General features: G+C 50.5%; 11 protein-coding genes, 2 long non-coding RNA genes and 1 pseudogene across 26 annotated transcripts; 8 read left to right on the top strand and 6 right to left on the bottom strand.

Annotated features, from left to right (window-relative positions):
* The first annotated feature begins 5,105 nt into the window (after positions 1-5,105).
* HSD11B2 (hydroxysteroid 11-beta dehydrogenase 2) lies at positions 5,106-10,629 on the top strand. The gene is made up of 5 exons (XM_044255945.1): positions 5,106-5,370; positions 8,711-8,923; positions 9,052-9,237; positions 9,345-9,482; positions 9,666-10,629. The coding sequence occupies exons 1-5, from the start codon at positions 5,106-5,108 to the stop codon at positions 10,085-10,087; spliced, it is 1,224 nt and encodes a 407-aa protein (XP_044111880.1). The 3' UTR covers positions 10,088-10,629.
* Positions 10,630-11,092: 463 nt separating this feature from the next.
* ATP6V0D1 (ATPase H+ transporting V0 subunit d1) lies at positions 11,093-49,841 on the bottom strand. The gene is made up of 8 exons (XM_044255946.1): positions 49,602-49,841; positions 25,597-25,768; positions 17,054-17,232; positions 15,640-15,719; positions 12,246-12,323; positions 11,930-12,106; positions 11,754-11,831; positions 11,093-11,652 (listed from the first exon to the last, which is right to left on the bottom strand). Exons 1-8 carry the CDS (start codon positions 49,729-49,731, stop codon positions 11,491-11,493), a joined length of 1,056 nt encoding a protein of 351 aa, XP_044111881.1. The 5' UTR covers positions 49,732-49,841; the 3' UTR covers positions 11,093-11,490.
* Positions 49,842-50,550: 709 nt separating this feature from the next.
* On the bottom strand, positions 50,551-51,915 carry LOC122913761 (agouti related neuropeptide). Its single transcript, XM_044260393.1, has 5 exons — positions 51,891-51,915; positions 51,498-51,594; positions 51,248-51,380; positions 50,996-51,081; positions 50,551-50,781 (listed from the first exon to the last, which is right to left on the bottom strand). The coding sequence occupies exons 3-5, from the start codon at positions 51,375-51,377 to the stop codon at positions 50,599-50,601; spliced, it is 399 nt and encodes a 132-aa protein (XP_044116328.1). The 5' UTR covers positions 51,378-51,380; positions 51,498-51,594; positions 51,891-51,915; the 3' UTR covers positions 50,551-50,598.
* A 4,665-nt stretch (positions 51,916-56,580) lies between these two features.
* LOC122911342 lies at positions 56,581-65,545 on the top strand. Its single transcript, XR_006385453.1, has 4 exons — positions 56,581-56,652; positions 61,656-61,731; positions 64,553-64,671; positions 64,870-65,545. It is a non-coding gene; the product is annotated as an uncharacterized LOC122911342 (long non-coding RNA).
* A 12,046-nt stretch (positions 65,546-77,591) lies between these two features.
* RIPOR1 (RHO family interacting cell polarization regulator 1) lies at positions 77,592-93,746 on the top strand. Of its 4 annotated transcripts, none has more exons than XM_044255943.1 (22): positions 77,621-77,689; positions 85,421-85,547; positions 85,665-85,817; positions 85,989-86,067; positions 86,753-86,776; positions 86,864-86,917; positions 87,055-87,207; positions 87,302-87,365; positions 87,459-87,502; positions 87,576-87,701; positions 88,085-88,233; positions 88,309-88,438; positions 88,522-90,198; positions 90,273-90,394; positions 91,284-91,416; positions 91,676-91,811; positions 91,916-92,077; positions 92,342-92,500; positions 92,634-92,830; positions 92,920-93,003; positions 93,120-93,210; positions 93,355-93,746. In XM_044255943.1, the coding sequence occupies exons 2-22, from the start codon at positions 85,444-85,446 to the stop codon at positions 93,450-93,452; spliced, it is 3,939 nt and encodes a 1,312-aa protein (XP_044111878.1). In that variant the 5' UTR covers positions 77,621-77,689; positions 85,421-85,443; the 3' UTR covers positions 93,453-93,746. The 4 variants fall into 4 exon arrangements, with proteins under 4 accessions (XP_044111879.1, XP_044111878.1, XP_044111877.1 ...); XM_044255942.1 differs by lacking the exon at positions 77,621-77,689 and adding an exon at positions 84,553-84,586 and having other exon boundaries at positions 90,276-90,394; XM_044255941.1 differs by lacking the exon at positions 77,621-77,689 and adding an exon at positions 84,553-84,586.
* Positions 93,747-104,109: 10,363 nt separating this feature from the next.
* On the bottom strand, positions 104,110-107,600 carry LOC122911340. Its single transcript, XR_006385452.1, has 2 exons — positions 107,439-107,600; positions 104,110-105,778 (listed from the first exon to the last, which is right to left on the bottom strand). It is a non-coding gene; the product is annotated as an uncharacterized LOC122911340 (long non-coding RNA).
* CTCF (CCCTC-binding factor) lies at positions 106,738-161,703 on the top strand. 2 transcript variants are annotated; one of them, XM_044255940.1, is made up of 13 exons: positions 106,738-106,876; positions 111,286-111,397; positions 112,656-112,768; positions 138,816-139,605; positions 139,962-140,132; positions 145,713-145,846; positions 147,187-147,307; positions 148,243-148,392; positions 152,458-152,618; positions 153,144-153,326; positions 153,956-154,091; positions 158,871-159,032; positions 160,221-161,703. In XM_044255940.1, the coding sequence occupies exons 4-13, from the start codon at positions 138,825-138,827 to the stop codon at positions 160,397-160,399; spliced, it is 2,178 nt and encodes a 725-aa protein (XP_044111875.1). In that variant the 5' UTR covers positions 106,738-106,876; positions 111,286-111,397; positions 112,656-112,768; positions 138,816-138,824; the 3' UTR covers positions 160,400-161,703. The 2 variants fall into 2 exon arrangements, with proteins under 2 accessions (XP_044111875.1, XP_044111873.1); XM_044255938.1 differs by having other exon boundaries at positions 160,215-161,703.
* Positions 161,704-165,498: 3,795 nt separating this feature from the next.
* Positions 165,499-177,612, top strand: CARMIL2 (capping protein regulator and myosin 1 linker 2). Its single transcript, XM_044255937.1, has 38 exons — positions 165,499-165,598; positions 165,829-165,923; positions 166,018-166,068; positions 166,294-166,356; positions 166,457-166,581; positions 166,718-166,809; positions 166,997-167,067; positions 167,178-167,251; positions 167,379-167,454; positions 167,534-167,622; positions 167,744-167,838; positions 167,916-168,002; positions 168,078-168,190; positions 168,297-168,374; positions 168,512-168,588; positions 168,684-168,788; positions 168,985-169,054; positions 169,196-169,277; positions 169,381-169,477; positions 169,573-169,630; positions 169,770-169,942; positions 170,122-170,284; positions 170,365-170,466; positions 171,512-171,640; positions 171,731-171,844; positions 171,990-172,150; positions 172,237-172,324; positions 172,541-172,696; positions 172,816-172,882; positions 173,351-173,580; positions 174,417-174,517; positions 174,600-174,966; positions 175,047-175,169; positions 176,111-176,147; positions 176,311-176,382; positions 176,471-176,692; positions 177,276-177,353; positions 177,444-177,612. The coding sequence occupies exons 1-38, from the start codon at positions 165,559-165,561 to the stop codon at positions 177,554-177,556; spliced, it is 4,134 nt and encodes a 1,377-aa protein (XP_044111872.1). The 5' UTR covers positions 165,499-165,558; the 3' UTR covers positions 177,557-177,612.
* On the bottom strand, positions 177,565-181,558 carry ACD (ACD shelterin complex subunit and telomerase recruitment factor). 6 transcript variants are annotated; one of them, XM_044255926.1, is made up of 15 exons: positions 181,481-181,558; positions 181,208-181,319; positions 180,476-180,697; positions 180,183-180,295; positions 179,946-180,082; positions 179,711-179,804; positions 179,553-179,629; positions 179,379-179,423; positions 179,233-179,267; positions 178,937-179,088; positions 178,762-178,858; positions 178,521-178,679; positions 178,054-178,427; positions 177,837-177,928; positions 177,565-177,756 (listed from the first exon to the last, which is right to left on the bottom strand). In XM_044255926.1, exons 4-15 carry the CDS (start codon positions 180,279-180,281, stop codon positions 177,678-177,680), a joined length of 1,440 nt encoding a protein of 479 aa, XP_044111861.1. In that variant the 5' UTR covers positions 180,282-180,295; positions 180,476-180,697; positions 181,208-181,319; positions 181,481-181,558; the 3' UTR covers positions 177,565-177,677. The 6 variants fall into 6 exon arrangements, with proteins under 6 accessions (XP_044111861.1, XP_044111863.1, XP_044111864.1 ...); XM_044255928.1 differs by lacking the exons at positions 181,208-181,319; positions 181,481-181,558 and having other exon boundaries at positions 178,599-178,679; positions 180,476-180,776; XM_044255929.1 differs by lacking the exons at positions 181,208-181,319; positions 181,481-181,558 and having other exon boundaries at positions 178,521-178,598; positions 180,476-180,776.
* PARD6A (par-6 family cell polarity regulator alpha) lies at positions 181,037-182,955 on the top strand. 2 transcript variants are annotated; one of them, XM_044255936.1, is made up of 3 exons: positions 181,037-181,117; positions 181,494-181,716; positions 181,962-182,955. In XM_044255936.1, the coding sequence occupies exons 1-3, from the start codon at positions 181,055-181,057 to the stop codon at positions 182,711-182,713; spliced, it is 1,038 nt and encodes a 345-aa protein (XP_044111871.1). In that variant the 5' UTR covers positions 181,037-181,054; the 3' UTR covers positions 182,714-182,955. The 2 variants fall into 2 exon arrangements, with proteins under 2 accessions (XP_044111871.1, XP_044111870.1); XM_044255935.1 differs by having other exon boundaries at positions 181,959-182,955.
* A 66-nt stretch (positions 182,956-183,021) lies between these two features.
* On the bottom strand, positions 183,022-186,457 carry ENKD1 (enkurin domain containing 1). Of its 2 annotated transcripts, XM_044255934.1 has the most exons (8): positions 186,427-186,457; positions 186,095-186,194; positions 185,800-185,994; positions 185,096-185,268; positions 183,999-184,124; positions 183,732-183,895; positions 183,494-183,630; positions 183,022-183,395 (listed from the first exon to the last, which is right to left on the bottom strand). In XM_044255934.1, the coding sequence occupies exons 2-8, from the start codon at positions 186,177-186,179 to the stop codon at positions 183,235-183,237; spliced, it is 1,041 nt and encodes a 346-aa protein (XP_044111869.1). In that variant the 5' UTR covers positions 186,180-186,194; positions 186,427-186,457; the 3' UTR covers positions 183,022-183,234. The 2 variants fall into 2 exon arrangements, with proteins under 2 accessions (XP_044111869.1, XP_044111868.1); XM_044255933.1 differs by lacking the exon at positions 186,427-186,457 and having other exon boundaries at positions 186,095-186,337.
* A 265-nt stretch (positions 186,458-186,722) lies between these two features.
* Positions 186,723-189,079, top strand: C7H16orf86 (chromosome 7 C16orf86 homolog). The gene is made up of 5 exons (XM_044260392.1): positions 186,723-186,830; positions 187,051-187,280; positions 187,618-187,835; positions 187,912-188,115; positions 188,835-189,079. Exons 1-5 carry the CDS (start codon positions 186,723-186,725, stop codon positions 189,062-189,064), a joined length of 990 nt encoding a protein of 329 aa, XP_044116327.1. The 3' UTR covers positions 189,065-189,079.
* Positions 189,080-193,594: 4,515 nt separating this feature from the next.
* Positions 193,595-228,537, bottom strand: GFOD2 (glucose-fructose oxidoreductase domain containing 2). 3 transcript variants are annotated; one of them, XM_044255924.1, is made up of 4 exons: positions 228,356-228,537; positions 210,753-210,862; positions 203,946-204,291; positions 193,595-195,165 (listed from the first exon to the last, which is right to left on the bottom strand). In XM_044255924.1, the coding sequence occupies exons 3-4, from the start codon at positions 204,202-204,204 to the stop codon at positions 194,267-194,269; spliced, it is 1,158 nt and encodes a 385-aa protein (XP_044111859.1). In that variant the 5' UTR covers positions 204,205-204,291; positions 210,753-210,862; positions 228,356-228,537; the 3' UTR covers positions 193,595-194,266. The 3 variants fall into 3 exon arrangements, with proteins under 3 accessions (XP_044111859.1, XP_044111860.1, XP_044111858.1); XM_044255925.1 differs by lacking the exon at positions 228,356-228,537 and adding an exon at positions 213,072-213,090; XM_044255923.1 differs by lacking the exon at positions 210,753-210,862.
* On the top strand, positions 195,439-200,596 carry LOC122914614 (annotated as a pseudogene).
* Positions 228,538-230,621: the final 2,084 nt, after the last annotated feature.

Raw genomic sequence — 230,621 nt, 5'->3', positions numbered from 1 at the left:
TGGGAGCCTAGCATCTGGATAGCTGTGTGACCTACGGCACCCCATAACCTCTCTGGGTTTCCTTTCTTTCTTTTTTTTTAAGATTTTATTTATTTATTATTTGAGAGAGAGAGCAGGATGGGAGGGGGGAGCAGAGGGAGAGGGACAAGTAGACTCTGCTCGGAGGACATCCCCCTTGGGGCTGGATCCCAGGACCCTGGGATCATGACCTGAGCAGAAACCAAGAGTCGGCTGATTAACCTACTTAGCCACCAGGTGCCCCTGGGTTTGTTGTCTCATGTATAGTACCTGCTTCACAGGGACTATATGAGCATAGTAAATAAAATAAGGGACAAGGAAACCACACACAGGAATGGCACATGACAAACACACAGGAAATGTGGCAGAAGGTTACGAATGACTCAAAAACCACACTGTGGGGGGCGCCTGGGTGGCTCAGTGGGTTAAGCCGCTGCCTTCGGCTCAGGTCATGATCTCAGGGTCCTGGGATCGAGTCCCGCATCGGGCTCTCTGCTCGGCAGGGAGCCTGCTTCCTCCTCTCTCTCTCTCTCTCTGCCTGCCTCTCTGCCTACTTGTGATCTCTGTCTGTCAAATAAATAAATAAACTCTTAAAAAAAAAAAAAAAAAAAACCACACTGTGGGATCCGAGATAGCCGGTTTCACCTGGAGTCAGCCAAGCACTCCTGGCAGGTAGGTGTTCTCAATTGGGCTTGCCTTTCCCCCCCCAGGGCTGGTCTAGAAAACACTTCTGAGCACATTCTCTTAGTGTTTCCCAAACTTGAGGACCCTAATCCCCAAATATCTGCCTTCAATCCTGGAGGCAAAAGAAAAGTGCAAGACGGTTTGAAAATGCAAGTGATATCCCAGGCTTCCCCTGCCTTACCCTTCCCCACTAACCAAAGGGCCGGATTTCCAGATGCACAGCCTAGATAGCGTACCTCTGAAAACAGAGGGATTTCACCTCATGCCTAGGGCACATGAAGGTGGGTCGGTGATCTCCTGGGCTCCTGTGCCACGGAGCCGTGTTATGTGCTGGAGACGGCTGGTATCCAGGTGCCTCTGGGCTCAGCTCTTGCATATCCACGAGCATCTTGGACTCGCTTAGCCCAAAGCAGACCTCTGCTTCTGTCCCTTGTCTGGATACCTCAACAAGACTCCCAGCCTCCACTCTCCCCCCATCCCTAAATCCATTTCCTGGCAACTGGGACAGGTATCTCATTTGCTCAAGACCATTCCCAGCTCTCCTTTGGCCCACAGAAACGAAATTTTATGAGGCCGCATGTGGCAAACATGGTCCCGCATTAACACAGTTCTCAAGATCCCAGACTTTGGGCTCAAGTACCCCTGAGTCTGAAGCGAGAGCTCACGTACACCTGAGCAGAGATGTGTCTGTGGTATTTGGGAAATGGGATGTAGTCCTCTGGTGGCCTTTGGTGAGGTCAGGAGGGGGAGCCAGGCAGAGCTAGAGTGGGGGCGGGGAGAGAGTGGAGATGGCGATCGTAGATAAATTTAAAGAAATGTGGTTGAGGAGAGGGGAGCACAAGAACAGTGCTGGAGGGGAGTTGTATGGGATTGAGGTGAAAGACGTTCTCTGTTGCGGCCACCAGTGGAAGAGGCCGGTTGTTGTTATGAACCCAGGACACCCACCACAGGGGCTGGCATCCAGTAGAAACTGAACAAAAGTTTGCTATCTCTGAGGATAGGGGTGATGGGGTCTGGAACCTCAGTGGGGGTACTGGCCCTTGCCAGAAAGATGGGCCCCTCTGCCATGTGCTGGAGGGAAGGGTGGTGGAGTGCTGGGAGGGACCAGAGGGCAAGGCAGGGCCTCCTTGGGACTTTGCTGCCCCTGAGCTGCACCACCCAGGGAGGAAGACATGATGAAGGAGTCTTGGCTCCAGGAGCCCCAGTGTGGCCAGGGGACAGAGGGTGAACTCTTGGAGACTGGGACGGCACCCCACGCGTGCTTCTGTTCCCCCATCCTCAAATCCTGCCTTCAGCTTCACTCTATCCCCTCAGAGCCGCGCCCTTCCAGCGAGGCCAGCAGATGGTGCCAGTGAGCTGCGAGACTCACCTGGAGCAGACTGGAGCCAGCCTGCCAGCCCCCCCACCAACCAGTGACCCTCTAGAGCCTGGGTAAGCTAAGGGTTTGCCTCACCAGGTTTCTGACCAAGGGGGAGGAGAGATCATGGGTGGCGGCGGGCAGTGAGGGGGATGTCAGACTGAGGACTCAGGGAGACAATGGGCTGAGGGCTTAGGGGTGGGGTGACTAGGGGGCTCTGATCCTTCTGGTTGCTCTTCATTCCATTGACCCTGTCAGGCCCTGCCTTATCAGTTGGGGCTACTGCCCTCTGCCTCCCTTCCCTTCTCTTCCTTGGAGGCCCCTGCCAGCCCAGACTCCTCGTTCTGGCAGAGGCTGGTTCTCTGCCCCTGGGCAGGCACAAGCTGGCAGCAGGCCTCAGACAGGGTTGGGCCAGCCCCTCCCATCTATGACTGCCTGAACCACCTTCTTTCTACTTCCAGAACTTCTCCACCTGATGAGGGCTAAGGGTTCAGCTGCCGAGGAGGCCACAGAAGACTGCCGCATAGATCCTAGGAAGGAGGCCTGGCCTCTTGGCCTTGGAAGTAGGGTGAATTTGGGTAAGCTGGGTGGGCACATATAAAAATGTGGCAGATCATCCTGTCCCACAAGACCCAAATCACACAAGACTAATGGTTCTGTCCAAGGTGGCAGAGAATCCCAAAAGATGAGCTGGAAATATCCCCTTCCCATCCTAGCCATCCTATACTCTGCAACCAAAGGCAATTCTCTATACCCCCTCTCAGCAAGTCTTTCTCCCCACCATGGGCTTCCCAATAAGTCAGGATTCTTCATGGTTCCTTCTCAGGACAGTGTAGGATTCTGCTTCTCATTCTGTGTTCTCACTTTGCTGTCCCACTTCCACTTCCCAGAGTTTGGGCTCTAGTTCAGCAAGTGTTAAGGACTACCTGTGTGGCCTTGACCTTGAAGACTGCCTGGGACCCCCACCCCACTTCCTCCTTTAAATGCCTGTCCCTCTCCCAAGGAAGCCCTTAATACGCCAAGGCAGGAGAAACCATAGCCAGACTTTCAATAGGGTGACAAAGTGGGGTGGGGGTTCCCACAAATCCAGGGTCTACAGCTCAGGTCAGGAAGCTAGGCCAAGGCTTCTGTGTCTACCTGTGAGCTTGGGCCATAGATTCAGAGCAACAGGAGTCAGCAGGTTTTAGAAAAGGAATGTTTCCCTGAGTTTCCAAAGGATGGCCCAGACAAAGAAAGAGTCACCAGAAGCACACACAACATACACAAGTGCACTCTCAGGCACTTGCAGGTCATGGCACAGGACATGGACACAAGTGTTTGCAAATACTGGCACAAACAGGTACACAAGGTCATGTGCTCAAGGTAGTCACACATTTCCTCCCCAGGCCAGGGCTAGCCTGCCGTCTGTGCTGAGAGGAGGAGGAATGCTTAAAGGCACAGAAGTGGCTCTGAACAGGAGATGGGCCCTCAACCCAGAGGTCCCTTCCTAAATGGCTCCCAGCCCCCTCTCTGCGACTCCCCTGGCCCAAGAGGGAGCTATGCCTGGGTGGCAGACAAGGCTTTGAAGGAGACACTGCCTCTAAGCCATGGCACAGAGCCTGAGCACCTAAGATAGAGATTGGGCACAAGGCTAGGAGGGGTCCATGACCTCCCAGGACCTAGTTTGGGCATAGATGAGCCAGTGGGCAAGATCCAGAGGCCCACAGGAAGCAGGGACTCCTTCTGCCATGGGGTGCACCTACTGCCCTCAAAATCAGGCCTGGCAGCCAAATGCTGGCACCAATTCCTAGTGCCTGGCAGAGCCCTAGCATGGATGCCAAATACAGGGTGCCAGACACGGGGGTGGCAGGATGGGGGGCCGCTGGGCCACACACAAACACAGATCTTCATATATACAGGCAGGGAAATGCACCCACACTCACATCACTTATTTTATACCCTGTGGGATCATGGGAGTAGGACAGGGATCACTTTGTCCTAGAGGCTGCCCTCACTGACTCTCCAGGTGTCCCCATTGGCCTGGAGTATGGGTTGGAGGGAGGGTGGGCTGGAAGTAACGGGAGGCCTAGACACTTTCTGTGAGCCCCCGCCTCTGCCACACACACACACACACACACACACACACACATCTGCACTCCCACACACGCACACTTGTTTAGCAGAAGGAGGTGGGGTTGGTGCATCCCTAGGACTGGGCCCTGGAGGGAAGGTGGAAGGCGGGGCAAGAGACTCCCAAGAACCTGGGCAGTCATCTTGCTCCCCCCAGCACCCGCCACAAGCCGGTTTTGTGGCCGCGGGCAGCTTAGGTGTGAGCGCGCGTCAGGGCGTGCATGTGTGTGTGTGTGTGTGTGTGTGTGTGTGTGTGTGTTTGCGCGCGCGCGCGGGACCTGCGGCCGTGCACAGCGTGGGAGTGCTGCGCGTGTGCCCGCTGCGGCTGCGGCGGCCGGCCGGGTGAGGGCGGGCTGCTTCTCCAAGCTGTTCGGCAGGCCAGGAGGCCAGCACAGGTGCTGTCGATGTGGGAAGCTGATTGTGGTTCTAAGTGTCCTTAGGTGTCCCAAACAAGTGTGAGGTGGGTGTGCTCACCGGGGAGCGACTGGTCAGCGACCTTGGGAGCGTGGGGGGTGTGGGCGAAAGGGTGAGCAGATGCAAGGGACGAGGGCTACACCGACCGGCCCTGTTCCCGGCACGGTCCGCGGCTAGGCGGCTCCTCCTCTAGCAGCAACTTTGGGACTTTGTTCCGGCTTCTTAGAAAGCAGATCGGCCGCAGGGGCGGGGCGGGGGGGGGGGCACCTGCCCGGAGGAGGGTGCGGGTGAGAAGTGGAGGAAAGCTCCGCCCCCTTCCCCGCCTCAGCTCCGCCCTCTCCCCCGCCCCCCCGGGGCTCTTTATAAGCTCGGCCCGAGGGCGAACAGAGAAAGCGAGTGTCCCTCCCGTCCTTGGCCGGTGTTCTGCTGCACCCCGCACCCCGCGCCCCTCGCCCCGGCCCCCAAGTCCCTCTCCCTGCTCCCCAGCCCGGCCCCCGCCCCGGCCCAGCCCGGCCCAGCCGCCATGGAGCGCTGGCCTTGGCCGTCGGGCGGTGCCTGGCTGCTTGTGGCGGCCCGCGCTCTGCTGCAGCTGCTGCGCGCAGACCTGCGTCTGGGCCGCCCGCTGCTGGCGGCGCTGGCGCTGCTGGCTGCGCTCGACTGGCTGTGCCAGCGCCTGCTGCCCCCGCCGGCCGCACTCGCCGTGCTGGCCGCCGCCGGCTGGATCGCGTTGTCCCGCCTGGCGCGCTCGCCGCGCCTGCCCGTGGCCACTCGCGCGGTGCTCATCACCGGTGAGTGCGCGAAGCGCGGGGACTCCAGGCTCGAGGGCGGGACCAGACCCCCAGAGGGCTCCCCTTGAGCACGCCAAGGCAAGGCGGGACCCTAGCGCAGGAGTGGGAGTGTCGCCTTTCCTTGGGTGCCGGGAGTGAGCCAAGTAGGAAGCGCAAGGCACCTCCCTAAGTCCGGGTTAACTACCTGCCGCTGTGGAGAGCGTTGGAGGGAGAATGAGGCCGGGAGTGGGCAGGTGCGCAGGGACAACTGCTGGATGAGAAAGACGGAACCTCCTGGAGTTTGGGGTTTATGCTATGCCCCTCTTCAAGACGGCAGTCTCTGGACAGGGGCGCGCTCCGAGGGACTTCAGAGGATGGTCACCCCTTGACCTCTGCCTGACATCCCCACATGGGATGCCCTATCTCCTCTTCCCTGGGGTCAGAGAAAGGCGCTTAGATGGGGAGTTGAGGCACCTCCCCCCAGTTGACTGGGATCCTTAGACTCCAGAAAAGGTTGAGGTCACCATGAGAGGCATCCAGTCATTCAGCTGCCTCTCAGAACCTGCCACCCATCCCCAAACTGCTGAGGTAGCCGTCCAGAGTCTGCAACCAGCACCCCACCCCACAATTCCTCCTCCAGTGCCCGGGAAGGAGGTCTTGGAGGGCTGTACTCAGGTGCCTCTTGCCGCCTGGCAGAGTTCCCTTTGTCTAGAGCAGGGAATAAATCTGTCACCAGAAGGATGGTAGTGAGGGGGCAGGGGGCGACTAAGACTTAGCCCGAAGTGGGGAGGGGGAGAAAGGCCAGGGGGAACTGGCTCTGTTGTATGGGGGGAGGGGCAGCCTAGTTCTCCCTCAACCCCCATGGCTTTGGACAGGTTCTCAGAGCTCTGCCCTTACATTGGGCCCTGCCTCTGAGGGCTGCCTCTAGATCAGCTTCTTAGAGGCTCTGTCCAGTAGGGGCCCTTGCATGATCAGATGGACCAGGGAGAACTTTCCAGAGGCCATCCTTGTGCTGGGCCTGGGAGGATGAGTGAAGATGTATGGAAGGTGTTTGGATCAGACAAAGCGTGGATGTGGGACAAAGGTTTGAGACAGGAATGAGCATGGCCTGGGTAGGGGACAGTCCATAACTAGCCCGGCTGCTGGGATGTGTGGAGGTTGTTTCCTCAGAAGAGGCCCTGAATGCCAGGTAAGAAGCCAGATTGCTGAGGTGGGGTGGGAGTAGGGATGGCATGAGGCTTTTGGGCTTCAGCAAGAGGGCGGAGTTAAAGCAGGGTTCAGGCTGGATGCGTGGGACCTGAGTTCAGGGTACAGTATGAAATTTCAAGGGATTGGGGAAGGAAAGATACAGACCCTCCTGGTATGAAGCAGGAACTAGGTTGTGGGCTCTGCCTTCTAATACGTGAGCTGCCTCAACAGGACCCGGGCTATCTGCTGGTACTGGTGACCCAGTGGGCAGTCTTTCCTGAGATCTCCCCTCAGGCCTTCATGCTGCTGCTGTTACTTCTCCTTGCTTTGAGCCTGAGAGTAAGGGGAGAGGTGGGACGCCAGCTGAGGCTTGGGCTCCCGCAACTCTGGTGGTAAAGCCCTGGGCTGGGAGCGCTGCCCAACCCAGTCCAGCTTCTCTGCGGGTTCCTTTCTCACCACCTGACCGCAAGACAAAGAGGTGACCAGGCCCTGCCTCACCTGCCAGGAACAGTGTCTTGAGCCTGCCAGAGCTGCCTGAGAATTCCCCTGAAAACTGCTGCCCAAGGCCACTCCAAGAGCTCAGCCATGGGGTCAGAGTTTGGGCTGAGTGGCTGAGTGCCTTGTGTGTATGTCTGTGTACTGATGGTGGCAGGGGGTTTCCTGGGCATGAACCCCCGTGTGAATAGGCAGGCAGGTTGGAGGTATGTACAGGTATCTTTGTGTGTACAGGTGAACAACAGGGTGTGCAAGGCATGGGTGACTGTTGGGGCCACAGAGCTGAGGCTCTGGAAGGCTTCCCTCTCCCTGTGAATGGCTTATCTGCTCCGGGAGGGAGCTTATTCGAGCAGGCACACAGGTGCTCCTTTGCCTCCTGGAGCCACACTGGCTCTGGAAAGACCCATCAGCCGAGGGCTGTCTGCAGTCCCCCAGCCACCCACGCAAAGCCCAGCTCACAGCCCCCTGCTCAGCTTTGTTCTCTGCTGCAGCGGAGGGGACGGGGCTGAGGTGAAGAGGGCTTCCCATCCCAGAGTGTCCAGAATTGACCAGAACTGGGGAAGCAGGGCTCCTGTGAAGCTTATGTTCAGCAGGACTTCCAGGGAGACAGGCTTCAGAGAGCCTCAACCCTCAAGGGCCTCTCCCTCCCCTTGCTGGCTGCCCAGGAATTGGGATCAGAATGGGAACAGTCAAGGAAGGGGGCATTGCTTATGAGACCCTCACTCTGGCTCTGCCTGGTGGTTCCTCTCTCCACATACCAAAGACAGGAAATTAAGTCTCTAAAGTAGTAACTGACCTCAGGTCACACTTGTTGGGTGTGGGAAGGGATTCAAATGCAGGTCTGTTCTCTTCTCCATCCATCATCTTGCCTGTCCTGGGGGCAAGTGGTCTGAGGCTCAGAGAATGCCCCACTGTTGCCACTGATTGGAATTCCAAGACTAGGGGTCAAGGGTGAGGTGGGGATTGGCCTCCTGCTTGCCTGCAGCCTGGAACAATAGTAGGGGTGTTGGCCGGGAAGGGAGGTGGGGCTCAGGTTGTGATGACGTGCACGGAGAGCTTGGGCTTCATCCCGAGGGCTGGGTGGTGGGGGGCGGGGGGCTTGGAAAGGTTTTGAGCCGCAGAGTGATACTGTCATTTTTGGAAAGATCCCTCTGGCTGGTTAGGTAGAGAATGGATTCAAGGGGGCAAGATGGGACAGGACCAAAGAGGGGCTGCTTCCTAGGCCAGGTAAGAGGAAGAAGCCCAGGCAAGGGCAGCGAGAAAGGGAGAGGCTGTGTTACTGTACCCACAAGCTGAGGCCTGAGAGCAAAGCAGGCAGGGTCTCCCGCTGACCTCCAGGAGAGTCCTGACTGTCCTCTTTACTGGCTAAGTGACTTCGGGAAGCAACTTTGAATTCCTCGGTCTTTGTGTCCTCATCTGTAAAGTGGGACTTGTAAGCCATGTTTGGGGCAGCTATGGGGAGTCAGGGAGTTGGCAGCTATGAGAGAGCTGGGGCCCAGGTGCTCAGCCAGAGGGGCAAAGCCTGTAGAGGCAAATCTGGGAAGGAGGGAGGGCTGCTGACTGCTGAAGACTGGATATCCAGGGGCCTGGATCCTGTCTGGACCCCGGTGAATCCTAGAGTTGTCTTGGGCCGGACTGGGCCACAGTAGGAGTTGACTGGCTGCTCTGCCCTGGCCAGGCTGTGACTCTGGTTTTGGCAAGGAGACGGCCAAGAAGCTAGACGCCATGGGCTTTACGGTGCTGGCCACCGTGTTGGACTTGGACAGCCCCGGTGCCCTAGAGCTGCGCGCCTGCTGTTCCCCTCGCTTAAGGCTGCTGCAGATGGACCTAACCAAGCCAGCAGACATCAGCCGAGCACTGGAGTTCACAAAGGCCCACACCACCAGCACAGGTCAGTGGCCGTGGCTCCCCCAGGAGAGAGGGTGTGCTTGGGTGGGAGCGAATGGGCAGGAGTTACAGGTTTGCCGCTGCCCTGACCCGGATCTCTGGGCTCTTCTTTCATCCCTTCTCTGACCTCAGGCTTGTGGGGCCTGGTCAACAACGCAGGCTACAACGATGTGGTGGCTGATGTGGAGCTGTCTCCAGTGGCCACTTTCCGCAGCTGCATGGAGGTGAACTTCTTCGGTGCGCTTGAGCTGACCAAGGGTCTCTTGCCACTGTTGCGACGTTCTAGGGGCCGCATTGTGACTGTGGGCAGCCCAGCAGGTGAGTGCCCTTCCCCACTAGAGTAGAAAAGGTGCTGCTGCAGAGTGGGGAGGGACGCCAGAGCCTCTGGCCCTGGCTGAGCTGCTTCACTCCCAACCCCTCCCCAGGAGACATGCCATACCCGTGCTTGGCGGCCTATGGGGCTTCCAAAGCGGCCATGGTGCTGCTCATGGACACATTCAGCTGTGAACTCCTGCCCTGGGGGGTCAAGGTCAGCGTCATCCAGCCTGGCTGCTTTAAAACAGGTGGGGGTTGGGTTTGGGATGGGGCATGTGGATGTGGTCCTGTCTGGGGTGGGATCAGGGCTGAGGAATGGGCAAGGCTCTGGCTGGAGGCAGGGATCAGTTTGGGGGTAGATGGACCTGAGTCTGGCTTTGGCTTCCCTAACTGACCGCACCCCGACCTTGCCGCTCGCTCCCTCCCCCCAGAGTCGGTGCGCAACGTGGGCCAGTGGGAGCAGCGCAAGGAGCTGCTGCTGGCCAGCCTGCCCCAAGAGTTGCTCCAGGCCTACGGCGAGGACTACATCGAGCACTTACACGGGCAGTTCCTGCACTCACTGCGCCTGGCACTGCCAGACCTCAGCCCTGTGGTAGATGCCATCACCGATGCACTGCTGGCGGTTCAGCCACGCCGCCGCTACTACCCGGGCCATGGCCTGGGGCTCATGTACTTCATCCACTACTACCTGCCTGAGGGCCTGCGGCGCCGCTTCCTGCAGACCTTCTTCATCAATCACTGTCTGCCAAAAGCACTGCGGCCCGGCCAGCCCGGCTCCACCCCAGCTCAGGATGCAGCCCAGGACCCGGGCCCGAACCCGGACCCAGGCCCTTCCCCCGTGGCCGCCCAGTGAGCAATGCCCACAGATGGCCTAGCTGCTTCGGCAGAGGAGGTCCCAGGAGCCCTTGGCCCTCCCCGGGCATTGTGACCCCCCCGAGCCTGCCCTAGAGCCTGGCCTTAAGGACCCTAGCCCTCCCCACTTGATCAGTGCCCCAGGCCAGGCCTGGTGAAGCTGAGGCTTCCCAATAAGCCTCCAGGCCTCTCTACTGCTTCATGAGCCCACACAGACCCTCCTGGGCGCAAGGTTCCACCATGGAGCTGGGAGAACCCAGCTGGATGGGGAGCTCTGTGCTAGACTTAGCTGTAGACTTCGACAGGATCCCGCAGACCGTGTCTCTGCAAACTAAGGAGTGACTGGGTGGGGTGGGGACCCCCCTCAGGATTTTTTCGAGGCACCATTGCCTCAGTGCTGCAATTCAAAGGGTGAATCCTGGTTCTTGACTGGCTCAAGAATTAGGGCCCTGACCACCCACCCCAACCCCCCCAGCCACAGGCAGGCTGCTGCCCCCACTTGCCTGACTGCCACCTTTTAAATACAAATTTTTATTTCTCCTAGAATGGAAAAATGCTGTGTGGGGATGGGGTGACTACCTGGATGACAGGTTGTGGTTTGGTGACAGATGGGGACAGCCTGGGCAACCCCTGCTGGTTAGCATGGGCTGAAGCTCTGGGCACAGGGTCTGTGGTTCACACCAAGTTACCCCTTCACTGACTGGGGGAAGATCATTTATCCACAGATTTGGGCTTCCTCATAGTGAAATGAGGGTCATGCCGCTGGCCTAAGGCATAGTGGGGCTCAGTAAGCAAATACGCCTGGGACCGTCCAGGGCCAGGACCCAACTGCACAGGCCTATTGGGACCTCCAGTGACTTCCCTGACCTTGCAGAACCTGGCTGCACAGGGAGAGGACCAACAAAGGATGTTGGAAGCTTTGGTAGAGGCAGGCTCGACAAGGTGGCACCTGAGGGAAGTTGGGGTCTGGGAGAGGTACTGGGGCCCGAAGGAGACAGCAGACAGCTAGGCTCAGGGTGGTTTATTGTCTCAGAGGGCAGGGCTGAGGGACAGGCTTGCAGAGTTATGCCTCAAGGACAAACTATCCTTTCCTGGGGCCAACCACAGGGGTAAGAGGAGGCTCCCACTGCCCCAGGGGTTCTCAGGAATGACCACGTGCTTCTCAGACATGTCAGTGGCTGTAAACAGAGGGCTGAGGGGGCCTCCTTCCGGGGGGGGGGTTCCATCCTTGACAGGGGGAGCTGGTGCCCAGCCCCTTCTTAGGCCCAAGAGCCATCTCAGAGAGGTTCGGGGAAACCAAAAGTCACTAGAACAATGTGCTACCCCCAAGGGAAGGCATGTGAACTACGGGCTTTATGCCAGCGCACGCAGACACACACTTGTCGGGAGCCTCGGGCCAGGGCACTAGAAGATGGGGATATAGTTGTCAATCTTGGCGCGGTGGCGCTGGGCAATGCACTCGGCGATCCATACAATGTTGCGACACTCTTGCTCCTTGAGCTTCACAAAGGCATAGAAGATACCAAAGTGGAACTGGTTCAGGAAGGCCAGCTTGTTCAGTTTCACCTACAGACAGAGGCAGGTGTGGTATGCAGGTGGCCGTGACAGCAGCGTCAGGCCCGAGCCACCAACCTCTCCCTACGAGGGGCAGGGAAGCAACCCCTCACCTCATGCTCAAAGAATCGGTCCTCCAGGGTCTTGTCTCCAGGGTTGCTGCCTGCGCCCTCGAAGAGCAGCTTGTACTCCTGGCCCAGGGGAGGGAAGGACAGCGTGAGTGGGAGCGTGCCGTCAGCCGTGGGTTGGGCATGCAGACCTGCCCGTCCGCTGTAGCCAGGGCACTCACCGGGTAGTAGTCAGCTACGCTCTTCACCTGCTCATAGTCATCAGCCCGAGCCAGCTGGGCCAGGCCCTCCGGGTAGAGCCTCCCGCAGTGCGGAAAGAGCTTGGCACGGTCCTCCTTGGACAGCTCTGTGTCGAACGAGTTGATGGTGATGATGAAGGCTCGGCGGTCGGCTTCAAACTGTGGGGCCAGTGTACAAGCAAGGCGAGAGGGAAGGGGAGGGAGGGAGGGAGGCAGTTGCCAGTCAGCCAGCAGAGCTTCCCCCAAGCCCAGGCTCCCAGGGACTGGCAGCTTGCGGGGAGGAGAGGGAGGCACTCACCTCCAGGATGGGGCACATGGCATCGGCCGTGGTCCCGCCCAGCAGGGTGCAGAACTTGTAGAAGGACTCCAGGTAGGCCTGTGTGAAGCAGGGGGCTTGCTCAACCTAGGCAGGGAACTGGGGCACGTGCCAGGCCTCCTCCTTCCCGTTCCCTCCTTCCCTCCCCAGACCCTTGCACCGTGAGTCCAAACATCACATGGGGACTGGGGCAGAGCCTCAGAATATCCACAAATCCCAACTGTTCATCAGCTGGCCTGCTGCCTCTCTGCACCCAGGAGTGACAGAGCAATTTCTGGCCGAAGAGCGTCAGCCTCGTGGTGTGCTGCCCCTTCCAGGCCCTTCCATGCCCCTCCACTATCATCCCACAGGAGGCCAGGCTCAGAGAGGGGCTCGGTCTGCCCCCAGCTGTTCTGCCTGCCATTCCCCCAAAACCCCCTCCTCAGCCTCACCAAACCACATGCTGCTGGGCTTAGTGAGGGAAGGTTACTCCTGAGAGTTCACCGAGGTCACCTGGACTGGGCACCCTGGCCCCTCTTGGCCCCCCACCTCACAGAACTCCTTCTATCCCTCAGGTGGCTCCCAGGCACCATTAAGCAGGAAGCAAACTGCCAGCCCTACGCCTGCTGAGGGATGGTTACTGCCCTCAAAGACGTCATCCCTGCAGTGCAATGGCTGGACACATGGGCTGTGGTGGGGATGAGCACTTCTTGCCCAGGAAGACTGGACCTTCTGGGCACAAGGAAAGGACAGGTCATTTCAGGACCTAGTTCCGGGCCAGCACTCACTCATAAAACCAACCAGACACATGTCAAGGTTGGGGGCAGGGGATGGTCTTCGGGACCCTGGGGAGCTCCCTTCACTCAGATCCTCCTGGGTCCTTTCTGGTGGCATGGTCACAGCGACTGTGGCTCCACAGGCTAGAGATGATTCTTCAGGGTTGAGAGTGAGAGCTGGGAAGCCTAGAAAGCTTTCAGCACTGCGGTCTTCCCTCCAAGGTTTGGAGACTTTTCCACCCACTACCAGCTGACTTAAGCCACAGGGTCTGCTGCCCCAAGGGGGTAAAATGAGACTTGGGAGTTCACAAGCAAAGACAAAACCTGGCCAGCTGCACTGGGCAAGCTGGGCTCAGGAGGAGGCCTGTGGTGACCACTGGGGTCAGAGGAAACAGAAGTCTAGGATAGGTCAGAGAGCCAGAATCCTGAAGGAGAGAATGGACCCCAGCACAGCAGATCCCCAGGAATCAGAGGGCTTGCAGGGCAGAAACCTCTGCCCATCCTACCATGGCTTGGTGATAACTGAGTCCCTCTAGGACTGTCCGCAGCCACTCTTCTCCTCACAGCCAGCCAGGGTGGCTGTACTCAAATCTCCAGCTTGTCCCAGTGGGGGGCCTGCAGCTCCAGTCTATGGGGAGGCCACCAGCCTTCCCCGAGCCATACCAGTCCCTTCAGAGGCTGAGCCCAGTGTCAGGGGAGATGGTGGGACAGGCCCATACTCTCTTCTGGAAGCGAGGGCAGCTGAAGAAACTGGCAAGACCCCAAAGGCCCAGGTACTGAGGTTATCTTCCCACCCCCACCCTGTCCCCTGGAGCCTGCCAGCCCATGGCTGCTGCACCAGCTGCCTACAGTTCCCACCCGCCAGGTGGCTGAGGGTCCGTCTAATCTCCCATCTGTGGCCACTGGGCTGGGACATTGCCTGACGAGCTGGCGGTCCTGGCAGGGTGCCCTCAGTCTTGGATCGGTGTTTATGAGCTAGTGCCCGAGCAGCCCTCGCCAGTGACTCCAGCTAGAACCAGTCAGGCCCGGTGAGGGTGTGGGTGAGGCTGGGGGGACAGCCGCACCCCTCACCCAGTCTCAGGGCAGGGATCCCGGCAGTGGGCCAGCTGGGGGCGGGCAGGAGCCCTCAGATGGTGCGCGCACAGCCTCGGCTGACTGCCTGGCCTGCCTCCCTGTTAGCGGGGCAGAGCAGAGCACGTGCTGTGTGAACAGGCTGAGCCAGGTTGTGATCCGGGGCTGCCGGGGTCTAGGAAGTGGCTTCCGGCTACTGACGCTGCTTCTCGGAGCCCTCCGTTTCCTCCTCTTACCTGTGTGGACACTGATGCCCTCCTAGTGCCTAGGGCAGTCCTGACGACTAAAGAAGTCTGCAATCTCCCTATCTGAACCTCACCTCTCCGCTCTGTCCTCTCCACACTGCAGCCAGAGGGGACTTTCTGATGATACTCTGTCCTGTTGCGAACCTTCACGGGCCAACCCCATCCCCAGAAAATAGTTCAAACTCCAGCCTGGCACTGCAGGCCCTGGGTGACTTGATCCTGTGCCTCTCTTTTTCCAGACCTATGTCCTGCTGTCCGTCTGAAACCTGCGCTTCCACAGCAAACCGCGTGCCACTTGGCCCATTCTCCCTGCTTGCTTCTGCATGTGCTGCTCCCCTGCCTACACCCCTGCAACTCACAAGCTGGCTCCTCGTTGACCCCCACAGCCTCCCCTGCACTCTAGCCCAGACTCCTGGAGGCAGACTGGAGGGCCTCGGCTCAGGCGGCAGCCGAGTGTTGGGCCCCTAGCTCTAACCCAGGTAGGAGAAGCCCTTCCCTGAAAAGATCCGACCAAAAGATGTTCTCAGGGTTAGGTCAGCAGGACCCTTGGCCTGGGATCTCTTTGGCCCCCACTTCGGAGCCTGACCCATGTTCCTAGCTGCAGCCCATCAGGGGTCCTGGCACCACAGCTCAGTGCCTCACTATAGCCAGAGCCCAGTCTGTTCCAAATGTCCTTCACTGGTCCCTAGCCAGCCCCCCGCCTTGGCTCACAGCCCTGCTCCTAGCCTCTCTGGGCCAGGGCAGTGCAGACCCACGAATCCTGTGCTCACTCTGTCTCCAGGGGTCACCAACCCATGGCACAGCCTTGGGGAGGAAGCAGACAGTGGGAGCGGATGTTGGGATGTGACTCTGATTCTAGACCTAGGAACCCGAGAAGGACGTGGTGACCCGGCTACACCTGGCTGGGTCTCTCCCTCCACCCTGAGTGTCCTGTTGCCTCTGCTCAAAGCCTGTCCTTGCTGGCAACAGTCCAGGCAGGGTAAACCTGAAAGCTATGCCCTGGATGGCAGCCCATGACCCTCCTGGCTGCAGGAGGAGCGACCATCCAGAGGCCAGCTCCAACAGGCCAAGCTATGGGGCACGAGCCACTCCTGCTGATCTTATCAGGGCCCGCTGCAGGCGCCGAGACGGAGAACCTGTTCCATGCAGCCTGCGCCCATCGCGGGAGCCAGCAAGGAAGCAGATAAGCCTCCGGGATAGGAGCCTGGTACAGCTGCGTCCTGTCCCAGCAACCCCCCAAACCACCAGCCCACCACGGCAGGGGCCCCCGCCTAGAGGCCAGTCTGCCACCGGCCAGGGCCCTACCTTGTAGAGCGTGTTGCGGATGATCTCAATGTTCATCTCATCCAGGTCCTGCTCTGAAATGCAGTCCTGGAAAAAGGCCGCTGGGGAAGAAAGATGTGGGGGTGAGGGTGGGCGACTGGATTCAGCCAAGGCAAGAATCCAGCTGTTGTTTCAGCCACCCCTGCAGGGCACAGGGGGCTCCTGTCACAGGCCTGACTGCCCAGGGGTTGGGGGCCTCCCAACCCAGCCTGGGCGATTGCCTGGGAAGTGGCAGAAGCAATCCTCGGGGCCATGTGCACTGACCTGAGCTTCTCCTGCATCCTTGCTCCTAAAACTGATTTATAAAGAGGCGGCCAGCCATAACATGATCTAATCGCCTCTGGGGCAGACCCAAGCTCAGACCATGCCAGAGACAGACTTGCATAAGAGGCCATGACATCCTCCTTCCTTAAGGGGCAGCTGTGGATTTGGGGCCTGATGCCCACAGATCTGCAAGCCCTGGGAGGGCCTGGGGCCCACATTTGGAAAACCAGCCTCTTTCTCTTCCAGACAAAGAATGAGCTGGGTGGGCAAGGACCAGTGACCCAGAGGGCCACTGCTGGGCTGCAAGTGGGAGGCCAGAGCAGGACAGAGCCCCCTTCCCTGATGGGCCCTCAGACTCACCGGTATGATCCTTCTTTAAAGATGAACTAGCTCAGAGTTACTGAGAGAGCCTACAGCAGATATGCCCAGCAGGTAGGGCTCAGGCCTCTTAGTACAGAAACAAGTGCAGCTTAGAACCAGTGTTTTAACCTGGAGACTTCTTGGAGGTGGTGCCCTCGGGACGAGGATTGTGGCTATGAGGGCACTTGCTGCTGACAGCCTTAGTGCCTTCTCCCCAGCCTCCAAGACAGGCAGGAGCCAGCACTGCCTAGGTGGGGCCCTGCAGGAAGCTCCCAGTTCCCCTTCCTTTCTTGGCCTCTGACACGAACCCTGCATCCTGCCGGACACTGCCTGACCTGGCCCCTGGGACCTGCTCTGTGGAGGCCAGTGAAGCTATTTGCTTCCCTCCTCTGCCTCACAGGCAGCCAGCCCCTCTGGCCCCACTTGGGGCCACAGACGAGCACAGTTTGAGCTCCCAAGACTCTGAGGGACCTGGGCCTCTCCCCTCTCCATGAGGTCAGCCCTCTTCTGCATCCTGAGAAATTGGCCAGTTTCACAAAGTTACACGCTCCGAGGCAGGCCCTGGGGGGTAGCCTGCCTGGCCCAGAAAAGCAACAGGGAAGGAGCAGAAGGCAGAGTGAGAGAATGAGAGGGAGGCAGAGAGGAAGATAAAGATAAGCAGCAGGGGGCAGGCCTCCCTTTTGGGCTCAGCATCAACCCCCCCCAAGGGGTCCACATGAACCCCACGTGGAGGCACTGCCCCCCTGCTCCCCGCTCAGCCCCAGTGGCTCACCCAGGGGTGTGTCCACCAGAATGGCATTGTAGAGCTCAGCAGGTGTCTGCGCGATGTTCACAGCTTCCATCTGCTCAAAGCTGCCTAGCGGGTGGCACTTGGGCACAAGTTCGGCAATAGAGCGCTGGTGCAGCGTGCCGGTGATGAGCAGGATGACGTTGTCAATCATATAGCTGTAACTGCAGGGGCACACAACAGCAGGGAGGCCCGTCAGGGAGGAGGGTCTGCCGGTCCTAGTCCAGCACTGTGCCCTGCCCCCATCCCACACAGGTCTCCGGCTCCTCCGCGGTGATGCCACCTTGAGGATGCTGTAGGCCACCACCACTGGCTCACCTTGCTGCCCAGGTGCACCCCTATACTCCAGCGCCAGGAGTATGGGACACATGCAGCCCCCTCCCTTGGGGGATGTGGCACAGATTCACGCCCCTTCAGTGGTTGGGAACAGGTAACTACCCCACGGTGTGAATAGTTCCAGCAGGGCACAAGGGGGGTGGGGTACAAGGCCAGCCTGGGGGATGAAAGAAGTAGGAGATGAAAGCATGTTCTGGGAAGAGGGAACAGTGTGTGCAAAGGCCTGGAGGCATTCACCAAGTGCCCGCTGCATTCGAGGAACTGAGCACAGATCAGGGTTGGCAGAAGGAGGGAAGCAGGGCAGTGCTGCTAGCGGGCTGGGGCCTGGACACTGGTAGTCCAGGCCAGCCTGAGGGTCCTGACTGAATTTCAAGTGCTAGGGACCCATGAGCAGGATGTAGGCAGGGAGTACCCAGTCCCATTAGGGTCAATCTGGCTTCTAGGTGGGGAAGGCTAGGGATGGTTAGCAAGGAGAGGAAAGGCTGAAGGGTAGGGTGGGAAGAGGCCAGAGAAGGAGGAAAGGCCAGAAGGAGCCAGTGGGGGGGTGCCTCTGGAGGAGGGCCCCAGGTTGGGCAGAGATGGAACAGGTAGAGAGCTGCCCCTGCAGCCCCACTCCAAAGGCGGAGCATGGCCTCCTCCTGAGGGCCGAGGCCTGGAGGTGGGGCTCAGGTCATCCCAGGCCAAGGCTCCCCTGGCTCTCTTGGCTCTCTGCTCTGAGCAGCACAGGCAGCAGAGGGGGCTGCGGAGCTGGAGAGGGCAGGCAGCCCGCTTCAGAATGGGTGGGGGGGTGGGGCAGTGGGGGGGGTGGAGCTCTGCCACTGACCTGTAAGACAGTGCCACAAGGGAGCGGCAGTAGAGCTCCACGCAGTCACCCATGCGGGGACAGGGTGAAGATGGGGGAAGGCCCAGGCAGAGTCAGGTGGCAATAACCACAACATTCCTCCAGCCTGTCCCCAGTGAAAAACTCGGGGTATGGGGGAGTGGATGAGGCCTGGGGGGAGGGGCACCACCGAAGGGTCAGAGACGAGGTGGAGGCTGCTGCTCTCAATGGGCACTAAGCCCAGGCCTGGCCCCAGCGTTTGGGTGGCCCATGGTAGGTCCCTGTCCTGGGACAGTATTTTGAGCACTTAAGGCTGAAGCTGTCCGCAGAGGTGGGCAGTGACCCTAAATACTGAGAGAATAAAGGGAAAGGGGTAGCCCAGGCCTCAGCTCAGAGGGCCAGCCATGCAGGGAGCTCTCACAAGGCCCTCCAGGAAGGCGGCAGGAGGAAAAAGTCACTATTCCTGTCCTGGCCTGACCCCCACGCCCCCTGCTTGCTGCACCCTCCCCCAACAACCACCCAGCCCAGCGCCCTGCTGTGACCTCTGCTCTCCTGGGCTTGGCGCCAGGCAGCTGCCCTCTCTCCGCCCCCAAACTGGCTGGGTCAGCGACAGGATGTGCACTGAGAAGAGACAGCAACCCCCTCCCCCTTCTCCAACTGAGGGCTTCAGGCCGGGCCCATGTGTAGCTACAAGCCAAGAAGCCCAAATGGCCAGCCTTCTGCCCCTGACCTGACAGAGCTGGCAGAGCAGAGAGACCGCAGAGAAAGCTCGCTAGAGCTCTGTGCCTTGGCCTCCAGCCTGAGCCTGCATCCCCTCCACCCTGGACAGCATCCCTTGTGCCCAGTGCCTCCAGCATTGCATGTAGCATGGTACCACAGGGCTACCTGTCACTGCCCACGGCCCTCGGCCTGCGCTCCATCCAGCCCCACTCCAGCCATCCTGTTCCCCAAGACAGCCACAAAGACCCCTGCCCCCACCCAGAAGATGCTTTTCTACATTCTCACAACCCTTTGGACAGGACAAGGAGAAGAACATACCTCTTAGGCCTACATTGTCCTATCGATCCCACAACCACCAGCATCAGCAACGCCAATGGCCAAAGAAGTAAGAGAAAGTACAGGCACTCGGCCCTGTCCCACCACTGGGCAGATGAGCTCTATGTCCCCATTTCCAGGGTGTCTGTGCCCTGGCACAACACTCACCATCTAGTCTTGTCTTTTCAAAGGGATCCCCACAAGCCAGTTTTCTTTTTCTAAACTCCCCACTCCTTGTGTCCACAACTCAGGGTATCTGTTTTTGTCGGGGATGGGCCAGGGTCAGGGCCCAAGGGAGGAGCGGGTACTCTCCTCAGAGTCCTGGCCAGGACTCAAAGGAGAGCCCTGTGGGAGGACTCTACCGTCCAGCTTTGCCGTTACCCCTCCAACGATGTGGAACAGGCCAGCTATGATTCACGTTTCAGCCCTAACAGCAGATGTGGGGGCCAGTGGTAGCAGCCCCTAGCTACCCCCAGCTTCTCCCGCTAGAAGTCCTGGCGGGGCACCAAGGAAAATGCTGAGCCAATTAAGGGTCACTTATGATCACATATCCCCAGCCCCCTCCAGGGGCCCATTCTAACCCAGGCGAGGCCAGCCTTGGATAATCCCATGCCAGGCCCTCTCCCTCTCCCTGAGTCAATGACAAGGTTCCTGCAGAAGCAGCCCCTGCTTTTCTCCCTAGCCCAGTGAGAGCCAGAATCGTCTTTCCTGGGAGAAAAGAGGCAGAGGAGGCCTGGTAGAGATGGTGCTGGCTAGGCTGTTTGCTTCTCCCCCAAGGCCAAGGCCTTCAGCAGGCAGGGAAATCCTCCTCCTCCTCGCCTGGCTTCAGCAGCTGCCTCCCTGCCCCCAGAAAGCCACTCCACCAGTCCTCCCCTCATTTGGCCTCAAAAAGAGAGAACGAGGTTCCAGCTGGTCAGCGTCTCCCTCCAGAGGAAGACAGCTGGGGAGTGGACAGGAGGCTGCCCGCCAGGCCAAAGAGGCCCTTGCAGAGTGGGAGTGGGGAGTCTGTATTCCTCTTCCCTGAGGCCCTCCCTCACCCTGAGCCTTTAGGACCCAGCTTGGGCCCACAGAAGTCTCGAGTTGGGGTTTAGGAAGCCCCTTCTTCCAAGAAGTCTTCAGAGCCCCTAGCCAAGAGCAGTCCCTCTGCTGTGCCCTTTGGCGCCACCTGCTGGAGAAGCGTGGCTCGCTTCCTTGTTGTCCTCTTGGCCCTGGGGGGCAGGCCCCAATGACTAGGTAACTCAGCCAGTCTGTCCATCCTAGGGCTCCCAGCAGAGGTTGCTCATAAACAGTATCTGTGCTCAAACACATCAGAGTCCTGCAGAGCCCTGCCCAGGGCAGAAAGTGAACAGAGATATCAAGTTCTGGCCTCAGCAAACTACCAGTCAAGCCTCAGTTTCCCCTCTGCCATCAGGATAAGTGAAGTGCAGCCCACAGCAGAACTGGTGAGGCCCCCACCTTATCATTAAAATCCTGCCCCTCCCCAGAGGTGCAGTTGGGTCTTCCTGCTTCACCTAAGCCTTCTGGGCTTGGAAGTGCTCCTGCGGGCTCTCCCTCAGTCTCCAGAAAAGCGTGTCACTGTTGGTTCTCCCTAAAGGCAGGAGCCAGATCTAATGCAGGACCCAGAAACCATGGTAGGTCTAGAGCCCCAGCAGTACAGACCCTGCTGGGACCCAAAAACAGTGGTTGTGGAAAGAGAGGGCTAGAGGGCCAGGATAGGGAGGCCTAAGGTAACCTGATACCTGGGTGGCCCATGGTGCAAAATGTTCTGGGGAGAATGGCAGGTATGCTGAAAGGCCCACTGGGAACTTGAGGCCACTGTCCTGGGACAAAGCCTCCATCCAGCTACCCACACCAGCTGGTGGCACTGAAGTCCCTAGTATAGAAGAAAGACTGGACCTCACCTCTCCCCCGATGGTGCAGCTTCCCATGCCCAGGCTCTTCTGCCAATGGGTACCTGGCTGCTGCTCACGGGGAACAGCGCCCTCCAGGGAGGCTCACTCATCTAAAGACAAAAGCCTCTGAGGCCCACCTGAGACTCCCCAGAGACCAGACTCACCTCCCAAAAGCAAACCCCCCAGCTACCCTTTCAGGGCCCACTCTCCTATGGGAAGCCATCACGGAATGGCCCAGATCCAGATTTCCCCCGCCCCCGATGCCAAAAAAACCCTGAAAGAGGCTCCATCCCAAGTCACAAAGCAAGTTAATTGCCGGGCCTGGAAAGGACCCTTGGTACAGTGACATATTACCTTTATTGCCATGAAGCTGAGCTAAATTGTTTCAAGACCAGGTGACTGACCCCAGCCTACTTCACGGATTCTCACGAGCGCGAGGCCTGTCTGTCCCACGTGGGCTGCTGCTGCTCTCACCAGCCATTCTTCTGAACAGCCTCTCTAACCCCACCTGATCCTGGAGTCCTCTTCGTGCTGGGGAAACCTCCTGTGACCCCGGATCCATGTGTAGCAGCTGCCCACAAGCCTCTCCAGGAGCTGTCTGCACCACCACTGGCACCCATCCCACTGCATTCATCCGTCCCCCTCCCTCCTGGCGCCAGGCCTAGCCCAGAGCTGATAGCGGTCATGTGTGTTGGCTAAAGGCTGACCGGGCTCTACAAAACCACTGGATGCTGTCTTTCACCATGGGAGGGCAGAAAAGGCCTTGACCACCTTCTTTTTGCACACTTTCAGTGACAAGGAACCCATCACCTCCTGGGGAAATCCTGGTCCAGCCATCCAGGGAGAACTGAGGGGATCTCTTGTGTGGTCCCAACCTCCACCCCCGCTGGGCCAGCTCTGTCTGTGGGAAGTGATGGCACTGTTCCGTCAAGCACTCACGCTCAGGACGGAGCCACTAACAGATGCCTCCCCTCCCTGGGAGAGCCACACTGTCCTCTCTGGTTACATTCCTCTGGATGGCCCTAGGATTTGAGATTCCATGCTCCAGCTACTCAGGACATACATGGCTCCCTCAGGCCAGAAGCCCCCTTCAATTATTCCTTTAAATACCTTCCCCTCAGCCACATAGCCACCTCCTCAGAAAAGCCAGGTGCGAGTTCCCAGTATGGAGGAGCTGTGCTGGACGGGCCCTGGCTCCAATGGAAGGGACCCCTCTCTTGCCACAACACGGTGGAATGACCCAGAAAGGAAGAAGCGGAGGAGGTGGAATGGAGGACAAGAGCAGATGGGGAGACAGGAGTGAAATGGCAGAGATGCCGTGAGAGGGAAGAGACTGCTGGAGCGTGAGAGGGCCGCGGCTCCTGATGAGGCCCGGAAACCCTGCCACATAAAGGTCAGCGGTGACCTTGGTCAGAACCCTGTGGTGAGTGAAGGGAGGGCTGGAAGCAGACTGGAGACATGGGGTGGGCAGGGGTGGGGGCAGGGCTGAGAGGACAGATAGTGAGTGTAAAGGCCGAGGCCCCAGCAGATGGGTTTTTAACACTGTGAGAGATCTGTGCTTTTTCAGGTGCTGATGGGAAGACTCTGGAAGGGGAAGGCAGCTGTACAGACAAGTGAGTACAGGTAAGTGGCCACTCAGGGTCCAAGGGGTGGGGGAGGGCACTCAGGACTCTGGCAGAAGGATCCAAGAGAAGAGGGAGCCTCTGCCTTTGAATCAGGGTTGGAGACACAGATGCGGTGCCGGGAGGTGACTGGTTTCTACCATCACCATGGAGGAGGAAGGTGGGCCATCTGCCCAGAGAGAAGGCTGGGGGCAGGACAGGGGTGTGTGCAAGATGGTGAGGTACTCTCCCAACCTTAGTGGGGGGCTGCAGGGTGCTGGGTAGGGAAGGCACACGGCCGGCTGGGCAAAGACAAGCCAAGGCCAGCTGTGCTGGTGAGCAGCATGTCCGCTGGGCAGCAGGGATCACCGCCCAAGGCCGGCTTCCCCAGCTTTGCTCCAGGCTATGGAGGTGGGGGAGGGCGCCTCCAGGCTGGAGGCTGCTGGGATTCCTCCAGGGCTGGGGGGCTGCCAGCCAGGGCGGGACCAGAAGACGGGCGGCCAAGAGAGCTGCGGATGCTGGCAGAGAGTGCTCAAATGATGGACCAGGGAACCTCAGCTGGGGAGGGAGGGAAATGAAGACAGAAGGGGCAGCAGGGGAAGCAGCAAGGCCCAGTGTCCTGCTGAGTCCGGAACCCGCGTCCCACAAGGGACTGAGAGTGGGCTGGAGGGTCTGAAGACTGTGGGTAGAGGGGGGGGCCTGACTCAGCGACTCTGGGGTGGAATGGTTCCAGCAGTGACACGGCCTTGGGTAGCCATCGGTGGGGGCGGCTAAAGTGGAGAGTAGAGGAGCGGGTCACTGGAGACGACGAGGTCATAGAACGAGCAGCCACAGGCTCAGACAGACTGACACGTGGCTGCTGAGCTCTTCCTGAGTAAGGGCAGGAGTGAGGAGACGGGAAGACTTAAGCCACGATCACCCATGAATGGAAGGGGCGGGGAAGTGACGCCTGCCACACAATAGTGCTTGGCTGCTTTAAGCACACTTGGTGCTCGCAGCCAACCTCCAGCAAAGAGCTGGCGGCTGTGCGGGCTCAGTCACGCTCAGAGCCCTCTCCAGTTTCATGGCCTGGCAGGCTGCAACCAAGCCTCTAAGGGTACCCAGAAAGGCCAGGAGCTAGCTGCACAGGCAGGTGGCCAAGCGGGCAGTGGGATGGATGACAACTGCCCTCTGACCACTGGCATGGGTCAGGCCTCCTCCGGCCAGCCTCGCTGGCAAGGCCAGAACATCGTCAGGAAGCTGAAAGAGCCTTGTGCAAACAAGGTGAAGGCTGGGCTTTGGCAATAAATCCATTGCTTCCTGGTATGTCCCCAGCTCTGGCCTTGGAGCAAGGGATATGAAGGCCCAGGCGAGGGGTTGACTGGGCATGACCCCCAACTCAGCAACACAAGACCTGCCCCATCTCTGGCCTCCTGCCCCAGAAGGACCAAGTAGCCTGTACCTTGACCAGAGCCAGGGAGGTGTAATTACAGGCCCAGCCAGGATAGCAAGGAGGCCCCCAGAAAGGAGGCCTGTGGCCAGGAAAGGGGCTATTTCCCAGCCTCGGCAGGTTCCCTAAGCCCTTCAGTGGTCCCAGCCTGTGGCATCCACCCAAGGAAGGAGCCCTTCTGGCTGCCACCCCTCCTTGAGCAAGTGGATCTTGAATAAGTGGCTGCTCTTTGCCGGGTGTGGGAAGCAGGACAGGCAGGAAGCACCAAGGTGTGCAGGTGTGCCAGGTCCCGAGGAGAGTAGGAGCACCAAAATCAGAGAATGGTCAAAGCTCGACAGTACCCAGAACAGTATACGGAAATGCTTCCCCACAACACATACTCACACTCCACTAACACAGAGCACACTCATTTAAACTAGCCACAAATCTCACCTCTGGGGCTAACCTCTTTGTTCACCAGGCCCTGGCTCATGGCTCATGGGATATCCTGGCAGAAGGAGCGTCTCTATCTCCCTGTTTCTTTCTTTCTTTCGTTTTAAAAAGATTTTACTTATTTATTTGACAGACAAAGAACACAAGTAGGCAGAGAGGCAGGCAGAGAAAGAGATGGGGAGCCTACGGGGCTCGATCCCAGGACCCTGAGATCATGACCTGAGCCGAAGGCAGAGGCTTTAACCCACTGAGCCACCCAGGTACCCCTCTATCTCTCTGTTTCCACTGGCAAGCAGGAATACCTGGCTCAACCAAGTGCCCCCGCCCCCACCTGCAGGTCTCAGTGGCCTTTCCTCTGCTCAGCTTTCTCCAGGGTCTTAATGGAAACAAGGCTACACCCAAGGGATAGACAGTGGAGAAGCCAGACAGTCAAGGGTCATAAGCATGGGGATCTGGGGATCTGGGGAACTGGGAAAGGCTGCCAGGTGTTCAGCCTTCCCCTTCTCCCTAAGACCCAAGGCCATGGACAGAGAAGATGGAGAATGGGCCTCAGCCCAGACGGGCCCAGAGGGCCTGAATCTTCCATTTCAAGGACCTGGCTCTCGAGAGCTCTGCCCATACCCTTACTCCTGATCCCAGGACGGGAAGTGGGGACCTAGTGAGTATTCAGTGCGGATGCTGCAGGGTGAGGCAGGGAAAGTGCTCCCATCATCCCTGGCCACCTCAATCTCTGTAATGTCAGGGTTACAGGGAAAAGGGCTTCCTAACACTACACTATGGGACACCGTTGCCTGCCCTCCAGATTCCCAGGCAGCAGTGAAGTGGCTGGCGGCAGCCTAGAGGCCCAGGGTTACCCAATGACCAGCCTGGTCACACAGCCCAGGAAGACGACAGGCAGCTGGCCTGAGCCCATGCTAGGCCAGCTGCGGCAGGTGCAGCAATCCTGCCCAGTGGGAGGGGAAGGCCCTGTAGGGCACACTTACGTAATGAAGTCCAGGAAGCTGGCGAGTGGCTCATAGGCGTGGTTCCTCATGTGGCGGAACTCCACCACCATCTTCTCCTTAAGCCGGTCATCAATAACGGACACTGTCAGCGGTGAGGCCTCGTTGGCCAGGAAGTTGCCGTAGTCAGTGCTCTGCAGGTGCAGCTTGAGGTCTGAAAGACAAGGCAGGGGGTGCAGGGGTGAATGCTGGCCAGGCTGAGCCTCCCCAGGATGCCAAGACCCCATCCCCACCCGGACTCTAGGCCCCAGTCCCTCCCCTGGAGTTGTGACCTGCTGCTACCCTGACCTCCCGTCCCTACCTTCAACTCCCTGTTGGCCCAGGGCCTACTCTGGGGCAGTCAGGCCAAGGCTCCAGAGATATCCCAGACCCTTGGGCCCCAAAGTCCAAGCACAAGTAGCACAACTGTGCCTCCAAATGACAAGAAGCCCTGGGAAAACCCAACAACCCAAGTTGCTATTCAAAACCCATTGCCTTCGAGGCCCTTCTGTATGGTGGGCTCTGGGATGGCCATAATCTAGAGTAGGCAAAGATGCGGGCCCTGCCCTCCAGAGCCTCAGGGCTAGAAGCGCAAGCCAACATGCCCCGGGCAGAAACAATCCTATAAAATAAAGTAGGCAGGAGTAGAGTGGACAGCGAGATAGGACTGAGAGCATGAGAGAACATGACAGGCGAGGCCACAGAAAAGGGCAGGGACAGGAACATACAAAGGCCAACAGCCAACAGGATGGACTGAGTGACAAGTGACCTGGAGGGCAAATGAGTACCATGGCGGGTAGGGGGGATGATGCTGGGAGGGAAGACTGGCCTTGCTATAGGAGTGGCTAGAGGCAGACAGGCCAATACTCCAAGCTCTTCTGAACAATTAGGGACGGGGCCAGGGAAAAAGGGACAAGAGGACAAGCAGTAGGGCCCCAGCTGGGAAGGTCAGGTAAGACCCAGTAGGATCATAGCAACAATCTAACAGTTGTCTGGCTTTTGCCTTTGTCCCCAACCCCCTCCCACACAGTCTATTCTCCACCAGCAGCCAGACTGATCGTGACACAAGGCAGAGCCCGTCACTCGTCTGCATGTCCTCACGTAAGGGCCTTCCCTGTCCCTCTGCCTAGAAAGCGATGCTCTCTACTCAGACATCCCCTCTTCAAAGACCTCTCACCCTGTCCCTTCACTTGTGCTGCCCCTCTTTGTAACACTTGTTCCACCTGTCACAGGACCCGTGATAGCAGGGATCTGAGGTCATGGTAGTGTCCTAGGGCCTAGAATTGTTCTGGTGTATTTTCATGCTCAATAAATAACTGGGGAATGGACAAAAGTCTGGGGGAAGTGTTGGTGAGGACGGCAGGTGGGTTTAATCCTGGATTTTGAGATGGGGGACACTGCAGCAGTGACAGCAGTACCAAGGACAGTGGCTGGGAAGGTACCCGTGCATGCGTACCTATATGAAGGCCCAACAGCCAAGGCTGGCTTCTGCTGTAAGGGACGCTGTGTTTTCTGTCCCCTGGAGAGGTTGCCCAGGGGAGGACAGAAAGGGTCATAGTCATGATCATTTCCACAAGCCCCCGATCAAGCTTCCCTGAGTTTGTGGGCCTGGAGGGCCATGCTACCCAGGGCTGCTTCGAAGGAAGGCTTACTGTGGCACCTAATCCCCCTTGAAGCCCCTAACCCTGCACCCCATCTAGAGGAGAACATTCCCAGCCTGGAGTCAGGTGTGCTAAAGGAGAGACGAAAGAATTTGTGCGAGGGAGGTGAGAGGGAGGGAGGGAGGGGCACGCACGCCCCTGGGAGAAATGCCTTCTCCCTGCAACTCTGCGAGGCACCGGGATGGACACCAGCACTCATGTCCCCTATGGCTCCCAGGCCCTCACCGAGTGCACTTTGACCTCATGAGGCCTGCAGGAGACCTTCACCATCTGCTCCTCTTGCCATCGCCCTGCCTCTCACACCTCCTTCTCTCCACAGCCACACAGAAGTGGGACAGAACCAACGGCAACGTAAGGCGGGAAGAATAACCAGCCCCCTGCTCTACCCCACGGACCTTACTGCCTTTGGCTCAGCAGGTACACACACTCCTGTGTCCTCACCCCAGGCCATCTGCCATGAGTCCCTGCCCTGGGTTCCATTCTTCCTCATCCCTACCATGGTCTGGACAAGGCCCACCTATGCTTAGAATAAGGTATGGGTGACAAAAGGTGTTTTGCCTAGAGGCACTCAAGTTGTTGCAATGCTTTATTACCCATTTGGCTGTCAAAGGAAAATTCTTAACCGGAACTCATGGTTAGAACTGATGGCTGCTGGAAGAGTGTATCACCATGTTTTCCTGCCACTAGTAATGGGCTTTATGTGCCAGATTTTAACCAACTCGACCCTGGAAAAAGCACACCATTCTTTTTAAAAGAAACATAGTTTACTTGTACACAACTGATCAGTTTTGAGAGATCATTAATGTCCTCAAAGTGGTTTCTGTGGGTATGAAACAGGAAGAATATGAACTGATCCCTCTTATTATAGTACTGAAGTTAATTCCACTTAATTTATCAAGTCGTATTTGTGCCTTGATTCTATATACTTGTATCTCTCAAACACTGTGAGGCTTGAAAGACAGAGTGGGCAGGGGGTTCCGGCCAGGGCACAGCAGGTGCTCAAATCCCCACCAGGGGAAACTGCAGAGCGGACAGCAGCTGGAAGCCGGGGCTGGAATGTAGTGTTCTAGGTCAGACTGTCTAGTGCGGTAGCTGCCAGACCAAACCTGTTCGTTGATGCACCGAGCCACTGCAGACAGCAGAGAACCCATTGCAGGCGATAAGATTCCTTCTCCTCCAGCTCCCAGCTGGGCGTGGAGGCCAGGCCAGCTGTACAGGGCAAGACCCATCCCCTTAGCAGGGCCCCTCATACCAGTGACCCCACTATTCTCGGCGACAGCAAGTCCAGGCCCAGGCCCCAGGCCAGCCTCCTGCCTCCTACCCTCCAAAGCACCAAGGATGGGCTGCTGGAGGCTAAATGCTGTCCCCCTGGCCTCGGCTCTCCCGCAGTGTGCCCTGCCTCTGCCTTTCTGAACAGGGCTTCTCTTCGGCGGGAAGACACGCTCAACAGCTTCCGCACTGCAAAGTACCGTCTCTGCCCTCCAGCTCCCACGGACTCTCCGTCCAACACACTGGCCAAGTGGGGGCCAGCATCCCGACACCAGGGGAAACCCAGGCCCACCCTAACTGGAAACAGAGGGGTCCCTCCAGCGTACTCAGCCCCGTGCCAGGGCAACCTGTGTGCTGGACCTCCCAGCCATGCCTGTTTCGCAGACTTAGAAAACATCAATCAGAAGGAACATGAAACTTATCCAGAGTCCTAGTCAGGTGTAGAGGGGCCGGGATATGGACCAAACCTGGTAGATTCTGCCATCTCCAATTCTGGCCTCCCCTTCCTCCCCGACCCGGTACATCTGTGAGCACATTCTCCCATGGCCATTAGCCCAGGGTGGGCCTTTCAGATATGGACCCAACCGCTTAGACAGACTCTAGTCCCCGAAGAGCTGGCAGGGGGCAGAGGAGTGAGAGTAACCAGGGCATGCCTTGTCCATGACCTTGGAGGCAGCCTGAACACTTGCTGCCTACCTGACATCATCACCTGCGACTACGTGTATTCCTAGAGAAGCCAGGAACACGTGTGTGTGTGAAGGGGGCAAAGCTGAGGGGTGGGCTCTTCTTTGCATGCTCCCACCCGTGGGGCTCAGCACAGGCCTGACAGCAAACCCCCCTGTGCCTTGGCCGCTGCGTTCTGCTGACACTGCATCTGGGGAAGCCACGGCTCCCAGCACTGCTGGAGCACAGACGGCTGGGTGGTTTCTGCTGGCTTTTGTCAGATCCGAGCAAGCCTGGGAGACTCTACTGAGAATCCTGCCCAAGGCCCAAGGAGTCTTCCTTACCAGGAAACTCATTTTTAAAGTCCCCCAGGGATGATGTCAAAGGGCCGTTCCAGACCACTTTCCCTGGCCAAGCCCTGTGTCTCCCTTCGACCCAGGGAGAGGGGACAGCCTGCCAGCCATGAGGGCGACTTGGAGGCAGGCAGGCTAGTTGATCCCTTTGCCTGGACCACACAGGACTTCTGAACCAGTTCTGACCCTGTCTGAACAAACTGGTGCCTAGGACCAGTTATGGGCAGCCCCAAGCCCTTTAGACAGTCCTCAGGGCTGGGAGGAAGCCTGCTAGAACAGCCCCCGTACCCCCCCCACCCCACCCCCATCTCCCCCGCCCCCCTAGCAGCTTCCTGCTCTCTCTGAGGGATGCAGAGGAGGGGGTGTGACTGGGGGTGGGATCTAAACGCAGGAGGAGAGGCCTGGAACTTGTTGAGAACATCGTGGGAGACCCGGCCACCCAGCCCTGGCCCAGCCCCCAAGGGCAGCCAAGGACGCCAGGGGCTCTGGGAAGGCAGGGGCTAGTTCTGCTCTGCGCTTTGAGCTCAGCAGCCTGACAGCCTCGGTGACAGCCCCTGAGAGCCCCAGACGTGCCTGGGCTGAGGCATGAGCAGTGTTCTGGTTAGCACACACTCAGGGGACCGCTCTGGTCTACCCACAAGCCCAGCTGTCTACCCCAAATCCTCCCATCCGTGGCCTAGCACCAGGAATGTCTGGCCAGCTTGGGAGCTCTCACAGCAAAAGACTTCCTCAGAGGCGGATTTCTCATGTCCAAGAGGATGCTGCTGCTATCAGGAAGTTCTCCCTGCAGTCTGACCTAAACCTCTCCTCAGAGGAAGCCCACCAACTCAGTTTCCCAGTGCCTCCAGCCTCCCCTGAGGGCTCTGGGCTTGCTTCCCAGCACCCCTCCCCCAACCCAGGACCTTCCCTACCTCCTCTGCTTCCGAGGGTCACTAGTCCCAATATTACAGTGACTCTCCCCACAACTCCCATCTTCCGGTGCCACTCAGGCCTCCTTGCTACCACAGTGCCCTTTCGCTGGCCTCCTGCCCCACGTTTCGGCTCCGTGCTCTCAAGTCTAGTCTCACACCATCACTAGAGTAAAGTCGTCCACCTCCAGGGTGTTGTTGTTACCTTTACCCAGCGGCCTCCGTGACCCCGGAGCTCGAGGCCTGCCTCCTCCCCACAGTCTGTGAGGCCCCGCGCCCTCAACCCTAGCACCACCTCAGCCTTAGTCGGCACCTCCGCTCTGCTGGTCCCATGCTCTCCCTAGGGCGACCTGCCTATGAAATCTGGCCCAAGCAAGTGCTTCAGGGAAATCTACCCGATGCCCCAGGGGAAAAGCCCCAGAAGTGCAGGAAATGGGGCTGCTTCCTCAGCCAGAGAGGCCTCTGCCCTCCCTGTTCCATGGGCCGCCACTGTCCGCCTTGAGTTTGCCCGCGGCAAAGATCACTGCCCGCTCCCGCAGGCTTCTGTAAAGCTCTCTGAAGGCCCGGCAGGCTGCAGCCCCACAGCGCTCCGGCCAGGCTCACCGGGTACACCAGAATGGAGCCCGCTCCACGGCTTCCCCTGCCTCTTCACCACCCCCGCACTCACCTCCCCCTCAGCCCACGCCTTCAAGGCCAGGACCCCTCAGCAGCAGAGCCCTGGCCCCAGCCGGCACCTCGGATTACCAATCAGCCCCTGATTAGCAAGAGGGCTTGGGGACGCCTGGCCCAACCAGCACTCTCCTCTCTGGGTGGGACAAAGTGTGGGCTTGGCAGCCAGTCCCAGCCAGGCCTTGAGAGGTGGCAGCTGGGCAGCCCTATTCCCCATCCACTTCCTGAAACCCTTCCCAGATCCTGCCAGCGCCGAAAGTGATCTTTCAGCCCCTCCAGGACTCCCAGGGGCAGGCAGCACGTGGCCCTTCCAGCCCCTGAGCCCCAGGAGCTCCTCCCCAAGGGCCCCAGGGAGACAGGAAGGGAGGGTCTTGGCCTGTGCCAGGAGGTTAGGCCCACACTGCCCCAGGGGCCCAGCAGGCACAGAGGCAGCTCCTGGCACAGTACACTAGGCGGGGCGGCCCCCTGCTCTAGACTCACCCATGGCCTCATGGCCCACGGAGGGGTCCTGCTGGCCAGCTGGCCACGGCACAGTGTGAGAGGACAGTGTGTTCCCAGACTTCACTTCTGCTTTTCCAGAGGTCACTCAACGATGCTCTCCTGGGGAGCTCAGGGGTTTTCAGGAATTGAGGCCCACTGAGTAAAACCAGATGTGCAAATGTGCTCCCTGGAGCCCAGCATGCCCACCCTTCCACTCCCTTCAAGGCTGGTGGGGCCCCTGGAGCTCGTCACACCATGCCCCTGCGCCCAGGTGAGAGGTCTCCTCTGAAGACACTGAACTGGCTTCTGCCTCCAGGGCTTGCTCTGCCCCAGAGGCTCTCTAAAGCTGCAACTTCCAGAGGCTCCAAGCAGGCAAACTCAGACAGATGGACAGATATGGACAGATGGCCAGGCTGGTGGCCCAACGGAGCCACAGCCCCGCCTCAGCAAATGTGCTGTGCCTGAACCTCCTCCCCAGGCTCTGGGGGTGGCTGGGACCTCTCTTCCTATCAGCTCCAAAGCAGATGTGTGCACTGGCTGGCTCTGCAGGGTCAGAGCACCACATCTGGAACTCCCAGTGTGGGAGCCACAGCACGGAAACCATTAACCCTGGTGTACCTGCGGCATAGACTAAGCATCATTTTCACCCCCAGACCTCTGTCAGGGCCCAACACAGGCCCCCTGTGAACCTCACATAACACCAACCAACTAACCCTGAGTTCCAGCTCATCCTGTCAAAAGTTCCCTCAGGTGCCGTCTGCCGACCCCCTTCTAGAACCTCCTCACTGCCCACCCCTCCAACTGAGATGCCCCTGGTCTCCTGCCCTGGCCAGCACAGATCAACCTATCATCCGTCAGCTGGAGCGTGCCTCAGCCCCTCCCCCTGCCCCACTCTACAGCCCAATTTTGCCAGATCACTGGTTTTGGACATTGTTCCTTAGGTGTCTGAGTGGGGCAGGGGAGTGAGAACCTGAGCTTTGGAGTCACAGTGAGCAGGCTCCAAATCCTACCTCACAGCTTGGCTCTGAGCAGCTCGTGCCCATGGATCCCTCTAGACCCAGGCTCCTGGCTGGTCACTGGGAGAAAGGCTGTGCGGTGCCAGCCTTCCAGGGCACCAGTGACAGACATTGAGCAGAGGCAGTGCTAGAACTGAGCATAGTACACCACACTCCATCTCTCTGGGCAGAGAGGATCCCACCCGGAGCTTCTTAACCAAGCCCCTCAGCGCCAGTCAGGTGGGATGCGTTCTTGACCCTAGCCTAGTCCTCAGGCAGCCCTACTTGGTACTCTGAAGGGTGCCCCTACCCTTCTTCCTCATGGTCTGTCCCAACCCTTTCCATCTGGCATGTCCTCCTTCTCACTGTAAAAGGCGTGGGGGGCCTTGTGCAGCAGTCTGCACACATGCAAACACAGTCTGCTATCTCCTAGGCTCAACATCTGGGCCTCCTGTTGCCAAGCCTATGTCCCGCTTCACCTACCGGCAAGATGCTACAGAGCTTTGGGCAGCCCCGCGGACACGGACAGAGCCTAGGACCCAAGCCTGCACCACCCACCACACCCTGAGCAGCTGTCCTGGGGGCCCAGGGAGCAGGCAGGAGGTGGCGCGGCCAAGGGCAGCTCCTGCTCCGTGGGAAGCCCCCAGGCTGGCGGGCCAGCAGTCTTGGGAAGAACCTGGAGTCCGCTGCTGGCATGGCCACATGCAAGTTACTGGGTTTCAGCCGGCGTGCGGCAGAGCGCCTGCAGGGAAAGGACAGAGAGTTCTCCTTCCTTGGTCCCTGGACCAGCATTTTGTTTCATGCTGGAGGCCTTTCAGTGAGGTGAGGCATTTGCAGAGGGGGATGGTACTGATCCACAGAGGAGGTCTGGCTGCCACGGGGGCCCACAGCACTACTTGCCGGCATACCAGATACAGGGATCAAATGGGAGTGTCACTCTCCACGTCCTGGAGGCAACAGGGTGTCCAGCCCAGGTTTACTCCCCTTCTCTCTGCTCTGAGACAAGTGGCAGGTGGTGGCAGAGACACATTTAATTGCCCTCATGCTCTCAGGAACACCTCGTCCCTGCAGCTGGGAGAATGAAAGCATCCCTCATATCCCATGAGGAAGTCAACCTATCCGCGAGTCAGAAAGGTGCCAGGCAGGCGACAGTCCCCTGTGCCAAAGGGAGGGGCAGAACTGGTTACTGCTGCACCCAGGGCAAGTTCCAAGAAACTCTCCTCTGACTGAGCGGAGATCCGCCTGGATATCCCCTCACCAGAACATCCCCACCCAGGCCCTAAGGCTCCATGAGATGGCCCGGCCCAGGAGACACAGGGCTTAGAAGGCAGCTTCCCTGTGTTTCCCTGCCACAGCCCAGCCTGAGAACCGAGCCGCCCGGCCTCGCCCTGGGAGGCGGGGGCCACACCTCAGCTGCTGCCCTGCGCTTTGACCTTGAGCCAGGTCTTTCTTGCCGCCACAGTTACGGAACCCGCAGGTGGGAGTGGATGTGGGGCTGCAAGAAAGAGCATTTCATTTCACCGAAGCTGTGAAGTTTGCCTGGGTGCGAGTGAGAGAGGTAAAGGGGGCCGACACAGCCGGGTGCCAGGCAGCCCAGACAGGGCCAGCCGTGGCGGTGGGCCTGCTCAGATGCCGGCCCACGCCCATGTTTGCTTCGTGGGCCCACCTGCCTGCAAGGCCGAGCCATCCCGCCAGCCCTTGATGCTGGGCTTCTATTCTACACGCAGAGACCTCTGGAGGAAGGACAAGAGGGAAAGCTGGAGCTCACCTGGATGAGGAAAAGGTAGTTTTAGGACCCCCTGCAGCTACTGTTCCCGGTGAGGTTAAGCCAGGTCAGGCCTGATCCTGGCTGGAGCACGCTGCCAGCTCCACAAGACCTCGAGCCAAAGCTATGCAAATACTCATTTTGCTTAGAATTGAGCCCTATGGCTGGGCTCACTGGATCAAGTCTCATTTGGGGTTATGTCCATGCTGCTTTTAACACAAAGCCTCATTTACTGCAGCTTATGGAAACTGGACTGAACAGCCCAGGCCAGAAGCAGAGTTGACGCATCCCATACCCTTGACCAGCAGAGCCCAGAGGCTCGGGCCAGGCAGGAAGTAGCAGGGGCAGTAAGCATCCAGGCTGATCCTATATAGTACCCATGGACCCCTTTACGCAGCCTGCTCAAGGGCCGGGCAGGATGCTTATAGGGGAAGCAGTAACATGCCCGACGGAGCATGATCAGTTCTGTGGACTTGGGCCAGCCCCTGGGATAGGTGGTCACCCACTCAGGGAGCCTCACAGCAGAGGCTAGATCCCAGTGATGGAAGCCAATGGAGAAAACGGGTGACAATGAGACACGGAGAATGAGCCAGGCCTGAAGGGTATTATCAGGACCCTCACTTCCCCCATGTCTTGCCACATGGTATCTGCCTTGGAGCCTACGAGGTAAGTTGGTGGGGAGGATGGGTGGTGAGCTACTAGCCACACCCCGGCTGCTTAGGGCTCTGTGTGTTAGGTCATGTGCATGTGGTACAGCTCTTCTGTATTCCTCCACTCCCAACCCTTTAATCTCTAAGCCGGATACCATGTGGCAAGGCCTGGGGGAACAGTGAGGGGCCCCCAAAGCAAGGTCTCTTTCACCTGACCCCCACTCCCTGAATCGGGGGCCAGGCACACAGAAGCATAGTTCAGGCATCCTTCAGTGAACATATGCAGGGATAAGAAGGAAACAAGCAAAGACTGTAAGCTTACTGGACAGGAGGAGCCAACACAGGTGTCAGGAGATTGTAAGCAAGCCCTTGACCCTCACCTGGACCCAATCTCCCAGGTAAAATAAGAGGGTTGGATAAAGCTACTTCCAGGAGTCCGGCTGGCTCTGACGTTCTCTACCCTAGTCAGGCCTCAGTCACACTACCTCTCCACAACTCAGCCCCTAAGGGCCATTCCAGGGATCAGGGTGAGTCTAGAGGCCTGGGTACCCATGGAGCAGCCTCGGCAGAACTGACAGCAGGTCGCAGGGGAGGTCCCGGCTTGTGGAGCCTCTGAGCAGCCAGCAGATCAAGGGAAGGCAAGAAAGGCTGAGTTGCAACAGTGAGGACACCAAGATCAGAGGGGAAAGTCCCATCCACCAGCCACTTGCAAAGCCTCAGCTGAGGTTAAAGCCTGAAAAAACTGCTGCCTGAGTAGCCAAGGAGAGACAAGGTCTGGGCAAGTGCCCAGGGCCAGGCCAGAGTTGGCCAGGAAAGCAGTGTCCAGCACCCAGTCAGGGCTGTTCCTCCACCCACCCTTCTTCCCTGCCACAATCTGCCCGCCGCTCTTCAGGACCACTCAAGTTCCTAGGGAGGCAGCCCCAGTCCAGGCCCTCAAGCTACAGGGCGCTGGATGCAGACAGGCAGAGCGCATGTCAGGCTACAGAAGAGCAGCCACACCTACTATGTGGCCCTTCAGAGTCTTGATCTTCCAGCCTCTAAAACAGGAGGAAGGCCAGTGCAGAACAGATTAGAAAAGAAAAAAAAAAATCTTCTAAGTTTAAGTATTAGATGAGGGAAGGTCAACGGAAAGGTCCCCCAAATTGGGGTGCAGAGTGGAAGAGAAGATTGTCAGTCACCTGCTAGCAACCCCTTTCCAGCATGAAAAGGACACTGAACACAGCATGACTGTGTGGACCTACAGTGCCTGCAGAGTTTGGGGTGCCTACTTTGGACCTTTGCCAGAGTCACCCTACCCACGTGCACCTACCTGTATGTGTCCCCTAGAGCACTGAAGGAGACTGGGAGAAAAGAAGTCTGTCCGAGGATGAATTTTCCCTCTCCTGGAGGGACCAGGGTTGCAGAACAAGAGTGGGCGCCACGTGGGGAACAGTGGTACCTCTGGGAACCTGGGAAGTAGGGCCCTGACCCCTCGGCAGCCTCAACATCCTGCTTGGAGCCCCTCAGACCCCAGGTTCATGGCTCGTACACTGTGCTGCAGCCATTGCTCCAACACAGAGCCACCAGCACGGCCCAGATAGGGGGAAATGAGGACCCAGATGGGGGAAAAGAGGACAGCCTGAGGGGTAAGGCAGGAGCAGGGAGCACTCAGCACGAAGGTGGAGAGCCTCACAGAATGGCCCCGGCCTTCTCCTTCCCAACCCAGGAAGCTGGGGCACAGGGAGGTGAGGACAGGAAGAGATGGACAGACAGGATACACTGAGCCTAGAGTCCTACTTAATCTGAGAAGGCCAACTGGAGCTTGGGTGAGGGAGGTAGGGCCCAGGATAGAGTCCCAAGAGACAGTGGCCACAAGCAGATGCTGTGCAGAGAAGGAGAAGAGAGGCAGCCTGGCTGACTCACTAGCTCAGCCACACACCCCTCCCCTGCTCTCTGGCAGCTGAGCGGTCATGGCACACCCCCTTGTGGCCACAGGGAGGATGGCTTTGTAAGGGGGGAGGGGATCCCCTCTTCCTCTCAACACATCCCTCCAATCTAATCCCAGCCTCAGACTTCTGGTTCCTATCTCCCCCCCAGGCAGCGATCCCTGGGGAAGGAGGCTGCAGGCACTGGCAAAGCCGCACAGGAATGTGTCATAAAAAACAAGGAATAGGCCCAAGATAGACATGAGTCTGGGAAAGCCAGAATGGAGACAAGGTGGGCCTGACTCCGGTCACAAGGGACTGGTCTGTCTTGCATCACTGAAGACAGAACCTTCTAAGTAGCAAGACTGGAGAGCCTGCAGAGGAAGCCTGGGGATCCTCAGTCCCCTACACTCTCGCTTCCCAGCTCAGCCAGCCAAACTCTCCCAAGTCTCCAAATCCCTTGATCCAGCTTTCCAGCCCACCCCCACCTGCCTCTACTGCCTAATGCCAGATCTAAAAAAAGCAGGCGCTGCCTTACCGGCTGGCTCAGTCAGTAGCACACTCGATTCCTGATCTGCAGGTTGTGAGTTTGAGTCCCATGCCGGGTGCAGTGATTACTTAAAAATCAAACCTTTAGGGACAGATGCCTGGGTGGCTGAGGTTATGGCTCATGTCATGATTCCAGGGTCCTGGGAGCGAGCCCCAAGATGGGCTCCCAGCTCAGCGGTGAGCCTGCGTCTCCCTCTCCCTCTGCCCCTCCTCCCACCCCCACCCCGCATGCTTGTGCGCACACACACATTCTCTCTTACAAATAAAATCTTTAAGCTTTTTAAAAAGATTTTACTTATTTTTTTTCACAGAGAGGGAGAGAGAGAGAGCATGTGCAAGGGCCCTGGGATCAAGACCTGAACCAAAAGCAGCTGCTTAACCAACTGAGGCCACCCAGTCACCCCTAAATAAAATCTTTTTAAAAAAAATCTTTAGGGGCAGCTGGGTGGCTCAGCCTGTTAAGCATCAGACTCTTTTTTTTTTTTTTTTTTAGATTTTTGTTTGTTTGTTTAATTTATTTGACAGACAGAGATCACAAGTAGGCAGAGCGGCAGGCAGAGAGAGAGGAAGGGAAGCAGGCTCCCTGCTAAGCAGAGAGCCCAATGCGGGGCGGGGGGGGGGTTCGATCCAAGGACCCTGAGATCATGACCTGAGCCAAAGGCAGAGACTTTAACCCACAGAGCCATCCAGGTGCCCCAAGCATCTGACTCTTGATCTCAGCCCAGGTCTTGATCTCTGGGTCGTGAGTTCAAGCCCCATGTTGGGTTCCATGCTGGGCATGGAGACTACTTTAAAAAAAAAAATTAAAAAAAAATTAAATCTTTAAAAAGTTTTCAGGGTGCCTGGGTGGCTCAGTTGGTTGAGCGACTGCCTTCGGCTCAGGTCATGATCCCGGACTTGCAGGATCGAGTCCCAGCATCGGGTTCCCGGTTCCTTGGGGAGTCTGCTTCTCCCTCTGACCTTCTCTTCTCTCATGCTCTCTCTCACTCATTCTCTCTCAAATAAATAAATAAAATCTTTAAAAAAAAAAGTTTTCAAAAAGCAGGTGCTTAATAACCCAGAAACAGAATAATCTATGACATGGCACAGCCCTCCAGGATCAGGGCCTTAGCTTTTCCTCCCCTGTACACCAAAGCCTAGTAGTCTGCCAGGATCTATACTGAGTCATGATCATCTAGTCATATGAATATCTACTGAGCCTTCACTCTTGCTAGGCACTGTGTTGCTGAATCCTCACAGCCTGCAAATTATTTCATTTCTCAGGAGGGCAAACAAGCTCCGAAGTATGAAATCACATGCTTAGCCTCACACAGCTAGCCAGAAAGGAAGCCATCTGCCTGAGACATCTGCCTGATGTCCCCCACCCCCAACCGGAACTCAACGAAGGTCCTGGTGACCTAGGAGGACCCCGAGGCTCCTGACTCTGAGCAGGCACAGGTAATTTACAGGAGAGGACACTGCTTCATGTCCTCACACCTATTTGTTCTGGAAGCAGACCCTCTAACAAGTTGCAGTGTGTCGGACGGCTGAGCCCAAAGCCCAAGAACAACTACGAGTTAGAACAAGGGTGTGGGGTGCTGTAGCAGGCACCCTGGCTGTGGAGGGTGGGCGAGTGGGCAGTCTGACAGGGTGCCAGGAGCCCAAACCATCCCAAGCGGACTTGGGCCCTCAGGAACTTCATAGTTCCTTCCATTCGAAGTCAGTCAGCCCTGATATGGGACAAGCTCTCCCGTGCTCAGTGTGTGCCACTAAGAAAGCAGAAAAGGGAGACCAACACATTCCAGAGGGCTTCCCTGCAAGATATTTAAGTTAAGATGTTGGGGCCTTTCCTTCTCTACCATCCAGAAACCCTGGCCATCCAGAAAGTCTCTCTTCAAGGGTCCTCGGTGGCTCCCATTTGCCTATGCCAAGGCCACAGCAAAAGGCCCTACCTAGGCTTGGGTACAGACATGGGTTCCACCACAGAAACCAAGCCCAAGAAATCACTGAGTAAAATCCAAGAAAAAATGTGTTATCACCCTGCAGAGCAAGTTCTGACATGACCTCTGGGGCAAGGCTTGTGAAACAGGGGCTATCACGTCCTATGCTAAAGTATATACCAGCACAAGATGTAATCAGGAAAGGAAAAGCAAGAAGGGCTGGAGGGGAGGTGAAGAAGAAAAGAGAAAGAAGGTCAGGTGAGAGGTGAGCAGGTGAGCTATACCTGGACAGGAGCCCTGAGGTTCTGGCCTGGTCACCAGCCAGAGGTGTCAAGCCCCAGCCTGGGCCCTCAAGTATCCCCTGGGCTCTGAGTCTTCAGGTGTAAAGAGAAGGGACTTGAAGAATCAGACTGGCCCCCGCATCTGGAAGGCACGTGTCCAGGGTCACCAGCAGAGGTCTCATCCGGGATGGCCCGTTGGGTGTAAATAGCTTCTCTGCATATCTCTATGTTCTAATTTCCCTTATTTTACATATCTTTATCAGGTGTCTTAAATTATAAACTATTTGTTCACTGCAATAAATCCAAAGAGTACATAAAATTAAAAAGGCACATATTCCCCTCCCAGCCTCTTAATTCCTTCCTCCAGAGGCTGCTATTCTAGACCACATGGTGTCTGTGCTTCCAAACACCTTTTCAGGTACAAAGAATATTCTTCTAAAATGGGAACATATCAACAATATACTTTTAAATCAGTCCTTATAGAACTTCATGCTTTTGAACACTTGCATAGTACTCCACGGTAAAGACAGACCATGGTTTACTTAACCTGCCCCTGTTGATGAATATTCTATTGGTTCTAACCGACTGCGGTTATGAACAAGGCTGATGGGAACATCTCCATATAAGCCATCTTGTGCTAATCTAGAAGGACACAGTCCTCTAAGTGGGGCTACGAGGACACGGCGTATATACACATGCAAGGTTTTAACAAGGTGTCCCCCAAAAGGTCCATACTGAGTCACCCTTCCACCAACTTTCCTTTTTGGAATTAAAAATTATATATATGTCTAGTCAAAATGAAACCAAACCCCCATTCCCAGTCATGCAGGAGAACGCAAGGAAGGGATCAGTGGGGAGTCCCTGGCTATTGCTCTCCCTGCACCACTCGCCAAAGCAGGCTCCGTGCCCGGTGTCCTCGTCAGACCACGCTTGTGTCTTGGTCTGTCTTGGCCTGTCCTCCTGGCAGGACTGGGCTTCTAAGGAAGACTTGGCCTGGCTGCGAGCTTACAGACGGCCGAGTGTGGGCTGACACGCTGCCAACCAGTCAGCGTGCTGAGACTTCCAGACTGGTATCTTCAGTGCTACTTCCCCTGAGCTCTGGGCCCACAAAGCGGCCTCCCTCAGACATCCCGACTCAGCACATCTGAGCCAGAACACCTCTTCTGTCAACCCAGTCATACCCCAAACTGTCTCCTCTTCCGCTGCTCCTCATCTCAGAAGCCCTCCCAGCACCCATCCATTCATTCATGAAGTCAGAAGCCAGATTGCTAACCCCTCTCATCCCCACGCCGAATAAAAACTGGCCCAACCTTGTGGGTCTCACCCCCTCAGCTGGTGCCTGATCCCAGTCCTTCATCTCCCCTCATGCTACTTCTGCCCCGATTCGGCCATGTTTTCTCACGTGGAGAGCCGGAAGAGCCGCCCGCCTCCACCCTGGCTCTGCCTAAATCCAGCCTCCAGAGCCTCAGACCAAGTTTCTGACTGCGTCCTCCTTCTACCCCTAGTCCCTTCGCAACCTCCCCCACCCCATCTACTAAAGGACCAAGTCCAAACTGGCTCGTGACAGCAAGACCTCTCTCCTGCCCCTCTCAAGCCTCCACCTCCACTCTGGAGCCTCCGCCTCTGGGGGAGCAGCAGCAAGGTATCGGGTGGCCACGGTCACCACCAATGACCCCTGCCCCCTCATCCATCACTGGGTACCAGGGTTTTCGTCACTCGGTGACACCATTGCCCAGGGCAGCCAGGACAACATGGATCCTGAAAGACCAAGGAGGAAACTGCAGGTGTGTCTGGGGCCAGGCTCTCAGACCTCAGAATCAAGGTCTTTGTTCTCTTCGATCCACGATGCAAACTTCTCCAGGTTGTTACCTCTGCACACTCTTCTCCCAATGCCCCCAAGCTCTTCTCTCTCTTGCTTGTGGCCAGTGGACTCTCAGGGCGGTGTTATCTCTTCTTTCAGAATACAGCCGACTCTGAGGAATTCTGCACTGAGCTAAGCTCCTCTTTCTGTCCAAGCCACGGTCCTCTAACTTCACCAAATCAACAGAGCCTCCTGTGACCAACAAAATGCTATACAGGAAATATTTCCAGGCAAGACTATATACAGAAGCTCTTAGACATTTCCCACACACTGGCCACAACCTAACCCTAAGAATCTCTCCCTTCCCGTCTTTTTTTTTTTTTTTAATCCTAACATTCATCCCTCCTGAGCTGTGTTCAAGGCACTCAAAGTCTTTCATGAACGAGCGTGATGTACCTGCCCACCCTCAGCCCCTGCACACATTGACACGTGTTTTTTTCACTCTTCCCAGTTCCTGAAGCTCCTCAGACACTCTACGAAGTTCCATGTTTCCAAGACGCTAACACCATGCCTTCTTCCCACCTCCTCAGCCTGGCTGACTTACGGTAAGAGCTTTACTGAGATGGAATTCATATGCCATACAACTTTCCCATTTAAAGTGTACAATTCAGTGGGTCTCAGTATAGCCACCAAGTTGTGTGATCAGCACCACCATTGACTTCAGAACCCCTAAGAGAAACCCTGTACACTTTTGCCCCACCTGCTCCCATCCCCCTGAAATTTACCTTGTGCCTTCTATACTTTCGATGTTGTCTGCCCATTAGACAGGCACACTTGCCCCTAGGCAAGACCTATGTGCCATGTTTTCATTACCCATTCAAGGCCCAATGTGGCGCCTGTCTTTCAGGAGTGATAGGAGGGACTGACCATGGTGACAGCATCTGGCTGCCCTGACTGTGCACTTGGCACGGGGCCCTGTCCTTATATTCCATATACATCTCGAAGAGATGCTATTAACGTTTCTGACTGTACAGCTGAGGACAAACAATTTGCTCAAGGTCACAAAGCCAGTAGGTGGCTGAGCTGGGATTAGTTCCCCAGTGAGCTCTGTTCCATCTGTAGGTCATCTCTGCCCATACACTGCATGCACTGCTCTCACCTTTTAGTCCCAACTCTCTTCTCTTCTTATTAGGGTCACTGTGACCTCTGAATGGGAAATCCAAGTGAAAAGCTGTCTGACTTTATTTCAGTCTCTAGGCCACATTTGGCATTCATCACCCCTTCTTTTTTCAGGTTCTCTGCTGGGGCTGCCCACCTTTCAGGGGGTGTCTTTCACCTTTCCGGCAGGAGCCCTTGCTTAACTGGAGCCTCTCCTGGGGGAGGATCTCATCTCGGGCTTCTGCTCTTCCTGACTCAATGCTCTCTTAGAGGCAGCAGCCGCACTTCTACCCTGATTCCCAAAGTTGTCTCCCAAGCTCAGACTCACCTGAGCACCAAAAATCGCCTCTACATTGCTATTCAAATGGATCACAGTTCCCTCGATCCCATTTTTCTCCTTCTTTCTCCAACCTTCTCTTCTGCATTCCACTATCATTTCACTCTGCCACTGAAACAGTTGCCTATACCAGCGGTGAGGACATGGGCTTCCTCAGTGCCTTATGCAATCTCTCAAGTCCTATCGCGTCCTCTTCCTAAGATTCCCCCACAATGACCCTTGCCCATGCCAAAGGCAAGCAGACATCACCTCTGACCTGGATTCCTTATAAAACCCTGCAAGTCGTTCTTCCCCCTTCTGGTGCGGCCCCCACTTCCGATCTCCTTTTGCCACTGCATGTGCACTCTAAAGCACAAGTTCAATTGTTTCCCTCACCCATCCCCTCACTCAGGACAAAGCACTTCCTCTATGGCTTTTGCAATCCCTCCAGACCTGATCTGTAATGCTCCAGCCACACTCCTTGCCACACCACAGTTAGTGATGAATGACTTGCGGCTCCTGGAGGACACCATCCACCTCTGCACCCGCAGTTTCATGTGACTGATGACTGGCCGAGCCCAGCCTGGAGTCTTCCTTTCTCCTTCCCTTAAGAGACAGTCTCTTATGGAAAAAAATGTTGAAATGCAGAAGGAAATGTTGTAATGAAAAGAACACAAGCAACTCAGAACAGAGAGGGATAAAGAATTCTGGAAGACAGCCAGCATACCGTACATGTGAGCCCTCCAATCATGGTCCCCAAGCATTTAATTTGCTGGCTCTCCCGGTCCTGAATGTTAATTATATTTCTTTACAACAGGAAAGGGATGTCCTGACTGGCCCAATTGTCAGATAGAGGCTCCATTCCAAATTAGGAAATGAGCATCAGCTGAATTGTGGCTGAATAATCCAGCTAGCCATATGCTTTTCTCCATTTTCTGTGTTTCTGAGTAAGAAGAGAGCTAATCTATAGAAAAATCCTGGAAACAATGACCAACCCAGTAGCAATGAGAACCCCTTAGACTTATTATGATCTCTAAATATAATTTTTCTAATAAAAAGAATGAGGTCTCCTAAGAGAAATGAGGACTCTAGGTCTGGGTCAGGAAATGTGTAAGATAAGATTAGAAGATATCGTTATCTCTGAAGTAAGGAAAGCTCTCAAAGGCTACAGGATTGTGTCAAAAAGACTCAACAGCCTATTGAATAAGCTCCCACTGGCCAAGGGATAGTTTGAACTTTAATAAAAAGATTAAAAGACAAAAATATATCAAAATCCACATGTGCCTCATGATACTATACCAAGAAAAAGAAAAAGAACAAACCTCCTTTGTCCTCTGAAGGATGCTGGAGAACCAACTCATTATTTTGAAAACTAAGAAATACAGGAAAGAATCAAGCATTTATCCTACCTCACTAATATAGACTGTATTTCAGGGTAACAAAGCAATTGATTAGTGGAAGTCTCCTTAGATAGAAATATTCAAGCTAGCAATCAAAGAAGGAAACAAGGAATTAGCATATCACCATTTTGCAACACCTACTGAAATCATGATTCTAGGCGATAAATGTTGATGATTTTTATGTCATAAAAAGAGAAACAACTAGATGTTACGTGCTTCCCAATAGAAGTACAAAATCACCTATTAAATATTCTTTTTTCCAAAAAAGCTGAACTAGACTCTAATCAAGCCCCTACATCTAACTACCAATTTACAGGAAAAAACACAGGACAGAGGTATATATCTAACTATACAGCAAGGGTATCAGCAAAATTGAGATGGTGGGAAAAACCCATAAATCAAATGACCCAGTTTCTTCAATAAGTGAAAGGAAAAATAAGAGAGACAAAGAACCTATGTATTAAAAGACCCGAGGGGTGCCTGGGGGGCTCAGTCAGTTAAGTGGCTGCCTTCGCCTCGAGTCATGATCCCAGGATCCTGGGATCGAGTCCCACATCGGGCTACCTGCTCGGTGGAGAGCCTGCTTCTTTCTCTCCCTCTGCCTGCTGCTCTGCTGCTCTGCCTACTTGTGCTCTCTATCTCTCTGTCGAATAAAATAAATAAAATCTTAAAAATGATTTTATTTATTTAATTTGACAGATAGAGATCACAAGTAGGCAGAGAGGCAGGCAGAGAGAGAGAGAGAGAGGAGGAAGCAGGCTCCCTGCCAAGCAGAGAGCCTGATGCAGAGCTCGATCCCAGGATCCCTGAGATCATGACCTGAGCTGAAGGCAGAGGCTTTAACCCACTAAGCCACCCAGGCACCCCAATAAATAAAATCTTTTTAAAAATCCATAAAAGACTTGAGACAGCATTAGCCAGCTAAAATGTATAGATCATATCTGAATCCTGATTGAAACAAGTTTAATATTTTTAAAATTTTAAAAATTTGAGGTGATGTGAGAAATCTGAACACTAAATGGATAGTTGATGACTTTAACAAATTATTGTTTCTTTTAAAGGAGGAATAACAGCATTGCGGTTATTTTTTTTTAATGTAAAAAAATTGTTTAAAAATTAGTCATGACCTTTTTTTTTTAAGATTTTTTATTTATTTCTCAGAGAGAGAGAGAGCACAAGCAGACAGAGTGGCAGGCAGAGGCAGAGAGAGAAGCAGGCTCCCTGTGAGCAAGGAGCCTGATTTTGGACTTGAACCCAGGGCCCTGGGATCGTGACCTGAGCCGAAAGCAGCTGTTTAACCAACTGAGCCACCCAGGTGACTGAAATGATGCGTTGTCTGGGATTTACTTCAAAATAATTTAGGAGTTGGGAGGGTAAGTGGAGCTATTTAGTGAAACTAAAAGCTATTTAGAGACAATTGTCCTAATGACAAGAATTGATCATTGTTATAGTTAAATGATTATTAGAGACTCGTGATACTATTCCTTCTAATTTGTATATACTCGACAACATCAGTTTAAAATAATTTGGGGGATGCCTGGGTGGCTCAATGTGTTGGGCCTCTGCCTTTGGCTTGGGTCATGGTCTCGGGGTCCTGGGATCAAGTCCCACATCGGGCTCTCTGCTCAGCGGGGGGCCTGCTTCTCTCACTCTCTCTCTCTCTGCCTGCCTCTCTGCCTATCTGTGATCTCTGTCAAAGAAACAAATAAAATCTTTAAAAAAATAGTTTTAAAGAGGAAAGAGGAAGGGGAAAATTCTGGAGGGCAGAGCTGGAGCCTCACTCACACCTGAATGTTCCACATCCAGCCAGACAAATTACTAGCAATGTTCTTGGGCCGAACCCTGGGTCAAAGCTGAGAGTTGAGGCTCAGAACTATGGTAATGCCTGAAATAGCTGCTTGGCTCACCTATAAAGCCCAGGAGCTGGCACACAATAGGCCTTTAGGCAATGTTTCTTTAATAAGCAAACAAACATCTGAACATCAAAGTAGCATACATATGCTCCTAATGCCTGAAATACATCCGAGAACCCCACGTATGGCAAGCCTCTGTGGAAGGCGGTGCTCCAGCCCATCAAGTTTTCCACTATCACCCCTCAGTCTGTAATTATATATTTAGTCCACTTTAAAATAACAGTAATGGGGCACCTGGGTGGCTCAGTGGGTTAAGCCTCTGCCTTCGGCTCAGGTCATGATCTCAGGGTCCTGGGATCGAGCCCCGCATCAGGCTCTCTGCTCAGCGGGGAGCCTGCTTCCCCACCCTCTTTCTCTGCCTGCCTCTCTGCCTACTTTTGATCTCTGTCTGTCAAATAAATAAATAAAAATCTTAAAAAACTAACAGTAACCTTGGCTGGCTCAGTTGTAAGAGCTAAGTGCTTTATATGAATTATCTTGTTTAACCTTCATAACCAGCCCATGAAGTACGTGCCATTATGATTACCACTTTACAGACAATAAAACTCTGGACAGAGGTTACATGGCAGTGCCAAGAAGTAGTAAGCCCACATTTGTAACTTCTATGCTACACTGATCTCTTAATGTCTTCCCCCTGCCCACACCGACCTCCACCACAGGATTATGAGGGTCAAGAGAACATCATTCAACAAAATACCTCAGCCCCTATCACAGTGCGTGGCAGAAAACAGGTGCTTCCTTAAAATATACTGGATGAATCAAAACATTCAAAGTAATACTGTAGGATTTCTCTTTGTGTATCTCTCACCCACTGCATCTTCCCCACAATTTCCAGCACAAGACTCAGCCCCCAGAAGGTACTCTACATATCCAGAAACGCTCAGAGTTAAAAAGTGCTCTCGTGACCACCCAACTCTGTCCCTTCAATTAACCTCTCCAGGTTTTTTCTCGTACCTCTGAGCATAGAAAATGAAGCAATGAAGCAAGATGGACAACAGAGAATATATGAACTCTGAAGGTCCTCAAAGACTGAGTTCTAGAAGAAGAGGTGAGTAGCAGATGCCTTTCTCGAGTGGGATTCCAAGAAGAAAGCCCAGGGGTGTGGTGAAAGGTCTGCATCTGCCCTTCCTTGAAGAACAGGACCCTCTGCCCAGTATCCTGTGCCTTCTGGGAACTGTCCAACACCTGAAACATCTTCTTTGGAAATCTTGTCACTTCAGGACACACAGAGGCAAAACAACAGCAACAACAACAACAAAACAGCACCAAAGGCCTCTGGTATCACCCTTAGAAACAGAGAAGGACTTTCTGTAGAGGATAATGGGGTTTCTGGTCACTCCTCCTGCTTCTGGTTATCCCCGGCCCCCGAATAGTCTTGGCTATCTCCAGCATACAGGGTCCCCCAAATCCCAAACTCTATGCCAAGAAACTTCTAGGAAAATAGCACAGACAGTCACAGGAGCTGTAATTGGTGGAGGGGACAACATTCTAGCCTACCATGATCACCATGGGGGCTCTAAGATGGGATGCTACTGGGCCTGGGCCTTGAAGGGTGGGAATCACTGGGCTTTGTGGGGAAGAGATGGATACAGAAGGAATGGCAAGTGCAATGTAGTGTAAGCAAGAGCTAACATTTATCTAGCACATATTCTGTGTTTATTGCTGGGCTAAGTGTTTAAATGTAAAAGCCTGCTGACATCTCACAACCTTATGAAATAGGTGATGATACTATACCATATGAAGAACCCAAGGCCCAGAAGCGTAGAATAACTCGTCTAAGTTAACCTGGTAACTGGCAGGGCTAGGATTCAAACTCAGATTTTTCCAACCCCAGGGTCCACCACACTGTGGGTACCAAGAGTTGAGGGGGATGGCTTGTGTGAGGGAAAGGAGTATGTGTGAAAGAGCAAGGGAATCCTTGAATGTGACCCTAAAGGTCTAGATGGGGTGCCACAAGGCAGGCCATGTGCTGAGCAGGGCTGCAGGAGGAATGGCCTAACACATCTATGGAGGATAATGGTGGGGGGTTTCTGGGAAGATGGGAACCCCAAAAGCTCTACTGGAAGAGGAAGGACAGGCTGCAGCATGAGTGAGGAAAACCTAGAAAAGAAACAAGTTTACCAAATGCCAGTTGGTCATCAACTGTGTTCACCTTCATATTTAAGCAAAGAAAGATCTCCAGTCCCAGTCAGTCCACAAAACTCATATTAAATGCCAACTGTGTGCCAGGCCCTGCCCTGGGCAGCCTTCCTCTGTTTCTCCTCCTTTTCCCAGTGACGATAGTCAGATTGCCGGCAGGCTCCTACAACACAGTACCCTAAGGTGCTCTCCTCTCCTTCCCATTTCCACTCTTATAAGGCAGACAAATAGCTTTCCTCAGACGTTTATGTTAAAGCCCAGAATTATTGCATTTTAACTTCAATAAATTTAAAAATTTTAAAGTATCTATTTTCCCTTTACTGGTTCAATTTACAAGATAAACAGCTGATTTTTAAAAAGATTTTTTAAAAATTTATTTATTTGACAGAGAGAGATCTCTGCGCAGGCAGAGAGAGAGAGAGGAGGAAGCAGGCTCCCTGCTGAGCAGAGACCCCCCCCGATGCGGAACTCGATCCCAGGACCCTGAGATCATGACCTGAGCCGAAGGCAGCAGCTTAACCCACTGAGCCACCCAGGCACCCTAAACAGCTGATTTTTAAAAATTGAATCCTTCTCGCTGAGGAGGTGGGATTTATTAGCCAAATGCAAGTGTAGGAACTTCCAAACTTGGAGGGCCACCTCTTGCTCTCCAAATTACTGCCTTCAGGAGACTCTGCGCAGCCAGGGGTTTGGCGATGGGAGCAAACTCTCACTAGGTTGGCTGAGCAATCCCCCAGGAAGGCTCACCACGCCGGCCAAGGCTAAGACACAGTGATCCCAAAGCCTTGGTTATGTTAGGTGGGAAGCGGGGGCTTTTCCGCTTAGCTTCTCTAAGCGTTGCCACGGGGCCTTTCTTGGACTACGTCAGGGTAAAGAGTTTTGTATGGGCACTTCTCGCACCACCGATCAACCACTCTCGAGAAACCCTCTTTTTCAAACTACACGGCAGGCTTAAGGGGGAAGCGGAGGCCCCAGCAGACGCCAACCACCGCGGTTCTCAAAGCCTTGGTTATGTCTGGGCCCGTGCGGAGCCGCATCTGGAGGGATATTCCCTTCCTGGGCGCCCGCCATCGGCCGCTGGATTCCCAGCAAGGCCTCTCAGGCCCTTCGAGAACCCCCGCCTCCGGCTTCCCCGCCCAGATCTCGGAACCCTCAGGCCCGGGCCAGTCTCCTTGCCAGCCTTTCAAGGCCCAAGCTCCCGGCCCCGCGGCTCACCCTCCAGCGTCTCGCACTGCACCAGATTGAGGTAGTCCGCCTGGCTGAGCACTCCGGCCTTCAGGCCGCGCACCAGTCCCTCCAAGTAGCCATTGTCCACGTTGAAGTAAAGCTCCGGGAAGAACGACATGGCTGCGGCGGGGGAGGCGAGATCGGAGAACCCCGATCGCCGGGTGGACAGCTTGATTCCAAGATCAGCTGACTCTGCGCCAGCAGCGGGCTGTCAAGCGGGTCAGGTGACGCGCGACCGCCTCACGTGACCACAAAGGGGCGGGGCTCTGAGTGGCGCCCGGCTTCCGGGTGGTTTCGTCCGAAAGCATTGCGCAGGTGTGGGCCCTCTGGCGCCTGCGCGGCTGGGTAGGCGTGCGTCTCGCTACTGGCCTTAACCAGCTTGGAGTGTCTGAGGCCGGCCGCGTGGTGGCGCACGTGGCCGCGTGGATTCGATTGGGCCCTCTAGCTTTACACCATCGTCTGGGGTAGCTGACCCTGAGGCGCAGGCCGAGTAAAGATGGGAATAAACGGTGCTTCTTATGCTTGGAAATGTTCCAGACTGCTGAGGCAGTCTTCCCTGGGAGGGAACTACGGTTCGGGGGGCAGGCTTCGCTGAGATCACAGGTCAAGTTAGCCTCAAGCAGGCCCTGGAGCCTAACGCTTGCTGGCCTGCCGGGAGTTCCAGGCCGTGTATGCACTGCGCACTGCACCCGCATTTCTTGTACGAGATTCTGGAGGGCTGGAGTCCGGCCTTTTTGCCTCCCCACCGGAGCCTGGCACCGTAAGACCACGCATGTAAGTGATTCAGATGATGGGTAGCCTAGACCTTGGGGTAGGGGTGTGTGTGTGTGTGTGATTTCTTGGCTTGGTGGCAACCCCATCCCTACTGAGACCTCCATGACCTCCCACCTCCGACGGCCACGTTTGAAATAACGCCACAGCCTTGGGGTTGGTCCCAGCCTTTATTCACTACCCCATGTAGAGCCCCGGACCCGACGTTCGCCCACTAGGTACGGCTGCAGGGGTTCATGGCAGTACCCAGCTTCCGGCAGTAGCAGAAGGCGTTGAAGAAACGGCAGTAGCACGTGGCACATGGGTCGCAACATGGTACCTGGTGTCCCAGACAGGATTCATGCAGCCTTACGCAGCGACGTGGGGAGCGTGACTCTCGGCCCTCCGGATCTAGTACCTACAGGAGTGAGGGAGCAGGATTGCAGGCATGGGCCTTTGAAGGCAGGTCCAGGGATGTCACCTGCCCCAATCCAAGCAGGATGGCCGTGGAGCATGGAGACAATAGTCTACAGTTTCACCGCGGGGGAGGGGTCATGTGGTGAAGAGAGGGGATGACACCTGATGTCCCCTCCCAAGGCCTGTGGCCATCCCCCCTTCTCCTGGGCGGTTACCTCTGCCAAGGCCTCAGCCTCCTGCAGCAGAGCCTCTCCTGACTGTTCTGCAGCTGTCCTTTTCAGCGCGGACTGCAGGCCCAGGCCTGGAACAGGTGATGTGAGGGCAGAACCCCCTCCCTCCCCATGCATTAAACACCCACCTCCAAGGTCTGGGATTCGGAAGGGGCAAGGAGGGCTCATACCAAGCAGGATACTTTGTGGCCAGAGGGTATCCAGGCTCCACCCAGCTCCACCCCTGCCCATACTGACCTGGGAGCTCTGGGAACAGGGCCTGGTCAGGACTTCTGATGCCTTCCAGTGGGGCCAGGCCCATGCCGGCCCCCTGCATGGGGGGCAGTGCCAGCAGCAGAGCACAGCTCAGCAGCACTGCGGGCAGCATGACCTGGCCAGCAGTAAGACCCACCACTTAGTCCTTCCTCATCCTTGCACCCTCCAGGTGCCCAGCCCCAGATAGAGACTTCCCAGAGAACAGGGGTCTCTGCCCAACCTGAGGACTTACCTCTGCTTGCTGGATCCTTGCCTGGAGAGTTTCTGGCCACTCCGTGCCCTCAGCTTATATGGCAGGGTCTAATGAACGCCCCACACGTGACTGCTGCCTGCAGCCAAGACATAAGGGGCCCTCGCCAGAGGGTGGGGGCACAGCTCAGGCCTCTCTCCCTGCAACCTGGGCTTTTGGATGCTCTATAAGAGGTGTGCCCAACTCCGATTTGGGGTGAGGTCCCCAGGTGCCAGTCAAAGTTTGGGAGCAAGGTAGGGTGCCCAGAACCCCCAAATTTCTGCAGGACAGGGACCTGGGTAGGGGCGGGGAGGTGGTACAGGCCAGAGCCATTAGCAATAACAAGGCAGGCAGCCCTGAGATATTAATTTAATTTGTGGCCCCGGAGATGCTCACTCAGACCCTGTGTGGCATGTTGTTTCCTTTGCTTCCAGGAACTTTAGTCAAGGGCACTGAAGAGGGTGATGGGCCAGTGGCCAGAGTGGGGTGCAGACCTGGACCCTGGGGGGGGGTTTGGAGGGAAAGGGGAGGGGAGAAGTCCACTTAGCCAAAACCAAGCCCTCCTGCCTCCATCCCTGGTCCTTCTTCCCCTCCCCTTTGTCCCTCCAGACTTCTCTAAGACCCCCCCACCCCTGCTCCTTCTCCCAAACCCTTTTCCGCCTGGGCTTCCTGGAAGCCAAGGAAGCAGAACGGATTGTTCCCTGGGTGGGCGAGCAGCTTCAAAGTAAAAAGCTTTCAGGATGCCTGTCTCATTAGTGCTAATGGCTGTTCCCATCCGCCCTGTGTTGTCAGGCCTGTGCCCACGCCTGGTCTCATCAGCAGGAGGCCAGGGTGAAGACTGCCCTTCTGTGACGGTGGGAGGACACACAGGACTCCGCCTGCCCCTGCCTGCCCTCTCCCTTCTGGGGGGCTCTCTAACACACACTTGCCCATCAGAAAAAGGGGTATAGGCTGAATTACCTTCAAGGCCTCAGTGTACAAACTGAGCTGGCCTGAGTCAGTATAAGTTTGAAGAGGCTGTTGGGGTTTTTGGTCTAGGTTCACACAGGCTATTCTGGCCAGGATGAGGAAGTCGTCCCAGCAACGGGTGGAAACTGTATGTTGTCGTCTGACAGCCTTCAGCCTTCAGTACCAACAGTCAGTGTTGGGGTTCAGTTGCGTGGGGAGGGGCTGCTCTACAGAGGGCGGGGCTGTGGCAGCTGCTTTAACAGATGGGCACTGATGTCTGTTCTGGTAGCAGGCTAGCACTGGGCTCACTTGTGGCTGGCACAGGGTCACAGTCCTATGAGCTCCCGGGATCACATACTACTTCCCTGAGGAGATGGCCCCAGGATAATCCAGCAAAGGGCTATCCCCCTTTCTCCCCCGACAATGCTACTGGCTATTTTGGTGACAAATAGCCACAAAGTAGACCTGGTGCCAAGGTCTCCCTGGAAACTGACATTGACCCTTCTTTTCCAGAGGCTAGAGCTGGGCCCTGTTGTCGACCCCAGGGCTTTCTCTTCTCAGAGTGGTGCAGGGTGAAAGTATCAGGCACTAGATATCCTTCCATCTTGGTGGGGCCAGTTGGGGTTCAAGAAGAGCCATGCATCAAGTGTACCCAAGACACTTTCCCCCAAGCCCTGGCCCCTGGCCCCATCCTTGGAGATTCTGGCTGAGGAGTTGGAGGTGGGGAACAGGGAGTGCATGTGGGTTTTGGAAAAGCACCTCAGGTAATTTGAGGTGGAGGCTGTGAGCACTTGGCTGGGCCTGGTCCGCACCATGCTAGGAACAGTTGTCCATTTTGGGGGGCCATGCTGGTGGTCCCACCAGGCACTCAGTGTCCGCTCCTCTGCAGAGCAGTGCCTGTCTTCCCCTGTGTGTGTGTTCAGGTGAAGACCGGGCAGTGATGGGCAAGGGCTGAAGCTCTCCCAGGGGCAGCCCCAGTCCCTCGTCAGGTCCGATGGGTGAGACATTCAGGAAAACCAACTATTAACACAGGAGGATAATGAGAGAAATATAAACATTGGATAGTTGATGTCATCAAGGAATAATTGTTCATTTTTAAAGTTGTGATCATGGTATTGTGGTTTCAAGTGGCTTATTTTTAGAGAAATATAATGAAGTATTTGTTGATAAAATGATGTGAAATAATCCAAGGGAGAGGGAGTAGCAGGACATGATATGGATGAAATAAAACTGTTCATGAGTTGGTAATTTGTTGAAACTGGGTGATGAGTACATGGGCTCCGTTACCCCATGACTGCTCTCCTTGTTTTTGTTGGAAAATCTTCGTAATAAAAGTTAAAAACAAAGAGAATTCTTTAAAATGCAATGGGATAAATGCTTTGATAGAAGAGTGCCCCAGGAGTGCTCAGTTGGTTGGACGACTGCCTTCAGCTCGGGTCATGATCCCGGAGTCCTGGGATCGAGTCCCGCATCAGGCTCCCAGCTCCATGGGGAGTCTGCTTCTCCCTCTGACCTTCTCCTAGCTCATGCTCTCTCTCGCTGTCTCTCTCTCAAATAAATAAATAAAATCTTTAAAAAAAAAAAAAAAAAAAGACTAGGAGAGGCACCTACCCCAGCTGAGGGAGGAGCCGGAAGTTGGCTGAGAAGGTTTTCTGGGAAAGGAAGCTTTTACTCATTCATGAAGCTTGAGTAAGAGTCAAGGGTGGTGCCAGACAAGGGACCATGTAAGCTTCCTGGACCCATGGTTGGCACATGGCTTACCAAGCTGCCTAATTCTACAGCTTAACACTAGTACAGGCTCTCCTCCAAGCCTGGTTCCTACCCAACGAGCCCAGGCTGGTGAGCAGTCAATAGACGCTTTTCTCCCCGCTCCCCTCCCCGCCCGGGGTCAGAGGGTTGGCTACCTCCAGAGTTGATTCAGTCAGTGAGTCAATCAGCAAACATCTGTAGCCACCTCCACACTGTATCTCTGCGGTGAGTGTGCACCGGCCCAGACCATAGGCACAGGAGCCCAGTAGCTCTCATGTCTCCCAGCAGTCCGGAGGAGGAAATCAACATTTGTTTATGTCCTTTCCCACCCACCTTCCTTCTGCCCTTCAGCACGATGTTGACTAGGACCCCTCCTACCACCCCCGAATTAGCCCAAAACATTGCCCATGGATTTCTGGTCATAGCTTTCCTTCTATATCTATATCTATATCTATATTTGTACCTCTATCTAAAGTGAAATTTCCGTTGGCTTATCAAATTTTATTTGTTTTTGCAAATAACCAATCTTTGGCTTGATTTATCAGATTTTGTTACAATTAAGTTTCTGCTTTCCTTCTCTTTTCTATTTCCCTTGGGTTTGTTGATCCGTACATTGATCTTTCCTCCTGATGAACACAGTTGCCTACATCTAGTAGTCTATAAAAGGCCCGCTGGGAGCCCGTTTCGTCTGTTAATGAGTTTAAATATTGTGGGGGTGATTTTATTGGTCAGAAACTGATGTTCCCAGGATCACGCTTGTTGACAAAAAGACCTTCGGAAATGTTCTGGGTGGCGGATTTGGGAGAACTGGGGGGAGCCAGAGCCTACTTGGTGAGCCTGGGGAGGGATCCTGATTTTGGAGATAGGAAGAGGAGAATGTAGTTGTCTTGTGCCGGAGATCCAAGTATGAGGAGGAGAAGGGGGATTTGACCCCTACCTCTCCTCTTTTCTCTCCTCAAGGTAACCCTCACCTACCTAGGTACTGTTCCTACTTTGTCCAGCAGGGGGCAGCAGAGCACCCACTGGCTCTCCCAAACCAACTTTGTTCTGAAAACCAGACCCCCTCCCCGCACATTGCCCCTGCCCCTGTGGCTCATCTGTAGGACTTCCAAAAGGCAGAGGTTGCCTGGAGAAGTGTGGTCCCCTCAATTATGCAGGGAGAGGAATCAGGATGGATGGGGGTTTATTTCAGGCTGGCATCTTGAGCCCTCAGCTGGAAGGGATCCCACCATGATCAGGTGCTTCTAGAAGAGTCGTGTTTGTCGCATGAATGCCGAGTGCCAGTGCATGCCGTTCTCCCATTCGTGCAAGAGTGGTTTATTGACTGCATGCTACCTGAAAAGCATTATGCCAAGGCTTCCAGACCTGGAGGGTAGGTCAGAGCCCATGGTGACCTGAAACTCCTGATTCTGAGGTCAGACAAGGTTTGTGGGCTTTCCTGTTGCAGTGAAAGTGTAGGCTGGAGCCAAGCCAAGGGAGAGTGGAGCAGGGTACAGAGACTGCTGATGGACAGACTACAAGGGGGCTCAGGCCCAGAGACACCCTTTATCCTCAGGCCTACACTTCCCAGTTCCCCTCCCCCTACAGTCCTCCCTTTCAGTGCTGGAAGTTGGCTCTTTATTGGGGTCCCCAGAACAGCTGAACTGTGGTTGGAGTGTTTAGAGGAAAATTCACATAGGCCCAGGGGTGCCAGAGACAAGTAGGCCAGCTGGTCTGGTTCAGAGGATGTGGCTTGCCGTCTGGATGCTTGGCCCCGCTGGTATGGCAGAGGCCATCCTAACCGCCAACCCCAGCCCCCTCCGAAGACATCTACAACCCCGTGTCCACTCCCAGATGCCCGCAGAAGTAGCCTGTCCTTCCTCCCACGTGCCAGGCCCTACCTTTCAGTGCGAAATAGTCTGTTTCTAGGGGGGCTGCTGTACCCCACCTGTGTCTCAGGGGAATTTCTCACTGTCAGCATGTCCAAACAGGCAGACATCAGCCTCCACACTCACATGAAGCCCACACAAAGTGGTGAGGGGCTTGTTCCATTCCAGGTGATGAGAGGACCCTGGACTTTAACATTTATTTATTTATTTATTTGACAGAGAGAGTGCACACGTGCACAAGCAGGGGGATGCGGGGCTAGATCCCAGATCTAGCCAAAAGCAGATGCTTACCCTACTGAGCCACACCAAGGCACGCCAAGAGGACCCCTGAATTTATTTTTTAAAAAGATTTTATTTATTTGTTTATTTGACACAGAGAGAGAGAGAGAGCGCGCACAAGCAGGGGAAGTGGCAGAGGGAGAAGAAGAAACATGCTCCCCACTGAGCAGGAAGCCCAATGCGGGGAGCCCAATGTGGGGCAGGGCTAGATCCCAGGACCCAGGGACCACGACCCGACCTGAGCCGAAAGCAGCTGCCCAACTGACTGAGCCACCCAGGTACCCAAGGACCCCTGAATTTAACAGGATCTCCAGGTAAGTGCACTGTGAGTCTCCAGCAACCCCTCAGAGACATGGCACTGTTGGGTTGGGAAGGGGGTTCCCAGGATGTCCCCTTCATTGTTTCTAACCATCCCGATAGAAGGGAGCAACCCAACCCCCTGGGGATGTTCAGTGGCTCAGCTGAAGCCTGGGAACAAAGGTGTTTTCAAAATAGGAACCATCAGTCTACCTAGGAATGATTCTTGTGCTACGAAGTAGCCTTTTCTTCTTCCTTCCTTTCTTCTTTCTTTTCTTTTCTCTCTCTCTTTCTTTCTTCCTTTTCTTTCTTTTCTTCCATCTCTTTCTTTCTCTTTTCTCCCTCTCTCTCTTTCTTTCTTCCTTTTCTTCCATCTCTTTCTTTCTCTTTTCTCCCTCTTTCTCTTTCTTTCTCCTTCTTTCACTTTCTTTCTCTTCCTCTTTCTGTAGGCTCCAACCAAGCATGGAGCCCAACATTGGGGCTCAAACTCACAACCCTGAGATCAAGACCTATGCTGAGATCAAGAGTCAGATACTTAACTGACTGAGCCACCCAGGCACGCCATGAATTACTGTTTCTGCTAAAGCCCCAGGAGCTCTCCAGCTTGCTCATCCCTGCCACTGGGGTTCTGCGCGGGTAAGAACAGAGGCGGCAGAACTCTGGATATAGGTATGGAGACGCTGCCTAATGCACTGGGCACAGGGGTGTGCTGGTACCTGACTCGACAGACTCAGGATGAGTCTGGGTCAGCTAGAGAAAGCAGTGAGAGCTACGGCAGCTCCCGGGGTTCTCTGGACCTCCTCCTTTCTGCTGTTACCCCTTCCCATCCCTTTTGCCTCCAGCTGCGAAGAAAGCCAGGGAGGTAGACGTGTAAGAGCTGGGAGGGGACTGAGTCCCACGGGAAGTGCTCATCTGGGGACCTTGGTTGGAAAGGATGACGTTCCCGCTTCAACCTCTGGAACGCCGCTCTCACCCGGGCACCAAGGCCCAGCCCGGCGCGGGAAGAAGAGCTTCCAGGTGCCCCTCCGCCAGCAACCCTGCTGGCCACTTCCCAGTTTTGCCCCTGTAGGCCCTGTGTAAACTGTCTCCATTAAGCCCTAGATAAGGGTCCTCCTCCCCATCTCTGGCCAAAGCCAGACTTTGTGTTAGGATCTGGCATAGAAGCAAGTTTTCCTCCCTATCTCAGCCCTTACCCATAGCAATAAATTCTGTAGTTATTACAGAAAAAGAACTACAACAGTTCCTTCATAAAAGAACTACAACAGTTCCTTCATAAAAGAGGATTTCCAAATGGCCAACAAGCATGTGGAAAGGTGCTCAATATCACTAAAGAAGTTTAATTCATACATAAATGTGAATTAAAACAACAAGGGGTGCCTGCTTGGTTCAGTTGGTAGAACATCCAACTCTTGATCTTGAGGTTGTGAGTTTGAGCCCCCACTTTGGGTGTACAGATTACTTTAAAAATAAATACATAAAAGTAAATAAAGAGGTGCCTTAATTGGGTGGCTCGGTTGGTTAAACATCTCCATTTATTTATTTGACAGAGAGACACAGAGAGAGAGAACGTAAGCAGGGGGAGGGGAAGAGGGAGAAGCAGGCTTCCCGCTGAGCAGGGAGCCTGACTGAGCAGGGAGCCTGACGTGGGGCTCAATCCCAGGACCCTGGAATCATGACCTGAGCCAGAGGCAGATGCTTGACAACTGAGCCACCCAGGGGCCCCTAAGCATTTGACTCTTGATTTCGGCTCAGGTCTTGATCTCAGGGTGGTGAGATCGAGCCACAGTCGGGCTCCACGCTCAGCACGGAGTCTGCTTGAGATTCTCCTTCTCCCTCTGCCCCTCCGTCCACTCATTTGTGCGCTCGCGTGCGTGCGCACTCTCTCTCTCGCAATACATAAATAAAATTCAAAAATAAATAAATTTTAAAAATAAAATCACCACAAGATACCCTTACACATAATTACATTGGCTACAATTAACGAGATTGACAAAACCCAATGTTGGCGAGGATATGACGTAACTAGAACTGGTAAGAGGTAAACTGGAAAACCGCAGTATTCACTGTAACTGCTTCACCTGACCTATGACCCAGCCAGTCCCCTCTTTGGTACAAACCCAGGAGAACTGAGTGTAATTTCTACCAAAGTGCAAGTATAGAATGTTCTTGGCAACTTTTTTTTTTTTTAAAGATTTTATTTATTTATTTGACAGAGAGAAATCACAAGTAGATGGAGAGGCAGGCAGAGAGAGAGGGAAGCAGGCTCCCTGCTGAGCAGAGAGCCGGATGCGGGACTCGATCCCAGGACCCTGAGATCATGACCTGAGCCGAAGGCAGCGGTTTAACCCACTGAGCCACCCAGGCGCCCCTGTTCTTGGCAACTTTATTCATAATAGCTAAAAACTGGAAACCATCCAAATCTCCCAGCACCAGGAAGCTGGATAAACCGTGGTATATGCATACATTGGGAAACCGGGTAGCAAAAACAGAATGAACTTCTGTACACCACAGAGATGACTCTCCCAGACATAATGTTGGATGAACAATGCCGGCCACAGGAGCGCCTGGGTGGCTCAGTTGGTTGGGCGTCTGCCTTCGGCTCAGGTCATGATCCCAGGACCCTGGGATCGAGGCCCGCATCAAGCTTCTTGCTCAGTGGGGGGTCTGCTTCTTCCTGCCCATCTGTTGCTCCCCCTGCTTGTGCCCCCCACCCCACTCACTCTCTCTGTCAAACAAATAAATAAAATCTCTTTAAAAATACACACAGGGAGGGGCGCCTGGGTGGCTCAGTGGGTTAAAGCCTCTGCCTTCGGCTCAGGTCATGATCCCAGGGTCCTGGGATCGAGCCCCGCATCGGACTCTCTGCTCAGCGGGGAGCCTGCTTCCTCCTCTCTCTCTGCCTGCCTCTCTGCCTCCTTGTGATTTCTGTCTGTCAAATAAATAAATAAATCTTTAAAAAAAAAAATACACACAGGGATGCCTGGGTGGCTCAGCGGGTTAAGCATCTGTCTTCAGCTTGGGTCATAATACCAAGGTCCTGGGATGGAGTCCCACATCTGCTCCTTGCTCAATGGGAAGCCTGCTTCTTCCTCTACCTGCCATCCCCCCCTGCATTGTGCTCTCTATCTCTGGCAAATAAATAAATAAAATCTTTCAAAGAACTAAACACATAAACACACAAATTGTCTTAAACTGTAAAAATAATTTATTTTCTGATATAGTTGAAAAATCCAGAAGGCTTGATTCCTGTGGAGTTGGGTCCTAGGCCTTTTGGTTGTGTAAGGAATTGGTGTGATAGATACAGCTGGTTGCCTTCCTAATACCTATTCCCCTTTCCTCCCAAAAGAAGCCCAGTTTTGTTTGGGGCAGTGCCTAGTTAAACAGACTGACTTCCTCAGTTCCCTTGAGAGTACCTGGTGTCCCAGGGACACATTGTTACCCATGAGACTTACGGTAAGGACTTCTGGGAAAGTTTTGCTTTCCTGGCACAAGTGTCTCCCTTTGCAGCTTCTTTTCCTTTCCACTTGACCAACTCATGACTATGGAGGCAACGATTTTGAGAATGGATTAAGCTGCCAAGGATGGCAGGCAAGAAAAGACTTCCTGGCTGTGTAAACCAGCTGCACCAACTGTGGTCGGCCTGCCCATCTCCTGATATTTTATCATGTGAGACAAGCAGGAAATAAATATTTGTTCAAGCTACTCTTAAGTTTTCTCTTACTTGCAGCCAAACACATTCTCAACTGAGAAAATCTTGAATTTCTTTATAACTCTTTTTTTTTTTTTAAAGATTTTATTTATTCAGGAGCACCTGGGTGGCTCAGTGGGTTAAGCCACTGCCTTCGGCTCAGGTCATGATCTCAGGGTCCTGGGTTCGAGTCCCGCATAGGGCTCTCCACTCAGCGGGGAGCCTGCTTCCCTCTCTCTCTGTCTACCTACTTGTGATCTTTCTCTATCAAATAAATAAATAAAATCTTTTTTTAAATAAATAAAATCTTTTTAAAAAAAGATTTTATTTATTCATTTGAGAGAGAGAGAGCATGAGCAGAGCAGGGGGTGGGCAGAGGGAGAGGACCTGAGCTGGATCATGACCTGAGCCGAAGGCAGATGCTTGACTGACTAAACCACCAGGCGCCCCATAACTCTTGTCCGTGTCTTTTGTAGTAAATGCTTCCTTCTAAGGTTTGTTTCCCTTGTGGACCCAGACTGACTTCCAGGAGTCCCTGAGGCCTCTTACGTCCTCACTCATATCCTACAGGAGAGAGAGTCAGCTTTGTCCCACAATTTCCTGGTCCTGGTCCTGGTCCTGGAAATCCTGCTCGCATCTACAGCTGAGGGTTATGGCTGAAGCACTCACGGTGGGTTCCTCTGATCTGTGTGAGCCCTGATGATCCTCTTTGGACTTTAGCTGAATCCTTACAAGCCCTGAGCTATCCTCAAGGTCAGCTTGCAACTCCCACAGAAGTTCTGACCTCCAGTGGCCTTGCCTGAGGAGTGGAGTGGGTCACATGGGCCAGTACCTTCTGTCAAAGTCAGGGTCAAAAATCTCCCCTCAGGAGCCAAGTCTGGCTTTTGGTTAGGTCAGGTGTTGACTTAGGGCAAATTCCCAGCTTAGAAAAAATGACTTTTGATGTGGAATCTTGGTCTTCCTCAACACACCCTTGAAAGTCATGTGCTCGGGTGTTTTGTTTGTAGGATCGCAGCTGGGCAGTATTCAAGGGGTTGAGAGAGGTTTAAACTGCAGAGGTGTCTGAGTTTTGTCGTAATCTTGTCTGAGGTCACATAGCTTGTAAGTGGTGGAGCCGAGAGGAATCTGACATTCCAGTGACCCCAGCCACGATGCTAAGACACTATGGCACTTGGGGGTCAATATTGTTTTTAACACAGATTCACTTTAATCACATTACAAGGGCACAGGAATGTTCTTCAGTTCCACAGAGAAATATGCCTTCTCCCATATTCCCTGAAGCACAGGGCCCTTAGACCTCTCTTTTATTGTCATCTTTTTTTTTTTTCTAAGACACAGGTAGAGAAAAAACAGCATTGGCTGAAGATGAAGGAGCAGCACTGAAAGTCACACTCGGACTCAGGTTTAGGTAAGTGTGGAGTGCGTGCTTAGTCAGGAAGGGGAAGTCATTGGCCCTAGGCACAGGTGTAAGCCCGATGTTGCCAGAGCATCAGATTTTCCAAGAAAAGCCAGAAAAGTGAATTCTTTTTTTAAGATTTTACTTTTAAATATCCTTGACACCCAACATGGGCCTCAAACTTAAGAACCCTGAGATCAAGAGTTGCATGCTTCACTCACTGCGCCAGAGGGAGAAGTAGGCTCCCCAAAGAGCCCAAATGCGGGATGTGATCCCTGGACCCTGAGATCATGACCTGAACCGAAGGCAGACACTTAACTGACTGAGCCACCCAGGTGTGCCCTGAATTTTTTTAATATGCTTTCATTTCAATAATATGTTTCATTGCTGGGCTCAAAAAGCTTTATACAGGTTGTCATGTTCCCAGTGCCATTGTAATGGGATAGAACTTTTGCCCTTGTGATTCTAGCCTGAAGTGCTTTGAGAACAGGGACCATTTTCTTCTTCCCACAGTCCTGGTAGGTTTCCTGAAAAAGGTTGTGTTTAGTGGAGCTCCTAAGGGTGGAAGGAGCTTCCCAAAAGGAGGAGGATTGGGAATGATTTCCATGCAGCTTTGCATAGTTGCTTACTGCAGGAATGCTAACAGGCCTGCAGTTTCCAGCCTTACGAGCCCTTGACCTCCACCTGACCCACACCCTCAGCTTCCTGGTTCCAGGCTCGGGGTACTCAACCCACTTCCACTATCCAGTTTCTTCCTGAGAACTAAGGAACAGCTGAAGGAGTCCCTGGAGTCTTTCTGAGCCCTCCCAGCCAACCTAGGCTAGGGCTAGCTCCCTGGGGTTGGCAGAGGGAACCCCCAGCTCTTGGGGCCTTCCCCTTGACCCTTGAAGGTGGGACAGGAAAGAGAAGAGAGAAGGGCCTGAGTACTCCCTAGGGGTGAGAGAATCCTCCCCAGGCTCTCTCTACTTTTCAGAAAGGGTCAGCCAAGCAGAGTGGCTATCTGGGTGCCACACTTGAGTGGATGGGGCATGGGAGACAGCACCTTCTGTCTTCTCAATTGTGTTATCGTCCAATTTCAACATCACTAATAGGGTAGCAGCCCCATATTTTGCACCTCCTAATGTGACGCAATGATCATCAATGTCATATTCTTGCCAAAAATGTTTATGGTGAATCTAATCTTGAGGAAACAATCCGATAAATCCAGAATGTGATGCTATAAAACCAGCCTGAACTCTTACAAAAAAATAAGAAGGCTGAGTGTGGGGTAGATAATATTCTTCTATATTAATAGAGACCAAAAAGACCTAACAACCAAAGGCAGTATGTGAACCTTGCCTTCTGAACTAAAATAAACATGCTAAAAAGACGTCCTTGAGGAGTGGCTGGGTGGCTCATTTGGTTAAGTGTCTGACTCCTGGTTTCAGCTCAGGTCATGATCTCAGGGTCATGGGATTGAGCCCCACTTCAGGCTCCTTGCTGGGCACCGACACTGTCTCTCTCCCTCTGCTCCTCCCCTCACTTTCTCTGTCTCCCTCTCTATCTACATCTAAGGTAAATTAAAAAAAAAAAAAGGCATCCTTGGGGCACCTGGTGGCTCATTCGGTTAAGCATCTGCCTTCAGCTTGGGTCATGATCCCAGAGTCTTGGGATCAAGCCCCATGTTGGGCTCCCAGCTCAGCTGGGGAATCTGCTTCTCCCTTACCCTCTGCCTCTCCCCCTGCTCGTGCTCTGTCTTTCTCTCAAATAAATAAATAAAATCTTTAAAAAAAAAAGGCATCCTTCAGACCAGTGGGAATGACAGCACTCAATTACTGTTGATATGTCCAGATGTGATAATGGCACTGTAATTGTGTGGAACCCTGACATTAAGGGCCAGTTAATACGCTCGAGAGATCAGTAGCACTTCTGGTCCCTGCCCACTAGGTGGCGGGAGCACAGCACCCAGTCTGTTGCAACAAGCCGAAATGTCTGAGAAACTGTTTTGGATTTCAGTAGTATTGACAGTTGGATCACATCATGAATATGTGAAAACACACTGGACTGTACGTTTGAAAATGGCTAAAATGGTGAATTTTATGTGATGTGAATTTTTTTTCAGTAAAGACTGTAATTTAAAATGTCTCCATTTGGCATTGTCACATTATCCCCTGAGGGACAAAAATCCCCCCCCCCCCCGTTGAGAACCATTGGTGTGGAGAGCACATCGCTTGGGGTGTGTGGGGGGGTGTGGAATGCAGGCTGAAGGTTTTTTTTTTTTAATTTTTTTATTATTATTATTTTTTTTTTTGACAGAGAGAGATCACAAGTAGGCAGAGAGGCAGGCAGAGAGAGAGAGAGAGGGGAGCAGGCTCCCTGCTGAGCAGAGAGCCCGATGTGGGACTCAATCCCAGGACCCTGAGATCATGACCCAAGCCAAAGGCAGCGGCCTAACCCACTGAGCCACCCAGGTACCCCAGGCTGAAGGTTTTAAGAGGGAAATGTCTTTTTTGTAACTTTCGAAGAGCAAATGTGACAAAATGTTAACCATTGGTGAAACTTGGTGACAGGTGTCTGGGTTGTTCATTTATTCTGTCGACTTTCTATAAATTTAAAATTGTTCAAAACCAAAAGAAAATACAGTTTCAAAATTTCTGTTTAAAACGTCCCCAGGGGCCCAGCTAGGTGCCAACTGTGCGGCCTCCTTTCAGACGGACTGTGAACTGTCTACATGGGTTGAGTGGCTTAGTCCTCATTCATTCAAGGGAAGACTCCTTCCTTATCTCTCCTCCCCCCTTCCTCTCTGTCTCTATATCTTGTCTCTCTCTTCTCTCCTGCCCTATCCCGTTCCAAGGCTGCCTTGAATATGCTGGCCCTGTGGCACCCACCGACCTGTGGAGAGAAAAGCATCCCGTCCTACGGACCACCACCCACCCAGAGAGAGTGCAGATGGGCTCTGTTGAGCCCTTTGTGGTGAGTATTCTCCCCTGTGGTGACTTGAAAACATGATCACAAAACTCTAGCACTGGTTCCATGCAGAGGCAGGGTCTCTGTCCCGTCTCCTTAAATAGGAATTGCAGCTGTTTAAGCAATAGAGTAGAATGGAAATGATACGGTATCCAGGCCCAGACCTTAAAAGCCTAGCATCTGCTGTTTCCTGTCTCTTCTGAGATACCTGCTCTTGGAACCAAGCCACCACGCTGTGAGGAAGTCCAAGCTACCCTGTGGAGAGGTGGGTGTGGAGAGAAGCAGCATACAGTGACTCGACCAGGTAAGTGAGTCATCTGGGAAGTGGCTCTTCCAGCCCCAACTGACGCCACTTGGGGCAGAGGTGAGCTGTCCCTGCTGAGCTACATGATTGCTGCCGGCTTAAGTCACTAATTTTTGGAGTGGTTTGTTTGAAGAGATAGATAATGGAGGCATCCCCTGTCCCCCCACCAAACTGGGAGCCACAGGCTTAGGAGGCGGGAAACGGGCCCCTCTTTGTCCCTGGAGCTGGGACCTAGGTCAGCATTGTTCCTTCAACAAGTATTTGTTGCTTGACCACCAAGTGCTATGCACTGTTCCAAGGGCCGAGGAGTTACTGAATGAGACCCCAAGAAAGGGTGGTGGGGAGAACCGTCTTCCTGTGGGAGGTTATTTCTAAGCTGAGACCCACCTAAGGAAGAGTTAGCCATGCACAGAAGCAGAGAAAGGCCAGATGCAACACCGTGTGCTAGTTCTGGATGAGGTTAACAGATTTGGCAAATAAAAAATAAAAATTTGACACCCAATTAAACTTGAATTTTAGATGAGTAATGAATACTTTTTTTGTGTGTATACATATGCCCCATACAGCTTGAGACATGCTCATATTAAAAAGTCATTCATGGGACACCTGGGTGGCTCAGTCAGTTAAGCGTCTGCCTTCGGCTGCAGTCATGATCCTAGGGTCCTGGGATCGAGTCCCACATCAGGCTCCCTGCTCGGCGGGCAGCCTGCTTTGCCCTCTTCCTGCTGCTCCCCTTGCTTGCGCTTGCTCCCTCTCTCTCTGGCAAATAAAATCTTTTCTAAAAAAGTTATTCATTACTTCTCTGAAATTCAAGTTAACTGGGAGTCCTGCATTTTATCTGACCCCTAGTTCTAAGGCAGAAAAGAGACAGAAAAGAGAGAAAAACTCATGTTTCAAGAGACAATTCGGAAAGCTGGTGGTAGGACAGTGGCAGACAGGGTGTGACATCAGAAGTAAAGGTCACAAAAGGCCAGCTGGCCAGGTCCATTTTGAATTTTGTCCTGAAGCAGTGAGGGGCCACAAGAGGGTTCAGACCCAGGGAGACACAATCGGATGTGTGTGTTGCAACAGTATTCTGGGCTACTGTCTGGAAGGGATGGGAGAGCCTGTAGGCAGGGAGATCAGGAGGAGGAGGCCTTTACCCTGCAAGGTTCAGACTCTGGTAACCACAAAGGCTTGAGAATGTCGAACTAACCCCCCACTTCCCATTTTTCTTTTCTATAACGTAAGTGTTTTAAACTCTAAGTTTCCCTTTAACTACTGCTTCAGTGTATCCCACAAGCTTTTGATATATTTAGTTTAATCATTCCATTCAGAATGTTTTCTCTCAATTCTTTAGATGTGTGTTGTATAATTTCCAAATATCTGAGATTTTTCTGTGTATCTCTTTGTTATTTCTTTTATTTTTTTTTAAGATTTTATTTATTTGATAGACAGAGATCACAAGTAGGCAGAGAGGCAGGCAGAGAGAGGAGGAAGCAGGCTCCTTGCTGAGCAGAGAGCTCGATGCGGGGCTAGATCCCAGGGTCCTGGGATCATGACCTGAGCTGAAGGCAGAGGCTTTAACCCACTGAGCCACCCAGGTGCCCCTTTGCTATTTCTTTTAATTGCCTTCTGTGATAGTCAAAGAACATACTCTATACGTTCTTTAAATTTTATTACTATTGTTTGGTGGGCAGGCACATGGTCTCTCATGGTGAAGGTGCCACACCTGCTAGAAAAGAATGGGGGGTGCCCCTGTTGGATTACGTGTTCTGTCAATGTCAGCCACAGGCAAGGTCATCGACAGCGTTTTTCTTGCATTTTTTCTATGCATTTTCTCATTATGCAGTCTGGCTATTTTCTCCACCGATGGAAGTGGGGTGGGAAAATATTGGGCAATTATTATAGATGACTCAAGTTTTCCCCTTTCCTGTCATTTTTTTCCTTAACTCTTTTGAAGGTCTCTTGCTAGATCTGTACACAGCTATGATTATGATTATGACTTCCCAGGGCACGGTCCTTTTATCCAGATGGATTTCCCTCCTTAGCTTGGGTCACAGCCATTCCCTGGAAGTTCAGTTTTCTGTGATTGCTCTGGCATGTGCAGCTTTCCAGCCCTCACTGGTAGCTTGCTATATCTTTGTCCAGCCATTTGCTCTCTTATTTATCCCAGACCAAGCCTTGCCAGGCCCAAATAGTATAAGTTGTCTGCATAAACGGGCTCAAGCCTCAGCATCCGCTAATGCTGTCGCTCTGATGGCTGTCACTCAGCTCCCACCCATGCGTTACGTGCAGTCCCCAGCAAGTGGCTAACAGAGAGGGACAAAGCTCAGGCTCCGCTGAAGGATGCTTTGTGTTGGTGTGTAAGAGATACACTGAAATTGAACTGCTCTCACATTACAGTCCCAGCCTTGGGGGGATGTCTTCCCACTGGACAGAAGTTTGAGCAGTGCGCGTGGTCATTCGGAGGTGAGAGCAGGGGGCTCTGCTTCACGGGCCTGAGAGCTGTGTCCTCACGTGGAGCCCTGTGCTCAACGGGGCCCAACATGTGTGTCTTTTTTTTTTTTTTTTTTTTTTAAGATTTTTCTTTCTTTATTTGACAGACAGAGACCACAAGTAGGCAGAGAGGCAGGCAGAGAGAGAGGAGGAACCAGGCTCCCTGCCGAGCAGAGAGCCCGATCCAGGGCTCGATCCCAGGACCTTGGGATCATGACCCGAGCCTAAGGCAGAGGCTTTAACCCACTGAGCTACCCAGGCGCCCTGCTGTCATAGTTTTGAACAAGATGCTATGCATTTTTATTTTACCCTGAAACCCACAGAATAGGTCCTGAGCAAAAGGTTCCAAGGCCATTACAGAACAGAGAACCCACAGAAGATCAGACTGTCTTGACTTGGGTATGCCATGCTACCTGTGTGTGTGTGCATGTGTGACACGTGTGCATGTCTGTGGTACATGCTAAGTATTCAAAACTGATGGCTGTTGTTCCCGTGTGTTATTGATGCTGGTGGTGGTATTACTGGGCTCCTCCAGAATTGTTCTTCAAACTTCAGGGAAATCTGGTTAATTCACTACCTACAAGCCATCCTTCTGCTTTGTTTCACGGACTCATCTACAAAGTGTTTTTTAATTTAAGCAAGTAGCTTTGACAACCCTCAGGTTGTCACACACAAATACACACCTTGCCTTCAAACACCTGCAGCTGTTGCACGCCTCTAGCCAGATGCTACCCCCATTCATCCAGTTGCATCACAGTCCCTAAAATCCCACCTCCCCAAGCCCAGCTGCTCCAGAGTCTCTCAGAGTTGACACGGACATGCACGCTCACACCCTCAGCTCATCTGACCGCGTGGGTGCCAACGGTTCCCCTCCTGTTCCGTGTGAAAAACCTCCTGCCAGGGACAGCCGATGTGAAGGCTGCTTTTGTGTGGGCAGCAGACTCTATAATTTGCATTGGAAATTTTTAAAAAGTATTGCAAATTAGAAAGTATGTGCATGTGTGATTTCTGGGGGCTAGGAAGGGTGAGAAGGCTTGGCATCTCGAAAGCACGTTAGCTGTATTCCTATGGTTTTCTAGATTTCCAGGGAGAGGCAGAGGTTGTCATAATGCGGAAGCTTAGCAAGGAAACAAGAGGTAATTTGGGGGGTGTTAGAAGCCTGCAAACACTCTGGGGTGAGCCCCTGAAGTTCAGGGCCCTGATTTAATAAGGGCTGCCAGTGTCAGGGGGAAAAAATAGCAATTCTGCCGCCTCACGTGGTACAACAAATCTGGCCTTCTAGATAGGAAAAGCCAAGACTGAGAGGGGGTGGGGTGAAAGACGATGTCACCAGCTCCTCTCACGTTTCCTGCAAGAAATCCCTGCGGAGAAGACACTCCTGGCCCAGTGAGTCACTGGCTGTATAAGCCAAGAGAGGTGGAAAGCAGATTCCAGGAAATAAGCAAGAGGGATCTTAGGCGAAGTTTTCAGCTTTAGTGTGAAACTGTCAAGCCTCTCTGCTCCTGGGGGAACTGGAGGGAAAAACAAGAGCGAGAGTGATGACAGAAACAGCAAGGAACCAGACAGAGCTCAGGTGTGGGAGCCTGTGCCTCTGGGCACTTGGAATAACCACGGATGAGCAAATGATGCAGGCAGCTTCAGAGAGGGAGAAAACACCCCAGTGTTCCGGGGCCTGCAGTCTTTCCTAACGCAACAGATACTTACAGAGCATCCATCCAGTTCCTGTGCTGGGCGCTGGACATGGAGAAGTGAGCGCTTTAGGCCCCTTAGCAAGTAATCCCACGCACTTATGCCAAGTGACAACTAAGAAGCCTCAGGGGCCCGAGGCCACTGTGGGGATCCTAAAAGGCTGCTGCTGCTGCTTTTTTTTTTTTTTTAAGATTTTATTTATTTATTTGACAGCAAGCACAAGTAGGCAGAGCGGCAGGCAGAAGGAGAGGGAAAAGCAAGCTCTCCCCCAAGCAGGGAGCCGGATGGGAGGCTCGATCCCAGGACCCTTGGGATCATGACCTGAGCCGAAGGCAGACGCTTAACCAACTGAGCCACCCAGGCACCCCTCCTAGAAGGGTTCTTGACACCTCGGGTAGATTGTCCAGATACCAAAAAGGACAGGCTGAATTGCCATGGGGGGCCTGGGATGGAGAGAGCAGGGCTGTTAGGAAGAAGTGAAAGATTGGTTTGGGAGCAGAGCCACAAGAAAAGACTGGACGGATCCCTTCTCTTTGTCCATTTTGGGTAATCTGTTTGCTTACAAAGTTTGGGGGGGGGGTTGCATCTCCTAAGTGCCAGGCAACCTATTTGGCACTTTCTGTTTATTTACAGGGTAATTCAATTCACCAGTGTTTACTGAGCTCCCTGACCAAATAGCTGGGCCCAGGCATGGAGCAGGCAGAGGGCACATCAAAGGCAGAGGCCCAGAGCTGGGAAACCGCCCCCACCCCAACATCTCAGGGAAAAGTCAGTCCCTTGGGTCTGGGGTACGGTAAGGTAGCTGAGGTCCACAGGCAGACAGAGCTGGTCTTCAGACTTCGTCAAATGGGGAGCATCATGAGTTCTGGAGAGACCCATGCCCTGAGAAGCCAAGACTGGGCGGAGGAGGTCCCACCTCAGCACATTCTCTTCTGTGTGACGTTGGAGATAATTAACCCCAGGAACCTAACAGCTGCCACCACCACCCTTCAGGAATTCGGGCCCTCCCTGCTTGACGTCCAAGCCACACTCCCGCTGCACAGCTCCGGGGGAGAAAGGAAACTCATTCGTGCCTTTCAGCAGATGTGCTGGCCTGGAGTCACCTGCGCGCCAGTCCCCTTGCTGTGACAGTGCCTACTAGCACCCTGGGCTCTCAAGGGCCCAGGCTGATGGCTGCTTCCCCCCACGCCATGAACCTGCCAGTTTTCTGCCTATCCAGCTCCATGGGCTCTCAAGGATCCTGACTCGGCTCACAATGGCATCTGAGGGAACACGGGAGCTCCAGAGGGGAAGGTAAGAGCCTCGGGTCCCATCCGAGCCTGGCAGCTGGTTCACTGTGGTGTACTTGATAACTTTTGAGATCTAGGACCTTTGAGTCTGAGAGTCAGGCAGAGTGACTGGACCTGGGTCTGGCCTTGGTGTGTGCAGCGCGTGCAGGAGCGGTTGTGCCTTGCAGAAGCGGAGGCAGACAAGGCTGTGGAGGGAGCAGCATGGGCATTGTAAGCATGACCAAGAGGCTCCTGAACTCACCTGGAGTCCAGGGAAGGCGTTCCAGAGGAAGCTGATGTCTGAGCTGAGGCTTAAGGGTAGGCAGGAGTCGGCCCAATGAAGGAAAGAGGAAAAAGATGCCCAGGACAGCTGTAGAGGCATGGGAAGCAGGCTGTATTCAGGGAGCAAAGTTCAGGATAACTGGAGCCAGGACCTCCTGGGGAGGAACTGACCAGAGAAGAAGGACCAGTGGGGAAGTGGGAAGGAACAGGGTCCAGTATGCAGAGGCCATCAGCTGCGCTGTGGAGAATGGATCAGGCTGGGTGAAACCAAGGACACTAAAGAGGCCAGGAAGGAGGCATGGGTGGGTGCTCTGGTTGAGGGGGTCGGGGGGACAGGACAGACCTCGTGGCTGATGGGGGTGGTCAGGGAAAAGGCTACCCAGACTAACCTGAGAACCCTAGAGGGGGAACAGTTCTGAGGAGAGGACATGGAATGGACTTGACACAGCGAGTTTGGGTTGCCCAAGGGTCAGCTTCGGGGGTAAATGGAATGAGAGGTTGGGGGGGTGGTGCTGAGGCCCAAGGCATCACTGTGGGGATGGGAAGAAGGCCCTGGAAGTTGTCAGGATGGCTTGGAGAAAAATATTAAGGGTGAGAGAAGGGAGCCCAACACCTTACCAAGCGACATGAAGAGAAACAGCCAGAGATGCAGCTAGAAATCCAAGAAGAGCAGTCCTACAAGCCAGAGGGAGTTTCAGAAGAGAGGGAGGGTTGTGTATATTCAGCACACTTGGAACACGTCCAAGGAGGAGAGTAACTGGAAAGTGGAGGGTCAGGGAGCATTTGCAAAGAGGCTTCAGAGAGTGGAGGATGTTTTAATGGTGGTGCTGGGGTTCCCAGTGACTGTGATATGCCACTGGGTCTGAGTGTGAGGAGAGCTGCCACTGCATAAGGCTGAACAGATCGTGCACTGCACACTCCAGGAGCTACCCATCCGCAGAAACTTGGGGCAAGGCGGGTTGCCTCCCGGAGCTGGGCAGTATTTTGTGGAATGCGTGGCTGCAGTGTGGATGGTTCCCACACGGTGGCGCCAAAGACCAATACTGCACTTCGTAGGCTCAAATGGGGCAAGGTGGGGGTCAGTTCCCCCATCCTCCACCGGAGGATCCTCTTCTGATGGGTGGAGGGATATGACCACATACAGGGTGACTAGAACTTTCCCCACTACAGTGCCCTCCGGATCTGTCAGAACAGTTCTGCTAGTGGTAGGTACTCAAAATAAACTACACATCACTCAATGTAGCCTTTGGCAAGGGGCCTGGCCTGAAAGGGTCCCAGGGGAACAGCTCATCCCATGACCTGGGAGAGGCGTGGACGTCCCTCCCTACTTGTCCTTTGGGAGAACAGAGTCAGGAAGGAAGGAAGGAGGCCTGGCCCAGCCTGTGGGACACAGTCACCCCACACCCCAGCACAGCTCGGCTCACAGGCCCCCCAGAGGCCGAAGCTGGATCACTGGGGGCAATAGCAGAAATCCCAGCCTCCCTGGGGCAGAGGCCCCAGGGAAGTCACCTGTGGAGCCTGGCAACCCTGGGCTAGAAAGATGCCTACTAGGTGCAGCGGCTGGCCTGGAATTGCCTCAAGAAGTGGGAGCCATGCTGTCTTTGAAAACAGCGACACATTCACTGCCAACCGAAAGGAGAAAAAAAAAAAAAAAATAAGACCAAGTGAATTTACAATGCCCAGAGGTGATGGCCACTGACAGCTCTCCGGGCCAGTGGAGGCAGATTTGTCCTGAGGAGACTTTTGTGACTGGAGAGCAGGCAGCTGTTCTGGTGCTCTCCTCACTCCTCCGTGTTTATTGTGTGGAGCACCTTTCCCTGTGGAGAGACAGAGAGCCCTCACTCCCTACCCTACCCTGACTGGCGCCTGCCGCCTCTCAGACCTCCTCTCCCTCTGCTGCAGCCCATGTGACTTACACACAGCAAGCTCACTGCCACCTCCGACCCGTTGCCCTGCTGTTCCCTTGGCCTGGAATATCCTTTCTCTGGATCATTCCATGACTGTTTTCCTTCTTGTCATTCAGTTCTCGGCTCAAAGAGGCCTTCCCTGAGCACCTTGACTAAAGGTGTCCCTCAGCCCCATCCCTCAACGTCACATCAACCCTGGTTGTTTTTTCCAGTTCCTTCCCCTCTCTCTGAAGTCATTGTACTTAGGTGCTAACTTGATGATCGGTCTTCTTTGGCTGGAATGTAAACTTGAGAGCAGAGACCTTGCCTGTCTGGTCTGCCACTGTGTCCTCAGCACCCAGAACGTTGCCAGGTACCTAAGAGGTGTTTGATCTGTGCCTGACTTCCATCTTCAGTGGCCACAGAGCTTGTCCGGGCTTACATGCGCCTCCAGCATTCTGTCGCCCACTGATGGTCACGAGGACTGCGCTGTCCCTTTACCCCTGGCAAGCAAGCCAGTCATCAGCGTCCTCAGGCACAGATCTTTTCTTGCCTGTACAACTCTTTCTTAGGGATGAATTTCTTGAAGTGGATCTGACATCCTGAAACATACTGAAAAAACTACTCTTAAACCCTCAAACCAATTCCCACTCTCTCGAGAGTGTCCACTCACACATCGTCCCTCACTGCCTATCTCAGAGGCAAAAAATGGGGGGGCTTTTGTTGCCCTTTATATGTGCATTGTATTGATGATGAATGAGACGGAGCCCATCTTCAACTTGCAGTTTTGCTGGCTGAATGGATGGGTTCAGTTAAAACAAGCATCGGAAGTGGCTTGTTGTTGAGAAGTGGCTCCGGGAACCAGGAGTTGAGGGTGGTAAAGCCGGGACTTGAACGTGGAGCAGCAACCCTGGCCTGCCATTGACCGACGCAATGGGAAGTAGAGCCCGGTCTGGGGCTGCAGGGGAGTGGAGGTTAGTAGCAGGTACACACAGACCCACAAGCCCCTCCGTCCTCCCTCTTGAGCCATCACCTGCCCCCACCACTCACAGACTCTCTCCCCCTTTTTGGGGAGTGAAGTTGCGTACCAGAGAGCTGTAGCCATGGAGGCTGTGGGGCAGGCTGAGGGAAGCCTCCATTTTTCTGGGTTTGGGGATTTGAACTGCTTTACTTCCCAAAGTGGAACGAGCTATACCCTACACGAGGACCTGGGGTTCGCTGTGGTTGTCACCACCCTCTGCCTTTTAGTAGAGGGACTTTTCTCAGGCCAGAGCCTGTCCCTTCAGGAATGTGGACTCATGGTGCTCATGGTTAGAAATGGCAATGGTTCCGTGCCCCGCCCCAGCTCCCAGCCTGGCGCTAGGCTGGGCATGTGCTCAGGGAAGCGTGGCAGACTCAGAGCACAACTGATGAGGACTCTGAGCTGAGCCGGAGCTCAGACTCTGCCCCTTCCTAAGCACAGGACCATGGAAAAGCTCTGCCTTCCCTGAGCCTCAAGTGGCTCCTCTGTGAAATGGGTTTCAGCTCTGTCCTTCCTCACCTGGTTCACGGTTGTTAGGGAGAAGCTGGAGAGGCCTCCCAATACCCCGCAGACCTCAGCTACCATCCCTCCTTCAAGGTGCCTGGGCAAGGGGAGGGGGCCAGCCGAAGCCTCGGGTGTCCCATCTGGTCACTGCCGCCCCATCCATGCTTGGCCCCGGGAGTCACAGGGCGGGGAGCCAAGCCTGGTCACAGACAAGGACTGTTGGAAGTAATGGGTGCTCAGAAGGGTTGAATGGGAAGCCAGAGGATGCAGATTTCATGGAGGAGGTGACTACTGAATCCTTTTCCGAGTAGATAAGAGGGAGGAGCAACCCAAGTAGAAGGGAAGCTGGAAGAAGAGACAGGCCAGAGTGTGGGAACCACGCTCAGGGAGCCACAGGTAGAATGGCCCAGTGGAACCAGAGCAGCGAGGAGCAGGGTGCACGGGAGATGAGAGGTGAGGCCATCAGAGCCCAGACCTCCCAAGTCTTAGAGGCTCCGCTGTGGGGTCTGGACTTACCCTGAGGGCAATGGTGAAGCAGCGCAACCTGATTTATGATTTAGAAGATCATCTGAGCTATTAGGCAGAGAACAACTGTAGGGAATAAAGGTGGAGGCAGGGAGGCCAGAAAAGATGGTGGACCAGGCCTAGGTGCCAGTTGTGACCATGCAGAGACACGGCCACACGCAGAACAGAGTGGCTAGGAAGGATGAGGGATTCATCCATTAAAGTGGAGATTTTCGGGGTACCTGGGTGGTTCAGTGGGTTAAAGCCTCTGCCTTCAGCTCAGGTTGTGATCCCAGGGTCCTGGAATCGAGCCCCGCATCCGGCTCAGCAGGGAGCCTGCTTCCCCTTCCCTCTCTGCCTGCCTCTCTGCCTCCTTGTGACCTCTGTCTGTCAAATAAATACATTTTTTAAAAAATCTTTTTAAAAAAGTGGAGATTTTCAGGGCACCTGGCGGGCTCAATCAGTAGAGCATATAACTCTTGATCTTGGGGTTATAAATTCAAGTGTCACCTTGGGGGTAGTTTACTTAAAAAAAAAAAAAAGTAGAGATTTTCTAGAGGTGGAATTTCAGGATTCCAGAATAAGAAAGAATTCCTCCAACAGTGCTCTGGTGAGCTCCTACAGTCAGTGCTGCCTCATCAAAGCTCTGAGCAATGGCCCTGTGCCCCTGCCGCCCCAGGAGCCAGCAAGCTGCCCAGCTCCGAGTTCTCAGTGGGCAATTGTAGAATTAATTAATCGTCAGAGTACTTGATGTGGGAGGTGAGGTACCGGGAGGAAATGAATTTGAAACACATCTTGGAGGTGGATCAACAGGACTGGAAGGCTAGATGAAGGTGGGGGTGGGAGAGGTGATGTCATGGTTCATACGTTTTCTTTTCTTTTTCTTTCTTTCTTTTTTTTTTTATTTAAGATTTTGGTTTTTTATTTATTTGACAGAGAGAGACACAGCGAGAGAGGGAACACAAGCAGGGAGAGTGGGAGAGGGAGAAGCAGGCTCCCCGCAGAGCAGGAGCCCAACGCGGGGCTCGGTCCCAGGACCCCTGGATCATGACCTGAGCAGAAGGCAGACACTCAACCGACTGAGCCACCCAAACGCCCTGTTCATGCATTTTCTCATTCATTCACTTCATTCATTCACTGGCTCATCTGAAAAAAAAATTTCTTTATATATATATAGATTATGGTATAGATATATAGATTATGGTATGGTATATAGATTATAGTTATATAGCTACAAGGCCCATAATCTTTATATATTTTTATATATATACATATATGTGTGTATGTATGTATATGTGTGTGTGTGTATGTATATATATATATATATATGTCTTTTGTTTTTTAAGTAGGCTCCACATCCAGTGTGGAGCCCAATGCAGGGCTTGAACTCATGACCCTGAGATCAAGACCTGAGCTGGGATCTAGAGTTGGACACATAACTGCCTGAGCCACCCAGGTGCACAGCCATCTAACATATATTTCTCCAACTCCTACTATGAGCCAGGGATGTTGGTGACAAGGACCTCCATGCTCCCTGCCCCCAGAGAACTTAGAGACCCAGAGTGAGGCTTTAGGCACCTGAGTGCACAGGGGCATACGTGCTCCCTGGTGCTGATAAGTGACATGATGGTAGTCCGCAGGACATGGGGAGAGAGAGTAACAAGGAGAGGCTGAGGCTGTCTTCAGAGGTGGTGGTCACGGGATGCCTGGCAGAGGAAGTGACTTTAGAGGTGGACAGGGACCAACTCATGCCAGTTTTGAGAGCTCCAGAGAGGCCAGGCCTCTGGCTCAGCTGGGAACCCGAGTGGAGGTGGGTGCTTTGCGGAGATGAGGCAAAAAGGAAGAAGAGTCCTTCAGGGGCCTGTCATGAGATCTGGTGGGTCATCGAAAGGCTCAAACAGGAGAGGGCTCCGAGCATGGAGGACTGCTTGGGATGCTGAGCAGTGGATGGATGGAAGCCTTGGGACTGCGTGATGTCGTAGGGTGGGGAAATAAAGAGAACCCTGTCCCTGAAAGCAATCCCCAGGTTCAAGGTCTAAAGAGAGAGGTGGCAAAGGAAGGCAAAGAGGAGGGGCTGGGAGCCCTGAGAACTGGAGAGGGTGAGGTGTGTCTCTTGGAAGAGTTGGCAATGGAGAGGATGTCAGTGCCCCTGAGGGCCTCTGCCACCGGTCACAACTTCCGGATTGTGAAGACCAACCTGGGGGTACAGATATCCAAGAACCTCTGAAGGTCCTTCAGCCTGCTCCTAGTATGTCTGTGCTGCCTCTAAAGGTGAAGGACTACAGAGTGAAACCTGAAGGGTGAGGCCCAGAGCTCTTAGCTCCACCTTGACCCACTCAAGGGGAGAGGCAGTATTCTGGTCCCCTTACTGGGAAGGACTGGGCTCTGGTCCCCTTGGCCAACATACCCAAGCGCAGGGACTCAGACGCTGCCATGCTCTGTGAGCAAGGCCTGAGGCTCCCCAGAGGCCAGTAACCAATGAGTGGTGAATGCAGGGCCAGGTGTCGAATGGCTGGGCTTCAGGCCCCCTTGTTCCCCTCCCGGAAACTGCCCCATCCCTTCCTCCAACCAACCCAACCCAGCAGTGGCCGCTCCAGACCTGTTTCGGGTGGTCACAGATAGGAGGGCCTGAAAGAGCTCTAGAGACCACAGATTCTAAGAAGGGGTCAGGCAAGCGGGGTTCCCCGGCGCACACTGTTTTGGGCTCTGTGTGGGAAGAAATGGGACTGGCTTTGCTAGTAGCGGCCCAGTTCCCGCGGATCCCGACCACCGACCGCCGGGAACTCCCACCGCCCTCGCGTCCTCCAGGGCCCCGCCTCCCCGCAGGCTGGCGGACCCCGAGGGCCACTGGCCTGCCCCGTTACCCGAGAGGGCGGAGCGAGCCGTGGCCGCCTCCTCGGGTGCGGGAGCCGCGGGAGCGCAGTGGGTGGGGCCCGGCGGGCCGGGGAGGAGCGGGGTGGCTGGGCGGCGGGCGGCAGGAGGGGCGGACGCCACCGGCAGCGGCGACAGCGGCAGCTGCGGCGCGACCAGGCCAGGCAGGGACGCCCGCACGGAGAGCGCGAGGTCCGCGCAACCCAGCGCCAGCCATGTGAGTGTCACCGCCGTTTCCCGGCCCCGCGGGCCGTGCCGAGGATGGGCGCGGCGCTCCCGGTGCTTCCCCGTCGGTCCCGGGTCTGCTGCCCCCGCTGCGGCCCTGTCCCACATCGACCCATCCCCGGGACCCGAGCCGCGCGGTGTGTTTCCACCCCTCCCCCCGGGCGCGGAGGACGCCCACAAAAGCCGCCGCCTCTGGGCCTTCTTCCCTCCCAAGGCAAGGCCCAGGCGGCCCTTGCCCCGGAATCTGGGGTGGGCCGGGCCTGACGGCGGGCCCAAGGCGCCAGCCTGGGCCCTGGCAGGGGCGCCCTCCGGGAGCCCCCGCTGCCCTCGTCGCGGGGGGAGGCTGAGCTGGGAGTGGGGAGGGGGCGATAAGGGAGATGAGCTAATCTTCCTGGTCCTACCGGCCGGCCTAAGCGGCTTTGGGGCTCGGCCCGAGGTGGCCGATCCTGGCCTGTGGCCGGGCTTTTCACCCAAATGGCTGAATCTGGAGATGATCTGCTCGGCCTGGCGGGGTAACAGACCCTATCCCGGGGAATGGGAATGGGAGGCAGATGAGGGGTCTCTGCAAGCAGCCAGGCTTGGGCACCCTGCAGAACTGTTTTGGAGAAGGAGCTGCTCACCAAGGCTAGGGATCTGGCTCAGTCTGCCCTGGGCACCCTCTGTCCGCCTCTCCTTGTTGAGGTCTGAGTCCAGTCTCCAGAACTGACCCTTCCCAGCCAGTTCTATTGGACTGATCCTAATTCGGATCCAGACTAGCTAGCGGAGTACCTACTGTGTGCAGTCTCATGTAACAGATATAACAGTGAACGTGCCCTGGCCACCATCTGTGGGACCTCACCCTGGGCCTGCAGCGTTCACCAGAGAACAGGCTAACAAGGAGGGTTATAGCAATCTGACAGATGCAGAAGCCGGCCCAGAGAGGTTAAGTAATATTCTCAAGGTCACACATCCGGCTTAGGGAGAAGTGGGAACTAGAGCCAGATCGGAATTTTTGCCATTGCACTACCACCTTTGTGGCATGGAGGGGGTGTGGGGAATGAGAACTGAAGAGTGAGGTGCAAAATACTCCAGCAAGACAATCAGGCCTGGCTTAGCTTCCACTTCCACCCACCCTCCCCCTCCTGAGTTCTGTGGGGCAAGCAGCTAGAGATAGAGGCCTGATGTGGGTGGGGGTGAGGGGAGCATGGAGGGAGCCAGGCTGGGTCCACCCTGGGTGGAAAGGCAGGTGAGGAGGGCAAGGCTCAGTCAGCCCTGGCCCTCCACTGTGGCTGGGGACTCCCGACCCTGCCAGGCCCGGCCCAGGGGAGGCCACCAGGCTTCCAGGGCGCCGCCAGCCCGGGAATGTGACCAGCTGACCAGGGAGGGGGCCGGCAGGAAGTGAAGCCACAGGGCCGCCTCCGCCTGGTTCCGGGGTGGGGGGTCCCACGCGTTGCGTGCCCCCCTCCCTCCCGCTGAGGCAGCTGTGGCATGACGTCAGCAGCCGAGGTTGGGGGTCAGTCGCCATGGAGACAGGAACAGGTTCGGTTAGGGACCCCATTCTCCTTGCAGCCGCCCCTTGCCCTGGTTATTTTTAGCGTCTGTTTACCTCAGTCCGGGGCAGCCCCGTGCCTGGGCGGGGCTGAACAGGGGAGTCCTGGCGAGGCTGCTGGCCTGGCCGGGCACACCGCTGAGCCGCGCAGTGCAGGTGATGAGACCTCCCGTCCCACGTCCCACACAAATGCACCACTTTGGCATAGAGGGTATTGGGAGTGGAGGAATCTGGGGCCCGGGGTTCCATTCCCTTCTGCCTGGAACTGGCTGTGCTACAAGGCCCATAATCTTTAAGACCTGGGTTCTTTCCCCTGTCCAGAACAGACTTCGGGAGTAGCATGAATCCAGAGAGTCCCCTGGCTCCCATCATTCAGCCCCCGTCAGTTAAGGTGGGCCCTCTGCCTCAGCACAAAGGGGTTCGGCTCTTTCTCTCCCCTGCCTTTCCACCCACTGAAATGGTCACTCAGGTGGCTATTCGGATGATCCTTTGGTGAGAGTGCAGACCAACAGTTACACGTCTTGGTCCCTGTCAGGGACTAGGTAGGGAGTTGGTGGCAGCAGAGCCCCGGTCAGAGAAAGAAAAGTGTTGGGACAGTTAGCCTACCCTGATTCTAGCCTGCCTACCCAGTTCCCAAATCCCAGGTGTCCCCACCCTGCCCTATGCCCCAGGGAGCAGGACGCTACTTGCTGATAGAATCAGAAAGCGGGGAAGGGATGAGGAAAACTGTATGCAGGATAGGGGAGTTGGGGTGGGCACGAACTTGAAATCTGCCCCCTTAAGCAGCCCAGGATCTTCTCCTCCTGTGTCCGGGCAGCGCAGCTCACTGAGCCCCCTCCCTCATCTCCCTGGTGTGCGGCCCAGAGGGCATAGCGGTGAACCCCACAAGCAGGCACCTGCCCCCAGAGTTCACAGTCTGGTTGGAAGATAGATGCTAAAGGAGAACTGACAACTAAACTATGTGGTCTCAGGGATCAGAGGAAGGAAGCTATGAGGCGCCTGAAAGGGGGAACCAACCCAGGGCAGGCTTCCTGGAGGAAGAAGTCATAGGGCAAGACTTGAAAAAAGAGAGGGAGTTGTTCAGGGGGAGAGTATGGGAGGAGGGTACAGGAGCAAAGGCAGGCACTGCTCCAAGGCTAAAGAGCCTTGCGGGTATCGGGAAGGTCACGGTAGCTGGAACAGAGACGGTGAGAGGAGCAGGGGCACTGAGTGGAGGACAGGTTGAAGGCATGCGAGGGGGCCACAGAGCCTGAAGGGTGGTGGGGGTCATGTCAGAGAATCTAGACTTTATCCCTGGGGTAGGGGGTCACCCATGGATGTTTCACAAGAGTCAGAGAGAGGGATGTTAAAGACTTAGAGGCCTGGGGTCCGACTGGCTGGATTTGAATCCTGGCCCTACCACTTACCAGCCGTGTAATCCTGGGCAGATTAACAATTATTAATAACAGTAGTTAATATTTGTCATGTGCTTAAAATGTGGCAGTATGTCCACCCCAAATTCCCGACCCCACGTTCAATTTTCCCTTCCCCAAACACTCCCGGGAGAGAGAAGTAGCTCATTTCAGACTCCCGGCAGCCCTGGGAGGCAGTCATTGTCATTATGCTCATTTAACAGAGGGGTAGCTGAAGCCCCAAAAGGTTAAGAAATGTCATGCCCAAGGTCACACAGCCAGTTAGGTTTCTCGTCTGCAAGATGGGGCTAAAAGGATTTACCCCTGTTAGGACTGTTACTGGAATTAAATAAGATGATGTTGGTTAATTAAGTGCAAGGGCTGGCCTATAGGAAGCACTTGACAAAGCACGGTTTTTGTGCTTTTGTCAGATGACTGGAATTGTAAGAAGAGCAATGTTGTTATTGAATAAATAATGCAGGAGGCGCCTTTGGCTCAGTAGAGCATGCAACTCTTGATCTCGGGGTCTTGAGTTCAAGCCCCACATTGGGCACAGAGCGTATTAAAAATAAATGTAGGCAACCATGTAAAATAAAGCTGGATACCCTTAAGGAAAAAAAAAAAGTCATTGTGGATTACTGTGGGGACAGGGAACCCGTTAGGAAGTTGCAGAAGGGTTCTAGGTGAGAGATGGTGACAGCTTGGACCCGAATTCTAACCATGGGGGTAGAGATGAGGGGGCAGATTCCAGAGATGGCAGAAGTGGGCTGCTGAGTGGATGTGGGGACAGCGGAGACAGAGGCGTCCCAGATGACTCCTAGTTTCTGTGTTGAACAACTGGGTTAAGAGGTGGTGGGGCTGTCACAGGGAGGTTGACTGAGAGTCAGGTTTGAGAAGGGGACTTAAACTCAGCGCATGCCCACAGCCCACTCTGCATTGTCGCTCAGCTTCCGGGGAGGCAACAAGCAGGCAGTTGGATATAGAGGCCTAGTGCTCGAAGAGCCGTTGGGGCAAGGAAGAGATAAGGAAGCTGGCAACATTTAGACGGCGTTGAGGTGTGGGAGATGTTCCCAGCCCAAGAGTGAGGAGGATGAGGCCCTTCCGGGATGATGAGAAAGACGGATCTCCTGTGGGAAAATAAGATGCAGAGCCGGCGGGGGTGGGGGGGGGGTGCGGGTGGAAAACCTGAAGCATGTTGTTGCCTCTTGAAATTCAAGGGAAGGAAGGGCTCAAAGGAGAGGAAGAGAGTCCCAGAGTGGAAAGCTTTACTGAGATCAAGCATGATAAGGTCTAAGCCTTGGACACTGGATTCAGCAACAGGGAGGTCACTGACCAGTCAGGGGAGTGGTGGGTGTGGAAGGTGGACGGGGATGGGAAGAGAACTGGCTGGTGGAGAAAGGAAATTGAGGTAAACATCTCTTCAAGAAATTGGACTCTGAAAAGGTGAAATGGAGCGATGGGTGGGGTCGCTGGAAAGGGGTCATTTCATTGTGGAGTTATTACAGTCAACTTTATATTAAAATACAGCTCAGAGGGGGGGCATGTCCTAAGTGTACAGCTCAGCCCATGTTTTACAAGGGAACACATCCACATAGGATCAGGAAATAGAAGCCAGATTAGAAAATAGAGAACACTGCCAGCACCCTGGAAGCCCCCTTGTGTCCCCTTCTGGCTGTGACTCCCAAAGGGTAACTAGTATTCGGACTTCTGTCACCATAGATGAGTTCTGTCTGTTTTTTTGTTTTTTTTGTTTTTTTAAAGTTTGGCTTTTTTTTTTTTTTTTTTTTTGGTCAGAGAGAGAGGGAGAGAGAGCAAGCACAGGCAGACAGAGAGGCAGGCAGAGGCAGAGGGAGAAGCAGGCTCCCTGCCGAGCAAGGAGCCCGATGTGGGACTCGATCCCAGGACGCTGAGATCATGACCTGAGCCGAAGGCAGCGGCTTAACCAACTGAGCCACCCAGGCGTCCCGAGTTCTGTCTGTTTTTGAACTTCATATCAAGGGAACCCTACATACGTCCTCTGTTGCGGTCTTGCTTCTTTATGTAGGATTTTTCCACAGTGTCATGTGTGGTTATACATTGTCTATTCTTTTTGCCGTATGGAGTTCTATTATCTATGGATGGGCATCTGGGTAATTGGCCAGGGTTGTTTTCATTTTTCATGTGGGAGTGACTCGAGCTTATTGGAGGCTTGTGGAGAAAGTCCGAAATGCTCATCATCTATGAGAAGGAAGAAAGATGAGTAGGGCCACATGTGAGAATTTCCCAGGTGGGAAACGAGAGCCTGGCCGAGGTTGAGAGAATGGCTCTGTGGTTCCAGCCCAGCTGCTGTGTGAGGCCCCCTAACAGCTAGCTCCTGCCCATGTGGCGGCACGGAGAAGGCAGGGAGGTGGGTCGCCCAGTGTTGCCTTCTGTCAGGTAGGAGAGAAGCAGAGAGTGCTGGGATATTAGCAGGCGAGCGATGGAGTGGGGGCTGTGGCTCTAGGCTGGGGAGAAGGGTGTGCAGGGAAGAGAAGGTAGGAGGGAGCTGGCAGAGAGAAGGGAAGCAGAGGCCAATGGTGAGGTCTGTGCAGGATGGTGTCTCTGCAAATCTGGGCTGTATCTCCGGTGACACACGCTTGGCACAGAGCTGTCACTCAGTGAATAGTTGAAGAAATGAGCAGAGGGCTCAAGAGGTCTCAGGCAGAAGACGGGGTAGGTAGAAGTGATAGAGAGAAACTCAAGATTCAAGTCACTGTGGCTGCGATTTAGGAAAGGGGCATTCCAGAGCCAGGCGTGTTCCCATGGAAGGTGGCTGATGGGAACAGAAGGGCCAGTGTTGGGCAAGACAATCCACAGGAATACGCAGTTGCTAGTATAGGGCGCACAGCACCTGGTTTTCAAGAAGAGAGAGGAGGACAGCACTTCTCAAACTGGAGTCCTTGGGCACCTTGCATCTGAGTCTATAGGGGAGTGGTGGGCTTGTTGGAAATGCTGAGCCCTGGGCCTACCCCAGCCTCTAATGCCCACTAGTCCCTGGGCATGGTAGCCTCCATTTAGGCTGGAGGTGGATGAAGAAAATTCAAGGAAAAGATACTGGGGGCGGGAAAGGGCCAACACCAGGGAAATTCAGCTATGTGAGCTGGTGGCCAGAAGGAGGAGGCCTCATTCTAGAATGCATCTTCTATTTGAGAGGAGCCCCTGGCTAGGAAGTGGGACTTGATCCTCTTCCCTAGATTGAACACCCCCTCCATTGATGGGGGCTATGTCACTCTGTACTACTTCCATCTCTGCTTCCTTCTTCAGGCAGCAACACATAATATAAGCTTGGCCCAGGCCCATACTTTTAGCCCCTCTCTCTTCTCCGCCACCCAGACCCCTCATGCTCAGTTCCTGACTCTGCCCTCCATTGGCATAGACCCTCCACCCCACACCCACAGTTCTTCCTTTCACTACCTCAGCACGGCTTTCCAGTCTTTACACACTCAGAATCCCAACTCACAGCCCTCTCTGTGCTTAGTCCTCTCTCAGGACGCCTCTGCAGCCGCTGTGGGAGCCCCTTAGTCTCACTACATCCAGTCCAGCTCAGGGTCTTCATCCCGTTTATCCCCCTTGTTCGCCGCCTCGCTCAACTCCCTGCTCAACTCCCTTTACCCGAACTCCTACCCCCCCCCCGCCGAGAGGACCCACTTCAGTCTCCTCCCCCAAGGGAACCCCCAGCACCCCTCCCAGAGGCCCGCCAGTCCCAGGGCCCGGTGCCCCCCCTGGTCCAGCCGGTCCCGCCCCATCCCGGCGGGCTGAGTCAGGCGGCAGGAACTGGGCGGGGGGCGGCGCCGGGAGGAGCTGAAGCCCGAGCCGGAGTCGCTGGGAGCGAGCGCGGAGCCCCGCTCGGCCAGCACCTAGTGGCCCTGGGCCTGTGGGGACACAGGGGTGGGAGGGCAAGCGCAGGGGGTGGGGAGCTGTCCTGGACCTACCATGAGTGCCAAGAAGAGAGGTAGGACCCGGCCTGGGGCTGCGAAGGCTCTGGGGCTGGCCACAGGGGGTGTGGGCCGGACTCTGGGGTCCAGGGGCACGTGTTTCGTTCGAGCAGGGCGGGGGTCTGCGGCGGATCCCTTCCCGCTAAGGGTGCGGGCGAAGGCGTCCATCTGTGACTCAGTTTCTAGGTCGGAGTCACAGGAAGGTAGCAGAGGCAGGGCATTTCTTGGCACTGCCCCCCACTCCGGGAATCCCCCGGCCGCTGGGCGCTGGGAGGGCTCTGGCGTCTCGGCGCCGGCGAGCGGGTGGGGGCTGGAGGGGAGCAGTTTTCGCGGGGCGGGCGGGTTGCGAGAGCCAACCCCGTGCCTGCCGGGTTTGTCGGGCAGCTCCGCTGGGCTAAGAGTGTGCACCCCACCCGGTGACCTCCCGCGGGCGCTCGGGGTGGGGGCGCGGGAGCTCCTGGTCACTGTTGTGGGCAGTGGGGGGTGAGTTCAGGGGCAGGGCTGGGGAGCCCGCCCCGCCCCCCGGGTAAACAGGCGCTTCCGCACATTCTTCACGCGCCCCGCCCCTTTCCTGCCCCTTCCCAGCCGGGGGAGGGTCCCCGCGCGACCCCCCTTCCTGCCCCGCGACAGGCGGAGCCTGCACCTCTGCAGGAAGTGGGGGCCGAGCCGAGGCCACGCTGAGTCCGAGGCCGAGTCGCCCGGCCGCCCTGTCATTAGCGCCGGGGCCGGCGGGGTTGTCGGACTCCGGGCGTCAGGCGGTGTCCGGCAGGACTAAGATACAGAGGCCGGGCCTCCGGAGGGGGCTTCAAAAGTCAGACTGGCGCTGGACACCCGCCCTCGCCACCCCCCAGGGAGCCCCGCGCGGACTCATTCCATGATGTCCCTGTCGGTGCGGCCGCAGCGCCGCCTGCTCAGCGCCCGGGTCAATAGGAGCCAGTCCTTCGCAGGCGTCCTCGGCAGCCACGAGCGGGGGCCCAGGTAGGCAGCCGAGGGGAGCTGATGGGGTCAAGAGAGTGTGATGGGGTTGGAACTGGGTATGCAGTGAGGGTTTGGGGACTCGTTCTTGGACCTTTCTGAGTGTAGCCTCTTCTTCAGGAGCTTCCCGGCCTTCAGTCCCCCGGGGCCTCCACGGAAGCCCCCAGCGCTTTCCCGAGTATCCAGGATGTTTGCCGTGGCGCACCCTGCCCCTAAGGTCCCGCAGCCTGAGCGGCTGGACCTGGTGTACACTGCGCTCAAGCGGGGCCTGACGTAAGGAACTCCTCCCATTGCCTTATCCCAGGACCCCTCCCGAAGCCCTCATCCCCTTACTGCTAGTAGGAACCCTCCCGAGCCTTATATATATCTTCTTCCCACTGCCCGTACCCTGGGCTGCTGGGGCTGCAAAGGTAAGCTAATTCTTGTAGTCGCCCCTTTCCCCAGGGCCTATTTGGAAGTGCACCAGCAGGAGCAGGAGAAACTCCAGGGACAGATTAGGGAGTCCAAGAGGAATTCCCGCCTGGTGAGTAAAGGGTTCACAAGGATGCCTGGACTACTGTTCTTTGCCTTTGTGGTATGGGGGACTGGATAGCACCAGCCGCGGGTGACATCAGGGCTGTTTGCTAGGGTGACCTAGCCCAACTGTGACTAGAAAACAGGATACCAGGAAAGGCTGGGGCTGGGCAGGTTTCTAGCCCCGCCTTACCCAGGCTGTGTACAGTTTCTGCCCAGGACCCAGTATCTGCTATGGGAGCTTTCGGTGGGGTGGGTGGGACTGCCACAGACACGGATAGCAGGAGGCTACCCTGCAGTACTGATAGTCCTGGTTCTTCCCCAGACACAAGTCAGAGCTTCCTAGAGGAGAACGCTCTGCTGGGTCTTGAAGAATGAGAGTTCCCTGGTAGAGGGAACCTCTTCCTAGTGGGTGCAGGAAAGGGAGTGGGCCAGGGGAGGGACCCCAGGGGAAGAGGTCAGGGGAGGGGTACAGGAGGGGTCTTGAGGACCAGACCCTATGTCACTAACATCCACCAAAGGCCAGGCATGTGGGAAGGTGAGTCAGTCCATGCTTTGAGTGGAGCAGCTGTGGACTGTGGTGAGAGGGGGGAAAGGCTGTGCAGGAGGGGAGTTAGCTGGCTCTGGGTGGGCAGTTGCCCCTGCTAGAATGCTTCCCGTGCCGCCTAAGTGCTTCCTCTCATCCTTCCCTGCAGGGCTTCCTGTATGACTTGGACAAGGTGAGTGTGCAGAGAATGGTGTTGGAAGAGGTTAGCTCATGGGGAGGGTAAAGGATTCTGGTCCCTCCTGATATATCTCTCCCTCAGCAAGTCAAGTCCATTGAACGCTTCCTGCGACGGTTGGAGTTCCACGCCAGCAAGGTATATGGGCAGCACACCCGTGTGCGCACAAGTGGGGCTGGAGACTGATATCAAGGGGATGGGCAGGGGGAGGGCTAGCTGAGCAAGCCTCGTAATGAGTCTCAAGTTCTCCAGTACCACCCCACTCATCTGCCCAGATTGATGAACTCTATGAGGCATACTGTGTCCAGCGGCGTCTCCGGGATGGTGCCTACAACATGGTCCGTGCCTACAGCACTGGGTCCCCAGGGAGCCGCGAGGCCCGAGACAGCCTGGCCGAAGCCACTCGAGGGCATCGCGAGTACACAGAGGTGAGAGATGGGTGTCCAGAGGCACAGGGTATAGTAGAGCTGGTGACAGGAAACTGGTTCTTGACCCTGTCTTGTCCCTGCCCACCCCTCTCAGAGCATGTGTCTGCTGGAGAGTGAGCTAGAGGCACAGCTGGGCGAGTTCCATCTCCGGATGAAAGGTACTAAGTGAATGGGGGCAGACTGTTGGTGGGGAGAGGGAATTGTTTGCCCGAGACCCCTCAACATGGCTCACCTTCTTCCCCAATTCCCAGGGCTGGCTGGCTTCGCCAGGCTGTGTGTAGGCGATCAGTATGAGGTATGAGAATATGCAGGGCTGGGGTGGGAGGGTCCCAACACCAAGGAGTGCCTCATCCTGCCTTTTCACCTAGATCTGCATGAAATATGGGCGGCAGCGCTGGAAACTACGGGGCCGAATTGAGGGTAGCGGAAAGCAGGTGTGGGACAGTGAAGAAACCGTCTTTCTTCCTCTTCTTACGGAATTCCTGTCCATCAAGGTGATGTATCTTCTCAGGACGCAAAGGGCAACGTGATCCTGTGATTCCTGTGAATATGTGACCCCCCATGACCTTCGTGACGCTGTGATTTTCTCATAATCTTCTCATCTTGTGAATATTTGACCTCCTGGACCTCCATGAGGCTGTGACCTCCATGACCTCAGTGACCCCACAAACTCAGACTTCTGTGATCCCCATGCTCCCAGGCTGCTTTAATCCTCTGTGGCCCCCCATCACTCAGAAAATTCTAATTCCTGCAACCTTCCCATGGTCCCATGACCCTGTGACTGTCATGTAACCCCTATGCACATTCAGACTTCTGATCTCCCATAACCTCATGACCCCTATACCCTTGTGATCTCATGATGCATTCCTGGCTACAGGTGACAGAACTGAAGGGTCTGGCCAACCATGTGGTTGTAGGCAGTGTCTCCTGTGAGACCAAGGACCTGTTTGCTGCCCTACCCCAAGTGGTAGCTGTGGACATCAATGACCTCGGCACCATCAAGCTCAGCTTGGAAGTCACATGGAGGTTGGTGTTGCTGAGCAGCTTGGGGACAGATCCAGGGGACCTGTGGCACCTGCTAACAGCCTCTTTCTTCCCCAGCCCCTTCGACAAGGATGACCAGCCCTCAACTGCTTCCACTGTCAACAAAGCCTCCACAGTCACCAAGCGCTTCTCCACCTATAGCCAGAGCCCACCAGACACACCCTCACTTCGGGAACAGGCTTTTTATGTGAGTCACAGCTCAGGCTTAGGCCCCACCATCCCCCAGGGGCTCCCTGGGGTGGTCCTGAAACACCCTTTCCTCTCTCCCAGAATATGCTGAGGCGGCAGGAGGAGCTGGAGAATGGGACAGCATGGTCCCTGTCATCTGAATCTTCAGACGACTCATCCAGCCCCCAGCTCTCAGGCACTGCCCGCCACTCTTCAGCCCCCAGGCCTCTGGTGCAGCAGCCTGAGCCTCTGCCCATTCAGGTCACCTTCCGTAGGCCTGAGACCCCCACCTCTAGGCCCGTGGATGAAGAGGGGGCCATAGCCCCAGCCCTGGCCAATGGGCATGCCCCCTACAGCCGGACTCTAAGCCATATCAGTGAGGCCAGTGTGGACGCTGCCTTGGCTGAGGCTTCAGTGGAGGCTCTGGGTCTAGAAAATCTAGCTCAGGGACCTAGCCTGCATGCACACCCAGATCCCACCCATGGGGAGCAACCTGGTCCTGTCCCTCCTGCTGTGGACCCTCTCCATTCTGCCACAAGCCCTACCCTCAGTACAACAGGCCCTGCCCACACATCTACAGACCCAGACCTGTCTGCACATCTAGACTTGGTTCACAAGGTCACAGATGCTAGCTCTTCTGAACTGCCAGGCCCCACCCATACCACTACAAGCTCGACCTCTAATGCCATTAGCCCCAGCCACAGTGCTCCAGGCGCCACTTACACTACCACAGGTTCCACCCACAAGCCCATGGTCTCTACCCCTTCCACTACAGTTTCTGCCCCCAGTGCCACAACCCCAGGCCAGACCACTGCAAGACCCACCAAGGAAGCAATGCTTTCTGCCCTCGCTACTGTAGCTCCTACCCCCAATACTATAGGCCCTGTACAGACAACCACAAGCCCTGTCCACACTACCACAAGCCCGACCCATACTACTGCAGGCCCCTCCTGTGTCACTACAAGCCCCATCCACACTACTGCAAGCCCCACCCTTGCCACTGCAAGCCCCATCCACACTACTGCAGGCTCCACCCATGCCACTACAAGCCCCACCCACACTACTGCAAGCCCTACCCATGCCACTACAAGCCCCACCCACACCACTATAAGCCCCACCCATGCCACTGCAAGTCCCGCCCACACTACTGCAAGTCCCACCCATACTACCACAAGCCCCTCAAAAACCATCGCAAGCCCTCCCCATACCGCTACAACCCCTACTCACAAAGCCAGAATGTCAACTCACACCACTGCAAGTTCTGTCCCCAAAGCTAAGGACCCAGTCCAGACCACCAGGAGCCCCACGCATCCTGTCACAACCCACAGCTCTTCCAGTTCTCCAGACGATGCCATGCTTCCCAGCCCCTCTGAAAACACAGACCCTACCCTCCCAGGCATCCACACCCTGTCCTGCAGCTACCCAGCCTCCGCTCCTTGCACTCAGGCAGACCCCATAAACCCCAGCCTCTCCTACCCAAGTCCTGCCTGTTCCAGTTGGGAACCCCTCACAAGTCACTCCCCAGATGCCCCAGGGGAGCCCATCCTTCAGAGCCCAAGCCCACCTCCTTCACCTCTAGCCCCTGTGCCCCAGCATTTAGACCCTAGCCTAGCCATGGCCACCCGGGCCCAGGTTCCAGGGGCAGCTGGAGGGGCTGGGGATAGGAAGCTGGAAGAGGCCCTGGGGGCACTGATGGCTGCCCTGGATGACTACCGTGGCCAGTTCCCTGAGCTGCAGGGCCTGGAGCAGGAGGTGACCCGGCTGGAGAGTCTGCTCATGGTGAGGCGGGCCAGGCGGGCCGGGGAGGGCAGCCCGGCGGTGGGCCGTGGCACTAACTCTCTCCACAACCCCAGCAGAGACAAGGCCTGACTCGCAGCCGGGCCTCCAGCCTGAGTATCACTGTGGAACATGCTCTGGAGAGCTTCAGCTTCCTCAATGAGGATGAAGATGAAGACATGGATGGTCCTGGAGACAGGTAAGAGGGGCCAGGTGAGGGGGAAGAGGTAAGGTGAGCGCCAGGTGAGGGAGAAAGACCAGAAAGGGGAACAGGTGAGGTGGGGCCAGGTGGAGCACACAAGGAGAGCAGCAAGACTGGGGGTAGATGGGGGGGTGGGCAGGAGAGGGTGCACCTGCCAACGGGGACATCTGTATTCATCCCACCCCCACCCTGTGTAGTCCTCATGTGTCCTTGATGTCTGTTTCTAACCCCATCTGTGTCCCCAGAGCTTCTGACCTCCCTCCTCCCGGTCCCTGCAATGCGTGCCTCTCCCGTGGGGCCCCGTCAGCTCCCGATCCTCCAGCTCCACCTCTTTCCCCTGGCATCACCTTGGATCTACCCTCTGAACAAGCCCTTTCATCCCATGCCCATGCGTCCTGGGTCCCCCAGCATCAACCCCCTCTGTCTCAACCCAGGCTTCCCCAGAGAACCCAGCCCCGTGGCTCCCTGTCCCAGAGGGGCCTTTGCCAAATCCCGGCTGAGGGTTGTGCCCAGCCCCGCCTCCCTCTGCTGCTGCCCGGGTTAGGACCCCGTGCCCTGCACGCTTTGGGCCATAACTCCTTGCAGTCCACATTGTGTAGACCATCCCGCCTGCACCCCTACTCCTACCTGTCCCAGCCCCAGAGGTCCCGGCGGTTGTAGCTGGAGGTGGCAAAAGGCAGACAGATCCTGGAGATCCCCGCTACCACCTGCTGGTCCTAGTCCCTTTCTCCTTCCAGAAGTCCTCCACGAACTTACCCATTGTCTCTGTTGTCTGTGCACATCGTCTGTTTTTCCATTGTGGGGATAGGATAACCTTAATAAAAATACACTGGTGACCACATGGTGACGTGTGCTCCTGGGGTGGTTGACCCCATTTTTCTCTCAGGCCCCCAAACAGCCTGGAGCCTGGGGCTGAGGACAGCCTCGACTTACCCAGTGCCCGCCCCCTCAGCACGGAGTGTCCAGCTCTGGACGCTGCCTTGGTCCAGCACCTGTACCACTGCAGCCGCCTCCTGCTGGTGAGGCTAGTGGTATTCCCCATACCCTCCTTTTGTAGCCCCTTATCCCAGGGAGCCCCGCACTTCAATCCTGGCCTGCCATGCTTCCTCTGACTTACACTCCCCCCTGCCCCAGGGCCCTAGCATTGAGCTCTGGTTGAGCCTCCCTGTACTTTGGCTACCCCCACCTCTCCATGCATGCTGGGACTTGTAGTCCCTGGGCTCCACCCTCCCCAGTCCTGTCCTGAGGTCTTAGTTGCCTGGCACCCCTGTTCTCCAGAAACTGGGCACCTTTGGGCCCCTGCGCTGCCAGGAGGCATGGGCCCTGGAGCGGCTGCTGAGGGAGGCCAGAGTGCTGGAGGCTGTGTGCGAGCTTAGCAGGCGATGGGAAATCCCTGCCACCTCTGCCCAGGAAGGTAAAAAAGGCCCTGTTGGCCCAGAAGCTCCTCCCTTACCCAGCCCCCTCTACATGCCGCCCGCCTGCTTAGTTGCTGATGCTCGTCTCTGCACCTCCTCACAGTGGTGCAGTTCTCAGCCTCCCGGCCCGGCTTCCTGGCCTTCTGGGACCGGTGCACAGAGGGACTCAGCCCCTTCATCTGCCCTGTGGAGCGAGTCCTTCTCACCTTCTGTGATCAGTACAGTGCCCGTCTCTCCCTGCGCCAGCCGGGCCTAGCTGAGGCTGGTGAGTGGCCTGCCTCCCTGCCCCCTCTGCCCTCCCTTCTCAGATCCCCAGTGGTGGGACCTCAGGAAAAGCCAGGTCAGCCCACACAGATCTGAGCTGAGCACTGGGAAGAACTAGCGAAGGCTGTTTCCTTTGCACAGAAGGACCCAGAGGGATAGAGTTTGGACAGGGGATCCCTGGACGTGAACCTGGGACGGGAGCATTCTTCCCTATAAGGGCCTGGGTCTATCCCAACCCTGAGGCCTGTGGCACTGCCTCCCACAGTGTGTGTCAAGTTCCTGGAGGATGCCCTGGGGCAGAAGCTGCCCAGGAGGCCCCAGCCAGGCCCCGGAGAGCAGTTCACCGTCTTCCAGTTCTGGAGTTATGTCGAAGCCTTGGAGAGCCCCTCCATGGAGGCCTATGTGACTGAAACGGCTGAGGAGGGTGAGGCAGACGCTCTCCTCACAAAAGTGGCCTGACCCTGTGGGTGGGTCTGAAGGTGTGGGTGGGAGCAGGAGTGCACAAAAGACGCCACCCCAGGAGGCTCCACCTTGTCCCGCCCCTCCCTTTCTTGCAGTGTTACTGGTGCAGAATTTGAACTCGGATGACCAGGCTGTTGTTTTGAAGGCCCTGAGGCTGGCGCCCGAGGGGCGGCTGCGAAGGGATGGGCTTCGGGCCCTCAGCTCGCTGCTGGTCCATGGCAACAACAAGGTCATGGCTGCTGTCAGCACCCAGCTCCGGAGCCTTTCCCTGGGTCCTGTCTTTCGGGAACGGGTGAGAGTCAGGCAGGCCTTCCCTGAAGCAAAGGTTGGGGTCTCGGGCTCCCATTGTCGGGCTAAGTCTGCCCTCCTACCCTTACCCAGGCTCTGCTTTGCTTCCTGGACCAGCTCGAGGATGAGGATGTACAGACGAGGGTGGCTGGCTGCCTGGCCCTGGGCTGCATCAAGGTAACCCCTGCCAGCCAATCCCCCGCTTCACACCCCTCGCAGCTCCCTCAGCCCTGGGCCCTGGGCCTTCCCCGCCTGCTCCTCTGGGCCCACCTCGATGTTCTCTCCGCCGGTAGGCTCCTGAGGGCATTGAGCCCCTAGTGTACCTGTGCCAAACGGACACAGAAGCCGTGAGGGAGGCTGCTCGGCAGAGCCTGCAACAGTGTGGTGAGGCTAGGAGATGGGAGATACGGGGGTCAAGTCAAGTACGGGAACATGTTGGCTGCTGGGAGTTGGCGTGAGATGGAGTCAGGGATGGGAGGGCAGAGGTGGGGCTAGGATCACTCCTGAGCCCATCCTTACCTATTTCAGGGGAAGAGGGGCAGTCTGCCCATCGACGGCTGGAGGAGTCCCTGGACGCTCTGCCCCGCATCTTTGGGCCTGGCAGCATGGCCAGCACGGCATTCTGAATTCCTTACCCACTGGCTTCCTGTGCCCCTTCCCCTCACTTTCAGGGCTTAGCAGGCACTGGCAGGGAGGGTGAGGGCTGGCTCCAGACACCTCTCCCCCACAGATTCCCATCCATGAAAATCTAATATATTCTTCCGTCGCTCTTGGGTTGGTAGAGTCCGTGCCTGCAGTCCAGTGCCTCCCAGCCTCGGCTCAGCACACTCGCCACAAAATCAGTGTCCCACCACACCCCCTGGTTTTATATTTTATTTACAGAGTTTTACAGAAAATAAAAAAGCAAAATGCCTTTCCTACATGGCCTGGCCTGGTGTGCTTCTGACCCTCTGCTGCAGCACCCTCTGGCCATGGCCCTTCCTGACACTAGCGAGTCTGCGCTCGCAACTGTGGCAATGACTTCTGCTTTGGCCCTGGAAATTCAGGTAGAAGAGAGCCTAGAGGCTGGAACTGAGGTGGGAAAAGAGAGCAGAGGAAGAGGGCGGTAGGGTGTTGTGTGGAGGTCCCAGTCTGGAGACCGGGGGTGCCTGGAAGCTATGGGCCCGGGCTGGAGCCAAACTGTGGGGTTGGCCTAGGGAGAGCCCAGAGGTGCCAGTCCTGGGAATGACTCCCTAGGGGCCCTAGCTGCGAGCTCCAGGCGGCCTGGAGGCAGAGGAGGGCCCCAGCAAAAAGCGTGGTGAGACCTGGAGCTTCTGGCCAGAAGGGGGCAGCAGAACCCCGTCAGGGAATGCCAGGCTTCTGGGTCTAGCCTCCGTCAGCCTCAGCAGCTTCCTACCAAGGTGGCTGAGCTGAGAGCGAAGAGCTCCTTGAGGGCTGGATAGAAAGAAAAAGGAGATCCTCGCAGAGGGGAAGAGCTAGAGCCTGGGAGCCAGGAAATGCAGATAGCTGCCCCCGTGACCCTGAACAGAGAGTGTTTTCTCTCCCCAAGCTGCATCCCCTCTCTGTAATAACAAACCTGACTGAACCCTGAGCTCCCACCCCCGACATGGCCAGACTGCTGCTTCAGGAAGCAGGGCTCCAGGGGGAGGGCTCACCTCTTCCCAGAGCTGCTGGCACGTGAGTGTGTTAACCCCAGAAGGTTAAGAATTCTATGGGGGTGGGAGGGCGGGGATGGGATTTCTGGGCAGCAGGCCTGTTCCAAAGAGGGCCTGAGGGAGGCCCACACCCAGGGCTGGACAAACAGGCTCTCTATCCTTCCCCTCTCCCTCCGGAGCTTTCACTGTTGTCCAGGGGCAAGGAAAACGGGCCCTCCTTACTCCCTGAACCCTCTCTGGTGTCTCAGTGCCGGGGGGCGTCAGCACAGTAGTGGGACACGCTGGGGAAAATGTGTGTGCCCGCACTCACAGCCAATGAGGTGCAAACAACCCCCTGGGGGCATGTGGGGGGGTGACCCCAATGCCCAGGCAGCCCTGCGCCCCCGTGTTTTAGAGCTGTGTGTGAGGAGGTTTGGCTGGGCCTTTAACCACCTGCTGGGGAAGCCAAGCTGAGCAGAAAAACGGCCAACAGGAAGGCGCACAGGAAACACCTGTGTGGGGATGCAGGTGGTTCATTCCAGAAGAGTGGGGGGAGGGCTGGGGGGGCAGGCAGACAGACCTCGACACATTGGCACAGCCCTGTGCTCTCGGTAACTGTGAAGGGTGGCATAGAGGGGATGGGGGATGGTGAGTAGCTCGGTTTTTTGGGTGGTTGGCTAGGGTGGAGGGGATGGAGAAAACAAGTGATGGGAACCAAACCAGCACCCAAAGTTGGCTACAGCTTGGGGCTGCCCCCAGGGGCCCCTGCAGGAAGGTTGCAGTCCCAGAACCACCCCAAAAAGCCCCTTGGGCATCAGACCCCACAAGAGGCCCACTGGTAGGGAAGGACTGTCCACTTGGATTCAGAGCATGCATAGCCTATGCAGTGGGGAAAGAGGAAGTGAACGCTGGCTGACCAGGTCCTGGGAAAGTGCAGACAGGGGTGACTGGGCCATCACAAGCTCACAGCTCAATCCACAGGAGAGGACAGGGCCTGGGCAAGAAGTAGAGGATGGAAAAATATCCCAGCCTGAGGTTAAATGGGGCTGCCACCAAAGTCCGAGTGGCCTGCTTTCCAGTGCTGGGAAGGGATAGGGCCCCTCTCTATCCTCTACAAGGAGAGTGCTAAGACCGGAGCCTCGTACTCAGCTCTAGCTGAGAGTGGGTGTGAGGGTCAGGAGCCAGAATGAGGACACCGTGAGTAGCCAGGGACAGATGAAGTACAGTCAAGGCCAAGGCAACAAGAGCCTCAGTCCTTTGCCACGTCAAGCCTACCTAGTTTAGGATTATGCAGATCAACCCCAGAAGAGCCCTTCTCGCCAATGCCTTGAGCTCAGACTGAATGGTCTCCTACCTTTAGGCTCATTTCTATGAGATAGTGGAGGGTAGGGAGAGCCCATCTCCCCTCTGGTACCCTCTCCTCCCCAAAACACACACAGCCTCACAAGTGCTTCCCACAGGATGCTCCCCCCACCTCCTACCCTGCTGTCACATAGGTTCAGGGAGGCACTCGTTCCTGCTGCCCCAGGTGATAGAGTGGGCGCTGGTGACACCATCAAGAGTCAAAGGTGCTAGGGCAGAGAAAGCCTATGCCCAGCAGTCCTGTGAGGCCTGTGCCAGCCTCTGTGAGGGGGCAGAGGAAGTGTGATACTCTGAGGAGTACCCTGGCAATCAAGGCCATCAAAGCCACAACCACGCCTTCGCCATCATCACTGGGGCTCTCTCCTGACAAAATGGAAGTGTGCTTTGCAACGAAGGGACCAGGCCGAGGTCGCCCAGGACGCAGTTTATTGTATTGGTGGACACTGGGGGCTCTCATTTCTCCTAACCTTTCCTTGTCTATTCTTACCTTTTCTCCTGTCTCCTACTCTTCTTCCTCATGTTTTCAAAGTTGTAGAGAACCAAAAACAGAAGAGAGAAAAAAAGGCACGTTTGTGAAGGCAAAGAAGCAGATGGGATGGCACGGGGGAAGAGGATTGCTTCTTTGTCTCACCCACAGAGTGGGGGTGCCTTTCTTGTGTGTTTCTGTGCAAGGTGCGTGGGTACAATTTGCTGAACCCTAGGCATATGACGTGCTCTCTCCCCCTCCCCCAACCCTACCCCCAGGCGGCTCTGGAGTATCCTATGGCTTGGCTGCCAGACCCACATCTTCTGGGCCTGGGTAATACGGAAGGGTGAGGTTGGTAAGGACGCCAGGGCCTATGTAAACAGCTATGGAAAAACAGTCTATCATTGAGAAAATAAGACTGTCATTGGCCTGCAAGAGAGGGGCCTCTGTTCTCAGAAGGTTGCCATGTAGCCATAGCCACATTTGAGTTTGATGTCAATGGTCAAGTTCTCGCTTGTCTGTGAATATTCCCAGGGCATATGGACTCCCAGTAAATGCTGACTTTAGGGGCACCTGGGTGGCTCCGTCGGTTAAGCCTCTGCCTTCGGCTCAAGTCATGCTCCTGGGGTCCTGGGATGGAGCCTGGGGCTCCCTGCTCAGCAAGGAATCTTCTTCTCCCTCTGCCCCTCCCCCCGCTCATGCTCCCTTTCCCTCTCTTTCTCTCTCTCAAATAAATAAATACAATCTTTAAAAAAAAAAAATGCTGACTTAGAGCCACTGAGTAAGTAGCTGAAGTGCTATGGCTAACATGCACGTTTTAGCTACATCCTCTGAATGTTCTTACAGCCTTCTCTGCCACCTCCTCCTCAAGCATCCTCATGCAAACGTCACTCCGCAGGGTTCCATTCTGAGCCCTTTCCAGTTCTCCCTTGAAACACATTCTCTGAACCACCTCATCTCTTTCTCCGGCCCCCATCTGTATGCATCTGTAGGCTAAGGCTGTACGCTGGTGATTCACAGGGCTCTCTCCTCACTCCCGTATCCAAGTGCTGACTGGACACCTCCTTTGGAATGCAGCCAAGATGTTTCCAGCTCAGCGTGCCCAAAATCACACTCAGTGTCTCAAAACCTGTTTCTGCTCCAGGTCTCTTGAGGTTACCAACTACCCAGCCACACAGTGTCCTCATCCTTGACTCTTTCCTCTGTCCTCTCATCCCTGCCACCATAATTGTCTCAAGTAAATGCCCTAAATATTTCTAAATTCTGTCCACTCCCTTGTATTGCCATGGGCACCACTCAGATCTGGGACATGGTGACCTCTCACTGAGACATTAAAACTGTCCCCTCGGGCGCCTGGGTGGCTCAGTGGGTTAAGCCGCTGCCTTCGGCTCAGGTCATGATCTCAGGGTCTTGGGATCGGGTCCCGCATCGGGCTCTCTGCTCTGCAGGGAGCCTGCTTCCTCCTCTCTCTCTCTCTGCCTGCCTCTCTGCCTACTTGTAATCTCTCTCTGTCAAATAAATAAATAAAATCTTAAAAAAAAAAAAAAAACTGTCCCCTCACAGGTTTCCTGCTCCTGGTCTTACCCTTCTTCCATCTATTCTCCGTGGTTCATCAAACTGATTTCTAAAACCTACCACATAGGCTTTCTTTTCTCCTAGGGAAAAGTCCAGTTGCCTCCAGCTGGGCACAAAGCCAGCCTCACTTACGCCTCCTAATTTCTTTCTTTCTTTCTTTTTTTTTTTTTTAAGAGTTATTTATTTATTTATTTGACAGACAGACAGAGATCACAAGTAGGCAGAGAGGCAGGCAGAGAGAGAGAGAGAGAGAGAGAGAGAAGCAGGCTCCCCGCTGAGCAGACAGCCTGATGTGGGCCTCGATCCCAGGACCCTGAGATCAGGACCTGAGCTGAAGGCAGAGGCTTTAACCCACTGAGCCACCCAACACCTCCTAATTTCTTGGTCCATCTTGGAGCCTTACTGAACTTCCTGCAGGGCTTGCTTGCCCCTCGTGGTACACACTTCCGACCTCATCTTGCCTTGTCAGTGCCTGTTCGCCTGAATAGGCTTCAACCTAGACATCACAGACTTCTTCGGGAGCTTGCTCTTCCCCTACACTCCCATCAGAGCACCCTGCACTTCCCCTGGTCTAGTACTAATCACACCCCTTTGCAAGTGCTTATTTATTTTCTATCCCCCACTATGTATATATATATTAGCATAAGCATTTGCTGACTATTCTACCTAAGTAACAGGCACCACCCAAAACATTTCAAGTATGAAAGTACCACATTTAATGCAGAGGTGCTAGGTTCAGCCTCTGCCTTCAGCCCAGGTCATGATTCCAGGGTCCTGGGATCGAGTCCCACATCGGGCTCCTTGATTAGTGAGGAGCCTGCTTCTCCCTCTGCTTGCCACTATCCCTGACTGTGTTCTCTCTCACACACAAATAAGTAAAATCTATAAAAAGAAACAAAACAAAAGAAAACCTCCACAAGGGGCCAGAGGGAGCCGTTAGCAATGAGGCTGAAGAGGGGCACCTGGCTGGCTCAGTTAGTGGAGCGTGCAACTCTTGATCTCAGGGTTGTGAGTTCGAGCCCCGTGTTGGGTGTGGAGGTTACTTAAAAACAAAATCTTAAAAAATGAGGCGGAAGAGGTGGGCAGGGGCTTGTCACAGGGCCTTGTGGAGTGGCTATAGGGCTTGGAATTTACCCCCAGGGAACTGGAGACCCATATGTGGGCTTGAAGCAGGAGAATTTTGTGATCACATTTAGTCTTTGGAAAGGTCATTCTAGCAGTTGTGTGGAGAGAGGAGGCAGGAAGCAGTGAGGCATCTGAAGGCATAGCTAGGAGAAGTGATAGCAGCCTGGGCCGGATAGAGGCAGTGGGGATGGAGAGGCTAGTGAAGAGATGTTCCAAAGCAGAATGGAAAAACAGTTTGGTGATGATGGGATGTGGGAGGTGAGAAAGTGAAGCCCAAGTTTCTGGTCTGGTGATGGCTGGATAGTGATATATCTCACTAAAAAGAGAGAGCCCTTATAATGGAAGCGGGTTGGGAGGCGAGTAACAAGGCAGGTAAGGTGACTTGGGAGTTTTCTAGGAGGAAGTAACCAGAAAGAAGCTGAAAATAGAGATCTGGGGCAAGAAGAGAAGGGTGTGGGCTGAAGACAGAAGCTTGAGAATCTCCCTGCTTTACTGTTAAGTCTTATGTGACTACTGTGATGTTCAGTGATCCATCTGTTCCCCCTACAGCAGTCAGACCTTATACTTGCCTCTCCATCCTTGACTTCCAGCTACTAATGCTCATGAAGTTTAGTCTGGCCTCTACAGGCTAAAACAAAATATAAAGCACTTGAGGGCTAGGGACGGCATCTTTCTCCAGTATTACCCAGCATGGGCATTGATCTGTATCTCAAGCAGTTACTCAGAACATACTTGAGATTAAAATTTCATCAGTCTAAACACTTCTGCTATTTGCCTTCCAAATGCCTGAAATTTCCACCATTAAAGCCCTTCTTTTGAGTTAAGGCAGTAGTGTCCAACTTTTTAGGGGCAGAAACCATGTCCTCCTCTAAACAAATCCCTTAACATTTGGGGATGTGGGAGAGCATGGGAGGAGCAGAGAGGCTTGGAGCCTGCCTGACTTCCTTTCCCCTACCTCTTATCCTTCCAAGGCACACTCTGAGCTAAAGCATCATTTCTAGAGGATCCCTATAAGACTGGAAATGTTATCTGACTGTGAGGACCTCTGAGCAGCCACTGAAAGAACTGGAAGACAGGATTTGGGGCTGGAAGATCTAAGCACTCATTCTGGTTTTTCCAGCAAGTTACTGGATGGCTGAGCAAGTCACATCATTTCCTGAGTTTAGGACAAAACTGTGTCTGGCTCTTCAAACAGAGCTGTGAACATCAATTGAAAGGGCAGATATGAAGATATTTTGCAAAATGAAAGACATACAGATGATGGATGCCTGGGTGACTCAGTTGAGCATCTCTTTGGCTCTGGTCATGATCCCTGTGTCCTGGGACTCATCTGCATTGAGCTCCTTGCTCAGCAGGGAGTCTGCTTCTCCCTCTGCCTCTGCCCCACCCCCCTGCTTGTACTCCTGCACTCTCGCTTGCACGCTCGCTCGCTCTCATATAAATAAATCTTAAAAAAAATCTACAGATGAGATGGATTATTAAAAGGTGATCAATGCATGCCTGAAAAATGCAGGTAAGAGCACAGAAAACAAAAGAGCACATCCCCCAGTGTGGGATGTAGGTCTAGGTAAAGTCCTTTGGATTCTAGAAAGCAGTAATTTGAACTAAGAGGTAAAAAATAAACATGCCTTTTTATAGGGGTCTGAAGAAAGTAGATATCAGTAAAGAAAAAAATCCTTGTGGTCTCGGTAGGAGATATGAAGTGGCAGGTCTTTAAAATGTTAGGACAAAGGGTTGCCCTTGACACTAAAACTTTCCAAACATCTTATAAGGTTTAGTATCAAAAAAAAAAAAAAAAAAGTTTAGTGTGACTACTTTGCACCCTAGTCCAATTGTATAGAATGACTTGCTGTCCCCCAACCTTCTTGTGCCCTTTTACACTCCTGATGATGGCTTTTCACCTTACATGCCTTTGCCTTGTTTGTTAGTGCCTTCTGACCCTCCACCACCCAGCTGAAATGAGATACTCCTAGAGAATGATTGACTCTCCTTTATCTATGAATTCATTTCTTCTTGTTATAACCATTATATATGTTTTTTGTTTTATTTTGTTTTGGTGTGGTTACGTGTTTTTTGTTTTGTTTTTAACCGGTCTGAGCAGTTAAACTTTGAGTTCAAGGACAGGAAACACATTTTGGGTCCTTTTATATCTCCAGGGCCTAGAACAGCAGGTACTCAATAAATGTTTGCTAAATTTGAATTATATCTCATATAATAGATACAGACACAACAGGGGTATTCAGGTGTAACTTTAGGTCTCACCCCAAGTGAGCAAGAAGATTCCTGCCCATTTTTACTTAGAAAATCAACACCTCTCCTCCACTGTTGATTTTCTTGCTTAAAAAAAGTTTAATTAAACACACACATAAATGATCATAATGCGGACTTCACATGGGTCAATGGGGAAACCAAGAAAGATCTTGTAAATATAATTGTTTCCTGAGAATTACAGCGCAAAGTACACCTTTCCAAGAAAGAATGGCTCTTGGGGTACCTGGGTGGCTCAGTGGGTTAAGCCTCTGCCTTCAGCTGGGGTCATGCTCTCAAGGCTCCTGGGATTGAGCCCCATATCAGGCTCTCTGCTCAGAGGGGAGCCTGCTTCACCCTCTCTCTCTCTGCCTGCTTTTCTGCCTACTTGTGATCGCTCTCTCTCTCTTTCTCTCTGTTAAATAAATAAATAAATAAATAAAATCTTAAAAGAAAGAAAGAAAGAATGGCTCTCAAGCCAAGGAAAGCCTAGTCAGTAACTGATTCTGTTAATGACTCTAGAAAGACTGCGTCCACCAGAAGGATGATTTGGGAGTGAAGGTAGGTAACAAGAAGCATAAAAATAAAATAATAATTACCTTTTTGTAAGATTATAAAATCAGTAAGTTACATTTTTTGTAATATTACTGGTGTCTAGAATTATGCCAAGAACCTTACTTGCATTTTCTTGTTTAATCCTGTGTGAAGTACAATCATCATCCTATCTTACAGTGAAGAAATCTACAGTTGTTACAATTCACCCAAGATCACACAACCAGTAAAGAACTAAGATTGAGACTCAAATCCTGGACAGTCTGACTCTAGCATCCAGAGACGGTGAGAGTAAACATTTACGTTATATAATTTACATTTATTTTTTTTCTTTTTTCTTTTTTTTTTTAAGATTTTATTTATTTGACACAGAGAGAGAAATTACAAGTAGGCAGAGAGGCAGGCAGAGAGAGAGGAGGAAGCAGGCTCCCTACGGAGCAGAGAGCCTGATATGGGGCTCGATCCCAGAACCCTGGGATCACGACCTGAGCCGAAGGCAGAGGCTTTAACCCACTGAGCCACCCAGGCGCCCCTATAATTTACATTTCTTAATCTAATTGACTGCTCACCAAACTTTATAGTAATTTGGCTTCCCAGGAGGCTCTTCTGTAGGGAAAGAACATGCCTTGTGCCAGCCCCAGGACACTGCCCACGTGCCAGTTGGTAAAGCAGCACTCTGCTTTATCCACCAAGCTCCTGTGAACCTGACAAGTCCCTAAGGAAGAAATACACTCTTAGGATACAGTCTGCATTTCTTGTCCTGCCTGTGAGGCTGAGCACATCCTGGAACGTGGTGACGTCACTAATGCCATGTAGTAAGCCTATAGCCCCAGCTGATAATGCCCTGAACTCCTGCGGCCTACAAACCTTAGAATTCACATCAAGAATTCTTCCTTAAATCACAGAGTGGTTTTAAATCACCACAGTTCTCATTGGTGAGGTAGTCTGGAGTAGCACTGCAGGGAACAACTCTGTCCTTATTTTTATCATCCCAGTGGTTTCATAGGCTCTCGTCATATTGCTTTTCACGCTCAGCTTGTTTCTGCCCAGGCTGAAACATCCTATCCTTTTGTCTTGCCTCTCCATTTCTTGGTCTTGGAGTCAATTCCATGAAGTAGGACACATCCCTGTTTCCTACAAGGAGAAGAAAACACTTCCTCTTGTCCCTTTCTAGTGATCCTTCAGCATTTCCTCAGCCCTGGGTCAGAATAGTACCTAGGATCTTTTCCTTCAGAAAGCAAGCTCCAAGGCCACTTGGACCCCACTCTTGGTTTCTAACTGATGCCTCAGAGGTCATACAATTGATAGTTCTTTTTTTCTTTTTAAAGATTTATTTATTAGAGAGGAAGTGAGTGAGCATACATGGGGGGCAGAGAATCTTCAACCAGACTTTCCACTGAGTGCTGAGCAGAAAGCCCCATGCAGGCTTGATCTCACGACCCATGAAATCACCACCTAAGCAGAAACTGAGTCAGACACCCACGGACTGAGCCACCCAGGTGCCCCTAAAGATTTTTTCTTTTTTTTTTTTTCAAAGATTTTATTTATCTGACAGAGAGAGATCACAAGTAGATGGAGAGGAAGGCAGAGAGAGAGAGAGAGGGAAGCAGGCTCCCTGCTGAGCAGAGAGCCCAATGCGGGACTCGATCCCAGGACCCTGAGATCATGACCTGAGCCGAAGGCAGCAGCTTAACCCACTGAGCCACCCAGGTGCCCCTAAAGATTTTATTTTCAAGTAATCTCTACACCTAATGTGGGGCTCTAGCTTAGAACCCTGAGATCGAGAGTTGCATGTGCTACTGACTGAGCCAACCAGGTGCCCTTGATATAATTATTATAAATATAGTTGTCTCAGGCTGTTATAACAAAATAACCGCTGACTGGGTGACTTATAAACAGATTTATTGCTCACAGTCCTGGAGGCTGGGTAGTCCAAGATCAAGGTACCAACATGGCTGCATTCTGATGAAGGCCCTCTTCTTGGTTCATAGCCGTTGCCTTCTGGCTGTGTCCTTAACATGGTGGAAGGGACCAGGGATCTCCATGCAGCCTCTTTTATAAGGCACTTATCCAATTTGTGAGGGTTCCACCCTCATCACTTAGGTACCTCCTAAAGGCCCCACCTACTAATATCACTTTGAGCATTAGGATTTCAAATATGAATTTTGAGAGGGACATAAATATTCAGGCCATGGCAGCTGTAAATATCATTGTAAATATAGTATAAGTTTTTTCCATCTAAGTACACTGACTTATATTTGCCTATATTAAAGCTTTAGAAAACATTCTTATAGCTTACTCTTAAAGATAAGGAAGATGGTCTGAAGTAAAGTCTTATAGTAAGTTTATTAATCAGATTATTAAAGATGTCAGAAAGAAAAAGAAGCTAAGAATTTAAGCGCAAGTCAGCCTTGTTGTTCCTAGTACACAGTTGTTCCTAGGTACACCAGGAGGTCTCTGGGGTGGAGCACTGAAGAAATTGCAAGATGCAAATATTCCAGAGTAATTTCCCCTAAGTTTGCCTTTTCTTTACTTTTGAGCCCTCTGGTATACATAAGAGACAAATGGGATAATTTGGTTTCTAGAAAAAGGGATCACAGGTAAATTTTCCAAATAGTCACACGTTTCTAGAATATTAAGTAATTAATAAGGCAAGCACCTGAGATCAGGAATCAGAAAACTTGGGCCCTGGTGTTGAGAAACCAAATTATCTCTTTTCTGCATGTCTGTACCCAAGCAGCTGAGTATTGCTAGAAAAAAACACATATTGCCCAACTGGTTTAACTTTAAATTCATGATTACAAACTTCAAATGGATACCCAATATTGCCAGTCCTACATAGCCAATGTAGGCAGTCCTACTAGGAAAGTCGTAAGCTTGCTCCTCCAACCCTCACCAGCATTTGCACTGGTCTTCACCTTTATTACCTTAATTATCAGAGTGGAAGCATCCTGTTCCTGTATAAGGTCAGTCCTCCCAGTTTCCTTATATCCTGTCATGGATTTCACTCCTATATAAGTCAAGCAAGCCTTCTTTCTCCTGTATCACACCCAATGGCACATAAACATGCTCCAGAATCCTGCCATGTTTTAAAACATCTCCTCCCTTGACCCCGGATCTTTCCACAGTTATCCCTTCACAGCAAAACTTCTTTCCACAGTTATCCCTAAAATTATCCCTAAAGTTAACTTTCCACAGTTATCCCTAAAGTTTGCTCCCTTCACAGCAAAACTTCTCATGTTGCCTACATATGCTCTATTTCCTTACTTTTCCATTCATTCTCAACCCATCCTAATGAGGTCAAAATCTCTTGATTTACACCACGAATCAAGCCAAATTCGCCAATGATAGTGTCCATTGAATTCCAAGGTGACCAATCCAATAGCCCTGTCTCTGGCCCAAGTTGACCTCTCAGCAGCACTAGACACGGCTGACCACTTCCCCCCACCTAAACGTTCTCTGCCCTTGGATTCCAAATTCAACACGCTTGTGGATTTCTGTCTTCCTGGCTGCCCCCTTTCAGTTTTCTTCTCCATTATCCTATTTCCAAATGCGGAAATGTCTAGGATCTGGCCTTGGAATTTCTCTTCACTCTTTTCTCCAAGTGAAAGCCCACACATATATATATAGTTTAATCCGTTCATGCAATTTAAAAACACCTGATTGAGTTGCTACCACCTAAATATCTGAAGATATTATATTACAAAAATCTAGATTTCTGATTCCCTTTTTCAACAAAACTCCTGGAATATCTGTCAATATTGGGCTGGCATCTTCATAATGGGAACAATCAGCTGAATGGAGCAGAAACTGTCCCGTTGATGCTGGCTCCGATTGTTATCCGTGATATCTAAGGTATGGGAGTTCAGAATACAGTCTTGAGTCAGATTCCCTTAAGTACCAAAGGCGCTCCTCCCTGGGTCACCAGAAAATCTTCAAGGCTGCGATCGGTGAACTTCGTCTCTGGTTGGGTAGAATCCGCAGGTGCATCCTGGGGAGGGGAGGGACGACCGCACTTTAAGGGGCTGAATGGCACCGCCCACAGAGAACTTCGCTCTCCAACAGAGATAAGAAGCGTAGGTTTTAAAATATAGCATTATATCACGCCAAATAAGAAAGTCCTTTTGACAAAAGGCCGGTGTGGTCGTGTATAAGCATCAAATCTGGTCTTCTGTTGGCCTTTCTTGGCTTAAGTGGACTGGTGACACCAGGGGAAAGCCCATGCCCTCTCCTCTTGCACCCGGTTTTAGGAGGCGGAGAGCTCCCTTAAAAGCCGCTGGGCAAGGACAGACCTTCTCATCCTCGCGCCGCTGGCGCTGTACAGTTCTGAGGAGTTGGGAGTGTATGGGGACCAACCGGCCTTAACGCGGTGGCGGGCTGCGGTGGGGAGCTAGGAGGGAGGGTACGGCCCAGCTAGGGCGGAGACTTGGGCGGGGCCCGGCCCGAGAACCGCCTCAACCACACCGCCTAGCCCCGGCGCGCGCTTCCTCCAAACACCCTCCCTGCCACCCCCAACCCCCCTTTACGGATTCGGGGCCGGAGACTGCGGCTGTAGAACCAGGTCAAACAAGCCTGGGATCCTGTACCGCCCAGAGGCGGCGGCCTCCGCCCAGGAAACCCCACCCAGCGTGAGCCCGGACGTCGCGGCGCCCGCAGAGCCCACGCGCGAGCGGGCGAGGGCGCGGGAGGGCGCGTGCGGCGTGACGCGACTCGCGGCGCGTCCCGTGACGCCATCGCGCCCGCTTTTGAAAGTTGGCGCCCGGGGCCGCCTCCCATGCTGCCCTGCGCCAACCCCTCCCCTCACCTTTCCTCCCCCGCCCTCCACTCGTCGCCCGGCCGGCCCCCCCACCCGTCCCTTCCCTTATCAGCACCCGCGGCCCCGGCAGCGCCGACGCAGGCGCACTGCACCGCGCCGCCGCCATTTTGTGTCCGAGCCTGTGGAGCGATTAAACCGTGCGCGGAGCTGCTTCTTTGGCGGCAGCGGCGGTGGCGGTAGCCGGTGCGGGTGCGCGGAGCTGGCCGGGGACGCCGGGTGGCCGGAGCGGTGGAGCGGCGGCGGAGCGGGCGCTGCAGGGGGTGTGGCGCGGAGGTAAGGGGGCCCGGGGTGGAGGAGGTTTCGCGGGCCGCCTCTAGGTGTCACGATGGGGCCGCTCCGGTCGGCGCTGGCTGCAGCCCGGCGCCAGCGCCGCCGCCGGGGGGTGTTTGTCTCCCTCTACCGTCCCTGCTGCGGCGCGGCCGCCGCCATTGCCCGTCGCCGCCGCGGCCCGGCCGACCCCCCCCCACCCACAGCCGCCCGCTAGGCCTCCCTCCTGGCGGCGCGCTAGGCCTCCGGCGGCGGCGGCGGCGGCAGCAGCAGAGGCCCGCGCGCCGGCGACTCCATTTTCCTTCCTTTGTCTCTGCCCTCGAGGCCGGCTCTTGGCCCGACTGATTGCCCGGCCGCGGCCCGCCCTCTGCCCTCCGCCCCTCCCGCGGCGGGTGGCCGCAGCCGAAAAGCGATCTCTGCGTCCAGGCTCCCGCGCCCGCCTTGCTCTAGGGTCCCGACCCACTGCCGCCGCGCGCGCAGCCCGGTTTCCGTGTAGTATGGGTGTCGGGCCCTGGCCGACTCCTCTCCGGCTGCCCCTCCTCCAGCCTGCCCGGTCCCCGGAACCTACCCGGCCGCTCTGCGAGCGTACCCCTGCCGCTTGGCTGCTCCGCGGTTGCTCCCAGTCCGCGCGCCGCCGCCGCTGGTCTCCGTCTCCGCCGAGTGGCGCAGGCGGCGCTGCTGCGGCGGCGAGCAGAGGGACCCCAGAGCTGCCGAGAGCTCCCTCTGCAAGGCTGGCTGAGCTGCTCGCGCCTCGACGCTGCCTGAGCGGGCGGGGGGACGCGCGCTCGCCGCCCCCGCCAGGCCCGGCTGCGCCCCCAAACTCGCGGCCGGGCTCTTCTCTGGACCTGACCCGTGCGGTCCCCCACGGTGGGCGGAAGAGACTCGAGTTCCGCACCAAGTAGTTTTTCTACAGCCAGGATCGGACTCCACTTGTAGTGATAGCCTGACTTTGTGCGCTAAGAGATCTCAAAGGGATCAAAACTTAATTTCATTCTGATCTCAAGTGACGTGACACATTACTGAATTCGGGATTATGGGGTGGCTAAATTGGATCAGGGGACCCTTTAGTTTCCTTCCCGCTTTAAAATGTCCTGACGCTAAATTAGTACAGTATTTAGTACCTGATGCTTTAGGGCTAGGCGAAGGCAGTTCTGCCTCGGGATTGTGCAACCCGATCTAAAGCGCCAGTACGGCAGAATGAATTTATTCTTGACTCCACTGGTAATTTGCCCATATGCTGAAATATGAGGGTTGATGTTGTAATTGAATCCTGGGTCACTAGTTGCAGTTGGTTTATAAATATCTACGCCTAATGTAACTACTCTTTAGTAGCTGACTTCCTGTAGCCCAGAGTTCAGCATTAAGTAAACATTCGCATACGTAGTCTTCATGCTTTGAGTTTAAATCAACTAGGAAAGTTAAAAATCTACGTCCCCTATAGGCGGCAAAAGAAGTTAAACAGGGCACGTATACTAAATTTACTGTCCTTACCTGTTTTTTTTTAATGATTAAAAAGCTTCCTGTCGAATTGCCATAGTTTTCTCTTTTCTGTTTTCCTGAAATGTTTGAGGACTTTATTGTAGTATCTGCAGTAGTTGATGTGTCAGCTCGGGTTGCGTTGGAGAGAGGAAGATCTTGATTAACTTTTTTTTTTTTTCTTTTTTCTTTTTTGAGGAAAGCTCTGTTAAGCTTAGGAGGAAATTAAAACAGCCTGGTGCTAAGTGAAGTTATCTGGTCTGCTGTGTGTAATCTCAATCTGTAAGATTTTGCAGGAGTCTGGCTCTATAAGAGAGTTTTTCAGCATTTTTTTCCCCTGGGGGGGGGAGCCTTCAAAACGTTTCTTCTCCCCCTCCTCTCTGGTAAAAGTAAAATTGCGCTAACAAGTCCAGTATTGATGAAGTGTTAGGTTTGGGAATAGAGCCATGCTTAATTGTCTAGTAAATTAGTCCACTTGTGTAAGTTTTTGCATTCTTGAGATTTTTGGTTTTATTTTCTTTTTGACATGTGGATGGCAGGTGGTCTGTTTTACTTAAAAAAGTAAGCACTCTATGTGTTAAAGATTAAAATCCAGAAGATCTGTGAATGATCCATGAGTAAAGCTTGTTTGCCCTGGTTAGTGTTGTGTTCCACAGACCATGTTTTGTTTCTTCATTCACTCCTGCCTTATAGTCATCAGCGGCTTGGTCTTCCATATCATACTCCTTGTTTTAATGATATAGACTTCGTCTACAGAGTTGCTATTCTTTGAGATTTCCTGTATGCCAGGGATTCATACTTTTTTTTGAAAATGAAATCTACAGAGAATAAATTGAGAATATAAGGTTACCCAAAGGACCTTATTACTTAAATCAGCAACGTGAGGAAGGTTACAGCAGTAATGTTTGCTCTCTTAAGAAAATATGGCTTATTTAAGAGGAACTGTAAAAGTCATCCTTAGGGGTCTGCATAAGAAAACTTAGAAGCTGTAAAAGTCATTCTTAAGATGCATTCCAGTTCTAAGAGCTTTAGGGTTTTGCTTTAAACAACACGCAAAGTGAGAGAGTTCTTTTGGAGTGCAGAGGCCACCTGCGGCTGACTAGGGCCTCAAGGAGGAGTCCCGTGGCAGACACTTGCACAGTGGTGCCTGCTGGCAAAAAGTCTCCTCTAGAGACTGTTTTTTGTTTCTGTTCGGTTTTTTTTTGGGGGGGGGGAGTTTTTGTGTGTGTGTGTGGTTTTGTTTGCTTGAGGGATGCTTCTGGCATCAAATTCACTCCCCCGCATCCATTTTATAGCCTCCATTTCATTTTTTTAAACCAGAAATTTAGTTGATCATCTGTCTACCTTATTTACCTGTCTTGGTCCCAGATGACTTGAGACTTTTCTGCTAGGAATTAGGTCCTCTTCAAACAACTAAAATTTGTCATAATTTAATACTTTAAGAAAGAGCATACAGGTTTGGAAAGAATAATGGCAAATTATTAACAAATTAACAATAATGGCAGACCCAGGTTTGCAGTTGGATGTGTGGATTTGGCATACCATATTTGGTTTTCTAAACATCCCTGAACTTTAGTCACTATCCACAAATCTTCCCTGGTAGTATCTTTGGCATTTTCTTAGTGATAACTATTCGAGTGCAGAGATGTGACATTGCATATACACTGCTAATATATACACCAAGCATAGTGATTTTTCCATGCTTGATCTTCATTTTTAGTCACCCTTAGAATGTTGAGGTAAATAAAATCTCATCTCCTTTGAGGCATGCTAGTAACTATATGGACTCCAATACAGAAGTGTTTGACTAGATATATTAATCCTCAGTTTAAGTTGTAAATTGCTTCTCAGCAGAGACGACTTCTTTAGCTTTAAGTATTTTATCAGCTTGGTTTTATGGGCTTTAGTTAATTATGAGGTGGATTCCCTCCTAGTTTTACCTTATATGCCAAATTCCTTGGAAACTCTCAGTTCAAATTTAGCACTTTCACTTGGGAGTTTGTTTTCCTTCTTTCCTTCCTTCCTTCCAAGTAAGTTCCTCTGTACTGTTGCCTGAAGCTTGATAGTTCATTTATTTGTTATTTGGGGAGAGAATTATCAGCTAATAAACTATTTCATTGTTGTGCTGCTCGGAATTTCAAGTCAGTGAAAGCTTTCTCCATTGTTATCTTATTAAACTGAAAAATACAGTCTTGTGGTGTAAACTAACTTAATCAGTAAAGCCAGTACTTGCTGAAGATAAGGAAATACACTGTTAAAGGACTATTACTATGTAAGAATTTTTTGTCCGCTTAAAAAAAAAATATATATATATATATATATGCCATTATTTGCTTGCAAGATCATAATGGGGTTCTTTTTTTTTTTTTTTTAAGATTTTATTTATTTATTTAAAGTATTCTCTGTACCCAACTTGGGGCTCAAACCAAGAACCCTGAGATTAAGAGTCATGTGCCGGGGCGCCTGGGTTGCTCAGTGGGTTAAAGCCTCTGTCTTCAGCTCAGGTCATGATCTCAGGATCCTGGGATCGAGCTCTGCATCAGGCTCTCTGCTCAGCAGGGATCTTGCTTCCCCCTCTCTCTCTGCCTGCCTCTGTGCCTACTTGTGATCTCTCTCTCTCTGCTAAATAAATAAAATCTTAAAAAAAAAAAAAAGAGTCATGTGCTCCACCAACTCAACCAGGCAAACATCCGCACTGGGACATTTAGAAAAACAAATTACAGATCCTTTATCTATTAAGCAAATGTCTAAAAAAAGAAGTGTTTTATTGGCTTGATAGAATTTATGGAATGCCTCATTTAGTAACGTGACCTCTTAACAAGTATATTGTTTCTTAACCAGTTTTATCCATTTTCATCTTGCCCTTATTTTGCTTTTCATGTTACGTGTGCATTAGTGTATATTTGGTATTGATAAAATTATTTGTGTTTCTGTTTTAGAATGATCACAGATCTGGAGCCAAAGAACAAGATGCACTAGTGGACAGATTGCTAACCAGGGGCTTGAAAGTTCTGTTTTCCCTCCTCAAACTGACTTTGCAGTCACGGAGAGGTAAATACTCTTTCCATTTCTTGGTCTTGGGAGTAGTAAATCCTTTCTGGGGTTGGAGGATTTGCTATATAGTTCTTGGGTATAGGAGATGCAGGACAGTGGGTGACTGAGGGCATACAGGTTTTATAGTCAGAATCCTTGGTTTGGAACTGCACTGCCATATACTAGCTGGGTGACACTGAGCAAAATCAAAGTACTTAAACTCTCTCCTCCTATGGTCCCCATTTGAGAGAGAACAATACCAATTACAGAGGCTGTTTTCCAAGTTGATGAGAATGTGCATAAAGCATTAAGTATTCTGAGTGTGTACATAGGAAGACCCCAGGAAATGATTGTTTTTCTGCAGAAACCCTTGGAATGTATTTTTTGACTATTAGCAAATAACCTCAAAAGTCCATGGCCCAAGGCAATTTGAAATTTTGATGGAATCCTGTCCTTGGGGAGATAGATCTTAGATAAAAGTTGTCTTAGTTAACTTGAGTTAGCCTAGCTGATGACCCATTTTTGCATCAGTTACAGTCTTTATGAATAGCTTTTAAAAAACATTTTAAAGTATCACTTAAAATTTACTGTAATCTACCATTTCTGTTATAAAATGTCATGGTCATCATAGTGAACTTGAAAGAGGCCTTACAAGTGTTGAGATCTGCTAGGCTTTGGAATCTTATAAAAAAAGTGGGGTTCTGGGTAGGAAAATTACCTCTTCTGAGGCTATAAGAAGGCACATCTTTCTTATCCCCTAGAAGATGTGAAAATGTTTTAAAACTGTGAAAGTAGTTTAATTGCCCTTGTGTAAGAGCAAAAGAGTGAGGTGGGAATTAGAAATGCTGACATTAGATAAGCTTATGTGAATGAATCATCTAAGTGACGGCTACTAAGATTTTTCTTACAAGCTGTGCCTGGAGCAAATAGAGAGGAGAAAGGGAACAGGAGTGAAAGCTCTACTATACTTCTTCACATGTCTGTTTTCCATGGTCAGCTTGGTACATTGATAGATGGGAAGGAGAAGGTCTGTGTGCTAGTATTCTGTCACTCCAGAAATAATTTGTACCCTGCAGGGTTTTTTAGGAGTGTTGACACAGCGTACATATTAATGAGTGCTAAAAGAAAAACATTACTGATTTGAAAAGCTGTATAGAAAACTACTGATAAGAGTTTGGGGAATGGGGTTATAGGAACATGTTGGTCACTTTTAAGTGTTATGGCTATTTAATTGTTTAGATCCCTGTTTCTCAAACTGGGATATGAATACCCTTAGGGTACAAAGTGGTATGATTCCGGGGTACTTGAAGTCACAAGATAAACATGACCCATCTTCTTGGAGCTTCAATTGTGCTCATTGAGGGGGCGGTGAGTTAAGTAATTTGACTGGTAAGTAATTTTTTAATTTTTACATTAAAACAAATACGTGTTTTAGTATCAGAATAGGAACTCTGTATGATTTACATAACACAGGTTTTCAACAAAGTGGGTCATGAGTACCTGGCGATAAGAATTGCTTTTTGTATAGGTACTAAAATAGAAATACTTTTATTTTAGTATTCAAGAAGCAATACTTTTGAGCTCTAGAACAGCTCTACCATCCAGCTCTTTACTTTGTTCCCTGTAGTATTGTACTGTGGCATGTAGATGTTAAATTGTATTAAATGGTGCTTGTTGGCTTGCATGCATGTTCCTGCGCATGTCCAACATGCACAAGAGCTCTGCACAGATTGGGAGGCAGTTCTAGGTGGCTGGATGAAGTCAGAAATATTAAGACCATTCCAATGACCTAAGAATTACAATTTTAAAATAAAGCAATGAGCAAAATCAGATCTAAAATTGTAAATTCTACAAAAGAGAATTTTGAAAGCAAATACCACATTAACTAAAGCGTAATTAACAATTTATACAGATTTTGTTATTACTCCCCCATTCAAGTTGTCAGGTACTCAGAGTCATAATAAAATGGCTAAGTATTAAGCTTGTAGAACTTGTGACTCCTAAGACAGTTATTCAGAAGCATCTAAACTGTTTTGTGTCTTGTAGAATTACTAAGTATTGTTACTAGTGTATTGGTCTTAATAGAAGTGGCATAATAATTATATTTTCTGTCTTTATAATATCTGTATTTTGAATACAAGTTTTATATTTGAACCTAATTTGTTCTAGATAGAGTGGAATGTGACTTTCTCTGAAACATATTTGAATTGGATCAACCAGATGTTTAGACGTGCTCTAAATATTTATATACTGTTCATTGAACACTTGTAATGTGTTCATTCAATTTTTGAACACTTGCCTTTCTACTTTGCATCAGACACTGCATTAAGTATTGGGGATTTGAAGATGAATAAGAAAAAAATTGTTTTCCAGAGGATCTTGAGTATAGGGCAAGAGATTAGTAAATAAGTGTTATTTGTGCTCTGATAAAAGTGTGTTTTGTGGGACAGCTGGGTGGCTCAGTTGGTTAAGCAGCTGCCTGTGTTTTGTGATGCAGGGAGGATAGTCAGTTACAGGAGTTGGTGAAGGATGTTTAGAAAGGCTTTCTGGAAGAGAAACCCTGATGTAGGTATATGAGCAAATTCAAAAGGAACATAAACTTTGACTTTAATCCTATTAGAGGACCAAGGTTTATTGCAGTTTAATAGCTATAGGGCCTTGGGCAAGTCCATTAAGGGGTAATTTCCATGTGCCTTTTCACATTGGTAAAATGACAGGCTTATGGCAGTTAAATGTATTGTTGGGGGAAATATATATATTTGTGTATATATATATATTTGTAACAGTAACTGTAATGTGCAATGTAAAAGTAAAGTGATGGATCTTTAGAATAGTTGGTCATTGTATATATTTTGCATTAAGCTACAGTGATGACCACCAGACTGTGCAAAAATTATATGAACCAAGTAAATTGGGACTTTGTAGATGAGAAGATTGTATCAGTCAAAATCTGTTGAGCAGTAGAGAAATCGATAAGTTAACAGGGCCACACCCCATGTTGGGAGTGATGTTTGACAACCATAAAAAGAAACCATTGGGAATACTACTAACCAGCAAAATGCTAATAAAGTTTGTTAGGTGGGGTTTTTTTGTTTTTGTTTTTGTTTTTGTTTTTTTGAGATTTATTTATTTGACAGAGACACAGGGAGAGAGGGAACACAAGCAGGGGGAGTGGGAGAGGAAGAAGCAGGCTTCCCGCTGAGCAGGGAGCCCTTTGTGGGGCTCGATCCCAGGACCCTGGGGTCATAACCTGAGCTGAAGGCAGACGCTTAATGACTGAGCCACCCAGGCGCCCCATGATTTTTTTTTTTTTTTTTAAATATAGTTCACAAAAATTGTTATGGAATAAAAGTAAAAAAAAACCCGAACTAGGCACATAGCAAGAACTCAGTAAGTAATTGAATGAATAAATGCCTAGGAAAAAGACTAAACAGACATGGAAACACTGGTCAAAATAAAATAAAAAACTAGTAGTGCAAGATTGGCTAGGTCTGGGGTAACTTTTCCTGGTTTTCTATAGTTTGTATAACATCTTGTAGTGCAAATAAATTTTCCTTTTTTTTTTTTTTTTAATTACCACAATTTGGGAATGACCATATTTGATAATGGGAGAATGATTAAATATGAGTATCTATATAATAGGATGTCATGCAAGCATTGTATTATGTATAGTAACATATTGAAAGGGAGAGATTTGAGACATATTTCATAAAGCAAATTATCAAATACTATGCACAGATATGTGTGTGTGTATATAGGGAGGGGACTATGGATATAAACTAGAACATTTATATAAAACCTATAGGGGCACTTGGGTGACTCAGTTGGGTAAGTGTCTGCCTTTAGCTTAGGTCATGATCCCAGAGTCCTGGGATCGAGCCCCATGTTGGGCTTCCTGCTCAGTGGGGAGTCTGCTTCTCTCTCTCTCTCCCTTTGCCCTTCCCCCTGCTCGTATGCTCTCTCTCACTCATTCTCTTTCTTAAATAAATAAGATCTTAAAAAAAAATTAACCTGTAGATATATATTCTTGGTGATACGAGTTTTCTCATACTTAGATGTTTTATATAATTTTTAAAAGAAAAAGGAATACAGTACAGTAGGAAGTAGTAGGAAGAAACTTTTTGATAAATATAGTGAAATAATAAAAGGCATTTTTGTCTAGTTTACTCTGGCAGTGAAGTCTAGATTTGAGTGGATTCAAAGCCTTGCCAGAACACTGTTGCAGAAGTGCAGGCAGGAAGGAGGCTACCGGCAGCCATGCTCTGCCCAAGTGTCAGAAGAAATTGAGGTTGCAGAGGCAAGTCTTAGAACTTACCTCACTTACATTTGGTCTTAAACTTTTTTTTTATATCATCTGAATAATGTTTAGTTTCATTCTTTAGAAGAGTCTAATAATTAAAGAACTATAGTAAAACCTAAAACCTTACTTTCTTTCCACAGAGATAAACACTATTAATGCTTTGGTGTGTTCCCCTTTGGGTTTTTTTCCCTTCACTTTCATAAATGGGCATGTATATTATAATACAGTTTGGTGTTTGGGGTGTTTGTTTGTTTGTTTGTTTGTTTAGAGAAGGTAGGGAAGTGGGAGAGAGAATCTCAAGCAGGCTCCACCCCTGAGTCAGGGCTCAGTCTCCCAACTCTGAGATCATGACCTGAGCTGAAATCAAGAGTGAGTCACTTGACAGACTGAACCACCCAGGCGCCCCTGTATAATACAGTTTTAAAGACAAAATGTAATTGTTCTATATAAGTATTTTGTAAGTACTACATTAAGTAAAAACGCATGGGCAGAATATTTCAAACAGTACAAAATGTGCAGTGAAAGAGTAGTAACTTCTTTCCACCTCTGATCCCTCAGTTTACTTCTCCAGAGGTAATAAATATTAATTTTTCATATAACCTTCCAGAGAAAATTCTGTGCATGCATAAACATATGTGTTTCTGTACCCTTTTTAAAAAAAATACAGATGGTTGAACACTATACACAGTTCTGGACATTTGAGTTGTTTTCAGTCTTGCTGTTAGAGAAAGATGTTCTAGTCGATATCCTGGCATACACCTTTTTGGGCATTTGTACCAGTGTATTCATAGGATGAATTCATAGCAGTTTAATTGCTTGTATATTCTTGGAAGAGGGAATGGCATGCACAAAGGCTCAGAGGCAGGAGGAGAGAAGCCTAGAAAGTTCTGGGTACTGAAAGCAGTTTAGTGTGATTAGAGCAGAGTGTATGGGGCTGGATGTAGATCTGCTGAAAGGTCCTTCAAGAACCCCGTAGTCTAAGTGAAAGAGTGTAGACTTCATCTTATAGGGGAGGTTTCAGAATTGAAGTGTCCTTGCTGGTAATAAATTTCCATCTTAGAAATCTTTGTCCACTGTGTGAAAAATGGTGGTAAGGAAGTAAGAGGGAAGCAGGGGAACTAGTTGAGAGGCCATCACATCTGTCCAAGCAAGATGTTAAAACCTGCCTGGCTTAAGGTAGGGGATCTCACCAGAAATAATATTTGTATAGTTTTATTTGTTTCATTTTTTTTAAGCTAAGTTGGAATCCTGTCCTGCATCCTCTCTTGTACTCTTTCTTCGTGTTACATGTTACGAACATTTTCCCCATCAGATACCCTGTGTTGTCTCAAATTAGTAGGAATCTGCTTCTTTATTGCTGATTGTTAAGTTTTCTAACCTGTTCCTTTGGGGATAAGTCTCTCGGTTTCTTGCCTCTCATACTTCATCTCTCCGCTTCCCAATATTTGAATTATTTCTACTAAAGGAGTAAATGGACTTTGGGGCACCTGGGTAGCTCACTGTGGTTAAGCCTCTGCCTTCAGCTCAGGTCATGATCTCAGGGTCCTGGGATGGAGCCTGGCATCAGGTCTTTAGCTCAGCAAGGAGCCTGTTTCCCCCTCTCTCTGCCTGCCGCTGTGCCTCTCTCTCTCTCTCTCTGTCAAATAATAAAATCTTTAAAAAAAAAAAAAAAAGGAGTGAATGGACTTTGAGTAAGAGCCACATTAATTGTACATTTGAGTGCATAGATTTGAGAAGTCTAATAACTACTCAGAGTCCTTTTCTGATTCTGTTCTTGACTGTTCTCAGTGGTAGATACTTGCTGATTTAGTGACTTTTAGGTAAGGGTGCATCTTAGTTAATGGCTAAGTTGATTATCCTATCAAGTGTATAGCTATGGCTTTCAGCATTTTTCACACTAAAATTAAATCCCCTGTTTCTTATTTTGAAGGAAGATTCCTCTCCAATAAGAAAGGTAGCAAATAGAGTCCTAAAATGTCCTAGATTGGTAAGGGCTTTTGAAGAGCAGATGTCTTGATGTTCTGTGTGCAGGGAGAGTTGGTGGGGTGGGAGGGGCGGGGTTGGTATACAATGATTATACCTTGACTTTGAGCGGCCTTTCTAGGTTAAAACACATCCTATTGGAGGGAGGAAGGAGCCAGTCTGGTAGATGGAATCTAATGTTTGCAGTGTTTTTGGCTGACACAAAGGTTCCTCATTAAATTTCTTGCACTTCAGGGGTGCCTGGGTGGCTAAGTCAGTTAAGCATCTGACTCTTGGTTTTGGCTCAGGTCATGATCTCAGGATCCTGAGATGGAGCACTACATGGGGCTCCTTGGTGAGTGTGGCACCTGCTTAAGGTGCTCTTTCTCCCTTTCCCTCTCCTTTCCCGCCTTTAAGAAATTTCCTGGAGGGGCTCCAGGGGGGCTCAGCCATTAAGCGTCTGCCTTCAGCTTAGGTCATGACCCCAGGGTCCTGGGATCTAGCCCCACATCGGGTTCTCTGCTCAGCAGGAAGCCTGCTTCTCCCTGTCCAACTCCCCTTGCTTGTGTCTGTCTTCCTGTCAAATAAATAAATTTTTAAATGAAAAAAAAATTATTGGGCTTCAGATGTAAATGCTAAGTAGGGTGGTATACATTAGCCAGCCATCTTCTTCTAAATAGATTTTAGAGACTTCTTCCTGATTCTTGGTTATAGACAGGTGGACTGCAAAGCTAGGGAACTACCTTTTGCTCTATCCTTTTGTACACCTTTGCTGTATGCATTTGTTAAAATTTCCTGACTTTTAGCTAGGAAGTGGGGGTACTTTTTCCCTTCTTACCTATAAGGATGAATCTTAACTGATAACCTAAAAAAAAAAAAAGTAGGATATTAAACTCAGATGAAATTATAAGTCATCTGGCAATCTTTTCATTTTGCAGAAAACAAACCTGAGAGGCAGTGATTTTCCTGAGGTCATAGACATAGGACGAGTGCTTCTGCCTTTTTTTAACTTTTCTCCATACTGGCTCCGAATAGTCTCTGGGTTTCAAAGAATATTCTACTGCATTTGGTACTATAGCTACTTATTAGATACATACTCATTTTTTTAGATCATTTTTTTTTAAGATTTTATTTATTTTTTTGACAGAGATCACAAGTAGTCAGAGGAGCAGGCAGAGAGAGAGGGAGGAAGCAGGCTTCCTGCTGAGCAGAGAGCCCGATGTGGGGCTCGATCGCAGGACTGTGGGATCATGACCTGAGCCGAAGGCAGAGGCTTAACCACTGAGCCACCCAGGTACCCCTAGATCACTTTTTTTTTTTTTTTTAAGATATTGCTTATTTATTTGACAGAGAGAGAGATCACAAGTAGGCAGAGAGAGAGTGGGAAGCAGGCTTCCTGCGGAGCAGAGAGCCTGATGTGGGGCTCGATCCCAGGACTCTGAGACCATGACCCGAGCCGAAGGCAGAGGCCTAACCCACTGAGCCACCCAGGCGCCCCTAGATCACTTTTTTTTTTTTTTAAGATTTTATTTATTTATTTGACAGAAATCACAAGTAGGTAGAGAGGCAGGCAGAGAGAGAGAGGAGGAAGCAGACTCCCTGCTGAGCAGAAAGCCTGACGCGGGGCTCAATCCCAGGACCCTGAGATCATGACCTGAGCTGAAGGCAGAGGCTTTAACCCACTGAGCCACCCAGGTGCCCCGATGACTTTTTTTTAATTAAAGATTTTATTTATTTATTTGACAGAGATCACAAGCAGGCAGAGAGGTGGGCAGAACGGGAGGAGGGGAGCAGATTCCCCGCTGAGCAGAGAGCCCGATGTGGGGCTTGATCCCAGGACCCTGATATCATGACCTGAGCCAAAGGCAGAGGCTTAACCCATTGAGCCACTCAGGCGCCCTAGATCTCTTTTGACAGAAATATAAATCCGTGTATATTTATAGAAAAAACAATGGGAGGGATGCCTGGGTAGCTCCTTTGTTAAGCATCTGCCTTTGGCTCAGGTCATGATCCCAGGGTCCTGGGATTCAGCCCTGCATCAGGCTCCCTGCTCCTCGGCACGCTTGTTCTTGCTCTCCCGCTCCCCCTGCTTGTGCTGCCTCTCTAGCTATGTCTCTCTCTGTCAAAAAATAAATAAAATCTTTAAGAAAAGGAAAAAACAGCACAAAGACTATACTTTGTTACTACCCTTGAATATCGTATACCTGTGCACTGGCATATGTTGGGTTTTTAGTATGTGTCAGAATTTCTTTTTTAACATTGTCACCAACTTTAAAGGTTGTCCATGTATACACTGCATTATTAGACTCTAGACTCTGACCATAAGTAATACTAATGCTTGGTCTCCAGTACCAGCACTGTTTGGATTTGAGCTTATTTACTTCTTTTCCTCGTAACTCAGGACTTCTTCTTAATCCTTCAGTCGTTTCTCTTTGATAAGAACAAACCATTGTTGGAGGTCACTGTTGGTTAGCACCTATTTTTAGTATTGTCCGGTTGGGCCATTGAAAGTTATAAATTGTTTCAGCCCACTACTTTTTATTTCTCTATTAATTCTGGTATAACACCTCTGGCATGGCATGGTCATGATCATATATCATAGAGCAGGTATAAGATATTTTATATTCACAGAGGTTTGTTTGTAAGTATTCTATAATAGTGGAGGATACCAGGCGCCTGGGTGGCTCAGTGGGTTAAGCTTCTGCCTTTGGCTCAGGTCGTGATCTCAAGGTCCTGGGATCAAGCCCCATATCGGACTCTCTACATAGCAGGGAGCCTGCTTCCTCCTCTCTCTCTGCCTGCTTGTGATCCCTCTCTGTGTTACATAAAGAAATAAAGAATCTTTAAAAAAATAAGTAAGATAATAGAGGGTACCCTAATTCCTTGCAGTATTTCTTGTGTCCCTTTTCTATTTATATCTTTAACTTTCTACTCCAATTAAAATTTTTTGTTGTGAATATATGTTGAGACTATAAAATAATAGTGACATGGTTAGCTGTTTAGAATAGAATTTTTTTAAAAGATTTTATTTATTTATTTGACAGACAGAGATCACAAGTAGGCAGAGAGGCAGGCAGAGAGAGAGCCCAATTTGGGGCTCAATCCCAGGACCCTGAGATCATGACCTCAGCCAAATGCAGAGGCCTTAACCCACTGAGCCACCCAGGCGCCCCTAGAATAAATTTTATCTTTTTTTTTTTTCTTTCCATTCCCTTGTCAGACATGGTCTTTGATTCTTCTCTCCTTGTCATGTCTTTTGGGTATTTACAAATACATAATTTTCCCCACAGTTTCTTGGTTAAGCTTTTGCCTTTATCTCCTTTCCTGTATTTGTTTTCATGTTTTTAAGGAGTAGCCAAATTGACAAATTACTTCTTTTCATAAACTAATATTAGTTTAAAGTAACATTCTATTTCTTTCATTGTTTAAACTTCTGTATGTCTATGTTCCTATACATGTATATCCTTTTTCTGTTTTTCAGATTTCTTTTGTTCTATTGAGTAGCACTTTAGCTCTTATCCATGCTTCATGCTACTATAGTGTTTACTCACTAAGAATATCTTACTCTTTTTTTTTTCAATATAACTGTTACTTGATATTTGTTCAGAGACCTCATATTGCCATTTATTATCATTATTATGCCTTTAGTATGGGTAAACATTGTTAAATTTAACCTGTTGGCTTCTGATTTAACACTGACCTTATAGGAGACCCCATTTACCAATTAAAAATGGTCTTGAGTGGGGGCTTAGTCGTTAAGCATCTCCTTCAGCTTAGGTCATGATCCCAAGGTCCTGGGATCAAGCCCTGCATTGGGCTACCTACTCAGCAGGAAGCCTGCTTCTCCCCCTTCCACTCCCCCTATTTGTGTTCCCTCTGTCACCGTGTCTCTCTGTCAAATAAATAAATAAATTTTTTTTTTTTTTAAGTGTCTCGGTTTCACCAAGTAGCCTTCATGAGTGAGTACTGGGTTATAGGGATACTCAAGCATTGACCACATGGTCACTGAGACAAATTGCAAAACCAGAAGTTCACTCTTGTTACATATGTCCATTTTTCTTCTTCTTTTTTTTTTTTTTTTTCTTGTGTGATGTGTTGAGCTTGTTCATACCTTGTAGAGAAAGATTTTGTTATTGATGGTACCCATTGTAGAGGTCAAACTTTAGGACTTCTTTCTTTGGTTGTACATTCCATAATTGCTTATTTGGGAACTATACAAGTTTTGAGGTGGACTTTGTAGATTTTTCTCTAAATAACAAAACAGTTATTTGTTTTGAAGAATGAACCAAAAATTCTCTTAGTAGAAAGCCATGGGTTTTTGAGTAGCTTGGATTTATGTAGACCTGTATTTAGGGTTGAGAACTATTGTATTCTAGGTCACTCATTTTGGAGCCATGATTAGGAGAGGTTCTATATCAGTCACTTTTGGGGACCTTTTGGAATAAAGTCTCTTCCACCCTAGATCTACTGAGCAAGAATCTGTGGGATCTATGTATTTTAAAGCTCACCAGGTGATTCTGGTATCATCCAGGTTTGGGAACCACTGCTCAGGTAGAATCTGCTCCCAAATCCATAGCTGTCCCTATTGCATGTTCTATAAATTCTGTATTGTGTGTGTGTAATCTGTTCCTTTTTATGACATATTTATTTATTCAAAATAATAGACTTGCCATAGGGGTGTCTGGGTGGCTCAGTGGGTTAAACCTCTGCCTTCAGCTCAGGTCATGATCCCAGGGTCCTGGGATCGAGCCCGCATCGGGCTCTGCTCAGCAGGGAGCCTGCTTCCCTTCCTCTCTCTCTGCCTACCTCTCTGCCTACTTGTGATCTCTGTCTGTCAAATAAATAAATAAAATCTTAAAAAAAAAAATAGACTTGCCATAGATCCTCAGCCTTCCTCATATTCTCAGCAGTGAAAGACTGTAGGACTACTCCAAAGACAGCGTAACTCTGAGGTGCTTTCAGGGCTTAGAGCAAAGCAGAGATATGGTAGTTCCTGACATTGTCGCCCTTTGGAGAACAAAAAGAAGTGAGGCATTAAGTTGCTGTATGCCCGCAAAAGTGTCAAAAGCAGAGAGGGTAGCATGTGGTTGGGAACCAGCTTTCCCTTGGTACTATGGCACTAGTGTGTTGACTTCCAGATAAACTTTGTCTTCGGTTTCATTTGTAAATGTTCAACAAGCGAAATAAACAGGCTACCTTTACTGAGGAATCAAAACATAGCTTCTGAAGCCAGGTCACCCTAATAAACCTGAGATGGTTTAGTATGGTTCCATTCAGTTATGTTGAATTTATTTGCAGAGAATTTGTCTGATTCCATACATATTTAAATTTTTCCCCCACCTATGGTCTCCTCTTTTAGCATGTCCGCTCTACTGTAGTTTGCCTATCAAGGTCCATCCTTTAAGATCCAGCCTTAGCGTTTTCTTTCCTTGAAGCCCTCTTTTACTCACTTAAGCCATCCTTTGTGCCAGGGTAGTGGGAAGTATGTTAATCCCTGTTAGAGCACTCATCACACTACAATGGGCCCTTAAACAATGTGGAGCTAGGGAATCCAGTGCCCCCGACACTCCGTCTCCAACTTGAAAATACGGGTATTACTTTTAACTCCCAAAAAACTTAACTACTAATAGCTGTTGACCAGAAGCCTCACTAACGATCTAAACAGTTGATTAACATGTTTTATATGTTACATGTATTATATACTGTGTTCTTACAATCATGGGAACTTGGGATCACTATTTCTTGGGAAGAGTGTATAGATAGTCTTCTGATATGCTTCAGGAAATAAGTTGGGGTTTTTTAGCAATCAGTTGTCCCTTGTAAAGGACAGCAGTATATTAAAAAGTTGTGGTAGTTTTATTTGTAGACTACTAGGAAATCATCCTTTTCTACTATCTTATTCTTCATACCCATCTATTATTCTTAGAATATATGTATTTTTTAATAACTGAGCTCCACAAAGGACTAAATTCTGTATTGATGAGTATAAAAGGTTATTTTGGTTGATTTCCTTTGGGAAATATCTGACATACTGGCTGTACAGCCATAAATTACTAACCTTATTGTCAACATCAGCATAGTCACCTTTATTTTTTTTACTTAAGATTTTATTTATATGGGGTGCCTGGGTGGCTCAGTGGGTTAAAGCTTCTGCTTTCGGCTCAGGTCATGATCTCAGAGTCCTGGGATCGAGCCCCACATTGGGCTCTCTGCACAAGCAGGGAGCCTGCTTCCTCCTCTCTCTCTCTGCCTGCCTCTCTGCCTACTTGTGATCTCTGTCTGTCAAATAAATAAATAAAAATCTTAAAAAAAAAAAAAAGATTTTATTTATTTATTTGACAGACAGAGATCACAAGTAGGCAGAGAGGCAGACAGAGAGAAAAGGAAGCAAGCTCCCTGCTGAGCAGAGAGCCCGATATGAGGCTCGATCCCAGGACTCTGGGATCATGACCGGAGCCGAAGGCAGAGGCTTTAACCACTGAGCCACCCAGGCGCCCCAAGGCGCCCCTATTTTTAAAATATTTTTCATCTAGAACATATTTATTGAGCAGTGCATGGTCAAGTGATTTTATTATTAGTTTTTAAACATTGATTTTAAGGGGCACTTGGGATCACGCCCTGCATCGGGCTCTCTGCCGGCTTCCTCCTCTATCTCTGCCTGTCTCTCTGCCTACTTGTGATCTCAGTCTGCCAAATAAATAAATAAAATCTTTTTTTTTTAAAGTTTATTTAAAAAAAATTATTTTAAGTAATGCAAGCTCTGCATGAATTACGGGGCTTGAACTCATGACCCTGAGATCAAGAGTCGCATGCTCTACTGACTGAGCTAGCCAGCCTTTATTTTTATGTGGTGGGATTTTTTTTTTTTTTTAAGAATTTATTTATTTATTTGACAGAGAGAGATCACAAGTAGGCAGAGAGGCAGGCAGAGAGAGAGAGGAGGAAGCAGGCTCCCCGCTGAGCAGAGAGCCCGATGCGGGACTCGATCCCAGGACCCTGGGATCATGACCTGATCCGAAGGCAGTGGCTTAACCCACTGAGCCACCCAGGCGCCCCATGTGGTGGGATTTTTTTTAATGTAACCTATAATTGTGTTGTTAGGACATATTTGTTTTTCTTTATTTAAGAAATGACACACACACCCACACTCAACACAGAAAAGAAATGACACAAACGACAATAAAGGAAATAAATTCATATAGTTAAACTTCCACTTAGCATACAATATTTTGATTTTCCATAAATTCCTTCCTGTTCTTGTCATGGGCAGAAAACATCTATATGTGTTTCGTGTGACAGTAAAATCAATATCAAGTGTCTGCTGTTTACATAACACTGTTCTGTGTTTATTGATGTAGAGGATACAGAAGTAAAAGGCATAGTTCCTCCCCTCAACAAGCTAATAGACTATGTGGGGAAAAGACAATCATCGAACAGTATACCACAATGAAAACCAGACAAACATGAAGTCAGTTTGCACTTAAGAAGATGTGGTTTAGAGGGGCACCTGGGTGGCTCAGTGGGTTAAGTCGCTGCCTTCGGCTCAGGTCATGATCTCGGGGTCCTGGGATCGAGTCCCGCATCGGGCTCTCTGCTCAGCGGGGAGCCTGCTTCCCTTTCTCTCTCTCTGCCTGCCTCTCTGCCTACTTGTGATCTCTCTGTCAAATAAATAAATAAAAATCTTTAAAAAAAAAAAAGAAGAAGAAGAAGAAGATGTGGTTTAGGGATGCCTGGGTGGCTCAGTTGATTAAGCATCTGCTTCGGCTCATGTCATGATCCCAGGGTCCTGGGATCAAGTCCCACATCAGGCTCCTTGCTCAGCGGGTAGCTTGCTTCCCCCTCTGCCTTCCCTTCTGCTTGTGCACTGTCTCTCTCTCTCTGACAGGTAAATAAATAAAATCTTTAATAAACATTGTGGGGGGAAGATGTGAGGAGGGGATCACTTGAGCTGGGAGGGGAACAAGACAATAGGCACTTGTTTAGAAGATGCCCAGAAGATGAGGTTGGGTGGGTGGAAACGATGGGAATGAACTGTACAGAGTTCTGAGAGTGAAGCTAAAGAGTTTGGAGTTGAAGGGTGCCTGGCTGGCTCAGTCCAGACAGCATGTGACTCTTGATGTCAGGATCATGAGTTTGAGCCCGCATTGGGCATGGAGATTACTTTAGAAAAAAAGGAAAAAGAAAAAGTGTGGAGTTGATTAAATAAGCCTCAACCACCATGCGTTTTTGCACCTCATTTCAGAAAGAAGGTTTTATCAGGCAGCAATATGCTGGACAGATGAGTAAAGAGAGAACAGTCTGGGATGCTGTTGTTCCTTTTTGGCTCTTTCCTAGAATTGGTTAGTTACCAGGTTCTGTCCTCTGGATGCTACCTTCATCATATAGAAATTCAGTAGTTTATCAGAGAAGACAGTTTAGTGGGGAATATTTATGTAAGGTTTGTGATTAGAATTCTAGGACACTGGGGCACCTCGGTGGCTCGGGTCACAATCCCAGGGTCCTGGGACCAAGCCCCTCATTGGGCTCCCTGCTTGGTGGGGAGTCTGCTTCTCCTTCTCCCTTTCCCTCCTCCCTCCCCTTCCCCCAACTTATGTGCCCACATACTCTCTTTCTCTCTCAAATAAAATCTTTAAAAAAAAAAAAAAAAAGGATTCTAGAAAACAGAAAGGTTATATATTTGTTTGGTTAACATGTATTCCTTACCGTCTGGGGTGGAGGATCCAGAGGAGCACAGTGTAATGATACAGAGGAGCATTGGAGCCAGGCTTTGTATATGCATTGTTCTGTTGAGTCTTTATGACAGCCTGTGAAGTGGATACCATTATTGTCCCTGTTTTGCACAAAAGGAAACAGAAGCACAGAGGGTAGCATATCTCACTCCGTGTCACACTGCTAGATTGGTAGAGGAACCAGAATTGGGATGCAGGTTGTTGGCTGGGGGACCTAAGCTTTCAATGACTATCCATTCTGCTTCTCCTGTCCCTTCGCTCCTTTTTTCAATATGAAATGAGCATTTACCTCATATTAGGCATTATATTGAAATGTGATTTTTGGGGGGCGCCTGGGTGACTCAGTGGATTAAGCCTCTGCCTTCGGCTCAGGTCATGATCTTGGGGTCCTGGGATTGAACCCCTCATCAGGCTCTCTGCTCAGTGGGGCGCCTGCTTCCCCCTCTCTCCGTCTGCCTCACTGCCTACTCGTGATCTCTGTCTCTCTGTCAAATAAATAAATAAAATCTTTAAAAAAAAAAAAAAAGGAAATGTGATTTGCCAGTGTCTACATAATATTACACTTTGTGGATGTATCATTTTCCAGGTTTTAACTATTCACCTATGGTTGTACTTCTAAGTTGTTTATAATTAGTCAGGCTTAGTTAAAAGAGTTTGTGACTCTTGATCTCTTGGGGTCATGAATTTGAGCCCCGCATTGGGTATAGAAATTAAATAAATAAATAAACTTAAAATAATGTCCTTATAATCTTAATATTCATCTCTCATTATTTCTGGGCATGAAGTGAAGCGGAGTTACTGGGCCACCAATTTGAATATTTTGAAAATTCTTGATTCATATCACCAGTTACCTTGCTGATTTCATGGCACCATGACCAACATTAGGGACTATCCTTTAAAACAGCCACAGCGGGCCTCTGGGTGGCTCACTGGGTTAAAGCCTCTGCTTTCGGCTCAGGTCATGATCCCAGAGTCCTGGGATCAAGCCCCACATCGGGCTCTCTGCTCAGCAGGAAGCCTGCTTTCCCCTCTCTCTGCCTGCCTCTCTGCCTTCTTGTGATCTCTCTCTGTCAAATAAATAATAAAATTTTTTTTTAAAGATTTTATTTATTTATTTGACAGAGAGAAATCACAGGTAGATGGAGAGGCAGGCAGAGAGAGAGAGAGGGAAGCAGGCTCCCTGCTGAGCAGAGAGCCCGATGCGGGACTCGATCCCAGTACCCCGAGATCATGACCTGAGCCGAAGGCAGCGGCTTAACCCACTGAGCCACCCAGGCGCCCCAATAATAAAATCTTTTAAATAAATAAATAAAGCAGCCTTAGCAGTTTAATAGACATAACATGCTGTCATGTTACATTAATTGGCTTTTTTGTTTGATTTAGTGTTAAAGAAGTTCTTTTTCCTTCCTTTTTTTTTTTGGTCATTTATTTGTGTCCTTTGCCCAGCTTTTTTTTTTCCCCTTTTGGTGTTCATCTTTTTCTCATAAATTTTACAGTCGTTTGATAAGGATGTTAATCCTTTGTCACATATGCTACAAATACTTATTTTCTTTGTTGACTGTTTTCTTTTTAATTTTGTTCAATGTTTTTGTCATAAGAATTTTTTAGGGTGGGGGAGGGACACTGGATGGCTCAGTCAGTTAAGCATCTGCCTTCAGCTGAGGTCATGATCCCAGGGTCCTGGGATTGAGTCCTGTGTTGGTCTCCCTGCTCAACCAGGAGCCTGCTTCTCCCTCTGTCTTCTGTGTTCCCCGCTTGTGTGTGTTCTCTCTTTATGACAAATAAATAAAAATCTTAAAAATAAAAAAAAGACTTTTTTGCGGGGAAGCCTGGGTAGATCATTCATTGGGCATCTGCCTTCAGCTCAGATCATAATCCCGGGTTCCTAGGGATCGAGCACCACATCAGGCTCTCTGCTCAGCAGGAAGCCTGCTTCTCACTCTCCTAATTCCCCCTGCTTGTGTTTCCTCTTTTGCTGTGTCTCTCTCTCTGTCAAATAAATAAAATCTTTATGGTCAAAATTTCAGTAATTTACTCTGGTTTCTCCCTGTTATTTCTGTGTCTTAGCACAAAGCCTTCCTCATTCTGAGATCAGAAGGCTCTTCACCTATATCTTTTTTCAAGGTGGGTTCTTTTTGTTGTTGTGTTGTTTTTAATGTGTGTGTGTCAGTATTTTCCAAGTAGCTTAATAGTTTTTTGGCACTTTTTATGGAGTAATCCTCTGCTGCCAACTAATTTTTAAAAGGACAGCTTTTTATGTTCTAGGGGTTGTTTCTGGATTGTCTCTTCTGTTCAGATAGGCTATTTGTGATAGTGCCACTTACACTACATTAATTATTGTGGCTTTATAACATGTTAATATTTGGAAATAGAAGGTTGCTTTCATTTTTTGGAAATTTTATTGCTCTTATCATCATCTTGTTTATTTTTCAGACATTTTGAGAATTACCTTATATAAAGGAGAAAGAATGAGGAGTTTTCTGTCTGCAGCCTTTTTTTTTTTTTTTTCTTTTTTTTTTTTTTTTTTTTTGAGAGAGAGAGAACATGTGCGCTCACACAAGCCAGGGAGGAGGAGAGACAGAGAGAAGCAGACACCCTGCTAAGCAGGGAGCCCAACATGGGACTTGATCCCAAGGTCCTGGAATCACGACCTGTGGGAAAGGCAGTGCCTAACCACCTGAGCCACTCAGGTGCCCCATGTTTGGCCTTTCTGATCATGGATAAACATAGTAGCATCCCTGTTTAGTGAGGTCTTTTATGTTCTTGGGAGAGTTTTGTAGCTTGAAATAGGTCTTCACATTTTTTTTTTTAAGATTCTTTATTTATTTATTTGATAGAGATTACAAATAGAGAGGCAGGCAGGGAGAGAGGAGGAAGCAGGCTGCCTGCTGAGCAGAGAGCCCAATGCGGGGCTCGATCCCAGAACCCTGAGATCATGACCTGAGCTGAAGGCAGAGGCTTTAACCCACTGAGCTACCCAGGCGCCCCGGTCTTCACATTTTTAGTTGAGGTTATTTTTATTTTGATAGGTTTCTTTTTTTTTTTTTAATGGGAATTTTTTTTAAGATTTTACTTATTTATTTGACAGCGAGATAGAGAACACAAACAGGCAGAGTAGCAGGGAAAGGGGGAGGCAGGCTGTCTGCTGAGCAGGGAGCTTGATGTGAGGCTTGATCCTAGGACTCTAGGATCATGACCTGAGCCACACAGGTGCCCCTTGGTTCTCAGTTTCGGTTCAGGGTCATGAGATTGAGTTTTACATCAGGCTTTGCACTGGGCATAGAGCCTGCTTGGGATTCTCTCTCTGCCCAGTTCCACCTTCTTCCTCTCTGTCTCAAAAAAATCTGTCTCAAAAAAAAAAAAAAAAGAAAATCGGAACCCTAGAAAATACAAATTAGAATAGAAGGCTATTATTATATAGCTTGAGAGGGGGAAAAAAAGTGATCAGGGTGTGGCCAACTAAAAAAAATGGTAACTCAGATCCTGCTACACAGGTCTTAACAATGAAAGAAAATTCCTTAGTTAAAGAAAACCTTTTTCAAGCATGTAACTCAGAAATTTCTCCCACATATCCTTTAGTGTAAGCCAAGGGCATAAGGCCAAAACAAAACTTGGTGAAAGCAGTTCTGTAGGGGATAAGACCATGTGACACAAATATACCCAGCTTTTTTTCCTGATGGTCTGGCATAATTCTGGGATAAAGCCTATTCTAGAATGCTGAATTCCACAGAGAGGTCAACTCAGATCAGGACAGAGAAAGTCTCCTTTGGATTTACTAGTTAAGGGCCATCGTACCCCTTAGAGCAATTCAGTAGAGAATTTGGGGAACAGAAACCAGACTGAAGGCATAGAAAAGAAATAAAGGAATGGAAATGGCTAGTGTGAGATTGACCATGGAAGGAATACAGAAATGGTAGATGCTAAATTATTGAGTGGGTTAAAGAAGTTTTAAGATGTGAAAGATTTGAGCAACACAAAGCTGGCAGAGAAAAGACTGAGATGGGGCTCCTGGGTGGTTCAGTGGGTTGAGCCTCTGCCTTCGGCTTAGGTCATGATCTCAGGGTTCTGGGGTCGGGCCACATCAGGCTATCTGCTCGGCAGGGAGCCTGCTTCACCCTTTCTCACTCTGCCTTCCTCTCTGCCTCCTTGTGATTTCTCTGTCAAATAAATAAATAAATATTTTAAAAAGAAAGGAAAAGAGAAAACTGAGACAAGAGGGAGAGGTCTGATCCAGTAGGTTCCCAAGGTTGCAGGCCAGGCCGGTTGGTAAGAGCATGGCCAAACCATAAGGGCCCCTGTTATAGGCCAGGTTTTTGCATCCTCCTACTCGACCAGTAGTCAGCAAGGGCAGTAAGTGTTCAGGTGCCAGTTTTCCTCTCTGCTGGCCCCAACATTTGCAAGTGCCAAGATCGCACTGTCACAATCTGAGGGAACCTTCTTTGGCCCTATTGTAGAAGTTGATTGAATGATTTTTCAAGATTTTGTTCATTTGAGAGGGAGTGAGAGCTTGAGCAGGGGTCAGGGAGAGGGAGGAACAGAGGGAGAGGAAGAACCAGACTCCCCACTGAGCAGGGAGTCCTACTGGGACATCCTAGGACCATGAGATCATGACCTGAGCCAAAGGCAGACACTTAACTATCTGAGTCACCCAGGCACCCCCAGAAATTACCATTTAAAATAAATAAATTAAAACAGATGTTTGTAAGCTTCACTTTGTCACCAGGATGACAGAAATATGCAAAAGATCTGTTGTGGTTTTTTTAAAGATTTTATTTATTTATTTGACAGAGAGAGAGCACAAGCAGGCAGAGGCAGAGAAAGAAGCAGGCTCCCCGCTGAGAAAGGAGCCCAGTGTGGGACTCGATCCCAGGACCCCGGCATCATGACCTGAGCCAAAGGCAGATGCTTAACCAACTGAGCCACCCAGGTGTCCTGAAAAGACCTGTTCTTCAGGAGACCAACCCACTTTCTAAGCATCTTTGGTCAGTCATGGATTATGGACTATAGTCCAGTCTCCTTATTCCTTTTCCAGTGCCATTGAGTTGAAGGTGATAGCCAGACATCCATATGGAGAGGTCTCCTATAGAGAGTGAAATTAAGGAAATACAGATATGGATTTGAAAGATCTCTGGAGATAGCTGAACTAAAGTGGCAATAGAGAAAGGAATAGAGCCTTGATGTGTTGGAAGGGGCAGGTGGAGCAGCTCTCAGAGGCAAAGAAGAGACCTAGGAAGGACAGAGGGAGTAAAGAGGCTAATGAAGTAGGAATATAAGTTTCATGCTGTCAGTTGCCAGAGAAACTGAGATGGAGGGTGAGGGGAAGGCCTTTGGGTTAGCTGTTGTGGTTCCCGGTATATTGTGCTTATGGACCACACAGAGGGACCACTGAGGCTAAAGAGTGAGTGGAGTCCTTTTTAGTATGGATATGTTCTGAAGGCAAGCAAAGCCTTATACAAGGGTGTGCAAACTAAATATATGATGTCATCTCATCTATATAAAAATACATACCCATAAGGGGGAAAACAAAACAAAAGGGCTAGGTGATTATCTCTAGGTATAGGGATTGTGTATAACTTTTTTTTTTAAGATTTTCTTTATCTGACAGAAATCACACATAGGCGGGGGGTGAGGAGGGTTGGTGAGGCGAAGCAGGCTCCCAGCTAAGCAGCAAGCCTGACATAGGGCTCAATCCCAGGACCCTGAGATGATCATGACCTGAGCCAAAGGCAGAGGCTTAACCCACTGAGCCACCCAGGTGCCCCAATAACTTTTTTTAAGATTTTATTTTTTATTTTATTTTATTTTACACAAGTAGGCAGAGAAACAGAAAGAGAAAGGAGGAAGTAGGCTCCCCACTGAGCAGAGAGCCTGATGGGGGGCTCAATCCCAGGACCCTGGGATCATGACCCGAGCTGAAGGCAGAGGCTTCAACCCACTGAGCCACCCAGGCGCCCCTAAAGATTTTATTTTTTAAATAATCTGTACACCCAACATGGCGTTTGAACCCACAATCCCAAAATCAAGACCCCCCTCCCCCGACAGAGCCAGCCAGGTGCCCCATGAATAACTTTAAAATACATATATTTTAGGGGCGCCTGGGTGGCTCAGTGGGTTGAGCCGCTGCCTTCGGCTCAGGTCATGATCTCAGGGTCCTGGGATCGAGTCCCGCATCGGGCTCTCTGCTCAGCAGGGGCCTGCTTCCCTTCCCCTCTCTCTGCCTACTGTGATCTCTCTCTGTCAAATAAATAAATAAAATCTTAAAAAAAAAATAAAAATAAAATACATATATTTTAGGGGTGCCTGGGTGGCTCAGTGGGTTAAGCTGCTGCCTTCAGCTCAGGTCATGATCGCAGGGTCCTGGGATCGAGTCCTGCATCGTGCTCTCTGCTCAGCAGGTGGCCTGCTTCCCTTCCCCTCTCTCTGCCTGCCTCTCTGCCTACTGTGATCTCTCTCTGTCAAATAAATAAATTAAATCTTTTTAAAAAAAAGATTAAAATACATATATTTTATGTGCTTCACTTTTCTGATTTCTCTAAAAAGTGAAGTACATAAAAATATATATATTATATTTATATTTTAGATTATACTTCTATAATCTAAAAAATACTGTGTTCTGAAGGTACGTGTAAATCCCTTTTTCGTAGTGTTGGTCCACAAAAATGTTTGAAAAATGTAGAAAGCATGGCTGACTGAAGGGGAGAGGAAGAGCATGAGGGGAGAGGAGGGGAGTGTAAGAGTATTTTTTTTTAATTCAGTTTAACATATAGTATATTACTTTTTTCAGAGATGATTTAGTGATTCATCACTTGCATATAACACCCAGTGCTCATTACATCAAGTGCCCTCTTCAGTGCCCATCACCCAATTACCCCATCCCCTCCAGCTACCCTCAGTTTGTTTCCTGTAGTTAAAAGTCTCTTTGTAAGTGTATTCTGTGCATGTTGTGTGGCTAAGTGAAACTGAGTGGAAACAGAGCTGATTTTGTAGAGGAAGAGAAGAAATGGATCATAACTGGAAGGGGTGGGATGGCTGGCAGAGCACAGTCCTCAGGGAGTGGGAGGAGAGACCTGGTCTAGGCTATTAGGTTAGTTATTGATTCAGAGAAGGGACTCCATTCTCTTGGGGAAAGTTAGGTAAACAGATCCACTGCTTGAGGGGATGCTTTGAGTTTTCTAAAGCAGTGTATGGGAGAGGCCTGTGCCTTGCTACTTTGTATCTGATTTTTCTCTGTAAAAACTGAACCTGCTGCTTATCAAGACCCTGAGTAGAGGCTGATGTTCAGGAACCCTGTGCTGTGTGTTTTTTCAGTGAGAGAATACTCTGTCTGCTCAGCATCCTGGCAACACAGTTGGTTTCAGTTTGTACTCCTTGTACCATTTCTTTTCTACCTGGTTTATAATTCCAGTGATTTCTTTTAGGTTAGACTTGATTATTATAGCAAGTTATTATAGCAGGTTATTTATAAATTATTTATATTTACAAGTTCAAGCCAGAGGGGAGATGGGTTTTTTTACAACCCGACAGAGCTCAGAGATTAAATGTTTTTCCTTCACCAGTTTTACAATAGAAGATATCTAAATAGCATGGGATTATGTAGTGATTGTCTGGCAGGATCAGTATTAGCATTTCTGGCTTATGAATTTTTTGTTCTCTCTGCTTTGGTATTTTTCCCAAGAATGTCACAAAGATAGATGGGCTTTTTCTCTGTTCCCTAATTCTAGCATTTGGAATTACCCATTCTTGTTGGAGTACTAATTTGGGGACCTTCCTGGCCTGAAAATTCTCTTTTTAAAAAATCTGTGAAGAGCAGTGGTATAAAGTAGTACTTCTCAAACTTTAATGTAGGAAATCACTTGGAGATCTGTTAAATTGCAAGTTCTGATTCTGTGGGTCAAGAGGAGAGCCTGAAGGGGCACCTACCTGGCTCAGTTGGAAGAGTGTATGACTCTTGATCTCAGGGTTGTAAGTTGTAAGTTTGAGCTCCAGAGTTTTAAGTTTGGTGTAGCGATTACTTAAATAAATAAAAAACTTAAAAGAATTGTTTAAGGGGCGCCTGGGTGGCTCAGTGGGTTAAAGCCTCTGTCTTTGGCTCAGGTCATGGTCCCAGGGTCCTGGGATCAAGCCCCACATCGAGCTCTCTGCTCGGCGGGGAGCCTGCTTCCTCCTCTCTCTCTGCCTGCCTTTCTGCCTGCTTGTGATCTCTGTCTGTCAAATAAGTAAATAAAATCTTAAAAAAAAAAAAAGAAGAAGAAGAAGAAAAAAGAATAGAGGGGCGCCTGGGTGGCTCAGTAGGTTGAGCCTCTGACTTCGGCCCAGGTCGTGATCTCAGGGTCCTGGAATGGAGCCCCGCTTTGGGCTCTCTGTTCGGCAGGGAGCCTGCTTCCCCAGTCCTCTCTGCCTGCCTCTCTGCCTACTTGTAATCTCTGTCAAATATGTAAATAAAATCTTAAAAAAAAAGAAAAAAGAATAGAGCCTGAAGTTTTGTGGGGTCTTTTGTTTTGTTTTTTTTTGTGTGTGTTTTTTTAGATTTTATTTATTTATTTGACAGACAGAGATCACAAGTAGGCAGAGAGACAGGCAGATAGAGGGGGAAGCAGGCTCCCTGCCAAGCAGACAGCCCGACTCGGGGCTCGATCCTAGGACACTGGGATCATGACCTGAGCTGAAGGCAGAGGCTTTAACCCACTGAGCCACCCAGGTGCCCACGTTTTGTGCTTCTGATAAGCTCCATGGTTATGCCATTGCTGCTGGTCCTTGGACCATGCTTTGAGTAACAAAGGTATATAGCAGTGCTCTCCAACACAGTAATAGCACCAACCCCATGGGACTGTTGAGAATTACAGTGTGACTAGTTCACATTGGTTATGTTGAGTTCTCCATACCTACCTGCTTTACCTTAAACCATTGTACCTGTTCTGTCCCTTAAGTTAGGTAGTAACTCCTTAGAGGTGCCTGGCTGGCTCAGTCAGAAGAGTATGTGACTCTTGATCTCAGGGTTGTGAGTTCGAGCCCCACGTTGGGTATAGAGATTACTTAATTAAATAAATTTCTAAAAATACGTAAATATGGGGTGCCTGTATGGCTTAGCCATTAAGCAGCTGCCTTTGACTCAGGTCATGTTCCCAGTATCCTGGGATCGAGCCTCACGTCGATCTTAGTGGGAAGCCTGCTTCTCCCTCTGCCACTCCTCCTGCTTATGATCCCTCTCTCTCTGTGTCTCTCTCTGTCAAATAAAATCTTTAAAAAATATACTATAAAAAAATATGGGGGCGCCTGGGTGGCTCAGTGGGTTAAGCCGCTGCCTTCCGCTCAGGTCATGATCTCAGGGTCTTGGGATCGAGTCCTGCATCAGGCTCTCTGCTCAGCAGGGAGCCTGCTTCCCTCTCTCTCTCTCTGCCTGCCTCTCTGTCTACTGTGATCTCTCTCTGTCAAATAAATAAATAAAATCTTAAAAAAAAAATACGTAAATAAGTAAAACAGATAGCAACTTCTCGAATGCAGGACCAAGCCTCACCTGTCTCTCTGTGGTCTTTGTACTGCCTTGTGGTGGTTCTAAATGCCTGTGTGGGCACAATGTTAAGGTGCCCCAACAGAGAATTAGAGAAATGTGTCTCTAATGGAAGTACCAAAATCTTCATTTAAGACTAGGGCAAGAATACAAAACACTTTAATTTTGAATTAACCTTGTATATACTTCAATTATTTTGTGAATTAGATGATTGTTCAGGTCCATTTTACTCTTAGGTGTCTGGGTACTTTGGTACTCACAAGATTTAAGAGCCAGAAACTATGAATTGGCTCATTTTTCTTTTCCTGTGTTTTTTTTTTTAATATATATATATATCTTCAGTTAGTAGTATCTACCAACCTAGTCATAGTGCTGTGAAGCAAAAATGTCTTGTTGTACATGGTTCCTGTCCTCAAGGAATTCATGGTCTCACAGAGGAGAGATACATGAATGTCAAGTTGATGGTATGACACAGGAGGTAGTGTTGTGTGGTAGCCACAATCAGGACCATTGGAGTCTGGATCCAAGGTTTGATTCTGGCTCCAAGAAAACGGTGAGAAAGCACTATGATAGGATATTTTCTAAGGTAGAATTTAGCTAAAAATAGCAAGGCCCTCTGCCAGTGTTTTTATTAATAGATACAGGAAATGTAAAGGATTTGAACTAGTTTTGTTAATAATTCTTTAATATCATCAAATACCCAAAACTGGGGGGGGGGAATCCAGAGATGAATCTAATTGTCTCATGTCCTTTTTTTTTTTTTTTTAAAGATTTTCTTTATTTATTTGTCAGAGAGAGAGGGAGAGAGAGCGAGCACAGGCAGACAGAGAGGCAGGCAGAGGCAGAGGGAGAAGCAGGCTCCCTGCCGAGCAAGGAGCCCGATGTGGGACTCGATCCCAGGACGCTGGGATCATGACCTGAGCCGAAGGCAGCTGCTTAACCAACTGAGCCACCCAGGCGTCCCTCATGTCCTATTTTTTAATATAATTTGTTGGTTTGCTTCAGGATCCAGAAAGGTCTATATGTTGTGGTTGATTGCTGTATTTCTTTCTTTCTTTCTTTTTTTTTTTTTTTACATTTTATTTATTAGAGAGTACGCACACAGCAGGGGAATTGGCAGTCAGAGGGAGAGGGACAAGCAGGCTCCCCACTGAGCAAGGATCCCGATACGGGGCTCAATCCCTGGACCCTGGGATCATGACCGAAGCCGAAGGCAGACGCTTAACTGACTGAGCCACCCTGGCGTCTGCTGTATTTCTTTAAAGATTTATTTATTTGAGAGAGAGTGCACACACACTTGTGAGCAAAGGGAGGGTCAGAGGGAGAGTCTCAAGCAGACTCCCTGCTGGGTGCAGAGCCCTATGCCTAGCTTGATTCCAGGGTCCTGAGATCAAGACCTGAGCTGAAACCAAGAGTTGAACTGACTGGGTTGCCTGGGTGGCTCAGTCGTTAAGCAGCTGCCTTAGGCTCAGGTTGTGATCCCAGGGTCCTGGGATCGAGCTCTGCATCGGGCTCCTTGCTTCATGGGAAGCCTTTTCTCCCTCTCCCACTCCCCATACTTGTATTCCCTCTCTTACTGTGTCTCTCTCTGTTAAATAAATAAATAAAATCTTTTTTTTTTTTTTAAGATTTTATTTATTTATTCGACAGAGAGCGATCACAAGTAGGCAGAGAGGCAGGCAGAGAGAGAGAGGAGGAGGAGGAAGCAGGCTCCCCGCTGAGCAGAGAGCCCGATGCGGGACTCGATCCCAGGACCCCGAGACCATGACCCGAGCCGAAGGCAGCGGCTTAACCCACTGAGCCACCCAGGCGCCCTAAATAAAATCTTTAAAAAAAAAAAAAAAAAAAAAAGAGTTGAACTGACTGAGCCTCCCAGGTGCCCCAATACTGTATTATTATTTTTTAAAGATTTTATTTATTTATTTGACAGAGTGAGGGCACAAGCAGGGGAAGCAGTAGAAGGAGAGGGAGAAGCAGGGAGCCCAGCGCAGGGCTGATCCCAGTACCCGAGGATCATGACACAAGCCCAAGGCAGCCACCCAACCGTCCGAGCCACCAAGGAGCCCCTGAGTACAGTAATTCTTAGATCTCTTTTTGTCTGTCAGCGTTTCTCAACCTCAGTACTATTGACATTTATAGACCAATAATAATTCTTTGTTATGGAGGACTGAACCTGTGCGTAGCAGAGTACTTAGTGACCTCTTTGGCCTCTACACACTAGATGCTAGTGGCCCACCCACCCTAGTAGTGACAACCTTTTAATGTCACAGGCCTTGCCAAATGCCCCCTGGAGGCAGTCATCCAAGTTGAGAACCATTGATGTGTACATTCTCCCTCTATCCTTCTCGTTTTTGTCTTGGTGATTTATTTGCAGAAGAAACTGGGTAGTCAATCCTGCAAAGCTTCCTTCAGTCACAATTACACTGATTTCATCCCGGTAATATAATTTAACATACTCTCTCACCAGGGCGTCTGGGTGGCTTAGTTGGTTAAGTGTCTGACTTTGACTCAAGTCACGATCTCAGGGTTCCTGGGATCAAGCCCCTCAGCAGGGAGTCTGCTTCTTCCCCTGCCCCTCCCCCCCTGCTTGTAAGCATACACCTTCTCTCTCTCAAATAAATAATCTTTAAAAAAGAAGCAAATTCTGTCACCAATTTCCTGTTAATTGGTGGTTGGATTTAGAGACTTGATTATTTTCAGATTTTTTGTTTTGTTTAATAAGACTGCTTCATAATGGTAGTTTGTTTTTCCATCAGGAGGTTCATAATACCTGTTGTCTTTTTTGAATATTAACAACCATTGATTTCCTAATTTGTTTTTCAAGGGTCCTTTTGTTTTAAAATGTATATATTTTCACTTAGACAAGCTTTATTTTAAATAACAATCTGTGGAATGAATGAAAGAATAAATAACAATCTGTGTTCTCCCTTAATAAAGGAAGGGGAAATGGAAGGTGAGGCGGTTGAAGCCATTGTTGAAGAGTCTGAAACTTTCATTAAAGGAAAGGAAAGAAAGACTTACCAGAGACGCCGGGAAGGGGGCCAGGAAGAGGACACTTGCCACCTGCCCCAGAACCAGACTGATGGGGGTGAGGTGGTCCAGGATGTCAATAGCAGTGTACAGATGGTGATGATGGAACAGCTGGATCCCACCCTTCTTCAGATGAAGACTGAAGTAATGGAGGGTACAGTCGCTCCAGAAGCAGAGGCTGCTGTGGACGATACCCAGATCATAACCTTGCAGGTTGTAAATATGGAGGAACAGCCCATAAACATAGGAGAGCTTCAGCTTGTCCAAGTACCCGTTCCTGTGACTGTACCTGTTGCCACTACTTCAGTAGAAGAACTTCAGGGGGCTTATGAGAATGAAGTGTCTAAAGAGGGCCTTGCAGAAAGCGAACCTATGATATGTCACACCTTACCTTTGCCTGAAGGGTTTCAAGTGGTGAAAGTAGGGGCCAATGGAGAGGTGGAGACACTAGAGCAAGGAGAACTTCCACCTCAAGAAGATCCTAGTTGGCAAAAAGACCCAGATTATCAGCCACCAGCCAAAAAAACAAAGAAAACCAAAAAGAGCAAACTGCGTTACACAGAGGAGGGCAAAGATGTGGATGTGTCTGTCTACGATTTTGAGGAAGAGCAGCAGGAGGGTCTGCTATCGGAGGTTAATGCAGAGAAAGTGGTTGGTAACATGAAGCCTCCAAAACCAACAAAAATTAAAAAGAAAGGTAAAATGAGTTTATCCATTGTATTTTCATAAAGTCATTTTGGGATAAAGCAAATAAGGGTGTATGTAAATTATTTTTTAGTAAATGGAATTTTCTTTCCTCTTTTTTTTTTTTTAAATAAAGATCATGAGCTGGGTACCAGTCCTTTCAGCCAGAATAACATTTTTTCCAAATTCAGTACATTTTAAGTCCTGAAGACAAATCTATTAGTGGCATGAAATAGTAACAATTCAATATGACTTAAGTTGGATTTAGTTTAAAAAGACTAATGAAATTTCTTTGTAGAAATTTAACATTAGGAGTAAACTTAACACTTTGAAACCTTGCAAGAAGTAAGTGTTTTGTTTTTCATATAGGTGTAAAGAAGACATTCCAGTGTGAGCTTTGCAGTTACACATGTCCACGGCGTTCAAATTTGGATCGTCACATGAAAAGTCACACTGATGAGAGACCACACAAGTGCCATCTCTGTGGCAGGGCATTCAGAACAGTCACCCTCCTGAGGAATCACCTTAACACACACACAGGTGCTGGATATGAATGTTGGGGGCTACAGCATAGCAAAGGCTAAAACTTGGGTTTTGAGTATCATCCAGGCTGGTTCAGGTGGGAAGTTAAAAATGATTTTTGTTCTTTCTTATGCTGTAATCCTGATTTATTATAAGCAGATGAATTTTTAGACAAATGTAAAGAAAATTTAGTGGAAAATAATCAAACTGTTAAAGGGTGATGATCCAGAAAAAAATTATCTATGGCAGTTAACCTGTAATATTTCCTAAAGGACATCACCATTGTGGTGTTAAGGTTTTAACGTCAGTGACAAAACATGACCCCCCAAATTCCCAGGCAACAGTTGCCAGGCATTATAAGGATGAACATTAGAAATAGCAACACAACTCTGCTATTGTAAAAACCATGGTTTCTGGTTGTTTCACTTCAACAAAGGTAAGTAATTCATAACCTCAGAAAGGAAAGTTGAAGGTGTTACTCTAGCAGTTCAGACACCTACTTATTTGTGCTCCATACATACTTTAATATTCTTTTTTTTTTTTTTTTAAGGTTTTATTTATTTATTTGACAGAGCACACAAGCAGGGGAAGCATGGCAGGCAGAGAGAGGGGAAAGGGAGAAGCGGTCTCCCAGCTGCACAGGGAGCCCGATGTGGGGCTCGATCCCAGGACCTTGGGATCATGACTTGAGCCGAAGGCAGATGCTTAATGGACTGAGCCACCCAGGTGCCCCTGTGCTTTAATCTTCTATATTAGCATCATGTTGGCTATGGTCAGATCCCAGGAGTCACTAAAGTGGAGGGACTGCTGGAGCTCTCTTAGGTTCTCTTCTGGGTTCTTTGCTCTTTGAGTATTGGCATTTGCTACTAGTGTTATTAGAAACTTATCTCGCGGGCGCCTGGGTGGCTCAGTGGGTTAAGCCGCTGCCTTCGGCTCGGGTCATGGTCTCGGGGTCCTGGGATCGAGCCCCGCATCGGGCTCTCTGCTCAGCAGGGAGCCTGCTTCCTCCTCCTCTCTCTACCTGCCTCTCTGCCTACTTGTAAGCTCTCTCTGTCAAATAAATAAATAAAATCTTAAAAAAACAAAAAAAAAAAGAAAGAAAGAAAAGAAACTTATCTCGCACAGTCTTGATGCAGAGTAGCTCTCCTCTCTCCACATTCTCCACTTAATACAGCTCTTGTTTTTGATTTGATGGGCTGGTAGTCTACTGAGCATGACCAAGTTAAATTTGGCCTGTAAGCAATGTGTGCATTAGTATATTCTTTGCTAATACAATCTGGTCCCTTTTCATTATTTCTCTGCTTTCTAGTCAAGACACTTGATAAAATACTTTATTTGGTAGTTAGAAGACACTATGAAAGGGCATATAACTAGATAAAAGCATTTGGCCACATAATAGTACTTCCTAAAATGGGAGTGCTTGATGCGGCCACAGTGTGTCATGGTCTAGTCCTCAGGTTTGAAAATAAGAATGTGGTCCATTTAGTCGCTCAGAGCTCTTTCGGCAGAACTTATTCATACTAATCGAACTCTAAAGGGTCAGATGCAATCAGAAAATCAATTTCTGGGCCCCTTGGTGGCTCAGTTGGTTAAGCGACTGCCTTTGGCTCAGGTCATGATCCTGGAGTCCCAGGATTGAGTCCCACATCAGGCTCCCTGCCCCTCTAACCCTCGCCCTTCTCATGCTCTCTTTCCCTCTCTCATGCTCATGCGCTCTCTCTCTCGCTCGTTCTTTCTCTCTTTTTTTTTTTTAAAGAAAATCAGTTTCTGATGAGGAATACACCTTTTCATTTTCTGAATGCGGTTGTATTGCATGTTAGGGGACACCCTTGACTATATCAGTAAGATGTCGTGATTGAAGGGTGACTTGGTAAGCCTGGACGCTGAACAGAGGGACACAAGCAATCATGTGGTGCAACCCAATGAAAATCTCTGTTGTACAGCAGTGTCTGCTGCTTTCCTAATTGCCATGCTTATATCTACCAGTAGCAGGCTTCTTTCTGTCCCCTAGGTAGTAGGTAAGTAAACATTAGAAATTCTTGGTTTTCAGTACAGTTTATCCTAACAGAAATGGACCCTGCTTTCCTTCTCGTTAATTGTTGTTTTATTTAACTCTCTGTACTGCCAAACTCTTTTTTAAAGACAAGAACTCTGTCTTTCACTCCTACATCCCCAGTGATAATAAAAAAGCAAACTGAGCAAATGAACATTCCTTGAAATTTCTTAGTTACTATCATACTTTAATCATACTTCCCACTTGAGGGGTCTCTCAATCTCAGAATCCTTTCCACAGATGACTGGTCCCATTCATTACATTGTGACTCTTTCTAATTCTGTTTTCAGAGGTAGCCTTCCTTTGATTTTGGTGTTCGGAGTTACTTTGTTGTCATCCCTTACCTGCAGTGCACAATTAATGCTGGTCCATAGTTTTTGAGTAATTGTGTATGAAAACAGCACTGTGTTCTGCTGTTAGCTTATCTCCTTATTGTCATCATTACCTGCGCCTATTTCCAATGCTGTGTTTAGAATGTAAAGTGACTAGAGAAGATCCACTAATGTAATCAATCGCTTATACTGTGGGGCTGCTGTGTGAGGAAGACCTACTAAAAACAGTAAGATTCCTTCAGTAAAAGGGGAAAGGAAAAAAAGTATACTATTTGTAAAAATGTTTAAATATTCCATGAATTGACATTCAGATCACAGAATATTAGAAATGGATGTTTGAAAGAGATCTTTTAAGGGGTACCTGGCTGGCTCAGTCAGTAGAGCATGCAGCTCTTGATCTCAGGGTTATAAGTTGAAGCCCCACATTAGGTGTAGAGATTATTTTTTTGAAAACGGTAATCTTGGGGCACCTGGGTGGCTCAGTGGATTAAGCCTTTGTCTTTGGCTTAGGTAGTGATCTTGGGGTCCTGGGATCAAGCCCCAAGTCGGGCTCTCTTCTCAGCCAGGAGCCTGCTTCCCCCATTCTCTCTGCCTGCCACTCTGCCTACTTGTGATCTCTCTCTCTCTGTGTCAAATAAATAGAATCTTAAAAAATAATAATAAAAACGGTAATCTTGGGTGCCTGGGTGGCTCAGTGGATTAAAATCTCTGCCTTCGGCTCAGGTCATGATCCCAGGGTGCTGGGATCGAGCCTTGCATCGGGCTCCCCTGCTTCCTCCTCCCTCCCTCCCTCTCTCTCCCTGCATGCCTCTCTGCCTACTTGTGATTTCTGTCAAATAAATAAACAAAATCTTTAAAAATAAAATAAAAACGGTAATTTTGGGGGGCACCCGGGTTGGTCAGTTGATTAAGTGTCCAACTCTTGATTTCAGCCCAGGTCATGATCTCAGAGATGTGGGAGCAAGCCTGAAGAGTTGAGCTCTGCGCTCAGCAGGGGAGTCTGCCTGTCCCTCTCCGCCTGCTCTTCCCCTGCTTGCACTCCTCCCCCTCCCATAAATAAATAAAATCTTTTTTGAAAAAAGGGTGATCATATAAAAGGCAGTACTACTTTGTAAAGCCTATGATAAATTTCCGGAATTATCAAAATAAATTTATATAGAAAACAAGCTATTACATTTGGGTTTTGGTTTTTTGGTGGGTTTTTTTGGTTTTTCTTTGGAAAAAATAGTATCAGAATATGGACAGCCTAATGTCCCTATATGTACGGTCATAATACAGTAGGATTTGATGTGCAAAAGCATCTTGGGCCAGATAACTTTTTAAAAATATTTTTAACATTTAGTTATTTTTCTTTCTTTTTTTTTTTTTTCTTTTAAGATTTATGTATTTCTTGACAGATCACAGGTAGGCAGAGAGAAGGAAGCAGGCTCCTCACCGAGCAGGGAGCTTAGTGTGGGGCTCAGTCCCAGGACACTGAGATCATGACCTGAACCAAAGGCAGATGCTTAACTATCTGAGCCACCCAGGCACCCCAACATTTAGTTCTTTGTCTGAAATTTATTTTCACCTATGCTGAACTATGTTTATTTCCCATTCTGCTATATCTTCTATTACATTCCTACTGCAATATATTGCTGAATGTCTTTAGGTCAAATAACTCTTAATTCTGTGATCTCTACTTGACAAAACATTGAGGTTTAAGATACGAGCATTTTTTGAGTGTTTATTTATTTGAGGGAGAGTGTGCACATCAGCAGGGGTCTGGGTAGAGGCAGAAGTAGAAAATCTTGGGGCGCCTGGGTGGCTCAGTGTGTTAAAGCCTCTGCCTTCAGCTCAGGTCATGATCCCAGGTTACTGGGATCAAGCACCGCATCGAGCCCTCTGCTCAGCAGGGAGCCTGCTTCCTCCTCTCTCTCTGCCTGCCTCTCCGTCTACTTGTGATCTCTGTCAAATAAATAAATAAATAAATATTTTTTTAAAAAAGGTAGAAAATCTCAAGCATACTCCCTAGTAAGCATGGAACCCTATGTGGGGCTCCATCTCACGACCCTGAGATCATGACTAGAGCCAAAATCAAGAGTCAGATGCTCGGGGTGCCTGGGTGGCTCAGTGGGTTAAAGCCTCTGCCTTCGGCTTAGGTCATGATCCCAGGGTCCTGGGATTGAGCCCCACATCGGGCTCTCTGCTCTGCAGAGAGCCTGCTTCCTCCTCTCTCTCTGCCTGCCTTTCTGCCTACTTGTGATCTCTGTCTGTCAAATAAATAAAATCTTAATTTAAAAAAATATATGTGTATTAAAAAAAAAGAGAGATGCTCAACCTGCCTAGCCACCCAGGTGTCCCAAGGTGTTCTTTATTTTTTTAATCAAGAGTTTAAATCAGGTATGTGGGTGGCTCAGTTGGTTAAGCATGTGCCTTGGGCTCAGATTATATTCCCAGGGTCCTAGGATTGAGCCCCGACCCCCCCTCACCCCGCCGTCCAGCACCCTGCTCAGCAGGGGAGTCTGCTTCCCTCTCTCCCTCTGTCCCTTTCCCTGCTTGTGCACACGTTCACACGTTTTCTCTCTCTCTCTCTCTCACTCTCTTTCTAAAACAAATAAAACCTTGTTAAAAAACAAAAAGAGAGGGTGCCTGGGTGGCTCAGTGGGTTAAGCCACTGCCTTCGGCTCAGGTCATGATCTCCAGGTCCTGGGATCGAGTCCTGCATCGGGCTCTCTGCTCAGCAGGGAGCCTGCTTCCCTCTCTCTCTCTGTCTTCTTCTCTGTCTGCTTGTGATCTTTCTCTGTCAAATAAATAAATAAAATCTTAAAAAAATAAAAGTTGAAACAGACTTTTGGTCCAGAGTGATCAGAATTCATAAACTAGGGATAAAAATGATTTTGGTTTTTGGCTAGCAAATGAACTCACAAGTATAGGTAATATGCTCCATGAAGGAAAGGTCTTTCAATATCACTACAGTGGTCTCTGGCCAACTGAGTGGAGTTTAATAGTAATTCTTGCCACGAGCATTTAAAAAAAGCAGTGGGGGGGGGGGGGCAGATTTTTGTATTCAAAAGCAACACTGTATTGACTTGTTGCTTTGGAGTTACTCTCAGGCTAGTGCAAGTTTATTGAGATGACCAGGGTTCAGCCTCATGCTGCAGTTCTCATCAGACATTGAACTGTCATTAACGGTGCCCTTGATCTTTTCTTCCTATTATAATCCCCTTTCTCTAGGTACTCGTCCTCACAAGTGCCCAGACTGTGACATGGCCTTTGTGACTAGTGGAGAATTGGTGCGGCATCGTCGTTATAAACACACCCATGAGAAGCCATTTAAGTGTTCCATGTGCGATTACGCCAGTGTAGAAGTGAGTGTTGAGCAACTTGTTGGTTCTTCTCTTAAGACCATGATTCCAGTATTAGGATAAAAACTACCCATACTGACTTAAGATGACATAGAAAATCTTATGAAATTATTAACTCTCCCACTCCCCTTCCCTGCCACCCAAAATACTAAAACTGTAATGAATGTGAAAGATTTACCCATTTTAAAAAACACTTGTACCACATGTTATCATAGGTAAGGTGTATGAAACATTAAAGAAACAAATAACTGTACCCACCGCATTTAAAAATGGAAAATTTGGGGGCACCTGTTTGGTTCAGTCGGTTAGGTGTCCAGCCCTTGATCTCAGCTCAGGTTCTCAATCTCATAGTTGTAAGTTGAGGCCTGGCATTGGAGCCTACTTTGGGGGGGGGGAAGGAAAAGAAAATGTTACCTCCTTTACTATTTGAGGCTATATCGTTATCAAAACTGGGTAAGAATGCTACCAAAAAGAAAAGGGTATCTTATTCTCACAGAAAACTAAAACTAAATCAAATTATTCACCAAATTTAATAATATATTTAAAAAATAAATGATTACCAAATAGAAGATATCTAAAATACAAGGAGAGTTGAACATCAGAACATTATTGGTGTGTGCTACATTGAGAGGTTAAAGAGAAACCATGTGATATTTTCTACAAATTACTGAAAAACTATAAAATTTAGTGTTCGTTACTGTTTAAAGTCCTAGCAATTTAAGAGTAGAAGAAAATGGCTTTACTCTAAACCAGAAACCTGCAGTCGATCCTTTCCAGTTAACTTAAGCATTGGGAGTATGCCCATTAAAATTTGGAACAAGACGGGGTGCCTGGCTGGCTCATTCAGAAGAGCATCCAGCTCTTGACCTCAGGGTTGTGAGTCCCACATTGGGTATAAGATTACTTAAAAATAAGTAAATAATCAAAATTTGCAACAAGACATTTTTTCTTATCTTTATTGCTTCAACATTGTCATTGTATTGGAAATCCCAGCTAAATAAGAAATGAATTATACATGGTAAAACAAAACTAATGTATTGCAGATATACTTGCTTATCCCAAAAAATCCAAGAGTATCCGCTAAAAAAAAATTTAGAGCAGTAAGAGTCCATTTGGGTGGCCAGATACAAGTTATTAATAACCAATCTTGAGTCATCTATGCCCTATCCATTTATTTACCCTCTTTGGATTATAAGGATTTGAGAAATAAAAGTTACAAATAAGGAGGAAGAAATATTATATTTTAGACCTTTTCTGTATTCTGAACTTCAGTGTCCAGAAGCGAAGCTTTTGTGCCTAACCCATAGCATTCACATTACAGTCGATGTGCTTTCACGTTTCAGGTCAGCAAATTGAAACGTCACATTCGCTCTCATACTGGGGAGCGTCCGTTCCAGTGTAGCTTGTGCAGTTACGCCAGCAGGGACACATACAAGCTGAAAAGGCACATGAGAACTCATTCAGGTAGGACATCTTCTCTCCTTGTATTAATGAGTTGCTTTTCATTGGATCCCATGGGACCCTGTAAACCACCTCACACCCCTGTTGCTCATCAGAATGGGAGCTGGCATAAAAATAATGGAATTGACAAATGCTTCTCTGGCATATCTTCTGAATTCATTGTTCTGAATATACACTGGAGAATGGGAAGTTTCACTCTTATAAGAAGTCTGGGTCGATTACCTAACCCAGCTCATTCAGTTTTCCCCATACTGTCTTTTCCAAAAAAAGAAAAATTTGTAGGGGTGCCTGGCTGGCTCAGTTGGTTGAGTGTGCACCTCTTGATCTCAGGGTCATGAATCCAAGCCCCATGTGGGATGTAAAGATAACTGAAAAAGAAAAACTTGCAGGTCCTCCTGTTGTACCATCTCCTGTCCCCCAAAGACAGGAGTTTCTCTCTCTGTCTCTCTCTCTTTCTCTCTTTCTCTCTTTCTCTCTTTCTCTCTCTCTCTCTCTCTCTCATGTGAGTGACTCTGGTGGAGCTGGTGGAGCAGAGCTAGCAGGAGCAGTTTAGGACTTGATTGTCATCTCTTAAGAACCGCTATGAGCCCAGCCTGAGGCTTGGGCTAGGTGGGTAACACCTGAGGATTCTCTCTAGCTTAGCTTTTCTCCCACCTGATTGCAGCTGAATTACCACCTGAATTACTCTCCAATTAAATGGTGGTGCTCCGGGTGCCTGGGTGGCTCAGTGGGTTAAAGCTCAGGTCATGATCTCCGGGTCCTGGGATTGAGCCCCGCCTCCAGCTCTCTGCTCAGCAGGGAGCCTGCTTCCCTTCCTCTCTCTCTGCCTGCCTCTCTGCCTACTTGTGATCTGTGTCTGTCAAATGAATAAATAAAATCTTTTTAAAAATGATGGTGCTCATTTCATCTAATTTATTCATTCTGTATTTCCTTTTAAGGGGAAAAACCTTATGAATGTTATATTTGTCATGCTCGGTTTACCCAAAGTGGTACCATGAAGATGCACATTTTACAGAAGCACACAGAAAATGTGGCCAAATTTCACTGTCCCCACTGTGACACTGTCATAGCCCGAAAAAGTGATTTGGGTAAGTAAATTAGCTGGTGGCAAATGAAAAAGTAATTTTGACTATTTGTGAAAATAGGAAGATCATAAATAACTTCCTTTTCTGAATTATTTAAGTTTTGTATAGGTGAATGGCCTGCCACTTACTAATAGCCATTGCTTACTATCTGTCTTTATCTTCCTTCTCTCACTGCAGTCAGCTGACAAGATTCTTTCCTGAATATAGGTCATTTATAAATTAAAAGGAGCTGTAATGAGAGGAAACAGTAAACCTTTAATTAGTAACCCTCACTGATAATGTTCAGATCTCCAGTAGGGAAGTGACATAGTATGATTCAAACTAAGGTCTGTCCATTTCATTTTTCTCAGAACATAAGTACTTTCCTAAGTAATTAGACTTTTTTATTGGTTGGATGATAACTGTATTTCTGTGCATAAACTACAGCTTATACAGAGACAGAATTTATCAGTAGAAATTGTAGTTGGGCCCATAAAGGTATGGTCTCCTGGATGTCTTCCTTTGTTTTTCCTACTTAAGAGATAAAAATATTTCCCCAGTCTGTTCTCTATCCAAAATTTATTGCTTCATGAATATTATTCTTTTCCCCTTGAATATTATTCTTACAAACATTTTTAGGGGCATCTGGGTGGCTCAGTTGGTTGGGCATCTGCATTCAGCTCAGGTCATGATGCCAGGGGTTCTGGGATTGAGCTCCGTGTTCCCCCCTCGGCGGGGAGCCTTCTTCTTCCTCTCCCCCTGCCTGTGCTCTCTCTCTCTGTCAAATAAATAAAAATTTAAAAAAGAAATTTATATTTAGGTAAATTGTTGTACTTTACCAAATGTCTTTTATTACTTTGTTTTACCTTTTTAACCCATTTGATGTTCACAGCAACCATATGAATTGACCAAACCATATGTATTTTAGCTGAGTAAAGCTATGCAGTTTATCTGGTGTCTTAAAACATTGTCATATTAATGTGACCATACTGAACAAAATGTAGCTAGCATACACTTTTTTAAGGTGTAATTTTATTTATTTATTTAAACATTTGATACACATTTTTAAGATGAAACCATGAGTTTGAAGCAGAGGACTTTAGGCTCCATGTAAGACCTATAGGTCACTTGTTCATCCTACCCTGCTACTGAGAGGACTTTGTTAGAAAGATTTAAGAGGCACTGTCCTCTGATAAATGAATTTTATTGTTCTTATGGTACAGAAGCCTAAAATCTAAATAATATCTCATGGCAGTGTTTCTGAGCTATTAGGCCACTGTTTGGATTATTTAAGTTTTTAAAATTATTCAGTTGTATGATGCAGATATATATCTTGGACATTCTGTACCTTTATGATGCCCTTTAGGCCCTACATAATGAGGAATTTAATTGCTTAGGAGCTGTCAGATAATAGTTATCCCCAAAGCCAATCCCAAAGAAGTTTGTGTTTCCTCTTTAAAGGAAGTCTGATTTCACACTAATATGCTGTAATTAAAATCTATCACTTTGTGACACAGGAAAGCATGGGCTTTGGAGACTGACCTACTAGAGTCAAGATTCACCCCCAAATACTGCTCTAAGTCTCTCTCTCTTTTTTTTTTTTTTTAATTCAACTGATTTTTTTAGGAAAAGTAACTGCCTTACACGGTTGCTACAATTATTTAGTAAGAACACATGGAAGAAAGTCTTTCACTGTTAGGTCTTTATCATAGGACCAGAAGGGGAAGTTGAAGCTTTTTAAAAGTTACTTGAGGGGCACCTGAGTGGCCCAGTTGGTTAAGCGACTGCCTTTGGATCGGGTCGTGATTCTGGGGTCCTGGGATCGAGCCCCACGTTGGACTCCCTGCTTAGCAGAGAATCTGCTTCTCTCTCTCCCTCTTCCTGCTGCTCTACTTACTTGTGCTCTCTCGCTCTCTCTCTGTCAAATGAATAAATAAAATTTTATAAAAAAGTTACTTGAAATAATACATGCATGTATAAAAGGCTTTCATATAATCATGTGTGTAGAGAGTAAAAAAGAAAAGCCTTCCCTCATTTCCGTTCCCCAGTATTGGCCCCCTTTAAGTCTGATGTGATGTGACTTTGAGTGAAGCAGATAGGTAATAGCATAAATCCGTGATCTCAAATGCAGCTGAGCTGTCATTGTTTCTGGGCAGTCCAGCTGTTTGTCCTTGTCAGGTGTGCTCCCATTTTCTTTAGTGAGTTCATTCATTCCTTCATTCCACAGATGTATAGGTCCCTGCTATGTGGGAGACACCGTGAGACGGTTCGGAGTTGGGTGAATCATTTGTACTTTCTTGAAACCTCTGATCTTTCCTCCCCTTTTTCCTCTGCCTCCTTGGTCTCAGTAAGTGGCCTGTTTTCCTACTTCATAAGGAAAGTTAAGGCAACAGACTGAAACTCCCAAATTTCGGTTATCAAACTTAACAAACCTATCTGCATTCATCCTTTCTTTGCCCATTTGCTACAAGACACTTGGCCTCACTCTTCTTTTTTGTGGCTGTTACCTGCCTTTGCCTTGATCCTACTCTCGTCTTCTCTCCAGCTTTCATACCGTCATGGACTGTCTCTTTACCTTGATGTTCACACTTCGTTTTCTGGATCTTTCCCTTCGACTCTAAACATGTTTACATTTCTCCTGTTTTAAAGAAAGTCTTCCTTGTCTATGTTTGATTTTTTTTTTTTTTAAGTCTTTAATTTTTCCTGTTAAAACATAATTTGGAGGGCGCCTGGATGGCTCAGTGGGTTAGGGCCTCTGCCTTTGGCTCAGGTCATGATCTCAGGGTCCTGGGATCGAGCCCCACATCAGGTTCTCTGCTTAGTGGGGAGCCTGCTTCCTCCTCTATCTCTGCCTGCCTCTCTGCTTATCTGTGATCTCTCTCTGTCAAATAAATAAATAAAATCTTTAAAAAAAAATAATTTGGAAAGTTGGAAATTTTTGTACATGGAAACTTCGATTCCTAGTTTTTCATTTATTTTTTTGTGTTAAGAACACTTAAGGGGCACCTGGGTGGCTCAGTGGGTTAAGCCTCTGCCTTCGGTGCAGGTCATGATCTCAGGGTCCTGGGATCGAGCCCCACACTGGGCTCTCAGCGGGCAGCTTGCTTCCCTCTCTCTCTCTGTCTGCCTCTCTGCCTACTTGTGATCTCTCTCTCTGTCAAATAAATAAATAAATAATCTTAAAACAAAACAAAACACATTCTTCCCTTGGTTTCTGTGGCACTATAGCCTGTTGGCTTTTTTCTCTGACTGTTCTTTCCTAGCTGTCTCTTGTTTTAACCCCTTTTCCTTCCACTGGCCTTATCTGTTAGCTTTCTTAAAGTGTGACCTGTACTCTTCTTTCTCTTTTTGCCTTAGTGATTTCGTGAGCCCCTGTGGTCTAATTCAAATCCCAACAGCTCCAGTTCCTACTCTAAATCTCTCATTTGAGCTAGGCTTATCTAGCCTTTGCCATTCCTGGTTGCTCTCGTTGGCATTTCAGATTTAACGTGTTCAAAACCGGAGGTCTAAAACGCCCCTGGTCCCAGCTGCTTGCTCAGTTTTCAAAGCCAGAAACCTGGAGGTCATCTCTGGCAGCCACCTTCTTTCTTGTTCTGTAGTCAGTGAATAAATCCCGGTGATGCTACTTTTTGGGTCTCTCATCAGTTCGTCCTGCTCCTTCCAAGCCACCATCTTCTCTCACCTGTCCTGTTTCCATATCTTTTTTTTTTTTTTTTTTTTTAATTTTTTTTTTTTTAAGATTTTATTTATTTATTTGACAGAGAGAGAGATCACAAGTAGGCAGAGAGAGAGAGGGGGAAGCAGGCTCCCCGCCGAGCAGAGAGCCCAATGTGGGGCTCGATCCCAGAACCCCCGGATCATGACCCGAGCCGAAGGCAGAGGCTTTAATCCACTGAGCCACCCAGGTGCCCCCATCCTGTTTCCATATCTTAACCAGTCTTTCCGCCTCTCTTTTTGCCTTTTAATTCACTTTTAGGACAGCAGCCAGAGTAATGATTTTAAGAAACAAAGAAGGACGTATTATTAATTTATTGAGGTACTTGTTTGTTGTTTTCACAAGTTAGACTGGGCTTTGTGTTTCGCTTTCAGGTGTCCACTTGCGAAAGCAGCATTCCTACATCGAGCAAGGCAAGAAATGTCGATACTGCGATGCTGTATTTCATGAGCGCTATGCCCTCATCCAGCATCAGAAGTCACACAAGAACGAGAAGCGCTTTAAGTGTGACCAGTGTGATTACGCTTGCAGACAGGTAGAGACCTTCATAGTTAAAAAGCAGTTGATTCCTTATTAGTGTCAGATATCATCAGAGGGTTTTAGATTCGGTATATGGTAACTGTTTTTAAGAATGGCAGTTTTCAAACTGATTTGTGAGGAATATCACCAAAGGTCTCACTCCTCGGTTTTATCACCTCAGTCTCCAGCTGATGTTTTATTCAGTCACAGCTTACCTCTCCCTCATGCAGACTACTGGCTGCTTTCTCAAAACTGGAGGAAATAAGTCCAGGACCTGAGGGAAGGGAAGAATATGGTCTTGGGGCTTAGGGGTGAGCTCTAGACAAGCAGCCCAGCAGGAGGGAGCCTGTCTGTACCCTGGGATTTAAGGAAGCAGTTTTGCGCCCCAGTAAGATAACTTCATCCTCTGGACAAGCACTTTTGAGCCCAGACCTTCGGAGACAGAGGCCTGTCTACCGTATGCGTGCAGATGGCGGCTGGGGTGGCAGCCCCGTGACGGGCTCTGAGGCCTGCCTCCACACACGCACCTGCTGTCTTTCAGGAGAGGCACATGATCATGCACAAGCGCACGCACACCGGGGAGAAGCCTTACGCCTGCAGCCACTGCGACAAGACCTTCCGCCAGAAACAGCTCCTCGACATGCACTTCAAACGCTATCATGACCCCAACTTTGTCCCTGCGGCCTTTGTCTGTTCGAAGTGTGGGAAGACCTTTACACGCCGGGTGAGAGTCAGAACTTCACTTCCCTTATCAGGGTTCTTAATGTCATGTTCTCGATCTTCCACTGCAAAGCAGGGCAGTTTTTTCCGCTGAGGTTATAAGCACAGAGATGCCTTCCCATTTGGAAAGGGCCACTCGTCCCTACCTCAGGGTTGTCTGTACATGTGTGAACCCTCTGCTGAAGCGGAGGGTTGGGGGGACTCATTATCTGGATAGGTCTTTCTTGGGTCTTCCCTTGGGGCCATGTTAGGTCTGCGCAGGACAGGGAGCTGACCGATCCTCCTGTGCTCCTCTTGCCTGAAGGCTGCCGAGAGGACCCAGCCCTTCCTCTTTTGAAGGACTCTCTTTCCTCCCTCTCTCTTTGTCTGTCTCCCTCCTTTCTCTCTCCCTCTGTCCCCCTCCCTCCCTCCCTTCCTTCCTTCCTTCGTTCTCTCTCCCTCTTCCAGATGGAGACCATTTCCCTTGAAATGAGGAGAGCATGTTCAGGATGTGCTTATTAGCACATACTAGAACATTCAGACTCATCACAAATACCCGATATTTTTATTTTATTAAACTAAAGTAAGAGAACTTCTAATTTCTGATACCAGTTTTTTTAGTAACATGAACGAAGATTTTGTTTCTTCCGTTAGAATACCATGGCAAGACATGCTGACAATTGTGCTGGTCCAGATGGTGTAGAAGGGGAAAATGGAGGGGAAACAAAGAAGAGTAAACGTGGTAGAAAAAGAAAGATGCGTTCCAAAAAAGAAGACTCCTCTGACAGTGGTGAGTAACTTATTTCTTGATTTAGTCACATGTGGTAGATTTTGGTGCCCAGTTGCCAGTATGTTGATACATGGATGTGCTGGGATAGAGAGGCCAATCCCTCTTCCTTCCTTTATAACATCTAGTCTCCCTAATGTGCCTTATGCATTTACAGCAGCAGCTAGTTTGTTTCTAGGGCAAGTTTTGTGGGGTTTTTTTTTCCTTCTGATATTCCATTGCTTGATAATACCTTATATGTTCAGTTCAGTTAAAGCCAGAGCAAAATCAGTATCTCGACTCCCATTCCTCAGATTAGTGATATTCTAAGGCCAGCAGAGTTCCTTTTCTGTGTTGGTAACTTTTACATTTAGGAAGCTGGTCTAGATTTGAGCAGTGAATCTAATGGACATGAAGAAGGTTTCTTAAGCATCTTGACCAACTTCTTGTTTGACTGCCTGTGTCAGCCTAGCCTTGAGATGTATTGATCAAACTCCTGAAGGTCAGCTTCTCTCTTCCTACCTTAATCTCTCCATTAAATAATGTAACACCTTGCCTATTTTCCTACCATTGATGGCGCTTTGGCTTCTAGTCACGAAATCCAGGCAGAAGGCGTGCTTTAGGCGCTGGACTCATGAAGAGGGAGGGAGAACAGGAGTGTCCATAGCAGAGAGCCACATTTGATTGTATGCGCTCATCTCGTGGTTTTAGGCTCTGTGAAGTGGATGCTTGGGCTGCTGGCCAAGTAGTTGAGAAGGCACATCTGTGGCTAAAGATGTAAGCTTTTTATGGTGAAAGATGTATGTGGAGGGGTTTTGTTTTGGGGAATACACTTCCCCAGAAGCACCATCAGATGGGAGAAATTCAAGATCGTGTCTTATGTGTTTCCAAGGTCCTCATTTTTTCTTGTATTGCTTGTTAGTAATCATGGAGAGGAATTAAGGTTTTTGGAGATTGAAAATGTTTGAAAACGTCATTCTGTCCATTGATTTTTATCTAAAACTTGCTCATGAAAACACAAGATTATATTTAGGTCTGTAACAAGGTCCCTTCTAGTTTTAGTTTTTTGTTTAATAAAACCTTTCTGTTCAGAATTTTTACTTTTTCTGGGAGAATATTCGATCAGTAAGTATGAGAGTAATTTATTTTTTGCTGCCTTTTCTAGAAAATCTAATTTAAGCATTCTCTTCATCACTGGGTTTTTAGTAAACATGCCTCCTTTAAAGTGTTGGTTTACTTCACTTTTTAAAAGCACACCGTTCTCTGCTGGGGCGCCTGGTTGGCTCAGTCGGTTAAGCTTCTGCCTTTGGCTCAGGTCATGATCTCAGGTCCTGGGATCAAGCCCTGCTTCTCCCGCTCCTTCTGCCTCTCCTTCCTGCTCGCGTACACACACGTGTGTGCTCTGTCTCTCTCAAATAAATAATCTTTTAAAAAAAGAAAGTACAGGGACGCCTGGGTGGCTCAGTTGGTTAAGCGGCTGCCTTCGGATCAGGTCATGATCCCAGCGTCCTGGGATCGAGTCCCACATCAGGCTCCTTGCTTGGCGGGGAGCCTGCTTCTCCCTCTGCCTCTGCCTGCCACTCTCTCTGCCTATGCTTGCTCTCGCTTCTCTCTCTATGACAAATAAATAAAATAAAATCTTTAAAAAAAAAAAAAAAGAAAGTACACAAAGTATTCTCTACTGAGAATCTTTGTGGGATCCTTTGGCTAAGAACTTAATGAGTGGGGACGCCTGGGTGGCTCAGTCAGTTGAGCATCCAACTCTTGGGGTGTGCTCTCGGTCGGGGTCATGAGATCAAGCCACGCATCAAGCTCCATGCTCAGCAGGGCATCTGCTTGGGATTTTCTCCCTCACCCTCTGTCCCTCACCTCGCTTGTGTGCGCTCTCTCTTGCTCACTCGCTCTTGCTCGAAAACAAATCTTAAAAACAAAACAAAACAGGGGCGCCTGGGTGGCTCAGTGTGTTAAAGCCTCTGCTTTCGGCTCAGGTCATGGTCTCAGGGTCCTGGGATCGAGCCCCGCATCGGGCTCTCTGCTCAGCAGGGAGCCTGCTTCCTCCCCTCTCTCTCTGCCTGCCTCTCTGCCTACTTGTGATCTCTCTCTCTGTCAAATAAATAAATAAAATCTTTAAAAAAACAAAACAAAAAAATCACAGGCCCCAAGTACCACCAGAGATCCACAAGTAACCTTGAGCCCAGAGGATTTCTGGGTGCTTCTAGTTGCAGAGCTTCCTGCTGCCACAGATGTTGGCTCTTCGCCTTCTGGCTTATGGTACCACCTTGTTCACGTCTGTGGTTCCTCTCCCAGTAAGATCAGCCTCACTCCCCAGTGATGCATCACCAGAGCATCTTCCAGCAGAAGACTTTACTGGTGGTTGCCAACAGATGCTGCAGCTCTTTTTGTCTTACACGTTGCTGTCTTGCAGGGCACGGTTTGGTTCTGCGCCTTGTACACAGTGTTTTTTTATCCCCCCAGAAAGTCTGGGCTGTCCATCCTGCTGCTGATTAAGGCCACACAGTCACATTTGTCCTCTCCCGGAAGTTCTGCCTATTGGCCATTTGCAGAGGTTGGCCAGCAGAATCTACTGCTATTTTCAAGGGCTTCTGCCAACATCTCTCCAAGCCAATAAGCCTTTGACCCTATAAACCTTCTTTGTGTTTTTTTTCTTTTTAGGCATTGGGCCAACTTGGGCAATAGGGGGCTTGAATAAGATCTACAGGGAAGCGTCTCATCTTGTTCTTGACACGCTGCCACATACCAGTGTGTTCCCCACGTTTTCACTTAGGATTTGACAAATAAGGCATTTTGTCCTGAAGATGAGGCATTTACTCCCAGCTGTCTAGATGTCAGTGTCTGGTCCTAGAGAAAGATGACAATAACCTGCACTTCTCAGAGGCAGGCGGGGAGGATAATTTGTGTGCAGAGGCAAGGGGCTGGGGTGGCAGAACAGCCCCAGGCCGGAGGCAGGAGCTTGAGTTCTGCCTGCTGTAGTTTAGGTGCCTTCCCAATCACTTAGCTTCTCACTTTTTCTATTAAAATGAGGGTAGCACCTCTTCTTATTAAAGGAAGTAATGAGGGGCACCTGGGTGGCTCAGTGGATTAAAGCCTCTGCCTTAGGCTCAGGTCATGATCCCAGGGTTCTGGGATCGAGCCCTGTATCGGGCTCTCTGCTCAGCAGGGAGCCTGCTTCAAATCTTTAAAAAAAAAAAAAATGGAAGTTTCGAAGGCAAGATGGAATAATGGAGAATGTTAGAACTGTGACACATGGTGCAAACGATCTGTGTCTGTCTAGTGGAGTCTCCTTTCCAGAGCATGAAGGACCTGTGCTACAGCTCAATCCTTTTGATCTTCAAATCACTAGTAAGCAGGTTGGGAATGCTTTGGAGATTATATAAGGAAACTGAGGTTCACTGTGGTCTTTGTCCCAGGTCACACCCAGTAAGGGATTCAGAGCTTCTCGTCAATGTTCTTTACACAGTAGTCCCCGCAGCTTTTATCTGATGATGGCATCAGGGAGAAAATTAGGGAGTTAAGAATGACCCATTGAATCTGGCATAGCTGAGAATTAAGTTAAAAAACTTGGACTTAAAAAACCATGAAGGGGGGACACCTGGGTGGCTCAGTTGGTTGGACGACTGCCTTCGGCTCAGGTCATGATCCCGGAGTCCCGGGATGGAGTCCCGCATCGGGCTCCCGGCTCCACCGGGAGTCTGCTTCTCCCTCTGACCTTCTCCTCACTCATGCTCTCTCTCACTGTCTCTCTCTCAAATAAATAAATAAAATCTTTAAAAAAAAAAAAAAAAAACACATGAAAGGGCACCTGAGTGGCTCAGTTGAGTGTCCGACTCGATTTTGGCTCATGTCATGATCTCAGGGTCATGGGATTGGGCCCCACATAAGGCTCCATGCTCAGCACAGAGTTTGCTTAAGGATTCTGTCTCCCTCTCCCTCTGCTCGCCCCCCCCACCATTGTCTGTCTGTCTGTCTCTCAAAATAAATCTTTATTATTTTTTTTTTAATCAGTCATAGTCCTAGAACTCTTGATGCCCATCCTAGTAATAGGACTTCACAGTGCAGTAGAAATTTATGTTGCGCGTGCACACCCGCACACACACACAAACACACACATTTTCTGCCTGCTCAGAGACCAGCAAGAGCACATCTTCAAGGGTCCATCTGAGGCTTAATACCCTGCTTTATTGTTGCATAATAGATTGAGGGAATAAATGTTTTCAACTTAAACACTGTGGTATTACTATATATCTGGCATGTGATGGAATTGCCTCTGAAGAATTTGAAACTGAGGGGCTTCTGGGTGGCTCAGTGGGATAAGCCTCTGCCTTCAGCTCGGGTCATGATCCCAGCGTCCTAGGATCGAGCCCCACATTGGGCTCTCTGCTCAGCAGGGAGCCTGCTTTCTCCTCTCTCTCTCTCTCTGCCTGCCTCTCTGCCTACTTGTGATCTCTGTCTGTCAAATAAATAAATAAAATCTTTTTAAAAAAAATTTGAAACTGAATATTCTGATGTCTAAAGCTAAAAGAAAAAAGTAGTATCCAATCCACATAAAGTAGGAATAGTCTTCAAGTTGATTTGTGTATTAATTCTAGCACAATACCAGTTTACTTTGTCAATGTTGATAGCAAAAATTCTAGCAAAAGCATTTTTAAGTGGACTTTTATTGATGAAAATAAATACGTGACTAGACTTAATAGAATGTGTGATTTTGTGTGTGTGTCATATTTTTCTTCCACCATACTTCTCCCTGCCCCCCCATCCCTACCTATTCTCCGATTTCATGAGAAGAAAATGCTGAGCCAGACCTGGATGACAATGAGGATGAGGAAGAACCTGCTGTGGAAATTGAACCCGAGCCAGAGCCTCAGCCTGTGACCCCAGCCCCACCACCTGCCAAAAAGCGGAGAGGACGCCCCCCTGGCAGAACCAACCAGCCCAAACAGACCCAGCGTAAGTTACTTGTCTCCACTTAGTAGGCTGAAGGCTGGCATCCGTTCCCAGCATGTGGAGGAGCCAGACGGGTCCTTGTTTTGGGGGATGATGGGAACTAAGCCATGAGAACAAGTTAAGGTCACACCAGGAACAAACTGTCAGGAAGCAATTATTTAGTTTTCTCGGGAAACACGTGAGGAAGACCCTAGAAACCTGTTACACTTCAGTGAGAAGTCCAGAGTGAAAGGGTACTCGTGTTCTGCAAGATGGGTACTTCTAATGTAGGAGGGTTTTGCAAAACAAAGTCCCACTCAGCTGGCAGAATTGATATGGTAATGAATGTAAGCAGTTACTGTGCTGAGACTGATCCTCCTGAGAAATCCAGGCCTATGGATTCAAGTGTTGGCCTTCTGACTCAGGAGAAGACACAGCGGAGGTGTTCACCCTCTACCTCACACCACAAATGGCAGTGGGCAGCGGTCCTGTCTTGGACACGGCCCTTGTGACAGCAGCAGGCTCTGGAGGACTGGAGTCTGTTCTGTTCTCTGTTGCTGTGGATATCCTGAAAGCTGGCAGGCAGGGTTTTTTCTTTAACAAATACAAGACTTAGTCTGATGTTTGTTATTTTTTTTTAATGTACTCCCCGAGCCCTGTGTGTAGATACCGGTTTGGGGTGGGGGGGGTTGACTGTAGATCCTGGGAGCCATTTTGCCTCCACACCCTTGAGTGAAAACACCGGCGGAGGCCCTGGGTATGGGAGACTGGAGGATCGGAAATGGATGTTCCTGCTGTCAGTGGTGCACCTCCAGCGGCCCTGGATCACAGGCATTGTGAGCTGTTCTTGGTCACGTCCGGCCTGCATCTCTGGCCTGTCTCATAAGTAGTGCTGAACGCGCTTTCTGACCTGAAGGAAAACTAAGGCTTTTAGTATGGCATTTAGGAGGCATATGAACACAAATGTCAGCATTTTGTTCTTCAATAGTCAGAGAGTATTGGGGCTTTACAAATGGCCATATTTTAGGTCATTGAGTCTTTTTTAATGACTTTCGCTAAGTCATTAGCGAAATTAGCATTAGCACTATCCTTGCTAAGGCTTTCCTGCATTGCTGACATCCGTTTAGTGTCAAGTCCGACAGGAACCTTTGCAGTCATCAGGGGCTATAATGGAGCGTTTGTTTTGTCCATGCTCTTTCTTGCCAGCAACAGCCATCATCCAAGTGGAAGACCAGAATACAGGTGCAATTGAGAACATTATAGTTGAAGTCAAAAAGGAGCCAGACGCGGAGCCCGGGGAGGGGGAGGAAGAGGAGGCCCAGCCAGCTGCCACAGACGCCCCCAACGGAGACCTCACGCCCGAAATGATCCTCAGCATGATGGACCGGTGATGGCGGGGCCGTGCTCATCACCAGGACTGCTCTGGGCTGTGTTTCAACGGCCCACATCTTAATTTTTTTCCCTTCTTTCTTCTTTTGGCTTTGGGAAAAGCATCATTTTACACCATTTTACCAAACGTACTGAGAACTAAAACTTCAAGGATGATGTTAGAAAAATGTGATTTTACTAGAACTTGCTGTTTGATGTTAGCAAATCATGGAATGTTCTGAGTCCCCGAGGGTTTACTGTGGAGTGCTGAGGACAGTGTTGATGCCTAACTGGTTTTCTTAGATGGAAACAGAGACATTGAACCTTCTCTCTCGCTATGGTAAACCACTCCAGAATGGCCACCGGGTTTTCCAGAGTTCTAGGTCTTCTTCCCAGGAGAGTTTTTAATTGTAAATGCAGACTTGGGAACGACTTACACTTTTAAACTGGTTTTTGCTTCTGCTTCTCCCTGACTCCCTTTGCTCGGAGCCAGCTGCACACCAGTAGTACGGCATGCTGCGGTCGGTGTCTGTCCTGAAGGCTTTGCCTCTTTCTTGGCAAAGTTTCTGGTATGGTCAAGCTTGTAAATAACTTTTTTTACATTTTAATCTTTTCCATTAATTAAGAGATTGAAAAGAAGTGCAGTGTAAGAAAACCCAGCATTTTAATTACTTGCAAATTAAGTTACCACAGACTCTGTCGTGTGTAAATGGTGACAAGGAATTGGATCCCAATCATGTAGCAGAACGGCACTGCGACTGCTGCCCGCGAGTGACGGACGCCCACGCGGAAGATCGCGATTGCCAGCCCGTGGAGCCAGCATTTGAACCTTGTACAATTAACTTTCAGTTATGATTTCCCATCTACATTTTCTTTGCTCTGTTTGTAGCTGAATTTTGTGTTTTATTACTCCTCTGTTCAAGCAGAAGGGTGATTATGAGTGGGTCACAGCAGCCCAGAAAAGTTCACTAGGTCAGTAATTTAAACTTTGGATCTGCAAAACAAGATAATAATGTGAAACAAAACCAACTAAAAAGTGATTCTTGCACATGAACTGTCACACGTTTGAAATGTGTTTTTTAGAGAGCCTCAGTCTTGCTGATTTCAAACACTTTCCTCTTCTGTGTATTGCTTTTAAAAGAGCCATCAGTTAGCTATCAGACTCTAGGTTGATGCATTTTGTACTTAGCTGTACTGTGTGATATTTTTCATTATTTTAGGACGCCAACATGAGACCTGTAATAAAATATGTAATGGGGTTGAAAGCTGGGGAGGAGGATCTACTGCTGTACAGCTAATAAATCATAACGGATTAACAAGTGCTCCAGACACTTCGTCACGTGTGATCTCTGCCTGCTGAGGGCCCTGCAGGTCCACATGCGTGGCCTCAGGTGGTGGTCGCCTGGTCGCCGTTCAGAGGCGAACTCTGTTCCCAGGACGGCCACTTCCTCTCTGGCACTTCCAAGATGATCTTGGCAAGTGGTATTAGTGAGTGAATCCTGCCGCAGGTTTTAACTCCCCAGAGGTGTGTGTGAATAGGAAGGTATGGGTGGAAAGGCGCTAAGCCTCCATGATCCACCTTAGGAGTGGGTCCCTGCGGCAGAGGGTGACCGCAGAGATTAGAGAAGAAGGGGGCTCGGGGAAGTTCTGGCCTCTGGATCTCAGCGCAGTGAGGGCTGAGATCAGTACCTTGAGCTCTGCCAGGTGCAGGACAATAGAAGCTGGGCCCAGTTTGCCCTAGAGAAGGTTGTTTGGGAGGGGAGACAGGCTGCAGGGAGGTTCCTAGAGAGCATAGCTTGTGAGCAAGCCCGCAGGAGGCATGATGGAAAGGGAACTGGAATGGGAGGTTGATGCATTTGTGAAACATCTTGCTGCTGGCCATTTCTGGGCAGATAGCTTTAGCAAACCCATTTTGGGCAAAAGCTTTAGCCACTAATTCTAGGGCTTTTTAACCAGAATTCTGAATTAGTGGTTTTCAGTGAGAAGTAACAAAAGTTACGTAAGGTGTGTGTGACCTTTGGCTGTTTGTACTTTCCACATAGTCCCTTCTCCCAGGAAAACGGGTCTGAGGCCTCAAGACTCAGAACCTGGCGGTCAGCTCCTTGGACCCAGTGTTAGTGGCCTGAGGCTGTCTGGGGTCTTTGCCTCAGGCATGGGCCAGCCCCTGTGGGGGCCACAGTACCCCTATCAGTGTTTCAGTGGCCATATAATTTTAATAAAATTTTTTGGTGTTTATAATCTCTGCAGAACAGTGTGATCTCTATCTAAAGCATAGCTTTATCTATCTAAAGCATATCTCATTGTAAATATGCAACTTGTTTGAAAATTTTAAAGTAGATCAGTTTTGGATGGAAGGGGCCACGGAAAGTCCCAGTCTGATGGAGTAGAAACTTAGGAGGGATCCCCCGTTGCATAGCCCATGATGCACCCTGTGTGACTCCGTTATATATAAAACCTATCTAAATATAGGTTATACATATAGAAGCTTTAAAGTACAGAAGCCGCTCCTCACTCGACAGCAGAAAACTTCGGATGGGGTGCTTACCTGACCGGCCTGCCCTTCCCCCACTGTTCCAGCACAGCAGGTACTGGAGTCAAATTCTCCCTTAACACACCTGGACTCGCCCCCCACCCCCGCCGCGCAGCCCTTCTCTAGCCTGTGGTCTGGATCAGTCTTTGAAAACATCTGAGGGAGCCTTGTGGCCCCGCGAGGACTGGAGGCGCAGTCCGGGAGGCGCAGTCCGGCGCCTGCTCGGCCCCTCCTCCCACGCAGCTGCCGCGGGCGGGGCTTAGCCCTTCCGAGGCGCTTTGAGCATTTCCTGAGCGCCCACGGAGTGTCATGCCATCTAGAACACAGACGAGCCGAAGGCCTCTCCCCCTCGCACTGAGTCACCCAGCATGGTAGGAGCTGGGTCCCATGTGTTCCCTTGGACTCTGACAGACGTGCGGTAGTCTGGTCACTGCCGCCTTGGGCAGCAGCAGTTCCGTGGGGAGCCCGGGAGCCCTGCCCCGGTTTCCCTGCCGACCGGGGTGTGCTCTCAGCAGCCCGTGCCCACCCCCACGGCTCTCATCAGACAGGGCAGGTGCCACCTGTGTCTTGCTCGCCTCGAGACGGTCTCCTCTGGCGGTGCTTGCCTCTTATATTTCCCCTCGGAATCATTCTCAACAGGAAACCCCTGGCCAGGCGGATTTTCTCGTGGTGGGCCGTGGGGCCCTGGGGTTGCCGTGGCAGACGTGGCGGGTGTGAGCCCTCCCAGAGTGCCAGGCGCTGCTGTGAGCCCTTAAACAGCATTTCATATGCTTACAGCAACACTTAGAGGTAAGTGAATAGCTCCAGCTTATGAACTGGAAGCCCAAAGAAGTAATTTCTTGAGTGTGGAACACCTGGCAAGAGGGGGAGTCAGGCCTCCATTCGGGCAGTGGGTCCTTAGAACCAGCCTCCTCCACTGACGACCGCCTGGCCTGCTGACAGTGCAAGAGACCTACTGAGTTCTCATCCTAAAAGCAGCTTGTGGGGGCTGTGTGCTCTTAGGAGTCCTAAATCTTTTTTTTTTTTTTTTTAAGATTTTATTTATTTATTTGACAGAGATCACAAGTAGGCAGAGGCAGGCAGAGAGAGAGAGAGAGGAGGAAGCAGGCTCCCTGCTGAGCAGAGAGCCCGATGTGGGACTCGATCCCAGGACCCTGAGATCATGACCTGAGCCAAAGGCAGCAGCTCAACCCACTGAGCCACCCAGGCGCCCCAGGAGTCCTAAATCTTAACCCAAACTCTTCTTCCAAGCTGGGAGACATCAGAGGAGGACTGGCGCCTCTGTTTGCAAAAATACCTTCTCTAGCTGAGGCCTCCCACCCACCCTAGCCAGTCCCCAGCTAACTGATCACCTGACGGAGGATGTTCCCCCTTCTCTCCAAGCCTTGAGGTGGGGAGGGGCGGCTGGATGGGAAGGAAGCCAAGGGACCCTGCTCACCATCTCATCTATTCTATCTCTGCCCGGCTGAGCTGTGGGCAGGGCAGTGCGCTGTTCCTAATAAGTGGAGTTTCATTGGATTGTAGTGGAAGAAAAAGGAATATTTCTTCTCCTGTGAACCCTCCATATTCTAGGTCCCTGGTCTTTCCTAGGGCAGCATGCTTCTGGTTAGCAGGACCCCACCGCATGACCTCCTGATCCCTCCCAGCCAGCAGAGGTCTGGGAGGGGAGCTAACCCCCATGTACCTGGCCTTTGCTCACCCCTCCCTGAAACCCTTGGGGTTTAGGCATTTAACCCAAGGCTGCCTCCTGAGGGTACGTCCCACCTTCCAGCCTGCGCGGGCCAGGAGACGTAGGAGGGGGGCAGAGTCCCAGCTGTCCGCCCTCCTTGTCGCGCAGGAGCTACTCTGGCAGGGCAGACACGGCCTGAACCTGATAAAGCTGATAAAAGCTGAGGACCGTGTGCTGCAGAGAAGGGCGCCTGAGCCCATCTGGCATTTTTCTGGCATTTTTTCTGCCGTTTCCGGGACGCCTGGCTGGCTCAGCTGGTAGAGCATGCGACTCTTGATCTCTGGGGCGTGAGTTCCCAGTCTCCCTAGAGATTACTCAAAAAAAAAAAAAAAAAAAAAGTTGGTGGATTTCCAAGGGGTTCACAGGCTCCAGGCTAGGAGCATCAGATTAGGTCCTTCAGGTTGTGACCCCAGTGTTGGGAGCGATTCTGGGAGAAAACCGATGCTCGTTGCTGAATAGACGCCCCTCTTGGCCCCCAGTCCACTTCCCCAGCTGGGTTTTGGAGTGGACGAACGCGTGTGGGTCGCAGGGATCCCCGAGCGGGCAGCGCCCCCTGGTGCTCCCGGCAGGGACTGCGGCGCAGGGTGGAAGTAGGGGGCTAGGAACCCCAAGAGGCGCATGCCGCAGGCGTCCAACTCCTACCCCGTGTCTGCCCTGCCAGAGTAGCTCCTGCGCGACACGGAGGGCGGACAGCTGGGACTCTGCCCCCCTCCTACGTCTCCTGGCCCGCGGAGGCTGGGGCGGGGAGGAGCCGGGCTGGGGGCGGCCTGGCAGGAAACAGCGCGTACCTTCCGCTGCAGGAGGAGCAGGTGGCTGCAGTGCGGGCCAGGGCCCCCAGGCTTCCTGTGTGCGCGCCCGCCCGCCCGCTCGCAACTGTTTCTCGTCGGAGCTCCTTGGGCCACCCGGCGGCCCAGCCTGGCCCCATGGCCCAGACCCCCGACGGCATATCGTGTGAGCTGAGAGGTAAGTGCTGGCCCTTCCCGCCTACTTGGCTCCAAAGCCAGAGCACACCCAGCGTCCGGGGGCAGCTGCAGTGTTGTCTGCATCTCTGCAGAGCTTTGTGCCTCCACATCCACTCCACTCCTTCCTTGCTGGCCCATAGATGAGCCCAGGCCACAGGCCTGGTACAGACCATGGGCATGCGTTGGCCTCCACGGGAGGACCTAATCACCCAGCGGGCTGCCATTCCACAGGTGAGATCACCAGGTTCCTGTGGCCCAAGGAGGCCGAGCTGCTGCTGAAAACCTGGCTACCAGAGCGGGAGGGTGCTGAGCAAGGTCATGTCCTGGTATGGCAGGGGGCTGAGCGCGGGAGGACCACTGGGGCCCAGGCTAAAAGAGCCCCTTGGCCTGTCCTGGGCGTCAGACACTCCCTCCCTACAGGCATTGCTACGCTGGAGAGCCTACCTGCTCCACACCTGCCTCCCCCTGAGGGTGAGTGCCAGGGGCTGACTGCCACCTTCACCTTGCCCTCCAGCAGCTTCCTTGGTGAGGGTTGCGCCGGCCAAGCTGTCTGTTGTCCTGTGGGCTCTGCCCTTCCCACAGCACTGGGCTCCATATTGGGCGGGGCTGGCTCAGAGCTCCCAGCTGCGCAGAGGACTGGGATCCCAGGAGCGTGGGGCTAGGGCCTTGGTTCCAGCTGATTCCAGCTCTCCACAGGTGGACTGCACATTCAGCTACCTGGAGGTCCAGGCCATGGCGCTGCAGGAGACACCCCCTCAGGTGAAACAGCTAGTACCCCACCCCCATGGCCTGCAGCCTGGTTTTCGCCTCCCCGGCACCCACACAGAGAGGGCAACCCAGCTTCCCTCCTCCCTACCAGGTGACTTTTGAGCTAGAGTCCCTGCCTGAGCTGGTCCTGGAGCTTCCGGGTGTGGCCGCTCTGGAACAGCTAGCCCAGCACGTCGCCGCCGCCATCAAGAAGGTCTTCCCTCGCTCCAGCCTTGGGTGAGGCCCAGCGACTACAAGGAACCAGCAGAAAAGGAGGGCAGCAGGGGTGTGCTGGGGATGACACAAGTGGGTTGCCTCCCATCCCAGGGGTTACAGGTCGCTTGTCCCCTTCTCCCTTCTCCCCGCACCCCAGGAAGCTCTTCCGGAGGCCCACATCCCCCTCCATGCTGGCTCGGTTGGAGAGAAGGAGCCCCTCTGAGGACACGGCGGCCAGCAGCCCCTGTGGTAAGGGCCAAGAGAAGGCCACCCAGGGCTTCCAGCCTACCCCCATCCTGCAGGCCCAGACCCCTGAATTGGGGGTTTCTGAAACGGATTAGTCACCCCAAGTACAGCCACCACCCGCCTCAGCTCTGATCTTCCTCCTTCTGTCTCTCTCCTCCTCACGCCATTATACCCCTGGCACCTCCTCCAGGTGGCTTCTTGGAGACATATGAGGCTCTGTGTGACTACAATGGCTTCCCTTTCCGAGAAGAGATTCAGTGGGTGAGAGTAGGGCCCTCCTTGGGGGCTCTGGAGGCTTCTGATCCCCCATGTGCATAGGGTCCCTTCCCCTTTGACCCCAAGCCAGTGGAAGACATCTTCTTCCCATCCAGGATGTGGACACCATCTACCATCGCCAGGGCTGCCGCAACTTCAGCCTGTGTGACTTCAGCCATCTGGGCAGTCGGTTTGTGGCCTGCCAGGGGCGGGAAGGGACACATTCCCGAGCTGAGGCCTCTCCATGGAGGGGGATGTTGGGCCGAGGATCTGGCTGGAGGGCCCTGAATTCTGCCCCTGCCCCTTCTCCTACCCAGGGACCTGGCCTTGAGTGTGGCCGCCCTGTCCTACAACCTGTGGTTCCAGTGCCTCTCCTGTGTGGACATGAAGCTGGTGAGAATATAGGGGAGGGGAGGGGCCCAGGGTGCGGGGCCCAGGGTGCAGCTCACTGAGCCCCCACTCTGGTTCTCAGAGCCTTGAGGTCTCAGAGCAGATTCTGCACATGATGAGTCAGTCGTCCCACCTGGAGGAGCTAGTACTAGAGAACTGTGGCCTGAGGGGGTAAGGGGGACAGGGTAGGGCTTGGGGTCAGGAGTCTGGGAGCTTGGGATGGGGAGGCTTGTGGCCGGGGAGGAGATGGGAATCCAGGGTCAGAGTTTCATGCCTAGGGTCTGGTCCCCAGAGACTTTGTCCGGCGACTGGCCCAGGCACTGGCAGGGCACTCAAGCTCTGCCCTCCGAGAGCTTAGCCTCACGGGGAACCTGCTGGATGACCGAGGTACGGCTGAACCTAGGGAACCCCAGGGAGCGGGTGCTGGAGGAGGTGACAGCCACACAGCCACCCCCATTCCCTAGGCATGATTGCTCTCAGCAGACACCTAGAGCATCGACCTGGAGCCCTTAGGAGACTCTGCCTAGCCCAGACCGGGTTAACTCCTCGAGGTAGGCGAGGTAGGCAGGGGGCGGGGTGGGGGTGGATCTCCCTGATTGGTGAGCCACTCCCTCCTCCGCCACCAGGAATGAGGTCTCTGGGCCGGGCACTGGCTTCCAATGTGGCCTTTGGCACTGCCCTGACCCACCTGGACCTTTCCGGGAACCCTGGGGCGCTGGGGGCCTCGGAGGACAATGGGGTAAGTGGTTGTCTTTAGAGGCAATGATTGGGGGCAGTGGGATGTCAGGGTGCTCTTGGTGATGTGATGATCCCTGACTTCCTCCCACCGCCATCCTCCCCATCAGGGCCTCTATAGTTTCCTGAGCCACCCTAACGTTCTGACGTTCCTGAATCTTGCGGGCACCGACACCGCCCTGGACACTGTGAGAGGGTGGTCCGTGGGGGGGGGGGGTCATCTGTAGGGCCGGTGGCCGGGCCCGAGGCCTGAGGGTAGACCGGGGTTTTGAGGGGGGCCGGGTCTCGGTCCTCCGTCGGTGTTGCCCACACCCTCCTCCCGCAGCTCTTCGCAGCACTGGCCCGCGGCTGCTGCACCAGCCTCAGCCACCTGGACGCCTCGAGGAACGTCTTCTCCCGCACGTAAGGGGGGCGGGTCCGGGCGGGGGGTGGGGGGAGACTGCCGGGAGCCGCCCTCCTGCGCCCGGAAGCCCACTCCTCCCGCTCGCCCACCCCAGGAAGTCCCGCGCTGCGCCCGCCGCGCTGCAACTGTTTCTCAGCCGCGCGGGGACGCTTCGGCACCTGGGCCTGGCCGGCTGCAAGCTGCCGCCCGACGCGCTCAGGTCAGTGTCGCTGCTCATGGCCACGCCCCCCACGGGTACGTGTGCGGCCACCACCCAGGCCGGGGCCCCCAGAACTTCACCCTGCTCCTGACGCCCCCACGACCTGCCGGCGTCTTGGTGCTTCGGTCTTGGTATTCGTCGCGCCGTGGGGCCCCCTTTCGCAGCTCCCGCCACTCCCTGTGACATCCCCTCCCAGGGCCCTTTTGGAAGGCCTCGCGCTCAACACGCACACGGGCGACCTGCACCTGGACCTCAGCGCTTGTGAGGTGAGCGCCGGCCCGAGACGTGAGCTGGCAATGGGTCCATGCGCCGAACAGGGCTGCGAGGCGCAAGCGCCGGCCATCGGGCGCCTAAGTCTCCGCACCTGCAGCCCATTGGTCTGAACGTGCCTCACCTTCCACCCTCAGCTGCGCTCCGCGGGCGCTCAGGTGATACAAGACTTAGTGTGTGATGCTGGCGCAGTGAGCTCCCTGGATCTGGCGGATAATGGTGAGGCCGCCCCGAAACCCACCCTCCCCCCACTGCCCACCCAGCTCCCACTCTATGCCCACCCTTTCAGCCTCTCCTGATGCGTGACTGGAGCCACCCCTAGGTTTCGGCTCAGACATGGTGACTCTGGTGCTGGCCATCGGGAGGAGTCGGTCCCTGAGACATGTGGCACTTGGAAGGAACTTCAACGTCCGGTGCAAGTGAGCCCCTATCCCACTCCCTCCCGGACCTCAGACAGCACCCCACCACCCGCCACCTACCCAGGTCCTTCAAAACCTCGGCCCCTACCCCACAGGGAGACCCTGGACGACGTCCTGCACCGGATTGTCCAGCTCGTGCAGGATGACGACTGTGTGAGTTCTTGGGACCATGAGGGAGCCTTCGGCAATAGACGGGCCCCTGTGATTCCTGCTCTGTCAGACCCCGGAACTTGCCCTGCTTGCTGACCGTCCATTCCAAACCCAAATCGCGCTTTCCACCCCCCTCCCCCAGCCCCTGCAGTCTCTGTCCGTGGCGGAGTCACGGCTGAAGCTGGCTTCCAGCGTCCTGCTTCGGGCCCTGGGTACCAATCCTAACCTGATGGCGCTGGATATCAGCGGCAACGCCATGGGGGACACTGGCGCCAAAATGCTGGCCAAGGCACTTCGGGTCAACACAAGGCTCCGGTGGGCGGGGTCAGAGAGGGAGGAGGGCGTGGCCGGGGGGATTTCTTACTGGACTAAGGGGCGGCGGAATGTGGAGGGGCAAATGCTGGGGACTGGGGCGCGAGGTGAATGGACGAGGTAGCGGGGTTGGGTGGAGCCTTGTGGAGCTCCGCCCTTGATTGAAGTCCGGCCTGGCCCAGGTCAGTTGTCTGGGACCGAAACCACACGTCTGCTCTGGGCCTGATGGACGTGGCAGAGGCCCTGGAGCAGAACCGCAGCCTAAAAGCCATGCCTCTGCCGCTGAACGACGTGGCCCAGGCACATCGCAGCCGCCCGGAGCTGACCGCACGTGCAGTGCATCAGGTTGGGTTCCTCACTCCTCCCCGCCCTTCTCTGTGCTGTGGCCCCGCCTCCTACCACTTCTCTATATCCCTTATGCGCAGATCCAAGCCTGTCTTTTGAGGAATAACCGTGCGGACCATGCCTCTTCTGACCGCACCTCCCGTCCGCAGCCACCGGGTCTGGTCTCAGACCCCTCAGAGCAGGTTAGTGTCCCCTCCCTCAACCTTGAGTAGGTACAGAAGATAGAGGATGGGAAGAACTGTGGTGCCTGGAATCGCCATGAGTTTGAGCCTCTGACTTTCTTGGGGCTAGAGTGCCTGCATTTGATCTCCAGGACAAGTCCCTCTTTTTGGTAGCTCCCCCAAATAACACCCCTGTATGCCTTTTTAAAGCATTTAAATAGACTGTCCTGTTCAAGATGGGAGGTATTTAAAAATCCTCCCTCAACTTCCCCCAACCCCCAGATGCTTGTCGCCCATCTGTGACTTCCCTTTCATAGGACTGTCCTCTGCACTGACCTCTGCTGGAGCTGAACGCAGCAGCGCTTTTTCTGGCCATACTCTCCCTCTACTACCCTGCCTTTGTGAGATGTTCCCACCTATCCATTCCCAAATTCCACTTCTTTCTCAGGCTTTAAAGCTGAGGCATCTTGACCCAGACATCCTGCGGGGGCTCCACATTCTGTACACCTTCAAGTGACCTCATCACCTCCCACAAACTCTTCTCTCTACCCTAGAACCCAATCCTACTGGTGCTCACACACACCAAGTGTTGTGGCCAGAAGTTTGGGCCAGGTCTCTACTGGCCACACTAGAACCCCCACAGACTGACTTAGTCCTATCTCGGCTAACTCTCAAACACACTGCTCCTCGCTCCCACCCCAAATATCTGTTGCTTCCCTGGTCCTTAGTCCATGGCTCCTCACTCCCATTTCTGCCCCCCTCAGTCTGTCCTCTACGTGGCTAGTGAGCAGACTGAGCTTCTAAAACATAGAAAAGACTAACAGCGCCTTATTTTCCTATTCTGGACACTTAGGAAGTGTATATAAAGTCCCTAAAATGATCCAAAGGGGACACTTCATGCCCTCCTTGAACAGATAGGGTTCCTGAATGGCTGGCCTGATAGTACTGGCTTCAGGACCTCACCCACCCTGATGGAGACCCTGGGCAGGAAGCAGTCAGAGTCTGGGAGGCTGGAGGGAGCTAGGATGGCACTGATTCTTGATGCACACCTCCCCCCATCCCCCAGGAAGTGAACGAGCTGTGTCAGTCAGTGCAGGAACATGTGGAGCTACTGGGCTGTGGGGCTGGGCCTCAGGGCGAAGCTGCTGTGCACCAGGCGGAGGATGCCATCCAAAATGCCAACTTCTCTCTCAGTGTGAGCACCCCTTCCCCACCGCTGCTGCAAGGACCCTTTCCCTCTTAATCGAGTGTCACCTTGCAACTCCTTCTCTTGCTTGGCTTCCAGATTCTCCCAATTCTGTATGAGGCTGGAAGCTCACCAAGTCATCAGTGGCAGCTGCGGCAGAAGCTAGAAGGCCTCCTAGGACAAGTGGGTGAGGTCTGCCGCAAGGATATTCAGGTAAGATATTACCCTTGCCCCAGCCCCAGGTCCATATACAAGCTTAACTCCTATCTCATAGGTTTGGCTGTGATATCCCTTGTGTCAGTGTTCTGTGGGGTTTGGAGCCTCAGACCACACTCTCCATGCTCTGGTCTTTGCCCAGGACTTCACTCAGGCCACACTGGACACAACAAGGAGCCTCTGCCCACAGATGCTGCAGGGACCCAAGTGGAGGGAGCAGCTAGAGGGAGTTCTGGTGGGTTCAAGGGGCCTCCCAGAGCTGCTCCCAGAACACCTGCTACAAGATGCTTTCACTAGGCTCAGGTAGACTGAATGGGCGTGAGGTTGGACTGGATTGAATAGGACTGGGCAGAGATAGTCCATTAATCCTTGCTCTGTCTTGCTTTTAGGGATATGCGGCTGTCAGTCACGGGGACCTTGGCAGAGAGCATTGTGGCTCAGGCACTGGAGGGGCTGAATGCAGCCCGGGATCGGCTGGTGAGGGAGAATTGTGCACGTGCATGCACACGTGTGCATGCACGCGCGCGCGCACACACACACACATACACAGAGTGACCTGGCCACTGCCTTGCAGTTGGGTTCTATAATGTCTTTTGGGGTCATAGAGCCCAGGGGTATTTCAGAGTTTCTTTAGGACCGACGGGACTATGGCTGAGGCCCAACTGCCCATCTTTGGGCTGCCTGGTATTGCAGGTGGAGAGTCTGGCTCAGCAGGCGACAGTGGCAATGCCTCTTGCCATACCAGCACTGGATGGAGGTGAGCCCAGCCCCCTTGGGCCTGGGGAACTGGAAGGTCTTTTCTTCCCTGAGGAGGTGAAGGAAAAGGAGGAGGAGGAAGACAAACAGAAGGTATGTGGTCCTGGAACCCTCGCCCTAGAACTCTTAGATCTTCCCATCTTGTTATGAAGTGTGGAAGGCTGGGAGACATCCCCCTGTGTCCCAACCTGCGTTTCTGCTCTCCCCACTAGGATGACAGTCCCCCACAGAAATGGCCTGAGTGCAGCCAAGGTCTTCCCCTGGTTCCCTCCACTCACAGTAAGTCAGGGTCTGTGGGGAAAGGGAGTTACCCAGGCCGGGCTGAAAGTTCTCCATTAGATCTGGGAACCTGGACACGTGGACACATTCATTCAGTGTTGTGCTAGGAACTCCCTCACCCTTGATTAAGCCAGCCCAGGCCCTCCGTGCAATTTGCAGGTTGGGGTCTGCTACGGTCAGCATGAAACAGGACCGGAGCAGACCGGGAGCCGGACACTGTCTCCATTCGCCACCCCCCCCGCCCATTTCTCTACCCCCAGGATGCGCATGCTTGCCGGCCACGCAGAGCCGCGCTGCTCGGGGCCGCGCTCAGCACCACGGACAGCGGTGGGGGGGAGGGGCAGGGGGCGGGCGGCGTAGCCGGGCCCCTCCCCGCGCCCTGGGCGGGTCCCCGGCTGCCCTAGCTCCGCTGCCACCACCACCTCCCAGGGTTCGCTGCTCGGTGCTCCTCTGGTGCTTTCCCCTTAGGTGCTGCTGAGGAACCGGAGCCCGAGCTGGCGGCTCCGGGGGAAGATGCGGAGCCGCAGGCGGGGCCTTCTGCGCGTGGCTCTCCGAGCCCCGCCACTCCCGGACCCCAGGCCGGCCTACTGCCTCGCATGGATCTGCCACCCGCTGGACAGCCCCTGCGCCATCCGACCCGGGCCCGGCCGCGGCCACGGCGCCAGCACCACCACCGGCCACCACCGGGGGGCCCCCAGGTGAGTGCCCTTCCCCCACTCTAGAGCTCGTGGAATTGGGGGGTCACAGTGGCTTTTCTGCTTCTCAGGAGTGATGGCAGCTAGGGAGGTGGGTTTTAGGGGCCCAAGACCACCTGGTCGTACTGCCGTGCCTTGGTTTATTTCTGGCGTTTCCTCAGGCCCTTGTCATGCAGGGTCATGAGTGTGTGGATTTCACTGGGGGTACATCTCAGTTTTAGGACTGCATCTTGGGTTGGCCCTGTGCAGGGACGGATTTGTGAGGGAGGGTGTCCATCTTCTCCTCCTCCCAGGGTTACTGACAGATGTGGGGCCCCAGGCTGTGGGGACAGTCCTGCATCAACCGCAGGTCCAGTGGGTATTTACCTGGGGAGATGTGTGTGTGCTGGGTGCGGGTGGGGGCAGTGGGCACGGGGCGGAAGGCAGAGAGTCAGCTTGAGGCCCCCCAGAGGGTCTGACGCAGCAGCAGGCGCTGCCGAGCTGCCAGCAGGCCGGGTGGGGTGGGGGTGGAGGGTACTGCGGGGAACTGTTTGGAGCAGAGGGGGTGGCAAGTGGGAATGTGTGACCCAGGGGGCCAGTGGGTTCTCGCCTGTTGGTTCAGGGTGTGTAGGATACTCCATGGGACAAGGTGTGGGCTGGGTGTGTGTCCAGGGGCAACCACTGGTGAGATACGTGAAACCAGCATTTCTGCCCACCAGGTCAACAGCAAGAATGTCTGTCGGTAGCCCTTTAGGGTGACTCCAGCTGCCCAGTCCGGGAGTTGCCCAGGCCAGGCTGTTGGACAACGGGTGGAAAGAATTCATGGTTGTGCTCAGCCCTGACCCTATGGTGTCCCCCAGGTGCCCCCAGCTCTGCCGCAGGAAGGGAATGGGCTCAGTGCCCGCGTGGACGAGGGTGTGGAGGAATTCTTCTCCAAAAGGCTGATCCAGCAGGATCGCCTGTGAGTGAGGGGCAGCCCTAGGGGGTGGGAGAGGGTGGGATGTTCCATGGGCCTTCCTACTCACTGCTGGCTGTTCCCACAGCTGGGTCCCCGAAGAAGACCCGGCCAACGAGGGGGGTGCCACCCCTGTTCCTCGTACACTGCGAAAGAAGCTGGGTACCCTCTTTGCCTTCAAGAAGCCTCGTTCAACACGGGGGCCACGGCCTGATCTAGAGACCAGCCCTGGGGCAGCTCCGCGCACTCGGAAGGCGACACTCGGAGACCTGTTGCGGCCACCAGCCCGTCCCGGCCGTGGTGAGGAGTCTGGTGGGGCTGAGGGGGGCACCAGCAGCCCTGACACTGCCCGTAGGAGCCGGCCTCGCTACACTCGGGAAAGCAAAGCCTATTCCATGATACTCCTACCTGCTGAGGAGGAGGAGGAGGAAACCCTGGGTACTAGACCTGACAAGGTAGGCCTGGTGACAAGGGGTGAGGGCTCTGCTAGGACTGAGGTGGTGGGCTCTTTCCCCATTTGGGCTTCTGTCCTCAGCGACGGCCCCTGGAGCGGGGGGAGACAGAGCTGGCCCCATCCTTTGAACAGCGGGTACAAGTGATGCTCCAGAGGATTGGCGTGAGCAGAGGCAGCGGGAGTGCCGAAGGCAAGAGGAAGCAAGTAAGTTGGGAAGGACACAGTGCAAAGTGAGGGGGCAGGTGACATGTGTCTTGTGGCAGTCTGTGGGTGACATATGTGACCAGAAGGAAACTTATGACAGCTCTATCAGGTCCACCCCCTCCTCCTCAAAATAGTTCTCAGCTTCAGCCTTTCCTCCTTCACGGCTTCTGCCCTGGCCACTGCTACCTCTTCCTTGCAGCTGGGATGGTCCTTCCTCTGTAGACTGAACAGAACCCAGACCTTGTCACCTGCATTTAAAACAGCAAATCCAGGGTGCCTGGGTGGCTCAGTGGGTTAAGCCGCTGCCTTAGGCTCAGGTCATGATCTCAGGGACCTGGGATCGAGTCCTGCATTGGGCTCTCTGCTCAGCAGGGAGCCTGCTTCCTCCTCTCTCTCTCTCTCTGCCTGCCTCTCTGCCTACTTGTGATCTCTCTCTGTCAAATAAATAAACAAAATCTTAAAAAAAAAAAACCAGCAAATCCAGGTGCCTGGGTAGCTTAGTGGGTTAAAGCTTCTGCCTTTGGCTCAGGTCATGATCCCAGGGTCCTGGGATCAAGCCCCGCATTGGGGTCTCTGCTGGGCAGGGAGCCTGCTTCTTCCTCTCTGCCTGCCTCTCTACTTCTGATCTGTCAAACAGATAAATAAATAAATAAAATAGCAAATCCTCCACGAACATCCTCTCGGGACACTGCCCTGCCTCCTAGTCCTGCCCTAAGGCCTCAGCCCCAGTCATTTCCTTCATCTCACTGTGCTGCACCCGGTGCAGCTCAGTGCCTCGTAACATAGTCCTCCGTCGGGAGCTACTTCCAGCCTCTCCTCACCACCCGTGGGTTACATCAGCTTCCTCTTCACCCATCCCGGCATCTCCTGGTGGACATGTACTGGCAGTTGCTAGAATGAGGGCAGGACTGGACTGAGTTTGACTTCCCTGTTTACTACAGAGCAAGGACGGAGAGATCAAGAAGGCTGGCTCGGATGGTAAGTGGGACCCTTTGCTTGGGCAGTACAGCTTTGGTGAGGGAGTTGTCCTTAGAGATAGTCTCAAGGCATTGACTCTCCTGGGGGAAAAGGCAAAGAGGCCAGGTTTTCTTTCCCCTCATTCCCAAGGGCTGGTGCCTGAACCCCCAGCCCCACCTTGCAGGTGATATTATGGACAGCTCCGCCGAGGCCCCTCCCATCTCAATCAAGTCCCGCACCCACTCTGTGTCTGCTGGTGAGTAAGGGCCACCGTCTGTGTTGGGGAACATGAAAGGGGGGGGCGGTGTCAGACTACGGTCAGGCTTATACCATTCTCCCTGTAGACCCCTCGTGCAGACCTAGTCCAGGAGGTCAAGGGCTTGAGTCTACTAGCTGGAAGACACTGGGGCAGCAGCTGAATGCAGAGCTCAGGGGCCGTGGTTGGGGCCAACAGGACGGTCCTGGGCCCCCTTCTCCTTGTCCCAGCCCCAGCCCGCGAAGAGCCAGCCCCTCCCCAGACAGCCTGGGTCTCCCGGAGGACCCTTGCTTGGGCCCCAGGAATGAAGGTAAGTGGGCACCCTAGGCCCCACTCCAATATGGGACTGGGGACCTTGACAAGGGGGAGGCAAGGGCTGGGGTGGGGGTAGCTGTCCAGAACATACCCTGATATCGTGGCCTCCCCTAGATGGCCAGCTGAGGCCGAGGCCTCTCTCAGCAGGGCGACGAGCAGTGTCTGTGCATGAGGACCAGCTCCAGGCCCCTGTTGGTGAGGGGGGACATGTCCCTGTGTGCTTGAGTGCAGGAGATGGGGGAGGGTAGACTCCAGGGCTCCCTTGGTGGCTCTGGTCTTTCTTTATCTGGAGGGGGCTACCAGTGATATAAGGGTTTGAGAAATCAAGGAGCCAGAAGGCCTGGAGCAAGGGTCTGACAAACCCTGTGTCCTAGCCCTGTCTCCACCTACAGAAGAGCAGCTTTTGCCCCGGGGGGCGGGGTGTGTTTGGGGGGGGGGTGGCAGGGGAGGAGGGAGGCACTGAAGCCAACAGTGTGAGCTCTGGAACACACACACTGGAGGTGATGGAGATTGCATGGGAACAGGCAGCAAGACCCTAGCAATACGGCTCCCCCCTGCCAAGTCTTTATGTCTCTCAGAACGGCCCCTGCGGCTGCAGCGCTCCCCTGTCCTCAAGCGGAGACCAAAGCTTGAGGCACCTTCATCTCCAAGCCTAGGTAAGAGAAGGCTGGGGCCAGCTGGGAGTGGGGGCAGGACAGCTTGGTCCAGTCTTGACCCCCTCCCCTCCCTTTTTCCTTCCCTTGCAGGATCTGGCCTTGGAGCCCAACCTATGCCCCCACAGTCTACAGAGCCCTCCAGCCCTGAGCCAAACCCACCCTCCCCAGCCACAGACCAAAGAGGCGGCGGCCCCAACCCCTGACCCTCTCCTTTTCCTGCCGCATGAGATTATTTTATTAAAAAACTCAAAGGAGCAGAGCGTGGAGCACTGTTTGTCGATCCCAGGCCTGGATCTGTGTGCATATATCCTCCCCCATGATCCCTCACACCTGGGTTAGCTGAGAATCTGGCGGTGGTTCCATCAGAAAGTGCAAGGCCCAGGCCACGAGCTGGGGAGGGAGCCTGGGAAGAGAACCATGGCTGTAGATCAATGGGGACAGGGACTGGTGACTGAAAGGGTAGGGGCAGCCCTAAGCACTCACCTGGCGGCTCGGACCTGGGCACAGAGGGAGGTGCAGGGTGGCTCGTACCCATACTGGAAGGCAGAACCATCACGATGCCGCTTTGGAGGGTCCTGAAGATGGTGTGGTATCCGGAGAGGGCCAATAAGGACCCCTAGCCTTATCTAAGGCTACTCCTCCACCCCTACTCCCAGCTCCACTCAAGGCCTACCCCATTCTACTATCCATGTATGCTCACCCAAACAGGGCTGGACTGCAGGGCTCCCGGGGTGCTTTTTGTCCTTGGAGAGTGCTGCCAGTTCTTGGGGGTCAACCCTTGCTCCTTGAATTCCAGGCTAGGTTTCTGGGCCCTAGTCACAATGGCCTGATGTGGACTGGGTACATAGCCAAGGGGTGACAGTGTTGGGGTGCAGCTCAGGAGTGGGGAACTGGGAACATGGCTAGGGTGTGGGGAGCCAGGGGGCAAGGGGCCAGGGGCTGAACAGATGGCTGGTACAGCCTGGACACTGCCCTTTTGCACTGGGTCTGAAGCAGCCAAGGACAGGGAAGGCAGAAGGCTGATGCTGGCGCCGCTTTCCTCCGAGGACACGTGGCTGGATAAAGCTGGAGTTCCTGGGAAGGAGGGGACTGACTGTGGGCACAGCCCTCTCAGCTCAGTAGCCCATGAGTTTAGGGAAGCCTATAGGGACTGTGTTCATCCCCTACCTGGGTGTGCAACCTTTTGCAGCAGCCTGGGAACCTGGGTGATAGCAGTGAATGGCTGTGGCCCGAGCACCCCCTTACCTGAGGAAGTAGGCGAGGAAGGAGAAATGAGGGTCAGCGATAGGTCCTGCAAACCTGGATCTGGTGGAGGCAGCTCAGGGCCTGAATGTCAGGGGGAGCTTATTAGCAGTGTGGGTACTGGGCCCCCAGGTACCCTCCTCTTCCCCTCTCCAGTCCTCCACACCTGGTGCTCTCTGACCTGGGCGCAGAGAGTTCAGAACTCGCTGGTCATTCTCAGAGATGTGCAGCCATGAGCTGAGGACAGTGTACACAGTTTCTCCCTGGGGGACATAAACTCTTAGCACAGCTCTTGCTCAACTCCTCACCCAGACATTCCCCAAGGGAAGCCCCAGACTGACCGTGGCCCTATGGCAGGAGGAGGTCCAGCGGGTGAGGGGGGGTGCTGTGCAAGGGCCTGCCAGCATCAGACAGCTCTCAGCCAGATGCACTAGCGCCCCCCGATGCTCCTGGTCTTCTTGCACTTCATCCAGAAGTTGGGACAGTGAAAGTCCTAAAGGCAGGGGACGAGAGGATGGGCCAAAACTTAAAGAAGGGAAGGGTGGGTAGAGAGAAGAGCTTACTAAGGAAGCAAAAGATAGTGACCAAGAATGTCATTCTATGGGCATTAGAATCATTGACCAAACACTGTAAGTACCTGCACTGGGGGAGATGGACTCTGAAAGGTGCTCCCTATAGAAACAGAGAAAACAAGGCTGAGGAACAATCCTGAGGCCTGTCTACACAGATCTACCATCGCCTGACACAGCCACACTTGGCCGAAGAGTCCAATTCCATACTCACTCCAGACAGTCAAAGAGCTTTTTCTGCACATCCGGGTCCTGGTTGCTGGGGGGCGGGAGGAGAGTAGTAGGCAATATTGTTACTAGGGGCCTAAGCCCTCCCCCTCAAAAGACCTGTGCCAAAGGCAGTCAGGCCTGATTAGGGAGAACAGCTGAGAGGGGGGGCATCACTTACCAACCAATCACCCGTTCCCGGCGCTGCTCTGCAGGCAGCAGGCTGAAGCGATCCACCTGGAGGTAGAACTCTGCGGGCTGAAGGAATTCAGTGGCAGGTGTTAGAAGCTGTCACGGAGTCAGGCTCATTAACCCACCCAAGCCAGCCTCACCACTCACCGCGCCACCTTCGGCGACTTGGACGCGGATCCCACAGTCCTGCAGCAGCAGCAGCCGCCCTTCTGCCCCTCGGAAGCCGAACTCTTTCTCCTCCCTGCCACAAGCACGACCGTCACCGCCTTGGCCCCCTCAAACACAGCCCTGCCCGCTTGCGGCCCCGCGCACCTCGCGGCTGAGGCCTCGCGTTCTCTCACTAGCCTCGGGATTTCCCCAGGCCCCGCGCCGCGTCTCTCACCAGTCCGAGGCGTTCAGGGCCTCCCGCGTCACTAGGCACCGGACACTGTGGGTCCCGTCAGACACAAGGAGCGCCGCTGCGACGTCAGAGGGGTCAGGGGCGTGGGACGGGCCCGGAGCCTCGGCCTCCTGTAACACCTGACGGCGTCGACTGGCGTCAAATCCACCACCCTCGGGCCCTGCCCACCGCCCTCGGGCTTTGCCCTTCTCCGAGCCCTGAAGAGTGGGGAGGGTTCACCTCGAGCAGCTGACCCGCCTGTGGACTTGAGAGTGCATCTGACCCCAGGATCAGGTCTCGAATCCAAGGCCGCAGGACCAAACTCCCCAAGCCTGCCATTCCCGCAGCAGCCCCTAACAGAAAAACACCATCCCGTGTTTCCCGCGGACGCCGGGGCCCCGCCTCTCGTCGGAAAGGGAAGCGCACAGTGGCTGGGCGGGACCTAAGGTCGTGGCCCCGCCCATAAGCGTGCCCGCGCGTGCGCACGATTCCGTGTTGTTCCGCACAAACTCTTGGGTAGAGTGGATACCCACCTCCTTGGTTTTACCCTGGTGTCTCCGAGAAGCGGCTTGGCGTTCGGGCCGTTCGTTGAGATTACCATGCCACCGGGAAGGATGGAGAGGGAGGGATCTGGGGCTTGAGGCTGCGGTCAAGAGTGGTCAAGCGAGATGGCTCAAAAACACTTCAACACCTTGTGAACCCGCGGAGCTCAGCAAATATTTATCGCTTTTTCCTCCTCTAAAACGTGCAGTCATCTAATGTTATAAGGCCAATGGAAATAATAATACACAGACAACAGTCAATAAATATCACTTCCCTCACCCTCCCCTTGGATTGGCCAAACCCCTCCCCCAGACTCCGGAGACTCGCGCACCGTAGCGTAATGACGTAAGGGCACGCGAATACGCCTCCGCCCCCATCTCCGTTTCCTAGGAAACGTGGACTCCGCGTTCCACTCTCTGTCGCTGCCCCCTTGACGTCAGGGCCCGGATGGGAGGGCGGGGCGAGTGCTACCGTCAGGGGCGGGGCGGCACGAGCCGGCCTGCCGGGGCTGTGCACCTGCGCCTCGGCGGGCCGCCTGGGGCACCGTCCCCGGCCCGCCCGGCCCCACCATGGCCAGGCCGCAGAGGACTCCGGCTCGCAGTCCCGACAACATCGTCGAGGTGAAGAGCAAAGTAAGGGCCCCTCTGGCCCCGGCTCCGGCCTCGGCCCTAGGCGCTTCCAATTCCCTTATTCTCCCCTTTCCTAGCTTTAGTCCCCACCACCTTTTTTCTCGCCTCCATCATTCATGTCCCATTCTCCGGCCTTTCCTTTCGCCTTCCTCCATCCATCTTCTTTCCACTGCCGGCATCTAAAGTCCCTCTGTGGCCTTGTTACCTGGAGGGCGGGGAGAAGACCTTGGACAGCGTCCCTTGTACTGGAGCTGAGGTCTGGGCGCAAGGCTGCAGCCTTAGCGACAGCCTTTTCCGACCTCTAACACCCTCAGACCCGTGGTGGGAAAGGGCACGGGCTCCGTCCTGACCCCTCCTTTCACCCACCCCCTGCCTCCAGTTTGATGCTGAGTTCCGACGCTTCGCCCTGCCCCGCGCTTCGGTGAGTGGCTTCCAAGAGTTTTCGCGGTTGCTGCGTGCAGTGCACCAGATCCCAGGCCTGGACGTGCTGCTTGGCTATACAGATGCTCACGGCGACCTACTGCCCCTCACCAACGATGACAGCCTGCACCGGGCCCTGGCCACTGGGCCCCCACCGCTGCGCCTGCTAGTACAGAAGCGGGGTGAGGAGGATGGGGTACAGTGGGCAGCCTCTGTGGGGTAGAACACCAGGGCAGAGCTACAAGGGTTAGCCCATGCCCAGGGTGTCCAGGCTTCATTCTCTGCAGTTCCTGCCCTTGGTCTGACCTCCAACTAGTGGGAAATAGTTACCATACCCCTTTCCCAGGCCTGGGCGTGAGGGAAAAGGGCCCATGTGGGAGAACAGGGTCTCTGATCTCAGCACCCACCCACCCCCCTCCTGCAGCAGAAGCTGACTCCAGTGGCCTGGCCTTCCCATCCAACTCTCTGCAGCGGCGCAAGAAAGGGCTTCTACTTCGGCCAGTGGCACCCCTGCGCACCCGGCCACCTCTGCTGATTAGCCTGCCCCAAGATTTCCGCCAGGTTTCTTCAGTCATAGATGTGGACCTACTGCCTGAGACCCACCGACGGGTGCGCCTGCACAAGCATGGCTCTGACCGCCCCCTCGGTTTCTACATCCGAGATGGCATGAGTGTACGTGTAGCTCCCCAGGGCCTGGAACGGGTTCCAGGCATCTTCATCTCCCGCCTGGTACGAGGGGGCCTGGCTGAGAGTACAGGGCTGCTGGCAGTCAGTGATGAGATCCTCGAGGTCAATGGTATTGAGGTGGCTGGGAAGACCTTGGACCAAGTGACGGACATGATGGTCGCCAATAGCCACAACCTCATTGTCACTGTCAAGCCAGCCAATCAGCGCAATAATGTGGTGCGTGGGGCATCTGCGCGTCTGACAGGGCCTCGCTCTGCTGGGCTTGGGCCTACTGAGGCTGATAGCGATGATGACAGCAGTGATCTGGTCATTGAGAACCGCCAGCCTCCCTGTTCCAATGGGCTGTCTCAGGGGCCTCCATGCTGGGACCTGCGCCAGGGCCGTCTACTTCCTGGTGCCCGCAGCTCTCTGCCCTCCCTGGATGATCAGGAGCAGGCCAGCTCTGGATGGGGGAGCAGCATGCGAGGAGATGGTAGTGGCTTTAGCCTCTGACAGGCAAGGATGCAGCCCCTCGCCACTCCAGGCTGCTGGGACATGGCAGGGACCTCCCCGGTGGGGGTTTCTAGCTTGCTCACAGAACCCTCTCAGTCTGGGGAACATTAAAGGTTTTCTACAAGTGCAGTCATCGTCTTTCTGTGTCCCAGCCTTAATGTCCTTCGTGGTCTCACAGTTTTGCCTTCTGCCATGGATACAAGGCAGGAGTGAAAAGGATAACAGAGAGACCTTCCCGCAATTGAGCAGCAGGAGGGACACCAGGCTTGGCATTTCTAGGGTAAGAAGAGCTCTTACAGAAACAAACCTCACTGTGTACAAAAGGTTTAATTTGGACAAAGGGGTTAAGAGGCTGAGCTGGTCCTTCTACATCCACCAGTGGCTAGGAAGAGTGCTCTGGGGATACTGCCCACCCCACTCTCCTGTCTTCAAACTCCAGTCCATGATGGGGCCTCATCCTGCCTTTGCAATTGTGTGGCCATCCCCAGTGAGGACCCACACAACTACCCCCATAAAAGGGCTCAGGCATCCATCTTCACGAAGACCTTGGGGCGGGAAAAGATCTTGATGGCTTCCTCTACCTGCACCAGCTTCCGGTCCAGCTCCGCACGGTGGCCCTGGGCCCTGAGTGAATCTGCCCCGGCAGGCAGCAGCACCAGCTCACGTAGCAACTGGCTCTGGCCTACAAGGGGCCCAGGGACAGTAAGTGCTGGGCAGGGGTGCATGGTCCCCACTAGGTTCCCTGTCCACTGCTCCCTTATCCCTTGCCCACGAACTCACTCTGGAGCAGATTGCTCAGGGTCTCCAGCCGCTGATTCTCAGGCATGCGAGTGTGGCCTGGGGGCATGGCAGGGTCCGGCTGGCTCTGCTGACGGGCCTCGGCCTCCCGCCGCCACAGATCCCTGCGTTCCAACAAGCTGCAGATGCACAGGCTCAGAGGTGATGGTCCCAGGGGCAGAGGTCATCTCCCACCCTCCACAGGCACCCCTCACCCTGGGTGTTGGGCAGTGGGACCTACTAATGAGGCACATGGCCCTTCTGCGTGGTGTTGTAGTGCTCCTGGGCTTGCCGCTGCTGCTCCAGCACTTGTGCCAGGACCTGCAGTGAGCGGGAATGCCTCCGGGGGGCCCTCTTGGCAGTGCGGGCATTGTGGCTAATGAAGTCCACACCCAGGCCTGGCCCCTGCAGGACGTGGCAAGCAGGATGGGGCAGACAGCACTGTGATGTGCTCCTGGACCCCTCAAGATCGCTGCCCCCCTCCCCCAGCTACCACACATCCTCTCACCTTAGCACTGGGGCCTGATGGGGTTAGCTGAGGACTGGGGACACGGGGTGGTGGCAGCCCAGGGCCGCAGCGGGAGTGTGCCCGCAGAAAGTGGGCAGGCTCTGTTCCAGAGGCAGGGCTGGGCTCCTGGAGGGCAGGGCATAGCAGAGGAATCAGGCAGGCTGAAGTCAGTCTTAAGCCACCCATACGAGTGAGCTTCAGTTCCTTCTGCCTGTGAGGATATTTATCTCCAGCCCTAAGGGCCTCTTCCCTTTTGAAGGAACACTTCGATCCATGAGCATTTAAGTATGTGGGTGTCTCACATCTCTAGGAAAACAACAAACCACCCTTCCTTCAACCTCAGTCCTGACTCTGGCTAAACCATTCCCTTTTTCTCTCCTTCCTGGCCAAGCTTCCTGGGTCTGTCCCCACCAAGGTCATTCACAGCTGGCCTCCAAGCCCTCAAAACCAGGGTCATTTCCCTGGGCTCACTATCGTCAGCCTAATCCTCAATAACTCCTTGGTCTGTCTCTCCAGATCCAGACCTGACTCTCCATCTGTTTCCTGGGCATACTCCCAGCCCCCTAGGAGTTCCACAAATGCTTCAGTTTCAACAAATTTGCATATGACCTTACTGTCTTTTCTTTCTATCCTGTTCCTCCCTCTGAAGACTCTGGATAGAGAAATGATACTACTGTCTACCAAAGAACCCCACCACTGTACCCCTGTCCTTCTCAACACCCATAGAAATAAAGGGATCTTTTATGATGTGGGTCTGGCTGACTTCTTAGCCCAGCCTCATGCTCTTCTCCCCTGTACACAGCATACCACTGCCCACACTCCCTCTAGTCTTAGGACTTCTATCTATAAGGTTCCATCTCAGTAGAATGTTGTCTTCCATTCTCTCCTTGCCTAATTCCTACTTGCCCTTCAGGATCCCCAGCCATCACCACTTCTGAGGAAACCCCCAGCCTGACCCTGCAGTACAATCAGCCATTTCTTAGCCCCTGGTACCCTAGTCCCCTGTGATTTTCACCCCTACCCCTAACTCAGATTTGAGCATAACTGCCTGTCAGTCAACAGGATAAACAATGCTCATGGCTCTCCAAGTCAGGTACCTGTAGCTGGGTCTTGACCCGGGACTCCACTTTGTCATATTTGGGCGAGCGCCACAGAGCCTTCAGGGGCCTGGGCTGTCCCTGCTCCCGGATGCGCTCCTGCTCCTGGAAGCGCCTCTGGATCTCCCTGATCCGCTTCAGGTTCTCCTTCTCATGGTCTTTAGGGTCCTTCCCTGGGAAAAAGATGTTGCCAGACTCTACCCTACATACAGCCCAGGAGATCCAAGTCCCATCAGGTCAGACTTCGGCCTGCACCCTCCCTCCTACAGAAAGATCTCCCTGACCTCACCATCTAAGACAGTTTACACATCACTACATTCCCTTCCTGACAATTACCTTCTTATGTCCTTGATTACTCTCTACATTTTTATTGTGAAGTACACCATGAATCACTTTGTATATTATATCCATCTCTTCACTTGTTTATTGTTTTTCTAGCACCTACAGAGCAGGCCGCAGTAGTCACTCCACACACAAGGTTTAGCTGATGCATGAATTCATTAAGCTGAGCTAGGGTTCCTGGGAACTACTTCATTCAGTCCTCTCCTGTGAGGAAGTAATGCATTTCTCCCTCCTTTTATAGTTGGAGAAAATGACACTCGGAGAGGCAAAGCCTGAGCCCAGAACTGGGAAGGAGAAGCAACACTTTTGATCTCAGCGTTTGACCTCATACTCGCCTCAATGCCCCTTCTGTACGAACTTACTCTTTGGAGAGGCCCCTGGACCTAGGGAGATGCCCCCGAGTTGCAACAGCACTCCCCCGACGCCACGCTGGCCTCGCTCCAGGATCTCTCTGGCTCCAGGACCTATGCGGGGGCCGCGCGAAGGGGTGGCGTCCAAGTCGAGGTCTGAAGTCAGCAGGTCCAGCTTCAGCGCATTTCCCTCAAGGCGTCCTTGGGCTGACAGGCCAGACGGGGCGGAGTGCGGAGCTCAGTAGTGGAGCAGAGCCAGAACCTCGCTTGGGCCTCGCCCCGCCGAGCCGCCCCATACCCAACTCACCAGAGGCCGGCCGGCGGTAGTAGTCAGGGCAGACTGTAGGGTCTGGGGGTATGGGCCCCGAGATGCGGGACGGGCCCTCGCACATGCCGCCGTTGCTGCCCTGCAATGGTGCACCGAGGCCTGCTGGGCTGCGCATTTCCGGGCCCTGGCCCCTTCCTCAGCCCAGTGCCTTCTCCCTTGTCCTGGACCCAGACCCTGACCCCGGCCTTGCCCTCCATTCCCGGTCTCCGCCGCGCAGCCCGACCCCGCCAGCCCTTGCCGCCTCCGCTCCTAACCCACTTCCCTGCCCGGTACGCGAACCCTTCCTCGAAACACTCGGGCAAGGAGCTCACCGTAGCAGTTTTGCCGCCGACTGCTGCAACCCCACGGGCTTGCCGTTGCCAGGCAACAGTAGTTTCCGTCCTTGAGGTCAGGGGCCACGGCCCCCTGGCGCAAAGCCTTCTGGGGCTTGTAGTTCCAGCTGAGACTGGAGCCGAGCCACCGTCAGGTTCCCTTCCCACTCGCCTGCCCTTGCTGGCGGGTCTCTGGGGTCAGCGCCCGGTCCCCGGGGTCAGCGCCAGGTCCCCAAGGCCGGCCCCTCGCCGTCCTCCCCGCAAGCAACCTTCGAAGAGGCGGACCCCGCGCAGCCATGGCCTCAGCAGTGACCGAGAGACGGCCAGGGGCCCAGGAGAAGACAGCCGTGGGGCCGGCACACCTCGCGGAGTCGTCGTCCGGTGGCCACGCTCAAGACTTTGAGGTGACCGTCAGGCTGTGTAGTCTTCAAACACTTGTCCGCGGCGCTCTAGGAGGCCAAACTCTGTGCGACGCCCCCCTAACTGCCAGGACGAGCTCCATGGGGCAGGGAGGGACACGGGCTGGTTGGTGCCCTTCCTCTGCATTTGGTGTTTCTCAGGTGTCTCATGACTGATCCCCTGTATCCTTTGCTTGGTGACCAGTTACCTATGTGTCACCTCTAGTGTCCAGTGATGGCCGACCCGTGCCTGGTACCAGCCTATGAGGCCTGCCGGACCTTGGGTGAAGACAAGTGCCCAACAGGACCAGTCTCAGAGCCGGAGGTCCAGGAGGAACAACTCAAGCTGGAGGAAGAGAGGCTTAAGCTAGAGGTGGAGTTGCTAGAGGAGAGAGGTCCCAGGCCTACAGCCTCCATTGTGAGGGCCAGTCATGGTCCGAAGAGGAAGCCGGTCAAGTGAGGGAGTTTTCAGAGGGTCAGAGCTTCTGGTCTTTAGGAGGGAGTTGGGTGGGCTCACACCTTATCCCCTGCCGCCACCATCACTCCTCTGTCCCCCTGTTCCTGAAGAGCCCTGGCATTGGGGGTTGGGGGAGGCATCCAGGGGAGGAGTCTCAAGGCCTCGTAGAGTACTTAGCTCACAGAAGCTCTAGTCCCCTGTCCAGCCCAGAGCCTCACTGACCAGGAAAGGGACAAGAATCTAGGCCCCAGGTGGTGGACAGGCAGGGCTATTCCCTATGGTCAGGGCACAGGAGCCAAAGCTGGAGGCTGGCTCCTTAGGCCTCCTATCCCCCAGCCTCCCAGGGCCTAGCTACCAAGCCCATCCTAGGGCTGAAGCAGAGATGCCACACGGGCTGCCACTGCAGAAGGAGGAATCGGAGAGTAGCCAGAGTGAGCCCTTACCATCTGCCAAACAGCACAAAAAAGCCAAGAAGCGCAAGAGTCTGGGGACTCCAGTGCTTCCAGCTCTGGCCAGCACGGTGTCTGCACCTTCAGAGACCTTGGGGCTGGAGCGTGAGTGGCAGCCCCTGGGCCTTCCCTTTTCCTCCTGCCTCATGGGACCCTGACATGGCACAGCTTGGTGTTCCAGCCCCTGCCCTGACCCGGGTCTTTGCAGGAAAGGCCCAGCGCCTGCGGCCCCTGTACCAGTACATCAACTATTGCAATCCGGAGCTGAATCAGGCAGGGGAGGGGGACAGGGAGGCTGAGGCAGAGATGGAGACGGAGTTGGAGCTGGCCCTGGTCCCCGAGGAAGCAGGTGTGGAGCAACTGCAGGCCTTGCTGCCTGTGGCAGGTGAGCTGGCCTCGGGCCTCACTTTGCCTTGTCCCAATACATTGGTGTCCTCCACCCATGCTCTGGGTCCCCTGGGAGAGGAGGTGGGAGAGGAGCCTGGGTGTGTGTCCAGGTTGGGGGTCAGCAGCCACCTCAAGGCTGAGGTGGATAAGTCAACCCAGGTGGACATTGACAAGATACTGAGTGTTTGCGCCGCCCCACTCGTACCTCCACTCTCTCCTCAGTACAAGTGACTTTCCTGCCGCATCCCCCACCCCCGCCACTGGTGACTCCCCTTCTCCTAAGTCTGAACCAGAGCAGCAGCCTAGGCCCTGGGTGGAGGGGAGAAGTTGGCCCTTCTCCCAACTTGGGACCTTGAACTTGCTGAAAATAAACATTTTTCCTTTTCTCAGACTTTGTGATTTCACAAATAAGATGGCTGAAGAGAGGCTGGGAAGGTGGGTGCAGGGTTTGAAGCCTGACTGGTCATCTGGATGACCCAAGAACTTGACAAAAGTACAGGTTCTTGGGCACGACCCCAGACCTAACCAAATCAGAATCTGCAGGGGTGGAGCCTACTTTTGTGCATTTAAATGCTCCTCAGATGAACCTGAAGGTCAGACAGGAGAACAGTGGGGATGTAGAAGGAGGTGATGATAAGGAGAAACTTGGGGCGGAGAAAGGAAAGGGATGGCTAGGTCACAGCAAGCAAGTGCTTGGCTCTTCTCCCTGTCTCCCAGGGGAGCAGTCTGCATTTGGTCTGACCAGGAGGGTCCAACAATTAAGGTCCCCCATGGAGGTGTCCGAGTTCATCTGCCTGCCCCAAGAGTGGCATCTTCGGAACACTAGCCACCTACTGGAGGCCACAGCTGGACCAGACTTTGCCCGTAAGGTGGCCCCGCTAACAGAGGCATTGGTGCCTTTTTCCTGGCAGCCAGGGGGTAGTGGAGGATATGAATGTTCTCCCTGAGCCTTGCAGACAAGCCACTGGATAACCACAAACAGGCAAAAGCTTAAGTGGCAGCCAGTGCTGGACATTTTGGAAACCCTCATATCCTGCTGCCTCCTCGTCCTCCTGCATGTCCTTTATATACCTTAATGTACCTCATATACCTTAAATGTAAAGATTTCCAAATTAAATGAGTAACTTTTCTCTCCAATATGCTTTTTTGCACAACTGTTCAAGCCAAAATCATGGGTGTCGCCCCAGAGCCCATCCTGTTCTTCGCTTATTCTTTACTGCTGCAAGCTAATCAGGCAGCAAATCTGGTGTATGTACCCTGTAGGCTGAGTCTCTCAGATCCTATGTTCAGCACCCCTGTCCTGGGACGGTTATCTTCAGGCGAGAGCACCCTACTCTCCCTGCTTGTAGTCCCCTGCCCGACGAATCCACCTAGTGATCCCGCTGCGCACCCACCTGAACCCGATCTGTTGCTTCCCTTCTAGCATCTTGCACCTCTTGCCCCAGATGCCTTAAAACTTTTCAGTGGCTTTAAGTCCTGACCAACCACATCTTTCTTTTACTCTCCACGTGGGGCTTCCCCTGCCTAAAATGCCTTTATTCCTTTACCCCTCCACCTGCCCATTGCGCTCTTACCTTGAAGACTTGGGGGAACTTTGCTTCTACCACCCAGGGTGTAGCATTTACATACCACTGCTGCTGTGGGTTATAACTGTTTTCGGGACTAGACTGTGAACTCCCCAAGAGCATTTGTCATTGCATTGCACCAACCTAGCAGAGGGCCCCCCCAAAAGGCACAAAGATAGGGAGGCCAAGGTGGGGAGCTGAGGAAGCTGCAGAGAACAGGTCAGGATCTGAAAGGCTGAGGCCATCCAAAGTCCAGAACCATGTGGGGGACCCCTTGAATAATGGCCTGGCAAGATCACTGGGATAGGGTGGGCAGGCCCAGGTGGAAACAGGAAGAAAATCGGCATTGTCCCAGGTTGCTTCCACCTTCACAGGTCACTTGAAAGACCATTATTATTATTATTATTTTTTTGCTCACACTTTATTATTATTATTTATTTATTTTTAATTATTTCTGCTCACACTTCTCCCCGGGTAGCAACCAGACCACCCCAGAAGATACTGTCCACAGGGACCATGCAGACTTGGTGCATACATGACCATGCAGACATGTCCATAGGGATGAGTATGGATTCTGCAGAATTTTTCAGAGGTAAAGGCCTCTTTACTCTTACCCCAACTGAGCTTGGGGCACCTGGGGGGCTCAGTTAGCCAAGCATCTGCCTTTGGTTCAGGTCATGATCTCAGGGTCTTGGGATTGAACCCCACATCAGGCTCCAGCAGGGAGTCTGCTTCTCCCTCTCTGCCCCTCACCCCACTCATGATCTTTCTCATTCTGCTCTCTCAGATAAATAAAATCCTTAAAAAAAAAAAAAAAGTTAACTGAGCTTGACTGCCTCACTTCATGGCTGAGGAAGCAGAGGCCTTGAGGGAAGTGGCTTCGCATGAGATCACACCCTGGACACCAGGGACACTGTCCTTTCCTGAACCCTGCAGATCTGGACCTGACGACTCTGGCTGAGGCCTGACCCAAGAAGGCCAAGTGTTTGAATTCTGTGTGGTGTCCAGAGCTGCAGGTACGAGGAAATCCCTCCCTTCTGTCCCTCCCTTCCAACAGGTCTTGTCAGAAATATTCAGAACTGATCTACATTTGCAGGTCTATATCCTGGCAGGTTTTTCTAAGCAGGGTGGATTAGAGTAGCCACAGAAAGAACAAGTCACTACTATTGTTCCTAAAAGCTCACCTTAGGGGCGCCTGGGTGACTCAGTAGTTAAGTGTCTGCCTTTGGCTCAGGTTATGATTCCAGGGTTCTGGGAACAAGCCCTACATTAGGGTCCCTACTAGCAGGGAGTCTGCCTCTCCCTCAAATAAATAAAGTCTTAAAAAATAAGTAAGAGCTCACTCTAAGGGGGAAATGCTGAGTGTAATGCAAGGAGACAGGTGCCACAGAAGAGCAGAGGACCAAAGCTGTGGGACCTTGGTGGTGGGAAGAGCTGCCATTTTGCCTAGGGAAGCAGTGAAGAGACAGCCCTCCAGCTAACTCCTGAAGGAGAGTTGGGGGGCCTTCCAAGCAGAGGTGCACCAGGGAAAAACTTGGCTTATGCGGAAGAAGTCAGTCCCATGCAGGAGGGCCCCCTCATTTAGCATGGCTTAAGCAGAGGCATGGCCACCAGACCAGGGTGGGGAGTTCTGGGAGTGATGAGGAGTGTAGGCAAGGAGGATCTTGGCCCAGCATTCTGGAGAGGTCACTTGAGCAGGAGTGAGAAGGGCAAAACGTGGAAGGGAGACGGGAAAGGGAGGTAAGGGGGACTACTAGGTTGACTGCTGTTTGGATGAGTATGAGGCCTACATTTGGTTGGGAGTTGAGAAATAAACAATAGGTATTTGGAACTTCTTTTCTGGCTGCTCTCACAGAGAGTGAACTGCATTTCCAGCGGCTTGGGAAAATTTAATCTACTCTGCCCCAGGAAGATCTGGAGATTAAGGAGCTGGTCCTGGGAGGTGATGCTGCCTTCCTCCAGGAGGGGGCGCTGCGTGACCAGCCTGGATCCGAATGCAGACACAGTCACCCCTGAGGAGGAGAACCCAGCTGGTTTCCTCAGCCACAGGCATCTGGGTGGGGGATGGCCCTGGGCCTATGCTCTGGGGAGTACCAACAGAGGACCCCAGGGTCCTCACAAAAGTAGTTCTACACCAAGCCCACTGTCACTTGCCTCAGGACTTCTGGGAACCTGTCTTTGTAAAGAAGGGGTTTGCTGTGGAGCCCCATGAAACTTCAGTAGTGCCACTGCGGGTCAGCAACCTGGCTCTTCCTTAAGTAAGAGCACCTGAGTCATGTATGACGGACACTTGTGCTTTCTTATAAATACCCCAATTTAGGAAGGCTCCCATCATCCTACTAACACACAGAGGGACTGACCTGGAGCTGAGCTGATCACCCCAGGAAGAAGAGAGCAGCCTTTCTTTCTTTCTTTTTCTTTAAAGTAGGCTCCTCACCCAGTATGGACCCCTGTGCGGGGCTGGAACCCACAACCCCAAGACCAAGACCTGGGCTGAGATCAAGTGTCCATCTGAGCCACCCAGGCACCCATCCACCCCTTTCTCAACTCGAGCGGCATCCTGCCTTGTGGGCTCTCTCTGCAGTCCGCCTCCTGGCTGAGGCCTCACTGAAATTCCTGCTGCAGAGGGAAGGCAGTAACCTGGCCGGGGGCCTGAGCGGGGAGGGGCAGGGCCGGGGCACTTGGTCTCTGAGATCTGCAAGTGCTGGGGAAGAGTAGTCCAGGGTCAGGCTCTGTAGTCAGAGGACCCTGACCAGATTCCTTCCTGGCTCCATCACTTGTAACTTATAAGAAGCAAGGAACTTTGCCCCTCTCTGCCTCAGTTTTCTGATCTGAATAATGAGAATTTTCGTAGTGGTAGCCCATAGAGTGGTTTGGATATTAAATTAAGTAACACACATGAAGTGTCTCCCCGGGAGGCAGGGGGTGGGCAGCATGCAAGCAGCACACTCCCCAACACTAGCCCCTGCTGTGTTGTTGCACAAGGACAAGGTTTAGAACCAGGACAACACATAGGAAAATCAGCCTGACGAATTCTAGAAAGGGTGCCAAGAGGAAGAGGGAGGCTTCCCTGAACCTTTCTTTCTCTGGCAAGGAGCCCAGGGCAAGGAAGAGAGAGAAAGTTTAGAGAAGGGAAGAGTTGGGTTTAGGCCTAATCTGGGAAGGCTGGCAGAGGAAACAAATGGGTGCCTGTGTCCTTTACTGTGACATACCTCACCTCTGACATGGTTAAAAGGCGGTCCCAGCGTAGACCAGTTAATAAAAGCAAGGCTGGGGCGCCTGGGTCGCTCAGTGGGTTAAGCCTCTGCCTTCAAATCAGGTCATGGTCTCAGGGTCCTGGGATCCAGCTTCTCCCTCTCTCTACCTGCCTCTCTGCCTACTTGTGATCTCTGTCAAATAAATAAATAAAATCTTAAAAAAACAAAGGGTGGGGGGAAGCAAAGCTGGTGACCGGCTGTCTGGGTCAGGCGGCCTTTGGCTATACCCTCTCCATGGGGCAAGACGTGGAGCCGTCCTCTAGTTCATTCCATCCAGGTTCCCTGAGAGCACTCCTCACTTCTCCTCTCCCAGGGCTTTCCAGAGCCAAATCCATGGTTGCGAGAACAGAACTCTTCCTGAACTCCAGCCCAGGAGGGTCCCTAATTCTCCCTATCTCCCTGAGACGGCATGCGTGACAAGCACAGGTTAGGAAGTCTCGAGTCCTGTTGTCTGAGAAAAGACTTTTCCCTGGAGGGTTCCTGGGATTCAGTCACAAGGGATAAGCCCACTAGACTGTGATGGATCCAAAGCAGGCCAGAGCTACTGTGGAGCCACAAGGAAAGAGAAAAACATAAACAATCTGTAACAGTAAACAAGCCTTTCATGATTGAAGAAACCCAACTCACCAAACAAACCACCAGCAACTACATGACATAGTGTCAGACTTTCTGGTTTATTTATGAACATTTATCAGATATTCCAGAACCCTCCCTATCTCCTCTCTGCCAAGTCACAGGCCCTTTTGCCCCAGGTCAACAGCCCCTGAGAGCTTACCTAATGAACAACCCCTCCTCCCTGCCAGGGAAGGGGCAGCCTAGAGGCTGGAAGGGCCTGGTCACACGGGAAGGACAGGTGCGGATCCCTGAGGGATGACTGGATGCCCTCACCGTTCCTGAGATGCCCTAGCCCAGGAAGGGCATGAAAACAAGGCTTCTTGTCATTTTTCCTCAGGCCGAGGAACCAGCCAAGCTGGGTTCTTGCCATGCTTCCTCACCTAGTTAGGACCACCAATCGGCGAAGGCAGCCTCCAAGTCAAGCTCTGGCTGGCTCTGCTTCCCAGCGTGACTGCGCAGAGAGCGGGGGCAGCTCCAGCCCGCTTCACTGTGCTGGCCCTCAGCTACATCAGCACCCTGCAAGTGTGAGGAGTAGATGAGCAGTGGAGGGGGCGTTTTCCTAGGGCCACCTTGGGCTTCACCTGGGCCCTGCCCAAGTTCACTGGTGAAATGAAAGATACTGTCTGAGCTCCGGCCGAGCCCTCCCACCTCAGCTTCTGGTCCCCCCTGCCCCTGGCCCCTCCGCCCCGGGGCAGGGAGCCCACGCGCAGGCTCACAGGTTATTCCGCTGGAGCGCCTCACAGAGGTTCTGGTTGGCGTCAGGTTCTTCCGTCAGCACCTCCACAGCCTCCCACTCCCCGGATCTGCTTGACCTTTTGATGGCATCCACCACACTCTGCATGTACAGCCCATCCTCGAACGAGGCGGCCATCGAGACAGGGGTGTGGTCCCAGGTGCGGCGGTCCCCCTGCCCCTGAAAGGACTGGCGCAGGGCCTGCACCATGTAGACCATGCCCTTCAAGTAGAGCAGCGGGACATCCTGGGGCCCCTGCTCGGGCAGCCCTGCCCCCACGGCCAGCGAGTCCCTCAAGAGCAGCTCCTCGTGCGTGGCAGAGTTCTTCTGCCCGTAGAGGTCCGCTCCTCGGGCAACGAGGCGTCCTGCAGAGCCCACCACCATGACCTCGTGCACAAAGGCGCCTGGCATGTTGAAGTTAAGTGTTACTGTGCTGCACACCCCCCCGCCCATGAGCATCTGGAAGAAGCAGAAGTCGTCACTGGTGACATGGCGGATGCCACGGATGGCTGCGTTCTGCCTCACGAAAGTCTTGAGCAGCCCGTGTACTTTCTCGGCTCTCCGGCCGGTCAGGTGGGTCAGCAGGTCCACAATGTAGGTGCCCATGGTGTGCAGGCCCCCGCCGCCCATGAGCTCGTCACAGATCCAGCCATAGTTGGGGCTGAGCAGGCTGCCTGAGTAGATGCGGGCATCGCAGATCATTACTGCACCCACGTAGTGCTCCGCGATCAGCTGCTTCATGCGCACAAAGGCGGGCAGGAAGCGCAGCACGTTCCCCACCAGGCTCATCAGCTGTGGGTAGTAGCGTGAGGCGGTCACCATCCGGAAGGCATCCACTGAGGTTGCTGCCTTCTCACAAACCACATTCTTCCCAATACCTACGAACAAAACACACCAGAAAATCTCAAAGTTCCAAGAGATTTACATTGGGGGGAAAATCTTTTCCTGAAGGCACATGAGCTCTGAAAGCCTCCTATTATCAGATGGTGGCTTGGGACAAGAGGAAAGGTGATGGCCTGGATAAAAATGGTACACTGGGACTGGGACTGAAGAACAAGTTATAGGCTGGAGAAAGACAAGTAAATTCTTAAGGGAAAATGAAAGTAAAGGCAGAAGGTGCAAACCAGGAATCGGAAATAAACAGAGGCGGTATGGTGGGTAATTTACATGCCAACCTGGTTAGGCTGTGGTGTCCAGCAAAAACCAATCTGGACACTGTTGGGAAGGGGTGTGTGTGTGTGTGTGTGTGTGTGTGTGTGTGTGTAGCATTTAAATCTGGACACTGTTGGGAAGGGGTGTGTGTGTGTGTGTGTTTTTAGCATTTAAACCAGTAGATTTTGAGTACATCAGATCACCCTCCACAATCTGAGTGGGCCTCAAAATCAGTTGAAGGTCTTAGGCAAAAAGACTGAGGCTCCATGGAGAGGAAGGAATTCTGCCTCCAGACTCAATTCTGCAACATCAGCTGTTGCTGGAATTTCCATCCTCTTGTCCTGCTCTGTAGATTTCAGATCTGTCAGCTCCTACAATCACATGAGCTGATTCCTTAAAATAAATTTCTCCCTCTCTCTGTATACCTTCATTGGTCCTGTTTCTCTGGAGATCACTGCCTAATATATGTGGGCTGGACAGATGGACATGCCTATGTACTTTCCTACATTTATTAGATCAGCTCGGGGCAAAAGTATCTAATCTCTATTCTAGGGGACAGGCTTTGCCCTCTCAGTTTTAACTGCAGAAAGATTGTTCCAAAGATTGTTCTCTGAAAACACTGGTCCAACAAGTTAGTGTAGTCAAAAGGTCAGAAAATGTTTGGTCGGCTCTAGTAGCAAGAGAAAGGGAGTAAAAATATTCCTTCTGCCCTAATGACTGCTCTGATTATACTATAGCTGGGATGTACAGAGAGAGCAAAACAAGGCTAAAAAAAGGCCTGGAGAGAGCGAGCTAGAAGACTGAGCAGCTTCCATATTAGGAAGCAGAAAGAATCAATACTCTTCCATCTGTTAAGATGAAAGCTCATGAGGGTATGAGTAGTCACAAGACACCAACTTGGGGTGGTTCGAATGGAAGTCCTATGTTAATACCTCCACAGATGCAGGGTTGGGGGCAAAGCAAAGGGGAGGTCCTTGCACTCAGGTCTGGGAGGAGGGCACCCTACAAGAAGAGTAGCACCTGACTGTTATTATCATCTGCTCCTAAGTCTCCAAAACTTCCCTACATACATGGATTTTAGGGTTAGGGACTGGAGAATCACAATCTTGGGTGACAATCTGGCCACGTGGCTACAGAACATGAACGGCTGATCAGGGAAATAATGAGGAAATTAGATTCTCAGACACAAACACCCCATCTGAGGGCTGCAGCTCTGACCAACCCAGAAACTACTTCTAACTTATTCATGGCAGGGATTGAGTGGACACTGCAGCATGGAGCAGAGGGGAGACAGGGCGGGGGGAAAAGAACTTTTGTGGCTGCTGGGAGTTTGGTGATGATAAAACCAGGATAAGGAACCTCCGTTGCAGGTTAAGAGAGGTCAGGGAAGGAGGAGAGACCTCCCATCTTGAGCCTGAACAACAGGAATGCTTTTGAACGCAGGATTGCATAGTATTATCTGTATGGGAGTTAAAGGCCATCATGAGTTAAACAGGTTCCTGCAGGTCAACTACACATGATCTTTAACTTTAGAGAACCTGGGTTGCCCTGAAAGACATATTTATTCAAGTTATCTAGCATTCCTGCTAGGAAGTCAAAGGAGAGATTAGAGAAGCTAGGGACTGCTTTTTCTTAACAGGGAGTGGGAAAAGCATGGATGCTGAATGCTTATTAGTTCACATTTTTTGGAGTGTGAATAAATTTCAAGCTATAACCCTTTCTCCAGCTCATATTCCCAGATTTCCCAGGACTGAGGTGCCAGTGAACAGCAGAGGCCCAGTGAGGCTGCCCCAGAGTATCTCTTTGTTCCCTATTAACACAGCACCGGTTCAGAGCTCTAGTACCACGGCACCCTGGTTAGCCCATCTAGAGACATGGGACTAGAGAAAGGAGACTTCAAACACTAGGCAGAGAAGTAGCTCAGGAAGAGCACCACTTTTCCGTGCTCCCTAAATCCAGGAAGTCTACTTTGGTGACGGTGGTAGGGGGTAGGTGTACAAAAACGTTTCTGCTACTAGAAAAACAAAGCTGAAAGCCACAAGACTGAATGACTTCTCTTTCTCAGGTCTCTGGCCCTGCTAGCCCCCTAGGTCACACCAGACTGGGGGTACAAGAGCAGAATTTTTTTTTTTTTTAAAGATTTTATTTATTTATTTGACAGACAGAGATCACAAGTAGGCAGAGAAGCAGGCAGATAGAGAGGAAGGGAAGCAGACCCCCTGCTGAGCAGAGAGCCCGATGTGGGACTCAATCCCAGGACCCTGGGATCATGACCCGAGCCGAAGGCAGCGGCTTAACCCACTGAGCTACCCAGGCGCCCCTACATGAGCAGAATTTGTGTGTCAGGCCCTGTGCTATGCCCTGGGGACACAGCACTGGGTTTGGTCTTTACTTTCAGAGGACTTAAGGTTTAGTGGGAGAGGTAGCTATTAATCAGATTACCATATAAATACATGTAGAACTGTACTTGTGATAAATGCAGTGAAGATGAAATAAATGGTAAAATGAGAACATATACCAGGAACCTGAACTTGACTGGGCAGGGAATCAGAGAAGACGTCCCCAGGGACCAGGATTCCAGAGATTAAATTATTTGGGCTCTTTGAAGAACAGTATCTCTTTATCTCACAAGTCCATAGGAAAGGGTTGGCAAATTCAGTGTTTTTCTAATGAAGCACACTAGTGCCAAGAACTGGGCACAGAAACCTACCTTTTAGTGACAGATTTAAGAAAACATTCAACTGTGGCAAAAATGTTGGGGCATTTTGCAGACTAGAATACATTTTTCCGAACCACTTCTAAACTGAGAAATAAAACATGTTAGGGTCCCTCCCTCTCCTTTAAGGAACTCATGGAAAAGCTTTAAGGATAACACTGAAGGCAAAAGAAGATGGGGAAAAAAAAAAAAAAGTAGAAAATAAAATGCCACAAAAAGAGCTGTGATAAGAAAAGGACACCTCCGGAGGCTAAGTCCAAGAGTGAATTTTAGAAAACCATCAGTAAGAGCAAGGGCAAGAAACAATCTTTATGGGGGCACCTGGTGGCTCAGTTGGCTAAGTGTCTGCCTTCGGCTCAGGTCATGCTCCCAGGGTCCTGGGATCGAGCCCTGTTTCAGGCTCCCTGCTCAGTGAAAGTTGGCTTCTCCCTCTCCCTCTCCTGCTCCCCCTCCTGGCTAGTGCTCTCTTGCTCACTCTCTCTCTCTCTCAAACAAACTGAGGAAAATGTAATTCTTCCTACACCACTAAGACTTAATGAGATGTAACCCTAGTGTTTCTGGGCTTTGGTTTCTTTCACTGAAAAGGAAGACGCTGGATTAGGTCAGTGGTTCTCAAGTCTTTAGTGTGTGTCAGAATCACCTAGAAGGCTTCTTCAAACACAACTGCTAGGCTTCACCCACAGAGATTCAGAAGGTCTGGGATGCGCACTGAGAATCTGGATTTATAACAAGTTTCCACATGATGCTGAAGGTGCAGGTCTGAGAATCACATTCTGAGAACACTGGCCTGGAGGTTCTCTTCATAGAGGCCACAGGCTTGAAATTTCTATGATTTTATGCATGTGAATGCCAGGAGAAAATACAGTCCTACTGGCCAGCATGAAAAATTTTAGAAGAATATACAGTCTGTCATATGTCCCCCCTGCAATGTAACTATGTACAACGTGGGGCTCCAACTCACGACCCCAAGATCAAGAGTCGAATGCTCTACCGACTGAGCCAGCAAGGTGCCCCATCATCATACACGTCTTCACAGATGCAAATCTCTACTGGTATTTTTCAGTCTCTAAGATTTATCTTTTATAATGCTTAGCATAGTATAATGCAAGGAGGACCCTTAACTAAATAGAGTCTTTAGGGGCGCCTAGGTGGCTCAGTGGGTTAAGCCGCTGCCTTCAGCTCAGGTCATGATCTCAGGGTCCTGGGATCGAGTCCCACATCCGGCTCTCTGCTCAGCAGGGAGCCTGCTTCCTCCTCTCTCTCTCTGCCTGCCTCTCTGCCTACTTGTGATCTCTCTCTGTCAAATAAATTAAAATTAAAAAAAATAGAGTATCATTTATTTATTTAATAAGATTTTATTTATTTGACAGACAGAGATCACAAGTAGGCAGGGAGGCAGGCAGAGAGAGGAGGAAGCAGGCTCCTCGCTGAGCAGAGAGCCCGATGCGGGGCTTGATCCCAGTACCCTGGGATCATGACCTGAGCGGAAGGCAGAGGCTTTAACCCACTGAGCCACCCAGAGGTCCCTAAATAGAGTCTTTAGATGATTGTGGTAAGTTTCTCACAGGTTCAAGATCTGATCAGATCAGATGTGATCTAGAATTAAGAGTATGTCAATAGCTATATAGCTAATAATTATATCACTTTCCCCCAGTTTAAAAAAAAAGACTTGAGGGGGCACCTGGGTGGCTCAGTCATTAAGCGTCTGCCTTCAGCTTGGGTCATGATCCCAAGGTCCTGGGATTGAGCCCCGCCTCGGAATCTTTACTCAGCAGGAAGCCTGCTTCTCCCTCTCCTACTCCCCCTGCTTATGTTCCCTTTCTCTTCCGGTTTCTCTCCGTCAAATAATGAATAAAATCTAAAACCAAACCAAACCAAACCAAACCAAAAAACTGAGGATTGTTCTCTGTCTTCTCTGCCCTGGAAGCAGCTCTCCTGCCACAGCCCCTCAACCCCTGAAAATGTCCGCCTGAGCAAGGGTGGCTCCAACTCCTTCTTGGTCAGGCGCACCTCTCAGGTGTTGAGCCAATCACTGTCTGCACTAGCCACTGGAGACACTGACAGATGAGAGCCTCGGCAGCTTGGCAGCCCCACATCCCCTGACCTTACTTATTCCTAGCCACAGCTTCTGAACCAGCGCTGTTTCAAGGGGGATCAACATAGAAGTCAAATTCACCAGGGCTGGGGCTGCCACGGTAGGGGTGGCTGGCTCTGGGGATGGAACCGGGACTCTGTCTGGGAGCCTCATCATTGGTTATACCAGGAACCCCTCTCTGAAGCAACAGCTCTTCTCCTACCCCATTCTGGGTTTTGCCTTCTTGGGGGGCCTTGGGGCTCTTCTGCACAATGGTGACTTTTCTCATCCTCTTCACCATGTGAGGAGCCTTCTCCACTTCCTATGTCTCACCTACTCTGTACACTCCTTTTCCTATATCTACCCAGGTGCCACCTAGGCTCCCCTATTTATTTATTTATTTGTTTGTTTACTTATTTTTAAAATGAATTTGGGACACCTAGGTGGCTCAGTGGGTTAAGCCCCTGCCTTCAGCTCGGGTCATGATCTCAGGGTCCTGGTCCCCTGCTCGGTGGGGAGCCTGCTTCCCCTGCCCCGCCTGCCTCTCTGCCTACTTGTGATCTCTGCCTGTCAAATAAATGAATAAAATCTTGGAAAAAAAGAAATAATTAAAAAATGATTTTAAAAATAAAATGAATTTAACTTAGGGGCAACTGACTGGCTCAGTTGGAAGAGCATACAACTCTTTTTTTTTTAAGATTTTATTTATTTGAGACAGAGAGATCATAAGTAGGCAGAGAAGCAGGCAGAGAGAGTACTTAAGTGAGAATTCTCAATTTAAACAAAAGGAAAAGGGGGGGGCACCTGGGTGGCTCAGTGGGTTGAGCCTCTGCCTTTGGCTCAAGTCACGATCTCTGGGTCCTGAGATCCATCCCAGCGTGAGGATTTCTGCTCAGCAGGGAGCCTGCCCCCCCACCCGCCCCGCCCTTCCCTGCCCCACCTCTCTGCCTACTTGTGATCTAATAAATAAATAAAATCTTAAAAAAAAAAAAAAAAAAAAAGAAAGGGGGGCACCTGGTTGGCTCAGTCGTTAGGCATCTGTCTTCAGCTCAGGTCATGGTCCTGGGGTCCTGGGATGGAGTTCCATGTCTGGCTCTCTGCTCAGCTGGAAGCCTGCTTCTCCCTCTCCCACTCCCCCTGCTTATGTTCCCGCTCTCGCTGTCTCTCTCTCTGCTAAATAAATAAATAAAATCTTTTTTTAAAAAAATGATTTTATTTATTTATCTGAGAGAGAGAGAGCGAGCGAGCATGAGAGGAGAGAGATCAGCAGGAGAAGCAGGCTCCCCGCCGAGCAGGGAGTCCCATGTGGGACTCCATCCCAGGACTCCAGGATCATGACCCGAGCCGAAGGCAGTCGCCCAACCAACTGAGCCACCCAGGTGCCCAATAAATAAAATCTTAAAAAAAAAAAAAACTGAGGGGCACCTGGGTGGCACAGTCACTTAAATGTGGGACTCTCGATTTCAGATCCAGTCATGATCTAATGGCTCATGAGATTGAGTCCTGTGTAGGGCTTTGTGCTCAGCAGGGAGTCTGTTTGGGATTCTGTCTCCCTCTGGCCCTACCCCCACCCCCATGCTCTCCCATGCACGCTCTTTCTCTCTCTCAAATAAATGAACAAATCTTTTTTTTTTTTTTAAAAGATTTTATTTACTTATTTGACACAGAGAGAGAGAGATCACAAATAGGCGGGGGGGGGGGGGAAGCAGGCTCCCTGCTGAGCAGATTCCTGATGCGGGTCTCAATCCCAGGACCCCCGAGAACATGATCTGAGCCAAAGGCAGAGGCTTAATCACCCACTTACCACTACTTAATCACCCAGGTACCCCAATAAATGAACAAATCTTAAAAACAAAATGGTGAAAGGACACAGGGAGTGAACTTCGTGGTTACAATATGCTCAGCAACTCCTCTGGGGTTTGAGTGGGCAGTACCTGAAGGGAGCTCGCATGAGCTCTCCAAGACCCACCAACCTGGCCCTGGGACTGCGTGCCTACAACAGAGCAAGGACTCTCATTCACACCCTTATCTCCTACGACAGAGCTGCAGAGAGAGAAGACAGAAGACAGATGACGCTGGTTCACCAAGGGCTGAAACAGAAGATCCCAGAAGTCTCTGGTCATCCCTGTCCTTCCTGTTTATATGAAAATCAAGTCCAGCGTTTTCCTGTACCACAAACCAGAAAACACAGGCCTTTGGCCAAAGAACCCTGGAGTGTCCTCTTTCTTCCTATGTAGCTTGGCAATAGTTTCTGGGGGTCCCTAAATTCTAAGAAGACCGAGAGCCTCTACTACTCTGCCTCTGGATACACCTGGCTTCACCAGCCTGCATTCGTGCTATGGGGATGGCAAGCAATCAAACGGCCACAGTAGCTTGATCCCCTGGCACTAGCCCTCTGTTAAAGGGTTGGCTTAGGCCGACTTCCAAACTAAATCTGAAAGTCATTACCTGCCCTCCTAAGAATCTAGTATCTACACATATCCTTAGACACTGCTCTCTGAAAAAGACAAACCATCTACAATATTTGGCCAAAATATACATGCCCCCAAATTAACCACCAGACTCACATTCTTGCAAACTCCAATGACCGTTTATCTTTACCAACACACTGGGCCAGAGATGACAGACCTTCTTTTCTCCTCAGAACAAGGGAGACAAGTAGCAGAGGCTTGGATTCTCCACCATGGTAGTGGACAGGAGGAGTGGTCAAGCCTCATGGCATACGAGCCCCTGGGCCCCAAGATCACTGACTGCATCAGGGAAATATTTCGTTCCTACCACTTTACATAACACAACTTCCCTGTCAATTAATTATATGCTACTTGAATTGTGACCCAAGTCTTTTCTCATCTACTTTGTAACATATGTGATCTCTAGTCTCTTCAATTGAACTGTAAAATCTGAAGTCAGGCAGGGCTCTGATTCAACACTGCTGTGAATGTACAGAAAGACATCAGGACAGTGCCTGTGTAGGCAGTGCCTGAGAAGGCAGTGTGTTAAAAAAAAAAAAAGTAACTGCTGGATAAATATTTACTGGCTTGTTTTCCTATTCAATTAGATTCTGATTTACATAAGAAAAAGAGAAAAGTCACCTACAGTTGACAGGGAAGAGTAGCCCAAAAGCAACTGCAGGAGAACAGCTCAGGAAGCTCTGCCCTGTCTACTGCTTCCCAAAGAGGCAGAGATGTGAGCAGACAGCCCTGTGGACCCTGTCAGAGAGCCTCCCTGCCTTCCCACACACAAGATTGCAAAATGCGGCAGGAAGGGTGTGCACTTGATCTAGCGAAGGACTGACAAAACATGGGAAATGGCAGCCTTGCTACACACCTTCCTGTCCTCTCTGTGGTGCTCTGTGCCACGGAAATGGAAGAACAAACACATCAGTTACAATCCGTTTCCTACTGCCCAAGTCTTTGAACTCTGACTTCAAACAGGCCAACCTGACATCGCATGAAATGTCTGTGTGCTGCCAAAGCGAGTACCACATTGCACGGCATGTAATGATCTCCAGCCCCTGTGAGAGGCCAACTCTTAAGACGTTTGCTTCATTTTTGTTCAGGGAGTTACTTATGGAGGTGAGGAAGGCTGGAGTATTTCTTCCCACAGCTGTAGTACGCCCCCAGTGTGCCCTCCCCAGCACAGAGGAGAGCAGTGACATACGAGGACCACCCAGAGGGAGACACAACCTGCCCTTGCTACAGCCTGACTGTCCATACCTAGAGCCTTCACAGATATCTGCCGGGTCAGTGGAGGGGGGATATTGATGCACACAAGATCCACGTCTTGATGTAGCAAGACATCATCGGTCCGGCTGGTGTAGAAGGTGATGTTCATCTCCTCGGCAAGCTGCTTTGCCTCCTCCTCAGTCTTCCCCCACAGGGCCTCCACGGTGAACCCTTCCGCCCTCAGCAGTGGGACCAGAACCCGGGCGGAGCTGCCGGTCCCAAACACGCCCACTCCTGGGAGCATCTTCATGCCGGTTTCTCTGTTCACCAACTCATCTCCTCACAAGAGCCTCCAGCATGAATACGAACTTCCCACAGTCCTGGTCAAACATGGCTCCTGGAACAGCAAGCATTATACTGGCTATTAGTGGACGGCACCCTCAGCTGAGGCTACCTTCTGGACTTATTCGGAAGCAACAAGTTCTCTGCCACAAAAGCACAAATGAAACACTGCTCTAGAATGAAAAGCTGCAAACCTTTCCCCACAGACTTAAGGATATCAGCAATATCCATCTACTGGCAGAAGGAAGAACGAAAAATGAGGAAAGCTGAGTTCAAATCTTTCTTCTGTTCTGTTTATGTTTTGTGTTTTGTGTGACTCTGGTCTAATCATTTATCCATCAGGGCCATAACTGTAAAAGTTCATGAAGCTATGATATTATATTGGGAAAGGAAAAGATGGGAAACAAAAACCAGTACAAGCTGGAAGAGAACTACCTAGGAACTACACAGATTATAACTTAAAAATTTATGGTAGCATAGAAAAGTATTCATTATAAACAAAAAATAACAATAATAACAACAAATGATTTCAACTACCAAACTGGCAACAATAAGTTTACCATGTTATTTTTTGTATAAAGACATTTTTATATAAAGACTCTACCACTGGGGCGCCTGGGTGACTCAGTTTTTAAGTGTCTGCCTTCAGCTCAGGTCATGATCCTGGGGTCCTGGGATCAAGCCCCGAGTCGGGCTCCTTGTTCAGCAGAGGGTCTGCTTCTCATCCCTCTGCCACTCTCCCTAGCTTGTGTGCATGCTCACTCTCTCTCTCTCTCTAATAAATAAATAAATAAATAAAATCTTAAAAAAGAAAAAAAGAAAGAAAGAACAAAACTAAACAAAAGTCTGGACACCGAGGAGGGCATGTGATGTAATGAGCACTGGGTATTGAGTCGCAGGCCTGTACCTCTGAAGCCAATAATATAGTACATGTTAATTAACTGAATTTAAATGAAAAAAGTTTTAAAAACTTAACAACAAAACAAAACAACAACAACACACCTAAAGAAAAATCATCCTGGAAACCAAGATGAGATTTGGGTATGCTCAGGGTACCTGGTTTCCCCCTACAGCAGCCCATCTACTAACCCAGTGGTCCCAACTCTGGCTGTGTATTAGGTACTGGTAACTCCAGACCCACTGAGTCAGAGTAGAGGGATGAGGCTGTGTCACTATCAATTTCTTTTCAAGTTAAATTCTTTTTTTGGTGATAAAATACACATAAGATTTACCATCTTAACCACTTGTAAGTGTACAGGTTCAGTGATACGAAGTACGCTCATATGGAACAACTGTTAACCACCATCTACCTCCAAAACTCTTCATCTTGCAAAACTGAAACTCTGTACCCATGAAACACCAACTCCTCATCCCAATCCCTCTCGTCACCCCTGGCAACCACCATTCTACTTTCTTGTTGTTTTAAAAGTATATATATATTACTCTAGGTACTTTGCAGAAGGGGAATCATATAGAATTTGTCTTTTTGTGGTTGGCTTATTTCACTTAGTGTAATGTCCTCCAATTTCATCTATGTTGAAGCATGTGTCAGAATTTCCTCACCTTTTAAGATCAAATAATATTCCATTCCATGTATATACCATATTTTGCTTAACTATTCATCTGTACACAGACAATTGGCTTGCTCTCATGTTTTGGCTATTGGAAATAATGTTACTATGAACATGGATGTTTGAATCTCTCTTCAGGAACCCCCCGCCCCAAGACTCTGCTTTCAATTCTTTTGGGTTTATACCGGGATATATAATTGCTAGATCATATGGTAGATTCTTAATATATTTTTTAAGATTTTATTTGTTTATTTGACAGAGAGAGAGATCACAAGTAGGCAGAGAGGCAGGCAGAGAGAGAGGTGGAAGCAGGCTTCTTGCTGAGCAGAGAGCCTGATGCGGGACTCAATCCCAGGACCCTGAGATCATGACCTGAGCCAAAAGCAGAGGCTTAACCTACTGAGCCACCCAGGTACCCCATATTTTTAATATTTTTTAAAAAATATTTTATTTGTCAGAGAGCGATCAAGCGTGCACAAGCAGGGGGAGCAGCAGACAGAGGGAGAAGCAGGCTCCCTGCTGAGCAGGGACCCTGATGTGGGATTCCATCCCAGGACCCTGGGATCATGACCTGAGCTGAAGACAGATGTTTAATCAACTGAGCCACCGAGGTGCCCCCCTATAGTAGATTTTTAATTTTTTGAGGAACCACCAAACTGTTTTCTAGTGGGTCTGTACCATTTACTTTATTTTATTTTTTTAAAGATTTTATTTATTTATTTGACAAAGATCACAAGAGGCAGGCAGAGAGGGAGGGGTGGAAGTAGGCTCCCCGCTGTGCAGAGAGCCCGATGTGAGGCTCAATCCCAGGACCTTGAGATCATGACCTGAGCTGAAGGCAGAGTTAACCCACTGAGCCACCCAGGCACTCCGCTTTTTTTTTTTTTAAAGATTTATTCATTTATTTTAGAGAGAGAGAGAGTGTGCAGGAGGAGGGACAGAGGGAGAGATGGGGAGAGAAGCAGAATAACCACTGAGTGAGGAAGCTGATGTTAGGCTTGATCCCACAATACTGAGTTCATGACCTGAGCTGAAATCACGAGTTAGATGCTCAACCGACTGAGCCACTCAGGTACCTCTGGAATTGTTTTCTTAATTTCATATTCAGGTTGATCATCTCTTTTGCTTCTAGTGTAGATACAAATGTACTATGTAAACTACATGTTTATCCTAGGGGTTGGTTTTCCAGTACAGCCTGCTTGGCCCTACCTGAAGGACACCTGTGCTTTTGTGAACCAATGAAATAAGTATGAGTTGGGCTGCCTCTAATTCCAGATCCCTATCAGCTTCCTGGCCTTGTGCCCCTACTCTCTGGGACTGTAGATCTTGGCTTGCCCCCTACACTCTACTGTTGGGTTTTATCTCAGTCATCATTCTTTCTAATAATGATGAATAATGTCTATAGACTCTCAGCTGTTTTCTTCCTCTTTGCTGATAAATCTGCCCTTACAGACTTCCTGTATGGCTAGAAACAGGTCACAGAGTATCTTTATAATTATCATGTCCTGGACTTCTTCAGCTATTGTGGTCACCTTCTGCATTTGCAGTTTTGTTTTTGCTTTGTTGTTGTTTTGGCTACTTACATATCATTAATATCCTGGGAGCTTGAAGTTTCTGCATAAGTGGGTCATTCATTACCATCAACTTTAAGGGCCAGAGGAATGACACAACCACTATAAATAAGGACATCCATGTTCTCTCTAAATTCATGCCCAGGGCAAACTTCCTCCTCTCTCCCATCTCATTTCTTTATGCTCTAGTTATATTTGGGTGTATGTATGCATTGGTGGCTTAAAATAACAGAATGGATTAGAAGACAATTTAATAACCTCTGTTTTACTGACAGTGACTTAAAGGGTAGCTTCACCAATACCCATAAACGGGCATCAGCTGGCCTCTGAGGAAGCCAGATGGCATGAAGCTAGGCAGGCTTGATCACTAGGTATTTCCTGTTCAAGCAGGCAGAGCTGGTTTCCCTTATTTCAGTGACTACCCTTTCTAACCTCTAAAATTTCCCTACTCCCTGCCTTTAACATCGTTACATATATACCTTTTGGGTTCTCCAGAGATCTCCATCAAGTCAGCCCTGCCTAGTTCACATGCACCCTGATCAGGAATGAAGGACTTTGCAAGGCTGTGGGGAAGACAGCACAGAGGTGAGATGCATGGAATCAGCAGTCACTTTGCCTGGCTCAAGTCCTGGCTCTACCACTTACCAGCTAGGTAACCTCAGGTAAGTTTTTAAATCATCACGCTTCTGTTTCCTCAACTGTAAAATGGGACAGTTGAATCTACCTGATACGGGAGTTAAAGATTAAATGAGTTAATATTTGTGAAGCTTTTATAACAGGGCTTGGCCCATAGTTAAGTCTCTGCACACATCATTTTAGAAAAGATTTCTCCAACTTCAAAAGCCGTGTAGGAACATAAAGAATATTCTGAGCTATGGGATGCCTGGGTGGCTCAGTTGGTTGGACAACTGCTTTCGGCTCAGGTCATGATCCTGGAGTTCCGGGATCGAGTCCCGCATCGGACTCCCAGCTCCATGGGGAGTCTGCTTCACCCTCTGACCTTCTCCTTGCTCATGCTCTCTCTCAAATAAATAAATAAAATCTTAAAAAAAAAAAAGAATATTCTGAGCTAAAATGCAGTGAAGTACGATAGTGTAACATACAGTACATCTAAGTCCACACAATCCCGTTCTGCAGATGACGATACAGAAGCTCAGAGAGGCTAGGTAACCTTTCTAGGGTTCTGCAGCTGGCTGTATGTGACCGAACGGCCATAACCAGCTGTGAAACCCTGGGCAGGCTACTTAGCTCCCCTGACCCTCTGCAAAAACACAAGTTTTATATGTGTGGGACAACTCTTCTTTCATTCTTTTGTGCTAAAACATGAGCCAGGAAAGTTCATCCTGTTGTCTGGCTTGGCAAGTGCTCGCCCCAGATCCACCACTCAAACCAGTGCTGATTGTTCATACATCACGCCTTTACTGAGGGCCCAATGGGAAGGCTGTGGAGACAAAAGAATGAAAAAGAGCCCAGATTTTGGGGGCAAAAGGTCAGAAAGGTGTGCAGGAGCCAGAGCTGGTGGCACCAAGCACTAATCTTAGGAATTTGGGCTTTCATAGGTGGGTATGCTTAAATGCTGGTGTGCCCCACCTTTCCCACCTATCCCCTCTTGGCCCTGCTCTCTCAGGAGTCATAAGGCCAACTTCTAAGGCTCCATGCTATGGGTTCACCCAATGGGAAGCACCAGGAGGAGATCAGAGAGCAGGCAGAGAGATAAATGGATGGAAGGATCCATCCATTCTCTGCCTTCTCTCTACCAGGATGTGGTTCTGGCAGGGCCTGTGTTCCTTGACAGGGTCACAGTACCTACTAAGGACCCCTCTCCTATAGCAATAGCTTTACTGGTTCTGGTATCCGTACCCTCTTCCCACTGTGCTAAAGGCGGTAACACTGACTACTAGCGGTAGCCAGTTCCTGGGTGCCCCACCATCCCTAGTAGGTTTGTTTCCTTCACTGTTCACACCACTGTAAATAGCCCCTTCATTAAAGACTTTTCAGTGAACCCTTTTAGTGTGCTGCCTGGACTCTAACATAGTAAGCAATTAAGAACCACTCAAAATTTTTAATGAGAATTAGGTAGAAAAGAGTTTAACAGACTGTAGACAAAAAGTCAGTTAGGGTACAAGTAAAAGATAAGGAGGGTTTGATGAAGGGAATGAAATGGAGCAGACTGTGTGCATTTGTCAAACCACTCAGAACTGTAAGAAGAGACTTACTCCCCACCACGGAGGGCAAATCCAAACTACCCCCCTAGAACACAGTCACATCCATTCCTTTATCTATGGCTACTTTTGTAATACAACAGCAAAAGTAGATGACACATCAATCAAACAGTCCACAAAAATAAAAGATATTTACCATCTGGCCCTTTACAGAAAACATTTGCCAATTCCTGCCATATCCCATGCGTTATGAAGCTAGGAGCTCCAAGTGACAAAATGTGGTCATGAAGGTAGCCAGGATTATGATAAAAAGAACATCCTAGGGCGCCTGGGTGGCTCAGTGGGTTAAGCCGCTGCCTTCGGCTCAGGTCATGATCTCAGGGTCCTGGGAGATCCTGGGTCAGGGTCCTGCATCAGGCTCTCTGCTCAGCGGGGAGCCTGCTTCCCTCTCTCTCTCTGCCTGCCTGTCTGTTTACTTAGGATCTCTGTCAAAAAAATAAATAAAATCTTAAAAAAAAAAAAAAAAAAAGAACATCCTACTTCATTGTGTGTGTGAGGAGTCACAGATTCTGGGAATTCTGGTGTTAGTGCATAATGTCAGAGAGGTCATTTATTCGCTAGGCAGCCTGAATAGGAGTCAGATCCTGGGAAGAAGGTATCTATGAATCCTTTCCTACCAGATGCAACACACAGAACAAAAACTTGTATTTCTCAACCTCTCTTGCAAAAAAGATGTATCTTAAGAAGATAAATATAGGGGGCGCCTGGGTGGCTCAGTGGGTTAAAGCATCTGCCTTCAGCTCAGGTCATGATCCCAGGGTCCTGGGATAGAGCCACACATTGGGCTCTCTGCTCAGCAGGGAGCTTGCTTCTTCCGACTCCTGCCTGCCTCTCTGCCTACTTGTGATTTCTGTCTGTCAAATAAACAAATAAAATCTTAAAAAAAAGAAAAAAAGATAAATATAGGAAAAAGGCACCATCTGGTAGAGCTTCTGGTAATGTTTTTTTAAAGGAGGTAATCTCCACTGACAGGGGGTATTTCCCCCTCTATCTGTCTGAAATTCAGACAGTGTGGCTGGAGTTGCCATAGTCAGATGACCACCAGGAGGCAACCTGAGGTTGGAACACAATTTCCTGCAGACATTGGCACAGAGATGGTGAATCACCCTCAAGGAACTCCCAGACAGCCATGTAAAGACATTTGTTACTCACTATAGGTATCTGTCATTCAGTATAGGTAGAGCAACAGAAATCTGTGTGTGGCACAGACAACAGCCATCCTTAACAGGTCCACAGGTAGTGTGCAAGCAGGAGAAGGCTTCCTGGAAGAGAGGATGTAACAGGTCCAAGGTGGTCAGAAAGACAAGAGGTCACTCAACCTCTCCAACACATCCAATGACAAGACCCTCCCTTTATTGTTGGCTTGCTTCTTTTCTGGGGCCATTTCAGTCAGAAAACTACTCTGTAGATGGATCTGAAGTCATTGGTCTTTTTTTTACATTGTGGAATTACCTGTGATGATTCTTTTTTTTCCTAAGATTTATTTCAGAGAAAGAGCGAGTGAGTACAAGTGGGAAGGGCAGAAGGAGAGGAAGAGAATCTTAAAAACACACTCCAGGGACACCTGGGTGGCTCAGTTGGTTGGACGACTGCCTTCGGCTCAGGTCATGATCCCAGAGTCCGGGGATCGAGTCCCGCATTGGGCTTCCAGCTCCATGGGGAGTCTGCTTCTCCCTCTGAACTTCTCCTCGCTCATGCTCTCTCTCTCAAATAAATAAATAAAATCTTTAAAAGAAAAACAAAACAAAACCCCACACTCCAAACTCTAGCATGGAGCCTGACTGGGGTGGGGGCTCAATTTCACCACCATGAGAATTATGACCTGAGCTGAAATCAAGTTAGGACACTTAACCCACTGAGTGACTCAGGCACATCTATCTGTGATGTTTTTTTGTTTTTGTTTAAAGATTTTTATTTATTTGACAGCGAGAGAGCAAGTGCACAAGCAGTGAGAGCAGCTGGCAGAGGGAGAGGCAGGCTCCTCGCTGAGCAGGGAGCCCAATGTGGGGCTCGATTCCAGGACCCTGGGACCATAACCTAAGCTGAAGGTCGACGCTCAACCGACGGAGCCATGCAGGCACCCCTATCTGTGATGTTTCTAATGAAACTTTTCTGTTTCCTTTATACTTCCTAGGTGGTCATAGGTCGTTTGCACAATGGCCACAATAACTACCTTTTTTTCAAGCCATCAGATAGTGAATCACCTCACAATGACTCTGGACTTACTGCTCTGGCCAATGGCATAAGAGCAAAAACCAAGAGGTTTGAAAAATACATGTGTGTGAAGGCTTGCTCTCTTACTGCTCTTGGGTTCTCTTGGGCCATCACTATGTGAATAAGCCTAGGCCATCCTTCTGGATCACAAGAGACATGTGACCAAAGTCATCCTCATTGACACAAAGCCAACTGCCAGTTATACAAGTGAGACCACCCCCAGGCCATCCAGTTCCAGCTGAGCAGACCCAGACCAGAACTACCACCCATATTCCCCAAAAAATCATGAGAAAATCAAATCAGTACATTGTAAACCTTTAACTTACACAAGGTTATATGTCAATTACATCCCCATAAACCCGGGGAGAAAAGAATCATGAGAAATACTTGTTTTCAGCTACTAAATTGTGATGTTTGTTGTAACTGTTTGTTATACAGCAAAGCTTACTGATACACTCCTATACAGACAGAACTCCATAATTCCCTCAGGTCTTCTTCATACTCTTTATCAGAAGAGTAGCCAAGATCAAGGCTGCTCTGGTTTGCCCACTCTTGGGTTTATCAACAATCCCCTGAAATAAGATCCCCCAGAACTAAATGTCATATCCTGAGCATACCCTGCCTTGGCCTTCTTCCTCTGGTTACTATACTCCTATTACGCAGTTCGCCTTCATTATAGACTTTGGACAGCCATGGCATCCTGACACACAGTAGGATCTTTCACATGGCCTAATAAATACTCTGTACTTGTGTCATCAGGTTTTTATAATTTTTAATTGTGGTTAAATACATATTAACAGGGGCGCCTGGGTGGCTCAGTGGGTTGAGCCGCTGCCTCTGGCTCGGGTCATGATCTCAGGGTCCTGGGATCGAGTCCCGCATCGGGCTCTCTGCTCAGCAGGAGGCCTGCTTCCCTTCTGCCTCTCTGCCTATTTGTGATCTCTCTCTGTCAAATAAATAAATAAAATCTTAAAAAAAATACATATTAACATAAAATTTACCATCATAACCATTTTTAAATGTACACTTCGGTGGCACTAAGATCATTCATATTGTTGCACAACCATCCTCACCATTCAACTGCCCAACTCTTTTTACTTTGTAAAACTCAAACTCTGGATCCATTAGACAACACCCTATACCCCTCAACCCCCAGCAACCACCAGTCTACTTTGTCTCTAAGAGTTTACTCTAGGTAGATTACCTCATATAACTGGAATCACATAATACCATACTTTTGTGACTGGCTTATTTTACCTAGTATCAGGTCTTCAAGGGTCACCCATGTTGTAGCATGTGTCAAAATTTCCTTCCCTATTAAGGCTGAATAACATTCCATTGTACATAGACACCACAGTTTGCTTGTCCATTCATCCGTCCATGGACACTTGGGTTGCTTCACATCTTAACCACTGTGAATGTTATGCACATGGGTGTACAAATTAGTTTTTTTGAATCAAAGTTTAAAATTTTCCTCTAATAAATGTCATTTAACTTGGCATGAGAGATCTTGGCATTGAGATCTTTTTGAATATTTATTCACTATTTGTACCAGCTTCCTATCGGTTACAAACCTGATCAGCACTCTATGTCTTCAAGACAAAATAACTAACTTACAATAGTATATTGTTACCAAATGCACATACAGAGTCTGAACTGACCAAATCTCAAGGCCAGCAACCAACTGTTCATAGGTTAGGCACCCAGCACAATTAGTCATCAATAAATTGTTAGATAATGTCCTTTATAAACCATACACCTTTCAGTGTTCACCAGTTGTCTTTCCCTGTGGCCATTTGTTTAATAAAATGTTCTAGTACTTCTCTGAGGAATCATCACTATCAGGCTTACCTGTGACAGTTGGGACAAATGTTGCATGTCGCCCATCTTTGGGCATCTCCCTCTGCTTCATAATGCCTCAAGATTTTACTGAGAGTATATGGGGCTATAGCATGGTCACCTGCTAGTTTTCTCAGACCACAGCGATATAATTCAGATGGATCAGGAGAACAAAGCTGTTCTTTTTTTTTTTTTTTTAAAGATTTTATTTTATTTATTTGACAGAGGGAGATCACAAGTAGGCAGAGAGGCAGGCAGAGAGAGAGAGGAGGAAGCAGGCTCCCTGCTGAGCAGAGAGCCTGATGCAGGACTCGATCCCAGGACCCTGAGATCATGACCTGAGCTGAAGGCAGCGGCTTAACCCACTGAGCCACCCAGGCGCCCAGAACAAAGCTGTTCTGAGAAGTGAGTATTCTACGTTCCCTGACCCTGCTTTTTCCAGACAGGTTCCTCTCCCAACCCCACAGCTAGGTCTTTGATAAAAGGAGGAATATAATAGAGGTATTGAGTAATTCATGTTTTCGCTATCAGATTATTCTCTATTTATCCTAAGTACCTCTTGATATATTTTTAAGAATTCTTTTGGGGGTGTCTGGATGGCTCAGTCGTTGAGCGTCTCCCTTTGGCTTGGGTCAAAATATCTAGGTCCTGGGATCAAGCCCCAAATTGGGCTCCCTCCTCAGCGGGGAGCCTGCTTCTCCCTCTCCCACTCCCCCTGCTTGTGCTCCCTCTCTTGCTGTGTCTCTGTCAAGTGAATAAATAACATCTTAAAAAAAATTTTTTTTTAAATTAACTGCAGGTTTTTTCAAGTGTCATTACTTTTTCTGAGATTGTGTCTCCCTGATCCTATTAGAAGCATCCAGCTCTTCAGAAGCTTGCAGATGGATAGAGTGTGGGTGGTTCCAGCCAAGCTATTTAAAAATGTATCTATAATAGTTTGCCCTGTAACTATTCTTTTTTAAATTACAAATTATGCTTTCTATTTTTCAGCGCCAGGTTTCAAAAAGAGCCATTAGGGATTTCTATAGACAAAGTTACTGCCTTGTAATACTGTCTCTACTCTGCAAGTCACACAAATGCAGTCCAATGATTTTCAGCTGAAGTTTTTTTTTTTCTTTTTTTTTGGTTTGTTTGTTTTTAAAGATTTTACTTATTTGACAGAAAGAGAAAGAGAGCACATAAGCAGGGGGAAGGGCAGACGGGGAGAGAGAAGCAGAGGGAGCAGGAAGTCTGATGTGGGGCTCCATCCCAGGACTCTGGGATCATGACCTGAGCTGAAGGCAGACACGTAGCCAACTAAGCCATTCAAGCGCCCTTCAGCTAAAGTATTAAATCATTAGTTCAGTGGGGGAAAGGAAACTCCTAAAGAAATGGGTGTTTACAAAGTTTCTAGAAAAACATATCAGAACATATATTTTTTTAAAAAAATTTATTTATTTGACAGGGATCACAAGTAGGCAGAGAGAGAAGAGGAAGCAGGCTCCCTGCTAAGCAGAGAGCCCGATGTGGGGCTCGATCCCAAGACCTTGGGATCATGACCTGAGCTGAAGGCAGAGGCTTTAACCCACTGAGCCACCCAGGTGCCCCAATAAATAAAAAATCTTAAAAAAAAAAACAAAAAAACAACTGTATACAAAAAGGTAAAAAATAAAATTAAACAGGTCCAAAGGAAGTAGAAGTGTAAAACATTCAAAACCTCAAACTGCAATTGTGCAACTATCTTATGCTATGTATTCAAGGCATCAACCCAACAGTACGGGTCATAAATACTTCAGCTACCTGGTATTTGTCAAATACTATTAAAATGTTGCAACAGGGGACGCCTGGGTGGCGCAGTTGGTTGGACGACTGCCTCCGGCTCAGGGCGTGATCCTGGAGTCCCGGGATCGAGTCCCACATCAGGCTCCCAGCTCCATGGGGAGTCTGCTTCGCTCTCTGACCTTCTCCTCGCTCATTCTCTCTCTCACTGTCTCTCTCTCTCAAATAAATAAAATAAAAAATCTTTAAAAAAAAAAATTAAAATGTTGCAACATCCAAGGGCCAATTTTCATTCTCATCCCACTTTGATGCTAACGGCAGCAGCATCTGATACAGCATGTTCGAGTCTCTTTGAAACACTCTAACTTCCAGAACACAAATTTCTCCTGTTATTGTCTCTGGCTACTTCTCAATCCACTCTGCTAGCTTCTCCTGATAATGACTGTGGTAACCATGATGATCCTAGTCAGTCTTATGGCTTAAATATATAAGCCATTATATATTTTAAGTCTATTTTCTGAGGACTCCCAAAGGTTTTAGCAAGTCCTCTTTTTTTTTTTTTTTTTTAAAGATTTTGTTTGTTTATTTGACAGAGAGAGATCACAAGTAGGCAGAGAGAGAAAGAGGGGTAAGCAGGCTCCCCACTGAGCAGAGAGCCCAATGTGGGGCTTGATCCCAGAACCCTGCGATCATGACCTGAGCTGAAGGCAGAGGCTTAACCCACTGAGCCACCCAGGCGCCCCGCAAGTCCTCTTTCTTAAGCTTCTGCCTATCAGATACTTCTACTTGGATTTTTTTTTTAAGTAGGCTCCAAACCCCGTGTGGAGCCCAACGCAGGGCTTGAATTCATTACCTTGAGATCAAGACCTGAGCTGACATCAAGAGTCAGATCCTCAACCGACTGAGCCACCCAGGTGCCCCAAATGTTTATATTAATAAGCATCCCAAACTTAAAATGTCCAGAATTAAGCTTCTCGAATCCCCCATCCCCCACCAAACTTGCTCTTCCCACAATGGCTTTATCTCAGAAACTGGTAACACAAAATTTCTAACAGTGCAACTTAAAATCTTGGAGTAATCCTTGATTCTTATTTTTCCTCTCCCACTTCACTTTGACCCATTAACAAATCTTGCTGGCTCTCTACCTTTAAAATATATCCTGAATCCAAGCACTTCCCACGACTCCTGGTTGCTACCACCTCAGTTTAAGTCACAACCACCTCTCTTGCCTACACTATTGCAAAAGCTTAACTGACCTCTCAGATTCTACCCTGTTCCTCTACCCCATAGTGTAACCCAATCTGTTCTCAACATAGCACAGAGAGTGACTCAATTAAAATGTAAGTCAGAGCAAGTCACTCCTCTGCCCAAGCTCTCCACAGGCTTCCCATCTCTCTTGGAATAAGAGCCAAAGTCCTTCCACTGACCTACAAGGACCCAGACAATCTGTCCTCATCCCCTTCTTCTTCTTCTTCTTTTTTTAAGATTTTATTTATTTATTTGAGAGAGAGAGAGAGAGAGAGCATGAGAGGGGAGAAGGTCAGAGGGAGAAGGAGACTCCCCCAAGGAGCTGGGAGCCCGATGTGGGACTTGATACTGGGACTCCAGGATCATGACCTGAGCTGAAGGCAGCTGCTTAACCAACTGAGCCACCCAGGTGCCCCCCTTCTTCTTTTATCTTTCTTACCCTACGTTCTATTTTTCTTCCCCTCGCTCACTCTGCTCCAGCCACATGGTTCACTACTGAATGCATCTCAGACATGCCAGGTATTCTTCAACCTCAGGGCCTTTGTATTTGCAGTTCCCTTTTCTGTACAGATATCCAATTGGCTTACTCTATCTCTCACTTTCTTTAGGCCTGTACTTAATGTTACTGTATGAGAAACAAGTTATTTCCTGTTTGTCTCTCCCAATCACTCCTGCTAGAATGTACTTCTTTCAGACAGGGAATTTTTTGTCTGTTTTATTCATTGTTGTATCCCCAGTGCCCAGAACAAGGCCTGATATATAGTGGCTGCTCAATAAATATTGCTAAAAATTTTCAGATCTTGTTCCTGCATGGTTAGTTAATAAACCAAGATACATATACTGAACTCATCAAAACTGTATAAAATTCAGTGGTGTCTTGTGATTATGTTCCACCAATATTTAATACAGATTACTTGTGTCACTAATCTAAGTAGTTTGGAGTAAAATATGATTAAACAGTTCAGGAAAGAAAATAAGCATATGATAACAGAATAGTTTTGCCTGTCACTTGGGATTAGGAAAATGAGAAGCTACTCAGTCTTAAACTACAACTTGACCTGCTAAGAGGGTGCACCCATTGAACTGTCCCTCCAACTAACATCCCTCCTCTACATAACATGACTCATGCTTACTAGTCAGTTCCACCCCCTTGCAGTCAAGTTTCCTCCAACAGAGACACGTACTGTATGTAAAGGGCCTTGTGACCACAATGACCCAGCACTAAGAGATTATGCTCAAATACCAATAGACAACTGTGAAGGGAAGGCAAGTGAGAGGACACTCAAACAGGTGACAGTTCCTAAGGAACCACTCTGCCTGCAGTGAAGCCTGCCTGCCCCCACAGCCAGTCCATCACTGCACTTCACCAACTGGACTCAATGTCCCTGAAATTCACTCACTGCTCTGGTTCCTGAACACAAACCTGTTTCTCCTGGTCCTGACCATTTCCTTCCCTAGATTTTAAGTGCCCCTAGGATAAAGCCCAAATTCTTTGATGAGGTTCATAAAGCATCTCCCAGTATGAGTGGGTCCCTTCTCCAACTCTCTACTTGACTACTTTCCCCTTACACTGGATTTAACATGCTAGCAGCTACCATATCTAACTCCTTCAGTCTTGGTCTGAGATTTTGGTCCAAGCTGTCTGCTGTGCTTGAAACAATCTTTCTTGACTTACTCAGGCTAACTCTTTAAGGTCTCCCCTCAAACACCATTTCTTTAGAAGCCCATGCCTAGGCTGGGTTAAGCGATTCAGCTCACAGTTCACACAGCAGCCTGGGCTTTGGTTTTCCAAGTGCCCATCACACTTCACTGGGATCACCTATGTAGTGTCTGTCATGATAGCAGGATCTCGCCTATCTCTTATACAATGCTGTCACTAGCACAAAACACAGTGGCTGACACGAAGTAGTGCTCAGTAATGACCGAAGAGTGAACCTAGGAATGAGTAAGTTTGAGAATGAATGAATCAGGAAGTCAGGTTAAAGCCTATCCAGGTGGCGCAACAAGAAGGCAACAACTTTTCCTGCCTAATTCCTTATTTGTGTTTCTAATTTAAAATAAATATTTTCTTTTTTAAAGATTTTATTTATTTGAGAGAGAGACAGTGAGAGAGAGCATGAAAGGGGAGAAGGTCAGAAGGAGAAGCAAAGTCCCTGTGGAGGTGGGAGCCCAAGACGGGACTTGATCCCGGGACTCCGGAATCAGGATCCGAGCCAAAGGCAGTCGCCCAAACAACAAAACCACCCAGGTGCCCTAAAATAAATATTTCAAAAATTACTTAAAATATTTAAAAATCTTAAGAGTATAAGCTACTTTGCTCTTTTTTTTTCTTTTCTTTGAAGTAACCTCTATGGCCAACATGGAGCTTGAACTCATGACCCCAAGATCAACAGTCACACGCTCTACAACGGAGCAGGTCCAGGCACTCCGATTACAAGCTACTTTGAAAGATGCCCCAGAACGGATACTGTGGACCATTACCCTAGGAGAAGGGCACTTGTGACTGAAAACCCAGGTGCAAAGGGATCTATATAACATGAGACCATGAGGCATGATAAAAGAGATAAAACCGTGAAGGTCAATTTTAAGTTTAATTGTTGTTTCACAAAACTCAGGGCCTGTTGCGGAAATAAGCAGGAATGCGTTCTATGTGGCCTTCATCAGTCAGGTATCAAGAATTAATTAGGATGATGCATCTAATTGTCCTCCAGCCTGCCTTTTGGCACCCCGACATCTGGAATTGAGCCAGCGTGGCAGAGAGGCTGTCAATGTCAGAAGAGAAGAGTCAGACCCAAAGAGTAAAGACAACCACACCCCCCATCATCAGAGGCTGGGCAGGAGAGGAAAGGGGACAGCGGGGGTGGGGAGAGGTACTGTCCTGCAGCCCGAGTTTGAAACTGCATGTCCATAGCCAAAGGAACGAACACCTACAGCCACAGCATGAACGCTTTCAGCAGCAGCTCTCAGACAGACTGAAAGTGTATCTTTAACTGCATTTATGTTCCCACTGCAACAGCCAAACTAAAGAAGCAGGTGTTGAGCTTTACAAATTAGTTATGATAAATGTTTTGGTCCCTGGGTTTCAAAGATCCAGAGGCTCTCTGGAGAAGGTTTCTTCATTTTCCTATGATTTGTTTATTTTAACAGTGCCTCCACTGACCCAGCGACATGGTCACAGATCCCTGCCCTCTCACTGAGAGCAAAAACACCAACAGGACAAAGGAAAGAAATGCTATTCCCTCAACTGTACAAGCTGACATGGTGGTAAACTGTTAGGCAGCTACCACAGGATGAGAGCATACCCAGCGCTGCTGACCAAAGATGCCAGTTCCCTGTCCCCCTGCCCAGTCCGCACTGTCCACACTGGAGGGCACTAATGAAAGACCTAATGACCTGTCCAATGAGGCAAAAGTACCCAAAGTACAAAAGGGTTTTACTAAATTGGGTCATAAAGAAAAAATTTAACACCCACAGAAGTATCTAGATTGCCTTTAGGTCTAAAAGTTAGCTTCAGCTGATGATTACAGTAGGAAAAAGTACTTACTTACCCACTATATTAATTTTTCATTGCTTTTGAAAATCCGGCAATAACAATTTTTCCCCCCCTAAGACTGCTTTAACAATGAGTTCCACATTGACATCCCTCTGAAAATTCCATCCTCAGCTGTACTCTCTACCGGAGCAATGTTAAATAATCCTTCAATTTCACTATAACCTTCATGCAAACATTCCTAACTTCCATTTTCCAGCCTCAACAACTTGTTCCAGCTGTAGCTCTACTAAATGTATCTGTATCTACTAGAAATCCTCACTTAGTGACCTACCAGCTGCTCCCATCCTGAACTGTCTTTCCTCTCAAACACCCCTTTTAATGGCACACTATTCAGTCACCAGAGTCCTCTTCTCATTTGCTCCCCAATATTTAGAAGTGCCACAGTGAGTCAGGCATTGTGCTAGGAGGTGGGCACAGAGCAGTGATCCAGACAGGCGAGGTCCCTGGAGTTTAGTTTCCATTTCCTCCTACACCCACAGCTGAATACCAGGACTGATTCGACACAGGAACACAATGAGTGGTCAGAGATCTTTCACTGTGGCAGGCACGTGAACAAAGACTCTGCCTTTACTTTTAAAGCACTGAGGTAAAGCACATTCGGCCACGATGCATGTGAAACAGTCAACCCTAGAGGGAAGAGTATTACATACTTTCGTTTTGATCTAGGGCCCAAGAAAGAAGAGGGTGAGTTTTTTTTTTTTTTTTAAAGATTTTATTTATTTATTTGACAGAGGGAGATCACAAGTAGGCAGAGAGGCAGGCAGAGAGAGAGAGGAGGAAGCAGGCTCCCTGCTGAGCAGAGAGCCCGATGCGGGACTCGATCCCAGGACCCTGAGATCATGACCTGAGCCGAAGGCAGCGGCTCAACCCACTGAGCCACCCAGGCGCCCCGAAGAGGGCGAGTTTTTAATGATGATAAACATTTTTCAATGTGCACACCTAATTTACCGAAGTTTTCCAAGTGCTTTCAATCTTCTACTTGGATAAAAATACTCCTCTTCTGAGAAAACTGGTATTTCTGTGGCAGAAAGAGACCGTCTAGAGGGTCACCCCTCTGCTTTCCTTCTGGATTTCAGGTATAGGACACCCCCCACCTTCTCAAAGATTTTACTTTTGAGTAATCTCCATACCCAACATGGGGCTCGAACTCACTGAGATCAAGAATCATATGCTCTACCAACTGAGCCAGCCAGGCACCCCTTGGACATAGGACATTCATAGGGCACTCTGGAGCACAACAACATAACAGCTCTGACTGGCATTCTCTACTCTGTGTTCCATGGCCTCTGGTCACCAAAAAGATTAAGTATTAAGTAGTTACTGGTGACTGGAAATGCCCAATGCCCTTCACAAGCATCTCCTTCGCATATGCAGCAAACTGCTTACCAGCTAGGCCATGACCACATTCAATTTTAGTATATGTGCTGCCGAAGCGAGCACCCATGACCACATTCAGCTGTGATTTCATTTAACAATCTTCTAGCTGCTCAATGTATATCTAAAATAATCTCATCTCAGGTCTTTGCCACACTATCCTCTTTCTTCTTTTATTTTTGGGGGTGGGGGGCTGGTTAATGTATAATGAAGGAGGCTGGTTATAAAATAAAATGTATATGAGACATGCATTCCTGAAACAGCCATTCGTTTTATGTTTTAGGATTTTCTGATTATTGTTTAAATAAATACAATGTCTTGTCCACCACTGAGACTCTAAGCTCTTTTGGGACCAGGACTGGGTTTTATACAGTATTAAGGAGATAATAGGTCTCAAAAATTTCACACTTCAAGGTATTTTGGTAACAAACCAAGAACACTTTGGAAATTACTTAGACATTTAAATGTTTTTTGGTTAACAATCTTAGTATATCAGGGCTATAAAAGAAAGAGAAACAAAGGAAAAGGGAAACAAAGAACATTTTTAAAAAACCACCAAGACCAGAAGCAAGTCCCCCCGCCTGGAGAAATAAAAACAGCCATTTAAACACAATGATTTAAATTTGAAAATAACATCAGATAAGGAATACTATGTTCATTTTCTCCACTGCTCCAAAATAGAAGCCATTGGCACAGGAATGTCAATGCAAAAGCCTGCAAAGTAACAGGAAATATGACTGACGTCTCTACCACTCCCCTTCTCCCTGACAATCAGAGGATGCCTACAAGACAAACATTCTATCTCACATGCTCCCCGAGCCACTCCCAGAGAGGCCCCCCAGAGATGATAACCATTTCCTAGCAGTAACCACCATAAGGCTGCAGAAAACATTAACCGCATGGAGCATTCTCTAATATGCTTTAGAACACTGCGCTACAAAAACATCCATCAAAACACACCAAAGATACGCTAAGGGTCAAGATTATCTGTCAACAAGCACCAAAAAAAAAAAACACCCCCAAAACAAAAGCCCCCTAAAAACAAACAAACAAACAAACCAAGTCTTAGAGGTACTTGGCTGGCTCAGATGGAAGAACATGCAACTTAACCTCAGGGTTTTAAGTTTGAGCCCCATGTTGGGTGTAGAGATTACTTAAAAATAAAAAATCCTTGGGACACCTGGGTGGCTCAGTTGGTTGGACGACTGCCTTCGGCTCAGGTCATGATCCCGGAGTCCTGGGATCGAGTCCCACATCAGGCTCCCAGCTCCATGGGGAGTCTGCTTCGCTCTCTGACCTTCTCCTCGCTCATGCTCTCTCTCACTGTCTCTCAAATAAATAAATAAAATCTTTAAAAAAAAAATCCTAATAAAAAAATAAGTCTTCAAAAGCCACATATGCTGTGTACAGTGTACCCTTCGATTACACACGTGTAAATTCATTATCTAGGTAAGCACATTACTGACTGGTTCGGACACCTGGGATAGGAAACAGCAGTGTTGTCTTCTGCCAGCCCTCTCCCTCAGCACTTTAATATAGTCACAGCGCGAGAAGGGGTGAGGGCCTCCAAAGAGAAATGGTCCCAAATCATCTTTTACACCAGCAAAAAACTCTTAGGAAGGTTTGTTTTTTAAAAATATATACTCATTGGGGCGCCTGGGTGGCTCAGTTGTTAAGCGGCTGCCTTCGGCTCAGGTCATGATTCTGGGGTCCTGGGATCGAGCCCTACCTTGGGCTCCCTGCTCAGTGGGAAGCCTGTTTCTCCCTCTCCCTCTCCCCCACTTGTGTTCCCTCTCTTGCTGTGTCTCTGTCAAATAAATACATAAAATCTTTTAAAAAATTATATATATATAATGAGTGTGTATATATATTCACTCATTATAGGGGCCCTGGGTGGCTCAGTTTAGTGTCCTACTCTTCTTTTTGGCTCAGGTCATGATCTCAGGGTCCTGAGATCGAGCCCTGTGTAGGGCTCCACGCTCAATGGGGAGTCTGCTTGAGATTCTCTTCTCCTTCTCCCTCTGCCCCCTCTTCCCCTGGTCCCTCTCTCCCCATCTCAAATAAATCATAAACACACACACACACACACACACACACTCATTACAGAAAATTACTGGTTTTCTCATTTTTTAAAAGATTTGTTTATTTATTTATTTATTTATTTATTTATTTGACAGAGACTGTGAGAGAGGGAACACAAACAGGGGGAGTGGAAGAGGGAAAAGCAGGTCTCCCGCCGAGCAGGGAGCCCAATGCGGGGCTCCATCCCAGGACCCCAGGACCACGACCTGAGCCAAAGGCAGATGTCCAACGACTGAGCCACCCAGGCGCCCTCTCATGTTCTTTTTAAAAGTTTTTATATTTAGTATACTTGTGATCAAACTGTATTCATAACTTTGTATCCTGATTTTTTTCACGTACCTATTTTGACATAAGCATTTTTCATGTTAACCACAGTTTTTAAGGGTTATGTATTTCATGGACTACATGAACCAGCTTTTCATTTCTCCAGTGTTAGACAACTATATTATATTCAATTTATTTTGTTATAAATTACACATTAAGATATTATAGTCCCGAAGTTATATGATTTGCTTAACAGTACCATTCAGTTTCCTTTTTTAAGAGATTTATTTTTAAGTAATCTCTATACCCAATGTGGGGGTCAAACTCACAACCCTGAGATCTAGAGTCACACGCTCTACCAAATGAGCCAGCCAGGCTCACCAGCATTCTAAGCAAAATATAATTGTGAAAGTAAATAATAAAAGATTTTGAGGTTGTCAAGTGAAATGGTAAATCTCAAAGCCAAGTAGAAGTGTTTCTGGTTCTATTTTGGGGTTATCTGCTCTCATGAGAAACTAAGAGTTGACAGTTTGGGAGCAGCACTGTTGCCAGAACGGAGGACGGCATTTTAGATACTCAGTTCCATTCGTCGCAGGTTTCATTCCTGATACTTCCTGGTAGACAGTGGATAGGATAGAAACCCTTATCAAATAACTGTGAGGTGGCAGGAGTGGGAGGGTGGAGGGGGGATGGGGAGGAGGAGAGCAATTTCTGTCTATGCTGGGTCCCAAAAAGTGTGGCATTGTGTCACTGGCTACTCTGAGAACTGCCAGTATCTAGGACAAAGGTAACTCTCCTACTTGCAACTCTTTCCTTCTGAGAGAAGGACCTAAAGAACAGAGTTTGCGTGTATTCAAGTAATGCAGGAATATTCACCTTTTCCTTCTTAAGGGTTAATCTCTATTGTCTGGGTGTTTATTCCCATCACTGTAAGACAGAAATATTTACTTCTTTTCTCATTTCTTTTCTCTCAGTTTAAAGAGATAATACTTCAGTGAGCTCATTCCTGACCTAATGGCTAATTCACAGTAAGTGTTAGTGAAGGAAGTCTTACTGCTTTCATTTTTTTCTCAGTATCTCTTCCCATTCTGACTTTCAGGAGCCCAAGTCTATTTCAAGTATCTTTCAATCCCCACTTTTTAAAACACCTGGCATTTAAATTTTTCAAGTAATTTGGATATTTGGACTCTCTTGGAATATAAAGCTACCTTTTAAGAAAAATAAAGTCCCCTTACAATACTATATATGAATTCACAAAACTAAAACTAACAAAATCTGAATTTTTTTCCTAGACGCTGTCCAGTTCCAACAATGAATTTATCCTGGAATTGGACCTCCTAAAATAAATATGTGTGAGTGACTTGTCAGACATCAGAAAGGCTCCTCTCCTACTTCTTAGTTAGTGGGCTCTGATTGATTCTTATGTTTTCTGAACACCAACATTTGTGTTACAACTTATGTCAGCTGGCACTGCATCTCCAGCTCATTCTCCTCTTACCATGTAACTAGAAAATCAGTTCAGTGAAAGTAGATCCTGTTAGCATTACTGGTTTATCTGGTATGTTGGCCTGTTAAATATTGTTGATTACTTTATTACAGGTCAGATTTGATAACTGCCTTCAGCTGCCCTAGAAAACGGAGTGGATATTAAGTAATTATTGGTGAAAAGTTTCATTGCTATAGCGACAAAGAAACACTTCTAGAGTCGGTGAATCCATCTTTCTCTTTTGAAAGCAAGTGACTTTCTGATTATAGGAGCTCAAAAATTGCACACCCATCAATGGAGCACACTCTTCACCTTCATACAGTATCTCCTTCAACTGCTCATTCAAGAAAGTATTTTCACTTACATTCAAAGCAGCCTCCCAGGTCCAAAGACAGTAATTGTTCCCTTCCATCTTACCTTGATTTTGGCCTACTAGTCTGTCTTCTATATGGGCCAGCACTAAGGTAACGAGGGTTTCTATAAAGAATTCAGTGATCTTCATAAAGCTTTCTGACAGGATTTGATTAACAGTGCCAATTTCCCCCATAGATTACAAACACTTCTGATAATACTCCATTATATCTCTTAAGGTATTTGTACAAAATATTTCCACAGATTAAAGAAAAACCAATAAAATGTATAGCCACATTATAGATATGGTATGGCACTGATTTATGAACCTCAGACAAAATTCTGTTACTCAAATTAATCTGACCTATTATTATCACCATACTTTTTCATTTTTTTAAAAAGATTTTTTTATTTGGGCGCCTGGGTGGCTCAGGTCATAGTTTCAGGTCCTTGGATTGAGGCCCGCATCAGGCTCTCTGGTCAGCAGGGAGCCTGCTACCCACCTCCCTGCCTGCTTCTCTGCCTACTTGTGATCTCTCGCTGTCAAATAAATAAATAAATAAAACCTTAAAAAAAAAAAAAAAGTGAAGAACATCTCTTTAAAAAAAAAAAAATAAAGATTTCTTATTTATTTACTTGAGAGAGAGAGCTGGAGCAGGATGAGGGTCAAAGGGAGCAGGGACTCTCAATCACGACCTGAGCTGATAGCAGATGCCTAACCAACTGGGCCACCCTTGTGCCCCTAACATCACCATTCTTTAAAGGTATCTTAACACTCTGAGGGGGAAAGAAAACCTGCTGCAAAATCAAATATACATTGAAAATTAGTTGTTGTTGTTTATTTATTTGTCAGAGAGAGAGAGAGAGAGAGCACAAGCAGACAGAGGCAAAGGGAGAAGCAGGCTCCCTGCTGAGCAAGGGGCCGGAAATAGGACTCAATCTTTGGGCCTGGGATCATGACCTGAGCAAAAGGCAGCTGCTTAACCTACTGAGCCACCCAGGCATCCTTGAAGATTAGTTTTATCAGAAAGAAAGAAAGAGGGAGGGAGGGAGGGAGGAAGAAGGAAAGAAAGAGGAAGGAAGGAAGGAAATTAGTTTTATCAAGCTAGTAAAAAGTTGATTTTATTGATTAGAATCAGGGACCATCTTTTTAAAAATTATACACTTCTTTTTACCATACTACAAATCTTTGTCTTTTTTTTGGCGCGGGGGGCGGGGGAGGGCTGTCATTCCTAATCCTGCTACTAGCCGATCCTAGTAAGACTACAGCAATTTTCCCAGCAAATAAAAATAACTGATCAGACCCAGATCGATCATTCCACAGGAAAAGTAGAGCAACCAGGTGCTAAGAGAAAACCTGACAACAGAATTTTTATCCGTAAAATGGGGAGCCCACCAACAGAACTGTCTGCTGAAAATTTTCACCTCTATAGTCCAGTCTTTAAATTCCTTGTCCAAAACCAGTACTTCTCCACATTTTTCTGTAAAATGGATGGTCTTAATTGAAACTCTTTTGTTCCCTGGGTGTACATAGCTTTTCAGAAGAAGAGGAGTTTCCTTATGAAGAATCAATCTAGCTTCCCCAACACAACCATCTTCTCCATATCGCAGTAACATGTCTTAAGTGTTCTTTATAATTTAAACAGCTCTTCCGTTCAAGTGAAGGGTCATACACCTTCTGAGACTGTGGCCCAGAGTTTACAAAGGTCTTCTGGGCCGTGCCCCAACTCGGTTCTGGATACTCAAAAGGACACCCACTTTCTTCTATAAGGTGATATATATATATATATATATATCTCCTTTCTTGCTGTCTAGCCAACGCAGCTTTAAACTTTTCCATTCTTCTCCCATTCTTCAGATTCTGCGGCAGTTTGGGAGGTAAACTCTTCACACAACCATTCACAAGTCCTGATCTCCCCGCCCCCATTTCCTTCCTCCCCATTCATGTGATAACGTCTTGATGGGAACACCTTACCTCACCTTTTGTCTCCGCTAGTCCTTCTGCTTCCTTCCTGAGCTTCGAAGCTAGGCCATAGCCACTAAAGACGTGGCCTGTGGGCATTCGGTAACTGGCAGAGCCACTAGCACTTTCTGGAGTGTCCCTTCTCTCCTATCTACCACCTGAACCCTCTTTCCTTAAATAAAGATTTACCCTCTAAAAGTCCCATCTCCCTCTGAAAGACGATGGACCAGCGCCCTTTGTCTGAAGCTTCCACACCTCCCATCCTTGTCCACAAAGCGTCAGTTCACACAGGTAGGGTCTGCTCGGGGCAGGACAGGGGAGCCTAGGTTTCCGCGTCCCGTAAAGGGATGAGTTATGGCCGAGGTCCTACCAGAAGCCAAAATTCTACAATTACACGACAAATCTATAGGTCCTATTTCTGAGGCTGGGAGGACGAACTCCGGGGCGACCCCCCAACTCGGCGACCGCGCTGGCAGTTAGAACGGCCCCTTCCAGCCCCCGCTCTGAACAGCCCCGCCTCCGACCTCGGGCGCCGGGCCGCGGAGGAGGCCCGGTCAACGCCCGCGGGCTGCCGCGCCATGCCCTCCTTCATCCTCACCCGCCGCCGCGGGCCCGCCTCTCACCTGGCATGCTGGCATCGCCCGTCCCGCGCTGCACTGGAGACCATGGGTCTAGACCGGTCTCGGCCACCACCCGCCCGCCAAGAGGGAGGCTGGCGGGGACGCGCGGGCCCCGTAGTCCAACGCACAGGCACCGGGTACGCGCCGCCTGGTTTCTAAGGAACCGGGAGCTCTGGAAAGGGAGGGGCGGGACGGCTGGAGGTCTGCGCATGCTCCCTGTGGGGGGGGTGGACCTGCGCTGGGAGGGGCCGTGATCGGAGATTGCGCATGCTCGCACATTGGGGGCGGACATTAAGTGGGTTAGCCGAGGGGTTGGTCCTTTATTTCCGGCGGTGGAGGCGGACGGTCAAATGTGTGATAGCCTCTGCTTCTTTAGGGCCCTTTCATCCCGCATCAGTAATAAGGAGGTTCTGGGAACTGTAGTGGGCCTTGGTCTGGAGCTAAGGAGGGTCTGGTGTTGGACCCAACTGTTGTTGTAGAACGGTAGTAGTTCTCTTGAACTCGCCGGACTTCTTGGCCTCCTGATTCCTACGATAATGACTCTCTTCTGTTCTCTGGTGCCTGTCTGGGCTTTTCTTCTCTGCATGTTCCTTGGTTGTTCCTTAAATTTAGTGCACCTACTGTGACCTCAGTCTCTCAGCTCTCTTTACTGGAATCTGTCTCCCCAAGTAAATACCATTTTGTAACAAGACTGCTCTTTACTTCACCATTACTCTGTCTGCCAGAGTAATGAAACGTGTCACCTATAATCCTTAGCTATGTAAAGTAGGCTATGTTGGAGATGTAGGATTAGGGGTTATTTCGTCAGGGGGAGCCTCTCCTCTGCTATTGACTCCTGGTGAGAGTCTGGACCCCCACTCAGCTAGTATCAGAACGGTGTGCCAGCCGTGGTTCCAGAGCAGCTTGTGATGACAGAACATGTCAGTTGAGCTGAGGCAATTGTTCTTGCTGAGAACTGGTGGCCAGCAATGCTATTCCTGGTTTGGAGGGAAACAGGACTTCCTGCCTCTGCTGCCACCTTTGGAGCATGGAAGTCTCCAAAAGTGATGGGTAACCTCTAATCTCCCTCTTAATGAGGTTTTAATCCCCTTAATCTTTTCCCCCCGGATTCTGAACAGCCATGCAGACTCAAAATGCTCTTGTGTTTGATGTTTCTTACCATCTCAAGATTCATTCCGGAACAGGGTTTTTCAACAGTGGCACTGTTGACATTCTGAGCCTGATAGGTCTTTGTTGTGGGGTGCCGTCTATGCATTTTAGAATGTTTATAGCATCCCTGGCCTACCAAAAATATCTAGAGTCATTGCCAAAATGTTCCTGGGGTAGGGGTGGGGGGCAAAATCACTCCCTGTAGAAACCACTAGTCTAGAGAGAAATTAAAGGTACTCTTGGCTTTATGGAACCAGGACTTTTTGCTTAACATTCCATTCTTCCCTCTTCAGTGTTCCCTAAGAGTCCTGTCGAGTAATAGTCCTATAAAATAACCAAGTGAAGCACACATGTACTATATATCCCTCTATGTCAAGCCTCCCCTACATGTGCTATAATTCTCTGTCTCCACGGGGTAGAATTAGTCACTTAAAAAAATTTTTTTTTATTTTTTTATTACCATATGTATTATTAGCCCCAGGGTTACAGGTCTGTGAATCGCCAGGTTTACACACTTCATAGCACATACCTTCCCCAATGTCTATAACCCCACCACCCTATCCCTCCCCACCTCCCCTGGCAACCCTCGGTTTGTTTTGTGAGATTAAGAGTCTCTTATGGTTTGTCTCCCTCCCGATCCCATCTTGTTTCATTTATTCTTTTCCTACCCACATCACATTTTAAGGGTGGGGAAACTGGAGCTGAGAAAGGTTAATTTTCCAGTTACCCAGTTAGTAAACAGCAGAACCAGGATTTTGAGCATGAGTACTTCTTCAGACTGACAAGAAGCTAACTTCAATAAGCCTCAGAAGCCCTCTGTCCAGTGTTTGGGACGTGTGTGTTTGGACGACATTAAAATCTTATTCTGAGGGGCGCCTGGGTGGCTCAGTTGTTAAGCATCTGCCTTCGCCTCAGGTGAGTGATTCCAGGGTCCTGAGATCAAGCCCCACATCGGACTCTCTTCTTCCTCTCTCATTTCCCCTGCTTGTGTTCCCTCTTTCGCTGTCAAATAAAATCTTAAAAAAAAAAAAATCTTATTTGGAGGACAGAAGGACTTGTGACCACCTTTTTGAAAGTGAATTTTCTCCTTTTTCTTTGTCTCAGAAGGAAGCTGTTTGCA

The sequence above is a fragment of the Neovison vison genome, chromosome 7 (assembly GCF_020171115.1).
Source record: "Neovison vison isolate M4711 chromosome 7, ASM_NN_V1, whole genome shotgun sequence".
In the NCBI taxonomy this organism is placed as follows: Eukaryota; Metazoa; Chordata; class Mammalia; order Carnivora; family Mustelidae; genus Neogale; species Neogale vison.
Note: the sequence above shows the minus strand (reverse complement) of the source record. Positions and strands in the feature narration are given on the sequence as shown.

Coding starts and splice junctions, on each gene's coding strand:
- HSD11B2 (XM_044255945.1), top strand. CDS start 5,106: ATGGAGCGCTGGCCTTGGCCGTCGGGCGGTGCCTGGCTGCTTGTGGCG. Junction 8,924..9,051: donor GGCCCACACCACCAGCACAG/GTCAGTGGCCGT, acceptor CTCTGACCTCAG/GCTTGTGGGGCCTGGTCAAC. Junction 9,238..9,344: donor GACTGTGGGCAGCCCAGCAG/GTGAGTGCCCTT, acceptor ACCCCTCCCCAG/GAGACATGCCATACCCGTGC.
- ATP6V0D1 (XM_044255946.1), bottom strand. CDS start 49,731: ATGTCGTTCTTCCCGGAGCTTTACTTCAACGTGGACAATGGCTACTTG. Junction 25,769..49,601: donor GCAGTGCGAGACGCTGGAGG/GTGAGCCGCGGG, acceptor CTTGTCTTTCAG/ACCTCAAGCTGCACCTGCAG. Junction 17,233..25,596: donor AGCTTCCTGGACTTCATTAC/GTAAGTGTGCCC, acceptor GTGCCCCTGCAG/TTACAGCTATATGATTGACA.
- LOC122913761 (XM_044260393.1), bottom strand. CDS start 51,377: ATGCTGCCCGCAGTGCTGCTGAGCTGTGCTCTGCTGCTGGCACTGCCC. Junction 51,082..51,247: donor CCTGTTCCCAGAGCTCCCAG/GTCAGTATGGGC, acceptor CACCTGTTCCAG/GCCTGGGCCTGCAGTCCGCG. Junction 50,782..50,995: donor AGGCTGAGGCCTTGGCAGAG/GTAACCGCCCAG, acceptor TCACTCCTGTAG/GTACTAGATCCGGAGGGCCG.
- RIPOR1 (XM_044255941.1), top strand. Junction 87,503..87,575: donor GTGTAGGCGATCAGTATGAG/GTATGAGAATAT, acceptor CTTTTCACCTAG/ATCTGCATGAAATATGGGCG. Junction 90,199..90,272: donor GGCTGGAGAGTCTGCTCATG/GTGAGGCGGGCC, acceptor CCACAACCCCAG/CAGAGACAAGGCCTGACTCG.
- CTCF (XM_044255938.1), top strand. CDS start 138,825: ATGGAAGGTGAGGCGGTTGAAGCCATTGTTGAAGAGTCTGAAACTTTC. Junction 148,393..152,457: donor AGCCCGAAAAAGTGATTTGG/GTAAGTAAATTA, acceptor TTTCGCTTTCAG/GTGTCCACTTGCGAAAGCAG. Junction 152,619..153,143: donor GTGATTACGCTTGCAGACAG/GTAGAGACCTTC, acceptor GCTGTCTTTCAG/GAGAGGCACATGATCATGCA.
- CARMIL2 (XM_044255937.1), top strand. CDS start 165,559: ATGGCCCAGACCCCCGACGGCATATCGTGTGAGCTGAGAG. Junction 167,455..167,533: donor CCTGTGTGGACATGAAGCTG/GTGAGAATATAG, acceptor TCTGGTTCTCAG/AGCCTTGAGGTCTCAGAGCA. Junction 172,151..172,236: donor GATGCTTTCACTAGGCTCAG/GTAGACTGAATG, acceptor TCTTGCTTTTAG/GGATATGCGGCTGTCAGTCA.
- ACD (XM_044255926.1), bottom strand. CDS start 180,281: ATGGCAGGCTTGGGGAGTTTGGTCCTGCGGCCTTGGATTCGAGACCTG. Junction 180,083..180,182: donor AGGCGGGTCAGCTGCTCGAG/GTGAACCCTCCC, acceptor CGACGCCGTCAG/GTGTTACAGGAGGCCGAGGC. Junction 177,929..178,053: donor TGCAGTCCAGCCCTGTTTGG/GTGAGCATACAT, acceptor CACCATCTTCAG/GACCCTCCAAAGCGGCATCG.
- PARD6A (XM_044255935.1), top strand. CDS start 181,055: ATGGCCAGGCCGCAGAGGACTCCGGCTCGCAGTCCCGACAACATCGTC. Junction 181,118..181,493: donor TCGTCGAGGTGAAGAGCAAA/GTAAGGGCCCCT, acceptor CCCTGCCTCCAG/TTTGATGCTGAGTTCCGACG. Junction 181,717..181,958: donor CCTGCTAGTACAGAAGCGGG/GTGAGGAGGATG, acceptor CCCCTCCTGCAG/CAGAAGCTGACTCCAGTGGC.
- ENKD1 (XM_044255933.1), bottom strand. CDS start 186,230: ATGCGCAGCCCAGCAGGCCTCGGTGCACCATTGCAGGGCAGCAACGGC. Junction 185,995..186,094: donor CTACCGCCGGCCGGCCTCTG/GTGAGTTGGGTA, acceptor CTGGCCTGTCAG/CCCAAGGACGCCTTGAGGGA. Junction 185,269..185,799: donor TCCAGGGGCCTCTCCAAAGA/GTAAGTTCGTAC, acceptor TCTTTTTCCCAG/GGAAGGACCCTAAAGACCAT.
- C7H16orf86 (XM_044260392.1), top strand. CDS start 186,723: ATGGCCTCAGCAGTGACCGAGAGACGGCCAGGGGCCCAGGAGAAGACA. Junction 187,281..187,617: donor CCGAAGAGGAAGCCGGTCAA/GTGAGGGAGTTT, acceptor CCTATCCCCCAG/CCTCCCAGGGCCTAGCTACC. Junction 188,116..188,834: donor GGCCTTGCTGCCTGTGGCAG/GTGAGCTGGCCT, acceptor CCTGTCTCCCAG/GGGAGCAGTCTGCATTTGGT.
- GFOD2 (XM_044255924.1), bottom strand. CDS start 204,204: ATGAAGATGCTCCCAGGAGTGGGCGTGTTTGGGACCGGCAGCTCCGCC. Junction 195,166..203,945: donor GATATCTGTGAAGGCTCTAG/GTATGGACAGTC, acceptor TTTTGTTCGTAG/GTATTGGGAAGAATGTGGTT.